At 33.8% G+C, this 284152-nt stretch overlaps 33 protein-coding genes, 2 long non-coding RNA genes, 1 other non-coding gene and 1 pseudogene across 65 annotated transcripts in view; 20 read left to right on the top strand and 17 right to left on the bottom strand.

The window, feature by feature from the left end:
- The window catches only part of LOC108204738 (serine/threonine-protein kinase/endoribonuclease IRE1a), a 9371-nt gene extending 5205 nt beyond the window's left edge, over nt 1-4166 (top strand). Inside the window, exons 5-7 of the mRNA XM_017374320.2 lie at nt 1188-1434; nt 2951-3254; nt 3716-4166. Of these exons, the coding sequence (XP_017229809.1) occupies nt 1188-1434; nt 2951-3254; nt 3716-3859 (695 nt within the window). The 3' untranslated portion in view covers nt 3860-4166. The remainder of the gene's footprint in view (nt 1-1187; nt 1435-2950; nt 3255-3715) is intronic.
- Nucleotides 4167-6014: 1848 nt separating this feature from the next.
- Nucleotides 6015-13062, bottom strand: LOC108204749 (glutamate receptor 3.6). 5 transcript variants are annotated; one of them, XM_064083756.1, is made up of 7 exons: nt 12922-13062; nt 11900-12148; nt 10462-11810; nt 9962-10239; nt 8772-8803; nt 8279-8694; nt 6015-6672 (listed from the first exon to the last, which is right to left on the bottom strand). In XM_064083756.1, exons 1-7 carry the CDS (start codon nt 12992-12994, stop codon nt 6181-6183), a joined length of 2889 nt encoding a protein of 962 aa, XP_063939826.1. In that variant the 5' UTR covers nt 12995-13062; the 3' UTR covers nt 6015-6180. The 5 variants fall into 5 exon arrangements, with proteins under 5 accessions (XP_063939826.1, XP_063939831.1, XP_063939835.1 ...); XM_064083761.1 differs by lacking the exon at nt 12922-13062 and adding an exon at nt 12656-12881 and having other exon boundaries at nt 11900-12192; XM_064083765.1 differs by lacking the exon at nt 12922-13062 and adding an exon at nt 12656-12881.
- A 2549-nt stretch (nt 13063-15611) lies between these two features.
- Nucleotides 15612-17391, top strand: LOC108204824 (amino acid transporter AVT3C). The gene is made up of 2 exons (XM_064083830.1): nt 15612-17157; nt 17309-17391. The coding sequence occupies exon 1, from the start codon at nt 15821-15823 to the stop codon at nt 17075-17077; it is 1257 nt and encodes a 418-aa protein (XP_063939900.1). The 5' UTR covers nt 15612-15820; the 3' UTR covers nt 17078-17157; nt 17309-17391.
- Nucleotides 17392-18542: 1151 nt separating this feature from the next.
- LOC108206980 (pentatricopeptide repeat-containing protein At2g13600) lies at nt 18543-28186 on the bottom strand. Of its 4 annotated transcripts, XM_064083821.1 has the most exons (8): nt 24067-24211; nt 23766-23951; nt 23126-23663; nt 22995-23027; nt 22304-22817; nt 21996-22221; nt 21342-21914; nt 20535-20671 (listed from the first exon to the last, which is right to left on the bottom strand). In XM_064083821.1, exons 3-7 carry the CDS (start codon nt 23128-23130, stop codon nt 21442-21444), a joined length of 1251 nt encoding a protein of 416 aa, XP_063939891.1. In that variant the 5' UTR covers nt 23131-23663; nt 23766-23951; nt 24067-24211; the 3' UTR covers nt 20535-20671; nt 21342-21441. The 4 variants fall into 4 exon arrangements, with proteins under 4 accessions (XP_063939895.1, XP_063939888.1, XP_063939891.1 ...); XM_064083819.1 differs by lacking the exon at nt 20535-20671 and having other exon boundaries at nt 21327-21914; XM_064083825.1 differs by lacking the exons at nt 21342-21914; nt 21996-22221; nt 22304-22817 and adding an exon at nt 18543-19208 and having other exon boundaries at nt 20296-20671.
- Nucleotides 28187-29736: 1550 nt separating this feature from the next.
- LOC108222620 (cold-responsive protein kinase 1-like) lies at nt 29737-33461 on the top strand (annotated as a pseudogene).
- Nucleotides 33462-33586: 125 nt separating this feature from the next.
- Nucleotides 33587-38244, bottom strand: LOC108204717 (uncharacterized). The gene is made up of 6 exons (XM_017374284.2): nt 38065-38244; nt 37846-37968; nt 37628-37713; nt 35266-36975; nt 35005-35173; nt 33587-34549 (listed from the first exon to the last, which is right to left on the bottom strand). Exons 2-6 carry the CDS (start codon nt 37874-37876, stop codon nt 33915-33917), a joined length of 2631 nt encoding a protein of 876 aa, XP_017229773.1. The 5' UTR covers nt 37877-37968; nt 38065-38244; the 3' UTR covers nt 33587-33914.
- Nucleotides 38245-43116: 4872 nt separating this feature from the next.
- LOC108222609 (17.1 kDa class II heat shock protein-like) lies at nt 43117-43482 on the top strand. The gene has a single exon (XM_017396509.2). It carries the CDS (start codon nt 43117-43119, stop codon nt 43480-43482), a length of 366 nt encoding a protein of 121 aa, XP_017251998.2.
- A 1726-nt stretch (nt 43483-45208) lies between these two features.
- On the bottom strand, nt 45209-50371 carry LOC108205079 (uncharacterized). Its single transcript, XM_017374860.2, has 11 exons — nt 49899-50371; nt 49747-49822; nt 47345-47550; nt 47121-47207; nt 46949-47041; nt 46449-46603; nt 46241-46325; nt 46067-46153; nt 45875-45994; nt 45664-45765; nt 45209-45580 (listed from the first exon to the last, which is right to left on the bottom strand). The coding sequence occupies exons 1-11, from the start codon at nt 50205-50207 to the stop codon at nt 45413-45415; spliced, it is 1488 nt and encodes a 495-aa protein (XP_017230349.1). The 5' UTR covers nt 50208-50371; the 3' UTR covers nt 45209-45412.
- Nucleotides 50372-53643: 3272 nt separating this feature from the next.
- LOC108204759 (4-coumarate--CoA ligase-like 9) lies at nt 53644-58432 on the top strand. The gene is made up of 6 exons (XM_017374360.2): nt 53644-54790; nt 56021-56210; nt 56776-56921; nt 57008-57075; nt 57588-57690; nt 57937-58432. The coding sequence occupies exons 1-6, from the start codon at nt 53786-53788 to the stop codon at nt 58060-58062; spliced, it is 1638 nt and encodes a 545-aa protein (XP_017229849.1). The 5' UTR covers nt 53644-53785; the 3' UTR covers nt 58063-58432.
- Nucleotides 58433-59921: 1489 nt separating this feature from the next.
- On the top strand, nt 59922-63917 carry LOC108210463 (uncharacterized). Its single transcript, XM_017381754.2, has 8 exons — nt 59922-60213; nt 60395-60550; nt 60636-60751; nt 62164-62255; nt 62483-62504; nt 62607-62675; nt 63283-63381; nt 63496-63917. The coding sequence occupies exons 1-8, from the start codon at nt 60000-60002 to the stop codon at nt 63574-63576; spliced, it is 849 nt and encodes a 282-aa protein (XP_017237243.1). The 5' UTR covers nt 59922-59999; the 3' UTR covers nt 63577-63917.
- Nucleotides 63918-66384: 2467 nt separating this feature from the next.
- LOC108205378 (mavicyanin) lies at nt 66385-69188 on the top strand. The gene is made up of 2 exons (XM_017375319.2): nt 66385-66611; nt 67128-69188. The coding sequence occupies exons 1-2, from the start codon at nt 66443-66445 to the stop codon at nt 67478-67480; spliced, it is 522 nt and encodes a 173-aa protein (XP_017230808.1). The 5' UTR covers nt 66385-66442; the 3' UTR covers nt 67481-69188.
- On the bottom strand, nt 67705-71115 carry LOC108205377 (chloride channel protein CLC-b). 2 transcript variants are annotated; one of them, XM_017375318.2, is made up of 6 exons: nt 70690-71115; nt 70393-70593; nt 70054-70231; nt 69401-69933; nt 68079-69228; nt 67705-67948 (listed from the first exon to the last, which is right to left on the bottom strand). In XM_017375318.2, exons 1-6 carry the CDS (start codon nt 70878-70880, stop codon nt 67841-67843), a joined length of 2361 nt encoding a protein of 786 aa, XP_017230807.1. In that variant the 5' UTR covers nt 70881-71115; the 3' UTR covers nt 67705-67840. The 2 variants fall into 2 exon arrangements, with proteins under 2 accessions (XP_017230807.1, XP_063939807.1); XM_064083737.1 differs by having other exon boundaries at nt 70719-70877.
- Nucleotides 71116-75241: 4126 nt separating this feature from the next.
- Nucleotides 75242-77572, bottom strand: LOC108221248 (small ribosomal subunit protein bS21c). The gene is made up of 2 exons (XM_017395167.2): nt 77088-77572; nt 75242-75508 (listed from the first exon to the last, which is right to left on the bottom strand). Exons 1-2 carry the CDS (start codon nt 77495-77497, stop codon nt 75397-75399), a joined length of 522 nt encoding a protein of 173 aa, XP_017250656.1. The 5' UTR covers nt 77498-77572; the 3' UTR covers nt 75242-75396.
- Nucleotides 77573-78979: 1407 nt separating this feature from the next.
- On the top strand, nt 78980-82785 carry LOC108205161 (probable inactive shikimate kinase like 1, chloroplastic). Of its 2 annotated transcripts, none has more exons than XM_064083724.1 (11): nt 78980-79248; nt 79349-79380; nt 79467-79521; nt 79642-79714; nt 79817-79904; nt 80105-80187; nt 80274-80400; nt 80630-80708; nt 81089-81153; nt 81885-81963; nt 82407-82474. In XM_064083724.1, exons 1-10 carry the CDS (start codon nt 79050-79052, stop codon nt 81951-81953), a joined length of 870 nt encoding a protein of 289 aa, XP_063939794.1. In that variant the 5' UTR covers nt 78980-79049; the 3' UTR covers nt 81954-81963; nt 82407-82474. The 2 variants fall into 2 exon arrangements, with proteins under 2 accessions (XP_063939794.1, XP_017230468.1); XM_017374979.2 differs by having other exon boundaries at nt 78983-79248; nt 81885-81990; nt 82407-82785.
- A 3463-nt stretch (nt 82786-86248) lies between these two features.
- Nucleotides 86249-108901, bottom strand: LOC108204901 (phytyl ester synthase 2, chloroplastic-like). 8 transcript variants are annotated; one of them, XR_010286599.1, is made up of 16 exons: nt 108479-108901; nt 108357-108408; nt 108213-108268; nt 107317-107475; nt 107115-107219; nt 105940-106046; nt 101895-102016; nt 100378-100486; nt 99179-99309; nt 98330-98699; nt 96422-96535; nt 93936-94021; nt 93254-93363; nt 91956-92163; nt 88000-88058; nt 86249-86516 (listed from the first exon to the last, which is right to left on the bottom strand). XR_010286599.1 is itself a non-coding variant. In XM_017374573.2 (15 exons), the coding sequence occupies exons 1-14, from the start codon at nt 108822-108824 to the stop codon at nt 91973-91975; spliced, it is 2058 nt and encodes a 685-aa protein (XP_017230062.1). In that variant the 5' UTR covers nt 108825-108901; the 3' UTR covers nt 86249-86516; nt 91956-91972. The 8 variants fall into 8 exon arrangements, 2 of the variants coding, with proteins under 2 accessions (XP_017230062.1, XP_063939792.1); XR_001803867.2 differs by having other exon boundaries at nt 88010-88058; XR_001803866.2 differs by having other exon boundaries at nt 88000-88086; nt 108479-108900.
- Nucleotides 108902-111612: 2711 nt separating this feature from the next.
- On the top strand, nt 111613-114670 carry LOC108222599 (uncharacterized). Its single transcript, XM_017396498.1, has 3 exons — nt 111613-111616; nt 113319-113715; nt 113767-114670. The coding sequence occupies exons 1-3, from the start codon at nt 111613-111615 to the stop codon at nt 114668-114670; spliced, it is 1305 nt and encodes a 434-aa protein (XP_017251987.1).
- A 120-nt stretch (nt 114671-114790) lies between these two features.
- LOC108206718 (U2 small nuclear ribonucleoprotein B'') lies at nt 114791-118527 on the top strand. The gene is made up of 5 exons (XM_017377109.2): nt 114791-115034; nt 115284-115456; nt 116654-116747; nt 117610-117683; nt 118001-118527. The coding sequence occupies exons 1-5, from the start codon at nt 114962-114964 to the stop codon at nt 118277-118279; spliced, it is 693 nt and encodes a 230-aa protein (XP_017232598.1). The 5' UTR covers nt 114791-114961; the 3' UTR covers nt 118280-118527.
- Nucleotides 118528-121319: 2792 nt separating this feature from the next.
- LOC108204915 (WRKY transcription factor WRKY24) lies at nt 121320-125013 on the top strand. Its single transcript, XM_017374603.2, has 5 exons — nt 121320-121884; nt 122400-122594; nt 122695-123314; nt 123409-123570; nt 124215-125013. Exons 1-5 carry the CDS (start codon nt 121567-121569, stop codon nt 124666-124668), a joined length of 1749 nt encoding a protein of 582 aa, XP_017230092.1. The 5' UTR covers nt 121320-121566; the 3' UTR covers nt 124669-125013.
- Nucleotides 125014-133293: 8280 nt separating this feature from the next.
- LOC108223374 (protein ABC transporter 1, mitochondrial) lies at nt 133294-140577 on the top strand. Its single transcript, XM_017397616.2, has 8 exons — nt 133294-133997; nt 134396-134621; nt 134982-135134; nt 135317-135475; nt 136025-136184; nt 137623-137732; nt 138783-138899; nt 139625-140577. The coding sequence occupies exons 1-8, from the start codon at nt 133489-133491 to the stop codon at nt 140018-140020; spliced, it is 1830 nt and encodes a 609-aa protein (XP_017253105.1). The 5' UTR covers nt 133294-133488; the 3' UTR covers nt 140021-140577.
- Nucleotides 140578-145270: 4693 nt separating this feature from the next.
- LOC108194401 (uncharacterized) lies at nt 145271-146954 on the bottom strand. The gene is made up of 2 exons (XM_017361352.2): nt 145876-146954; nt 145271-145781 (listed from the first exon to the last, which is right to left on the bottom strand). Exons 1-2 carry the CDS (start codon nt 146648-146650, stop codon nt 145687-145689), a joined length of 870 nt encoding a protein of 289 aa, XP_017216841.1. The 5' UTR covers nt 146651-146954; the 3' UTR covers nt 145271-145686.
- A 4816-nt stretch (nt 146955-151770) lies between these two features.
- LOC108222587 (pentatricopeptide repeat-containing protein At3g57430, chloroplastic) lies at nt 151771-153786 on the top strand. The gene has a single exon (XM_017396488.2). The coding sequence runs from the start codon at nt 151771-151773 to the stop codon at nt 153784-153786; it is 2016 nt and encodes a 671-aa protein (XP_017251977.2).
- A 458-nt stretch (nt 153787-154244) lies between these two features.
- On the bottom strand, nt 154245-161058 carry LOC108222575 (meiosis-specific protein ASY3). 2 transcript variants are annotated; one of them, XM_064083693.1, is made up of 10 exons: nt 160899-161058; nt 158569-160035; nt 158329-158464; nt 157406-157540; nt 157237-157294; nt 156979-157128; nt 156847-156905; nt 155658-155792; nt 154838-154929; nt 154245-154577 (listed from the first exon to the last, which is right to left on the bottom strand). In XM_064083693.1, the coding sequence occupies exons 2-10, from the start codon at nt 160027-160029 to the stop codon at nt 154506-154508; spliced, it is 2298 nt and encodes a 765-aa protein (XP_063939763.1). In that variant the 5' UTR covers nt 160030-160035; nt 160899-161058; the 3' UTR covers nt 154245-154505. The 2 variants fall into 2 exon arrangements, with proteins under 2 accessions (XP_063939763.1, XP_063939767.1); XM_064083697.1 differs by having other exon boundaries at nt 158569-160048; nt 160899-161055.
- Nucleotides 161059-164252: 3194 nt separating this feature from the next.
- Nucleotides 164253-170960, top strand: LOC108204840 (protoporphyrinogen oxidase 1, chloroplastic). Its single transcript, XM_017374476.2, has 9 exons — nt 164253-164781; nt 165285-165470; nt 165557-165641; nt 165909-166056; nt 166174-166254; nt 166404-166575; nt 167242-167401; nt 169508-169611; nt 170320-170960. The coding sequence occupies exons 1-9, from the start codon at nt 164335-164337 to the stop codon at nt 170617-170619; spliced, it is 1683 nt and encodes a 560-aa protein (XP_017229965.1). The 5' UTR covers nt 164253-164334; the 3' UTR covers nt 170620-170960.
- A 1584-nt stretch (nt 170961-172544) lies between these two features.
- On the bottom strand, nt 172545-174359 carry LOC108204380 (chitinase 10). The gene is made up of 2 exons (XM_017373783.2): nt 173538-174359; nt 172545-173006 (listed from the first exon to the last, which is right to left on the bottom strand). Exons 1-2 carry the CDS (start codon nt 173993-173995, stop codon nt 172640-172642), a joined length of 825 nt encoding a protein of 274 aa, XP_017229272.1. The 5' UTR covers nt 173996-174359; the 3' UTR covers nt 172545-172639.
- An 865-nt stretch (nt 174360-175224) lies between these two features.
- Nucleotides 175225-178892, bottom strand: LOC108204372 (probable polygalacturonase). Of its 2 annotated transcripts, XM_017373770.2 has the most exons (7): nt 178511-178892; nt 178124-178187; nt 177033-177350; nt 176779-176899; nt 176530-176704; nt 176335-176405; nt 175225-176125 (listed from the first exon to the last, which is right to left on the bottom strand). In XM_017373770.2, the coding sequence occupies exons 2-7, from the start codon at nt 178139-178141 to the stop codon at nt 175434-175436; spliced, it is 1395 nt and encodes a 464-aa protein (XP_017229259.1). In that variant the 5' UTR covers nt 178142-178187; nt 178511-178892; the 3' UTR covers nt 175225-175433. The 2 variants fall into 2 exon arrangements, with proteins under 2 accessions (XP_017229259.1, XP_017229261.1); XM_017373772.2 differs by lacking the exon at nt 178511-178892 and having other exon boundaries at nt 178124-178420.
- Nucleotides 178893-180658: 1766 nt separating this feature from the next.
- On the bottom strand, nt 180659-191663 carry LOC108204367 (protein translocase subunit SECA1, chloroplastic). Of its 2 annotated transcripts, XM_064083674.1 has the most exons (20): nt 191153-191663; nt 189920-189992; nt 187868-188074; nt 186552-186654; nt 186263-186443; nt 185442-185660; nt 185115-185228; nt 184898-185011; nt 184526-184693; nt 184209-184384; nt 183810-183876; nt 183557-183703; nt 183268-183363; nt 182719-182787; nt 182460-182561; nt 182126-182377; nt 181844-181911; nt 181530-181647; nt 181182-181421; nt 180659-181072 (listed from the first exon to the last, which is right to left on the bottom strand). In XM_064083674.1, exons 1-20 carry the CDS (start codon nt 191555-191557, stop codon nt 180929-180931), a joined length of 3063 nt encoding a protein of 1020 aa, XP_063939744.1. In that variant the 5' UTR covers nt 191558-191663; the 3' UTR covers nt 180659-180928. The 2 variants fall into 2 exon arrangements, with proteins under 2 accessions (XP_063939744.1, XP_063939747.1); XM_064083677.1 differs by lacking the exon at nt 186552-186654 and having other exon boundaries at nt 186263-186442; nt 187884-188074.
- Nucleotides 191664-192882: 1219 nt separating this feature from the next.
- Nucleotides 192883-198384, bottom strand: LOC108222564 (protein transport protein SEC23 A). Its single transcript, XM_064083668.1, has 6 exons — nt 198242-198384; nt 197130-198148; nt 194749-196569; nt 193554-193670; nt 193394-193465; nt 192883-193278 (listed from the first exon to the last, which is right to left on the bottom strand). The coding sequence occupies exons 2-6, from the start codon at nt 197709-197711 to the stop codon at nt 193141-193143; spliced, it is 2730 nt and encodes a 909-aa protein (XP_063939738.1). The 5' UTR covers nt 197712-198148; nt 198242-198384; the 3' UTR covers nt 192883-193140.
- Nucleotides 198385-198996: 612 nt separating this feature from the next.
- LOC108204568 (ABC transporter B family member 21) lies at nt 198997-205592 on the bottom strand. 3 transcript variants are annotated; one of them, XM_017374073.2, is made up of 13 exons: nt 205471-205592; nt 204342-204703; nt 204156-204210; nt 203856-204031; nt 203501-203722; nt 203127-203365; nt 202430-202955; nt 202074-202347; nt 200942-201816; nt 200590-200856; nt 200218-200481; nt 199823-200116; nt 198997-199521 (listed from the first exon to the last, which is right to left on the bottom strand). In XM_017374073.2, the coding sequence occupies exons 2-13, from the start codon at nt 204657-204659 to the stop codon at nt 199168-199170; spliced, it is 3864 nt and encodes a 1287-aa protein (XP_017229562.1). In that variant the 5' UTR covers nt 204660-204703; nt 205471-205592; the 3' UTR covers nt 198997-199167. The 3 variants fall into 3 exon arrangements, with proteins under 3 accessions (XP_017229562.1, XP_017229564.1, XP_017229563.1); XM_017374075.2 differs by lacking the exon at nt 205471-205592 and adding an exon at nt 205347-205435; XM_017374074.2 differs by lacking the exon at nt 205471-205592 and adding an exon at nt 205015-205305.
- Nucleotides 205593-217614: 12022 nt separating this feature from the next.
- On the top strand, nt 217615-221328 carry LOC108205353 (two-pore potassium channel 5). The gene is made up of 2 exons (XM_017375291.2): nt 217615-218753; nt 220883-221328. Exons 1-2 carry the CDS (start codon nt 217729-217731, stop codon nt 221028-221030), a joined length of 1173 nt encoding a protein of 390 aa, XP_017230780.1. The 5' UTR covers nt 217615-217728; the 3' UTR covers nt 221031-221328.
- Nucleotides 221329-224366: 3038 nt separating this feature from the next.
- Nucleotides 224367-227578, top strand: LOC108207069 (uncharacterized). Of its 2 annotated transcripts, XM_017377536.2 has the most exons (5): nt 224367-224770; nt 224861-224902; nt 225014-225603; nt 226583-227098; nt 227198-227578. In XM_017377536.2, exons 1-5 carry the CDS (start codon nt 224527-224529, stop codon nt 227324-227326), a joined length of 1521 nt encoding a protein of 506 aa, XP_017233025.1. In that variant the 5' UTR covers nt 224367-224526; the 3' UTR covers nt 227327-227578. The 2 variants fall into 2 exon arrangements, with proteins under 2 accessions (XP_017233025.1, XP_017233028.1); XM_017377539.2 differs by lacking the exon at nt 224861-224902 and having other exon boundaries at nt 224384-224770.
- Nucleotides 227579-231219: 3641 nt separating this feature from the next.
- Nucleotides 231220-232884, top strand: LOC135150876 (uncharacterized). The gene is made up of 3 exons (XR_010289336.1): nt 231220-231341; nt 231453-231495; nt 232504-232884. It is a non-coding gene; the product is annotated as an uncharacterized LOC135150876 (long non-coding RNA).
- A 411-nt stretch (nt 232885-233295) lies between these two features.
- LOC135150875 (uncharacterized) lies at nt 233296-235225 on the bottom strand. Its single transcript, XR_010289335.1, has 2 exons — nt 234965-235225; nt 233296-233989 (listed from the first exon to the last, which is right to left on the bottom strand). It is a non-coding gene; the product is annotated as an uncharacterized LOC135150875 (long non-coding RNA).
- A 304-nt stretch (nt 235226-235529) lies between these two features.
- On the top strand, nt 235530-244246 carry LOC108205186 (glutathione synthetase, chloroplastic). Of its 7 annotated transcripts, none has more exons than XM_064083636.1 (13): nt 235531-235715; nt 236707-236797; nt 238179-238348; nt 239392-239467; nt 239801-239931; nt 240608-240727; nt 240822-240903; nt 241449-241528; nt 241621-241690; nt 242594-242715; nt 242797-242936; nt 243055-243247; nt 243794-244246. In XM_064083636.1, the coding sequence occupies exons 3-13, from the start codon at nt 238206-238208 to the stop codon at nt 243915-243917; spliced, it is 1281 nt and encodes a 426-aa protein (XP_063939706.1). In that variant the 5' UTR covers nt 235531-235715; nt 236707-236797; nt 238179-238205; the 3' UTR covers nt 243918-244246. The 7 variants fall into 7 exon arrangements, with proteins under 7 accessions (XP_063939720.1, XP_063939716.1, XP_063939712.1 ...); XM_064083634.1 differs by having other exon boundaries at nt 236646-236797; XM_064083631.1 differs by having other exon boundaries at nt 236642-236797.
- Nucleotides 244247-246619: 2373 nt separating this feature from the next.
- Nucleotides 246620-249313, top strand: LOC108194909 (uncharacterized). The gene is made up of 6 exons (XM_017361848.2): nt 246620-246825; nt 247145-247237; nt 248017-248047; nt 248606-248632; nt 248718-248850; nt 248960-249313. Exons 1-6 carry the CDS (start codon nt 246760-246762, stop codon nt 249012-249014), a joined length of 405 nt encoding a protein of 134 aa, XP_017217337.1. The 5' UTR covers nt 246620-246759; the 3' UTR covers nt 249015-249313.
- Nucleotides 249314-260101: 10788 nt separating this feature from the next.
- LOC108222541 (pleiotropic drug resistance protein 3) lies at nt 260102-268362 on the top strand. Of its 2 annotated transcripts, XM_064083608.1 has the most exons (25): nt 260102-260509; nt 260610-260733; nt 260884-260969; nt 261045-261129; nt 261415-261574; nt 261660-261736; nt 261911-261964; nt 262072-262162; nt 262364-262665; nt 262757-263038; nt 263140-263453; nt 263545-263705; nt 263778-263881; nt 264116-264269; nt 264363-264503; nt 264595-264665; nt 264812-265144; nt 265349-265639; nt 265711-265794; nt 265991-266124; nt 266414-266641; nt 267037-267208; nt 267302-267556; nt 267775-267900; nt 268066-268362. In XM_064083608.1, the coding sequence occupies exons 1-25, from the start codon at nt 260178-260180 to the stop codon at nt 268243-268245; spliced, it is 4341 nt and encodes a 1446-aa protein (XP_063939678.1). In that variant the 5' UTR covers nt 260102-260177; the 3' UTR covers nt 268246-268362. The 2 variants fall into 2 exon arrangements, with proteins under 2 accessions (XP_063939678.1, XP_017251946.1); XM_017396457.2 differs by lacking the exon at nt 268066-268362 and having other exon boundaries at nt 267775-268060.
- On the bottom strand, nt 268219-268291 carry TRNAF-GAA (transfer RNA phenylalanine (anticodon GAA)). Its single transcript has one exon. It is a non-coding gene; the product is annotated as a tRNA-Phe (tRNA).
- A 162-nt stretch (nt 268363-268524) lies between the features above and the next one.
- LOC108205496 (uncharacterized) lies at nt 268525-270763 on the bottom strand. The gene has a single exon (XM_017375476.2). The coding sequence runs from the start codon at nt 270761-270763 to the stop codon at nt 268658-268660; it is 2106 nt and encodes a 701-aa protein (XP_017230965.2). The 3' UTR covers nt 268525-268657.
- Between the last annotated feature and the right edge of the window lie 13389 nt (nt 270764-284152).

Raw genomic sequence — 284152 nt, 5'->3', positions numbered from 1 at the left:
AATCTTGTATTGACCTATTAAGGACCTTGCTTTATGTGCAATTAGACCAGCACATGTAGGTCTCCTTCCACTGTGTTAAGGAACAAGGGAAAAAATACTATATATTAATTATTGTTTTAAACATTAAGATTGAATTCTTATTTTCTTTCAGTTGATTTATATTATTTGGAATATTCTTGAATGGGGGTAATTTGTTGTTAGTTATCGTGTTCTGTGCGATCTCTTACTTGTGAACTAGAATACATATTTAATTAGAAAAGTAGGTTCACTTTAAATAGAGTTGGAAATATAGATTACAAACTTATGAATTGAGTATTTGGTCTACTCTTGTTTATGGCCTTTTGACTTACTATAAAAAGAAAACTATTGAAAAGATTTATTTCACTCAATTCACAAGTCAAACATGGTATCAGTGTTGCTAGTTAGCTTGTAAGTGTACAAAATAAGAAAAGAATTCTGTTAATTCATTGTATACTAAAAAGTGAAAACCTTTTGCCTGAATGGAACATTATAGTAATTAGTTTGCATAGTCTAATGTCCTATATAACATATCAAACAGGATCATCTTTATTAATGATCAAAGTCTGAACACCTGAAATGCAAAAAAAAATTGTTTCCTATCTCAACTTTTGATTCGATGAGCCATACTGAGTTAGAGTTCATATTTCATTATGTATTATAGTGAAGGTGCTGGATGTATGCTACTCAAAATGGAATTTTTGTTATCAGAACTAAAATATTATAGTTAAGAATTAGCTGATGTGGTCATGTCAAATATACCTTTGTAGATGAGCCACATTTGCTTCTTATAAATGTGCTGATTTGTATTAATGACCTGAACCTGAGCACTTGAGTGCACCACAATATGTCCAACTTCAGCTTTTTAAGATTGAGCCGGATCAAGTCAAGTTTCTTCATGTTTTATATTTGTATAGGTTGGCTTTATTCTAGTTGAAGTAAAATTTGTCAATTTCAAGCTCTACATATAGACATAAAAGCTACATGGTTGAGTTTGGCTCAATAATAAACTTGGTCTAGGAAAAATTTCATTTAAAATCGAAGGCGATCAAAGGGGATCGTTTATATTCCTAACTGTGGATTCTGGAAGTTCTTTAAGGTATCTATATTGGTATACTAGAAAGCCTTTGTGTTTGCTTTTAATTTTATCACTTTATGAATTCTGCCAGGGAATGGAAGCTCAGGATGGCAAGCACCTGAACAGCTTCTCCATGGGCGCCAAACGCGTTCTGTTGATATATTTAGTCTAGGATGTGTTCTCTTTTTCTGCATCACTGGTGGCAAGCATCCATTTGGTGATCCTCTTGAACGTGATATAAATATCACGAAGAACAAGGTGGACCTCTTTTTAGTGCAGCATATTCCAGAAGCAGTAGATCTCCTTTCATGTTTATTAGATCGACAACCGGGACTTAGGTAAGAAATTGTGGTTCTAAGTATCGACAGATAGTATGATTTTACTTTTGAGACATTGTTGATGAAATTAAAGTTGCTTTCTTACTCTGATATGAGGATTGCCCATTTTTCAGTTCCTATAAATTTTAAAGTCTTTCTGTATAATTATATGTTTAGAACCTGAAAAACATGAGGGAGAAGATATAAAAGGAAATAAAATCTAAATTCTTTTGGTTATTTCTACTAGTTACTAATCATTATGCTGTTTAATGTTTTTGTTAAGTTCAATTATTGAAGAAATGTAGATTATTTGAAGTAGTTTACGTGGGACGGTATAAACATTCTTATGTATGATTGCTTATATTTGCTTCTTCTAACTCTCTTTATCTTTCAGGTTCCAAATTTAAATTGGGTGGTTCTAGTTGGCTAGTAGTTAATTCTTGAAACACAAATCACACATATAAACATTTTACCTATTTGTTTGAGATCTTGTTTCGATTAAACTGTTGTGAACTACATACTTTGGGAAGCTAATGGAGTATATTTTAACAAATTTGCGTAGTTTTACTTGGAAAATTGTTCTGTACTATTATTTATACTAAAAGGAGCTTTACAGTTTTTAGGTCGGATGATGGGAACAGAAGTAAAGAACTTTTACATATGTTATCAATTAGTTTATAGAGAAAATGGAATATCAGATAAACCTGATATTTCTTATATGAGGTTAAACTCTGAAACCGAGGACCTGGTGCATGTAGTTCGGACTTCACTTCTAATATGTGTATATCACTTCTTAATTATGTGTGTATGATGCTGTATAAACCTCCTTATACATATATTATATGGTATACATTTGTTGTTTTGTGTTTATGAACCGAACTCTTGGTATCTTAAAAAAGAATATAGACGAAGGTGGAGGATGCGTTTACATGAAACGACGGTCCAAATGCGCATAAAAGAGAATAAAGCGTGTAGTTTAACCTGATATAAGAACACTGTTTATATAAGGTTAATCTGATATTCCTTATTCTCTAGTTTTATATATATTTAGTGTAGAGATAAATAATATATTTATCTGAATGTTTTTTATGTAGGTTAGTAGTTTATAAAATATAGATTACTTATAATAAGCCTGAGTGTTAACCAGTCTTGCTAAATTATGTTATTTCATCAGGTATTTAACTCTCTATATAATGATATAAGCCCCATATCGGACTTGATTACTAGAATGTTGTTGAACATTGAATTGGGTCTCTTTCATGGGTTGTAATCCATAGTTTTACCGTTTTAGTGGTTGGAAAACTCTTGGGTAGTGGGTTTTTGCGGTTGATTCACCCGAATTTATCATCATTACCGTTTTTTAATAGTATAATCATCCTTTCTACAATATGTCCTGCATCATTGGACATGAACGATCCTCCTATCTAAATTGCTACCACTACTCTACTCACTGCCTCCTCTCGTTCCTGCATGCTCTTTCTATGTGAATTCTGGATTTTTGAACATTATTGTATCTTACTTGGTAATATTATTGCAGGCCAACTGCACTAGAAGTCTTGCACCATCCTTTGTTTTGGAATCCCGAGATGAAACTGTCATTTCTTCGTGATACCAGTGACAGGGTAGAACTTGAAGATAGGGAAACTGCCTCTGATATTTTGATAGAGTTAGAAAGTGTAGCAGCAATGGCTTTAGGTGCAAAATGGGATGAAAAGATGGAACCTGCATTTCTCGCAAATATTGGACGCTATAGGCGTTACAAGTTTGACAGTGTTAGGGATCTTCTAAGGGTGATGCGGAACAAGTCAAATCATTATAGAGAACTTCCAAAGGAGATTCAGGTTTTATTTTCTGGCCTGACTACTTTTTTTTCCTCGGGTGACTATTTGTTATTGTTTCCTTCCCGAATGGATACATGCTCACACCTGCCGTAACAGCCCTTTTGTTTGAAAATACAGTACTTTGCATTAATGAATTGGTATCTTGTGACTAGAATAGTTGAACACAGGATTCCTAACCAGGGAAAGATATTGCACGCATCCAGAGACATGTATATGCAATGCTATATTTTCTGCATGAATAGAGCAACAGTTATAATTGAAATTGGTATATATGCATTTTCATAATACTTCACAACAGAAGATTTAATTAAAATACTGAGAGATAAATTGTTACATGTTTATGTTCCTGGTTCTGGTAATATTGTTGTTGCTTTGTTTGGTCATATTACCTGCGTAGAATTATGCTTCGCTGCTTCAGTTTAACAAAATAACCGGTATGAGCTGTATTTGGGTTATTCTAGGAACTTTTGGGACCAGTACCTGAAGGGTTTTATAATTATTTCGGAGACCGATTCCCCAAACTCCTGATCGAAGTGTACAGAGTGATGTACAAGTGGTGCAAAGACGATGAGTGGTTCAGCAAGTACTCCAGCAGTGCAGTATGAATCTTCTTTTAAGCCTCTATGATGGTTCAGATGAACAGAAGTGACAGCTAGTGCCCAAGTGATGGATGCTATATGCTGGCCCTTCTAATGTTTTAGGACTCAAAGAGGTGACAGCTGGCCACCAAGGGCCTTGGTGATGGATATTATATATTTCTCCTCACTTTCAATCTCGACTGTAGGTGGTATGTGTAAATGTAGCTGTAATTACTAAATGGGTGCAACACAACTTTTATTTATGTAATATAGTTCTAATTACTACTAACTTTGCAATACATATTTACTTTCTTTTAACAATTTTTTTTGACAACTTTCTTTTAACAAATTTGTTTGAGTACTTGATGTAGATCCTTGTTTCAATGTGAATGACTCGCTTGCATTCCATTTTGGCAGATAGCTATTTAAAGTTGAAAGTTAGGAGAGCATTTCTTTACTCATATTTCCCTTTAGAAGTCACTTATTGAACCCCATTTCTTATATTTGTAGATGGTCTGCATGGCTTTGGACAAACTAGCTTCACCAGCCATCTAGAATTTGGAAATAAAAATTGTATTTAAACTTTATGGACAAGCATCGTGGAAAAAGAATCCTAAAAAGACGTGCACGAAAGATTACGAGTCGGAGTGAGCGTTGAAAATGGCTATCATACCTTACAAAATCTAGAAATAATGTCTCGAATAACAGAGAGTTGGGAAAAATAATCTCAAATATCAATTATTGACTTTCAATTTGAGAAGAAAACGCTAAATTGTGTAGTGTTTGTTGTTTTAATTCTGTCAAAATGGTACATCATGTAGCTTTTGGTGCTTTTAATCCTAACACAACGCTACAAAACTAGCGTGTTCTGTTAATCCTAATAAAATGCGTGTTCAGTTCTTTTAACCCTAACCGAATGTAGGATGATATAGCGTTTTTGATATTTAGCGTTTTTGATAAATATCAAAAACGATGCACGATAAATGATAGTACGATATAACGTTAATAAACGATATCCGGGTCCAATTTTTCGGATAATGATATTCAAGACATTAATGATAAATATAGTAATAACGGGCCCCAACACCTGGTAGTATTCAGGAGAAATGGCCCTCGGTGTCACGATTTTGACACTAAATGACCCAATTGTCACGATCCAAAAAGAAGGCCCTCTCTGTCACTCTACAACGCCACTTCAACTCACGTTTAATAATAATACAGAAAACGTCACACGCAGCGACGTTCTCTACTTTAGAAAAGCTAGAAACGTAGCTCTAAGTTACGTTTATAAAAGAACTTGTATTGTCTTGATCTAAAAACATGTGTATTATCATTAAGTTACATTTTTGGCTTCCCCAAAACGCTCGAGCCTAAACCCTAATTAATGCGAGGCTGAAGGGCCGAAGGCCCTGAAGCCGAGAAACCGGCGGAATAAATAAATTTACAATCGTTAACATTTAAGATTTAGGTTTGGGTTACAGAATGATTAATTCGTACTGTAAATTAATTGGCCGAACGTTAGGATTTAGGATTGAGGGTGTGGGGCCGGTAGGCCCTACTCCCTCGAGCCTAAACCCTAATTAATGCGAGGCTGAAGGGCCGAAGGCCCTGAAGCCGAGAAACCGGCGGAATAAATAAATTTACAATCTTTAACATTTAGGGTTTAGGTTTGGTTTTGAGTTTTAGAATGATTAATTTATATTTTAAATTAAATTGGCCAACGGTTAGGGTTTAGGATTGAGGGTTTAGGTCCGTAAAATATTTTAGGCTTGAATAAAAAACGTTACATAAAGTAATGTTTTTCATTTATTACATACGTTAAACGTAAGTTAAACCTACGTTTATTAAGGCCCATTAAAAAAGCCCAATGAAGAAACCCTGGAACGTGGGACGAACTCCCGTTTTGTAACTCCTGATCCTCAAAACGTGAAGCGAAGTGGCGTTTACTCTAAACGCCTGCTGAAGACGCGTTTTGGGGTGACATTCGGGGCCATTTTAATGGATTATTAGGGCCTTCCTCTGAATCATTGTGACTGACAGGGCCAACACCCAGTATTCAAGGGGAGAGGAGTAGATGTTTTGTTAGTTATTATATATTTATATCTCATGAATATTAATTATCATTTCCTTGTATAATTGTATAATTGATGCTTGATGCTTACTGTAGGCCGTAGCCTGTAGGTTACATATATACCTATATGATATTATGATATCTCTCGTTATCTCTCCCTGTCTAACACTGCCAGTAACAATCCAGCATGTCTAAGTACTGAATATCAGTTTGCAGCACCGAATGAACTATGATACAGCATGTCTGTAACTTACTCGCATGAAACTTCGTATCAGTTTCAGGTGGTTTCACTGGCACCTTGAGTATTCATACTATTGTTTGTAGACATGAATTTACGACTTCTATTTGATCCGTTCACTGATGTGTCTTCATCTACGCCTACATTAGAAGCCACTTCCATATGTCTTCGCTTGGATTTAGATTTTAAATCCACTTCCTTCTCATCAACAAAAGAGAGGAACGTCTGAAGACGTGCTGAACGTGAGCTGCCACCAGCTGAGCCAGGCTCCTCAGGCAGATGTCGGGTGAACTTATGCATAATAATTGCAAAATATATAATCAGAGCTAGCACACATGCCAATCCACATATTGCAAAAAGACCAGAGAAGCTTTTCAGTTCAAGCTTGTCCACTTCGAATTTTGTGGTTTGTGAAGTGCAAGCACTGCTCATCAGCCATTTGTCATGGATTCTCTGGAGGTCTCCACTCTCGGACAATTTTAGAATTGCAGTTGATAGGTCAACTGCTACAGGGGAGTCCCGTGGAAAAGCCTTTAGAAAGAAACAAAAAAAGATTAGCTAATGATAAAAGAGAGACCTAGATATGTTTACCAACAGGTTTTACGGTACTAATTTCACACGACTAAGCAAAGAGGAAAATAACAGTTTAGGAGACCAAGAATTTTCAATATTTAAAATCTATTTTACATGGGACAAGATGTACTTGGACTGTTGTTCTAATTTGGTCACTTGTGGAATTCTGATGGTTAACAAGGGAGCAATATTAGCCGTCTTAAAGGATGACAGATTACTAATTTCCGGCAGTAAAGTCGGTGTATCAAGTCAAGAAACACAAGAACAAGTGAAGAACTGAATGTGAAGTTAAATTGTCAGTTGAGAAAAAAAATACTAATATATGAACATTGCTGCTTGATAAGAGAACAAGAAACCATAACAGTGAGCAAGAAACCAAAGTTTTATTCACCAGACAAAGGTATAACTGAGAAACTAAGACAATAAAAGCTTTAAACAACATAAGTCAGTGAATTCAGTTAGCAAAGAAAATAGGAGTCAGTTGTTGGTATCTAATGTAGCCAATAAATGTGATTGTTCTAAGGCTCAAACACCTCTATCCACCGGCTCAAACACCTCTATCCACCTGAAAAATTGATTATTTGTACCACAATCAACCTAATGTGTACTATCATGTATTTCTAGCACTCGATCAACCTAATGTGTACTATCATGTATCTCTAGCACTCTACCACCTTTTCTATCTCAATCAATTGGAATTCTCACACCTGCAATTGTATTTGAACATCTTAGAATTCAGATTAAATCAGAAGTAAAAGGTGCCGGAGTACAAATAAGAGTTTTTTTTTTAAATAAAAAATAAAAAATAACATTAGGGTGCTAAAATACAATATAAAATATTAAGGTGGCAGGGATATTTCAGCCTTGTTATAGGGTGTTCATTATGCAGGAGTGATGGTGGAAGATCCAAATTTGATGATTTTTGGTGCTTGGCATTCAAGGCTATGATGATATTCTCACAAAGAATGCCATCATCAATGTACAGAGTAAAAAGAGACCTTTAGAGATACTAAATACTACTTCCTCCCATTGTCCTAATAAACATAACTGACATTCCAAGGAAATACCAAAAACACAAAATATGGTGCTGAACTGTGTCAATTCATTCGAACTTAGAAAGACCAAAGTTTGTGATTGGGCTACATCTTAAAAAATTACAATTATGAGGATTTGGTGAAGACCAATGAATTTCATACGAATTCAACTTTAAAATATCATTAATAGATTATGTAAACATCAAAAAATTAAAACAAAATTCCAATGGCACCATGGTGCTTTGTTCTTTTCTAAGGGGAGATGGCATTTTCTTGAAAAGCATCTGGAAGGGTCTAAAGTGAGCACCTAGAAGGCCTAGTTATCACTACAATTATACATTAACTAATTTGTTAACGACAACTAAAATTTTCTTCATTACATAAGAGCCCAAGAAAAGGTGAACTGTCAGTGTCATCCACACATATATATGTAATAGGTTTCTTATATTGTAACGACAGCTGAACCATAAAAAGCATGTATATCATGTATGAGAGAGAAAACCGAGTGTTGTTGCCAAAAATTTACTTACAAATCCCCATCCAGTTCTGGTGAACTCTTGACCAACTATACTGAATTCACAATGGGATGCAAGAAAGAGTTCTACATATGCACGTTCATCAACAATTGCAGCAACACCACCATTCTCCGGACCACGCTTTAGTGCTTCAACATACTGATCAGGAGTTGTCAAAGGTTTAAGTCTCGACTCATTGATGCCTAGTTGATTGATTAAATAATTTCGAGAAAATGAACCCTGTTGGAAACCAATAGGGTCATCATTCATTACTAAAGTTTGTATTCCTTTAATTGGTGATGAAAGCTTTTCTACTGTAAGAATTGAGGTGAGGCTTGCAGTATAGCTGGAGTTGATTATTAGAACCACAAACAACCATATGACAAGTATAAGGCGTCCGAGGGTGCTGACCGTATTCTCTCCTGCATAAACTAGTTAATTAGGTATTGGTCTTTATATTTATTAAATAAGGCAGAAACATTTGAGCTTATTATGCAAAAATACTTACTGTGAGAAAAGAACATGGTTGAAAAGCTAAACCTGCAAAGTGAAAGCATATTTATAAGCAAACCAGGAACGTGACATGAATTCCAATCCAATGCTCTGCCGAGGTATCTCTAAAACAGAAATGTTCTACATATCTGTTTTTGGAAATTATAAAGACTTATTTGTTTGAGATATAAGTTAACATATTAACATCTGTATTACATCAAATAAATAAGTATTGGCTAATAATCACAGAGAAATTCTTATTATTTTGATTAATTGAGTATATGTACCAGGAAAATAGATAATTAGATTTGGAAAATTCTTAGCTTGCACCGTTGCACTGCGATAGTTTACATATTACAAGAGTTTCCTTCATTATTGTTTAGATGTTGGCTATTGTTAGATATAGTTTAAAATTATTTGAATTGTTTTCGAAATATAGTTGATTCTTTTTTCTTTTTTTTTTGACAGATGAAATATAGTTGATTCAAATATATAACAAAACAGTAATGTTTTAATTATAATAAATCCTATTTTAAAGGAGTTGTTATATGTTTGTTTAGCTGGGATTTTAGTGGGACAGGAGTAGCTATTTTTTAGTTGATTTGTTCATGTAGAGTCTATATAAAGACTTATCACTTGTAATTCATTTCAATGCCATAATAATATAAGACTTTCGTTTGCCTTCCATTTCATTTGTCACTTGTTTGTTATAAAACATCAACAACTATATAAACAATTGATATATTGTAATAGAATTAAGGCTTATGCTTTCAGGGTTGGTTGAATTGACTGGGAAGTTGATTATGACAATTATATTGTATTCATATCCTATCATGGTATTAAGATTCTAGTTTAGTGGGAGTAAGAAGAAAAATCTTGCGGGAATTCGTGAGTCCAAGAGAAAAAAATCATGCGAGAGTTCGGAGGTGTGAAATTCAAATAAAAAGGAATTGATTTGAACGGCAATTATGTTTGGACAAAATCTTGACTTGAGCAATTAATTCTATTTTGACAAAATCTTGAGTGATTCTATTTTGACAAAATTTTAATTTGAGGAGCTGATTTCGTTATGACAAACAAATTGACTTGAGCAGAAGATATGCTACTCGAAGAAACAAGCATCATGTAATGATTTGCACATTGTAAAATATATGTCCTGTTCTCAATTTCTTTTTATTTTATAAAGGGTATTTAATGTAAACATACCATAATATAGTCACGCATTGTTGCCTTGGAGGGCCGCGAAAATCATCATTTATCCTATGCTCCAAAATCCAAACAACTGCTCCGACAACCAGGAAAGATACTCCGGTGACAAACCACATCTGCCGAGTAAATGGCCTCAGAAAAGCCCAAGCACTAGTATTTGATTTCTTAACTGGTGCTACAACAACTAGGCCAGATTCGATATACGGCTGTGTGAAATCAACCATCCTTGTCCGTGTAGTGGTAATAGCAATGTCACCTACTGCAGCATCATAAACCTGCATGGGAATTATTTAAGGAACTGGGAAAAACTCACACTGCCATAATAAGTTACTGTTAAAACTTGCAGCGCCTACGAGTTCAGAAGTATAGAAAACAACAAAAAAGTCAAAATCCTCGGCTGAGATGTACGGAGATAATAAATTTTCTTTTTATTCTATTTAAATTGAACTCACAAAAAAATGTTAATTTTGATACTGACATTATAATTTGATTCTCACATTAGAGGTGATCAAGCTTACGAGCTCGGTGCCATTTGGATTTTTGTGACCGTCACCGAATGCTATCAACTGATGAGGAACAGCATATGGCAACAAGTTCATGGCAGCATTAAAAACATCAATACAGTAACCTTTGAACATATTAGTTCCCCGTTCTTCTGCAACAAATTCATGAAAGCTAGCTCGATTTGTGACTGCGATTCGTAGTTGCTTTCCATTCTGTGGAAATACCCATCCCCGGGGTTTGCGTGTTGTTTGTCCAGGCCAGACTACACTATATAATTGTTGAGAAGATGATGATCGGTTTGGTGGTTTCGTGTAAAGTGCTTCAGGACGTTCAACTGATAAACCTGAGTAGTTTGTCCAATATCCAATTCTCCTTATTCCCGTTCCAATCACATTAATGACTTCATAGGCAGGATTAATAATATCTTTATCTTGTGTAAATTTAATTGGTCCTGTGATACCTGTCATATTAACTTGCAAAATGCTCTCAAGTAATGAATCCCCTTCATTAAAGATAGTCATAGCATCAAGACGCAGACTCCCTCCACCTAGTTCATTTAGCCTTGAATCATTAGAAAATGATATCTTCCCACCTTGATTAAAAAATTCATCAAGACCGTGAGCAAGCAGCCAAACAGTGTCATAGGCATATAGACCATAAGTACTCAACCCGACAGCGCTCTTGTTCTCCTTTTTAGTTAAATTGCTCCATTCAGATACAAAGTTTCTTTTATGTTCTGAATTTGGCGTGTACATTCGCATCGTGATTACACCTTGTACGCTACTTGATGCCTCTTGGGAGAGGGGACCACTAGTATCCAAGATGGTAGATAACCAATTTGTAGCAAACCACACAGATCCACTGCCTGTCATACCAAGAGACTGCGCCACTGCGAACACATCAAGGCCCTGACCAGTGTAAGTATGAACAACATAAATCCGAGCCTCCATTAAAGCTACCTTGACCAAGACCTCTTTGATGTCAGCTCGGGTTGATCCAGTCTCTAAAGCTACTCTGTATGAAATCTCACAGCGTCTTGTAGCAAGTTCATCTCCCAGTGCAGCTATTCCATTCCTTCCATGATCATCATCGATATAAATTGCAATGACCTTCCTCCAATCATATGAATTAATAACATCTGATATTGCAGCCATCTGGTACAGATCACTCTGTGTTGTTCTAATAAAAAAAGGGTACTGAAGTGAAGAAAGGGTCGGATCTGTCGCTGAGAAAGACAATAGAGGAATCTTAAACTCATTAGCCACATGAGAAATCACATGCGCTAAGACGGAAGATTGAGGTCCAATAATGGCCACAGTATCACCCTCCATAAATTGTAAAGCTGTGACATCCAATAAGAAACCATAATCAATCTGAACAATATCTATATTTACAAAGTTGATTATGTACTCTTATGTAGAAAACAATTACCATCAGTAATGCCCAGAAATCCACTAGAATTGGAATCATGCATTGTGAGTTTCAGCTTGGTGCCTCGAAGAATATTTGGACTAGAATTAACATCTTCAATTGCAGCTTGTACAGCAACTTTTGCAACTTTGCCAATAATTGAATTAAATGTAAAGATAGAGCCAATGTTCACGGTTTCGGGCCTTTTTCTAACATCAGCTCCAAGAGAATGACATCCATTGCAGAATAAACATAACACCAGCACCCAAACTACACTCATAGCAGATTTTTGAGCATATATCCCAGATTCTGCCCTACTCATCGAAGATACTAAACAACTCAGAAATGCATTATTCCTTCCTTTCAAACTAGAAAATTGATTTAATCTTGCCAATAACCTTTATCTAATTATTAACAATTAAACCCAACGAAATTTGAAAAATCACATTAGAAAGAAAACAAATTTAACAGAAAATATGCAGAATTTGTGAAACCCTTGAACTTGGATTTAGCTATGTACTAAATACTATGAAATTAAAGCATCCTCAAAACCAAAGCAACCCCATCTATGATTAACACATAAGGGATAAAAGAAGCCCATTACTGGTGAAAACAATGAAGAAAAGAATTTAATGGGTTAAAAGATTTCCCAAAATTAGGATATCCTTAAGGGGAAAGAGTATCATTTAATTCAAGAAAAGCTAATTAGCAAAATAAAGATACAAAAAAGCATAAAACAGATATTGTGAAGCAAGTGTGAATAGACAGAAAGCTTACAAAGAGTAGAGAGCTGGTGGAAGTTATGGAGCTGGGTTTACTTAAGTTGCATCAGAATCAAAATGGGTGAAAAGAGAGAGATAATAATAAGTGTTGGAGGCAATTAAAGAAGAAAAAGATAAAACCTTGCGTACAGAAACTCAACTCAGTTTAAAAGTGCAAAGCTAATCTCATATTTTTATCTATACAGGATTTGGTCGTCCATGTGTTTGTGTTATGTTATCTAACACATGAGACACGTGCAGTTATAATGGTAGTAGGTTTACCTGTATGTAATTCTAAAAAGGTATGAGGAGCAGAGAAATTCCTGTGATTCATGATTCCGACCGTTGAAAGCATTGCATCCCCACGACCAGTATATATCCACACCGACTTGCTCTTTAAGTGGCTAGGATGTTAATCATCCGTCACCCCGACCATCTCCGATAAATTATGAGGGGATGACTCAAATTTTAAATTTCTCAATCGAAATTGAATAAATGAAATTATTGATGAGAATTGAAGACATGTAATATAATTTCACGCCAACCACTCATTTTCTTTATCTAAATATTTAACGAATCTTGTGATGGTCACTGTATTTGTCGAATCAAGAAGATTTCATATAATTGTTAATTATAGCATACTGTTTTTATGATGGGGCTGTGCCATCCAAATACAATTATTAGTCCCGAAGTAACATATAAGGGGTTGGATACTTTCACTATTAAATTATTGATTTTGTTTATTTGTGGATCAAACTAATCAGTTAAATGTTCGTTTAATCGAAATTCAATTCTGAAAAATTCAAGGAATCTAGTATATTATATGAACCCGCGGATACTACAAATTCTAACACGAGATTAGCTGCAATAACAATAAACTACTAATCAAAAAACGTCTTCACTTTTCTATAAATCTATCTCAACTATACTTGTTTAGTGTTTGTGAAAGTAAAGTGCATAAGAGTATGTACGTTGTTAGTTTACAAAGAATCTACAATGCTATTTATAGATTTCAAACTAATAATGGGGGTTAAACAACTGGTTCCTCAAGTCTTTGCACGTATCAGTAAGCACTTCTTCCTCAGAATCTCCAACATGCACTTGAACTAGCGCCTATACATATACATAACGATATGGGGCACCACTTCTCACTACTTGATCATTTTATAGTCAAATGGCACCTCCAATCTTTCCTTCAGTACAACTAGCGCCACTTCATGCATTAGACATATTTCCTATAACTTCAACTTGTGCCACAGAAACATAAGGAGGTGTAAGTGGCGTAATTCCTATATTTAACCATGATGGCATCAACTGGCACTTCTTTATAACATATGTACACTATAAAGATGTAAATTTCATACTTAGCTTCTTTTTACACTCCAAAACACATACTTCATACATATATTAATCATAAGGGTGCCATTCTTAAATAGATAAGAGTGAGTAACAATTGGCGCCACATGAATAAACATATATGTGTAAATGTGATATTTGAATTCTGGACGCCGCTTTCTGATTTGACTTTATTTGAAAGTTGTTGACTATTAGAAACAAACGAAAGGCTTGGCTTGACTCTTGAACCATTAAATTGTTGACTCGATCAATTCTTCTATTAATAAATGCGACGAACAATTTTGTACGTGTTGACGTTTGGTGCACTAGTCTGTTTCACAAATGACTAAAAATGAAATTGAACTTCGTAGCGTCTTTATTAGCCAACACTGATCAATCCATTTCGGATTAGACATGTTTCAGATTCTGATTACGAATAATTTGGTTGACGATACTGGAATCCACTAGCACTTCACATTGAATCGGTAGACAATTTCTGATCCCTGAAACAACTTGTACTTTATTTTTATTGAGGCCTGAACATATTAATGAACTTTTTTCAGTGAATCTGTGATTGCTAGTTAACTTGATTGTTTTATCATGTATGTACGTGTTAATCAATCTGTCAATTCCTGTATTAGACTTACTTATTATTTCACATCTTGTTATTGTTACTGTTTGTGTCCTAGAGACATTATTGTTATATTTTAGTTAAAGACATTTGGATTATTAATATGTATTATCGATTATTTATTTATTCATTATGTTTTCATTTATTGCGATATAACTGTTAGATTAATAGATATCCTTGGAATATAATATACATTTTATATCTCTAAGTATGTGACTTAGAAATGAGATTATTAGAATATTATCGTTATTCCTAAAGGTCTCCCAATCGAGTATTATTATTAAGGGACAATAATAATGCATAAAGACTAATATGTTTGCTGACAGATGATCACGTCTTAGTGATCATGGTATAGTGATTTTAAAGTTAAAAACATAAGCACATGTAAAGGTATATGATGTATGATTGAGCTACTATGAGATTTTACATGTTAAAAGTGTCATAAATAATTCTCACAGTAATAATAATGTAATGATCCTTAGACCTTAATGTACCTCTACTTTTCACTGCTGATCATATTTCAAGCTTCAACTTTCACTTTTCAGATTTTGATCATATCCGAACCGATCCGACCCGTTGCCATCCTTAGTCGTTTAACCTTATGTAAACAAGTACTCCCTCCATCCCGCCAGGAAGTTTACGTACACTGTTTGCACACATTTTGAGGCTCTCGTAAAGTATAGTTTTATAACGTATTTCAATTTTTTCTTTTTTTGAATAAAAGTTTAAAATTCAAACTTTTCTTTTTCAGGATTTTTAAATATATATATATATATATATAATGTAGGTATATTTTATAGAAACCTTAAAATACGTGCCAAAAATTAACGTAAAGAACCTGGTGGGACGGAGGGAGTATTTTAAAAGAGGTTAATCTTTTTTTTTATCAAAAAAAAGAGGTTAATCTTTTTTTTTTAAATAAAAAAGTTACTAGATAATCGAGTCATTAAATGATAAATGAGATGATGTGAAGGATATTCGTTACAAAATTAGGCAGCCCCCGCGTCCGCGTGTGTCTTGACTGGTAGGAGTAACTAGTAAAGTTAAACACCCCATCTCCTCCTTCCTCCTCTATCGTCCAAATATCCGCGCTGTTTCTTCTCCAACCCCCTGTTTCTTCATTTCTTCTTTTCCAGAGAGAGAGATAGGTCGTCTTGATTGATTACTCGTCCGACAATTCCCCAGATCGCTCGAAAATCTAGTAGGCCTAAAAGTATGGTGTTCGCGAAAGATGAAGCAAGCTCATCTTCATACACCACCGAGAATTCAACTCTCATACCCAAACCCCATCTCCTCTCATCCCAATCAAAGACCTTCGCCAATGTTTTCATGGCCATCGTCGGCGCCGGAGTTCTTGGTCTTCCCTACACTTTCAAACGAACCGGCTGGCTCACCGGTTCACTCATGCTCTTCTCCGTGGCTGCCCTCACTTTCCATTGTATGATGTCTCTCGTTCACACCCGCCGCCGGCTCGAAACCCTCTACGGCGGCTTCTCCAAGATCACTTCCTTCGGTGATCTCGGCTTCGCTGTCTCCGGTTCTTCCGGTCGGCTCGCTGTTGATGTCATGATTGTCTTGTCCCAAGCCGGTTTTTGTATTAGTTATCTTATCTTTGTTGCCAACACTCTAGCTTTTCTTTTTAATAGTGATTCTCAGCTCTTGGGTGTTTCCCCCAAATCTATTTACATATGGGCTTGTTTTCCTTTTCAATTGGCTTTGAATTCGATTCCTACTCTCACCCATCTCGCGCCTCTGAGTATTTTTGCAGGCGCTGTTGATCTTGCCGCTATGGGGGTTGTGATGGTTGAGGATGTCATGGTGTTTATGAATGCAATGCCGGTTACTCGAGCTTTCGCGGGGTTTTCTAATTTCTTTTATGGATTGGGGGTTTCGGTTTATGCATTTGAGGGAATTGGAATGGTTTTGCCTCTGGAATCGGAGATACGAGACAAGGACAAGTTTGGGATCACTTTGGCATTGGCAATGGCTTTTATTTCTTTGATGTTTGGTTCATTTGGAGTTTTGGGTTATTTCGCATTTGGGGAGGATACTAGAGATATAATTACCACCAACATGGGTTCGGGATTGTTGAGTACTTTTGTTCAGCTCGGGTTATGTGTGAATCTCTTTTTCTCCTTCCCGTTGATGATGAATCCGGTTTATGAGGTTGTGGAGAGGAGGGTTTGTGAAGGAAGGTATACATTGTGGCTGAGATGGTTGATGGTTTTGGTATTGACCTTCATTGCCCTTTTGGTACCTAATTTTGCCGATTTCTTGTCACTTGTTGGGAGTAGTGTTTGTGTGGTATTAGGATTTGTGCTGCCTGCTTTGTTCCATTGGATGGCTCATAAGGAAGATATGGGTTGGAAGGGGTGGCTCTGGGACGCCTTGGTGGTTGTCATTGGCTTTGTTATTGCATTGTTTGGGACTTGGTCTTCATTAGTCGAGATCTTTTCATCCAAGACTGGTTAGAATCATGTATTTCGAGTCCATTATTCGTCGCGGCTGCAAATATTTATATATATGCTGTGATGGGGGTTATACTCAGCCAGGTCTGCTTAAATTGTTATGTATGGTGATGACTGATGATTTACTTTACATGAGTCTTGAACTATGAAACCCCCCTTGCACTGCCTGGCTCACAACTTAAACTTTCTGATTGTATATTATTTTTTATTTGAGTGTTCTGTATGTTCTGTGTAGGTTGATTTGTACCAAGAGATGGCTCATAAGTCTTGTTCTTTATCTATATACAGTAAGCATTTTGAATGGTTGCAGAAACTAAATTATTCTCTCTGTTCTCTTTTACATTTATGACCAGACTGCCCTGAAACTAAAGGTTGAACCCAATGTACCCTTTTTCAGACAAATGAGTTCTAACACGGAACAGCTGAGTTGAGCAGTACTAACATCCGGCTCAGCGTAGAGCAGGCCAGTTCAGATTCGAGTTTGTGTTGGGCAAAACGGGTACCCCACCGGACCATATTAGTCCACATTGTTTAAAATTCATTGGGGTGCTTAGAGTATCTTTAGGTTTGAAGTATTGTAATTTGTAGCTGTGAAGCTTAGGTTGAACTTAAACTGCATGTGTTTATCTACCGCGTTTCTCTTTAAAAGCGAGGCCATGAAGATTTGAGTGCAATAAACTGTGTTAACCCGGTATGTATATGCATGGCAACACGAAAATGATACTACTACCTATTCTCTTTGCTAGTTTGAGAAAAAATAAATACTGATAATGGTACGTATTTGTGATGATTTTGATACCAAATATAGGAGTACATTTCATATGTTGAAAATGACTATAAATTTCGTACGTAACATGAGTATGCAAGTGTTCCAACAAAATGGATCACACTTGAAAAAAGAACTGTATGTAAAGACAGATAGGATTGAAAAGAAAAGAATTTGGGTAAGTTTTTCATTCTAGGATTATAGCTTTCAACCCTTAAAGTGTCTCATTTTGCAGACATTTTAATATTTCTCTCCCCTTTCACGGATATAAATTATTCGTGTTGACTAGTTTGTATGAGTATTCATGTACAAGTAATTATCTTTACTCTTTGAACAATTCTCTACTTCTTTAAGATGCGAACAATTTCATCTTTTCATTATGAATCAAATCTCTGTAAGCATAATTGAACCGAATATTGAGAAAGAAATAGTATCATAGTATGAGTACAAAACAATAAACTGAATCTTGCTAGAATATAAAATAGATCAAAGTCTTTAAAGAACAAAAATTTCATAAAGAAATGGATCTGATTATCGGATATTACTATTAACGAACTGTCATTAAATTCGAACGAACACAAATAGATCGATTTCATTATTTAACAAAATTTCAAGAATTGAGATACAGTATAGCAATAACTATATGTATTTTAACACTAATATTGGACATGCTAAAACACATAAGATTGTGTTTGGATCCACACATTTCATTTCAAATAGTGGAATATAAATCCTGGATTTCAAATCATAGAATTTCAAATTCAAATAACATGTTTGGTAAGCATAAGAATTTCAAATCTAGCATTTCAAATTCCAGCATTGTTTGGGAATAACTAGAATTTCATTTGAAACTTGAAATTACAAAATCATTAAATACAGCCTAACTACATGGTCTTTTAAACAATTTTACTACTAATCACTACTCAGTAATAAGCAACAATATCCAACTGCGCTTTTTCTCATTATCAGGCAAACTTTTAAGCATCTCAAACTCGTCAACTTTGCCATTCACGAATCTCTTGACAGCCCTCATAGCTTGATCATCCGTAATACCATAAACTTCAGATACAACCTCGTATATTTCTTTGCAAGTGGGTCTTGGAGGCTCTTTTGCTTTGCTCACATATTCCTTGAACGATTCTGCGAAACTAGTGACAGCATCAGCAAGGCGATCTCTTTTCTGCCTTTTATTTGATTCACCAGAACCCGTCTCAGCAGTGCTAAATTCATTTTCAAGTTCCATGGCAGCTGCTGACTCCTCAAACTGCTCTGCACCATCACCAATGGCTCTATCGGAAGCAAATAGAGTACATATGTCATCCCAATTTGGAATACGCTTGTTCTTGTATGCAGAAGCATCTGGAACTCCCTGGCCAAATAATTCACAATAGAAAACATATGACTAATGCACCTCTGCTGGAACCCATTTTATAGCCTATATACAATTATACAAGTTTAATAAATTTAACAGAAAACATAAGTAAACTAATTCAGATGCACCTAACTATCCTACACTATCTATTAGAGATCATAAACTCACAAATAACATTTTTTTTAATCATAGGTCCTACAAATATACTATCTAGTATCTACCTGCTCTGTAAATAAAAATTCACTAGTATCACCTTGTTTATATTCTAGACTAACATATTATTTCAATCAGTATTAAACTTATAGCAGGTCTTCCATTCTATTACAAGATTATGAACTAACAAATTTCTAACATATTTAACAACTTTCAAACATGCAGGTGGCGGTCTTTGTATCAAGGCTAAAGTGTATTTATCATTGTATCAAGGCTTCTGTTTCCTGGTTGATATTAGTAACAGTGGAAAGTATATAAAATTTTCAGGAACTGTGTACTTCACTTTATAGTATGTTGCTGGTATTTTTTAGTCTTGTTCGGTTTTTTAAACCAAGTATACTATCTCCCAATGAAAAATATCCAGTACAGTGCTATTATACAACCTTCAGAGAGAAAGTCTAAAGCTAATTACACATTGTTGTTAAGAGAGAAGTGAACTATCCTGCAAACTGCAATATGTTGTTTATATATTACAACCAAACAGCACTGCTGCATCACCATTCTGTTCCATTGAAGTAGTCCATTCTGCTGAGCTGTCTGTTACTTACCAACTAACTTTTAGAAGTTATCATGTAGCTGAGTAATAAGCCTGATTATATGAATATATTTCCTAACTCGGTTGAGAGTAATAAGCCTGATTATATGATTATACTTAATGGTTAATTCTGTTTTATTGAAAAGAAGTTAAAGACAGATGTTGTACTTGTATGAGGGACAAGAAAGTATTTAGCTCTCCTATCCCCACAACTGTAAAAATTGGAAACCAAGAAAAGGACTTCACTTCATAATTAGAAATAGAGGGGAAGAAAAGAAACAAGATTAAAAATGCTAACAAGTGACAGGAGTAAAAGTAGCACAATAAGACTATTACCTCACAATAAGACTTCCATTCTGCAAGATCTTCTACCGGTATCACCAACATCTTCTTTTCTTCGTCCCACTTGAATTTGGTAAAATTCTTAATGTCAGTAATCACACCATAATGCTTCTTCCAAATCTTAGTTCGGTGTTTCACATGATCCACAGTAACTAATATACCCTCAAGCCGCAGCTTATCAACCACAGCCTGATAAGCTTGAGTCTTAAAATTTCCATCGCCTTTATTTCCTTCGTTAATCTGATCATACAACGTTGAAGTTAATATGTTATCCATGTCCGGGGTCCATGCTAAATATCCCCTTTTCTGAACTGGTACAGTTGGTTGATCAGTTCGTGGAGCCATAGGTTGTTTTTCTTGTCTGCGGTACCTGCAAACACAATAAATGGTACTTGCTTATTCTGCTGAAAACTCAAACAACATGCTGTGCTGGTACTTCTTGCCAGGTTTAACAACTACAGATTATTATTAATAAATTGTAAAGATAAGGCTACATTATATACAGATCAGAGACTTAAAACATATTACTCCCTCCGTCCCATCAGATTCTTTACAGTTTCCTTTTTGGGATGTCCCATCCAATTCTTTACATTCCAAAACTTACCAAAAATAGTAAATGGGTCCCACCACTTCCCAATTTTTCCTTCCTTTTCACACTACTTTTACTTCCTTTTCACACTACTTTTACTCCACTAACTCTCTTTTATACATTAAAAATTAATGGGTCCCGCCACTTCACCCATTTTTCTTCCTCTTTTACACTACTTTATACCTATTTCTTAACCTCCGTGCCCAAACCAAACGTAAAGAATTGGTTGGGACGGAGGGAGTATTAGATAGGTGATGAAAGGGAGAGTTTAGTCAGAAAAGATAGGCAGCCAGGCAGGCATCAAAGTCACTCAAAATCACAAAGTGACATATCCTGTTTTCAGTGAGGCCTGTAATCCGCTTCGTATATGAAGAAAACAATATTAGCATCAATCAACTGGTTTACTTGAGAATCAAACATATTAAGAACTATCAAGGAAAGATGAAATTACCTTTAGCATTTTAAAATCAATTTTATACAGATCATGAAAAAAACATGAATAGTAAACATATTCTTCAAACATTTATCATCTCTAAATTCGTTCCATTCATTTATGTAGCTCTAGTCCGTCCAACATATTCTTCAAACATTTTCTTTGCAAGATTATCTCTAAATTCGTTCCATTCATTTGTTGATCTAGCAGTAGATATGTAATCATCTTCATCATCTTCCACATCAATTGCTTCCATCCTATCCAAGTCTCTTTCTACTTCTTGCATAAAAACTCTTTCCTCCATTTTTTCCTCCCTCAAAAAGTTATGAAGAATAAAACATGCATTAATGATTCTAACTTGAATTTTTTTTGGATAAAAGCTAGCATCTCTCAATATAGCCCAACGCTTCTTCAACAATCCAAAAGCCCTCTCAATGGTATTGCGAGCGGACGAGTGTCTCAAGTTGAAAAGTTCTTTGTGATTAGTGGGAGTGTTTCCTCTCCACAAATTCAAATGATATCGAGTTCCGTTGTAAGGAGACATGAATCCTTCACTATTAGTAAAGCCCAAATCCACGAGAAAATATTTTTCTGCATCATGTAATTTAAGCATTTTAATTATTAACTGTTTAGAAGTGACAGACCAAAACTAAAAGGTGAGCAAATTCTTACTTCTAGGAACTTTCAAGCCATTTGATCTACGGAGGGCATCGCGAAGAACACGAGGATCCGATGCCGATCCTTCCCAACCAGGCAAAACATATGTGAAGCACAAATCCGGATCACACGTGGCTAGAACATTAGTGCTAATATCCCCTTTTCTATCTCGATAGCGAGGCCGATCCTCAACAGGGACAGTCATTTTGATGTGTGTCCCATCAAGAGCTCCAACAGCACCCTAAATATATGTTTAGTTCTTATTCAATAATAGATTAAGATATTAACTACATAATTAGTAATTGAATTTGCTTTTACATTACCTCAAACCATTTCCATTGGTTATCATGGACATAACTAGTGGCATGGTCTACTTTTCTTATGTAATCCTTCCCCAGCTTGAGTACTGATCCAAGTACTATATGAAACTGTCGACTCACTGTCTCTCCAGAACGTGCAAACACAGCTTGTATAGTTCTATTTTTCAAATCATGTGCAAGAGTATGAAGAAACAATGCCACAATTTCTTTCACAGTGACATGTTTTGTAGTTACTAATCCACCTTTAGTTTCCAAAATATAACACAACTTCTCAAATCGTCGTATATCAAGGCGCAATTGTTCACGACATATCCTATCGATCTTTAGTGTATTCATCCAAGTAGCTCTAATTTGAGAACGGTCATGTGCATTCCACGTTAACTCTTTCGGCCTATAATTCTTACCATAACAAGCTGCCACTACTACTTGAATAAAACCTAAAACTAATATTATAAATTCCGTATCATCATCGTTCTCCCTCGGACGCTTTTGCGAAATGTTTGACACATGAACATTTCTGTGATTCGATTGAGAAAAAACGTATAATTATCAACTCAATCGTTATTAACCTAAGAATCCCTAAATATATAAATACAAAAGCAACAGTTCAAACAAGCAAAATACTCCTAGATGCAGGACATAAATTAGGGCATGAAAGAACATAAACAAGCAGTGAGCAATACTAGATACTTACACATGAGCCGACTGAGCTGAATTACCCCTTGAACTGTAAAATAAAACAAACAAAATCAAAAATTCGCCTTCTCAAACATATAAATCTCATCGATGTATAAGATGTGTGAAATCAATTGAGACAAAGCTTACCTCATCTCTGATATGAGCTGACAGAAGAGGGATAGAATGAAGAGAAAGTGGCGGAGGAGATGGAGACGCAAGACCGGAAGGTGAGCGAATGGATAGATCGAGTGAGCAAGGGCATAGAGTCGAGAGAGCGAGTGGAAAGAGTCGGAAGTCGGGTGTAATTTTGGGCTGTCTTATTTCAAATGACACCAGTAAAAAAGTTATTTCAAATTCTTTGATGTGGGCTTTTATTTTACTTAGATGGAATTTGGCCCAAATTCAAATACAAATCCTGTAGCTATCCAAACAGGGTATTCAATCCAAATCCAGCATTTCAAATGAAATGCCAGTATCCAAACAGGCTGTAATAGTATTTGATTCTAAGTGTTAATGCATTCAATTATAAAATATGCATAAGAGAACACTTGGCAAACATATATCCATCTTGCCTCCTCGCCAACATATTTCTTTAGTTCAGTTGAATTAGGTTGGTTACATATTAAAATCAAGCATTAAAATCCAGCATTCGAGCACAAGTTCCTCTTTCTTTTTCGCTAACTTTCTGCAGCACAAGAGCACAAGGTTCATCTAAGAAACCCATAGTTGGATGCTACAGAAGAATACGAATCACCAACAATAGAAATAGACAGGGGGGGTCAAATACCTCAAGGACCTTTGAGATGGTTGTCAGTTGGCCAATAAAGATTTCTACAGCAGCCATAAATTTAGTCAAAGCTTTCATCTTGCTGTTAGGTGTCAATTCTTTGATATGATGACCAGTTGGCTACGATTCGACATTTTAAATTTCCTCCTGGCTAGCAGGTAATCGAGAAAGTCCTGCTATTGGTCTCTACACAGGTAAACAAATTACTTTCAATTTCTTGTTCTCTTGACATATAAGCTATATTAACAATTAATGAATTTTTTAAATATCCTTAGAGACATGTAACAGTCTAATGACGCACCTGAACTCTATAAAGCCAAACCATCTATGAACTCTAAATCTAAACGTCTCAGTGCCAGTTGCCTTGCTAACTGGTCACCATCTTTCATCCTCTGCACTCTGCAGGACTTGAGCTACCACTGGCACAATGACACTTTCTCAGTCTGCCTACATTCACGAGAAAAACAATTATCTTATTAGATATAAAAATTTGCCAATATAGTAATAATGGGAGGTACAAAAATACCAACAGGAGTGCTGATGAAAGCATTAACAGAGTTCATGTGACATTCAGAATAAGGTGAAGTTAAAAAAGTTGGCAAATGGCATTGCCAATAGAGATTACACGATTATATAGGTTTTTCAATAGAATTTTTGGTTAACAAACTAAATCAGACAACACATAAATAAGGGAAATTAAGAAGTTAAGATATTAGACTGACAGATAAATCAACTAACTATTATTTGTTTCTTCTACAAGCATACCCACATTCCAATCTATCACTTCATGAGGCTCCTGTGAAAATAATGACTAACAGGACGATATAAGGATAAAAATGAAATAAAGATTACTAGTCGTTAGAAAAGAATGAAGAAGTATTTATTAGGATTCAGAGATAGCCTAGAGACAAAGGGTATCCCCTCCCGACTTAACAAGATCATGGGTGTACATGCTTCTTCCCCCTCCCAGTATACTATAAAACCTAATATAGTGAAAACAATATATAATATGTGCCAGGAGGAGATGGAGTGCTTCTTACGGATTTCTGCAATTTTACTTCCTTCTCAGAAGTCCTCTTCCTTTATCATTCCTATTCTTACATCCACATAGCTGTAAACAGTTATAATTTTCTAGACATGTGTATCTTTACCAAAGAGATCTAGTTAATTGCATAAGAAAACTTTTAAATTGCTTAATGCCCAATCAGCTGCATTTAAGAAGTAAATAAAGTGCAATATGCGTTACTCACTTTTGACTGGCATACCAAAATTACCACCGGCAATACCAAATTTCATATTTCATTTATGTAACTTATTAATTTTGTGAAGACTTTACCATCCGAATAAGATTTCACATCTATTTGTATTATATATGTAAGCCCCAAGCTAAAAGTTTAGCTGTTGAAAAAATCATTGACAACAGAGGCCTCACAAGGTGAGCTGAAAGAGACAGAATGTGCATATATGCAACAAATATGAACGTTAGTATTGCAAATGGTAATTCCAAAGGAAGAATGTGCATAAAGTGTAGCCGCATTTAAATGATATGTTGAATCATTTTTGTCTCGTATCTGCTACATAAGATAAGGAAAAGGTCTATGTGGCAATCGCTAACCAAGCTTGGGTACATAACGCCTTCTTAATGTCATTCCTTAAATTTTTGTGATGATCTAACTGTACAAGTATGCTATACATACATGAATCAAGGTGTATATAAAATTTTTGAAGATTTCCTTGGTCAATAGGTCTCAAAACTGGATATGATTCCTAGGAATAGGGGCAATTGGAACTGGATAATCAGAAATGCTATCAATTATATTTAGATAGGAATTGGAATGGAGAAGAATCAAAACAAATACTAAACACCTGCAAATGCACAGATTAAGACATAACAATAATTGACAGAAACTATATCATTTCTTTCATATTTGATAAAGAATAATATTGTCTCTTTCACTTGTGAGTGTATAAAACTGAAAGTACAAAATAATACAGAATAATAGTATGTATTTTGTTCTTACTCTCATAGTGCTACACAGTGGAGCAACTCTGCAATGCAGGAACAGTAAAATATAAATCTTCTGACAAGTCTGGTTGGTCTTCCTCGTCATCAGCTTCTGGATCACCAGTATCAGGGATGTATCCGGACATTCTCATCATTTTTGTAAGAAGACTCAGAAGTTGATAAATTTCCTTCTTTTTGGGATGCCTTTTATCTTTCACCATAAAAGTATGAAGCTGACTTTCAATCTCAATCCAACTGCAACCTGGTTGCTTAGTAACTCCTCGCTTCCTCATAAGTGTCCTGACCCTTATAACATCCTTCCACTTTCCAAGCTCAGCGTACATGTTTGAAAGAAGAACATACGGAGCAGAATTGTGGGGATCAAGTTCCAATAGCTTTTCAGCAGCAAACTTCCCTAATTCAATGTCTCGATATGCTTTACAAGCAGCAAGTAAAGACCCCCATACAACACTATCGGGTAGCATTGGCATTGATCCAATCAAATTATTTGCTTCAACAAGGCAACCAGCTCGACCAAGAATATCAACCATGCATGTATAATGGTCTTTTATCGGTTCCACGCCATATTTTTTGTTCATTGAATAAAAATATTGACGCCCTTCATCAACTAGACCCGCATGGCTACAGGCACACAGAACTCCAATCATCGTGACATGGTCTGCTTTTACCCCTAACAAGGTCATTTCCTTGAACATTTGAATAGCTTCCAATCCATGCCCATTTTGGGCATACCCTATTATTAACGCATTCCATGAAACTCGATCTCTTTCTTCCATATTATAGAATACCTGGATCCCGTCCTCCACAGATCCACATTTCATATACATATCTATAAGAGAATTCCCCACAAAAATATTGCTCTCTGGTCCAGACTGGAAACAAAAACCATGCTTCAAGACATGTGTGTGGGCTTGCCTCCCTACTTTCAAATCAGCTAAATTCGCACAGGCAGTAAGGAGATTGCCAAACGTATAGTGCGTTGGATAAACCGACTCCCTCTTCAACTGGCAAAATAGTTCCAACGCTTCTACATTGTCTCCATTCTGTGTATAACCCGCAATAAGAGCATTCCAAGATACAACATTTTTCTCAATCATTTTTGTAAACATTGATCTTGCTGTTTTCACACTTAATATTTTTGCATAACCACTAACCATGGAAGTCTCAGACACAACATTCTTTATTGGCATATTATCAAATATCTGTCGCGCCTCTCTAATCTTTTTACATTTTGCATACATATCAACCAATGCGTTACATATAATTATATCAGTCCTTAATTTGTCAAATTTAATGATTTGTGCATGAATCTGCTTACCTTCTCTAATTATAGATAAGCATGCACATGCACTAACAACACTAGCCAAAGTGACTTCATCTGGTTTCACCCCACAATTCATCATGCTCACAAAAATGTTAAGGGCTTCAAACGCCGGGCCATTTTGATCATAACAAGTAATTAAACTATTCCAAGATACTACATTGCGCTCAGGCATCCCATCAAAAACTTTCCTGGAGCAATCAACAAACCCGCATTTAGAATACATATCAATAAGCGCAGAGCCCATAAAAACATAAAAAGCACATGGAGATTTGAGTATACATGCGTGAATCTGGGAACCTACTTGAACATTCCTCAAATTTGCACAAGCACTCAACGCACTTCCATAAGTATACTCATTGAGCGCAAAACCCGCACTATGCATCTTAATGACACACTCGATTGATTCATGGAAACGTTGATGCTGAGCAAAACCCGACACCAAAGAATTCCAAGAACACTGATCAGGGTAAGGCATTGATGTAAAAAGCTTATAAGCTTCATCAACGCAACCCGAATGAAGCAAAGCACATAAAATGGAGTTCCAACTAAAGGTATTCTTCTGGGGCATTCTAACAAACAGCTTGTGTGCATCATCAAGACAAGAAAGCTTTCCATAAATATCAATGAGCCTGTTTTGGATAAAAATTTCAGAACGGAAGTGGGTTTTGATAATGCGGGCATGGACTCGCTGAGTGTGGCGTAAAGATTTGGATTCAAGAGCTTGTTGTAGAAGATTTGCCAATGGGGATGAGGTTATTAGATATAGGTCACCTACAAGCTGCCTAGACAAACCATTTTTAGACATTGCATAGCTTATTTCTACATGTATGTCACTCGGAGTAGCTACAAGCAGACAGACGTGAAATTAAAACTTTGTTGAGCTCGATATGATACGCTTAATTATGTCTTGATTCCTTAGTTTATACAGCTACTGTAGAACGATTTTTCCTAGTTAAAATTATTTTTCGAAATAAGATGGAGGAAGAGTATTTTAAAGATTTTATATTTGTGAAGATCGAGAAAGAATAAGTTTTACGCTCAAAAACATCGTCAAGTATAACACAAATAATGTGAGCAAATTTCTTTTTATTTTTAATTATAAACTAGTATCATTATTTTCCTTTATATATATTAGGCTGCAAATTAATAGTGAACTATCTGATTTTTACTTTCACTTTTACATATATATGCTAGTTTGCGCGAATTTTTTTTTCCTCTCAATCCTCGATAAGTTTGAAATCCTAAGTCCGCCTCATATCATATGATGTATGCAGTGCAAAGGTGTTCGTCCCCATAGAGTCGAAATGCATGGATGTTTATTGTTTGCCCCTGTCTTGCTCGATAACACCGGTTTTCTCTTCTATATCTTCTGCACTTCTTGTTCGTCCATATACGAATCTAGGATCGCCAGATTTGTACAAAATCATTGAGGATGCCCGTATTTGGAATAAAGATGTTCAAGATGCCTATAAAAGTCACGGAGCCACATTTCTCATTGTTGCTAGTGCTTCCCCACCAAATAAAAATTAGGCCACGGAGTATTACTGGAAGACTTGTTGGTCATTCTATCGAACTTTGGAAAACCGATGTCATTTTTATATTTTGAGTAGACTTGTCCGGTGGTTCAAAGTCCATGCCCCACCAATACGGTTTCGTTTCAATTTTCATCAGCTGCAGCGCCTTCGGCTTCAAATCCAAATTCATTAGTTTCTCGACGGAATTTAGTTGATTGGGGTGGAAATTTCAGTTTACAATAAACTGTTATATTCTTCGTATTTATTATTTTAAATTTCATATACAATCACCTCATCGCCTTAAAACCGGAGTATTTTTATTTCTACTCTCATTTTCAATACATTTATGATTTATCTATCAAAAGAGGAATTTACAAGTTAATGTAAAGTAATACAAAAATTAATTATTTATGTGCAAAAATGAAATAAGTGTCAGGTGATGGCCTAAAAATTGGTATTTATATTTGGGTACCAGCGATCGATTGTCAGGGACCTTGTTGTTACTCAACATATGATTCTTTAGGCGTTTGATGAATAACATGTTTTTAAACATGTCGACGATTTTTAACTGTTGGACTGAGACTTGTCCAACGACGGATTTATTTTTCCCGTCTAACGGTTTAAAAGCGTCGGAAGTATTAAAAATTTATTATAATCCTGAAAATCAATATATATGTAACGGATGAGGACCCTAAATATATTTAGCTTAACATAACAAACTCATTGCATTCATACGTAGAAGTTACGCTAGCAATGAATACTATACGAGTATTCGGTGAGTTGAAATTTGCATGGAATGATTTATATGTACACCAAGTCAAGCCAGCAAGTCTGGTCATTTTGAATCTCTGCAACACGTCTAACATGTGTATATAAACCATGGTTAATTGCTTGCTACTGTTATTGGAATACATTTACAGTCTCGAATGCTGTAAATCCTCAAACAGGTATGTATTTAGTTGCTACACTGTTAATACTAGTTTACTATTAAATGCAAACCGAGAACCCGAACTTGTGACTTATCATTTAACGTGACTTATAACTTATGTACAAACTTATAAATTATTTTCCAAAATCAAAGGTAGGAATGAAGCAGGGGTGGAAAACAATAGCGGTGGTGGTAGTGGCAGTGACATTGATGGTACAATCAGGCACGTCAGATCCACAAGCTACTCGAATAAGCCAATATGGGCGAGAGTGCAGCGGGATCAATCCTGCGAATCCATTCGAATTCTTCACCAATCTCAATGCTACTTTGGTCGACCTCAGACATAAGTTATCTGTAGATAAAACACACTTCGCCACCGCACAGCAGCCCAGTTCCAGCAGTCCTGTGTACAGTATGGTTCAATGCAGAAACTATTTATCACCTGCTGACTGCGTCTCGTGCTTTGACATCGCCGCACTTGACATTCGCAAACTCTGCGGTTTCAACACTGGCGCTCGTGTCATCTATAATGGTTGCTTCCTCAGGTACCCTAATTTATGAAAAAACCTCATGTGAAATTTAGCATAAATAAACTCACAACAATGTCATAATACTTTTACGGGAATAAATAACAAAGTCATCACTTGTTTGGTTCAAATATATCAAATTAGTCACTCGTTTCAAAATTAACTCGATTTAGTCACAAATTTAAAATTCTGTATCAAGTAAATCATCTGTAAGTGACTGAATTGATTCAAAAGTTTAACTTCTTAATGACTAAGTTGATGCAAATTTTTAAATCGAGTCAATTTTAAAATGAGTGACTAATTTGATATATATGAACCAAACGAGTGATGACCTGATATTTATCCCCTTTTACATCCAACTCTGTTCATCAATGGATTTCTCCTCAAGTGCAAATTTAATGTTCAATCAAGGTACGAGTTGCGCAACTTCTATACAGAGACAGACATGGGATTAACTTCGGAGGTATGTAGTGTTAACCGGAGTCGGAGTGTATCCGCAGAAGCTGCTTTTAAATTAGTCACGGTGCAGTTGTTAAAGGATCTTGCAGCTGCCACACCAAACATTAAGACCTACTTTTCAGTGGCAAAAAGACAAGTGTTTGATGGTGGTGCGTCGCAAAAAGCATCACTAACAGTGTACGCTTTGGCACAATGTGTTGACACCATAAGCCAGGGTGATTGCAGAAGTTGCTTGATGGGGCTATATAATCAAATACAAAATGCCTTCCTTTACCAGGAGGAAGTTCTGTAGCTAGCGGTTGCTTCATGAGATACTCTGTCATCTCATTTTTTGCTGATAATGATATAACAAATATTATGCCTTACGTACGAGAAGGTTAGAATTCCTACAGCCTAAATTATTTGTTATCTTCAATTGTTAATATATAAATGTAGTAGGCATATCTTCGGTAATGATATAAATTATAAACGTAGTGTGCATGGTAGAAAGCCCTTCTTGCATGCTTGAGGTATGATGTTCAGTTCCCATGTAGCTCCCTGGGGTATTTGATTCTCATTAGAGGGCGTTTGGAAGCGTCCATTTCATTTTAAAAGATGGATTTCTAAAGACAGGATTTGAGTTGTCATTTCAAATTTTCAGGTTTATGCTAATATTTGAATGTCCTGGATTTCAAATGAAATCCAAATCAATATACCCAAACAGATTATTTGTTCAAATTCAGAATTTCAAATGAAATCCAGGTTTCCAGATAGACCAAGAAAAGAATTTTGTTCGTCTAGCTCTCAGGAATTTCTTGTTCCTCTACCTAATGATAGGAGTACTGCTAACTGCCAAGTCATAAACTGTAGTTTGTACATTATTTTGCCCATATGCATAACTGTAAGTTGTCCAGAATGCACTCCGATTCCTGATTTATGCAAGACCAAAGACTGAAAGTTTAATTTACAGGTAGCTCAAGCACGAGGACAGCTATCATTGCAGGCGGAGGCGGGGTTATAAGCCTTCTCTTGCTCATACTTGCCTTCCTTCTCTGGTATCGATTACTAAAAAAACGTAAAGTAGCTAAAAGAGGTAACTAGGCCTTAAGTGTCATGGATTCTTGAATCCAAATGTGCAGATTTACTTTGTAACACACAGGTGGTCATTTTCTATTTACCATTTTTATTTTAATTTTGGTTTTAGGTGATATACTAGGGGTTACCAAGTTGCAAGGACCAACTATTTATAGTTACAAGGATTTGAAGTCAGCTACCAAGAACTTCAGTGAAGAATACAAAGTAGGAGAAGGTGGCTTTGGGGATATATACAAGGTGATTTCATTTTTACAATGATCTTCTGCTCACTGGTCTTCAGGGAGTTATATAATTAACACCGAAAGACTTGATTACTTAACAAACTGGAATACAGATGGTTGCCTTTTTGTGCTGAATCAATAATGTCGCGAACAGGGCACTGTGGAGAACGGAGACATAGTTGCAGTAAAGAAACTTGCTGTAACAACAAGTAAAGGACAGACAGATTTCGAGAGTGAAGTCCGGCTTATAAGTAATGTACATCACAGAAATATCATCCGTCTGCTAGGATGCAGTGGCAAAGGACCATTTCAACTTCTGGTCTATGAATATATGGAGAATGGAAGCCTTGATACATTCTTATTTGGTGAGTTGGCCTTAAACTTCCGACTTTAAAGCTTCATGCTTAATCTAATGTGCATTCATATTAGCAGGTCATAGACGTGGCACGCTCAACTGGAAACAACGCAGTGACATAATCCTTGGCATAGCGAGGGGTCTGGCCTATCTACATGAACAATTTCATGTATGCATCATACATCGAGATATGAAATCCAGCAATATTTTACTTGATGACGATTTTCAACCCAAGATCGCTGATTTTGGGTTGGCAAGACTTTTACCAACGGATCAGAGTCATCTTACCACTAGATTTGCAGGGACTGTGTAAGTCATTTTCACCTACTGATATAATTTCAATGATATAAGGCCATATAACTATAGAACTGAAGGAGTTTTATTAATACTGAAGGGGCTACACAGCACCAGAGTATGCACTTCATGGGCACTTGTCTGAGAAAGTGGATACCTACGGCTTTGGAATCGTGGTCCTTGAAGTTATAAGTGGCCAGAGGTGCACTGATATGAAGAATGAGGTTCTGACTGAGTCTCTTCTTGAATATGCAAGTCATTTGATCATGGAGACTTACTTTACTTATATGCTCGTATTCTGGAACCGAAATCTGAGACAATAAATTTGTATATCTGACATGATAACCAAAAACAGGCATGGAAGTGTTATGAGAATGGCACACACGCGAAATTGATTGATGAGACTTTAGATCCGAGTGAGTATAATGTCGACAATGCTATGAAGGTGATAGAGATTGCTTTGAAGTGCACACAGTCACCAGTTTCGTCGAGACCAACAATGTCTCAAGTTGTTGTTATGCTTGTGAATGATGCAGCCGCAGTCAAACAAGGGTCTACATGAAAACCTAAATTTACATCTGCTTATGTTCATGTTCTATGACAGAACTTTATATTCCAATACAATTATAATTCACAATTTTGGCAGATAATAACTTAAACAAACTTTGTGCTTCACAGAGCAGTTCTGCAATTTACACTTTTAACAAATAACAACACAGTTCAAAACTAAAGATCCGTTACATTTTACCATTGTCTCATTGTCATCTGCAGCAGAACATCACTTCTTGTAAGGCATCCTGCAAAGTGGTGCAATAGCACGATATCTGGAGACAGTAACTGAACGACGAGAAATAGGACAACTTGCTCAATCGAATCACAGCAGACATATAGTTGTAAATTACTATCAGTTCTCAAAGATAGGCCTTGGCCAGGATGTCCTTAAGATAATCGGGAACCCAGATAGCAGCGTCAAAAATAGGCCTTGGCCAGTTGATTAAATTGTTAAGTAACATATCAATTTAATTTAGTACGAATTAAAAGCTAGTATATACTATTATATTGATAAATTTAGTTTAGTGCAGTAACCAAATACTCCTAGTTCCAAGGAAAATTCTCTCTCAAGCTTGTATATATTCAAACAAATTCCGGTGAATATACAACAAATGACACAAATATTCTCTAAAAGTATAACTAAATACATTGCAGTTATTTACTTTCAAGCCACCCCAACTCACTACAACCTAATCATCAGCCAAATTATATCACACCGGCCAAATTCCTCTATCGTATATCACACCAGCCAATACAAATAAAATCTCCATGTCAAAATTATTAGGCACTACCCAGTTCTGGGCATGAACAAATTCATATACCTCACACTTATCTACATCCAATTTAAAATGCCACTGCTAAAACCTTGAAACTTTCTACACGGTCAGTCCCATATCTTTTACTATCTCGTCAATGAGATCTCCGACAACCCAACATTCGATTGCTTTCCCCACAAAATCAACATTATCATTTACCAATACTGACCATGGAGTCAATTGTAAATCTCGAGCTACCATACCTTCAAGAGAATAAAAGGATGTGTCTGCCGGAGGGTAGATGTGCACACACATGATATCCCATACACGACCCAGTAACTTCCTTCCACGTGGAGACTGCAGATTGGAACCAATCGCATTTTTCCTAAAGCTGGTCATTGTTATAGGTGGTTCAACAATAGTTGAAAGTGTTTCGTTCAACAAGTCAAGTAACAATCTGTGGTTCACCTCCTTGCCGAGCTGATGCATAGCCTCTTCATTATTTTTATTTCTTTTCAAGTAAGCATCTTCTACTTCTTCATATATACTGTCGCTAATAGGCTTTGCAAATGGGTCCCATCTTGATAAAGATTTTCCAGTAGAACCATCGTATAAACCAGAAGCAACAAGCAAATCTCTTACAAATGCTTCTGATTGGTCATCTAACTCTGCCATCACATCCTCAGATTGAGGTTCTTCAGTCATCATCTGCTCTGAATCAGAGGCATCAAGTTGATTGAGTTTTCTTCTAAGCTCTGCATGATTAATTACCAAGAAATTACAATCTTTTTATATAAAACAAAAGCTCTTATAACTTTGAAGCTATCTAGATTAGTATGCCCAGCTGTATGTCTTTTACATTGTATAAAAATCTGAAGACGTAACCAAAATTAAGTAAAGCGGTGTCAAAACATGACTAAAGATATTATAGCTCCATAGACTAAAGAACTGAGAAGATGGTAAGATCTTCAGGGTAATAAAAGAAAACCATACAATTGATTGCACATCTTCCAAATACAATATCTTTTTGTTGGTGACCTCAATGTTCCTACTTTAATAACTTATGATAAATTTACGATAATTGCTGGAGGGTACAAATAGAATGTGTTTCAAAGTAAGAACTGCATAGGAGTAATATAATTTTACTAGTCTAACGAATTCTTCAAGAGTCGTAACAGGAAGGAAATTGTACATTATCTTCAATACTTACCAATTAGATTAGAACTGATTTCTCTAAATGCGAGTGGCATCATATTTTCCTCTGATGGATGTAGATCCGATGGTGTTGGGCTGCAGTATTCTTCTGCTGGCCTCCATGATTCCTCAAAGCCACTGCTACAAATTGATGCAGGGCTTGGTGGAACCTCAGTAGAATTCTCCTTCATTTACAAGGGGAATCAGCATCAAAACCAACGTCATATACAGTATACTACATTTCTGGTGACAAAGAAAGGACATAAATAAAGCTTACGTGGCGGTCACAAAAATTCATCATGACTGTTGGTCCACTAGTAATATCATTCAGAAAAGAAGGAGCATTTGTGAACTTCTCTGGCGATTGAATCTTTCTGCTAAAAAGTCTCCCTCTCATGGAGAAACCATGTTTAAAGCTGGAAACTTTATCCTTGAGGTTGAACTTCTCTTTCTTCTGTTTTTTCACCTTTACTGTTGAACGCTCAATAACTTCATGCTTCCTCCTAATTTGGGCTCCAGTTAGTATATGGCGGTCTTCAAGTAAAAGCTTTCCAAATGATGTTCCTGATACAGGGGCCGACAATGATCTAATGAGATTCCTAGGGGATAGGTCCTTGTGGATCACTATGTCATCAACTGGCTCATGTCTGAATGATCTGCTTTGCTTATCTTGTTCAATTTTCACCCTGCCCCAGTAGGTCATCTGGTTTTCAGAATTTAATGTTTCCTGTGAGTTCTGGAGTCCGTCTCTGTCATAAGTTAGCATGGATAAGCTCGAGCTGTTGTGATCAACCATGGAAACATTTGGACGTGTCTCTCCCTTCAGAACATTCCTCAGCCTCTCTGTTAAAAAATTTCTGGCATTTCTGCTAATAAATTCAGGGGAACCAATTCTGTTGTACTGAACCTCACTTCTATATGATCTTGTAGATTCTGATCGGATTAAGTTCACTCCAAGATCCTTTGCAACACTTTCTCTAACCTGCTTTGCAATACGTTGAGCTATTTTTTTGGGCTCCGATGGCTTTTCACTGTTTGAAGTCTCAATTAAACCTCCACTATCTGTGGTTCTATTGTTAGCTTTTCCTTGCAACTCATGCTTAAGCCTTTCTTTTACCTCCTCGAGAAAATCTTCCATATTATCCCTCTCCTCTGTATTCCTTGAAGATCTGTCTGAGTACTCTTCACAGTCATAAATACTATCAACGCCTGGCCTCAAAATCACAATATTCATGGGAACAGAAGAATTATCTAATTTTGGGTTGGATGACCATTCACATGCACCACTTGGCCTTCTCTTATTTGAAGAAAGTGGATCCCATTTTTCAGAAGGACTTTTTTTAACAGAATGATTTTGGAAATCACCTGACTTAAGTTGCCTCACTTTTCCACAGTTCTCAAGTTCCACTAGATTCTTGCTTGCTTTAATCATCCCCTCCGAATTTGTAAACGGGACCACCTTTTCACTAGTGAGATTTACTGGAACCATGAGCTGGCTAGTTTTGCTTCCGGTTTCAACAACCTTGGCACACTCTTTAAACCTTGTTGACTGCCATGCCGAAAAATCTCTTTTAAATTTCTGCAATTCCTCCTCTTGAGGATGCTCACGACGTCTATTTTCATTCAACTTGATGTTGTCATTCCACTCATCATCATCTCTTGTGCTCATGTATTGACAGGAATCATATGCTGTGTGTAGAGAAGTTTCAGAGGGGAAGAGCTCCTCACCAGAAGATGACCCGCTTTTCTTCAGTTTCTGTTTTAGATAATTAATTTTAGGGTTGTCTTTCATCTTATCGACCTGCTGACCTACTGGATTGCCATCTAATGGCAGCATATCCACTCCCATCAAACGTGCCACAACACTTAGTGCACTGACTCTGCTCTTTGTCATTTTTGTTATATCTTCATTGATCAGCTTCTTCATCGGAGCTTCACTTGGAAAACAATTCTTCTCGGACCAGACCTGAGCTTCTTGATGTGCGTACTGTTGTCAAGGCAAACAAGTGTCAAAACAGCCACAAACATGCTAGCCATAGGAATATACAAGCATATTTCAAATAGCATTACTAAAAAGTAATGAAATTGGGTCATAAAAGATAATGTAAAAGGTATTGAGTAGAATAGGAATTAAGAAACCTTAGTAAACTGTGTATTAGCTTTCAACCAAGAGTATATATCAGTACAAAGAATTTAAAAATTTAGACTCACGTAATTGAGAAAAAGGTACAGAACTGTTCTTTCCTAACATTAATAGACCAAATGAAAGGTACATGAAAAAATTCCGGTCTAAATCCTTTCAACTGGCCTATCATTTTATGGCTGTTGGATAAATATCCAGCAGCCATGATTATAACAAAATATTAATACGTTAGCGCTGGATGTATGTTATAATCCTGACCGTTAAATATTAATCCAACGGCAAGATAATGATCGTCTGGTTAAAAAGGTCCCTTGCATACGACTGTCAACGACCAGGACCCAACTCTAATAGATAGCCCAATTAAAATTAAAAAGGAAGCAGAAATCTGAGCATACAGCTTGTGGAAGAGAATACGATCCAGGATTCGTAGCATTATTCACATATTAAAGCGGAATGAGATTTATGAACAGAAATTCAATTGACAAGATAAGATTACCATGAGATGGTCTCCTCCGGCCTGACCGTAGCCCTGGAAAATTTCTACTGGAAACTCCAAGCTGTTGCGAGGAGCTTCCATGCCAGCTGTACATTGGCAGGAAAAACAGAAAATCGATAAGCTGTTGAACAAACTAGATAAAAGATTGAAATCGAAACACAAGTACATTTGTATTGCAATGATGAAATACTAGTGTTGAATTGGAATTGGTTACTTGCCAGCAACTTGAGTAAAATATTTTCTCGCCATTAATCCTTGCTCAGATTGTGAAGCACATGAAATCGTGTGTCATCTTCAACGATGAGTTTGATTTGACGTACAAGGCGTATAGGTAGGTAGATCTGGTAGAAATGAGAATGAAGAAAGTGAGCGAGGAGGGAATGATTATACACGTTGTAAAGTAATGATGATGAAAGAATTTGATCGAGAGAAACAACTGCTATGTGGCTGGAATGACAGGGAAGCTGATTAAGTAATTCATGGAATCTAATAGACCATGGACCATGCTTTGTTTGCCCCTCTCTCTCTATCTCTCTATCTCTCTCTCTCTCAATACGCAAATCATTTTTCTTGCATCTTTTTGACTTCGCCGCTTCAAGGTAGCTGGCCTCTTCGTTAAATTAAATTTAACAAAACGATAAACCACCTTATATGAAATACATCTTTTTCTTGCAAACACATTTCTATAGACCAGCCATCACTGTATACTTGTACAAAGGAAAGCGAGCGGCGTTCGGCTGTGTTTATCTTCATTATAATTTTCTAATTTTTATTAATTTTGAAATTATAAATATAAAAATAAAAATTACTCTTTTTAGATTGAAATATATTAAAACTAATTTTTTGATGGATTCTAAAAATCATACTGAAAAATTAAAATTTTCCTTTTTCAATATCAAATTTATTAGAAGGAAATTTTCAAATTAAAAAAAATACGTGTCAAAAAATAACGTATAAAAATTATAACACTGAAGTTTCGAAAAAATAAAAAGTAACATATAAAAACTATAACACTGAAGTTTTGAAAAAATAAACACTCGTTCGAGGTGGCAAACTGGCAATGGCAAGTGTTGGGCCAAAGCTTAAGTATTAGTCCCAGCCCAGCAACATGCCCAAGTCCAAAGCGAAGACATCAGAAACCAGCTATAAAATATAGGAAAGAAAGCCATGCCAAGGTTGGATATCAGAGATAGAACTTTTCTTAAAAAATTAGAGAATAGTGAGAATCAATATACACATTCTCGCTTATATCTCAAGCGCAAGGACTGAAACAAGTCCACACTAAAAACTTAGGCTAAACTTCAAGCACTAAACTTCAGTGTACGTAGCAGCAATATAATAACATGCGTTTTTGGCATATGCAGTCAACAAAATCAGGTGAATATGGCCAACAGGGGTTGAGTATATGCTGAGAGACCAATAGGCCTGCAGAGCAACAAGGGAAGTTAGCACACATTCCGCAAATGTAATGAAAATTCAGGATGCAATCCTTGTTGGCACATGCATACAAGTGATACAACAATTAGAGCAAGGACAGAAGAATTCCCTATAGCTGTAACCTTGTAAAGAAAATCATTACATAGAGCATCCATTTCACCATGTCACCAAATTAGCTCTGGTCCCAGTCAAAATGTTCAGTGCAAGACATTATTCTATTGCGCTCAGCTTGAAAGACAAACTATTTGTTATTACTACTGCAATTCATAACTGCTAGAGTTTAAGGCCTTCTGAGTTCTGACCACAGATATAATACAAAAAACAGATGACCATTCTGTAGTCTTGATTCTTTAAGAAACGAACAAAAACTAATTCACACAAACATTACCAGGTCTGAGTTCAAAGAACAAGGCTCAGCAATGCGAACTTCAAATTTTCAGAAGTCAATTTGAGTGTTCCAAATGGTAGAAGACTTATGCTAGAAGGATTCAAGTGTAAATGAATATAGCAGGATGCAAACTGGCATTTTTGCTTACACCTCAGAGAAACTTCTGGCGCTGGGGCTGCTTGTTTCTTAGTGCTATAGTAGGATGCAAATTGCTCTAATTGGCTAAATTGAACTTACAAGACATTACCTGAAATTTGATGAACAGTAAAATATTATGCTTTAGTGGTATTTGCTATAATATTGGTTGGTTATAAAAATAGGAGCTATTAACCAAAAAACCCAACTAACTTGTCATTTTTTTGCCAATAAACCTTTAAACCTTTTTTTTCATCAACAACCCCATTAAACTTTACTCAATCTTTGAAAAAAATAAATTAACTAGAGTTAATTATAGCTGATGTGGACTAACCATGATCATCACAAATATTCTTACGTGACAATATGATTACAAATCTTATTAACCAACCTCCTATTCCTATGTGCAGTAAAGCTTCAGATACAACTGATTTTTAATTGCTCAGGACCCCCGGAGGCTGGTTGGGTAGCCAAAGGATTTGACAATGAATCTGCTTACTCTATTATGTTTGGCCTTGATAAATGTCGAGTTACAAACAAGGTCCATTTCGTTTTGAAGCGTAAAAACCCCAAGACCGGAAAGTTTGTTGAGCATCATGTTAAGTTCCCACTATCTCCAATCTTTCTTGCATACTCTTTTGCTAGCCAAGTACTATCCTCGGATCTTCTTTGGGTTATAAAATTAATTAAAATATTATAAATGATTAAAAAATAAATTATTACTGAATAGACATGACGAGGCAAACAGTGTAATGAATAGGCGTTATGTGGCACACACGTGTATAAAAAGATACAAATCATGGAGAGATACTTGACAAGTCAGATTAAAATATTTAACCATGGTTTGTTTTGTATTTTTTTTATATGATTTTAATAAAGTTTGTTGGAATTGTTAGTGAAGAGAAAAGTTTAAAGGTTTTTCGGCAAAAAAATAACAAGTTAGTTGGGTTTTTTGGTTAATAACTCTAAAAATAGGAAAATAGATTTTTTTGACACTCAATTTATTATGTTTTTAGAAATTTACCACCCGGCTATTTTTTTTTCCTTTTATTCACTAACATTAGGATTGGTTTTATCTTTAGCCACCAACTTAGGTTCGGATTTGATTATTAGTATTATATAATTTTTGTAGCATCATTTTATACATAGTGATAGTATGAAATATCTTGATAATGTGTCGTATGTTTATATATTTATATATAGCAACAATAATATAAAACGAGTCGGTGAAAAATTAAAATCAGGAAAAATCATAGTTAGAATTCTAAAAATTCAATAAATCATGAATATGAAATTAATGACTTCAAACAATTCACCTTCTCTTATAAGATAAAGTGTATTTGAGTGATATGATGCATCATCTTTCGCTATTAAAGTTTCAATCGACTAGCTCAGTCTAAGATCTCTCCTAAATTTATCTTCAAAAATTTTACTCCCTATGTCCCTCTCATTTCTTTATAGTTTTCTCACACGGTTCGACGCGAATTTTAGGGCGCATATAAAACATAGTTCTATAATTATTTTTAAAAATTTTCTTCTTTGTATAAAAATTTAAACATCAAATTTTTATAAATTAGTTGGGTGGTAAATCAGTGAGTAAAAATTTATAAAAAATCCGAACTAATTTATAAAAATTAGTGAGTAAAAAATCCGAACTAATTTATAAAAATTAGTGAGTAAAAATTTGATGTTTAAATACTAGTAATCAAATTCGAACTTAAGTTGGTGGTTAAAAATAAAACCAAACCTAACGTTAGTGAATAAAAGGAAAAAAAAAATAGTTGGGTGATAAGTTTCTAAAAACACGATAAGTTAGAGTGACAAAAAAATCTATTTTCCTATTTTTAGTTAAGAGCTTTCTAAGAATCTTTATCTTTTTTTTTTTTTTGAATGGTCTACATAATCGTAGATGAATTGTATCGAAATACAATAAACCGCAACTGGGATTTCTTTCTTTCAAGAAAGTTTATCATCTAACCGAAAGCCATGCAAGCATAACTCCGGACGTTTAGACAATAAAGCTTAAATGAATGAGAAAAGAATACCCATACAGCTCGCTTCCACAGTATCCTGAGAAAAAACAGTCAAACAAAATATAAATTAATATACAAGAAAATCTAATAAAAACAAAAACAAAAGAGTTTATATATAAAAAAAATAGAGAGGAAATATATATATATATATATATATATATATATATAATATAGAATTATTAATAAATATCTAACCAAAGGAAAATCCTTTGGTTAGACACATTAAAATTTAATAATTTAACTGAAGAATAAAAATTGAGTTTAACACGTAATTAAATATATTAAATGCAATGACCATCAAAATGGTAAAATAAGCCATAAAAATGGCACTCAAAGCCATTAAAGGCATAAAATGTCATCAATAATGACCCCCATAAATGGTACTAAATATTCATAAATAATATTTATTCAATCACAATTTAAAACGTAACTGATACAATTAAAACTAATAAAGATAAATAATGAACAGCCAATAAGAGAGATCCCGTAATTAAAGTCAGTCCAAATTAAAATTAAATTATTGCCTAAAAATCATACAATCATGATAAATTATGAATTCATAAAATTTAAAATTTAAACCTTAAGAAGATAAATAAAGACCATCATAAATGTTATTAAATATTCATAAAGAATATTTAACAAGATATATTCCTTTCCAAAATTAACCGAAAAAATTGAATACTTGCATTTTAAAAAATTTGCACATAAATATACATACAAATATAATATATAAAAGCAACGCCATAATTCAAAATAAATTGATATCGAAACACTCAACAATATTACATGCACCTAAAAACATGTTAAAAAACTAAAAAGATTAATCTAGAAGATCAAATCACATACTTAACAAACACATACAATCAAGAACACCTATCGAAAATCTATATCGAGAATCTATAACAGACCTAATTTCAAACCGATATTCCGGTCAACCATCACAAATCCGGCTAAGATAAAACATGTTAGAAAAACGGGAAAAAATGGATACATAACTCGACTTGATCTACAAAACTAATCAAACAAAATTCTAAAACAGATACGAATCCATGATTTCAATCAACTCAAAATTCTATACAACCTTAAAATTAGAAGAGGAAAAGCATAAAATGATTTCTATGATGTAGATATGTTATCGTAATTCATAAGATATACAAAACAAAAAGAACAAGCAAAAACACATAGCAAGCATTTATTTTGGATCATAACAATATAATCAAAAAAAGATGAAAGAATCATACCTTTTCAAAGAGACGGAGATATTTTGAAAAACTATAAAATTGAGAGAATAAACATACCGAATCCGAAAATAAAATTCATAAATTGTCACGAGCAAAATCATCTTTTGATCCATCAAAATCTTTTAAATATTACATCACCTTGTTTTCTTTGGTCGCTCAGTACCTTCTTTCTTGATTGGCGGCGGTTCGTTGTTCGGATCTACATAGTATGCCACATCCCTTTTTTGGGGTCTCAATTTGTTGGCAATGTGTAAAATGAAGAAGATCCCCATCACTAGGATTATACTTATTTATGAATTATTATGCACCAGTAAGTTGGGTATCGATCATCCACTCCTCAACACTTTCTACCACATTCTAGACGATCATCCACTCCTCAACACTTTCTACCACATTCTAGACGATCAGCACGAGAGCAACAACAAGAACAAGTCTGAACAGGCGAGGAGCTATGTTCGCGACGCGAAAGCCATGGCGATGACTCCAGCTGATGTTAAAGAGTATCCGAATGCCTATGTGTTTGTGGTGGATATGCCTGGATTGAAATCAGGAGATATTAAGGTCCAGGTGGAGGATGAGAATGTGCTGGTGGTTTGCGGTGAGCGGATCCTGATCTTCTAAGAATCTTTATCTTGAATTAGAATTTTCATTACAAATTGTATTTGGGTAGAAAATAATAAATGAAATCTAAAGTGGCAAAATAGGTTTATGTTTTCAGAATCAGTTTCGGAGTCTGCAAATTCAACTCTATATAAACACCACGTCGCTTCATAGTTTTGTTTCATACATTCCACAATCCACCGTCGTTAACCAATTGTGAGCATGGCCAAAAACTACTCTCTCAACTTTTTAATCTTCTTCATTGCCCTCGTAATCTTCAACCTCCCCTCCTTGCATGCAACTCCATCATCTCCTCTGCCGCCTCTCAACCAAGAAGAAACCGATGCCGTCATCAAAGCTCTGCTTTGCGAAAGCAATTACGAAGCTCAGCTCTGCGAAAGCAACTTCACAATCTGGGCTCACTTATTAAATATCTCAAAAACCCAACTCGTTCTCCCCGTAAACGCCACCATGTTTGCCCCTACTGACGCTGCCATCACGCACCTCGCTGAGTTGAACGCTCATCTCATTCCCTACCACATAACTCCGAACCACCATCTCTTATTTTCGCATCTCTTAAACTTGAAACCATTGTCGCTCCTTCCAACTCTCGTTCCTGACAAAACTATTCTCATCACAAGTACTGTACCTTGGAGTTATAAGGTAGACAAGGCGATCATCACGCAGCCTAACATCTATATTTCGTCCCGGCTTGTTGTCCACGGAATTGATCACGTACTGGATTTACACCCTCAGCGATCGAGCATGCCACCACTCTTGCGTGCAGGGAATCAAGCCAGGATTTCTCCCTCACCCGCATAGAGCATATTAGTTACTAGATGAATCAATGTTTTTGAATTTTGAGATTGATTGTAGTTTAGATAAAGATTGTCTTCTTTAAATTCTGGTCTAGATAAGAGTAGAAGCCCATAAGTTTTCTCATGTAATTTGATCATGAATTTAATTCAGACTGTGATATTTTTCTGTTTTATTTGCCAGGCCGATTTTATAATATGAATTTTACTGTATAACTTATTAATCAAGTCAGACAAAGCAAAGCTTTATAAAAGAAGAACCCTTACTTCATACATGTAAACATTAACCAAACATACGTTCGTATTTTGAGACAACGAATATTTTGAATTGAAATTATACTTGATATGTTTTGTGGTGAGCCACCAGTGACCTGTGGTATATGAGACCTTTTCTCCAAATAATATAGAGAGTGACCAACATAATATTTCGCCCTTGCTAATTCAGATTGATAAGAAACAATCAGTTGGACCACCAAATGGTAGTAGAAACTGTATTTATAATTGCCTTTGCCCCATGTTTTCAGTAATTAGAACAGCTCCCCCAGTCGGTCTTCGTATATACATTCCAGTAGCAAGAATTTGAATATTCAACATAATCAGTTACATTAACTTTCTACAAAGTATATACAAAAGCCACTAAAAATAACAGCCAAGCAAATGCCATTTAATCCTTCAATGACAATCCCAATCAGTAGGATCTCCCGCATTTAGACAAAAAAATCAAATCCATAATTGTACAACACAATACAACTTAATGAATACACTTAAAAGAGACTGACCAACTTAACTATGCTGGACTGGATTGTGTTCTAAGTACATGTCAGTTACCTTGCAAGTTCAACGAATTTCTTCTTGATAAACCATATATGTTATATTCCTTTCAAGCCTACAATTGTCAGGCGCCATACCAGAATATGACTAAAAAAACCATCTTAAGAAATATATTTTTGTTACCTTCTCTTATAAGTGCAAATAATTATCTTTTAATAAGGTCCCGGATAGGGACATTCAAAAACTAAGAAACTTGCGCGATATCTGCAAATCAAGTACTGGATCTAGCATCAAAATATACAAATGAATAGGCGATGCAGGTGTGCAGGAAAGATCAGCAATAGACATGACATATAACATGCCTTTCATTTCAATATAGGGGCATATGGAGCTGGGCATGGAGATACAGTGACGTCCGGTAACTGGGTAATCATATCAACTATCACCTCCAAGCATGTACCTAGGACTTTTTTTTCCAACCTGACAAGTTGTGTTGCAACTCGCTTCTTTGGATCCAAACTAGGATCTGTCAACTGAAATAAAAAAGAGTATCATTTAAAACTGACAATCTGTCAATAGATTCCGTCAGCCTATGAATTTGAACTTTGATATGTACCATAGATTCATCCTCATCTAATGTGGTAGGATAACCTGCCAATCTCGCCCTAAAATAACTTGCAAGTTGGTCCAATACTGCTCTTTCCATACAAGGGCTTACCTAAAAACCCAAAAATTGTTATAACTGTTAATTGTACAAGGTACGAGCTCATTAGATAAATCATACTTTGGTTTTACTCCCCTAAATAAGCATAAAGAAATGACCATACCGGACAAATTGGACCTTGTGAAGATATTACAGACTGCATCTCTGAGGGATCTGAGACATATCCAAGTCTTAAATAAGGTAGCAAATCAAGAACAGCCTCTCTTTCCTTCCCCACATTCACCTGTTGCAGAGGGGGTAATATTTAATAAAATGTGAGAGGACCCTAGAAGCAGCTTCCAGAAAAGATTCATACCTGGAACACTTGGACAGATAATTTTCCATTCTTTTGAGCAACTAATCTTTTGTCCTGATATTGAGGATCTTCTGTATTTAACGCTGCCTGGTAGAAGCAAAAATAGAGAAAATTTTAACAACGCCAATCAAAACAAAACGGCTAATTCATGCTAGTGAAAGTAGAACCAATTACCTCAATCATAATACGGTCATAAGGATTATCATCATCCACAAAACCATAGTTTATAAGCAATTTGGAATTAGGCTGTGGACCACACCTACAATAAGTACCAGCTAGTAAGAGTTTTCAATATTTTGTTTAATTGTGAGTATGCACAAGACGCCTCAAAGGGCTCCTCTGCCCACAAAAATTGTTAGCACAAATACATCAAAGATCATACCATACAAAAATTGGATCCCCTGCCTTGTAAGGACGATCTACAACCAGTTGAACAGCATCATCAACAGCAGTCAACATCGCCTTACATCTGCTTCCATACGATAATAACGGGGGTCCAAGTGGTACCAACGCAAATCTCCGGGCCAAACTCACTCTCTGAGTTCAAAGGTATCACACGGTTTACATGAACTCTTAGCAAGGTAATCAGCAAGTCAAATTATTGACAAAAATCATGGCTCCTTTACGCTTTTTCTTACTTGCAAAATATCCACATGAATCAATTCTTCTACCAATTACTTTAATAGTCAATGAAATAATTTTTAATAAATTGTTAGAAGAGGTACTGATCTTCATTTCTGTAATTTAATCCGCAAGATCCAAACTAATTAAAATCTTCTGAAACGACATTGATATTAAAATCTTACAGGAAAAGGACTCATGAATATACTGTTTCATGATTCTTAGTTAAGCTGTACCCACTGACCAGTTAGGAAGGCAAACCTGCAAATGTACAACACAAGACTGAACTGCAACAAAGGCTTGTTTGAATATATCAAAAGGAAAGGCTTCTGTGGGTATATCATACGGGTATTGCTGCAACAGGAAGAACACAACATTACCATCTGAAATAGGAAAAAACTTTATCTCTGAAAGAGGGACAAAAATAAGTAACCTGAAACAAAGACCCGGCCATAAACCAGACAGTGTCAAGCTCATTATATTCTCTTCTGATCCCTTCAGCTCGTTCCAAAACTTCAGCCTAGTATTATCAAACAGAAATTATCTTCGGTTGCTTAAGAAAACAAGTCTTTCTTATTGTTAAATATTAAAGTGTCAACATAGATCTAGAATTTTGAAAAGCATTAATATTTACCAAACATTCAAATGCATATATACCTTAGTGGGACTGCCAGTTAAATAATTAAGTTCAACATCGGACCATAATAGGGGTGATTCAACGGCAAGCTGCCCCCTCCCTCTCTGACGATCAAGCTCTCTGATGTAAGGGTACCAAAAAGACTTCTTTCCTTGCTTTTTTTCATACATCAAATATAATGCTAAGCAAGCAAGCTCCGACAATTTGTTTGTGGTTAAGAGTTCAGCTGCATTAAGCATTTAATCTTCACTCAATAGGCTAAAGTATCATAATAACAATTCACACATATCTATCTTTATATTAACTATGAATTTATATTGAGCAACATACTTTAAAATTTTGCTTTGTCTCTAACTTAGAAAATTTAAGTAATCATTCCATGCTCAACTTAAATTACATTAAAAAAATGTAAAATAAAACAAAACGTTGCATCACAAAGTTTGTGGAATAGCACATACTCTTATGTAGTGCATATAGTTATATAGAACAGTGAACCACCGGTCCTTATTTTCATGAATACAAGAAAAGATGTATTCAATCAACAATGATACCCTCCAAATAATATGAATCGTAACTTTCATTACATTAACCATTCCAACATCAGTCCCCCAATGAGATCTTCTAAATCTGTAAGTCACAGTATAATTCTATAATTGTTTGCTTTGACAGCCATTCTCAATATTTTCTTCGTAGAAATCATTTGTTCCCCTCTCCCAAATGATTAATTTCTCTTCATTCCTAAAAATTATTTGACATTATTATAAAGCATATTATGTAACATCCTAGACCTAAACAAATTATTCAAACATAGTTACTTTGGTTCAAATTTATACAACAGAAATTGAGGTGGAAAAGAAATGGCCATGAAGCCATTAGTACAATCAAAATTAAGTAAAATAATTAATGAAATTATGAAAGAAAATGAAAGTGGAAGTAGCTAAGAAAGTCACGTGGAAATTTAAATGATTAAATTAGTTTGGATTCTTGTATTAACATAAAAAAAGGAAATAGAATATATATTCAAAAATTAAAGGAAAAAATGATTTAAAAAAATGACCATGTTGGATTGAGTACATATATTTAACCCAAGAAACCAATAAACCCCGGATCCTGAACCATCAAACTTCTCAGGACCCGCCATATTTTGGATCCAAATATTTTACAAATGCGAGGGGCCCTTGCACGCCATCCTCTAAACATATACCCACAACCATTACCCAATTGGGCAAGACACGCCACCAACCCCATGTGATCACCGCATGAGGTCCACAGACAAGAGCATGTCTTCCATGCCAGCCATGCGAGGCACAGGCTAGCCCAAGAGGGAAAAGGACCGACATATAGGAGACCTATTAAACATGTGGCCTCAATCCAAGGCATACAATGACTAAAACTTATCATAATCAATAGTTAGAATTTCACGTACATACCCAAGGCTCCGATAATTACCCTATAAATAGGTCTATAATTAGATGTTTTGGGGTTACTCAGTTTTCACTTTTCCACTCGCAATTATACACACAGAGTTTAGAATAATTTATTCTCCAAGGAAGTTCTTATTCAGTGGGACTCGCGCACCCCCTCCCGTATCGTTTTATAGGGTCCACTTGCAGCTACACCAAACATCCACCCACATTCCAGCATTATTCGATACCAGCACTATTCGAGGAGAAGGTGAACACTAGCAGCCTGCTTGTCCGGGCTTGAAGCCTAAAGTTTAAGTCATTTTCGACTTTAAGTTAAAAAGTGTCTGTTTGTGTAATAAGTTAGACTTAAAATTAAAAATAAGCCGAAAACTGAATTAAAGACAGAAGTTAGTCAAGGTACTTTTTTAAATAACTTATTTATTATTATGATTATATCTTAAAAACTTAATATCATTATTCAAATGGATAATCTATTAAATTTTTAATAACTAATTGGCCCCAAATAATATAAAATTATCCAAGAAGAAAAATTAAGTCACATTAAGTTGTGCACTATCACGCCCTTATCACATTTAGTCGGAAAAAGGCATAAGTCATAATTTTAAGTTTAGATTATCTTAAGTTTCCCGAAACAGGCTCTAGGGTGGATTTTGAAGTTATCAATTACAAATACAGTATAGTAACAGGGTGTCACATATTATCTTGCAAATTGACTAATTAAGAGATCATATCTTGAAGACATAGAGATAAAGTGAGTGTTTAGAGACGATTGAAACTCAACAAATTATAGATCCAAAACCATTTAGGCATAATGTTAGTTCCAAATCAAGTTATGTATTTGCAACGACTGAACTAATACAACTGGAGAAAACATTTCCCTGCAACTTAAATGTGCTATCATCATTTTTGTACCAAAATCATCATATCATCACATAAAAATAGGAACAAAGTACAGAAATGAAGAAAGGAAATGTAAATATATTCCAGCACCTTACCAACAGTTTCGTTCCCCAAAACTCTCTCGAGTGTGACCACCAATCCACTGGGAACCGAAAACGCAACATCGCCTGCCTGAAAAAAACAAACAAAAAACTGAGACATCGATTGCGAGGCCAATACAATAGAATTACAGGAGTAGCATCCTGACCTGAAGATCCTGACTAGCAGCAACATAATGAATGGGCCTCGGGATGACTCGACAAGGCCTATCCTTAAGAACAACCTTACAAGGCGGCAATCCATTTTGGTGCATCCACGATTTCAAATCCGCAATCTCATCTTCTTTCTTGCTCACTATCTCCGCTGAATTTCCTGCAACAAGTGTATCGGAATTCAAAGCTAAACAAACGCTCCTCCCACCAAATTGACTCGAGTTTCTGCTAGTAAATACACAGCTTCTCAACGAAAGACGATGCGTTGAACAGGGAATCGAAGAGATTTGAAAACAGAGGTCCATTGTTATATTTCAATTTCAGGCCAGAATTAGATGTAGAATTTACAGATACAATTTTAGGGTTTTAAGTAGAGTGAAAATGGATTCTTGTTAGAAACAACGAGACATTCCAGATGTCGTATGGAACAAGTGTGGAAGTGGTGATAAAGTGGATAATTTCTCGTTCTGTATCCTATAGTTGATTTTGGCTCAAAACAACTCCAACCATCTCCTTTCATCTTTTTTTTTTAATTCTATATAATTTAATTATTAACTCTTAATAATTATTTATCAAAAAAACTCTTAATAATTATTTAAAGCATAAAGCTGCACATTTTCTCCATTAATTTTATAAGGGAAAATAGATTTTTTTGTCACCGAACTTATTATGTTTTTAGAAACTTGTCACTCAACTAAAATTTTTTTTCCTTTTAGTCACTGATGTTAGGTATGGATTTGTTTTTAGCCACTAATTTAGGTTCGGATATGATTATTAGCATTGTAATATTTTTTGTAGCATCATTACTACATAGTGATAGTATATAATTTTTTGATAATATGATGTATGTTTATATCTTTGTATGTAGAAATAATAACATAAAATGAGATGATATAATATTAAAATCAGGAAAATTCGTAATTAGAATTCTAGAAATTCATTAAATCATCAGTATGAAATCACTGACTTCAAATAATTTATGCTCTCCATGATAAAATAAAGTCTAATTGAGTGATACGATGCATCATCTTTCACTATTAAAGTTTCAATAGCCTAGTTCAGCCTAAGATCTCTCTTAAATTTATCCTCATAATTTTTAATAACTTTATCTTATTATAATTTTCAAGATAAAGATAAATAAATAGAGAGGAAAATTTAATCTTCGATAATTTATGAGATTTTCTTTTTGCGTATAAAAATTCAAACACTAAATTTTTATTCGGAAGAAAAAATAAAATAATTTATGAATACATTTTTAGAAACCGTAAAATGCGTGTTTAACTCTTATCACTGAAAATAAACGATCTTGGGTACATAAAGTACTATATATAAAGATAGACATATATCAAATCATCAAAATATTACAGGTTATCACAATATTTTAATAATACTACAAAGAATTAATATAATGGTAATAATCAAATCCGAACCTAATTTTAGTGGCAAAAAAAATTCTGAACCTAACATCAGTGACTAAAAGGAAAAAAACAATTAGTTGAGTGGCAAGTTTCTAAACACATAATAAGTTCGGTGACAAAAAAATCTATTTTCCCATTTTATTTTACATACTCATAGTTCCTTTTTTTATTGAACTGTACATGGATTTAAATGAAAACGATATATTTTTCTAAAGAGAGAATGAATCTCATCAGAAAAGATTTGTCAAAATTTTGTTGGAGATAATATTTTTATTAAATAATATTTATCATATAAGCGGTACGAAAGATGAGCAAGAAAGTTAAATAATAAAATTTTATTGTCTACAAAGACAGACTCATCTTAAGTATATTTTTTCAGTCATTTCATGAAATCTCTTCCAATAAACATAAGAACATACGAAAAATAAAAAATAAAAAGCGATATATAAAAAATTATATATTGTATAATTATCAAGAAAAAAGGAAATAACGTCTAACCAAAAACCTTTAATTAAACCGTAAAGGAAAAAAGATAATATATAAAAAATTTAATTTGACAAAAACATGGCGATCCAACAAAACGTCACTTAATTGTATCATAAATGTCAAAATATACATCATTAATCATCAATGAAGAACATAATTAACATTCAACTTTTTTAAAATAGATTTATGACATTTTCAAAAAATATATTATTTATACAAGAAAATGACAACATTAAAGTAATAAAAAGACTTTACAAAATGTTTTCTAGCCGACTCTTGCATTTGAGCGAAATGTTTTCTTCTATTCCGTTGAGAAGCAGAAATAGTCTTTGCAAAAGTTGAATATGGAGGATATAAACCATAAATTAGGTAGTATCCCATATCATATGTGTGAGTGTGACCAGCAATGGTATATTTAATTTTGGGTGCTCGATCTTCTACCTATTTAGAAAATAAGTTGGATTGATCTAACACATTTATATCATTTAGTGATCCTCATTATTCGAAATAATCGTGCCATTATCATAGATCGTGTGAAGCAATAGTTCTGAGGATAATAGCAGTCGGACATTTTTTCTACTTCAGTGCATACAATCTATGCTACCTAGCATTCTAGAAAACCATCGTCAGTCATTCAACTTTCTTAAATATTGCTTTCCAAATATTTGAACAGTTGGTACCACAAAATTTCTAACACTTTCAATGGTCATGTTGTTACCAATGTGAACACAATCATCAACAATATCTGCTAGAATTAAATACGCGATAATTATTGTAACGATTATTTTTTGAAATGATTATAGTCTAGAGACTCCAAAGATATTATACCTTTGCACAAAACATGTATCGGGGGATTCAATGGCTGCTTGAATTCAAGAGAATAAATTTCTTCTCATAAGAAAGATATAATCCGGATATATAAAATGTCGTCGAAATAATCTCGGAAGATGTCTTAATGTCCAACTATTTTGTTACGATTAATAGTTTGAAAACCTCGGTTGTGTATCTACTGATTTAATTCATAGATAAATACAACAACATTTAAGATTTATTTCTTCCCCCCCTCCTCTTATTCATAAATCAAATATTGTATTACATCCCAGGGATCCATCAAGAGATTTCTAAAACTACATCAATTGATTTCATTCAAAATTTTCAGATTTAAATTAATTATAAAAAATGCACCAAAATTTTGAGTTATTCATTTATGATTTTAAATTATGCTACAAAATTTAATATTATTCAATTAGGATTTTAAATTATGTTTAATGGTTTAATGGTATTCGGTTGTGATTATTTAAAATTTATGAAATTCTAATGATATTCAAATACTTGTGAATTTTTTTAAATTTCATAAATGTTGGAATTTATAAGATTGTTTATTGTATTTTATAAATTTTGAAATCTCATCATCGTTTATGGATATTAAAATATTGTGTTTAAATTCTAAAAATTCTACATAAAATTTGCGATAAGTTATGTTAAATTCACGTAAAAATCTTTAAATTTTATAAATTATATATAAATTATTAAAATGCTGATTGAATACACCGCTTTGATCTTTGATGGCACTATGGGGCCGTTTGGGTTAGCTTAAAAGAAGTGACTTCTTGCTTAAACTAAAGAAGTGGAGTAGAAATGAGAAGTAAATAAGTTAATAAAGTGTTTGGAAAAGAAGCAGAAGCTATGAGAGAGAAGCTAGCATTCTCAGCTTCTTAAAAGTGCTTCTACTTCTTTACACAAACGGGTAAAGAGAAGCAGAAGCCAGAAGCAGGAGCTGCTTCTGCAAAACAAACGGGGCCTATATCTTAACATTTTTCTACAATAACTAAAAATCGATCGTGTCCAAAACATGCGAGTTCATTTAAACATGTGCACTTAAAATTCCCGTGTTATGTAATCTTGTCCAGAATTGATAATTTGAAGACTGATACTTTGAGCTCCACGCAAACAGAGTGGTGCATACGTTGACATTTCCCATGGAAAACTCAGATGGAAACATGGTTGACCCTAGCAATGGCTACTCCGCCTCAACAAAAACATTCCACAGTCTCCGGCCGGTGGTCCCCCTGCCGGCGGAAAACACACCTCTCTCCGCCGCAGCTTACTCTCTGTCTCTCCAACGCACCACCACCGCCACCCACCCAACAGCCATCATAGACTCCGAAACCGGCCACCGAGTCTCCTACTCCGAGTTCACTCACCTCACTCAAAACCTAGCCTCGTACTTATCAACTCAGCTCAAGCTCACCAAAGGCCAAACCGCATTCATCTTATCTCCCAACTCTAAATCAATTCCAGTCCTCTATTTCTCTCTCCTCTCTCTCGGCGTCATCATCTCTCCCGCGAATCCAGTCAGCACAGCCGCCGAGATCTCCCGCCAAATTCAGTTATCACGCCCTGTCATCGCGTTCGCCACGTCGGACACGTCTCACAAGCTCCCCGCTCTAAAGCACCGGACGATCCTCCTCGACTCGCCCGAGTTCGACTCAATGATGCGGTCTCCTCGTAATTCGAGTTACAAACAAGCAGTCCACGTGGCACAGTCGGATACGGCCGCCGTGCTCTACTCCTCCGGGACGACGGGGCAGGTCAAAGGAGTGGCGTTGACTCATCGCAATTTGATCGCGATTACTTGTAGCTACCAGGTGGATGAGCCGAGGGAGAATCCTTCGGTGATCATGTTAACTGCTCCGTTTTTTCATGTGATTGGGTTTTTTTACTGTGTCAAGTCGGTGAGTTTGAGTGAGACGATGGTGGTTATGAAGAGATTTGACATGAGCAAGATGTGTAGAGCTGTGCAGGATTTTAAAATTACGCAGATTGTGGGCGCGCCGCCTGTGGTTGTGGCAATGGTTAAGGATAGTACGACAGATGGATTTGATCTTGGTTCCTTGGAGATGGTGGGATCGGGTGGGGCTCCGTTGGGGAAGGATATGATTGCTGCCTTTAAAGCCAAATTTCCGGATAAAGAATTGTTCCAGGTGGTGATACTTATCTTACTCTTACATCCATGATTAATTTTTCATTTGATCGATTTGGTTCTGTTTATTTGGATTAGTTGGTTAATATATAACTGTAATGTCAAGTGGAAGAAGATATGCCCCAAAATTCGCTGCCCTCAACGAAAATCATGAACATTTTGTATATGTGTCCTCCATTGTTTAGTTTTCTGCTGGTAATCTTGATCATCTGTTTAATAACCAAGGAAAATCTTTAATGGAGTAGAATTATAAAAAAAAGGAAGACAAAATGGTTTTTATTGCGACAAGGAATCATATAAGTAGCAATGTATCACGGCCAGAGCAGAAATGTATCCATTGTCTCCATAACTGAAAGGGGTTTCCCCACCCGGAAGTACTATCCTAGCACCATCTACAACCATCCAATTCTGATCAGACTTATCCTTTGACAGATGAGCTTGAGGTATATTTGTCTTCCAAACGTCATCCCTACTTGCTGGCCATCTAATTGGGATCTGGGACGCCAATTACACCCTATTAAATTAAGTAGACGATATACATCTATACATCTGTGTGGAATCTCTTAGTAGTTTCTTTGCTAGCTCACTAGTAGTTCGTCATATTGAATATAAAAATATTGACGATTATATTATATTTAGTAAGATGAGGATTCAAAAAAAACCTTGTAAACATTGGTCGGTGGAATAAGACAATTGTAGCGGGAGTAGTGAGGAGGACAATGTCGTTCATAATGCTACATCATGGTGAAATTAAGCTTCAACTTGAGCTTATAAATCACATGTCTATCCAAACAAGGTATCAATAGTAGCCGATATCACAAAGCTTGAAAAACAAAGAGAAAATGCACGATCAATTGACAAATAAGTAGAGAGGAGAAAGTGTAGGCAATTAGAAAAGGCAGACATACAGGGATAGTCTTACGAACAAATCTAGGAATGTGGTTGTTGGAGATAAATTAAAGTGGAGTCTTCATGGGTTGTGGTAAGGGAGGGAGGACATCGTTTACATAGTCCCTGGACTAGAATTTATTTATATTAACAAGTCAAATCAGTATTTGGTTCATGATAGAAATACTTTTCATCTAATATAAATGGGACAATCAGAAGACTGTGGAAGTAACTTTTACATTTTAATCTAGTTTACTGATTAAGCAAATGTCATAGTTAAACTGAAGATTTATTTTGTCAATTTTTATCGCTTCAGAAACTGATTCTTGCTTGGTTTATTAAGGGTTATGGAATGACTGAAACAGCTGGAGCCATCTTTCGATCTACAAGCCCTGAAGAAAGTTTGCACCGGGGTTCAGTTGGGAAGCTAACAGGACACTGCCAGGCAAGAATTGTTGATCCAGAGTCGGGCAATGCTCTGCCTCCTGGCAAGCTAGGGGAGCTATGGATTAGAGGACCCCTAGTAATGAAAGGTAGAGCAATTAAGTTATCTTGGCTTCCTTGATGCTTGATAAAAACATTTACTTGCTTGTGTCTCAACTCTCAATGTATCTTCATTCATCATTCTCTCGTCTACAATATATTAATTTGACTTATTGAAGCCATTTGTTGAGATGATGCCACATTTTTTTGATAAAGCTATAAGCTAGGAAGCATGTGTGCGGGTGTGGGTACGGGAATGCGCTGTACGGGGATTCGGCAAATTTTAATGTATTAAGAATATCTGAATATATATTATGCATGTATTTTCAATAGTTACATTTATGTTTTAACCAACTGATCAAATAAATAAGTTCATTATCCTTAATAATTGACATGATAATTATTTGATAACACAATTGTTGCTTTATAAAGTAGTTAAGTGATTAAGTAATCAATTAATTACATAATTAATTATTTTAACAAGAATCCCCAAGAACCCGCACGCACCCAAGAACCCCCAAGAATCGAGTGCTCAGTGCGGCGGGTGAGTGAAGAATCCCCGCTTTTCAGGTTACAAGTAATGTCTCAACTGACACTGTGGTTGATATTGTACAGGTTATATTGGTAATCCTCAGGCAACTTCTGAAACATTGGTAGGTGATGGGTGGCTAAGGACTGGTGATCTTTGTTATATCGACAATGAAGGTTTTCTTTTCGTTGTTGACAGACTAAAGGAATTAATCAAGTATAAGGGGTACCAGGTACTGTTATCCCCTCTATGTATTCATGGTTTTCCTCTTTTATTAGTTTAATTGCATTGCTTACGATTGATGATATGATATTGCAGGTCCCTCCTGCAGAACTAGAACAATTGCTTCAGTCTCACCCAGAGATAGTAGATGCTGCAGTTATTCCGTAAGTTTCAATCTCCTTAACTATAAGAACACTTGTAAAATGATGTCGTGTATCCACTGAAGCCATTTCTTGTCAACAATGTAAAAGTTCTAGTTATTTTGAATGTGCTTTATATCAAAAGAATTAGCTCATAGTTGCTTTGCAGTTTTAGCATTAAAGATCATCCTTCATTTACATTAAATCTCTCTACATACCCGGAACCTAATAGGGAATTTGTGGCATTGATCGATATTAAATATTGACTTGCTAGGAAAATAATTAGAATGGATAATGCAGAATAATATCTCGAAGTGGTGGGTTTGAGCCATGTAGTTTAAATTAATTAAAATGGAATAGAGGATAGAATGAAAAAAAAAATCATGAATTTTAAGACTATCAAAAAAAAAAAAGAAGAAGAAATTAAGCACTTTCCTCTCGGCTGATTCTCTCCAACTAATCACAACATTATTGTTAGTTATGCTTTCTTTTATGTTTATCTTAGCTACTGAAAGTTTGAAGGATGACTGTTGTAGATTCCCTGATGAAGAGGCTGGGGAAGTGCCTATGGCTTGTGTGGTAAAACGTTCTGAAAGTAGGATCAATGAGTCACAAGTGATGGATTTTGTTGCGAAGCAGGTTAGTAGTTTGTTTTCCAACATTACTAAAAGTAGGCGCTGGTTTTCATTTATATATTTGAACTGAATAGTACTTAATGCAATAGGTGTTTATACACAAGCTGTAACAGAAGTAGTACTTCAAAAGATTGTCCAAAACACCTGTCGTCACTCAATGTACTACGTCAAAGCAAATAGCTTGACCAATGACTATGAATTGATGATTTCCTTTCACTTATACATTATATGTTGGTTTATAAAATTGTAGGTTGCACCATACAAGAAAATTAGGCGGGTATCCTTCGTTAATTCAATCCCAAAAAGTGCAGCTGGGAAAATTCTGAGAAAGGATTTAAGAAAGGCTGCTACATTAGGATCTCTATCCAAGATGTGATATAACTTTTCCACGGTGTAGGGAGATCCACTTATATACTTAGTGAACTTTAACACAACAAACTCTGAATGGTATACTTCTTGATTAATTCATCATGTCATATACTTGCAAGACTCGAGTTACTGAATAACTTGCTCCATCTGTATTTGGAGTACCGGTCTGAAAATTCAGTAAATTTATAAGAATGAATTCAAGTATTCTATATCTGCTTTGTGCAAGTAAATCCATACAGGGTTGTAGTGTCTGTTAGGTCCAACATATAGGAATGGTGTAATATATAAGGGATCTTGAATTACATGTGTATTTATGCTGCACTGAACTGTGAAGCAAAAGCATGCAAGTGCTTTCCCAAGCTAAAATAACTTCATCATTTCTGTTCTTGTTTGGAGTAAAGAAGTCCATTTTCCATAACCCGACATTTGTCACTGTTAACTTGTGCTGAAGATGAACTGAGATCTAGGAAGAAGTTTTGAAATCGAAATTGTTGTTAAGATTGGATCTAGGATTTTATCAGATCTCAACAATATGAATAAACACAAAAAATTCAATTCCATTTCCTTACTAAGATGTTGAGCAACCATTGGCTAATCGATGGGTTTTTAAATTGTATTAAAAAAATTGTAGCGCAGAGGAAAAGTAGAACTATAATGTGAGGTGCTTGTTTAGATTGTTCTTCGTGTTGCTACTATTGGATCTGTATTTTAAAGTGGAATTGCTAATTGAGTGAAGTGACCGTAGAAGCTCTACAGTGGAGTGAGATCGCAGAAGACGGAAATATGGAGCATTCTTCTCGTTGCAAAAATGGGCATTCTTACTAAACAAGGTAATAATCAAGAGTAAATGAATCCTCACTCACAAAAAAGACTATCAAAGATTAAAAACAGGTGACTCAATTTAGAAATGACTCACTTAGAGCAAGTCCAATGCAAGATGTAAAATGGCTATAGTCATTGTTATAATTTAACACTAAAAAGTGTTTTTTATTGCTAAAATAGAACTTCAACTCCAATGCTAGATGCATTTTGCATCCAAATAATTTCAAATTTAAGTACTTTTAGTTCCTCTCTCCTAAACTTTATTTAAAATTCACCACTATACATACCAATTATAGTTAGTTGATGATGTGGCATGGATGCATAAATGCATCCTTGGTTTCAAATTTAGAACCAAGGATGCATATATGCATATTTGCATCCAAATATAGAACCCCATTGGAGTTGAGATTTTTAACATTTGATTTCAAATTATAGAAATAGCACCACTTATAACATTGTATTGGACTTGCTCTTACGAGAATAAGCAAGATTCATTCCATTTCAGTTAATTATCAAAGTTTTGTTCTTTGTTTTATTTTATAAAAGAAGCTCTAGAAAATTTTAACTCTTAGAGATGATATTTAACTTTCCTCACGTCCTTGTAGGTTTTAACTATCGAGTTTGTATTGTTTGCAAAAGTATTGATATCTACAAATTCAACAAATATAATTAATATCTTGAGTTTGACTATAATTTTAGATGAACTCTGCAAATGCAACATTTTCACATATTCTTTGTATATAGTTATTTTAAATGCTGATCATGATTTCAAACTAAAAATTTACTAATATTTAATAGAATCTTATTTTATACTATTCTTAGCTAGTGTGTTATTATTAAACTATATGAAAAATATATTAGATTTGTTATCTTTTATAAAAATTATAATCATTTTCATCATATTTGTAATATTTATTTTACGCACATATATTAATAATTATTATATTAAAATAATATATTTATTTATAATGATTTTAAAATAATAATAATTCTAGGCACAAAATAAAGTTACTGTTAGATTACAAAGTTATAATCTATCTGGTTTATTTACCGGGGAAAAGAATGGAGACAGGGGTTCTGTAAAACCCTAAGCAAGACAGAGTTCACATCAGAAGCTGAAAAATGGCGATGAGAAGGTCAATAAGTCGTGCTATTTCATCTTCCCGTCAATTCTCTCTCCTATTTCGAAGTTCATCTCTACACTCCCAACAACACAATGATCTTTCTCATCTCCTTTCCCCCCATTTTAATCTTCTCAATTCCACTCCTAATTCTATACCCATCACTTTTCCCTTCCAACACGCCAGAGGCTTCGCCAAGAAACGCAACACCCAGAGTACTAATCCCTCTCTCTCTCTCTCTCTCTCTCTCTCTCTCCACAGCGCATTGCAATAATCGCCAAATTAATTCAAGAAATGTTTATTGAGCTCTAATCGTATCTGTTTGTGTTCAAATCTGCCACTTAGCTAAATAGGAATTGAAATTTTCTGCGATTGAAACTCTGTTTTTTTATTCAGCTTATGATGATGATAGTGATGATGAAGATGGGGATGCTTTTGGAGCTGTGGATATTGGGGCTTCGGTGAAGCCTGCTGCTCTATCACAGATGGATGCAGCACTAGATGCATTATCTCGTGAACTTACCAAATTGCGAACAGGAAGGGCATCTGTAGGTGTGTGCTTTACTGCTGGGTTTAGACTAAGGTGGTTGTAGATAATATATTTACTAGTTGTTTTGTTTGTTCATTTCGCTCTCAGGAATGCTGGATCACATTATTGTGCTTGCCAACGGAATGAAGATTCCCCTAAATGGGATGGCTGCTGTTTCAGTTTTGGATTCCAAAACACTGTCTATAACTCCATATGATCCCGCTGTAATATCCTCTTGCCTTCACAGTTTTCTGATATGTTGCTTTATCTTCTTGTTTCTACTTCTTCCATCCCAAATTACATGAGCTAGTTGACTTTTTACACGCATGTTTAACTGCATTGACCACATATATCTATAAACTATATTTTTAATTTTTTTTTCCTATAGATAAAATTTCAGTACCAAATTTTTATTTACAAAAAGAAATAAAAAAAAAACTATGGAGTTATGTGGTCAATGCACCTAAGCATTCATGCCCAAAGTTGGCTGACTCATCAAATTTCGATGGAGGGGGTATAACTTCTCCCTCTATTTTTAAATAAATGGTGTTTGACCTTTTGACACATTTCTAAGGGCATTGACAGCATAGCTAGAATTCTTGTTTTTTGAATTTTCTTTGTTTTTTTACAAAAATATTAAACTTGTAGGAGAATTTAGGGGGGAAAAATGGAAACTTAATATGGAAAATATTGGTACTGGTAGTGGACATGGTGGAAGTGGGATAGGACGGGGACGGGAAGTTTGCGGAACTCTCACTTGATGAGCCCAAATGGAGAGCGAGTTGATACTTGATGATGTTAATATTTGAGAAGGATAGTGTCTTTAATGTTTAATATTTTGGATGTTGAATATTACCTCTATCTAATATAATTTTTTTTATATTAATATACTTAATGCCGTAAATGTGACTATAATTTTAAACTTGCTTTTTTTGTTCCCGGCCCTGTACCCGTCTCTGTTCAACGTAGCTATATTATTTTCAATCAGGAAAACATTAATTTTCTTATAAGGATTTTTGAACAATAAATAGTCGCAAGATATTTGCAGCCTCCTCATTCAACTTGAGTGTCTTCATCAGTCGTGTCTGGTTTACCATACAAAAAGTCATTTGTTACTTACATACTAAACTTATTTTGTGAATTTCTCCTATGCTATTATTATCAGTATTGTTACTTTCTATTAATAATGTATGGCGTGTAAAAGGTAAAGAATTAGAAACAATAACTTAACCTTAAACTGAAACTAAAAATAATATTGACTTTTGTCAAGTTAGATTTCAATTGTAGTTAATTGAAAGCCTGGAATTGATACCTATTTTCAACTTCTAATAAGAGAACTTAATTAGTCAATTTTAGTTATCACAAATTAAGTGAAAGTAACGTCAGTCGTAAACAGACAGGCCTTTAGAATGTAGTATGGAATAAAACATAGTTAACATTGATTATTGTAAATGTTCTTCCTTTTTCATAATATACAATCTGATCAACCCTAACAAATTTACTTCATTGGTTGCAAATCAGTTTATTGCATATGACACTGCATATCATTTCTATGCATGTACTGAATATACATATACGAGAACCTATAAGATCACAAGTTGGCTTTATCTGATCTATATTGTGCGTTCCTTTTCAGACAATAAAGGAATTGGAGAAAGCTATTGTCACTTCACCATTGGGTTTAAATCCAAAGGTAGATGGACAACGATTGATTGCAGCTATACCTCCGTAAGAACTCTATCTATGTATATGGGGTCAGTCGATTGCTATGCATAGTCATTAATATAGCTCTTCCTAGGCAGAGTTTTCATTTAGATTTTGCTTTTAGTTAAGAATATGGATCCACTGCTGTAGAAATTACTAATTTGCATTGTATTTGCGTGCTCAATCTGTAGTTAAAGATATTTCTATATTCAACCATTTTAGTTGTCTGATTTAAATATTTGCTTATACAGGCTGACTAAGGAGCATATGCAGGTGAAGTAAACACACACACACACACACACACTTACTTTAATGCTTAATGTTATTAATTTGATTGTGCAATTGCTTATCCGTCAACTTCTTACCGGTTACCAGGCTGTTTGTAAATTGGTAACAAAATCTTCTGAAGATGCCAAGCAAAGCATAAGAAGAGCAAGACAAAAGGTATATCTGTTAGATAATTGTTTTGTCTTCCCTTGTTATTTGAAGTTCCAATAAATTTTGTCGCATAACTTTTTTTGCAACTCAACGGAGTTACTGCTCCTTGTTGCTACTAGAATGTATGTCTATTACATTAGGATGTTATGCTTGGTGTAATTGAAGGTCTTACATGTGGTATATGATGGGTCTTCAGGGTCTTAAATTTCACAATTGGTTATCCTAATCCATGAGCAATATGGCCGTTTTTCCATGAGTGGTGGTGACAGGCTGACAGCAACAATCTTGTCACTGACCCACAAGCGTAATATTGTCTTTGTACAATACACAAATCTGCGACTTGGATTCGTATTCGTATTCACATAGATGAGAAGTGTATCTTGTTCATGCTCTATATTTTTCTCAAGACTTTGCTTAATACTAGAAATGATAGCCTTCTGTCACTAGTGAGCTTCATATAGAAGAGTTTAAGTAATATATGAGATATTGATATCTGAATATTTTTCTAAAGCAAGTATATTCTTGTGTAGCTTGTGCAATGAATGTGTGTATATATAATTTATGATTGTAAGCTGTCATTTTTTATTCAGTCTTTAAATGAACCATATTACAGGCTCTGGACACCATAAAAAAATCTGCGCCAAAGAAAAAGGGAAAAGAGAAAACGGGTTCATCTATTTCAGCAGATGATGCAAAAAAGCTGGAGAAAGAGGTTAGTTTATAGTACCTTCCGTGTCTGATTTAAAATTAGGTTCAACTTTCCAAAAATGAGAGGTACAAATTATCTATAAGTAGGGAAGTATCTAATTGGAATAAATTTTTTCAGGTTGAGGAAATGACTAAAAAGTATATTAAGTCAGCTGATGATATGTCCAAAGCAAAGGAAAAGGAGATCACTGAAAGCTGAGGAGCAGCATTCATTAAAAATCCTGAATTTGTGTGCAATATTGTTCACGTCTTCCCTTCTCCTGATCTTCTTCTTGGGGGGAGAGTGGTGAACTAATGAGGTTATTTTCAATGTTTGAGTTGCATGTTCATAATTACTTTTACCAGAAAATTTGTCTAGATTTAACAGAATGATAGGTATTAATTATTACATTTAAAATGCCTTCTTCATGGAACATTATTTTTTGGAGCTAGGGCATTTATTTAGAACCTTAAAATGATTTGAATAATGCCCTGAAAACACAATTTGTTTATTAATATGGTGGTATTAAATTTATAAATTATTAAATGTATTTGGTGCCATTTTGCAATAGTATCTGGGCAGGAGCAAAAATATATCTTGCTGCGAGCAGATGTGTGTAATAACTTATTCTTTTTTTCTTAAATTTACATATATTTTTTTCCAATGTAATTATATAATTATAAACTAACAAAAATAATTAAAAAATTTAACCATTTTAAAATTTGTAAATTCATACTGTATAACAAAAGTTTACAATTATAAGTGATTGCTTAATTTGAATATAGATGATATAAACTTCTTAAGAAAGTGTTCGAAAAAGTTTTGTTAGGAGAAAATCAAAACAAAAGTTAATTTTTTTAAGACAATTAAGCAAAGAAAACGATATAAATAGTTACATTACATTAGCTTTAGAATAATTATTAATAAGCTGTAAGGTTTTAACTTTTTTATTTTGGATAATGAGTTATTATTTTAACCCAATCAATATATCAATATACTTATATAAAGGAGAAGCGGGGGGCGTGTAGGTGGCGCCTCTCACATCGCTCCGTTATATTTTTCTAATTTTCTGAAATATTTGGATGAAAAATATCAAAAATTAGAATTACCTTTTTTAATTTCGGGTATATTAAAAGAAAGTTTCAGAATCTGATTTTGTTTCAGATTATTTATGGAATATAGTAGCTTGAAAGTTTTAGTCTGATTTTGTTTTCAGATTATTTATGGAATATAGTAGCTTGAAAGTTTTAATCTTATTTTATTTCAGATTATTTAATTATGGGAAAGAGTAGCACACAAGTCTCTCTGCATCTATAAATACCCCTATACCTTATAAGGTTTTGTATCATCTAAACACAACCTACTCTCTCAATACCACAACCCGACCTCTGTTTGGTGATAGTTCTTTTGCTTGATTTCTAACTCGGTGGTGCCGTTTTTATGCAACGATAAGTGAAGACTGTTTGTACAGTATTAAAAAATAAAAATTTGTTACGAGCAAAGGTAGTTATAGACCGCTATGTCGGAGTCGACAAATCTAAACATGGGAAAAGAATATAGTCTTGACATGATATTGATAGATGATATCAATAAATTCTGTTAGTGATATATGTTTGTTGATTATTATTTTATAATATTTGTTTTGTTCTTCGGACATGTTTGTTGTTAATTTTTATATGATTTACTTTGTATACAGAAAGAAAATTATTCATGCATTATCTGTTTGCTCCGTTCAAGCAATTTTTAAGTAAAGGCTGAGTAAGAGTAGTTATAGACCGCTATCTCTCACGGATTGAAGTTAGATATTTTTGTGCACAATTAATCCAAAAAAAAATTGGAGTAAGGTGACCATGTAAGAACATGATTACTTTAAAAAAGAAAACACAAATAAAATTAAGATTCGTCGTATTTTAAATTGTTAATTACGTGTGTAAATTTATTTTAATTTTTTCACCATGAATTATAGTCCAATTTTGCAATTTTATACATTAGTATTGTTATTACATCAAGATTTTTATAATATAAAATTTATTTTGTCATACAAATATTAATTTTGAAACATTAATATACTTTTTATAAACAACCACAAAATTATTTTATTCTACAATAATTAATATGAATCATTAATATAATTTTTATAGGCCGCCGCAACGCGCGGTTTCTCAACTAGTTATATATAACCATTATGAAATCATTTAATTAGTTTAACAACTTGGCGATTTTAGTGGCATCACATTGTATTTGAAACCAGGAGAGTTTAAAAATATTGCATAATCCATTATTTGATGAATTTTAACAATTATTTGTTAACTAGTTAGAAAAATATATCTTCCGTTTCAATTGAAACAATAAACAATAGCCAAGTCATAGAAATGAACTCAAAATTTAATAAACTAGATGATTTATTAATATTTCTTTTGGTCCATTATACAATTCGTTTGACTTTCGACACTTAATTTTAGTTATTTGACCATATATTAATATTTTATAAAAAAAATTCTTAAATAAAAATATTACATAAATATTTTTATTCATGAAAAGAAAATTTAAAAAATATCAATTTTAAATATGTGATCAAACCTCATGAATCCGAGTGAGTAAATTCGAAAAATATGGAGATTCATTTATATTTAGATAAGCTAAAAAAACTCTTGAGAACTTTAAATCGATGCAAACCAAATTCGAACACAAATTTCGAAAGTGATAGTTTTCGAGCTCCACTAAAATTAGAAAAAAAAAAAAAAAAAAAAAAAAAACTCTGATGTAGACAGTCGAAATGTTTACTCAACCTGGAAGCACAGTATATTCAGGCAATCTACAATCTAGAATCAGAAATGAGTTGCATGAACAGGTCACTGAAATTATGTGATTGATAGCTTAGTTTAAACTCCAAGCTTCCTCTACTTTTAAACTTACCAAGAAAATTTTGCTTTACGCCAAATTCAACACAAGAAATCTTTGCATTCTATATCTGAAAATTCACATAATTTGCGGAGAGTGGGCTATAAATAAACTGGTAGTACTGAGGTATCTCATTCACTGAACTTAGCTCAAGAGATTAACTTATATTAAAAACTCTCAGAAAATGGAAGGCATGAGTAAAGTGTTTTTAATATTTGTTCTTGCTGTATTGATGAATAAGGAGGCTGTATCGGCAACGGATCACACGGTTGGAGGAAGCTCTGGTTGGGACGAATCTACAGACTTTAGTTCATGGGCGTCTGGTGAGACCTTCAAGGTTGGCGACAAACTTGGTATGTTAGACTACTCGATTTACTATAAAAAGTAAAAACCATTTAAAATGCATGCCGAATGTTTTTGGGGTGTTGGCCCTGGTTGTCACAAATTTAAGAAAATAGTATCGGTGTCGGAGAAGATGGCCGTCAGTTATCATTTTGCAATCCAAAAGGCTAGATCGTCTGACGTTTATATCTCTTTTCTTTCTTATTACTACATGATTTAGCGTTTTAAAACCCTAAATGCTACTTCATTTAGTGTTTTACTCCCAAACTGCAAGATGGTTTTACGTTTTGTCGGATTTTTCACATCAAAAAGAAACACGATCTAGCGTCTTCTTCCAAAAACCTTAATGCTAGATTAAATAGCTTTAATAAGTGATATTTGAGATCCATTTTCCTAACTTTGTTATCTGGGACATTACTTGTGGGTTTTATGACATCGGTGACCTTTTCTCATGTTTTTGCAACAAATTATTAAGATTAATAAACAAACTTTGTTTAAATGATTCTAATAATATTTGTTTTCGACAGTTTTCAAGTATTCCACAATGCACAGTGTAGTAGAACTGGGGGATGAAAGTGCGTACAAGAGCTGTGGCATTGGAAGTGCAATTGATTCCATGAAGGGTGGGAAGAGTGTAGTGAAGTTAGATAAGCCGGGAACACGATACTTTGCCTGTGGCACAATGGGACATTGCGATCAAGGAATGAAGGTCAAGATTAAAACCGTCTCTGCATCTTCAGCTCCTTCGTCTTCTTCTACTCCCTCATCTTCTTCTTCTTCTTCAACACCAGCATCTCAGTCCAAGGCTGTCCACCCTTATTCTTCGTCCATTTTCATGGCTATTTTGGTTGTGTCCGCTATGGTTTTCACCATGTTTTAACTAGTGAAAAGGCTACATTATTTTGCCAGAGGCGAGACGCCGAGACCTGTCTGCATAGCTGTGAGTTCTATAAATTCTAGTATTGGATACTTGAGTTATCCCTTGTAATAATGTTGCATTTATCAAAATTTCTTTTAAGTAGTGATGTACTTGATTTCGTTGTAAAACAAAATATCTTCTAGGTAGTAGTATATGTTTGGGGAAACTTCAACCTGAGACATATCTGTAAACAATCCAACATCTTTATTGAAAGAAATAACGTGTGTGTGGTAATTTGCATCTTCTCAGACCCGATGAAACAGTTGTAAAAGAATAACATATATGAATGAATGTGATCTTCAGAAAGTTGCTCTGTTGATATCAATTTCCTTCTTTCATTGCCTTGGCTTTTTCAAGATGAGGAAAAACACTCAGAATGTTGTGAGCCCTCAGATCTTGCCTGGTCAATATCCCAACCACCGGTGACACCTGTTAAAAGAACAGCAGCACCAGAATAGATTTATGTATCTTTTAAGATCATCAAGTATCCAAGTAAGTAAAGGATCTACATTTTGTGTAATATTGTATATGCATGAAATTCTTAATCAATTGAACGTACCCCAGAGCCTTGAAACTTGGGCAGGACGAGCATATGTCGGAGGCCTACCTCCCTAAAGAGCACCAGAGCCTTGGCAACTGACATGGTCTCCACGACCGTGTAAGCTGTTGTATTTGTGAGAGGATGCAGATCAACATACATCTCCATGTCGTCCTTTGTCACAGCCACCTCCTCAATCTTGACTAGCCTTTCAGCCAGATCAACTGACGTAAATTTCTCTCTAACTTCCCATTCCTTTGTTCTCCTTCTCACTTGCAGGAACCATTTCTTGTTTAAAACTAAAAGGAGGTGAGCTCTTAAAATAAGGCCATGCAGTTCCCTTTCCCCAGTAGGCAGATGGCCAAGTGGCACCTCCCTGTCATCTACAACAGGGAATCCATTGTGGGTGGTGTTGCGCAGGACCTCTACAATGCGTCCCACTTTCTCAATCCCACGTAGGGTTACAACTGGTGGCTTGACATCAGCTAGTTCGCCAACTGTGATATTTCTCATCCACGGTTCAGGATGAGCATCCAAGAAAGGTAGTCCTTTTAAATCTAGTATAATCTCATAAATGCTGGGATTAAAGCAATCTCCAACGGTTTTGGCAATTAGGAGGACAAGCATCGTTATTGGTAGCAGGAGAAGGTTATTGGTCAGTTCAAGAAATATGACACAAAGGGAAACTGTCATTCTCATTGATCCAGCCATGAGGGAGGCTGCTCCTAGAACAGCATACAGTCCCTGGTCAATTTTTGTGTAATCTCCCAATATTGTACCAAGCATTCTGCCATATGCTGATCCCATAAGGATAATTGGGAGGAAAAGACCTGACGGGACAGCAATGCCAAAGGTAAAGAGTCCCAAGATGCAGTATAAAGCAAAAAAGATGATAAGTGAGAAATATTGGAATTCTGTAGCAGTGTTTGTGGAAAAAATGTTTCGTACAGCATCATCATTGGTCGTATGCAGTAGGGTGGCTAGGTCATTGTAGTGACCACTTGGGCAGTTGAACTGCTTGAAGTTCCCTACCCGTCCTGTGGTTGGGCAAGCTTCCTGAAGTGAGGGATCACAAGGTGTGCAACTGGCAAGGAAAGGCAGTCCATATAGGCATGCTGAAGTGAACAAAGATACTGTAAGACTGAGTAGGAGCTTGTGTAATTTTCCCTTCCTGCATACACAAATGAATGTCTTTTCAGATCTAAGACTCAAGTATATCGACAACATCTTAGGTTAGAACACTTAACTATTCTTAGTGTCATCATACAGAGCCAACCTTGTCCTCTGTTTATCACCAACTAATTACAGGTGCATATACTATAATACATGTTGAGAGTGCTTACTCATTGATGAGATTGTAGATCCTGAGAATTTTGTGGAGAAGGTGATTGTAAAGGCTTCCTAGAACTCCTCCGATAACTCCAATCACTGCCACTGGGATGATGTCCACGACATGATACCGCACACTGACATCACTAACATCAAACAGAATTAGTCCTCCCTGCCCAAAAAGGCCACAGTTTCCATTTTTACAATATTCCATGGAAAGCCTTAACACCACCACCACAACTGCTGTACTGAAGAAGGTCCTCCAAAGTAGAGCACTTCTCCACCATGTTGCCACCTCTTCAAGCGCAAAAAGGACCCCACCTACTGGCGAACGAAAAGCAGCACATACTCCAGAAGAGGAACCACATGTAATGAGATCTCGTCGATCACGATCGTTGTTGAAGTAACGGAGCCAGCGCCATTTGATACGATGATTGTCTGGTCCACCCTGGCCTAACAACGAAGCGATACAGCTCCCAATATGGACCAATGGCCCTTCTTTGCCTAAATCTAAGCCTGCAGAGACAGCTGCAATGCTTCCAACTATCTGCAAGGATGAAAGCTTCTAAAGTTATTTGCATAGCTATCTATTTGTCTGGCATATACACTTTTTTCTGATTACTTTTTATTTTTTTGATACGAAAGATTCTAGTTGATATTCACACACCTTCACCATAAGTGTTGTAGTGCCAAACATGTGTGGTGTGTCGACGCCATTAAGATACGCTTTGATCTCAGGAATACCAGGGCCAGCTGCTGTAGGCGCAAAAAATACGCAAAGAGCAGAGGCCAGTAGTGTCAATAGAAGATTGACTGTTGTGAAATAAACGAATCCCTCCACATAACTGCATTGACATATGAGCTAGCTGATCATCAATTTGATGTTACTACAATATAACATTCGTGCCACAAAATCGACCCAAAAATGATCTGATATTACTCTTTCTTTTGAATTTTTAAAACTTGTTAAAAAAATAACGGAAATTTAACGGGGAAAGATGCTCACTTTTGTTTGTCAATGTAGTTAGCCACAGCAAGAAGCTTGTAGCCTGCAATATTCTCAATGGCAAGATTGATGAGAGCCGCAATAACGCCGGTTAAAAGGCCAACCAGGAAAGCCAGTGTCCACTTGAGAAAAATATACTGCAGAACTTGCGCTTTGGATCTGCTTCTCCAGTCTTGCTTGAAGAGATCATTCTCATTTATTCTGCATCAATGTACATGTACAAAAGAGTGGAGAAGAGTGAGAAATTAGAAATATTAGATGGGAATTAAGAATGAGAGCAGAGAGTAGAGTAATCACTCATAATCCAGGCTTTCAATATGAGAAACCTTGGCTCCCACCGTGGCAAGTGGAGTGGAAGAAAGAGTGAGGTTTCCGTTTCTCTTAAGCAGCGGGGTGTGCAGTGAGTTGTTTTCGGAATCTCCCTGTTCTGTATCTGCTGCTTCTTCTTCCATGTAATTGTTTGATGCCCCAGTTTGCTCTTCATCCATAGTTCTGCAACTAGACGTGAGCAATAGATGTATTTATGATTGATGTTTTTATAATGAAGAATAGATGTGAATGTATTTATGTTATGCATGGTGTTTTTGTTTAACAAAGTACGTGTATGTGGGTAATCGAAGCAGTGTTTCACGAGGGTTTAATGACAACATCACTAACACTGTCTTGGCTTGCCTTGTGTAAAGGGAGATAGATCACCTTAAAGGTTTGGTTGAACACGTCTTAAAATCCTTTAATAACCCTTTACTATTTGACACCTTTTATGTTGGTGTATGTAATTCGAGTCGAGCAAGCCGAGTTTCAAATTGAGCCTAATTCGAGTCAATTAAGTTCAACGAGACGAGCCGAACTGGCTCGTTTAGCTAATTGAGTCTAAATATCTACCCAAACTCAACTATTTCACAAGTCGAGCCGAGCAGGCTCGTTTAGCTAAACGAGCCGGTTTTAACGAGTCGAGCGAGCCAGCTCGTATAATATTACACTTAATTAAATCTAAAAGTCTACCAGAGTTCAGCTCATTTAAATCACGAGTTGAGTCGAGCCGGCTCGTTTAATTAAACAAACCACAATCTTTGCTCGAATTCGGCTCGTTTAACGAGCCGAACGAGCTAGTTAAATGAGTTCGAGTGAGGCGAGGACTTGAATGACAGCTCTAGTTGGTGATAAGCTCAAACTGAGGTTGCAGATCGATAAGATTAAAAATTCAATACCAGTATGGACGGCAGGGTCCGTAAAGGGACCAATATTGCTTGTCCCGGAGTTATAATACTAGTAACAAAATCAAGTCCCTGCTCCAAGTAGGGTTAAATGGCTATTTGATCATCGAACTGAAGCCCAACTTGCAAGTAGATTATCAAACTGAAAAAACTTGCAAAAAGGTGATTAAACGCAAGTAAACTTACAATGGAATGACTAAACTCAGACTCAACTTTCACTGACGTTAAATCTAGTTGACTTTAAACGATTTTCGTTAACTATTGCCACATGGACTACACCTGGGCCAACAATATTTAAAACAAAACCTAAATCACACCTCACAAAACCCAAAACAAAAACAAAAAAAATTAAAAAAAAAAACAAAAAAGCAAAACATTTATGTTTTAACATCTGCATAGACTAGAATGGAAGTGGACGGAGAGGGGTGAGGAAGGATGTGAAAATGGATGGGAAGTTGAGAGATCGAGACAGAGTTTGTGATGGTGAAGAGGGAAAATGGAGATGGGTGTGTACGAGGGAGGGGTGGTGAAGGGGGTTGTGACCAGGAGAAAAGGAATGGGGTGATGCCGTGATGGCCCTCAGCCCAGAGGAGAATCCAGGGCTACTGCTTTCCTAGGCTTTCCTAGTGAACAGTAATGACAATTCAAGAACACCTTGCATTAGTGGAGTCAAGGAGCATACATGTACATTTCTCTCACAAATTTAATATTTATAATAATTTTTATATATTATAAATGAGTAATAGAAATAATATATATATATATATATATATTATCATTTATATATCAATTTTTTAATATTAATATATTATTTTTGATGATTTTACTTTTTTGATTTTTCTTAACTAATTACAAATTTATATTTTTCATGTTTATATTTTTTTTATTTATAGGAAAAAATGATATTATTTCTTGTATCATGATGATATATTGTATCATAAAATATTCATATTCATTTATATTTATTAAAAATATATTATTATAAAATATTAAAATTATTAAATTATTTATAATAATTAATTAATATTAAATATAAAATTTTAAACCATTATTATTTAATCAGTTGACTATTAAACTTATATATAAAATATACGAAGAGGATTCATGATTTTAATTTATTTTATTTAATTAGTCATATGTTTGGGTTTCATTACAGCGAACAAAATATTTAAAACTGCACCAGCCATGTCAGCATGTACAGTCATTTTTCCATCCAAATTTCAAGGTTTTTAACGGCGAGTAGCCTTTTTGAAAATTTTAATTAGATTGCTTGTTTGACTGCAAGGTTTTTCAGTATAATGACCTATTTGCAAGTTACATGTGAGTTAAGTTATCAAAATGCCATTTAACCCGCTCCAAGTATAAATTCTAGTTTTGAGTTTATACAGTTCTGATCATATTACCTGATAAATGCTAGTAGAATTTAATAGAGTGGTTTGATTTCGTGATAGACAGATAGGCTGCAGCACTCCACACTCGACCAAGTGGAAATATGGAAACAGATCTAATGGTGCAAAATAAAACGACCCTTCAGCTTACTCATAAGTCATCTTATCCAAATTCCAAACTCTACATTATCGACTCAGTACTAGTTCATTATCTAATGGATCTTTCCGTATTAATACTCTATCCGAGATTTATCAGTATTTGTCATCTAATGGAACTCTATTGGATCAAATGACAGACATTATTGAGAAAAAGATGGCTTTTCCCGGATGAAATGAAAATTAGATCATGGAACAGGAGAAAGATTTCTCATTACTACAAATCTAATACATCACATACATTTAGGCGAAATCAATCTTTACGTTAGAACAATGTATACAGTATGTACGGGTCTACATTTATGAAAATTTACGGAATGATATACAAAAAATGCAGAACCAAGCTTATATACACATGTGCATGAATACCTGGACTACTAATAAGAGGATGAAGCACACATGTCTCCTATGATTAAAATGCAGCAATTTGCAGCATTGTTTATAGAATTTCAGGTACCAGGGACTGCAGGCAGCACGAGAAAAAACGCATGGCCAGCTGCAATTTAAGTTTGTGTAGAGTGGATGAACCAAGTCCCACGTCGTAAAGTTAAAATAAATTGTATTCAATACAAGTAGTCAAACAATTTTATTGATTATAGTATTAGGGTTTTGGGGAAAACCCATAAACAAATCCATGTGGATATGGGCACACCACGGAATCTACAATATCATACATACTACCTCCATCCCAAATTAGATGACCCCGTTGACTTTGGGCACGTAACTTTAGGTGCATTGACCGTCTACTTCCGAAATTTATTTTTTTGTTTTTACTTTTGTAAATAAAAATTTCATATTTAAATATTTATTTGCAAAAATAAAATTTTAAAAATAACTCATGTAGCTATGCGGTCAATGGACCTTAAACTGTGTGCCCAAAGTCAACGGGGTGATCTAATTTGGGATGGAGGGAGTATGTTAGAGTGTGTGGATGTTGCAAGACCCTTCAAAAGATAAGAGAGCCTATTGTTAAAAAGTTGATCATGTTATTGCCGATGCCGTATGTATATAACTACGTGGTGTGGGATACTTTTACTTGAACTGCGGTTGAGGATTTTGGATAACTGAAATCATCCTGAGGTGCTGGGGGTGGTGTGCGGTTAAGATCCTGGATAGCTTGTGTCAAACGTGTTCCGCAAGAACAATTCCATCAGTAAAATAGCGATCCTGGATGAAAAATATTATATTAACATGGAGAATATGGGTGTTGCACGGTCTACAATTTGAATTAAAGACGGCGAATTGGGAGAAGTCTCAATCTATACGTGTTCTGATCTATATAAGAGAATATGTTAATCATTCGCTATTCAAGAGTTTTTTCAATTTTATAACGAGCCCTGGTGGAAGCCTAATCTTTCGCGGTGATCAAAATGATCTTGGCCCGCGTATTTTAGTCTTTGACATTCCAACAGTCATTAAGTTGGTTTAGCGAAACGGTATGTCAAATCCTATCCCACCAGGTCACCATCAAAGAGGACCAAATTTCTTTAAGATAGATGGGAATTTGTTTTATCAATTCATATCACGTAATCACGATACACACAGATGACTTACAATTCTCAATTACTCACTCGGAAGTGAATCGGAGACCAATCTCTCGCATTCTTTCTTCCTGCTAATCATTTTGATGTTTATTCTTCAACACAAAAGTGGTTCCAACAATTATTCTTAAAAATTAGGGCATTGAAAAGGAAATTAAAAATAAGTTCTACTATTCTTTCCCTATAAAATCAATAATCTTTTCCATTTCATATGTTAATAAATTATTTTATATCATATGTTATTAATTATTTTCTTACCTAAAATTAGATCTATCAGAAAATAAAATTTGAGTTACACGCTTATCGATCAGATTTCAGGTCTACTTTGCAGACATTTTTTCAGGGTTCTCAAATAGTTCCTCCAACGTCTACACTATTTACTTCATCAAAACAAAGTTAACAAGGTATCTGTAATGCTTTTCAAAATTCATTTCTATCTATAAAAGATATATAGTCCTCTTTTCTACATCAAAATGTGTGTTAAATAACAAAATTACCCATCCATTATACAGTGCTTGGTAGAGGCAAATTTAACGAAATACATTGATCATAAAGCAAGAAAGCAAAGTCATTCCCTCATTTACTAATTCAAAAAGGACACCGAGGCAATCCTTAATTAACATGACATCAGGTAACACTTACATTTGGCATAAGCCTGTTCAAGGGTACTAAACAATCTTATAGAGTAAATTATTGTGGATGTATTCAACCGGGAAGGCCCCCTTGAGGAAGTTCCCAGTTGTCCTCATCTTCTTCCTTCTTGCTGCTCTTAGCAGTATCCACCCTCTCTGGAGGCCCAGCTCGAAATGGGGTACGCCTTATCATATAAAAAAACACTTTCAGTGTACTATACTTCTTTCACCAGTGAGGTTTTCGACCAAAAGCATATACAAATTATTAAATGCTCACATAGTTAGAAGAGGCAAAGATAAAAAATATTTACCAGTGTTTTGAACTAACAAGCTAAATTACAAGTCCCTAGTGTGGGATACACGAATCCAACACATGATAATATGGGGATTCAGGTCCCTGTATATTTCATATATAGGATCATATATCTGATGTTAGGTATTGCAATTGAACCGTATGCATAACTAAATCATCTGCATAACTAAATCATCTACAACACGTGAATCTAAATAAAAGATAATTGCTTAAGTGAATACTTTTGTGTTAGACTTAGACATATAATTTAAACATCGATACTTTTTAATTGCTAAATAGCCTCTTTACTATGTTTTTTGTAGAAGCAGTTTGTTAACTGCTAAATAGTGTTCTATTTTCAAATTTTCTCATAGAATTTGTAATAATAGATATAATAAAATTGGGACTGGACAAGTATCAAAGTACTGGATGCGGAGATACAAGGGCCTGAGTCTCTGACACGAGGATGCATTAAATAATATCTAGCATCCGTGCTTCCTAGGTTCTGAGCCTAAGTTTTTAACCGGAACCAAAATGCACTGAACAGTGCAAGAGAAATAAGAAAGCCAAATCATTATATGAAAGTATTATAAGCTTATACAAATGAAGAAAAGGGCAATACAAAAGATGGTAAAATCACTAGATTCCCTACTTAAAAATCATGGAGGATGGAGAGAGGGGGGCGGGGGGTGTTGTCAAAATGAGATATTCTTTAGTGACTTGTTCGAACAGGATGACACTTTGTTTATTTCAGTTTGATGTATGCATAACATCCACTATTCTGGTCACTCCACACTGTCCCATGGAAGTTCTGTTTTTCTTTCAGTGAATGTTCATTACTTTCTCCCTATCTTAATCAGTTACAATACACAATATAAAAACTTTTAGGGGGTGTTTGGATGGTGGGTGAGAATGGGAATCAGAAACAGGAATGGGTGGACCCCGGGGGTATGGAAAGAATGATTTACCCACCAAGAGGGAATGGGGTTCCCATTCCACACAACAAAATTGTTAATCCAAACACCAATATATAGATATGAGGTTCCAAATCCCGTTAATCGAGCTCATTAACCATGAACAAACGCCCCTTGCACCATCTGCATTATCACTATTCCTTTTTATTATTCTCTTATAACTCTCCACTTCTAATATTTTCACATTTCATTCAATTTAACCAAACAAAGTCTAATATTAATATGACTTGAATACCCTGAATATGAATGAATATGAACCCCTTTTTTAAATTTCATTCCATGAAGCATATGAAATTATAAATTCAATTTTCTATCGAATATTAGGATTCCCAGAACAATATAAACTGAAGACATTACCAGAAGCAACTGAAACCCGAAAGGCATTCCTAATAGCCATAGACAAAACACATGAACATATGCACAAAAATGGAATAAAACAAAGTTTAACAAATGCATATATCAATGTGAGAAATGAAATGGTGCAGAGAAGGTAAAGACCTTCGTCGATTGCGCTTAGCAGCTTCTCGGGTCTTTCGCTTCTTCTCATCCTGTTTATTCTCATGATACTTCCTCCTCTTACACTCCTGAATGATCCCAGCCCTCATGACTTCCCTCCTGAACCTACCCAAAAGCTTCTCTTCAGGCTCATTATCATCCACAATGACCTGAACATTATAAGCTGATCTGAAGAAAAGGGTGTTTGAGTAAAGCAGAGAGGGGCAAACCACGGACATCAATTCGTTAGAGGGGCATGAGTTGGAGATCAGTGGGGTCAGGGGCTCTTTTTGTTTCAAAGCAGATGAGTCTGTGGAGAGAGAGAGGTGGGAAGGAGGGAGTTTAGGGGGAGATGGGGAGGGTTTTGAGGGCATGAAGAGAGATAAGAAATTGGAGAGAGATGAGGAAGCCATGGGTGGGTTAGTGTGGCCTGATGGATAAATGGATAGAAAATGGTTTTGTTATACTGCTTTCTTATCTTTGCCTCTCTGGGATATGTTATACCAAATTTTTTGATATTTTATACGTCTATTTTCAAAATAAATTATATTCATGTTTATATGTTCATTTATATTTTCAAAAAAAAAATTAATAATAACTTTTGAAATCTAACTTCATAATTTTTATTTTTAAAATTTGATTTGTTTAAAACTTAATCAAATTCGAGCACGATTGGATGACTCAAATAGTGAGTTTATCCTCTATTGTTCTAGGAGACTCGGATTCGACTCTGACTCATCCGAAAAGTATTTGAACAGATATTAATTTGTAAGGCATATAAGCCTACATTGTAAAAAAAAAAAAACTTAATCAAATTCACGTTTTCAAGATATTGATCAGAGATATTCCATCATTTTCAAAATATTAATTAGAAATATTAAAAAAAGATTTATAAATTTCAATTATTCTTTAATATGTGTGTTTTTTTTTGAAAATGAACATGTAAAAGGGGACGGGGGGAATAGTTATTATTTGATATAAATAACACCTTAAATAAAATTTGACATTAAATTATTTAGAGAAATTATGAATAGTACCATTTTGTTATTGGCTTTTCTAAATGGTACCATTTCGTGTTTTTGACTTACAGGTGGTACCACTCAATTTATGATCCGTTAACGATACTACCATTTCGTCCATCAAAACGTTAAATACATTAGTTGACCGTATTGTTTTGTATTTTCCTTTAAAAAGCACATGAAATACAACTGATAATTTTATTTTTTTTGTGTTCTTGAGTTCTTAAAGATTAAACAACTTTTTTCTATCAACAAAAAAAAAGATTAGACAACTTTTTGATCATGTTACCGGTGTCCGTTTTAAGAGTATGAGTAACCAAATTGAAACTTGAGACGAGCTCTATCTATTTTGACTTCTTTATTGTTACATTATATAAGATTTGTAGAACTAAATAATTCAATTTTTATATCCAAATTCAAAGATTATATTACAGTTTCATAATTTATAATTTAAAATCTAGATCAAATATATTCTCATTTTTTTTAATTTTTCACTCTTAATCTACGAATTTTTTTTGAATTTTAGTGTCAAACATAAAGATAAACATTCGTTGCTAAAAAAAAGAGATAGTTGTAATTCGGACTCCCTAACTTTCGTTCAAAAACAATATTGTACCCATATTTTTGGAAACTCAAATCACACCCCCTATTTTTACATTTCAAAAACGATACGCATATCCTCCGTTAAATTTCCTTTAAAATACCCCTGTCTCAATATACACCCTTTTGCTTTTTGAATAGTCAAATTGACTAATTTTTGAACAATTATTAGAACATATTTATTTATTATTTTAGAAAATAAAAAATTACATATAAAACTAGACTAAATTTATTTTTTGATAATATTTTTAATAAAAAATTTCCCATATTAATAAAAGTAGCGACACGGGGGAGGTTGGGATACAGCACAGTCGGATAAGTTGAGCAGCCGCAGTCTCTGAGGACGATGATGGGTATGATTCCGGCGACAGCAGCAGCTTGTTTAGATAGTCGTAGCTTCGCATTTCATGCATCCCTTAATATTCCTCAATTCCCCACTTTTAATATCATTCCAAACAACCCCTCCTCTTCCTCCTCTCCCCGTCGTCTTTCTTTAAGAAAATCCACTGCCATCACTCACTCACTCCACCACGACACTGCCTCCGGTATAAATACCTTTTTGCTTTTCTTTTTTTTCTCTTACTTAAATTGGATATGCTTATAAGTCATAACCCTTTTATACTTCTAACCTCTCCTCAATTCAAGGCTCAACTATGGATCCAAATTCGCCGGTCAAGGTTAGATTTTTGTCCAAGATGCCCTTTTTTATTGCTCAATTTTGTTCAAACAAGTCATCATTAGCGACTGTTCTGTTTTAATTCAGAACAAGGCTGAGGATATAGCACCTGAGCTTAGAGGAACTTCCATATATCTTGTTGGTAAGCAGCTCTATCTTCCCTTTTTTTGTTTTCGAGGATAGGCAGTTTCATCTTACTGGGTTGATAAACGTTATACTGTAATTCGTATAATTTGGTTACCATGATTGGCCCGACCATCAGGGATAAACAGCAAGATAAAGACAAGCTTAGGAGAGTTCATGGCTGAAACATTACGCTATTACTTTTTCGACAGGTATACTTTATATGAATTTCTATTTATCCGAATACCGTACATTGGTGTAATGTTTTCGAAATTGTGAGTTTGATCAAGTATATAGTTTGGTCCTTCATGCAGCGACAAGCTGATTGAGGAAGCTGTAGGTGGCAGTGCTGCTGCAAGATCATTTAGGGAGAGGGATGAGAAGGGATATCGTGAGTCAGAGGTGAATAACATTATATTTTACACTATGGAGTCGGAGACATATGTTAGATTTCTATTTTCTGCTTTATTACATACCGTTTTAATTGAAAAAGGGTACAGCTTTAAATCTAAACAAGTCAAGAAAAACCGGTTTTGCTTTGGTCCCTCTGGATCTTTTTATGTAGATGTGATTGCCTCAGTTTTGTTTGCTTTTAATTTTAGACGGAAGTACTGAAGCAGTTGTCATCCATGGGGCGCCTGGTTGTTTCTGCTGGAAACGGTGCATTTGACAGCCCAACAAATCTGTATGAATGTATAATGGTTTCTGCATGTTTCATGAACTAAACCTAGTCTCAAAATATTGCCCACCACTATTTAAACCCAATTTTAGGTCGCTTCTGAGGCATGGAATCCTAATATGGATAGACATCCCATTGGACATGATAGCCAAAGAAGCTGTTGAGGATGGGCTTCATCTTCCTGAAGTAGAGTTACTGCCTTCTGCATCGTATCCTGAGGTATCCTGTATATCTCTTCCTGAAAATCTAGCTGAGACAATAATTTAACTTTAAAATGAGAAAGATTAATTCAAATATTCCTTTTTCCAAATTAGGAGTTACAAACACACCCTAAAGTCTGAATTTTTCATTTTTAGTGAAGATAGATGTTCAGTGTGATATTCACCTAGTACATTTCCGCTGCCTCTTTTATGTTTTACTGATAATTGTCCCATGTTAATAACAACAGGTGCTCGATCAGCTTACTGCTCTGTACAAGCAGATGCAAGGTGGATATGCCACAGCAGATGCAACAATTTCATTACAGAGTATATCTCACCACAATGCTATGCTTATAAGTTTGAGGCTATAGTCTCTCATAGTATCTGAAGCGTGTCAGTTATTACACTATGAATTTTGAGCCTTTACTATACTGAAATGAACCATAAAGTATGTATTCTGCACAGATGACCCCCAACATTGGTTGTTTTTATTAATCCTGTGATGATCCTCTTAACCTTGAAGAACAATCGCATTTTATGGCTCCATGTTTGAACCAATGAGGGGTTAACTTCACCTCTGATTTTACACATCTCCTTTGATTTTAACATACTCTTTAATTTTACACATCTTTGGCACCTTTGGAATTTTTTTTTTTGCTAAATATTACTCATCTCCTTTGATTTTAACATACTCTTGTTCTCTGCAGAATTAACTCAGCAGCTAGGATATGATTCCTTGGATGCAGTGACTGTGGAAGACATGGGTTTGGAGGTGATATATATATAGAGAGAGAGAGGGGGAGAGAGAGAGTCTTACTCCATTAGAAACCAAATTAGCCTAAAAATTAGAAACTAGTACCAATTTTGATCATTGTTTTTAATTGCAGAAATCACCCATTAGTAATCATAAATCACTATTTTGTATATGAAATGTCTCTCAAATATAAATATATACATACATATATACAATGTATATTATCATCCTCACCCATATTGCAATTATGGACCTCATGCCACCATTACCTACAACATCCACGATTAGCCACCGTCACCTACCACCATGAATAGCCACTATTGCTTGTCAGTTGTCACCATAACTTACTTACCGTCACTAACGACTACTCACCACTACCATATATCTTTGATCACTTGCTGTCATCATGGACCTCATTCAACTAGAATTAATCATCAATAAATGACCATCAAGAATTTTTCAATTATGAAAAATGAAAATCAATGATTTTCCTGCATAAAATAGTGATTAATTGTGTATTGAATTATGTTTTAAACAATGATTGTAGGACTAGTTTCTAGTTTCTCTCTAACAATTGGTTTCTACTTATCACTAGTATACACACCCACACCCACACATACATATACTTTTTTGTGTGTGTATGGACTAGAGTATGGTGAAAATAGTTGTTTTATCTATTTTGTAATGTGTATATATTACATTTGACAAGCTAATTAACATGAGCATTTATATGCCTGTAATAATATTAGGTTCTCAAAGAATTGGAAAGATTGATGAGAGTAAAGAAGTTAATGGAAGAGGCTGCAAGACCATTTTAGCTTTCTTCCGGCAATCTTTGCCATCAAAAGTTATCAGGTTCATTCTTCTCAGTATCAGGGTTATCTATGAAGTTGAATTGTGGGTTTCGCAGCACTAGGACGTGTGAGCCTAATGCAACATTAGCTTACTTAATTTTGTTGTATCAAAGAATAATTCTTATTACCAAACAATTTACCCGCAAGCAATTGTGATTAAAGTGACAAATGTTTCAGTAAACACTTGAGGTAACCTCCAGAACAAATCAGAAAGAGAAGAAACTAGTGGCCTTGCCCTATTTACGTCTCATGGGTTGATTGGTTATTGTTAGTAATTAAGTGGACAAATATCTTTGTATTTCAACTTGTACTGAAGTTTTTTAGTACTGTATGTTATGTAATTATGATTAGCTACTATGGTTTGATCCTGTAAGTTTAATGTGATAGTAAGAGCTTATGTTGGTGATTTTCATCCAGGTATGACATGGTATTCAAATCGACCTATCCAGAGGACTTGATATTTTTCAGGGACCGTGAGAGGCAGAAGTCTGCTGTCAAGTTGGATCAGCCGTTGTTTGCAACATTTTCAAAAAGAAGCATTACCGTGTGCATTTCCTAACAAGTGTCTTATGAGGGTCGTTTGGTTAAGAGTGTTATGAAATCAGGCATGGGTTCGGGTATTCCAAACTCATTCATGATATATGGTTGAATAAAAATTAAAATTAAAATTCATACCTCAAATTTCAAAAGTATGGATTTTTGATATCCCAGGGATAAGGTGGCTATGAGGAGATGTGGGCAACTTGCTTTCTGATTTTTATTTAAATCATCAATATCAATATATATATATAAAGGAGGATGCGGGCGTCTCTACAATTACTCGATTCAGTCTTCTAATTTTTTTTAAATTTCGGATAGAAAATATAGTTATAATTCAAAAAATCATGTTTAAGGATTCTAAAGAAGATACAATTCTTTTCTTATTGAATTTTAAAGATGATACAATTTTTTTCTTTTTTATTTAATATTTTTTATTGAATTCTAAAGATGACATAATTTTTTTCTTATTTAGTAATCCTAAAAGAAATAAGATTATGTTTAAAAAATTAGGTTCAAAGATTCCAAAAATTAATACAGTTCTTTTCCTTTTGGATTCTAAAGATAATACAATTTTTTTCTTATTTAGAAATCCTAAGTTGGATTATATTTATTTAAACTAACAATCATATATAAAATACTATTTATATTTAAGATTTGTAGAGTAATACATACAATTTTTATTTTCAATTTAGTCTCATAATTTTTTTTTTAAATTTCCTATAGAAATAAAGGACTGCAAAGATAATAATCATTAAAAAACACTAATAGCAAAAAAATTAGAACCATAAAAGAGTAATAATTTTTAGATAATAAATAGGAATCATAAAATAAAAATAATTAACAAAAAAAATAGGATATATAAAATAGAAAATATATATTGATTTTATAATAATGTAAATGATTTTTTTATTAGTGTTGCGTTTGACGGGTACGGGAGGCGGCCCAAACCAATTTTTATTTAAATAATAATAAATTTTCTATTAGTATTATGTTTGACGGGAAAGTGGCTAATATAATTTTTTTATCTATGTTATAATATTTGTTTTTTAAAACGGTACCACAGTTCAAAATAATTTTTATCCAATTATAGTTATAATTTAAAAAATCAACTTGAAGGATTCCAAAAGTTAATATAATTCTTTTTTTTTTTTCGGATTCTAGAGGTAATACAATTTTTTTATTATCTAGGAATGCCAAAAGAAATATGATTATATTTATTTAAACTAATAATCATAGATAAAATACAATTTATATTTAAGATTTGTAAGGTAATACGTACAATTTTTATTTCCGATTTAGTCTTATAATTTTCTTAAATTTCGAATAGAAAATAAAAGATTGTAAAGATAATAATCATTAAAAAATTAATACCAAAAATATTAGAACCATAAAAGAATAATAATTTTAAACTAATAAATAGGAGTCAAAAAATAAAAATAATTAACATATAAAATAATACATATAAAATAGGAATCATATATTGATTTTATTATAATGTTGATTAGTATTGTGTTTGACGGGCACGGGAGGCGGCCCAAACTAATTTTTATCTAAATAATAATAAATTTTCTATTAGTATTATGTTTGACAGGAAAGTGGCTAAAATAATTTTTTATCTATGTTATAGTATATATTTTTGTTAAAACAGGACCACAGTTCAAAATACTTTTTGTCCAATTATAATCTTTAATTTTATCATAATTAGAATAATTTTTATTAGTATGTGTTTGGCAGTAAGGCGACTCAAACTAATATCTAAATTATAATGTTTTGTTATTGATATTGTGTTTGATAAGAGAGCGGTTCAAACTAATTTTGATCTAAATTATAGTATTTAATTTTATCATAAAAATAATAATTATGGATTAATATTGTCTTTGACGGGAAGGAGGTTCAAACTAATTTTATTATTAATATTGTGTTTGACAGGATGGCCACTTAAACAAATTTTTATACCAATTATAATATTTTTCATTTGTGATATGTTTAACGGAAAGATGACTCAAAATAATTTCTATGTTATTATAATACTTATTCATATCAATATTTATCACGCCGCCGCGAAGCGCGGCTTTTTTCACTAGTTAAATATAAATATTTAATACAAAATTATATCAACGTTGCAAAATTATATTATAATAGGAATTTTATTAATTGTTTAAATTAATTAGAATCGTTGACTTAATATTTTAAAAAATTGAACATATTTCATGATATCAGACTATTAGATATCATACCGCAAATCCATAGGACATTATTGACACCATTTTAGTGTATGAACTTTAACATGTCTTATAGTTTGACGTTATTGTTAAAATAATAATATATTTGAATTACTATTAGGAAGAATGAAAAAAACGAAAGGAGGGAAATATATTAAAACAAAGAAATGTGAATATTTTATTAATAAAAATAATTTAGAAATGTATAATAGCATTTTAGAAGTAAGGCATTTGTTGGATGTTCTAATATTTTAAAGTACCATTGGGTCATTATTTGAAAATTTTATTTTTTCCAAATGTCTTGAATTTTAGTTTAAGGGTATTATTTTGAAGATAATATTATACTCTCAGTAAGCTTGTCCTCAGGCAATTTTTAATGGATACACTTTCTTCTTCTTCTTCTTGTCTTAATGGATACACTTTCTTCTTCTTCTTCTTCTTGTCTTTTCATCTTTAAGCAATCATACAGAGATTATCATCACACGATGATGGACACTGATTTTTGGATCTACTGCGCCCCCGTTCCCTGTTTGGATGGTTTATAGTTGTGCTATAAAAATGTTATTTTTCTATATTAATTTACAGTTAAAAAACCGGATTTTATCTCTGTGTATATGTTGTAGATTATATACTCCCTAGAGTTTCACATATTTGTAGAAGGTTAACAGTTGCAAAATGTGATTTTTATATTTGTATATGTAATGTAGATTTGATACTCCCTCTTATCCATAATAAACAAATACATATGATATTTAAATACAGAAGAAGCGAATAAACTTCTGCAGGGGTGTGAGGACTTGATTCTGATTTATGGCCATCAAAATTCCAACAGATATAGTTGTCTCATCCTTCAAAGTAGGGTGACAATATCAAATACAACCCGAAACCTGACTCAATCCGCAACCTGATTTACTAAGACAAAATCTGAAAGTGACAAAAGTGTTTCCTGCACACGAGCGAGGTGAGATTGTTAAAGGTCACGAATTTAGAAACATCAGGGGAGGCGGGGGCGGGGGCGGTAATCTGACGCAGGAGGCCAAACAAATCATATTTGAGCGACCACATTCTACAACACAAGAGTAAATATTGTATTCTCCATATTTGTTACACGCGATGCCACATTTCACCACTCTAAAACCACAATCCTTGATGCATTTTTGCCCCGCAGCCTCCCGCTGCTCTGACGCTCCATCACACTGAAACACTAATCCGACTGTATACGTATACATAATTAGTAAAATGGCTACAGTTCTTGCTTTGCTACTGCCTCTCATATTTGCTGATAATCGTTAAATCACCAACTTGTAAAATGCTACTGATATATATAATGTAAATAAATATTCGAGTGATCAACTGTAACAAGTTGTTGCTTTCATTCACAAGGCATGAAAGAATAGTAGTTGTTTCTTCTTTCTAGCTCAACCAATTGCTCACACTCTTGGAAACTTTCCAAAACAACAGATTAACTTGCAATACGCAATCATCCATCTTGCCATATTTTGTACTAGTTTCAACAATATATACTTATGAATCAATTTTAACCTAATTTAGTTAATTTGCTATTTTAGTTGTCTTTAGAGCATCTCTATTCTCTAATCATGTAAAATCCTTAGCTAAATATCATTAATACATACTATAAACAAAAAATATAGAGATTATGTAAAAAAAAACTTAAGCTCCAATGATACATTCCCCTTGTCCATAAATATAGTCAACCTCCTGATGTTGGTTATATTTGTTGAACCTCTACAAACCTGTAAGAAACCTGTAAAAAAAAATTTAACATCATTTATTATCAAATTGAAATGATATATTCTATTTACAACAATCTAGAATATTAATAGCACACTAGTTTTAAAATATAGCCAATACCATCGAAGCACAATGTGTCACATGTTCAACAAATTCTACGAAGTATCTTAGACGTTCAATTTAACCAACCCCATTGGATATGCTCTTAAAGCATCTCCAACTATCTAAACCCCTTGCAAAAAATATAGGCGTCATGTCATATATAAAATATATAGATAATATGCAAAAAAAAAAGGTACTCCAATGGTCTACTTCTCTTGGGAAAAAAAAAAAGCCAACATGAAATGATTGGCTATATTTGACCAACCTCCAGAGACCTATAATAAGATTGCAAATCATCTATTATTATACTAAAATAATATATTTTATTTATAACAACTAAAATAACAATTACATACCATTTTTAAAATATAGCCACTCTCATCGGAGTACAATGTCTGGCAGGTTCGACAAATTTTACATAATGTCTTTCAAGTCCAATTTAGACAAACATTTTTAGCTAACACCGTTGGAGATGCGCTTCGACATAATAAGTGATAACTAGGTAAAATTCCCTAGTAAATTGAGCTCATGATTTTTTATAAACATAATAATCCTGAACTACATTATTTTAAAACAAAACATACAATCACATGAGATTGTATGGCATTCATGTTTTTGATTCATTTTTATTTTTCTTCACTTTTGTATCAGAGCATCTCTAATGGAATATTCAAACAAGCTCTTAATTTTAAATTTAAAAAGAGACAAAAAAATAAAAGCTCTAGTGGGCTCCTAGTAACTCTTTAAGAATTTAAGAGCCTCCTCTCGCTCTCCTCTCTTTTAAAGAGTATCTAGGTGCTATTAACTTGTTATCATTGAATATAATATTCATTTCTCTCCAATTCTATTCACTTTTCTCCAATTCTATCTCCAACTTTTCCATCATATAATAATTAAATATAAATAGAGAGCAAGTATAAAGAGAAGTGTTGGAGTTGTCACGATTTTTAATGTATTAACTTGCTGGAAAAGTCATATATGGTATTATTTTGTTGAAAAAATGATTTAGGAGCCCGTTGAAGATACTATTAGACAGCAGACATCCGCCAGCAAGATTGTGAAAGAAAAGACTTTAAGTGCCTACTTCTCTTGTTTTCCCCTTTTAAGATGCAGCTATTTTGACTGACATATATTCAATGTAAGGGTCTTGGTCCCTTGAAACAATCCAACAAAGGGTTGAAGATGCGGACGCCTGTAATTTAATAAAGCACAGGACTTTCAAGTTCGGGTATGTTTCAAGTCCCGAACAGGTAACCTGGTAAGTTCATAATCCCAAACAACCCCTGAACTATTTACTAATTATAATAGATTGAATGTGTGAGTGGTGGTTGGAAAATGGTCCTAATTTCATTCTAAAGATCAATGACTTGTATTGATAATTATCATATTCTTACTTTCTCTAACCTGTTTTCATCCTCTTTCTCTTGGATAACTCCTCATTGTTAACATGTTCCTTGCAAACAGTTGAGAGGATCAGGACCCTTCAAGTAAATATCATTTGTAATAACAAGGAGCAAAATTACTAAGTCAGTACATTTAAATACTTGAGTTATGCAAATACTGTAATAGATGCAATTTTAGATTTGTATTTTTGTTTTTGCAACATCACTTGATGGCATGATTGCTTGGTGAAGGCAGGAGAAAGATTGATAGGAAACCATGTATGAAGAAACAAGCTGATGAATATAAATATCAGTTCACAAATGTAGGCTGTTCAAACTGGTAAAGCTTTACTTTGAGAAACTTATATATATATATATATATATATATATATATATATGGGGCTGCTATACAGCCACCGTTGGATAGGGAACCACCAGATCTGGACCGTTGGATGACAAAGACTCCCCGCAATGTGTGTATATATATATATATATATATATATATATATATATATATATGGGGGCTGTTATACAGCCACCGTTGGATAGGGAACCACCAGATCTGGACCGTTGGATGACAAAGACTCCCCGCAATGAAACATTGCGGGTACTCAAGACCCCGCAATGTTTCATTGCGGGTACTCAAGTCCCTGCAATGAAACATTGCGGGTACTTCAGTCCTGCAATGTTTCATTGCGGGGAACTCTGAAACATTTTACTTCTCTAAACTATCCTTCCACTACTTTAGTTTTAGTTAACATTTTTTACTTTCATTTTAAATTTTAAATTATTTTTATATATTTTAAATATACTATTATCTTCATTAATTCAAGATATATATATATATATTAAAATTTAAATTTAAATATTATTATTCAAAATAATTATATCACTAGAATGTATAATAATATTAAATTATTTGTATATCACAAATATTTTAAAATATTTAATTGTTTATAATTTTAAATTACAAAATTATTTTTTCTTAATATTTTTTGAAAATTTTAATTATTTTATATGTTATATTTGTTTAATATTTTAATTTTAATTATTATACTAATACATTATATCACCCCGCAACGAAATTATTTGTAGACTTGCGACTATCCCATCTCCCATCCCCGCAATGAAACATTGCGGGTACTAATACTCCCCGCAATGTTTCATTGCGGATACCAATACACCCCGCAATGTTTCATAGCACAAGACTTTTCGTAATTAATGTTTTTACCTACCAGTAACAACAAAATTACTCTACCACCTTCTCTCATTTCATTTTTTGAATTTAATTTATTATTTGTTGTTTGATTTTTTTTATTATTAATGTAATACATTATGTTTTTGTTTGATATTATTTTATTATGATTTGAAATCATTCGAATTTTTAAAAACTTAAATAAAATATTAATTAAATTTTATATTTTTTGTTTTGAAATTATTTTATTATAATTCGAAATCATTTGATTTATTATTAAAATAAATTATATTATTAATTAAAGTATGTTTTTAATTTAGTTTTTAATTTTTTGGTATTGTTTTATTATTATTCGAAATCATATGAATTAATTTTAAAATTAAAGTATATTATTAATTATATTATATAATTAATTTAATTTCTTTTTACGAAATTGTTTTATTTATTCGAAATCATTTGAGCTAATATTAAAATTAAAAAATATTTTATTGTTTATATTATTAATTAAATTAAATTATTTTGTTATTAATATAAAATTGAATTTTTATAACCACAATTTTTAAATAAATATATAACAAAATAACATTCTTATTCATAATGTCAAATTTATAAGAAATAAAATTAAGTTAAATTACCAATTTCAATATACAATAAAATTTATTTATTATTTATCATTCACAATGTCATAGAACCGGAAGGTGCAGTGTTCGAATCGTGAGCTATGTGCCTTGGAGTATAACATACTCCCCGCAATGATTCATTGCGGGGTATCTTTTAAAAAGTAAACTACCCGCAATGACTCATGACGGGTGTCTTTTAAAAAGTAAACTACCCGCAATGACTTATGGCGGATGCCTTTTAAAACAAATACCCTATCCACCTCACTCAGCCACCTTTCAAATGAAGATATAACACCCCGCAATGATTCATTGCGGGGTACATAATCCTCACAATGTTTCATTGCGGGTATGAAATTTAGGTAAACTGTCCCCGCTATGCTTCATTGTGGAGAAGATAATATTACTTATTTTATTCAAAATATTTGAAAAAGTTCAATAAATTGTAAGAATTTATTCAACTTTAGCTAGAAAATATTAATATACGTGTTCTTATTAATATTTAAATAATTTAAGTGACATTTAATAATAATTTAGATATTTTTCTTTGATTTGTATTTGTTCGAGTATATTTGAAAAAACTACTTGTACATACGAGAATTGGAAAAAGTTAATAATTTGTCAAAAAATATTAATTTCTAGCAAAAAATACTAATTATATGTGTTCTTACTAATATTCAACCAATTTAAGTGATGTTTATTCATAATTTCGATATTTATCTTTGATTTGAATATGTTCGAGTACATTTGAAAACACTACCAGTACAAAAAGAGAATTGGAAAAAGTGAATAATTTGTAATAAAATAATTAAACTTTAGCTACAAAAAGTTAATTAACCTTAAAAGAGCATGTGAGCTACATAGTTCAAACATGTGTTCGATATATTTAGGAAACAAGCAGTAGTATTCAAATAAGTAAAATTATTAGTATAACAAAATGACATAAAATAGTTAATAAGATAAAAATATATAGAAATTAGATAGAAAATTATTCATATATTGTACTAAGAAAAATCAAAATTTTCTCTTATTTCTAACCTTAACAACATATATTTTTTTTTGACAAACCTTAACAATATTTTTAGTTTAATTTAAAAATATTAAATGATAACAATTTAATATAATAAACTCTACAAGGCATATGATATGTGAAGGAAGGGGTAAAAGGGTCCAGGGAATAAAAAGAGACTCCCTGCAATGAAACATTGCGGGGACTTGTATACCCGCAATGATTCATTGCGGGGTCTTTCATACCCGCAATATTTCATTGCGGGGAGCCTTTTTTTTAGCCGTAGGATCACAAAATGGAAGGACGTGATCTGGTGGCTGGAAACCGGACCCTATCCACCGGTGGCTGTGGACCGGTTTCCTATATATATATATATATATATATATATATATATATATATCGTTCAATAGAGAACCATATTACATAGAGTCCCGTAGAGAAGCACTTGGTTCTACTTTAAAATTTCATAAATGATTTTAAAATTATTATACTTATGCATAAAATTTGATTTTTAATGTAGAGTACTAATCATACATTATATGCACAAATAATTTAACACTTACTAAGTAAAAAAAATTGATTTTTAAATTTGATTTTACTGCAGAACTATTTTGGACAAATATGATTTTATAATCAGCTGGGATATTATGATTAATTCCCACCAATTTTTTTAGAGAAAAATGATGAAACTTTATTTTTTGACTAGGGTCATGTCATGTTCAAGAGAGAACCACTAGAGAGAGAACCCATAGAACCTTACCTTATTTCTAGTATTAGTTAGGGTTTCACATGCAAAAAATGTCAATGTCAATGTCTATGTATTATATTTTAAAATTATTTTTGAACACACACAACGATGAAAAAACATGAAAAAAACATGTATGTAGATATAGATCCTAAAAATCTATTTAAAATTTAGGGTTCTGCAGTAGAACCTTAGTGGTTCTATTTTAAGGACTGGTTCTCTCTTGAGCGCGATCCCACTAAATTAAATATTTAATGATTAATGTGATTGATACATGTATTTTGTGTCTATATAGATGTGTTCACTATTGGACCTTATATAAGGTGGTTCTCCATGGAGTGTGACCCATACATATATATATAACTTAAACACTTTCTTTTATGGGATGAAAGTTGGGGTTACCTTATAACAACAAATTATCAATGCTCAAATGTAGGAATTTCAGATTCCAAGCCATGCCTCGCCTGAAAGGCCAACCGCTGTACTATATTCCTATATGGATCATATTTTCGTTTTTCCTTCAGATATCCAAGGCATCTCTCGACCTCAGTCTGTACTTCTAGATACAGTTCATGTGATTTTTCTTTGCTCTTTAGTTCCTGCTTCCTACCTGCAACTCAAGATGAGAATTGGATTGGTACAATAAGAGCATCTCCAATAGTCTCTTAAATTAGCTCTTAAAACCAAAAATGAGGAGGATAAGAAAAAATGGAGCTCCAATAGGCTCTTAGTGGCTCCTAAAAATACGAGGAGCCCTTTCTCTCTCCTCTCTTTTAAGAGCCACTACATGGCTCTTAACTTGTTTTTTATAATTTAATATTCACTCTCACCCATGTGACTTTGAACTTTTGTCATAATGGGGTTTAAATAATAATAAAATATAATGTTAGGAGTGTGTATAGAGAGCATTATTGGAGTTCAAACTCTTAGTAATGTATTAACTTCCTAAGAGCTTAATATTTTATATTATATATAGGAGCTAACTAAGAGACTATTGGAGATGCTCTAACACACAACATGAAGTAAATGTAATAGAACAACGAAGGCGTGGAATTTTTTATTGTTTTAGACTTGTAGTTATATCATATACGCAATCGAGGTAAAGATATTTTGCAGTGCTTTGGAAAATGCAAGCCTAATTCAACTCTGAATATATACATACACCCTCTTCCCAAGACAAGAGGGACAATCTTTGGGCTAATATATTTCTTTTTATAATTAATTTTATTTGTCAGAAAATTCACCAATAAAATTTGTGAAAAACATATCCTGTTGGAGTAATAAACCTTGCATGTCACTGACACTTCATAATTTCCAACCATACGTTAGACAAGAGCTTAATTGGTTGTTAAATAATGATTAAAGTGCAAGAAAAAATAAAAGTTTAAAAGGGTTCCTAGCAAATAGCTGAAACAAAATTCAGTGATTTGATTTTGCAAGGAGAAAACAGAGTAACGATAAAAATATGTTTCAGCCACCACTTTAATGATCAAGAAACTATTTAGCCAGTTAAAGATGTGTAACAAGGGACAAGATCTTGACACATGCACAAGGTAGTGTCTAAATGGCTGCATTAGAAGGTTAAAAGTTTCATGAAATTTGGTGGAAAAATATGCAAGACTACAAAAGAAATGATGATGTTAACTAGAAAATTTTAAAAATGCTAGTTGGGAAAATCATATATGAGGTGCGGTTGGTACCTGCAGTTCCAATTGGCTTTCCAAAAAGATAATAAAAGCGACCTGGAAGTTTAGGAAGCAATACTGGCATGTGCTGTTCTTGATTTGTTACCTCGCCTGTGCTGTCACTCCTATGATCACAGTAAGAAAGAACTATTGATAAGATCCTGGATCATGAAGAATATAATCTTTATATCTGAATAATCAATTAATAAAGATGTGAAAGGAGCACATTATTGTATGTTGTGGAAAGGAGAAATATTGCTCAATATTTACAATTTCTGGAGAACACCCTTCATCTTGATGCACATTTCATGCAAATGCTTCCTGTTTTAGTTAGACCTAGTGGAAAATCCCGGTATGTTCCTGATTCCTGAACTGTTGAAATTATTGTTGAAAAACTAGCTCATATTCCTTTGAAGGAATTCTCTAATGGAGAACAATCTTTTATATTATGATTTCTAATGACAAATCTATTCTCTTAGTAATGAAAGACCCAACGTCTACAAAATATGAGAGTAATACTCTAAGTGACAGATAGTTGAGGTTAACAGTAACTGGAGATATACGACAGAGCTCAATTTTGGAAGTGTGGCGAGCAGATCTTTTAATTGAAGTATTAAGATGAACCAAGACTAGGCAAATAGCACCAGTTCTTTCAGAAATTGCGACCCTGAGAATAAAGAATGGAAGATTAGCTGACCTCAAGTTCACAGCTTCTTTACTTAGTTCCTCGTAAAAAGATTTAAGAAAGGGAATCTTTGCTTGGTCATTGTAGTCGAGAAGCAACTGATTGAAAAAGAAGGCATTACACATCACAGGAAGCAAGAGAGAAAGCAGATAAAACACAAGCAAGAAGCATTTAAATCATTTAACGCGCTAACAAAAAAATTAAGTTATCCGGAGAATTAAAGGAAAAAGAGTGAAAATAGTGCATATAAGACCATATTTGCATAAATTTACCAACATAATTTGGACAGGGCAGAATTAAAAATCAGAAAAATATAGAACTATCCTGCGATCATAAAAATGCAGAGGACACTGTCTACTTAAAAAATATGATCTGTGCTTCACAGTTTATTTTCCCACAACAGCCACTTCTTCATAACATACTGCAAACAAATATTATAACTGTTTATTCTGCAGTAGTGCTTGGTTCTCTAATTGAGAGGGAAGAAACTCATACAAGGAGTACTCAAAAATGTATGATTCTTTCAACTTGTTACATTCCATTTACGTCCAAAGTCAAAACTGACCCTCGGGGCATTATATCTTATATATAGTAAGTGTGAGTGGAATACGAACCATTGGATCTACTAGTAGATAGCCTGGATTGTTTGCAAATAAAGGTCTAGAGTTCATATTATGGCAAATAAACAAATAAAAATTGATATTTATTTAGCAAAAAAAAAAGGAGATATTTATGTACTGATACTTGCAAAGGTAAATGATATTCTAGGTTCGATATTCAGCAACTACATGAAGAATCTTACATAATATACAAATTATGTACTAATCTGTAAGGAATATGATTAAATATATACTAAAGCAATATTATTACATAACTAGAAACAGTTTTAAACAAGTATTTAACAAAAAAAATTTGGGGGCCAACACTTTGACAAAGCAAAATGTTTAGGGAGGGATCTCCGAAGTTTGCAATTTGGGATCCACATTTTGGTCAACCGGCTGACATATTTTGAGATTATTTGTAAAAGAAATCAATAATAAGAGAGATCAAGCCTTCTACATGACTACTACATATATTTTAGAATATATTCAATAATTAATTGAACACCTTAAAAAAAGAACCACAAAAAAACACTGTCATACTACATTTTTTTAGTTAAACACCAAATTAACTTAATATATGAAATATAACATCCAAGCTAATCCAAACTATTAATATGAAATATTATAGAAACCAAAACGAAATCCAGAAAAGAATCATATGTATACAATGTTACCCAGACTCGGGTACGGAGAGTCGGACACGACATATATCCGAGTGTCGGACTCGAAATTTTAAAATATTTAAGAAACAGGGAAACAAGCAAATATAGAGAGAGATATGAGTGATTGATTGCAGAGATAAGAGAGAAAGCTAGGGTGTGAGGGAGGGGGGGGGAAGAGGGGGGAGCGGGAGAGGGAGGGGGAGAGAGAGAGAGGGGGGGGGGGGGGGGAGGGGGGGAGAGAGAGAGGGAGCGAGAGGGAGGGAGAGGGAGAGGGAGAGAGAGAGAGGGAGGGAGAGGGGGAGGGAGAGGGGGAGGGGGAGAGAGAGAGAGAGAGAGCGGGGGTGGGGGGGTGGGGGGGCAGTTGGTCGGAAAATATTCCATTTTTTAATGTTCAAATTCAACATAATAGAAAAATACAACTCAGGCTTCTATTTCTAGACTTCATATCCACTAAGCAGAATGAAAGTACTGAACTGCCCTTCCCTGGTACAATACTAACACTAAAAGTCTACTAAAAAGAGTGCTAATGTAATGCAGTTGTTAGTGCAATCCTAACAATATGATAGGCTGATATTAAGGGATTTTGTAGGTTGATTTACAGGTTGATATGGTGGGACATGCTAGCTGATTTGTAACTCTGATTAGCTCTGCTGTACCTAAAAATATAGGAGCGTGTTTGTATAACATTTTATCGAAGAACTCAAAGCCTTTTCTTATATCTGTCAATAATAATAATATGTTGACCGTCACAAAAGTTTGTACAATATTATGAAATCTAGTTTTATCAGTTCTTAAACGAGTTTGATATATTCGATACATAGAATTAAATATGTGACTTTGTCTATTGCTTGAAGAATCACCCAAAAATTTACCAACACCTAAGATTAAGATTTAGTACTGACTATCCGGCTGTATCTCGTAATTAAAGATCCTAACATTGCAAGGACATATTACCAAGAAAGAATTTAGCAGCGGTTAATTCAACTCCTGATATCCCCTGCCGCCCCCAAGTCCCTTCCCTCTAATAAAAAAGCTTTCATCATGACAAAAACTTTGCAGTTTCATGATAAGACTTCCAAGTGATAAGAAAAGGTTAATATTAAAGCTACTTTATCTTTTAGATTATTATTAACTGCACAAAAAAATTTGGATAATGACTTGCTGTGTGTATACTGTATACATAAGCTAGAACTAAGTAATTAACAAAGTCACTTAGATAGGGTGTGTAGATTACTTGAAATATATCATCTTCTCCAACAGCGCCAAATGGTATTATCTTTGCTCCAAATCTAGCTGCCATCCTAATAAACTCAGACTGTTCCGGCCAGAATAGTTTGTATTCCTCTCCCTGAAAGAGAATGATGAAAAGATAGAGGTAAGGCAGGAAAAATAGACGATTCATATTGATTTAGCATGATAAAAATAGGCGAAGATTTTTTCATGGGAGATAGATTATTCCCATCTCATAACAGTAAAAAGACTGGTCATTAGTACTATAGCAGAATTTGTGCAGGTGAGCTCATTTGATTTGATGAAGCAACTGTTGATAACCATAAAGCAAAAGATCAGGATAACTAGACCAGAGGTAGAGTAGAGAATATAAAGTAAGTTGTGGATAACATTGACAATAAATTTAGATGAAGATTTCTTCGAGGATGATAGGGTGCATCATGTCCCTACTCAGATCAAGTGTCATACCCTATAACCAGAAGGCACAATACAAGGTCAGATCCTCTTTATAGTCATTCTCAGGATTGGCCCTGTGTTGCTATGTGTATCAGCACACTTGTACAATAAGAAATCGGACTGGACATCAACTAGTAGAGACGCTGGTTTAATGTTTACTAATTTAAGCCAGCCGGTTGAGTAAGTTAATTTATTTAGAAGTACTACTAAACTTTCTATATGACAATTATGTATTTATAAAAGATTAATTTTGTCATATGTGAGTAAATATCATGTAAATCACACTATACAATTTCAAAGAAATTATGTGGTGTTCATTTGTAGTGGAAAAGATAAAAACATAACAGCACTTTCTGTTATAGGGTTATTTAATAAATCATTATTAGGGTAATCTACTGAAGCATACAAAAATGAAATTAGTAATAGGCTGGTGACATGTAGGATCTAAAACTCATATCTTACCATCCAACATTAACAATGTCAATAATAAATTTTGGAATATAAGGAGATAATACAATACCTAAACAATTACTACTCTTCCGGTTTGCTTCAGCAGTTTCTCGCAGAAAGGAGCTGGCTTATGGATATAAGCTTCATTGATGACTAGAAAACTTACAACCATGTACAACCTAAGCCCCCAGCCTCCTGTTATATCAATCTCTCTAACAATCCCTAAAAACTGAGCCAGAGATATGGGAAAGAATTATCGACTTAATTGCAGCCTTCCATATGTTGTTGATGTCGATCAATCTTTCTATGGAACTAAAAAACTTACTAATTTTACAGATGTTTAATCGTGTAGCAACTGGTAAACTAGTTTTATCCAGTTTTGTCGAACATCTGATGCTGTCACAGAAGTGACAACATAGTTCTTGTTCACTTTAAACCAGAAGCTCTCATCTGGTTTTTAGCTAAGCTTAACGGTGTATACCTCAAGTTGAGGGACATATATGTTCCCCTCCTTGTTCCTTAACACAAAATAAATTCTCCAACACATTGTAGAAGAACAGAGACAGCCAGACAGGAGCAGAGCGTATGCCAGGGTCAAATCGAGTGTTCCTACATAAGAAATACCACCTTGGAACTAAAAGAAATGGGTACTATTTTCATATTCACAAAGACAACAGTTACTATTTTCGCAAAAAATAGAGTTAATGCAGGTTATTATTTTGGGTAAAAGTATGCGGGTAAGTTTAACTAGTAACCCCGGTAAATTTCAAAATAAGTCGAGGTCCACCAACAGTATGTTCAAAAAACAGAACTTATCACTAAAGCAGAACAAATGCTTCGAAATGTCTTTCTAATTGAAGATTGTATTATTTAACTGAAAAGAAATTCACAGAAACTAGTATATGAAATCATATTCTAGCATTCTTGATAAAGTGGTGGAATCATTTTTAAGTAAGTGGATACAATCCAACATTTAGCAAAAAGAAAAGAATACACCAAGTCTTACCTTTCGATGAAGAGCCTCACGCACACCTCCGGGGTACAGCAAGATATGTGAATTAACAGAGAAGAGTCTGTAAAAGTTAGTTGCTGATACAGGAACAGCACCCATAACTCTAACATAATCGAATGATGATACATCAGGCAAATTTCCTTCTTTTAACTTTGTAAACATCAGTGGATGTGCCATTCCTCGCAGAAGTATATCTCGCTCCACCATAAAGCGGGTTACTAGAGGCGCTAATTCAAGTCCCAACATCATGTGATTGCCTACATATAAGACTGGGCCTTCTTTAGGAATCCCTGCAAGGCCCCTCACAATCTTCCCACTTTCTATTGTCGACATAACCACAGGACTTGTTGCATTCTCTAACCAGCTGATTTTCATCAAAGTTGAAATGCATTAAACATTATCTTAAACATATCCAGAAGACAACAAATCTAAAAATACTAAGAAAACAAAGTAATTATGAAATTAAAAAAAAGGATCAAGTTAGCAATGTCACAAGCTTCCAAAAAAGATGGCAACAACTAGAGAAGGCGGCATAATAATGGCTACCATAAATCCTAGTGCAGAGGATGATAGTTGTAGCCTTTGAAAAGTAATTTCAAAATTTTTCCAATCAGCAATATATCTCATACAAATGACGGGTCTCCATAAGATATACTAGGACCAGACTCCTATCCTGGAAGTAAGGTTTGTACGAAGGCATTATTAACTAAACCTTCCTCTCAATATAGAATATCCAATACAAATGATGAGTCTTTATTGAATGCCTCTATAAAGATATATTAGTCTCACTTGATGCTCACTTGAAGGCATTATTAACTAAACCATACTTTTAACATCTATTACCTTGTTGACTCATATATTTTTCTGAATTCAGAAGGACTTGGCGGAATATAATCTGATGCATAGTTATGATATGCTCCTCGGCGATAGAAACTGGTACCCATTAAGATACTAACCAGATCATGAGTACGTTCCTGTACATAAAAACATTAAAAAAAACCTGCTTATTAACAGCTTGTGTAGAAAAAGGGCATCACTCATCAGACATTTCAAGATACAGAAAAGCACTGGTAGGGCATTAGAACAATGCATATATGCATCTGTGTGTGTGATACCGTATGTAATGAAGAACACCTCATGTACGTTAACTAACTTTACAATATGTGGTTCACAATTACCAAAATACTTATACCTCTTACACAAAATCGAGGCATATTTATTAGTTTTTGATTGCCAAATATTACTTCTCCTAATTTATTAGTCTACAAACTTTTTTATAAAATAACAAGGAGGCAGCGAGCAATTAAACTAATAACCTTGTTATAGGGGAGAGGGTGCGAGGAGCCTCTGACACTAGGTTATCCCTGAATCTTCCCCAAGAACCTTCTTAAGAACAAACAAAAGTTTCTCAGCTTTTGCCTATATTACCTTTCCGAATATAGAGCATCTTCTCCGCTAATTAAGATATTATGATATGAGATGGAACTTAACATTGTCTAATAAATAGCAAAGATAGTACTCTGAACATAAGGACTAATAAAAAGGTTGCTTCAAGAAGTGTGAGCTATGAAACAAGTGCTCAGCATCCAGACAAAGGAAATCATGCACTCTTATCATTACAATGATAAAAAGAGATGCTATTAAGAAAATTTGTATCACATATGTTATGGAATATATATTGCACATATAACAACAAACATGGAGCAAGCAAGAAATTCTGGCCTCTCATGCAACTACAAAACAGTAAAATTATTCTGAATATTAGAAAAAGCAGGCGACTCTATAGTACTGTGCAAAAAAAAAAAATGGCAAAACCGCAAAAAAAAAAAAGAAGAAGAAGAAAGAAAGGCAAAAACCGCAAAAAAAAACACCAAAACCGGAATGACGTAACAGAAAACCTTCTGGGAAATGATGAGTTCTTAGATGACGAACCATCCCAAAACCTTAAGGTGTCAAAAATACACACACTAAATGGATCTTATACTTTAACCAAGGGATTGATTGCTAACCAAGGGATTTATATAAAGAGATAGAGTTCATACCAAAAAGAAAGCATGGCCACTGTCATTAAATGTCCGAACCTTGCATTTTGGGAGAACTTTCTGTAGTCTTTCTCCTTCTTCAACACTTGGAAGCAACAGATCTCTACCACTGCAGTGAGTAACAATATGTAAACCGGTCAATCCAAAGACTATAGCAGCCATAAGAACTACTAAAAACTACGATCGATTGGTAATAAATGTAAGGTCTGAAGCTTGACATATATGCATGTGTGTGTGTGCGTGTGTGTTCAGGCCTTATGGGACTATTCTTTCATGCATAGCGGGGGAATGTCAAGAGTTTGAACATTTTAGTCCGGAATTAGAATATGTGGGGCACTTTGTTCATGATGCCATCGTAAGTATGACTACAAAGTGTACCAATAAATCATGATCTTTCAGGGCCTGTGCTGAGCATGTGGATCACTTAAGATGAATGCATTTGGACCAATTGACTTTCATTATTTGGAATCAGACACAAGATAGGCCTAGACTTTTGACATGGGCAAAGGATTGCACCCAGGTTGTCAAGTAAAAATTTGCCCAACGGCAAGGGTTCTAACATGTCAACCCTATTAATAATATAGGGGTCAAATTACATATCAGGCCTAAATATAATATAAAGATACAAATTTAAGATACTGACATAGCAAACCTCAACTTTCCTCACATGCAACTAAATAGCTGATGTTAATATCCACTTTTGTAATTCCCCCACAACCCAAGCAACATGTTAAGTCAAATTGTCTGTGGTTTAACTTTGAGACAAGGAGAATTTCAACATTAACTTATGTATCCAACAAAATTACACCGAAAACACAAAAAGTACTAGTAATGCAAGAATTCCTCTAACAATACACTACTTCCTCCATCCCCCTCAATTGTTTACATTGGGGGACGGGGGCTCGGCACGCATTTTAATGCTCTCATAAAATATAGTTTGATAAATTATTTTAAAACTTTTTTTCTTCTGAATAGAAGTTTGATGTTTAAATTCTTATACAAGAAAGAAAATTTTGAAATATAAGTTATGAAACTATGTCTTTTATGCGCCTTAAAATGCGTGTCAAGCAATGCAAAAAAACTGTAAAGAAATGAGAGGGACAGAGGGAGTATCAAATAAACCATGTTTCTCTTGCATCTCACCATCAAAGGAACTAGTAATATAATCTTCTTAGTTCTTGCAGAGGTTGTAATATAAAGCAATCAAAGATCTTAAAGCAGGATCTTCAAAAAGAATGGTTTCCACTATTAGATGGTGTTTACTTTTGTCAAATACATTATTATATTCACTTGATCTTCGAATATGTGCCCACACTCTATGGGTAAAGAAGATGGTCCTGAATTATGCTTTTTTTAGTAGGACATGTGACTTTCTTAACTCAAATATTGCAGGTACCTCGAAATTATAAAAAAGTCAGGGTGTCTGCATGTTGGGACTTTTACATATAGAATAATAAGTGATGGTAAGTAGCTATTATGTCAAGTTTTCGGCAATGGATTTCACAGGATGAGAGAACCTGGAAAGGACTAGTGTTTCAGATTTCACGGCATGAAGACGTGAATTAGCATATGCACTAGCTGATTTGACCATCTTCAGCTTCCACAGAAGTGATTCCGTTGATAGAACATCTGCCATCACCTAATACAAAACAAGACAGTATCAATCTGTACCCAAAAACAAAGAGTTGGAAATTAATCACATGTTTGAGAAACCCATCAGCAGATCAGATTATCCTTCTTATGACTTCTATATGCATATATCTATATATGAAAATCACCATAGGCGAAGGCCGCAAAGCAATGACTCTGCTGATTGAGTTACTTGTCAGTTATAAATATAAACTAGCCATGCAAAGTAGATTGGTTTAAATATAATACTGTTGTTGGGGAACATTAGAATCCGAAGGCTTTTGATGCATATTTGCATGACTTTATTAGGAAATTTTGTGACTTGCTGATTACTTTTTTCCCCAAGGAAATTATTGTGTATAGCTATATATGAATTGAGGTATGAACACTGCTCATGTTGGTTTCACATTAAAATCAAACATTTAAGTCTCAATTCAAATTGTTGACTCATGATATGTATGCGTTCACTTCACTCTCATCCTTCGCTAAATGATACTCCCTCCGTCCCATTTTAGTTGTCACCTTTGGGTTTGTGCCGGTCAAATTGACCAAAGTTTGACTGAAATTTATTAATATTTTATCAAGTGAAAAAAAAAATATGTTACCAGAAATAACTTTTAATCTATTTTAAGATGTAATTTTCAGTTTTTTAAATTAGTGAAAGAGTGACTTATAATCTTTGGTCAAAACTTAGTCAATTTGACCAACAAAAATAGAAATGTGACAACTAAAAAGGGACGGAGAGAGTAATATGATATGTCGGCTACGAAATCAATTAAGTTGTTTAACTTTGACTATTTATCTATACTCCCGTAAATATCATCTTCGTTTAGAGTCATATCATGAGCATGTTTGACTCGGATATCGTTAAGCTTGATATCTGGTACATAATTTTTTATTTTATATATTGTGTAATTGATATAAATTTTTTGTTTGTTGCTCATTTTGAATAAAATTACATACATATAATTTCGTGTATACTTTTTCTAACTTAGCTATCAATATCTTAGTTACAAAATAAATATACTTTGAAAATTTAATGTGATCTAGTCATTTTACAGCTCATTAGTTCTTTTAGAATACATTTAAATTGCCCATAAAATCATGGACTAGGCAAGAACTAGTTTATTTAGATACTAATTCTGTTAAAATATTTTTATAATATTCCATGGCTAAATTTTTTTGATTAAATTTCACATTTGTTAATATTATTATAGCTAAATAATCTTATTTGTATCCTGGATATAGATTTTCTCTTAGTATGTCTCGTAAATACTTATTTAATGATTTATTGTAAATTTATATACAAAATTGTTACATTCAAATTTATTAATTTCTAGTCATTTTGAAATAAATAATTACCCAAAATTATTTTAATAATTTTCTATTACCTAACTACTAATATTTTCGTTAAGCAATTATATTCAATTGCATATTTTATTAAAAAGCAATTATATCAAGTGTATTCAATATACTTATTAATTTTCTTGAATTTCATGAAAACTGTCCGGCGATAATGAATGTCCAAGAATTGAAACTTTTCATTTATTTCTTATTAGTATGTTGCTATAACATTCCTTTTTTAGTATTTCTAGATGGATTTTTACTTTGGAATATTAGTAATTTCAATGTCATATATGTTCCTTTTGTAATTTCAAATTATATTTTCTTCTAGCATGTAATGTGAATGGGGCATTGAAATTAATTTTTACTTTAGCAATTAGTATTTGTCATTTACATTTTGTAAAAAGAAATATTTATTTTATTTATAATCTAAAACGAGAATGACAATAATAAATTAAATATCCGAGGTTCCTCATTCATTAACAATATATTAGACTCTTTCCTTCAATTCTACACGAATATATAGTAACTGATAAATGAATGTAGGATTAAAAAAAGTTACATTATTTCGTTGCATTTGTATTTTAAATTTTATTAATTGTAAAACATAATACATCAATAACTCATATTGTTTTTTTTATGCAAATAAATCATATTGTTATGATTGGAATAAAATTAAAAATGAATATATTAAAGATAAAAGTAATTTTCTTAAGAAATTATATACTGTCAGACGTTCATTGATTTCTGGAATTATGATTTTTGATACAATTTTTATAATGACGTCTTTATAATATTTCTTTCTTACATTCACGAGATGGAATTTTATTTTTTAAATATTAGTAATTTTAGTGCCAAATATATTTTATTCATATTTTGAATTGAGATATTCTTCTAGAGATTTTTGGTCATTTGAAATGTGAATAGGGCATTTAATTTGTTTTTGTTTCTACAATCAGTATTTGTAATTTACATTTGGTAAAATTCAAACTTAAATTATTTATAATCTAGAACGGGAGTTACTTTTACAATTTCATTAACTAAGTATTAGATTTTTTTCCCTTTAATTTTACGGTCGATAAATAGTAATTATTATACAAAGGCCTTGTTTAGAAGTTAGAGGTTTGGGAAAAAATTAGAGGTTTGGGGTGGTGTTTTAGAGGTTTGACCACTAGAATCCACTAATATCAATGTTTGGTAGTTAGCGGATTGAGATAGAGGTTTGGACCCAAAAAGCTAATTTTGAAAAAGCTACTTTGAGGAGATTTTTGGGTTAGAGGTTTTGGTTTGTGTCAGAAAAAGCTAATCAATCAACTATTTACCAAACAGTTTTACGAGAAACAACTAATTCAATCCGCTAGTCAAATTATCTAATTCAATCCGCTAGTCAAAACATCTAATTCAATCCGCTAGCAGCTAACCGCTAACCGCTAATTCTCAAACAGGGCCAAAATATAGAATAGGAAATGTTTATACAGTTAATTTGATACACTTAAATTTTTACCATTTTCATTGTAATCAATAATTACAAAAATAATAAATGACACCTTTTTATAATTAGAATGAACTTAAGATTTATATATTAATGATCAAAGACTTTTTTTATCAAAGAAAGACAAAAATTAATAATATCGATTAAATAGTTATTTTTGGTTAAATTAGTTGGTCGCTAAATTATAAGTTAATATAATTGTACGAATATATATAGGTCCAATTTCATATATAATTAACAAATTTCATATATAATTAACAAATTTAGCTCATTTTTATTTTAAAAGACAAACTTTGATATTATATTTAAGCAAACACTTGTATGAAATTACTTTAATGAGTTATTATTTTTTCTAATATGAACTTAATTTATTACATTCAAGAAAGAAGATAACTTAAAATATATGATTAATGAAATTGAAGTACATCTATTAATCAATAATTTTATTTACTTCATGAATATAGTTTAATTAAATACATGAATTTTTTAAAATGCAGTTATTATTAATATCATTATATTTGCAAATTTTTTCATTGTTATTACTATGATTATAATATATTATGATACGAATTATAATTGTCGAAATTGATATTCTACTATTTGTTCAAGATAGCCGGCGTAAGGTTGTGTCAATTTGTAGTTGGTAAGGTAAGGTTCCATGACCATGTATGTTTATCAGTCAAATTAATTAATTGATTAGCTTAAATATATAATTGATTCATTAATTAGCTTAATTATGTTATAAAATTTTAAAGATTAGAATTATCACAATTGATGTTTTTTTTTGTTTAAGCCTAAAACGGATGTACCATAAATGTTATGTTATAGTTGGAGAGTGAGTGTTTGTAGTTAGCAAAGGTAAGGTTCCATGACCACTTGAGTTTATCAGTCTAACTAATTTATTAATATGATTAAATAGTGTGGATATCCTGTTAACTAAAGTAAAAGTATAGTTTCGTATAGATATGTTTAATCCAAGACCGGAGATGGGATGAAAGAAGAAAAGTCTTACAAATGTACAAAAGTACAAATTAGTGAGCTTAGAAACAAAAGACAAAATAGAGTTTGGTTATCAAATTGTATATAATAAATCTTACAGAAAGATATGATGACAATGCTATGGAAGCATCAGTTATATCTCCAATTGTTTGTTGAACAGGAAGTCTCTCCTCCAGGGTTCCCATCACCATCTTCGAAGGGATATCTATGCATATGATTGATTTAACACCAATTTATCTATAACAATTGTAACACAACTAGATATAATACCAAAGTGCTTATGCAGAGTAAGGATGAACGGATATAAACCCTAGCTATAGACGTCAGTTAGAATTCAGAAGATAGGTTTTATTTTTTATGCTGCTAAACAAACATAAGATCGCATAAAGGCTAACATCTTCACATATTCAAGAATGTTAGTACCAGAGGTGGATTAGGTTGTGGTCCCTCATGCCGCAGTGACGAAATTTAGGCTACTAATGCTCAGGATTCTAAATATAGATGATTATCTTCTCCATAGGTTGTGTAAGAACCACAACCATAGATAATATATAAAGATATAGAGATGTAGGTGTATATATAAGTTACAGAAGAAGTATATATACACAAACCTTCTTTACAGCTTTTGTCAAACTGCCTGACAGTCGACCACTAAGAGTCTAGGATAATATTTCTAGTCATAAAAGTAGCTAGAAGATTCATCTTTTCTGAAACTCTATATTCAAATATATTGTAGTTTTGTGCATCAATATTATTTAATAATAGCCTTTATTGTTATGTTCTGATTAGATTTTTTTTTTTAATGAAAATAAAAGAGTATAAAAACTAGTAACAGATCACAGATACCACAGAATTTTTTATAACAAAAATTCAATAATTCAAAACTAGTTAATCTTGTCCACAAAATTTATTGTCAAGTGTAGCCATTTTTCTTGTAATGGAGAAACTTCGTGACCAAGTAGAAACGCATAATGCAATATATTTCAGTTCATTTGGGACCCCCTAGAAATTTATTTTGTCCCCGCACTAATTTGTACCTAGAGTGTAACACCAATATGAAAAGCCCAATAAATATAGATTCTAGAATATGACTTAGGAGGAGCTATTTCATATATTAGAGCAAGAGACATAAGTGTCGTTATACATGACAAGCAAATCAGAAGTTTGGAATATGTAGCTCAAATTCTCAAAATGAAACATGGTCAACTATAATTGACAAAACATTACAATGGAGGTATAAAAGTTTCAGGGAATGTGAAGAATAAGCCCAAACCTGCCAGGAAGCTCAGCATATAAGGCACGCTAAAGCGGCTTATATCAGGCATGATTTCTAGCAGGGGTATAAGAGGTTGTAGCTGGGACTTGCTGAAAGATGTGGCTGCGGACAATAATACAAGAAAATAACATAAGTTCAGACATTTTTCAATGTATAAGATGCCGTGAACATGATTAGATGGGATAAATAAAGATCTCACCTGGATTAGCCAGAACTAATAAAAGATCAATGTCAGGACAACAGGAAGCAACAGCTAGTGCTAAGCAACCCCCAAATGATTCTGCAACAAGATATATGGGCCGCTTTGGTGAATGGCAATGCTCTGATCTAATCGTCTCTACAACCCCCTTCACCAGCTCTGAACCATAACCAGTTGATCAGGAATCAACAACATATTTACTCGCAAGATATCAGGGAAAATATAACTAGACATTAATACGAGTCAATAAGTTTTCAGACTTCAATTTCAAGAAGGAAAGTATCCTGAAAGTTGTATTGACCGAATCCCTTGATCAGAGCATCTAAAATCAGGAGTAATTATGAAAAATATCTGCATATAATAGAAAGAAATTTTATGAAGTTTAGTTTTTTTCAATAATGTTCAAATATAAAAGTAACTAATTGACCATCTAACTAGAGAGGGGCATTGCCCTAATACAAAAAAGAAGACAGTATAACTTAAGATGTCATGCCATAATTAGTTTAAACTAACACAAACACCTTTAGACAACCACAAGGTAAAAATATTTGATTAAAATGATTTGTAATGGACCAAATTTGTACTGGCATGTGTAATTGCTAATTAGTAGAGGCAAGATGTTCCAATTATAAGGTAAAAAGATATATAATCTCCAGAGAGCCTTTGAAGCAACAATATAATTTATCTGAGGGAGCGGGAGGGAGAGGGAGGGGGAGGGAGAGGGAGAGAGAGAGAGAGAGAGAGTGAGAGAGAGAGAGAGAGAGAGGGAGGGAGGGGGGAGGGAGGGGGGAGGGGGAGAGAGAGAGAGAGAGAGAGAGAGAGAGAGAGAGAGAGAGAGAGAGAGAGAGAGAGAGAGAGAGAGAGAGAGAGAGAGAGAGAGAGAGAGAGAGAGAGACCCGGAAATGGTGTTCGGTCGTCAATAGGAATATGCAAGCACCAAATGTCGAATATCCTTAAACAGAAATTAGGCAAAATGGTAAGACATAGGAAAGTAAATAAAGCCAAATAAGGAACGATGAATAAGATTGAGTTGTACTTACTTTCCAAGTGATTGGAAATGCAGGGTAAGCATGGATCCGAGACCATCAATTGCTGCAAAGTGGACTTTAATAAGTGCCCATTTACATATACTACAAGTGAAAGCTCAGGAAAAGTATTAAACCTGGAAGAGACAGAAGGAGAGGCGAGTCATCCAACTGAGAAGCGCACTCTAACGGGGAGAACCACCGCGGAGGTCCACCGTCTGATCGGAATAAATACTCCGACTGTTCAAAGTAATCTTTCAGGCTCAATCTCTTATCAGCCTCTGAATTCTCGCCTATTTTCAAGATTCTGCCACTCGAACTACTCGCCAATAACGCAACTGATCGTCGTCTTTTTGTTGAAGACTCTGAAAAATATGATGATTTACATAACTGACGGAGTTTTTCGCCGGCCGGTGAAATGTGGCGGTGGAAGGACGGAGTCAAACCAACGGCTAGAACTGCCGACGACCATGTGGAGTACATTACCTAAGATTAATTATACACCAAGTATCCACTGAGTTTTGTATTGGGACTTGGGAGTATTTCAGAGTGCCAGAGTTAAACACGCGGCTGTATTTAAAGAATTGCTTTTAAATTATGAAATCCGAGAATATTAACTCGGATTTTACAAAATGTATCAGAATTCTCGGGTATTTAATTTAGATTTTAAATTATATTATAAAATCTGTGATATGTTTTTTTTAAATTTCATAGAATGATTGATTAAGTATGATGGTTTAATGTACTTTAAGATATCTGAAATTTTATCAAAATCAATGAGATTTTGAAATATTTAGCTTAAATTTTAAAAACTTTCATTAATTCTTTGACATGTTATCAAAAATCCACATAAAATTGAAATCAGATAAAATCTATTAAAATTAGCATTCAATGTCGCGAGCAATACAACAATGCTAAACAAGCACGAATATAAATATAAAAAATAAAACGTAACAAAATAACGAGACAAGAGCTTAGTACTGTTCTGACTTGCAAAAAATATCGTTTCATATTTTATTTTTATATGTTGATTATTACTGATAAATAACTTTTTCATCATTTTAAATATATTAAAAATAAAAATTTATAAAATAATTAAAAAGGTCTTTTGCATTGCCCGGACAGTAAACTAGTAAGCGTAGTGAGGATAATTTTTTTATCTTTTTTGAAACTTAGAGAGGATAATTTGATCGCATGGTTTTTACTACTACTATTAAAAATTTATCATCCGTTGGATCATATACAACACAAATAAGCACCGTTAGATTTAAAAAATTATTCTATTCTATTCTACTCTATAAATACTATTAGTTAAGTCAATTGATATATTAGGGTGAGCATTCGGTCGGTTCGGTCCAAAACCGGACTGAACCGGACCGAATAGACCGAGAACCGAAATTTGAATTTTTTTCGGACCGAACCGGACCAAGTATTATAATGGACCGAACCGGACCGAACTAAAATAATTCGGTTCGGTCCGGACCCAAAGAACCGAAATTAATTTAAAAATAACAAATTATATTATAAATAAAACTAAAATTCATGATTTATTTTAAAATTTTCATATTAATTAATCACCCCCAATTCATTAAAGATAGATATAATTAAATTTACAAATTACATATTATAATTATAACATATAAGATATATATAATATAAATATATATTAAAAATATATATATTTTGGACTATTCGGTCCGGACCGAAATATGTTTTTACGAACCTGACCGGACCGAACTTTATTTTGATCTATCTGATCCGGACCGAATGGACCAAATTTTCAGAAAATTAGGACCGAACCGAACCGAATTTACAGGGTTCGGTTCGGTGGTTCGATTCCGGTTCGGTTTTGCTTATACTTGCATATTTATGATTCCGTTTTTTAATCCAAAATAAATTTTGTCTTATACATGTTTATGACTCCTTGTTTTAATATTAAACAAATATTACCTATCAATTTTAATTGTGAAAGCATATAAATCCCCATCACAAAATTAATTTTATGTTATATATTTTCTTAAAGAACACCCAAAACAAAAATAATAATTATACACAATATTAAAATTAATAAGGCAAATTTAATCCCACATAATAAATAGTTAACATCACAAAATTATTCTAATAAAAAAATTCAAAAATAAAGTAATATATAGTTACTTTCACAATTTATTTTAATCAGAAAAATTTCAAAACATATTCAAATTTGATAGGCACAAATTATTACTTGTTTGGGGGGAAAGGTCTAACTTGACTAAGCGAGGAAAAAATTGGAAGATATTGATCTGGAAAAAACTTCACGGAAAAAAAAAAGTGTACATAATTGTGATTATAGATAGGAGTTCATCCCCGGCAAGTATAGCAACGAATGCGGGAAAAAAAACATAAAACATAAACACCTTGCACATTCAAGAATCTAAAAGGAGATTTCCTTCTCAAATCATTATGATATAACTCTACCATCAAAGGACAGTGGTCTGAAGTATTTCTATCCAACACTTCCACGGTTCCACCACAACATTAGAATATTCTTTCATCCAGTCCAGATTTGCAACACACCTGTCAATCCTAGATAAAATTCTATCCTCACCTTCTTAATTATTACACCAAGTAAATTTGCTTCCAATTGTTTTCACAACTGTTAAGCTATTACCTTGCAAATCTAGATCTTCATGCTCAGTAAACTGGTATCCTTGAAATCTATCTTCTTCCAGTAAAATAGAATTAAAATCACCACTAATGAATAAAAGACCCTGAACATCTCTAACTACATTATCTATAGAACTCCACAATTTTTTTCCTAAGCTCAATAGTATTAAAACCATAGACGGCAGAAAAATAAACTTCCTTACCCACAATCCCTAAAAACTGAGCCAGAGATATGGGAAAGAATTATCAACTTAATTGCAGCCTTCCATATGTTGTTGATGTCAATCAATCTTTCTATGGAACTAAACAACTTACTAATTTTACAGATGTTTAATCGTGTAGCAACTGGTAAACTAGTTTTATCCAGTTTTGTCGAACATATGATGCTGTCACAGAAGTGACAACATAGTTCTTGTTCACTTTAAACCAGAAGCTCTCATCTGGTTTTTAGCTAAGCTTAACGGTGTATACCTGAAGTTGAGGGACATATATGTTCCCCTCCTTGTTCCTTAACACAAAATAAATTCTCCAACACATTGTAGAAGAACAGAGATAGGAGCAGAGCGTATGTCAGGGTCAAATCGAGTGTTCCTACATAAGAAATACCACCTTGGAACTAAAAGAAATGGGTACTATTTTCATATTCACAAAGACAACGGTTACTATTTTCGCAAAAAATAGAGTTAATGCAGGTTATTATTTTGGGTAAAAGTATGCTGGTAAGTTTAACTAGTAACCCCGGTAAATTTCATAAGAAGTCGAGGTCCACCATCAGTATGTTCAAAAAACAGAACTTATCACTAAATCAGAACAGATGCTTCGAAATGTCTTTCTAATTGAAGATTGTATTATTTAACTAAAAAGAAATTCACAGAAACTAGTATATGAAATCATATTCTCGCATTCTTGATATAGTAGTGGAATCATTTTTAAGTAAGTGGATATAATCCAACATTTAGCAAAAAGAAAAGAATACACCAAGTCTTACCTTTCGGTGAAGAGCCTCACGCACACCTCCGGGGTACAGCAAGATATGTGAATTAACAGAGAAGAGTCTGTAAAAGTTAGTTGCTGATACAGGAACAGCACCCATAACTCTAACATAATCGAATGATGATAAAACATTACAATGGAGGTGTAAAAGTTTTAGGAAATGTGAAGAATAAGCCCAAACCTGCCAGGAAGCTCAGCATATAAGGCACGCTGAAGCGGCTTATATCAGGCATGATTTCTATCATGTAAACAATATATGAGATTTAACTGAAATAATAACTTGTCTCAAATAAATAAGATATTGAAACAAATATGAATACAAAAGCTTTAAAGTATGTGGTTAATGCTTTTGAATAACAAACTAATTGTTTGTGTAGTTCAAGTGGTTTGAATGATGTATTTGCATCGATAGATTTGGGAACACTTTTGAGGGGATCTACATTTTCCACAATGTTATACCCCTCTATACACATAAATAACCCTGTTAAAATTATTTTTTACTATATCACATCATTTAAAAAAAAATCTCACATTACTTATTCTCTACTTATAATGTCCCACTTGTACTTATGCTCCAAGAGCATCTTTGGTGGGAGTGGGACTCCTAAATCATTTTTTTTAAAATAATATAATATACTCCCTCTCTCCCCCTCAATTCTACACATTAGGAGACGGGGGCATGTCACGCATTTTGATACTCTTATAAAATATAGTTTTATAATTTTTTTTAAAAAAATTTCTTAAGTCCGGATAAAAGTTCGATGTTTAAATTTTAATTCATAAAAAAGAAAATTTTAGAAAAAAGTTATGGAACTACTCCCTCTGATCCATTATATAGAGGCGTTTGACTTTTTACACGTATCCTTAGGAGGTTTGACTACATGTTTAAAATTATTATTTTTAAAATTTTTTTTTTGATTAAAAATATTTATGTTATATTTTTATTCAGAAAAAAATCACAAAATATAAGTATTTGCTATATGATTAAACTATCTAAAGTTACGTGTAAAAAGTCAAATACCCTATATAATGAACCAGATGGAATATGTTTTATAGGCGCATTAAAATGCGTGTGAAGCAGCAAAAAAGAAATGTTAAGAAATGAAAGGGACAGAAGGAGAATATCTCTTAACAAGTTAACACATTGAATATTGTGACAACTTTAACACTGCTGTTTAAACTTGTTATTTATTTATGTTTTATTATCTTTTTCAGAAAAAAGTTGGAGTTAGAACGAAAGAGAAGTGAATAGAGTGGAAGATAAATGAATTTAATACTTCATAATAATGTTTCTAAATGTTTAAAGAGCCATTAAAAATTCATTGCCACGGGATATAGGTCTATGGCAGGCAAAGGATGTTTTGGCCACGGGATATAGGTGGGTTGTCGGTGATGGTAAGAAGATTATAGCAACTAAGGATCCTTGGCTGTCCAGAAAGAGGGACTTTAAAGTTGAGAACCATTGGCGCTATGAAGGCAGGAGTGAAACAGTTTCCTCGCTGTTTTATCCAGGTACCAATATATGGGATGTAGACAAAGTTTATGAGTTGTTCAATGTCGATGATGCAAATACTATTCTGGCAACCTTTGTGCTGCAACATTTAGTTGAAGATAGAATAGTTTGGGCCATGTCTAATGATGAAATATATAATGTAAAGACTGGCTACCATTTCTGGCATAATCGTAACATTGGTGATTCTATTTGTACTCGCTCTGGTGGCTGGAACAAGTTATGGTGAATGAACGTGCCTCCTAAGTTGAAAGTCTTTCTCTGGAAGTTCTGCAGGAATAATCTACCAGTAAGGAACCATCTCAGGCACAGAGGTATTCCTGTCACTATTCTTTGCCCTTTATGCAATGTGGATGTGGAACACTTGCTCCATGTATTCTTTGACTGTACTTTTGCGAAGGAATGTTGGCATGCTGCAGGGGTTTCTTTAGATATGTCTCAAGTGTTTTTCGCTCTAGACTGGCTTTTAAATAAGATAGAAACATCGAGCTATGTTGAGAGTATTAAGCTCGCAACTATTCTATGGGGAATCTGGTTCTGGCGAAATAAGAAAGTTTGGGAAGACAGAATAGTTCCGGCAAATACAGCCATGGAGCTGGCCTTTAATACTATTCATAAATGGAGGAAAGCCAGAAAGCAAGAGGAACCTGCTAGTACTAATAGAAGCAATGCAGATAGCTTGAGTAATCGAAAATGGAGACCCCCTCCACAAGGTATGTTAAAAGTGAATGTTGACGCCTCCGTGTTTCCTCGGTCAGAGACATTCTCGGTTGGTAATGTTGTGAGGGATCACAATGGTATGTTCATTGCAGCAAAAGTTATGTCTCTTCCGCGGCCTGCTACAATCCTTGAGGCTGAAAGTATTGGAGTAAGAGAAGCTCTTTCTTGGATTATGCAGCGAGGTGATGAACAGGGCATCATAGAATCAGACTCTCTTCTCACAATCCGGGCTTTGCAGGGGAAGAAAAAATATTTACTAGAGGTGGGTCATGTGGTGGATTCTTGTAAGTCGATCATCCAATCGATCCCTGGTTTTGTGTTATCTTATGTCCGCAAGCAAGCTAACAAGGTAGCTCATGACTTAGTTAGATATCCTTGTTCAGTTAATTGCTCCCATGTATTTACGTCTCCTCCTTCTCAATTATTAGAGACTATCATGAATAATTGTTCTAATGAATAAAACAGTCCGTGAGTTCAAAAAAAAAAAAAAAAATCATTGCCGCACAAAATTTTTAAATCTTTTTTAAACGGTCCTTTACGATTAGTAAAGTCCAAAAAGCAGCCCAGTATCAAAGTTTGGGTTGGCCGCAGAACTAGTTAACTGGACTTACATGACCCAACCCAATCGATTGAAATTGTAAATTAGGGTTCCGAGGTGAAGAACTCGTTTGCTGCGACTCACTTTCATCTTCTTCTCCCCCAAAACACATAAACTTGCTCATACTGATTTGCTCCATTAGCATTAGCAAGTATGCTCACCGGAGACATACCTCCTAATCAAACTATCTACATCAAAAATCTCAACGAAAAGGTCAAAAAAGAAGGTACTTATCCCTCTCTCACTCTCAGTCTCTCTCTCTCACTCTCTCCCTCCCTCTCTCCCTCCCTCTTCCCTTTCTCTCTCACTAGGTCTCGAATTAGCCCTAGGTTATGAATTTTTAACTTGAATCTCTAATTTGTCTTTCATAGATAATGTTATTGATTATTTATATCTATATTCGTGTGTGGAACTTGGTAATAGATTATAATGATAACGTTGAGCAAAATTCACAGTTATTTTACTGGTTTCACAGAGCTGAAGAGATCTCTGTATGCCTTGTTCTCGCAGTATGGAAGGATCTTGGACATTGTTGCTTTGAAGACACCGAAGCTGAGAGGACAGGCGTGGCTTGTTTTTAGTGAAGTTACTGCTGCTAGTAATGCTGTTCGACAGATGCAGAATTTTCCTTTTTACGAAAAGCCTATGGTGAGTTTTTGATGACCTGTGACTATTATTTATTTGTCTGTTTCATGTGAAGTGTTTAGAGAAAATGGACTTGGTGATGACATGATTATCGTGTTCCTTGTGCCTGTACGAAGTTGTATGTGATAATGTACCATGTGTCAAGTAGCAACATTGGATATAAAATGCGTGATACTATCATATTTGCGCCATAAGGCATCATAATTATTTGCTCTTGAAGTGATGCATATGTGAGTCCTTGTCTTGCACTCAAAGTCCTTGTCACCACCATTTTTGCTCTCTCTAGAATTTGACTAGTGGCTGCAGAAATTTAGAATGGTTTAGAAATAAGAAAGCTTAACATCGGTATTAAAGTGTTTAACATTTGGCATTACTTGCAACAACAGTTAAGACCTTGTTCTGTTGGTTGGATCGTGATAAAGTTGCTTTAAGGATTAAAGGATGATATAGATGTGCATGAAAATGTGATAGGATGTGAACTAATTGTAATGAGGTTTGTGATTTGTACAAGTAGGAGAAAGGATTGGGACTTTATTTAAATTTAAATTGAGCGAGTGTTAGTTTAAATTAACGAGATGGAATTGATGAAGGAATGGACAAAGAAACAAAATAATAGTAATTTCATTCTAGTCTCAATATGTTTCATCACATCCAACCAATCTTAACTAAGTCTTTTATGTGTTGTTTGGTTGAGATGAATGATAGTTGAATGATACAATGGCTAAGTGCTCAAAAATATTATCTCCTTTCTCCATTATGTCCCTGACAAACTAAACTAGAGATCAAATCCCTAATTTGAGAAGCAATGCTCCATTCTTTATCATACCCAGTCATTCATATTTTACCCGAATCTCATCATAGAATATATGCGATTGCTCTTCTTTTTTTTCCTTCAAAATTTTCACACTACCTCCATTATTTCCCATTAATTACATTCATTTCATTCTCCCCAGTTAAATATAACATCAGGCGTTTTCTTCCTTTTCTACTGGTTAGTGTCAGCTCACTATAATTATAGGTACTTTGTCTTTCAAGAGATTGAGGTTTTACCTCTTCTTACCTCATGATGTTACATGACCTGTCAGTGAATGCTATTTATCTTTGTATACTTTATGAGAAGTTTTAATGTCTCACTCACACATGAAGAAAGTTTTTATATTAAATCATACTGTTCTAATGTGACTCTGTTTAATCATATAGCGTATACAATATGCCAAAAGCAAGTCGGATTGTGTTGCTAAAGCTGATGGTAGTTTTGTACCTAAAGATGTGAAAAAGAAACAAGAGGAAAAAGGTCAGTTGAATTGTTTGATATTTAATGATGATGCATCTCTTCATTCTCTTCCCTTGACATGTTGAAATTGCCATTTTTTTTCTTTCTCTATTTTGATCTGATTTTGTGTACCGGATTTATGTGTGTCATCATGATTATATGTTCATTGCTAGTTATATATGTAATTCTGCTACAAGAATAATAATGTTACCAAAGGACAAATTTGTTTACATGTTTGTTCTTTAAACTGGGGTGTGGGGTATAACTGTGACAGGAAAATTAACTAAAGACTGTATAAATATTCTTAGTCCACCTATAGCAGCAATTGATTTCTTTTGATGTGGCAAAATACTAAGAGGAATGAGTTAATTGGGGTTGTATTTGTTGATATATTGTATGGCTTGAGGGGGCTGATAATGATCTTGAAACATGGTCCTCGTACCCAAAGTTATTGCCCGTTCAATGTCTTTAGCCCTTATGTTCACATTCAAAATAACAGTGATGAAAAAATTAGGCCAAGCTGCATCAGTCATGTTGCTAAAAGCTTTTAGCAAATTTAAGATGAAGTTTATTCTTGAAATTATGTGCGAGCTTATAAAATGTCGATCGAGTTTTGCATTGTCCTATAAGTTTAGGTGATTATATTGTTCGCAGCAATATTTCATACACTTCTGGTTGTACCTTGTGAACTTTTTAAATCTTTTGCTTGTTGCTATGCTAAAATAATATTGCAACAGTTAAACAGTGTTCAATAATGACAATCTACTTTCTGAATTCAAGAACTAATACAAGTTGTTTTAACTTCCAAGAGTACTTGTTACACATGCCTAATCACATTGGTAATATTGATATCTGATACCTGTTTGTACATTTATATATCCAGCTGAAAGGAAGAAACAAGAGTCACAACCTGCTGGCACTAATGGAGTGAGAGCTGAGACCAATGGAGGCCCTATGGTATGTGTTATCTAACTATTAATTAATATCTCCATTTCCTCCCCAGTTAACTTCTTAATTTGTTGGCCCCTTTTTCGTATTAGGTTTGTGTGATTACTAGAATCTATCTTCCTGTTACAAGAAACTGCTGTTGCCTAATAGAACTTGTAACATAAAGTATCATATTGTAATTGAATATGATTATCAATTATAGTCATCTGCGCCTAATTATAAAATTAGTGTACTTGCACATGTTTATGATGACAATGAGTTAAAATAAGGATATTTTACTTCAACTAAGATGACTTAAATTTAATTGTTATATGTGCTATCTGCAGGGCTCCCGCCAAGGTAAGCCTAGTGCACAAGAAGCAGCTGCTCCTCCGAACAATATACTGTTCATACAGAATCTGCCACATGAGACAACAGATATCATGCTGGAAGTTCTCTTCAAACAGTACCCTGGTTTTAGGGAAGTCCGGATGATTGATGCCAAGCCAGGCATTGCCTTTGTAGAGTTTGAAGATGATAACCAGTCGTTAGTGGCAATGGAGGCCCTTCAAGGCTTCAAAATCACCCCGCAGAATCCAATGGGAATTAGTTATGCCAAGAAGTAAACTATCCTGCTGTGTAAACCTTTCATTTTTTGGGCTGGTTAGCAAGCACCAAATGTGAGAACTTTGGCGAGTTCTATTACTGTAATCCTGTAGGTCTTTTGTAGCTGTAACCGCGGTTGTCTCCTTTTCATGTCTGGATAATACATGCATGGAATCGCAACTCAACAATGAGCAAATTTATCGAAATTCTATCAATGTGGATTTTGTAAGAGTATATTTCAATACTTTATTGGTCATCTTGGATATCATTTGTGGAAATTATCATTAAATTATTCGGTGATGTGGACCGCACAACAGTTTACACCCATGGTAATTGGAGATTGAGACGGGTGATGACTGTGATGCCAGATAATTATGAGAGCACATATCCACTACAGATCTTTCTCTGAATCAATGATGTTTAGTTGATAGGTAATGAGTGTTAACGGAGTCTGAGATATTAAATTTATGTGTTTGTGTTTGAATTAACAATTTTGTGACCTAGAATAGAACCCTGATATAACTTGAAGAGTAAATTAAACTTTACACTCAGTTTTGGTTACCTATTATATACTCCTCATTCTCATACTCTTCATTCTCATTTCCTAATTTCATTTCAACTGATGATGCATAGACTCTGAAAATGTTGCATGGATAAAAATATTTGTTGTCTAATATCCTTCATTTTTATTTTCACTCACGATCCGAGCTCTACCAAAATGTTTGCATCCACAAAAGATTGCATTGACAAAAGGGTTTGAACAGCAAGAGTTGAGTCTTGCACCAAATCAAAAAGTGTCCTAGGTTTTAAAACAAGAAAGTCTGAATGCATGATCATCGTCAGCTGCAAGGCTGTGAGTATACGATTAGAATATTATTAATTCCAGTGGAATGACATATTGGATGACTACTGACTAGGCTCTATTTTATCCAACAACAAGAAAAGTCAATGGCTCCAGGCTGGTCTCATATGTTAACGCGTCTTTCACTATTCTCTTATTTTTGGCATCTTTCTCTTCTTCTAGAATTCTTCTGTATCATCCCCCTCGTCACACGTTAACTAAACTTTCTTTATTTTTTCTGCCTTGTTGTTATGCTTTTGTGCCGTATGTATGAAGGCAATATTCATTAAATTTTGAAAAAATATCTGAATAATACATAAATTTACATAAATTGCCTGCAAATATAGTGTAGATACATGTATTTGTATCAAGTGTGGTGTAATCTATTGTGGTTGACACATTTAATATTGTAGTTGTTTAATCAATATTATTGATTAATTATCATAATAATAAAGTGTATCAAATTAAATTGAGACTACTTAACCCCTAACCATAGAGACCACGACCTGTGGGACTACCCCACGTGGCCCAGTGTGTATAAAATCAGTACTAAAACGACTCTAGTTGTTCATTTTATATTCAAAAAAACAGGAAAATGTTTGCACAAGAAACGTTAGATTATTAATAGTATCTGACTGGAGGTATTATATCCAAATTAGCTAGAATTGATTTTATTACCCTGTCTTTGCTTGGTGTCGAGACCCCATCTTATTCTTATTTTTATCATGCAAAAACAGCTAAATAAAGCACCCAAATCTGATAGTCCAAACAGCAAAAGAGAGTGTTTTGGTCGCAGTACTTAATCCTAAACTCTGTTCTTAAAAAGTCGCTGATTAATCCCTGTTCCGTAATTCGCCGAACTGATTAAATCTCCGATTAATTTAATTAATTTCTGATTAATCTTTAATTAATCTTTGTTCCGTGACTTCACCGTTTAAGTCTGATTCCCGCTTCTTACAACAATGATCCTTAATCTTTGATCTAGGCGACTATTATTTATATTAATTTATTAGATAGTATTCATTTATTGAGGTCAACCGTGTTAATCAAATTGAGCACAAATTTATCGTAAAAGATGGAGTATTTTCTATGTTAATATAAATCACGTCTTTAGCAAAAAGTAAGCAGAGCACTTGTATTTGATCTGATGTTGTATTTATCTACTGCTGGTTTTGTTCTTGATTATACCAAGGTGGCTAAAATTTAAATTTGAATTGGATAGCTCCATGCTTTGCAAAACCAAAAAAAAAATAATCTAAAAGACTCTAATGTGTAATTAAACAAGTCCCAGTCCTTAGTCTTGCTCCAACTCAAACTAAATTCAACATTTACCTACTTTTACCACTATAATTTTATCCAACTTCTTTTTCTTCTTAGTCATAAATAAATTATATGTTCAAAATGAAACTAGATGAATGAAAGGGAAGAAGTATAAAATAAAATTTGTACTCTACATTGAGATTAATCGGAAAATATATTTATGATTTTTATTTTTTTCGATTATTTCATTCTAACCATTTGAACTAAAAGTTTAATCTCGTATATTTCGGAAAGAATACCCATTCCATTTTTGCATAATATATGTCTACAATCTTAATCATAAAAATTTGAAACTCACTCGTATTAATCATTATTATCTCGATCTTTTCTTTTTGATTTGTAGTATTTATTTAAGATTTGTCATCTATTTTCTTCGCATTCCATTCAAGACAAGAAGGTAACTTTAGTGTTATTAAGGGACCGTTTGGATAGCTTAACTTCAAGTAAAGAAATGAATTAGGAGTAAGAAGTAGATTAAAATTTATACGTGATCAACCTGTTCGGAAAAAAAGCAGAAATCTTCAAACAAAAGATAATATTATCAGTTTCTTTACAAATGCTTCATCTTTTCATACAAACGGGTCAAGAAAGAAGCCAATTTTTTATCAGGAAAAACTGAAGCAGTCGTTCTCATATTGCCACTATATATCTTAACTTAAATCACTGCCAAGTACCCAGTGATTATGAACAGCTCTTAATAATCTACCTTCAACATTGAATCAACAATAAACTCAAATTAGTGGTGTCAAACCAAAAAGTAAAACGTACGATTAGATATGAAACATCAAATGTACAATTTGTACCACCACCACCCCTCAAGCAGCCGCCATCACCATCTGAGTCAAACCCACGAGGTTTGACCACGAATATAATAACCAAAACTACAAAAACATTTATTAGTGGGTAGCATATATTTTTCCACAGTCAAATATCTCCTCCCCTTCCTAGAAAATTAACTTTCTCTCTCCAAAAAAACATTTCTAGAGAGAGAAACTCTATCTCTATCTATTCATCTACTCTCTCTCAAGTCTCGAACTCAATACGTGTTCCCTAAGTCTTTCATTTCCACAATCTATCTAAACTAAACTAAACTACACATAATAACAAACCTATACATACAAACACTTGTGTCTATCTATATTTTTGATGACTTCTTCCGGGAGCTTAGACACTTGTGCAAACTCATACCCAACAACATCAACTAAACAATTCTCTTTCATGTCATCATCTTTCTCTGATCTTTTGAACTCCGGCGCCGGAGATGTCAACAACGCTGTCAGTTATGGTCTTGGAGATCGTGTAGCTCAGAGAACTGGCTCTGGTGTGCCCAAATTTAAGTCACTTCCGCCACCATCTCTGCCGATATCTCCTCCTTTTGTTTCACCTTCCTCTTATTTCTCTATTCCTCCTGGGCTATCCCCGGCTGAACTCTTGGACTCTCCTGTTCTCTTGTCTTCTAACAACGTAATCTCTCTCTCTCTCTCTCTCCCCATCTCTATCTCTCTGAGTTTTATCATTTCTTGGGATTAAAGACTTAAACTTTATACTTAACAGGCTTCATATATGAAATTGAATGCAAACCCTCTTTTTATATTTGCTGTTTTAATACTTGAGTTGAATCTTTAGTGCTTTTTCAGTTTTCATCTCTGTTTTTTTGTTGATTAGTTTTTATCATGTTTTGTTGTTAAAGATTTGATCTTTCTTCAACTTCAAGTGTGAAATTTCATGCAAACCCTCTTTGTATTTTTGCTCTTCAAATACTGGGACTCAATGGTTCACAAGTTTTTTTCTTTTCATTTTTTGTTATCAAAGATTCATTTTTCATTTTCATATTTTGAATTCAAACATGAAATTGGTGCTTACCCTTCTTGTATTTCGGTGCTCGGATTCTGGATTTTAATGCATATCTGATGTTTGTTTGATGGATATTTATTATTAAGGGTCTGAATTTATGTGTTTTTGTTTGATATTTTGTGCAGATTCTGCCATCTCCTACTACAGGGAGTTTTCCTTATCAGGCTTTTAATTGGAAGAAAGACAATAGTAACAACCAGCAAGATGATGTTAAACAAGAGCAAAATCACTACTCAGATTTTTCTTTCCAGACGCAAACAAGACCTCCTGCAACATCATCTACAACGATATATCCATCTCAAACCACTACAATCACCACTGTATGTAGATAACTATAATATATATGATTCGAACTTTAAATATTTTGATTTGAGATGATGTTTGATTGAGCTTTTCTAATTGTGTGATGTTTAAATTCAGGAAAGACAGCCATGGGGTTATCAAGGATCTGCCAAGAATGATGCTAATTCTATGGTAAAATCTGAATACCAGCAACCGATGCAGAGTTTTTCTCCTGAGATTGCAACTATTCAAACCAATCCTCCGAGTGGATACCAGCAAGATTATAGTAATCAGTATAATCAGCCAACACAATCAGTGAGGGAGCAGAAAAGATCAGAAGATGGGTATAATTGGAGAAAGTATGGGCAGAAACAAGTGAAAGGGAGCGAAAATCCGCGGAGCTACTACAAGTGTACATTCCCCAATTGTCCAATGAAGAAGAAAGTTGAGAGGTCGTTAGAAGGCCAAATAACTGAGATTGTTTACAAGGGTAATCATACTCATCCTAAACCTCAGTCAACTAGGAGATCATCATCAGTGGCATCAGCTTCATCTCAAGCAATCCAAGCTTTTAATCCTCAGACAAATGAGGTACCTGATCATTCTTATGGTTCACATGGAACTGGGCAAATGGATTCAGCTGCAACTCCGGAGAATTCATCGATATCAGTTGGGGATGATGATTTTGAGCAGACTTCTCAGAAGAGTAAATCAGGGGGTGATGACTTCCATGAAGATGAACCTGATTCCAAAAGATGGTTAGTTTTCTTGTGAATTCCTTTGAATTGGATGTTTACTTGCGAGTTTAGTCCAAAAGACATGATTAATTATTTTATTTTGTTTATTTTGTAGGAGAGGAGATGGTGAGAATGAAATCTTATCAGCACCTGGAAATAGGACAGTTAGAGAGCCTAGAGTTGTAGTTCAAACAACAAGTGATATTGATATTCTTGATGATGGTTATAGATGGAGAAAGTATGGTCAAAAAGTGGTGAAGGGAAATCCTAATCCAAGGTAAAAGCTTAGATTTTAATCACTTTTGGGTACCATATTCTTATAATTCACCTAATATGGCAAAAAGTTATAGTGCTTTAATTAAAGTGTTTTCGTTGCCATGAATAGCTTTATTGCAAAAGTATCTAATTTGTTATTAGGAATGAAACCATAGTCAGAAAGTATATTATCTTTTCATATTGTGACTATTGTTGTGTCCTCTAGAATGTACTTGTCTTGTTGAAGTTTCCTTTGATAGAAACTGTTCTAAAAGAGGCACTCTTATGAGGCTAAGTTAACTTATTTGCTTAATATCGAGTCTGGATTTCTATATATTAAAAATAAAGAAATACAAGGGCCTTGCCCTACGCTCCAAGACAGAGTCAAGAGGGAGCCAATCTTACAATGCTAGAACTAAATATGAGGGCAGAAAACAGAGTCAACTCTTCACGTTATTTTTGTGAGATATATTTGTTTTCTGATCATGATTTCGTAGATATTGATTAGTGTGTGCTTATATTCTGGAATTTGTATGTGCTTGAATGTTTGCTAAGCTGCTGTTGTGTAGTTGGTGCATATATTACATAGTGTCTGCAATCAACATTTATTCAAGATGATAATATCTGCAACAAGATTTCTGATATTGTGAGTTGCATTATGTGCAGGAGTTACTACAAGTGCACAAATCCAGGATGCCCAGTGAGGAAACATGTTGAGCGAGCAGCTCATGATCTGAGGGCCGTCATAACAACTTATGAAGGGAAACACAATCACGACGTTCCAGCAGCTCGTGGCAGTGGGAACCACTCTCTGAATAGGCCTCTGCCTACCAATGCCGCAAATAATGCTCCCATGGCCATCAGGCCTTCTGCAATGTCACATAATATACCAAACAACTCAGCTCTCAATCCAATCAGCAGTTTAAGGCAACCATCAGCCAATGGCCAAGCACCCTTCACACTAGAGATGTTGCAGAGTCCCGGAAGCTTCGGATTCTCAGGATTCGGAAACTCCATGGTCCCCTCCTACATGAATCAGACACAACAGCAAGAAAATGATTTCTCAAGAACCAAGGAAGAACCTCGAGATGACACGTTCCTGGACTCATTGCTTTGCTAAATGCTTTGCGGAACTCATGGTCTGAGAAATCAAACATGACATTGGGAAAAAAGAACCAAGAATCTGAGATCAACTTCATTTGTTTATTGGTGGTATACTGTGTGCTTGTTTTTGGATATATCTGTGTATATCTTTTTGCAGGAATGTGTTTGTATATTTGCAGATTAATATTATGTTGTAGAATTTGCTGGTATTTTGCCCCTGTTGGCCTATCGTTTGTGAGTTATATTGCTAGACTAGATAAATATATCAACCTGATGTTACAATATTCATAGGGCAGATATTCAATTTATTTGTTTTTTCTTGTAATGACCTTAAGCCAAGAAATATACTGATTTTTCTATAGCTTGTTCAAAGGAATTTGCAAGATTGTTCTTCTGGTTCCTGGGAGAATTTGCTGCAGCACTAAAGCTGAAAAGTGTGCAGTAGAATTTTTGATAGTTAGTAAAAATTGGAATATTTTGTGAGTTTTCGTCTCAAAATAATAATTATACTAGTTTTTTACAATATGTATAATGTACATGAAAGTGAAATGTCATTACAAATAAAATATATATTAAAATTATTATCATTTTGTTAACATGGGAGAATCATAAAAATAGTCGATTTATATTTCTAAACACCTGTATCTGTTTCCGTTTCTAAAACAATAACTATTATAAGAGCAATAAATATTCAAAAAATTATAAATATGTTTTTATAAAAATATTTGAGAGATTTTGTCAAAAATACTCAAATTAAAAAATTACTTTCAAAAATATGATAAATTATAAATATGTTTTTATAAAAATATTTAAGAGATTTTCTTAAATATACTCAAATTATAGAAGTTACTTTCAAAACTATGATGCAATCTCATTTACGTGGAATTAAACTTAGTCACAAATCATATTTTTAAAAAATAAATTTAATTACAAATCTGACTTTTAAAAATAAAATCATGAATATAAATTTTTTACAAATTTCAACAACAAAATTTGTGTTATAAATAATATATTTATGTGGATGTCCTTTGGCTTTTCAGTTACTAGACTTTTGGCTTTTTACTAGCTAGATCTTTGAGTTGCTTGTAACTGACACTTGTAATCCTATATAAAGGCCATTTGTATAGCCATATGATAATACAATGAAATCTACTCCTTTATCTCTTATCTAGCTCTCTCAATTATCTTTCTACATATATTATTTCATAACACGTTATCAGCACGATTCGCTTTGCACGTATGTTGTATCTCTTTTCACTTTGTTCGTATGATTGGTGTACCTTCTATTCAAGAGGATCATGGTTTGTAAAATTTCGACGTGTTGATCGATGAAGATTGTTTTTGCTATGAGGAGTGAATTGTTTTTCCGATATTAAAGGTCTTTCAAAGAATTCTTGAAGTAAGGAATCATGAACTCAAATGATTTGATCACTTAAGATTTTAAGGTAAGTCTCCCTTCACCATTCTTTACATTTTTATGATACTATACTATATATTTGAGAGATTTTGGATATTTTGGAATAGCCACTTAATTTTCTAAAACTTAAACTAGTTAATATTTTTGATGTGATACATGTAAGTTGCGAATTCATGATGTGCATAAACTGAATCATTTTATATGTTTACATGTTTTAGAGTTTGCTTTTGGAATAGATCGATTTTGGATATGTTGATGTTTATAGTTTTTGGAGTTAGTATAGACCGATATGCATATGCTTTAGTCTCTTATGGATTTAAACACATTATTTGGATATGTTTGGATTTGAATAAATTGTTTTGAATACTTACTTTTGGATTTGCGTAAATTAATTTGGACTCTTTTGGATCTGAATAATTCTTTTGGATTTCAATAAACTATTTTGGAGCTTTTTGGAATTGGATGAAATATTTTGGATCTCTTTAAATCTGAAAATTTGTGAGAAACTTGTTTTAAATGAAAATCATGTTTTTTAGTCATATATCATATTTCTAGTGATCATATTTTATATATAATTTTGATGATTACCTTTTGTGGATAACTATCGATTTATATATTATGTCACTCTCAAATATGTGTACAATTCATTTTATATGTGATGATTCTCACTGGCGTTCTCTTTTGCGTACACTACATTATTTTATTTTGATAAATAGGATATGAGACAAATTTATATTGTGTATATGTGATCATTTTATTCAAAATGAATACAAAAAAAAACATAAATTCTTAGTGACTCTCTAATCCAAATATTTTACATCATTAATAGATAGTAAGTTGCTTTAATCTTTAAAAGGTCATGAGTGTAGTAAGCTTAATTAATGACTTAGCTAATATTCTATGAAAAAGACAAAAGTTTCATATCATTCACACCTATATAAATTATGTCTGACCTTATCTCTAGTCTTTGTCTATGTATCTCAGATTAATATATGTTTCATGACCATATTTAATCTTTCGATTTTAAGGACACCCCAAATTTTGAGATAGTCAAAACTTTATATATTATGCTTTGAAAGAGATAGCTTATGCGCACATTATGTCACTTGTATTAAGTTGTCTTGCTCACTTATTAAAGTGTGTTACATCTTATATATGCATGCTTCAAATACGTGATATTTCGAAATCTTTATATGATATCTTGGTAAATGATAAAATCAATGTGTGCCTTTGTGATATAAACTTAGGATTTGTATAAATGATTTTTTTTCCCACTTGAGCGAGATAATGTTGGTATTATCTACAACACCTATTTAACGTTGTTTTTAATAGATTGAGTATATGATTGCAACCAGAAGTCGCACGTAATAACAACCAGATGTTGTCTATATAATAAAATTAGTTTATTTTTTATCACACATTTTTGATATGTTTAATTTCTGAAGATGAAGGATGTCAACAGAGTATATATAATATGTTTAAACACTTGATTACATTACAGAAGAATGATATATTAGTATAATATTCAATTTATGAGTTTATCCCAAATGATATAATACCCCTGAAGGATGGTTCTATATAAAGAATAGTATAATATTTGGATAAATAGATTTTAATTGAATAAATATTATATTGTGTCCCGCAGATACAATATTATGAAATTGATGTAATATTTGGGTTGTTAAATTCATGAGTTGATATCGTGATTAATTGTGGTTTACTAAATTTGAATTATTGATGAAAAGATTATGAATTGTAACAAATGATATCGTACAATAATATGACAGTATTAGAAAATCAGAGTATATCAACCATGATCGTAGCAATGGTCATGACATTACAAATACTTTAAGTCTATTCTTATTATGTGTATAAGAAATATTTCTCTCGATTGATATAAAGATGACTAATATCAATGCTTCACATCTAAAATGAGTCATCCAAAGGGGATGATCATATAGGATGCCTCATTATAGTTTTTCTAAATATAAGAATTGGAAAGAGAAAGTATAAAGCTCCGGAAGAGCATATATCAGGCTCCTGAAGAGCATGCACAAGGCTCTCGAAGGGCATATATATTTTATCTACTCTCTGAAGTACATTTTACTCTGGAAGAGCATGTATAGTATTGATGCAATTATACTCTCCCAAGAAGATTGAAGAATGAAATTTATATAATTTATCGCATTGAGATATCAAGGGCCTTTATATATTGAATTTCATTCAGTGCACTAAAAAAAAAAAAAATTGGAGAAAGATTCTCCACTACTTTATAATAAGCATGATTGAAATTGATTTTGAAAGTAAACCAGAAGTTTACTTATAAGTTTATAGTTTGGCCTGACTAGCTAAGCCATCTGAATTTGATAAAGATGCGATAGTAATTTTATATGCACTTTTGTTGAAGAACCTGTAGATTCTTTTTATCAGTGATACATATAGTATTTGCCTATAAAGCAAAATTGATCACCAGCAAAGATATAGTTGTGATTTATCATCTTTGAGAATGAATTTATGAAGACATGGCATGAGATAAAAATATCATATTGTGAACAGTGAGATATTTTGTGAAATATATGGTTGTAGACAAAGTTATTATCAACTCGCAGCCTGAAGCATGCGAGATTCATTATTTAGAATATATGCTTATAATGCTGGTGCATCTCATAATGAGTATTATCTCGTCCATAATAATTGTTGAGTATTTTGTATCAAATATTTATCGATTCGCATCATATAAACAATTGTTCTTAATCTCTCCCCATCATAAATAAATTATTTGGTCATCACAGATTTTCCACCACGTTAGTAAGATCGATTCATATATTACATACGAGTGCATTTGGAATCATCAATATGTATTTGTTATGACTTGATTTAATGAGTTTGTTTTCCCAAAATCAGGGGGAGAAAATAAATAGCCATTGAAAGTAGAAATATAAGAATGAACTAGCGTAGAAACCCGTGCAAGGCACGGGTCTCTGATTTAAAATCACATTCTAAATTTGTTATTTAATTTATTTAACAAATTTAAATTTTGATACTTTTTTATTTTTGAAATATATATTTATTAATTCATCTATTTTTTTTAATATATTTTTGTACTTGAAAAATGTAAATGATGCTAGATGTGAAATTATTGACAAAATTTATATATCGGTTAGACAAAAAAAGCTTGATGGTGTTCGACATGAGAAAATTAAACTTATATTCAATATCATATGTTACATCCACTTATGCTCTTTTTATTCAAGTGGTCGGACTATTTATTAATTTTAGATTGAAAATGAACATAAAGTTTTTATAATCGAATAATAATCAAATTCTCTTTCAAGTTGAGTGGACATTTTAAAATCATATAAGTGACATATTTCATCATGCACGTTAAGATATATTCATACACTCTTTTAAAGACGTTCTTGCGATCTTTGAAGAAGGATATTTCTAGTATCGATAATAGGCTTTTTACCAATGCTTCTACGCTGATCACGTTCTCTTTAATATCCACATCCTATTTATGAAAAAAAAATTGTGCTCTTAGGGACAATTTTTATATTCTGTGTTATGAAGGTAATCGTACATGTCTTGTCCCTAACTTTTGACCAATATCGAAATGACATCTTCGATTTTCCTATGTTTGAAGATTTTAGACTTTTTAGTTGAAAAAAAAGAAGAAGAAGAATGAAATTAGAACCGTAAACAAACACAAATGTTTGTCAGGAACTCGACTCGACTCGGTTCATTGTCGAGTTCAAACAACAAAAACTGTTCGTTAAGGAATTTGAGTAGAGTTTTATTATTGTGTAAATTCAAACTCAACCTTTAAACTCGTACTCGAGTTGGTTACAGATAAAAATAAATAATTTTTATTATATCTTTTTATATTTTTCTTGTACACTTTTTCCTTGCGATATTGGGTAATATTATATTGGAATTCATTTAATAAGTTTTTTTAAATTAATAATGTTAAATCAAAATTCTAGACGAACCAAAACTAAAAAAATAAAATAAAATATTGAAATTGTTTGAGGTGTTCACAAGTGATTCAAACTTGACTCATTTCGCATAAAACTTAAACTCAAACAACATAAGTCTAATAACAAAAATAACAAACTTAACTTCACAATTGAATTTACATCTATTATTTATATGTAATGTCATAATAAAAATTAAACTAATTTATATTATTTGAAAATTCTTACAACAAATAAAATTATGATATGATAAATAATGTGCATTTACGTAACAAAACATATTATATATATATATATATATAATAAAATCAAATTATATTATTCAATAATAATAATAATTAATATAAATACAATATATATTATGAGAGTGCTGTCTGATTTTAACAATCCCATAACAATAATATTTAATCTATTTTTAACAATAATCATAAAATATTATCATATTTATTATTTTTTTGTTAAATAAAGATATAACAATAATTTTCTATAGGTTACGTTTACCCATAGTCCTCTTTTAATATATGAAAGTAGGATAACCGTAATATTATTTAAAAGTTATAATAAAATCAAAAGCATCTTAAAAGATTTACTGATTTATTAAGTTATGATCTTGCATTAAATTCTCGAGGATGGAGGTTTGAATGCTCACTACAATAAAATTAATCAATTTTTGCATTTATGATAAAATGGTGGCATTTTTTTTATTTTTTGTTGAATAAGGATATGTTAGTCATTTCACAGCCATTTTATTGGCTCTTTTTGCCCCTTGTTCTCTTTTAATATATAGAAGTAGATTATCATTGCCTCATCTTGATCCTCAAAATAAAGAATATGAACCAGAAGTTCATCAGATAATTCATTTTGATGACCAAAAATAGTGACTATGACACAAACACCGGCTACATATGCTCCTATGATATTAATGTCGCAGAAGGACAACCTCAAGATATTACTATATCTAAAGAACGCCTGAAGTGTGATAGACAAGTTGGTTCCATATATATCTTATACAAAAGGTGAAAAGGAGCAATAATTGATGATGACTAGATTGAGAAATCAATAATTTTTGAAGGATCTCCGGAAGAGATTATAGACATGACATTGAAAAATCTCTGGTAGAGATTATATACATGAAACTTTGAGAAAATAAAAGTAATGAAAAATATTGAGATCTAAATATATTATGTCTTGTCCAGAATGAAGTGGAACCATAAATAGAATCGACGTCGATGATATTTATAGAACTTGAGGTTATTGAAAATGAGGATCATGAAGCAGAATTTGTTAGAAAATATTGATATAATTGGCCAAAGAATAAAGGATATAATCGAGGCAATTATAAAGAAAAATTATTTGGACCAGTAGTCCTCTCACACTTGAAGTTGTGAAAATAGTGCGCCCTACGAATCATTATCTCTTGAAAATAGAGAAATATTTGAAACTGCAGTTAACACACCTGAAGGTGTAAAGTCAGTGGGATATGAATGATTATTTGTGTGAAAACAAAATGAAGTTTCAGAAATTATGAATGTAAAGCTCAAATAATTGTATGATAACCTTGTGTTGGTTATGAAGAGTAATAGTATTTGTGGTGGAAATGATTATTTGATTGCGAATTAGTCCCGCAATATGTGAAGGTTCAGTTTAAATTTTATACGACCCACTTGACAATAATCATCCTAGAAGGATCTTGACTGCCAGAAGCAGTATAACAAACTCTCGAGAATTATACCCTTTCAAATGGAAAAGGGATTTGGACCAGCAGTCCAACACAAAATACATGTTATCATTGTATACCAAATTATAGGTGATAACTCGTAAAGTCTCTGGCCAGAGCAGATGGAAACTAGAATGTGTTTCTAGTTGACATTGAAATGAGTTGCACCTCATAATTAAAATAGATCTATGTTACTTTTGGTGATAAAATATTTCGTGGTGTATATATTGAAAGAAGAATATCTCTCAATGAGTGATATTTCGTTATATGTGAATCCCAGAAGGATTATAAATATTGTACGCTGAACTTTGTGGACAGTTGAAAAAAAGAAATTCTCGGTCCTGGAGAACCGTACAAAAATATTTTATTTAACATGTTTTGATATAATTATAGATTTATTAAAAGCAGATTTTCCGCTTTTGATTAGTACTCGTTGCTAAGTAATTGCTCGCTCTAAAGGCGTGTGAATCCTGAAAGTTTATTCAATCTCCACAAATTTGATTTTTAAGTTTATTTTGCAGGAGCAAAGTCCTCAACAGTTGATCAATATTGAATAAACTATATTAGAGTTTTTCCTTTGGTATAAAATGAGTTGTTGCAGGAACTTCTTATCACACTATTTTGATTTGGGCAATCTAAGATGACCAAAGCTGGAAAAATAGTGTAGCATGACAAGATTATGATATTTTACAAGGATGGGAACTCCATCAACTATATATTTGAAAGCTCCACTGACTGCTTATGATGATAGCTACACAACTCAATGAAGGCAAAAGTTCTGGAACAAAGGAGCTCATCAACTCAGAGATATTATTTGATATAATCATGAGGGGGAGCAAATGCACGCTGCACTCTTTTTCCCTTATCCATGGTTTTTCCCACTGGGTTTTCCTGGAAAGGTTTTTAACGAGGCAGCATCACGTGCACATCATGAAATAAATGTTTTTGTTCCTTCTCTTGGTTTTTCTCCCAAAAGATTTTTCCAGGAAGGCTATAACAAGACATTATTTCATTTGACGGACATCCAAGGGGGAGTGTTATAAATAATATATTTATGTGGATGTCCTTTGGCTTTTCAGTTACTAGACTTTTGGCTTTTCACTAGCTAGATCTTTGAGTTGCTTGTAACTGACACTTGTAATCCTATATAAAGGCCATTTGTATAGCCATATGATAATACAATGAAATCTACTCCTTTATCTCTTATCTAGCTCTCTCAATTATCTTTCTACATATATTACTCCCTCCGTTTCAAAATACATGTCCATCTTAGAAAAAAAGTTTTGTTTCAAAATACTTGTCCACTTCAATTTTTAATGTAAATTTATAGTTCCAAAATCAACTTTACTCCACATATTTCAAATTTATATTTCCAAGATCAACCCTATACCACATATTAGGTTCAATTAATGACTTATTACACCTCTTTTTTCTCAAAATCTACTTTTCTTAAACTATGTGATTTTTTGAAAGTGGACATGTAATTTGAAACGGAGGGAGTATTTCATAACAATTTGAACATTTTATTTTATTATTCTCCTGTTGAAAAAGAGGGAAAGCTTAACGGAGAGACAACACGCACGTAGATAGTCGCAGTGGAGGCGCGGCACTGATTCTGGCCGCACCTTTCTTTTCGGACTCAATAACCCCGCTATAAATTATTTCTCCTTTTTAAATCTCGAACAATTTATTTAATCGCCAATATTTTTAGCTTTGTCAGCCGTTACAATGACTTTGAAAGAACTCAACAAACTTTTCAACGGCGTCTCTCTCGTCTGCAGAGAGATCGCCGCGCGGCAAGGCGGCGCCGATTTCCAAACCCTAATTAAAACCGCCGTGCTCTCCGCCACCGACATAACCGGTCTCACTAAAGGCAATCTTGTTCGGTTCTCTCCCTCTAAACCTCCTCCCTCTCATTCTAATTCGAAAGACAGCGTCGTCTATTTCTCCGACGTCGCCGCCGCGCCGCCGGTATTGCAGTCGGAGAGTGAGGTGTCAGCGACGCAATCAAGTTCTTCAAGTAGTGATGATGATGTTGCTGTTGGTTCTCAATTAGGCGGAGAGGTTGAGTTTTCGAGTGTGATTGGTGATGTGGCAGTAGGAGAAGCTAAGACGGTTGAGGTTTCGAATGCGGCTGGTGATGTGGCAGTAGGAGAAGCTAAGCCGGTGGCGGTAGTTAAGAAGAGGAAGCTGAGGGAGAGGAAAGTTCCGTCTACTTCGTTTTCCAGAGCCTTAGGGTGAGTTTCTCAATGCTCATTGATCTCGTATGTGAATTATTGAATTGTATGTGTTTGATGATATTAGTAGTTTGCCCTTGGAAAGATATAGCATATTGTATATTGCATCTGATTCAAGCCGTGAATTGTGATTGTTTTCTGCTTTGTTTTTTTTGACAATACTAAGTTGTGTGAGTTGTGATCGTTTTTGGATTTATTAACTTGTAAATAAAAGTAGAGATGAACTGATGCAAACAAAATTATTTTGGTCTTAGGAAGGAAGATATGATGTCTTAGTTATGATATTTTTTCCGACCTTGCTAATCACTGTTGTGGGATTGTGGTGATGCTATAGTTTTTGGCAAATGACTTTTTTAATGATCGGGACTTATATATATGTTTTCAACATTATGTTGAAGGTTTGCTGGTTTGGGTGCTGGACTAGCATGGGGAACAGTTCAGGAATCGACCAGAAGACTAGTTTATGGTACGCCTATCTCGAAAGATCAGAAATCTGCAGTTTCTCCATTCTTGTCAGATAAAAATGCAGAACGTTTGGCTCTTGCATTATGCAGAATGCGTGGAGCGGCACTCAAGCTGGGCCAGATGTTGAGCATCCAAGATGAATCTCTAGTACCTGCTCCGGTATGTTAGATATTACGAATTTAGTAGTTATGTCATTAATGTCAAACCCTTATATATGCACGTCTTTAACATTTACGGAAGTCCGATTACTGTACTTCTTAGGTAGGAAGCTTAAGGGTTCAATGAAGTTACTGTAGCTTTCTTTTGAATTGCGCAACAATTCTAATGTTGATGCAGTGTAGTCCAGCCAAGATATTCTTTGTATGCAGTATTAGGACTTGATTTCATATAAAGTTTTTGTTATTCAATCGGTCTAGTCTTGATACACTTGAAAAATAAGTATTTGTTAGAGTTTTGCCTGAACACTTGATTATTCTTTTATTATACTGTTCTAATAGTCACAACTTGTATACCCTACAGATCCTGGCTGCTCTGGATATCGTTCGCCAGGGCGCAGACGTGATGCCGAGGAGCCAGCTCAATCAGGTGTTGGAAGCTGAGTTGGGTCCTCAATGGTCGTCTAAGTTGACAAGCTTTGATTATGAACCATTGGCTGCTGCAAGTATAGGACAGGTAATGAAGATTAGATAGTAGATACTGCCGTTATCTTCTCATCTCCTCATCATTTCACGGTTTTCTAGTGTTTTATACTGGGTAAAGCACATCAAGTTTTATTCACGAGTCTTCACTTGTATAAATTTTGCTGCCAAGAATCAACTAATTTTACTTATATTCTTGACTGAAATATCTTTTAGGTGCATCGTGCAGTCACAAAGGATGGATTGGACGTTGCCATGAAAATCCAGTACCCCGGTGTTGCGGATAGCATTGATAGTGACATTGATAATGTGAAATTGATTTTAGATTACACGAATCTGCTTCCAGAAAAAATGTATCTTGACAGAGCTATTATAGTAAGTGATGTGTAATTGTGTACATTATTATAGGTTCTACAATTGAATTTTACGTCCTAATTTAGTTATTATATGAAATAAAAGTATTAATTTCCTTTTTCTTCTCTATGAGCTTCACAATGGTGACTGCAAGTTTATTTGTAGTGGTAATTACATTTTCAATAATTATAATAGACAGTGTTATTAACTTTAACTGTTAGGAGTAATTATAAAAGTATTTTTTTTTTTTTACTTTCCTGATCAAATCATGTTTCTTTTAGATTGCAAAATGATCTTAAATGGTACTGTCGTATTTTATAAAGTGATTTTACATTCACCGACTTCTAGTAAGTTTATGAGGGAGAATCAGGATAATTTCGTTAAAATTAATTTGGTTTACCACTGGTGTCCTATATTTTGCCCTATAATAAATGTCAAATAGGGGGTCTTTTAGAAGATTTTAAGTTTGTTGCTTGAAAGTTTTAATTCCCTTGTATAAAAATAATATCACTTGTGTCTATCTCATTACCGCCTAGTTCAAAGTATGAAACTGCTAAAAGAACTTTGCAGGTAGCAAAAGAAGAACTATCCCGTGAATGTGACTATATATTGGAGGCAAATAACCAGAAAAGATTTCGTAAGTTGTTATCCGACACAGAAGGCTTTTATGTTCCCATGGTGATAGATGATATACTGAGCAAAAGAGTTTTAACTACAGAACTGGTTTCAGGTAATTGCATTTAACTGCTCTCATCCATATTTTTGTTTTCATGGGGACTGTTTAGCATTAAAATAGTTGTGCCAGTGATAGTGCCCTAGTAGCCCTTAGGATTTTTTTTTTCCCTCTTCTTTATTCCTTACTTCTACAAGTTCTTATCAGAGTTGTTTACAATAATGCCATGATTATTAGTGTTTAATTGTATGGTCTCTGCATTTTAGCTTGACTGAAGTATATTGAGGTTTATGTAGTTCGTGTATGAAAGCTTTTCTAGCATTTTAATGGTGTTAGCTAAAACAGTGCATGATCCTTACTTCCTTTAGCAGAAAACCTTATAAAACTAGGCTCTTTGAAGCTTGGAAATGCTGTGTGAAGAGGAACTGCAAAGTAGATATGACAAAACCCTCTCTGCAATTGTTTGATAAGGTCATAAGGAAAAGCTTAAACACGTGAAAATTTTGAATAATGCAAGTTGTCTTAATTTTATGAGCTATCAATTCCAGTTCAGCATGTCTCTTTACTCTTTCTTTGCTTGATGCGGTTCTTTTACTGTTCGATTTAGCCTTGTAGTCAGCTTGGCCAATATTGCTTCCATTTGATGTATTAAAAAGGTTACTTGTTAATTAAACTTATTTTAGATACTTACTAGTTGAAGGAATTTTTTAGTGTTTTCTTTTTTACTTTGTTATCTCTTCAAATATTGCAATTAATGAATTATAATTTATAATAAGGTGACAACATACTAGAAGTTGCATTTTGTCAGAAACTAGGGTTTCTGACTTGATATTTTTATTAGTTTTAGGTTCTAATATTACAAGTAAGATAACAGAGATAAAAGGATAGAGAAATGATAGAAATAAAGCAGTTTTAGCAGAGATTTAGAGTAAGATCAGCGAAGTAAAGAGGGATACAAAGATATCTAGCAGAAGATAGTTTTGGAGATAGAAATTAGTTAGAAAATTTGAAAATCTGGAGCAAGAGATACAGATTTGAGGAACTTGAGTCCCATCTTCATATCATCATCAAGCATAAACTGAAAACCAAAAAAAAAACAAAAAAACTTGCTATATATAGACTATCAGACCAACCAGCTCAGTAAATGGCACAGATACCCTTACTATTTCTGTTACCTAATACTACTATAGACTACTCCTAAGCTGGTTCCTAAGTCATAACACATATGATAAGGTGATATTAATTTTTGACAAGTCAAATTACAAATTGAAAGTAAGTACCCACTCCTTTCTCTTATTAAATATAATTTATAAGTCAAAAATTAAACTTGAGTAAAATAAAAAATCACATTTTTCTTACTTGTTGGAATTAATAAGCTACTTTAGCGCCGTAGAGCATCAGGCGATCTCATTTTCCTCTAGTTCAATTGTCACTAAGCTGCGAAATTCTGTACAGTATGTCATGTTAAAGAGGCCAAACTTGCTCTTTTTTACAGGAATTACGATTGATAAGGTGGCATTACTGGATCAAGAGACTCGTAATTATGTTGGAAGAAAGTTGCTATATTTAACTCTGCAAGAGCTGTTTGTCTTTCGTTTTATGCAGGCATGTTCTCTATTTTGTAAAAAATTAGTCCTTCCCCTCAACCCCTCGATTTATGGCTTGCTTCAGTGTTAATTTACCTATAATATCCTATATTTTCTATCTATCTGGAACTGCTATCGAACAATCAGAATATCTGCAATTTATATGAAATATTCCTGTCTGCACTCTGCAGGGTAGGGACTTTATGACTGCCAGATGTAGTTAGTTTCTCATCGTTTAAAATTCAACACTGCCATGTTAACAATGTGATTTTATGGTTTACTTCCTTATGTGGAATCTAGAATTCGGGATTTAAGTAAAATAGTATGTGTGAATAATTCAGTCTACATTTTGTTGTAGTATAACACTGTATACTATGCACTGCTCTGAGCCTTTAGCAAAGTACTTAATACAGCTTAATGAAACCCTTTATTGAAAACAAAAAAAACATCATGAAATTCCTTTGTTGGATATCTGATGAGGGAATTTTAACAATCTTCCCCTTTAACATCGGCCTTCACTATATAACCAAAAGGCTCATTTTTATGTGATGGGACTCCTGCTTAGCCCTCCTCCAAGGCCACTAATACTGCTGTTAGGTTTGGGTCTTCTTGCAGAAGTTAGATTACCCTCCTTCAATGAACCATTTGACTAGCAAGTGCATCTTTTCCCAGTCGATGAATCCTTGCTTAGAAAAGTGCCCCCAGTCCGGTCCAGCATTCATTTGCAAAATCGTGTTGTGAAATTGAGACTGATTGAGTGATCAATCTCATAATCTGATTCATTCACGTGTAGGCAGCGTTGTTAATGTTGTATGCTTATGTTCTTTCTGATAAGTACTGATTGTAGTACATCTATTTCTCCTATCTGTCTCATTTGATTTTTGAATTCATCACCAGCAACTAAATAGGTATCACAAGAAACCTGACATGCATTGTTCTGTTCATCTATTTCTACCATCTCATTTGTTTTATGAATTTTAATCGTTTTCTCAGCTTCTTGTCTTGCTAGATTTCTACTAGTGTCTAGTACTTCAGTTCTGATATCATCTTTTATGCTGATTTAATGCAGACAGATCCTAATTGGGGTAATTTCTTATATGACGAGAATTCGAGAATAATCAATCTCATCGATTTTGGCGCAGCTCGGGATTACCCAAAACGTTTTGTGGATGATTATTTGAGAATGGTAAATATACTTTTTTGCTTTATAAGCTCTTTAAATCTTTGAAGCCTTTACCCCTTGATTGTAATGCATGCTAGTATACCATAAGGCTCTCGTGGATTAAGAGTAAGCATAATATTCACAGTATTCTTCGATTGCAATTGCCTTAGATTTATTCTCGCCTCTCATATATTACTAAGAGGCATATTATTATTTGGAGTAGTTCTTTTGGCTTAAATATAAGGTTCATTTTGTCAAAAAAAAATAAAAAATATATAAGGTTCATTAAATGTGGAACATTAAGCCACAATTACACCGTACTGCAGATTTTAATTGTGATTTTGATTTGCCGAAAACATATATGAGAACATAATATCTTTCTAAGGTGTTTCTCCTTGGGCCGGCAGGTGAGAAGCAAAGACCATGTTTCGTAATTTCTTATGTTACCTTTTCTCTAAGATATGATTGGAGATGATTTTTGTCTCCTTGGTTAGTTCTACATATTTTATTAGTTTAAATAATTCATAATACGAATATGATTGAAACTAATATGCTCGTTCTATTTCCTCTTACTTCTACTCTATTTTTGTTATATATGACAGATTAGTTTCTATATGTAATTTTTGTGCGTAAGGTATAAAATTAAGAAGTGATTTTATTCCTTGGTGATAACCCGGTACCGCGATATGCCTTTAAATTCATTTTACCTAGCTGTATAATCTGAAAACTTAAATGCATTTTCTGGGCAGGTTGTAGCTTGTGCAAATAATGACAGAGAAGCTGCGATCGAGATGTCCCAAAGGCTCGGGTTTCTCACAGGAATGGAATCGGACATAATGTTAGAAGCACACGTTCAAGCTGGGTTTATTGTCGGATTGCCATTTTCAAAGCCTGGTGGATATGATTTCCGTACTACTAATATTACACAAAGCATTACAAACCTTGGGGCAACAATGCTGAGGCATAGGTTGACACCCCCTCCTGATGAAGCTTACAGCCTCCACCGAAAACTTTCTGGTGCTTTCCTTGCCTGTATCAAGCTTGGAGCTGTTGTACCATGCAGGGATGTGCTTCTTGAAGTGTATGAAGGTTACAAGTTTGGTGAAGATAACATTGAAATTTCTAATGGTAGCTCAGCTGAGTGATATATGTCATCTCATTTGGATCAATGTTCCAACTTCCACCCATATATATGGTTTTCCTTTTGGCGCCAAATTCTTCATTTAAATTGCTCGATAATTAGCTTCAGGTTGCAGGTCTTTCTGTTAGCTGCCTTCAAGCCAGCATCTAGTGAAAATCTAGATATGGTGGAGTGAGTTGAGTTTTTTTTAGCTGCAGAGGGCATTATCGGGGCGGTTTATAGTTAGTTAAGGCTAATAATATCCCGAAGGTCGGAAATTCGCTGCAGTGACCTACTGTCATGTCACATTTATTTCTTTATAATATTAGTTCAACCACATGAATTGACTGTCGAGGACAGGAGCAAGTGATATTTTTTTCCGGATCCAAGGAAATCTGAGGAGGTCCTGATTCAATAAATGTTACTTTATAGAGGATAAATATGTCGTCATTACTTCCATTCAATACTGAACTTGCTGGCTGTTAAAGATTCATTTATATAATTATAGTGAGTAGTGATTTTCTTCATTTGTATTGTAACCTACAGGACATCAATAATGAATAGTTGGATGTGTTATGTTCATAGCCTTGATCAATATGCTCAGAATTTCGTTTTGTATTCTAGGTTGTGTGTGATTTTGCATGTGGGATTTGTTATTACAGTAAGAAACAGCGACGTGCCACCAAAGCGTTGTAGACACCTCCACAGCCAAATCTTCACATGGCCACCGGGAGGGACCATTTTGGCATTTTCCAATACATGGCTGCTTCATCAGCTGTGGAGCAACTTCCTGTGTCCGTGGTGTAAATTGTAAAATTTGTGTTAATAGGCAAACACCAAGTACATATGTTGGTAAAATCGGGAATCGAATTAATTAATTGATTCACTAGTTCAGGATTTATTAGAGATTATTTTGATAAATTGGGAATTTTTAATCAAATCAAATTGGAATGTGATTGATAAATTGATAAAATATATTTCAGGATTAATTAGGAATTAATCAGAATTTTTTAAATAAATTGGGGATCTTTAAAATACTGGAACAAATTCATTTTAACTCGATTAAGTTAAAACCTTTGTAAAGTAAACATTTTATTTTTCGGTCACGGACATAACGGAGACGGGGTATTTATAGTTTTGATAACATAATAAATTCGATACTTTACTCTCTTTTTTCTTGGTTTACCGATCTTGAAATCAATCAATATATATATATAAAGGAGGATGCGGGCGTCTCTAGAATTGTTCGATTCAGTCTTCTGATTTTTCTTGAATTTCGGAGATAAAATATAATTATAATTCAAAAAATCAGGTATGTTATAATATTTTTTTTGTTAAAACCGGACCACGATTCAAAATAATTTTTATCCAATTATAGTCTTTAATTTTATCATAATTAGAATAATTTTTATTAGTATTGTGTTTGACAGTAAGGAGATTCAAACTAATATTCAAATTATAATGTTTTGTTATTAGTATTGTGTTTGACAAGAGAGCGGCTCAAACTAATTTTGATCTAAATTATAATATTTAATTTTATCGTAAAAATATTAATTATGGATTAATATTGTCTTTGACGGAAGGGCGGTTCAAACTAATTTTGTTATTAGTATTGTGTTTGACTGGATGACCACTTTAATAAATTTTTATAGTAATTATAATATTTTTTTTATTAGTGATATGTTTAACGGGAACACGACTGAAAATAACTTTTATGTTATTATAATATTAATTCATATCAAAATTTATAAAAAAGATTATTTATTAGTATTGTGTTTAAGGGGAGAGCGGCCCAAATTAATTTTTACCTAAATAATAATATTTTTTTATTAGTATTATGTTTGACGGGAAAGTAGCTAAAACAATTTTTTTGTCTAAATTTAAAAAAATTCATAACGCCGCCGCGAAGCGCGGCTTTTTTCGCTAGTATATATATATAAAGGAGAATGCGGGCGTCTCTAGAATTGTTCGATTCAGTCTTCTGATTTTTCTTAAATTTCGAATAGAAAATATAATTATAATTCAAAAAATCAGGTCCAAGAATTCTAAAAGTAATACAATTCTTTTCTTATTTAATTCTAAAGATGATACAGTTCTTTTCTTTCTTATTAAATTCTAAAGATGATACAATAGTTTTTCTTATTGAATTCTAAAGATGATACAATTTTTTTCTTATTTATTCAAACTATAATAATAGATAAAATACAATTTATATTTAAGATATGTAAAGTAATATATACAATTCTTATTTTCGATAAGATATATTGAAGATATGTTTAACGGGAACACGACTGAAAATAACTTTTATGGAATTATAATATTATTTCGTATCAAAATTTATAAAAAAGATTATTTATTAGTATTGTGTTTAAGGGGAGAGCGGCCCAAATTAATTTTTACCTAAATAATAATATTTTTTTATTAGTATTATGTTTGACGGGAAAGTAGCTAAAACAATTTTTTTGTCTAAATTTAAAAAAATTCATAACGCCGCCGCGAAGCGCGGCTTTTTTCGCTAGTATATATATATAAAGGAGAATGCGGGCGTCTCTAGAATTGTTCGATTCAGTCTTCTGATTTTTCTTAAATTTCGAATAGAAAATATAATTATAATTCAAAAAATTAGGTTTAATACAATTCTAATGATAATACAATTCTTTTCTTATTGGATTCTGAAAATAGTACTCCAGAATTTAGAAAAAGGATTCTAAAAGTAATTTTTTTTTCTTATTTAGGAATCATAAAGATAATATTATTCTTATTTTTATTTATACATTATTTTAGAAATTATTAAAGAAGTACAATTCTAATTTTCAAAAGTTATAAAATTTATAATTTTATTTTATTAAATTTAAATAGAATCCAAAGTTTCCCGTTAGCACGATCCCCTTTTTTACCAATCGACGGACTACGTGCAGAGTGGATGAGAATGCCTGTGAATGGCCATTAGATTAATAACGATATTACTGGGATAGCAAGATCACCTGGGTAGTTAAGAAATTTTTCTCTGAAATAATTTTTCTAAAATTTTTTCGTTTAATTTTTCCAATTTTTTGAGAGAAAATAGATAAGATAGCTAAAAAATAGTAATCTTAAAAGAGATATAATCTAAGTAGTTAAGAAATAGGAATTTTAGCAAAAATATAATAGCTAAAATCTATGATATTCTAAGTAGTTAAGAAATTGAAATCCTAAAGAAAAGAGAGATAATTCTAAACAATTAAGAAATAGGAATCTTAAAGAAAAATATAATAACTAAAATCTATAAAATTGGATATATTTATCCAATTATAATTATAATTTTATCATAATGTAAATGATTCTTGATTAGTATTTTGTTCGAGGGGAGGGCGGCCCAAATTATCTTTCATCTAAATAAAAATAAATTTTCTATTAGTATTATGTTTTACGGGAAAGCGGCTAAAATAATTTTTTATCTATGTTATAATATATTGGAGGGCCGCTTAAAAAAATTTATATTAATTTTTATATTTTATATTAATGATATGTTTAACGGTAACATGAATCAAGATAACTTTTATGCAATTATAATATTAATTTGTATCAAAATTTATAAAAAAGATTCTTGATTAGTATTGTGTTTGAGAGGAGGGCGGCCCAAATTTATTTTTATCTAAATAATAATAAATTTTCTATTAATATTATGTTTGACGGGAAAGCGGCTAAAACAATTTTTTTTATCTAAGTTATAATGTATTTTTCTTTTATTAAAACGGGACCACGACTTAAAATAATTTTATCCAGTTATAATCTTTAACTTTATCATAATTATAATAATTTTTTCGCGTATTGTGTTTGACGGTAGGCGACTCGAACTAATATGTATATTTTAACTTTTTGTTATGAGTACTGTGTTTGACAAGAGAGCGGCTCAAACTAATTTTTATCTATATTGTTATATTTAATTTTATCATAATTATAATAATTATTGATTAAATTATCTTTGATGAGAAACAATTTTTTTTATTAGTATTGTGTTTGACAGGAGTGCCGCTTAAACAAATTTTTATATTAATTATAATTTTTTTTATTAATGATATGTTTAAAGGAAACATGACTAAAAATAATTTTTATACAATTATAATATTAATTTGTATCAAAGTTTATAAAAAAATCATAACGCCGCCGCGAAGCGCGGCTTTATTCACTAGTAAGCTAATAAAAGGAAAAGCAAGCAAAAGCGAAAAAATAAGAAACACAAACCACTAAATAAGTACTCATTGAGTATATAACTAGTTGAGAAAGCCGCGCGTTGCGGCGGCCTATAAAAGTTATATTAATGTTTCAATATTAATATTTATAGAATAAAATAATTTTGTGGTTGTTTATAAAAAATATATTAATGTTTCAATGTTAATATTTGTAGGATAAAATAAATTTATATTATAAAAATCTTGATATAATACCGATACTAATATATAAAATTGCAAAATTGGACTATAATTCATGGTGAAAAAATGAAAATAAATTTATACACGTAATTCACGATTTAAAGCATGACGAATCTTAATTTTATTTGTTTTTTTTATGAAAAGTAATCATGTTCTAATATTGTTACCATCCTCCAGTTTTTTTGAATTGATTGTGCACAAAAACATCTAACTTAAATTTGTGAGATAGCGGTCTATAACTACCCTCTTAAAAGTTGCTTGAACGGAGCAAACAGATAATGCATGAATGATTTTTGTTGTATACAAAATAAATCATATAAAAATTAACAACAACAAACACGTCCGATGAATAAAACAAATATTATAAAAGAATAACCAACAAACATACATCACTAATAGTTAATTTATTAATATCAACCATCAATATCAGGTCTAAGACTATAGTATTTTCCCGTATTTGGATTTGTCAACTCCAATATAACAGTTTATAACTACCTTTGCATGCAACAACTTTTATTTTTTTAATACTGTATAAACAGCCTTCACTTATTGTTGCAGAAGAACGGCACCTCCGAGTTAGAAATCGAGCAAGAGAAAGGTGGTTTTAATTTTTGATATTTTTCATCGAAAAATTTCAGAATATTAGAAAAATAGAACGGAGTGATGTGAGAGGCGCCACCTACACGCCCATCGCTTCTCCTTAAAAATTCGAACTATCGCTATAAAGATGTAGGTTTGTGGTATTGAGAGAGGATGTTGTGTTTAGATAATCCAAAACCCTACGATTTATACGGGTATTTATAGGTGCAGAGAGACTTGTTTGCTACTCTTTCTCATAATTAAATAATCTGAACAAAATCAGATTAAAATTTTCAAGCTACTATTTTCTATAAATAATCTGTCTTTTCCATAATTAAATAATCTGAAACAAAAATCAGATTAAAACTTTCAAGCTACTATATTCCATAAATAATCTGAAACAAAATCAGATTCTGAAACTTGCTTCTAATATATCCGAAATTAAAAAGGTAGTTCTAATTTTTGATTATTTTCCATCCAAAAATTCCAGAAAATTAGAAAAATAGAAAAATAGAACGGAGCGATGTGAGAGACGCCACCTACACGCCACTCGCTTCTCCTTTATATAAGTATATTGATGATTGATTTTCCACATTTATCCTCACAATTAGTGGGAAAGCAGGCAGAATTTGGCCACAACCCTCAAGATTGATCAAAATAAATGGACGATAACTACAAGCAGTCCTACTTACTATTAGGATTAGCTTGTTAGGTGCCTCCATGAAGAACTAGAAGCAAGTGCCACAGCTTGCGCCCATACTTTCAGCCTTGCTTTCACATCCTTTGGAGCATCCCCTGTTAAATCACATTTGCCAAAACACATGTTACAAAATAAAAAAAGACAAAGACACTTTTTCGATATAAACAAGACTATTATTCTGAGACGGACCTGGACTGGAAATGTGCCAATTGGGAATCGGAGAACTCCCACCACTGCTGCTGGTGGTGTCAAGAGTGGATGCTGAGAGAGTCATCCGGCTCGGAGTTGTCGACAAGTCAAACATTTGCTGGTGCTCTAACTCGAAACCAAGATCTCTACATGCCTTAACTTCTTCCATGTCCATGCACAATGCTCTTTTCCCTCCTTTAGGCCTTGTGATTACCCTCAAGCCTCCCTCACTCTCTCCACTAAAACTATTCTGACTTAAACAAGTCATGTTCATCTTCATTTCTACTGTATTTTCATCATCTTCATCATTCATAAGACTTGTTTTTCTTTCTTCCCATTGCTTCCTCCTCAACACCCTCTTTCTCATTCTACTCAATTTGCCACAATTGTTGTCACTTAAGTACTGTTTGGACTGATCATCAGCCTGGCTCCTCTGTTCATGCAGTGGTGAGGCTGGCAGAGAGCACCAAGCTGCTGCTATTGGCTCCTTATCATCATCAGAATCCAAAAACAAACAACCCCTTGATGAGTTTTCTCTGCCATCAGGACCATAGCCTCTATCACAGAATTCCTGATCATCAATACACAATCCTGAGAACATGGTACCAACAGTCCCATGAGGATCATCATCGATATTTTCCAAGTTTTCATAATCCAGAGTTGAACTGCTGGTGCAGGTAGCTAGCCTAGAGAGACCATGACTCTGAAATTGAGATTCTTGATGATCTTCATATTGATCATCCACCAATACCTGATCATCTTCCCAGCTAGCCATTTTCTTGAAAACAAAAAATATCTAAATTTTTAACTAGAGGAAAAGACTCGTGGGGATTGAAAAGAAATGCAAATGAGTCAAGTAAAGGCAGAATTTATTATGATCAAGAGAGAAGGATTGTGAAGAGTCTTCCCAAGTGAGGCAATGTGATTGGTGGAGAAGAAGCCACCAAAATGCAAATTTGTTGTATATTTATTACATTTTTGGTTCTTTGATGAGTTTTGAATAAGTGTCTAACAGTAGGTTGTGGCTACTGAACCACCTAGAATTATGTATAAATATTGATGGACCATGGAGTATAAATAGAGGATGGATACGTCTTCAATTATTTGGTGATGATCAACATAGCGTGATGCCAAGAGCAGAGTTCCTATTGTGTGATATGGCATGTGACATCTACTCGCTAATATACTTGGAGACCCAATCAAGTGACTCTCCTTTTTATTCTTAGTTATCAGTATGAGTTTATTGTTGAGCAAAACTCAATTTGTCTTAATTTTTAAATTAATATTACGTATTTCAAATTTTATTTTTCTACCTAGATTTGGAAGAAAAATTCGGTTTTTCCTATAAAAATTGGAAACACTTGCTTGGCATTCGTAGATGCTAGATCTTAGACGAATACCAAGTATTTAATGAATTCATAGAAATCTGAAAGGCAGATATCAGTCTATATTATGTAATTATGATGAATTACGTCATCTATTACTCCCTCCGTCCCTTTTTAGTTGTCACCTTTGGTGTTGTGCCGGTTAAATTGACCAAAATTTAACTGAAATTTTATTTATTGAAAAAATAAATAAAATATATCATCAGAAATAACTTTTAATCTACTTTAAGATGTAATTTCCAGTTTTTTGAAATAATGAAAAAGTGATTTAATTATAATCTTTGATTAAAAGTTAATCAATTTGATCAACAAAAATAGAAATGTCACAACTAAAAGGGACAGAGGGGTACTTGTATTTAATTTTAGAATTCTGATTTTGAAGTATCCACCTTGGTTTTGATTTTCATTTTAAGCTGATAAAATCGGATCAATATATTGGTTTTAGCTAAATTCATTTTATTGATGATTTTTAGCTAATTTTATTATAATTTATGATGTGTGTTGTATATAATAATTTATCAAAATTATTAATTATTGTTTTCACTGGCCTATTCATTTCTATACACTTTTTTATGGATATCTTACACAATCTTATACATATAATTATCAAGAAAACAAAATTTTATTATATAAAAATCTATTTACATTCATTATTTTCTTCTACTACACTTGCTATATATATTGAATATTGATTTGTATTACCACTTTATCCATTTTTCCTACTTTTTCATGCTAAATTAAACCTTTTTTAACCATTGTGCCCAAATTATATACTATTAGGTGGGACCGAGAATGCAATATGTTAGTATAAGAAGATTAATTTCATCAAAAATATATGATGAGTAAAGTTTAATCTATTTGCTCACGTATTACTCACGACAACGCTTGAAATATTATAATTCGAAAAGATTAAAGATAAATATCTTGAAAAGTGTTTTCAGTTTTTCTTTATTTAATTTAGTTAGCACTCACCAATAATAATGGAACTTTTATGCATATCAATCACTCAAATAGTAACTCATGCTTGCTTCCATAAAATTTGTGCTGGTTACACTGTTTGGTTACATGACTTTATAGTTGTACACTTAAACTCAAATTTCAAAGAATTTGTAGTCATGGTAAAACGCTGTAGCCTGCACCTGAGAGGCGGTTAGCCGATCACAATTAAAATATAATATACTAAAAATTATATACTACACTAAAATTATAATTAAATATTAAATTTTTTTAATTCATGTAAAACTAGTCCAAATTAAATGTTGTAATATAGTAATATTTGAAATTTACTTATATTATCATCATATAAGTACAAATCAATATAGATTTAAAATTTATATTCAGTTTGAGTTGTGTTATATATATACTTTAATTTAACGTTATTTGTCTTTCTTAATTTGTTTGTTATTTATTTTATAAAATTAAAAATCTAATAATGATATATTAAAATATTAACTCATTATAATATTTATTTAACTTGAAAGTCTTATTATTGTTATTTGAATTCTACATTTATTTTTTTTATTTAAAATTTGTTAAACTTATTTTATTATATACATAATTTTATTTCTTATATAATAATTGATTTAAAACTTTGTTATATATTTATTAATCAAACACTACCAAACACAGGTTTTGATTTAGGTAGGAAATTCATATTCGATAATCTAGTACCAAGAATGATAAAGTTACAGTGTAACTACAAAATCCGTGAACCAAACGAGGCCCAAAATTAGTTTGCCGTATCATTTCGAGAAAAAAAATTGAAAACACAATTTATGATACATAACTCTATTGAATTCAAAACCATCCACTGAATCATCAAATGTTTATATTACAGTACTCCCTCCGTTTCAATTGCTAATAGTAATAGACCCGAAGTACGATGGCCGGTGGGGATGCAATAAAATGGTGAGAAGTTGGAATCGCTCCTGTGCAGCATATTCATTTCAGAAACGCGGAAACTCAGAAACAGTACTACAAATATGTCTTTATCTCTGTGTTTGTACATGCATGCAAATTTGTACTGCCACTAGCCGGTACGCGGTTCGGATTGGTTCAGTTGGAGGGTAATAACCGAACCAAACCGCAACTTGCGGCTTTCTAAAATCTCAAACCGCGACCAACCCGTTGATTAAAAAAAACCAACCAAATCCACCCACGTAATTGCGGTTGGTTGCGGTTCAACTGCTAAAATAGTTAGACAAAGAAGTTCTATCATACACTCTGATATAAGTTTTTATTTGGAGCATGAAATAAATTACAGTCACGGACACATTGACTAATTTATATTGGGCCTTGCTCAAAGAGTCCAAATTTCATTAATTTAGTAACTTTTATTTATTTATGTGAATATCTATATGTAAATATATAAACATATATAATAAAAATATTTAAATTTATATAATGTGCGGTTGGCGGTTGCGGTTGGTTTTTTGCGGTTTTAAAAAAAATAATCCGCAACCAAACCGTAAATTAATGGTTATTAAAAAATCCATCCGCGACCGCCCACATTGTGCGGTTATCCATAATACACGGATCGGTTGCGGATGGTTGTTGCGGTTGATCGGATTGAATGTACGGCCCTAACTGCCACTCTGCAAATTTGTAATGCAAATTGGTGTCGTAGTTGGACTCAATCACTCTCTATGAAATGACGGGTAATTAGGAATTAATTAGTATAGTAAGTGGATGTAATAATATTAATTATTATGTTAGTTTAAAATGTATTTATATAATAGTTAATTGAATTTAAAATATTAGATTAGTAGACCAATTTCAAACAATTAATAGAATAATTAATCACTTAAATCGATGTTTCATAAATAATGGCAATTTGTTAAGAAAGTATTTCTTTCGTTCCACTGATATTTATACAGTTTTTTTTATTATTTAATATGTATTTTAAAATTTTATATAATATAATTTTATTTATTTCTAAATTTTTTGTTTTTATGTAAAATTTAAAATATAGAAGTTTTATTTATAAAAAAGTTAAATTATTTATAAAATTATATTTTATAATTTTTAAAATATATGCCAAGTTTTCGTTCCGAATATACAGAGGAGGGAGGGAGCAGTCCACTAAATTGACTGTGCAGGTGAAACTAGAATTGACAAGACGAGTGAGATCTTGTCTTTGAACAATTGCTGCAGATATACTCCTATATATTATTGGCTAGCTATGCATTATAATTACATAGACATCCCATGCAATTCTAGTAGTAGTTGACAAATCAAAACTTACTACTAGTATATATATTTTACAGTGGTATTTTCCGATACTGTTTCCTCTCTAGTTTTTTATGTTATTTTTTGACATATTTTTTAATAAAATATAATTTTATAAAATATAATTTTATTATAATTCTTTAAATATTTTTTATGAATAAAATTTTGATGTTTAAATTTTTATTCATAAAACAAATAAATTAAAAATATATCATAGTAAACAATTAACGTACATAACCTGTTGGGACCGGAAAATCATTTCCTGAGTCACTGTGTTTTGATGAGGTGAAATTTGATTTGATGGTGACACATTTTTTTGATAATATGTGTTGGAGAGCTGGATTGCGCATTTATACTGTCTTTTTACTCCACCGACTTCATCCTAATCAGTTTCATGGTTATGACCCTTTTAATCTTGATTATTACTGCTGGAGATTTGAAAATGTACGTGTCTGTTTTCTCAGTTTATATTATATATTTATAATTGGGTAGCGGTCCACAGCAATCGGTTGCTCGAAAGCGCTTAACGAACCTACAGATCCTAAACCGTTGGACAGGATCATATTAAAATTTTAATATGTACAGTGTTTTTTAGTGCTGTACTGGGATTCCTATGTCCCTGGCATACGACTGCCAGAGACCTGGTCCTTTTATAATTTAGATTACTTTCAATAGGAAAAAGGTTATTTGAATTGTAAAGAAATCGAAAGGAAAAGAAACGAAAATATATGTCAGAAATTGGTTCTCTCTCCAATTTTACAACGGTAAAATCCGGAAAATAATGATCATAGAATCATACTAACGGCAGAATTCGAGTTCTATATAAAAGATTACACTCAAACAAATTCACCTACTTTGGGCTTGGGCTTACGGTGACTTGATCTCCAGATATCCATTCTGTATCCAGTAATCTTTGTCCCCCAACCCACGAAGCTTAAGCAGGCCCTATAAATTTGACAAAAGAAAAACATGCTTTGCCATTATATGCAAAGCCCAAACAAACTTGGTTTATAAACTGTATAAAAACACCAACAAAATCATAATTTAAATTCCCACACTTTCCCTCCAATATAAAATGCTCTTTAAAACAAAACAAAAATTTTCACCATTTTTAATCTTTTCAAATTTCTATTTTTCTACTACTTATCAATTCTCTAGTCAGACCAAACACATCTCACTTGCAAACTCAACACCATCCACTCTCTTTGAGACCAAAGTACTCCACTCTTTCTACCTTGTCTCTGGGTTATTTCATCAAACACTTTATGATCATAAGAGAGTCATGCCATTGTTTGGGCCCCACCTTGTAAATCTTTATGCTAAATTTGGAAACTTTAAGGATGCTTTTCTGGTATTTGACCAACTCCCAGCTCACCAGAAAAACAACATTGTTTCTTGGAACTCAATCCTAAGAAACTTTCTTAATTTGGGCATGTTTCATCAAGCTATTGAATTCTTTCACTTAATATTGAATCAAGATTTAGTGGTTCCTGATAATTACACATACCCTTTAGCTCTTAAGGCTTGTTCTGCATTGAATGATCTTCAAGAAGGAAGAAAGATTCAAACTTTAATACAAAATGACAAAGATTATCGCAATTTTACTCCTAGTATACATGTACAGAGTGCCATGATTGATATGTTTGCTAAATGTGGTAGCTTAGATGATGCAATATTGATATTTGAAGGCATGCCTTATAGAGATTTGGCGTTGTGGACTGTTATAATATGCGGGACTCTGCATAACAGAGAGTATATTCGAGCAATGTGTTTGTTTAAAAGAATGAGATATGAGGGGTTTAGGCCTGATTCAGTGAGTGTGGCAGCTGTTCTTCCTGCTTGTAGTAGATTGGAGTCTAGTAGAAATAAGGAACTTGGAATGGCACTGCATGGGTGTGCTATTAATTGTGGATTTGAAGGTGATTTGTTTGTTTCAAATGCACTCATAGATATGTATTGTAAATGTGGTGATACTGTCGAAGGTCAATCTGTGTTCTGCAACATGGTGCATAAGGATGCAGTTTCTTGGGGAACACTTATTGCTGGTTATTCACAGAACTGTGAATGCCGAAAGAGTGTGGATTTGTATATGGAGATGAGAATGTCAGGTTTAAGGACTAGTGCGGTCACTGTTGCAAGTGTTCTTCCTGGATTTGGCAGACTTGGATTGTTGAAGCAGGGAAAAGAGATGCACGCCTATATTTTGAAACAAGGGTTTGAAGATGATAATGTTGTTGGGAGTGCATTGATTGATATGTACTCTAACTGTGGCTCAAGCAGAGAAGCGGAACATGTTTTCGGGAGCACATCACATAGAGATATCATGTTATGGAACTCGATGATTGCTGCGCATTCTGGCAATGATCAGTTTGATTCAGCTTTTAGGGTGTTTCGTGGAATCTGGGGCTGTATGCTAAAACCAAATTCCATAACCTTGATGAGCATCCTTCCAGTATGTACTAAACTTGGAGCTCTTAAACAAGGGAAGGAAATTCATAGTCATGCAATTAGAAGCTCGTTGTTGAATGTTGTCTCTGTAGGAAATTCTCTCATTGATATGTACTGCAAATGTGGGTTCTTACAACTAGGAGTCAACCTCTTTAACTGCATGATGGACAAGAATGTTGTCACGTATAACACAATCATCTCTTCTTATGGAATTCATGGATACGCAGACAACGCATTCTCATTTTTCAACTCGATGAAGGCTGCAAGAGTAAAGCCTACTAAATTAACTTTTATTGCTCTCTTATCAGCGTGCCGTCATGCAGGTTTGGTTGATGCAGGTGAGTCCCTATTCAATTCCATGATTGACAATTATGGTATGCAGCCGGATATGGAACACTACTCGTGCATGGTGGACCTTCTAGGTAGAGCAGGTCATATTGAAGAGGCATGTAATTTTATCAGCAGGATGCCAATAGAACCTGAAAATGACATCTGGTTAAGTTTGTTAGACGCATGTAGACTTCATAACAAGTTTAAGCTAGCTGAAGAAGTCGGGAAGCATATCCTGCAAAATGAGTTGAGAGATTCTGGCTGTCACATTCTTATGTCGAACTTATATGCATCTGCTGAGAGATGGGACGATGCATCAAAGGTCAGGAGTATGCTAAAAGAAAATGGATTGACAAAGAAACCAGGGCACAGCTGGATTCAGGTTGATCGTGAAATTCACAAGTTCAAAGCTAGGGACACAAATCATACAAAATTTGAAATTATCAGCCCAATGTTGGAGAATTTGTTGCTGGAGATGAAAAAGGAAGAGTATGCATTAGAACCGAACATACTCTTCTAAAATAATGCGGTGATGGGTGGTGAAAATTTAGGCAACTGACAACTGATAATTCAGCGAGAATCTGGCTAGGCTTCCCTCTGAACTTACGAATGTTACATCCTCTGAGAGAAATTAGAAGACAGAGTGTGTACTGGCAAAACATGACAAGCCTTCTCAGCATCTACAGTGAAGGTTAAGTTTAGCAGTCAAGCTTCGACCAGGCCCTCATTTGTATGACAGCCCTTCTGAAGAAAGAATCGACACCTAAATTGGTTCCATTAAAAAATTTAGAAGATCAACAGAGTTGTACTGCATATAGCAGCCATATATGTAACATATTATATACTTTAACAGCTTCATGATATATATGTAGAACAGGATTATAGTGTTTGCTACTTACTAGATGCACTTTCTGTTATATCAATTGGGATATCGCCCCTGTTATCAGTGTAAGATAAATGGTCCCTGGAAACAAAATGTGATAAAAGGAATAATATAAACCTGCTAAATTGCTCAAACTTAGTGATGTGAGTACTACATGTAGAATATCCAGGAAGTTGTAACCAAATAATCACAAGTAAGAAGCTATCCATCCTTGATGACCACTTCCTCTGTTATCTTAACTCCAAGACATGATAAACACTCTTATTACATTATAAAGCTATTACATTAACTATACAATAGCTCTCAGAGTTAACTAATATATTCAGGACCCTTCACCATCTTCCTCGGTGGTCACATTAGTAGATGGCATCCTCTTTGAGACACTCTGCTATGACATATTTCAGTTGAAGCATCTTTTGCCTTGCCGACTGCAAAACATGGACCAGTTACAATTATGTCAAGCTGAGCTTACAAGATTTCAATGAAGGATAACTATCATGAATAATAAGATCACAGAATCAAGTAGTCCACGACTCCACGGACGTTTAAGACAGATGCAGTGTCATGTTACTCGTATGAAAAAACAATGAGTGCAATTTCTTGTAATTGACCATAACCCAAAAATAAAGAATCCACTAAAGAATACTGCTCTACTCTACTTGTTCAGACTGTAAGAGAAGGAAGTGACCTTTTGAATGGTTTTTACTTTCTGTTCAGCATCATTGAGTCGGGTGTAAATTGCTTCTTCTGCTTGCAACAGAAGTTTGCCGTGTGATGCATCTGATATTACAGAAATCACAAAATTCATGATGAAATCTATCTCTGAAAGAATCATAAGGTAATACTTTGTAGAATCATATTCACTTTGCTGTCTAATTATGAATGGCACTTTCATCATGTAAGACTGCCTATCACCATTGTCGAGTGCAAGATATATAACTTGGCAAATACCATGGATCTTGTAATGAAAGAGCCTGATATTTACAATTTACCTTAGTTCTTTCAGATCTAATGACATCAAGCATTATAAATTATCATTTAACAGACACTGATATGCCCTGCTGACTGCTGAGGAAAAGCTACAATGCTACATAGTCCATGATTAATATAAAACATACAGTTACCTATTCACAGATCACGAGTATCTGATTAGAAATGGAAAAAATGAACGACGTGAAATATATAAAAAGCATGGGCACAAACTGTGGTGTCCATTTTTAAATAGTGTTTAGTTTTTTATTACTTAATTTTGAGTGTAAGACGTTAAGTATAAAATTATATGATAAACTAGTTTAAGAAATAAAGGAAACTGATATTGTTAATTTTGTGGTTGCCTAGACTCGTTAGGAAAATACTCTAGAAAAAGAGAAGCAAAATATAAGTTGTACCTCTGCTTGATATCCAGGTAAAATGATAAAGCCAAAGCAAGTTACAAGATAATACTATTCAATCATAAAGAATACTGAAAATCTATTTCAAATATACAACAATTAAAGAGGTTGCCATACTTTGTTCCTCAATGATGTCTTTAAACTCTGTCTGCTGTAATTCCAGCCCTTCAAGAGTACTTTTGCAATCCTGAAGATGCACATTAACCTCATTTTTGAACCTTGCATATATGTCCTTGAGTTTTCCTTGTTGCTCTGCATATAATTTACCGTCAAAAAGAAGATATGAGGAAGCACACATATGAAAGACAGAAGCAACATAGTAATGAAACATAGAAATATAAACTAGGGATGCTAAGAGTGCTCTACGCCCCAAATGGCTATATAGTCTATGGTAACAATTCTACCCGAGGTTTATGACTGTTTAGAGATAATCCATATATAATGCATATCAACTCCGAGTCCGCAACTTATTTGTTTAGTTTCAGCACATGCTACTCCATGTACCAAAATCTACGATCAGGTAACAACACACTTGACAATGTTTATAAAATGCATATAATTGAAAACTTTCTAGGCCCCTCATAGACAAAGACATGGCAACCAAAGAGTAGCTTTATATGGATTCTTAGTAATAGTGAATAAAAAAACCACTTACATTCTTATTTGAAAAAGAACAAATTTTATAGATAACTTCAGTTCAATTCAGTTATTTACTCTAGATATAAACAATTGTATTAAGCACGAGAGTGGAGAAGTGAATAATATATTAGAATGTTTATAATTGTTCAGTTCGAGATGATATGGAGCATTGTTTGAGTGCCAAAGTAGCGGAGCACTCTTGTAGCAATGAGTGTGCAGAAGTGAAATCAAGGTGTAAATGTGTGAAAGACCAATACCCAAAATTCATTAACAAACTACAAGTACCAATTCTAATAGTTTGATCTTGTCAAATACTAATTGTTTAATAGTGATTGTCAATAAAACAATAATATTTTTGAGAATCGATAATATAACAATCAGATGTCAAAAATCCACAAAAAATGTAATTGGTAGCTCAATATTATCATTCATAAATTATAACTCGTTCTCACTCTCTACACCCTCCAACCCAAAAGCTAGTAAATGTGAGTACATGTTATATAGGCAAAGATGCCCATAGATTAGATCATTAGAACTTAGCCAACTTGAAAAAAATCACAAGCCTTAAAAGTATCCTTTCACTCTAAATACATATTACGGATGGTCACGCAAAGTCAAAATTAATCATGATTTTTAGAAAGATTATCATATTTTACAGATAAATCACCTGTAAATGTAGTCTCTAGACGTCTCCTTTTTGTTTTACCAATGCCAATCAGCTTCCCCCTGGAACAGTTCCCAGAATGAATTTAAAATTTAAAAGTATTACACTAGTAACATTTCAATTTAATCTACATACACATCTTTTTGAATCTGTGATTCAGCATTCTGCAACTGTAGCTGCATTTCCATGGCAACAGATGTCAAAATTTCAGCAGATCTTTTGCTAGCCGCCGAATTCATTTTGCTTTTCACTCTTTCCAAAACCATTGCAAACAAAGATACAGCTCTGGAGAAAAGCAGTCAAACACAAAAAAAATCACGAAAGATAGTGAGAATCTGTTAATATGATAGTTACCATGGAATTCTAATTGCTTTATCTGAGAAGGAAAGAAACCTAGCAAGACCATTATCTTCATTCAGTTCAGACGGAAGCCCATGGAATTTTCCAGACGCTGTAAAATTAGTGCACCACATAAATATGGAAGGGACATCAATTGGGCGAAAAAGATTCCTAAAACAACAGAAAATATGATGACCAATCAAAGGTCAGAATATACTAATACCCTGTGGAGGGGTTGTGGAGGGACTGTATGTGATAGCATCAGCAGCCTCACTAATACGGCACCTCTTAGTTTGACGGAATAAAATTTCTGGTTCCCGAGCTGTAACAATTTCTGGTGGTTCAGCTTCACTAGGACCTGCACATATCCATCAATATCGAACTGATTGGAATATTACTATTTAACCCATTTCACAGTATGCGCACAGCTGGAACATTCAGTAAAGCGAACAGAGTGCCTTTTGTCTGAATGATGGTACATAATATGGTTTATGTGGAGAAGTAAATATGCACTGTTTACTTATTTATACATATCTAAGAGTAAAAGCTCCATCCTAGTAAACATGATTCTCTTACATATATTGATGCTAATTATTATTCTTATGTGGTGCTAATTGTTGAAACTTGAATATAGACTGAGAAATCCTGCTGTGTTATCTAATGAACTGCTATTCAAAATCAAGGAGTGATAGAAAAGGACAAATTATTTACAAGGAACCTTGCTTCCTCAAACCCAAGTTTTCTCCGCCAGGGAAAGAAGCAAGCACTAGGTACGGCTTGTACCACCTCTCTTATTTGTAGGTAAAAGATAGAGTACAATTTATGACCAGTTTAAATTACAAGCTCCAATTATCAAACATTATATTCAAATGAAAGATGAATACGATGTGGATATGAAGAAGAAAAAGAGCTGAATGTGATTGCCAAACATCAGCTGACGCCTGACAGTAAAGAAAATCATAAGGTTCGCTCTATACCATTCACCTACTTATTCATAATCCTCATGCATTTGACCAACAAGCGGAACTAAGCCATATCCGAAGAATAACTAAGTTGTTTTATTTTTTGACCCAGTTTTAAAAAGACGCCATATTCAAAGTTGGCAAATACGCATTAGGCATGTATAAGGATGTGTGTATATATAACCTTCAGTAGATGAACTATCAGAGCTTTCAGAACCATCTTCTTCAGATGATGATGTAGATGGGCTGCTTACTGTATTGTTTACTTGCAGGTTGGGAAGTGACTTCTCAACAGGAGATTCTTCATGCACTACTTCATCCTATAGATTTAGTTAAGGAAAAGCAATACAAATAGAGACTATAAACAGACCAAGTCAAGATTTGTCATTGATTTCAATATGAAAGCTTAATTCCGTAAGGATACAAGTGTTTCTGTTTCTTTGTTCTTTTTGTCACTGTTCAGCGTTGAAGCAAAGAAACCCTTAAAGCTCCGGATGTGTTCCATGTTAAGTACCCCCTTGACTCCCTTCACGGGACTGTAAACATCCTCCTGTTTTTCATTGTTACTTTTTGGTGGGGAGCCACAAATATAGGTTTCTGTAGGAGGATTCGTTCCTAGCAAAGGAGTGTTGAAATCAAACTGCGGCTCTATGATGGTCTTTACAGTTGGATCAACCACATCTTCTTCATCCATATTCTTTGGAAATACAGTTTCACTGTTAATACCCAGAGTATCATCCCTATTCTTGATTGGGTATTGACAAGTATCTCTGTTTGCCTTCAAGAAACCAAAAAATCCACCCGCACCATTTTTAAATCCAGGCGAACCCTCGACATGAAATTTCGTCTTGCTACTATCAGTTACTTGACAAATCTCATCTGCATTGTCCAGTTTTGAAAATTGCAATTTGCGTGGCTCAACTCTTGAACTCTTTTTCTTTTCACTCTTGGAAACAGATGAACCACCAACCATAGCAGGACTAATTCTCCCGGAACGTCCTTCTTCGAAAGAGAATATGCTTTTTTCTGGCTTCCTATGTTTATAACTGGATGACGGTGTAATTTTGGCTTTGCGTTGCTGGACTTTAGTAGGTCTTTTCCGGGTTAAAGAGCGTGTCACTGGTCTTTTTATGGTGTGATTCAGACTATCAGAATCACTTTCAATTGTATCAGAATTCTGTCTGGGCTTCACATTAGAACATTTTTTCTTATTGCTGTTCAGTTCTGGTTCTAGATTATCAGTACAAGTCTTCAGAGTCGGAGAGCGTGAAAATGTCTTGGCTGGTGTGGACACGGTTCCCAGGACTTCCCAGATCTTCATCCGTAAAGTATCATTTGCCTTGTTTTCTGTATTTTCAGCTTTCTCTTGCGCCACTTCTTTACCCGGAACTTTAATCTCTTGTGCAGTTGTCAATGGAACTTCTTCAACCCTGTTAGAGCTACCGTCTCCCTGTCCCTTGATTGCACGAATACCAATGCTGACCTTCTTCTGCAATCCATCATCAGTCTGTGGTCCATTATTAGATCTCTGACTTTGATTGAACAGAGTGCTCGGAGCCTGGTGCGCATCACAAACTCCCTGTGAAGAAGGTAAATTTTGCTGGAAGGATCTAGTGCTTGCCCAGGGGGAAGTCTCCTGCACTGCAACGTCAGTTTGTTTTTCTTTAGTCGGATTTTTGACTTTTTCATAGTTGTGCATATCTTCTGTGGCATCCACTTTGCTAGAACCAAGATTTCGTGTGACTGGAAAAGCTGCAGCAGCATCATCTTGCTGTACTTTACTGAACTTTGCTTTCATAGATTGATCAACCACAATCCCAATAGAGATCTTCTTAGGTTGACTACTTGGATGGTAATTGCTCCCAAAACTCCGGCACTGACTCATCTTACCCTGATATTAACAACTACAAGATTTTCACATAACTTGCTCTTGCGAAAAAATAGCAGATACTGAAACGAATTTACAAATCAAAACTAATAAAAACATTAAAATAACAGTAAATTAGCACATACCGCGACACACTACAAATAAAAAGTAAAAAACAATTAACAACTTGAATAACAGTAAAACAGCACAAACCACAACAAATAACAGATCAAAACAATCACCAACCTAGTATAACAGTAGATCATTATCATTATGTCTATGGGATCAAAAAATTACCAACGTGAATTGATGCAGCAAAAGTATGATATAAAGCAACACATATAAAAACCAGAAACAGCAGATTCAGCTACTAAGATCTCGCAAATCTAGATACGTAACCAGCTGGACATCTCAATTATTAAACAATTAAAGCTTGATTGAGATCAATATAGACACGTATCACTATAAAATGATACTTCAACAAAGTTAAATCAGTAGATGCAACAACGAGAAGCATTTCAGAATCAATATTCCTAATTCCAGAAACCCTAATTCAACTCTCTCTCTCTCTCTCTCTCTCTCTCTCTCTCTCTGTGTGTGCAACGATACAAGCATACACGGATGAAAAGTAGCCCTCCCTCCCTCCCTCCCTCTCCCACTCTCTCTCCGCTTCTCTCTCTCTCTGTCTGTCTGTCTCTGCAACGATACAAGCATACACGCATGGAAAGTAGTGTTGAGGAGGCAGTAATATAACTTAAAATTAAACTCAGAAAAGAAAAACAGATCGGAACAAAACAATGAAAAAGGAAAGAGATATACAATTTGACATTAAATGTAGATAAACAATTTGATTAGAGATGGTGAGAATTCAGTTATTGATCACGCACCGGAGAGAAAAGGCAACGACGTCTGGAGCTCTGATCGGCGCTTTCGGAGCTGCTGAAAATGTTGAAATAATTCAAAAAGAGAGCCAATTCAACAAATAAATCTAGGCGGGAAGCCAGATGGGATGAGAGTGTATATTGTTGGGTGCTATGTATATAATAGAATTCACCAAAGTAAAAAATGAAAAATCCATTATCATTAAACTGTTATTTTGAGAAGCAAGTGTAAACTGAATGTTTGCAATTATACTTCTTTCGTATCATTTATTTTTATATGTAATAAAATATAGTTTCATGATTTATGTTTTTAAAAAAATTTAATTAAAATTTTATATGTAAATTTTATTCAAAAATAATAATTATAAAAACATGTTATAGAACTATATTCTAGACGAGTATTGAAGTGCGTGTCGTATCCCCTGCGTATACAGATCAGACTTGCAGGAGAATAAATATTAAATTTGACTTATTATTTTTCATGTGTTTACTTTTTTATCCCACCTAGAAAATTATGGTAATGATTCACGTGTAAAGATTATTATTATCATCATTATTATAATTAATAATTTAAAAAAATATTTATTTTTACAAATTGTGTTGTTGCACATTTTTTTCCTTTATAAGTGGTAATATTATAAATACAATTTATCGTTAAAATACCATTCATCGGTAAAATGTCAACTAGACATTGGTCAAGTCATATTTATGAATGTAAATTATTAATAGCACTTGAATATTGGTTTTTATAGATTATACAGTTACATATTTTTGTGGACAATTCATATATGTAAATATGTATTTATAAAATATAAATATTTATATATCTCTAAAGTGGAATCTAAAGCGGGAAAGCGAAGGAGAGATCATTTATTAAGGGATCATTTTTTGGTAAAGTAAAAAAATGAAGTAAATTTCAGATATAAGCTAATAGGGGTGTATTGGATTGGGATTTTAAAGCATTTTTTTACATTCATGAAATCCGAGGGTATTCGATTGAGATTGTTTGAAATCCATTAAAATCTTGAGGTATTCAATTGGGATTTTAAATTATGCTACAAAATCTGGTGGTATTCGATTGGGATTTTAAATTATGCTTTAAAATCCGATGGTATTCAATTGGGATTGTTTAAAATCCATTAAAATCTGATGGTATTCAAATGCTGATGGATTTTTTTGGATTTCATAAAATGATGGATTTTGTGGCATTCTTTAGTGTATTTTAAGTTTTTTGAAATCCCACCAAAATCAATGGGATTTTGAAGCATTCTCGTTAAATCCTATCAACTTTGCGACATTTGATCAAGAATCCGCACAAAATCAAAATCACATACAATCCATTAAAATCCATAAACTAAAAACAATCCATTAAAATCCCAATCGAATACACCCCCGTAAGACTTACAAGTGACTAAATCGTTTGATAAAAAAGTTGAAGTCTCACAACAAAAGTAAGTAATTATATTTTTTTTAAATACTTATTGAGTTTTTATACAAACGGTACAAATAATTCTTTTTGACTTATAAGTTCGGGAGATGCTGGACTTATAAATAACTGTCAAACACCATCTAAAATTGACAAAGGGCAGTTACATGCTAAAGGTCAAGAATCAAGACATATGATCAAGTGCACAGTAGGGCTTTCGGGTCTGGTCGACAAAATTCGATCAGAAATTTGATATAATTGAGTTCAGTTCGTAATATTAATGGGTCATGATATTCAAACCGAATCTGAATCACGCGAAGTTGCTCATAATAATTTATTAATAAATATTTTTTAAATGATAAAAAATAGTCTCTTAATCCAAATAAATTATTTTCATTAAATCAAACAAAATTAATTATTAATTTTAAAGAACATGTAATACAATATATGTATACATATATATATTTAAGATTTTTATATTATATATACATATATTTGAGTTTGGTAACTCGGATCATTCTACTCAAAAATAATTCGAATTTGTATTTTACGGGTCAAATTTATGTCAAATTGTTGGATGAATTCTGAAATTACCTCTTGCAGATTAGGATAGGGTCATGAGTCAATGTCAAAACTATATTAGAGTGAGGCCAACAATTACTTATAGATATACGAGAAAATACTAGGGAATTTACCAAATATACTAACTTTTGGTTATTTATTTGCAAATATACTACCTTCTCTAAAATCTTGCAAATATACTATCTTTTATAACATATAATCAATTAAATTGCAAAAATACTACCTTAACCATCCACCCTCATTTAGCCACTTTATTAATCCCGGCGGGCGCGTGCAAACCAAACCCATCACCACACACACCACTGCCTTCCTTCAGCCACACACCACTTCATCTCAAAAGTATGACTGTTTTTGTAATTGACGATCAATCAACTTTATTCGATTCACATTCGTACATCAGTAGCATCAGGTTTCGTATAGTTCCTAATCAGTTGCTTCTGATTCTCGATCTCGAAAAGATTCCGGTTGGGACTGAGTTACCAACACTCGAGCAAGGAGAGATTGTTGTTCACAGTTTCCGCATCTTCACAACACTACGGCATTCATCAGCATCTTCATCTATCCATATTCTTCATCGTAATAGTTGCTTTAAGTTGATTTAATGGCTGCTTTTAGTTGATTTTATGGTTGCTTCGTGATATTAGTACTGGCCCCGCAGGGGTACTCATTTTGCTGCATTTGCAACTATATGCAACTTATTATGCAATTTAATATAATTTTAACAATATTTTTTAAAAGTTGCATATGTAGTTGCAAGTATGGTTGCTCGTGGTTGTAGATTTGGTTGCATATGCAAAATCGTATTTTTGCAAAAAAAAATTGAATGATAGTATTTTTGCAATTTGTTTTAAAAAATGACAGTATTTTTGCAAAAAATCTTTTTGACTTGGGTATTTATAAAAAAAGCCCAAAATACTACTACATGGAATAGATAAAAATTATAGTTAAAATAATATACTCCATCTGTCCCATTTTTATTGTTTTTGATTTTTTACACATATTTTAAGGTGTTAAAAAAATCACATTTAAACATAATTATTTTTTATAAAATATATATTAAATAAAAGTTTAGAATCTAAAATTTTATTTGACACAAGAATTGAATTTTTTTATTGAGTATAGATATTGTTCTTTTACATCTCAATATACATATTAAAAAGTCAAGTATCAGGTAAAATGAGACTTATAGGGAGTATAAAATTTTGTATTTAAAGAGACAAAATACAGCGAAGCAAAATTTTCATTGTGTTATTTCAAATTTGAATATAATTAGGAGTTTTTTGTTTTTACAGTTTTATATAATCTAGCTAAAAATTTCCTATATGTTTCGATTTCCATGCTTAGAGCATAAAACAAGAAAAAACACAATACACGCGTAAAAACATAAAGCGGACAGTGTATCTATCTATCATCTTCTTTATCCCTTCCGCGAAAATGTCGACCTTCACCAAACTCCACCACTTCACCTGTAACTCTAACCTAACCCTCATCCCAACCACTAACCGCCCACTCTCCTCCGCCACGTCAGTATCCCCGTCATTTCCGGCCAAATTCGCCCCCGCCGGCGCCGGAAAACACCAAACTCGGCTCCGACGGTGGAGATCCAGATGCTCTGTCTCAACATTCAATCCGCCGGCGAAGGACCTGAACTCCGACGGCGGGAAGGCGGTGCTCGACTGCGTGATCGTCGGCGCCGGAATTAGTGGACTGTGTATTGCGCAGGCGTTGGCGACGCAACACAAGGATGAGTTTAGCAATGTGATCGTGACGGAGGCCAAGGAGAGAGTTGGCGGGAATATTACGACGGTGGAGAGGGATGGATTCTTGTGGGAGGAAGGGCCGAATAGCTTTCAGCCTTCTGATCCTATGCTTACTATGGTGGTATGGTTTTCGGATTTTTTTCCCGGTGTTTCCAGTTGTGCATTTTAATTTTTTGCTGGTTTTATATGCTTTATGTCCGTGTTTATCGTAATTCTGTAATTGAATTAGCATCAATTAGAGTAAAAGAATGAAATAGTAAATTTGCCGATGTACTAAATATTTTACCATCTGTTGGTGTGAATCATGTTCAAGCTCTGCTTGTTTATTGAAATTCGTGTTTAAGCTCAACTTGTACATCCAATACAGCGTTTAAGCTCAGAGCGTATGGAGGCAAGTTGAGCTCCTACCTGCTTTATTAGTGTCTCGGCCATTTACAGCCCTAAGTATGTATAAAAACAATGTGGTTGGTTCTTAAGTTTGTATTGTGAAAAGGGTATTACTTCAAATCTGCAATGATTGGAAAATGAATGTTTTTTTTATTTAGTTTAAAAAATAGGAGTTCTTTTTCTTGGCACGTCAATCGTTGATTGTAAAGAATGTGCCTCTGCTTATACTTATTGCAGGTGGACAGCGGGTTGAAAGATGATTTAGTCTTAGGAGACCCTGAAGCACCTCGTTTTGTGTATTGGAAAGGTAAATTGAGGCCTGTACCATCGAAGCTCACTGATTTACCCTTCTTTGACTTGATGAGTTTCGGTGGCAAACTTAGGGCTGGATTTGGTGCCCTTGGTCTTCGCCCTTCTCCACCAGTTTGTTCCCTCCCTGATCTCTGTTGTCATTCATTAATACTTATGCTGCAGTCTTCTCATTTCACTTCTTTTGACGAAAGTGACAGGGTCGAGAGGAATCAGTTGAAGAATTTGTGCGTCGTAATCTGGGTGATGAAGTATTCGAACGCCTCATAGAACCTTTTTGCTCAGGTAATCTTACTTTATTATTAGCAATGCTATGCCTCTTAATTAAATGCTTTTGACATGGTTATAGGGTAAGAAAAAATCTGTCATGTTCATTCTGTAGTTATACCTTAACCATCTGCAGTTTTGGAAGTAAGAAAGCTTAAAGACATAGATATGTATATGTAGTTCTGTAACAGCACAAGGGAGTGCGTATTTTGGTACTTTTCATATAAAGAAAAATACAGATTAAATTATTGACATAACAGACAAAAATGATTTATATGCATGCAGGTGTTTATGCTGGAGATCCTTCAAAATTGAGTATGAAAGCTGCATTTGGTAAAGTTTGGAAGCTAGAGCAAAATGGTGGTAGCATCATAGGTGGAGCCTTTAAAGCTATCCAGGAGAAGAAGAGTTCCTCAAAGCCTCCCCGAGATCCGTAATAATATAATATGCTGGTCTACTTATTTATGGTTTACTTCTATGTACAGTGATTATAATGAAATTTTCATTTTTCTTATTACGTTCAATGCTCTGAATCATGTTAACCTTACAGGCGCTTGCCAAAACCAAAGGGTCAAACGGTTGGATCATTTAGGAAAGGCTTGACTATGTTACCTAATGCAATTGCTAAAAGGTGCGTATTGAATTAGTGCCTCATGGGAAAACAATACAAGTTAGATGATTAACTTTTCATTCTTGACAACAATACTTCCCTCAAAATGCATGCACAATTCTTATTTCATAAAATGTTTACTGATCATGTATGCTTATATATTTTCTTAGGTTGGGTAATAAAGTGAAATTATCTTGGAAGCTCTCAAGCATAGAGAAGTTGGAAAATGAAAGTTACACTTTGACATATGAAACACCAGAAGGGCCAGTTACAGTTCAGAGTAAAACTGTCGTCATGACTGTCCCATCCCACATAGCCAGCACTTTACTGCGTCCTGTCTCGGTATGATTCATTAGTAATGCAGGAAAGATAAGAATATTGCATACAAATCAGTGTGCTAATGACCAATAGGAATCTTACTAATTCGTGCCTGTGCAAGTAGATAGCAGATTTAGATGCATATATATGTAGTTCTGTTCAAAATTAAATAAATTATGCTATTACTTTGCTTCTTATGATGACCTTTTACTATTCTCTCCCTGGAGTTCTCAACTCTGGTATATCCTGCTGATACAGAAAATATAACTGCGGGACATTTATTTCATTTCCAAGGCATAAAATTTTCTGTCTCTACAACTATGAACTGGTCCTTTGGAGATTTCCCTGAAAGCTTGAGCCTAAAATATAACATGCATTTAGCTAAGGAATTATATATTTCAAATTTCTGTTCCAGAAACATGTCAAGTCTTGTTGACAGGCTCAATAGACGTGTTTATGACTTAATGTGCCACATTCACATAGAAAGCACTTTTTTTAGGCTTGAAATTTCCATTTAAGTTGTGTCACCAAATCAAAATTTTTGTGATCTGGGTATGGTGATATCTGCTTTTTCCAAAAATCAGAACATGGATTTTGTGGAATATATACTGGTAAGCAGTTGTCAGTAATCTTGATAGACCTCTTTTTCTTATACTTAATGTGCCATGCTCCTGGTCATTTATATCACAGGTTGTTGCAGCAGAGGCACTATCAAAACTTTATTACCCCCCAGTTGCAGCAGTATCTGTTTCGTATCCAGAAGAGGCTGTTCGTACTGAATGTTTGATTGATGGTAAACTAAAGGGGTTTGGACAGTTGATACCGCGTACCCAGGGGGTGGAAACATTGGGTAAACTTTCATTATTTAGTTTAACGTGTGTGTCAGCATAGTGGTGAATACCTTTTATGGTTCTGTGATGAATTCAATCAAGTGAATGCTTTGTTTTCTTAGAGAACTACTCCCTCTGTCCCTTATAATTCTATACGTTTCTTTTCAACTGCTCGACACGCATTTCAATACTCTTATAGAATATAGTTCCGTAACTTATTTTTGAGATTTTTTTCTTATGAATAAAAATTTAACATCCAAACTTTATTTCAAAAAAAGAAAATTTTAAAAATAAATTGCACAACTATACTTTACAGGAGCATTAAAGTCCGTGCCGCGTCCCCGTCCCCCAATGTATACTATCCAGGGGGACAGGGGGACGGAGGGAGTATGAGGATATTACATAAAACACATGCCCGAATCGACTCATTTTTTCTGTTGCGGTCTTTTCACATGTTTTGTAAAACTCATCCTCTCATTTATGTGTTGTCAACTTTTTTCTGCTATTTTTTGCTTCAATTGCATAAAACAGTCTCCTTATTAACTTTTTGTTTGCATAAAATATTAAACTTTGATAAATAATGTCATGAATTTTATAGAACACAAATTATAGAACTGCTATGTCCTGTACATAACATGCACGTGTTCTATATACTGTTTTTCATAATTTATTTTTGCAAGTGCATGTTTTTCCTCATTATTGTGTTTTAATTGGCAGAACACATATATTTTGAATGAAAAATATGATATCTGAGTTCTCCATAGAACCCAACCCGTTTATTAATATGCCTTCTGGGAGAATATTTTTGTGAATAAGAGTGAATCTAATGGATTGTCCTAGTTCTGGATAAGTTAAGGACTGGTGATTCTAGCAGCGCAAGGTTCACATGTTGCATTATCTTCCATAAGAAATGTTTATCCAGGATTGATTAAGGGGATGTTTGGTTCATAGTTAATGAACCTGGCTACAGGAATCAGAACCTCAAAATCATGTGTTAGCAATTTTGTTGTACGGAGGGAACCTTACTCCCCTCTTAGGTTGCGTTCACTTGGATGGAACGGAATGAGGGGAGAATGAAATGAATTTGTACTATAAATTTGAGGTGATTAGAGAAAATGTCTAAAATTTTCATTCATTTAATCATTCCATTCCAAACTATTTGAACCAGGGGTGGCGAAATCCGACACGAATAAATACGAAGTAGGGTCGGGGATTTTATATTTCGGGTCGGGTAATCTTTCACCCGAAAAACTCGAGGTCGGGTTTGGATTGACCCAATGTACCCGAACCCGACACGAAATATTTATATATATATATATATATATATATAATATATAATATATTATGTTAATCATATATATTTATGTTACAAAATTACATACATTTATTATATATTTATTCACATATATTCTCATTAAATTATTATTTATATATATTTAAAATATTGTAATAAATATAATTTTTATAATCAAAATAATTAGTTTTTAATAAATTTTGGGTCAAAACGGTTCATTTTCGGGTTAATCGAGTACTGAACAGGTCCCGTTTGGGTTGAAATTTTCAACCCGTTTCAGGTTCGGGTCGACTCAAAAACTGGACCGGGTAAGACAACCCAACCCGAACCTGTTACCCACAATTGCCACCCCTAATTTGAACTAGAAATCTACCCACATGTTTTGGAAGGAATGCTCATTCCATTTCTTCTTCACGTTTGCAATACAAATTTTAAACTTTCTCGTATTTAGTCATTATTGCCTCATAATTTCTTTATTTCTCCATAAAACTTCTTTATAATTTTGTTACCATTCCATCCAAGTGAACACAACCTCTGTGGGTTTTTCATTCCTTCCACACCCCGTGGTATACCAAGTCATTCCTATTCCCATCCCCCCTCCCCCCAGAAAAAGAAAAATGATACCTTACCCCTCATTCCCATTCCCACCCACCAGCAAATGCCCCCTAAGAGTTTCATCTTACTTGAATAATTCACCCTGCTGTTTGTAGGCAGTTTACCAGTCACATTCTAAAAGTTTAGTTTTAGTTTCTCAAGGAAAAATAATTGTGCCTTTTTAACTTAAATTTGAGTGTTCTGTTTTTGAAACTTGTTGGTTTGTATGATCCTGCAGGAACTATATACAGCTCGTCGCTTTTTCCTAATCGAGCACCACCTGGAAGAATCCTGCTCCTCAACTATATTGGCGGGGCAACAAATACTGGAATCTTATCCAAGGTATGCCAGTTGAGTAGTATGAGAAGTCATTAATTACCACTTTCCCAGAGCAAATGTCTTGGGCACTGGCACTAAAGTACTCCCGCACTTGTGATCATGTCAAATTGCATATTTTTCCCATTGTGATGATTTGGCACTCAGTCTTCTAGTCGGTTCATCTAGTTGGATAGTTTGCATGCTTTGGTGACAAATTTTTCCTTTCATTTGTGATTGCTTATCATTTATATATATGCTAACATGAAGATAGGACTTAAAATTTGAATGAAGTGTTAGATCGCACAACTTTAAGTTAACATGACACATACTTTTGATATCTGTCTGCAATATATCTATGGATTGAGCTCTTTAGTTTGTCTGGTATCCAATAGATTTACCTTGTTTGCTTGAGCACTAGAGATATATGTACCTAACGAAACAAAAAAAATTAATACATAACTCGTGTAAATGAATGAATATCATCTCAATTTTACTTTATGACACACACTTCTGAAGCTCTATAAACCAGAAATCATGCTCATATGCTGAAAACAGCTGCATGTGAACCTGGCAATCAATTTAAGAGTCACTAGTAAGAACGGTTTTTCCTTTTCAATTGTTTTCTGTCTCTTAAACCTGTCTGATTTTGCATATATGTGTATGTGTTTGTGTGTGTGTCAGTTCTCTCTTATATTTTCCCGTTGCGATAATAATTACATTTTAACTGCACAGACTGAGAGCCAACTTGTGGAAGCAGTTGACCGTGACCTGCGAAAGATGCTGATAAATCCTACTGCAAAAGAACCTTTAGCATTGGGGGTGCGAGTATGGCCGCAAGCTATTCCACAGTTCCTAATCGGTCATTTGGATATTGTGGATTCTGCGAAAGCTGCTCTCAGTAATGGTGGGTTTAAGGGTATATTTCTCGGGGGAAATTTTGTCTCGGGTGTAGCTTTGGGTCGATGTGTGGAGGGTGCCTATGAAGTTGCATCTGATGTTAACAAATTTTTGCAACAATATCAGTACAAGTAAGTATAGTTTTTGGTATAAATTGCTGCAATTAGTAGTATGCTCGGAGAATAGAAATGACCTGAATATATCACGATACTCTAATTGTTGGCTCAAGAGGCCAGAGCTCGGAGTAAATTTTATTTGTGAGTAAGTTTGTAAGTTGTCTCTTGATTCGGAGCTGAAGTATTGCCATTCTAGCATGTATCCTCTGGCAGTGGTCTAGACGTAATTTCAGTTTTTTCTAGTGCAAAGTTGTGTAGATAATCAACTATGTAAAGTATTTGGATCAAAATCATTTCTAGGATGCACCAAGTCGGGTCTCATTATTAGTTATGCCCACAATAGAGGTGAATTTTCTTATATGATTTAGTGTGCACTAAAAGAGCGTGACTCTATTTACATAATTTTGATTTTTAGCACTTGCTCTGTTTTTATTACTAAAATTAAATTTACACTTCATTTAGTTTATGTTTTCATGGGATAAAGTACAAGAGAGATATATTTTATTATGGCTATACAATGAATTTATCGCATATGGTCTAAATTTAAATACTACAGCACCGAACAAGAGATGGCTCTGAAGTCAGAACTAGTAGACGGCCATAGTTAGTTACACCAATTGAATTATTTTTTCTGATAAGAGTTGCACCAATTGATTTAGGTGAGTAGTAGTGCATCATTCTTTATATAACCATTAAAAACTGTCAATGAATTGTAAATTTGTCAAGGCAAGGCAGAGAAACACAAAATAAATGGGTGCCACTGCCACTTGATTGTTTTTTTAAACCCAGCTTCAGCTTGGCTCTGTCAAAGTTGATTCCCATGACTTGAGCAAAAAAGAAAAAAGAAAATTATTCTTGTGCCGTCCTGCCAAAGCTGAAAAGCATGAAGCAAGTAATTGAAATAAACTCATTATTAGACTGTTCTGGAATTCACAAAATACAGAAATGACTTATTTTATTTATGAGCTTCCAGGTCAGACCGAAGCATATATTATAGCTGTTTGCCTAAATTTATTTTTCAGAAATAAGTATTTATTTATGAAGAAAAGTAAATAGAAGACCACTTTTTTTTGTAACGAGTCTTTTTTTTCTTCTTCTAAATAACGAACATAAAATATCTTCTTAACATTTATATCAAAAAATTTATAATAATATGTAATGTTTAAAAAAGAAAATTAAGACCTTAAATTTTCAGAAAAAACTCCCACAAACACGGCCATTACAACTTCAGCTGTAAGTATACAACATACCGCTCTAAAATCGGTAATTAATTATGATTAATTTTTTATTTCGTAACTAGTTGAAATGATTGAAATTTCGATTATTCAGTTAATTATTCGATTAATCTCTGATCAATTCAATCAATCTCTAATTAAAACATATTTTCAATTTTAACATGTTTCTTATTTTTGATGATTAAGTCCAATTTTCATTTTTTTACTGTACTGATTTGAATGGGATAATTTCAATGAAAAGGATATATAGATTATGTAGACTGCTGACAACAAAAGGAGAGATAGACCCCGCTCTATTTTCTCTGAATTTCAGGACAACTGAACATAGGTATAGAGCATGCTCCTTTTTTTTTTTTTTTTTTGAAAATTAGCATGCTCCGGTTTTTGTTTACTTTCTTTTGTATTCCATTTCGAAGTAGGGAAAATAATTTAGAATTTAGATTGTTTCCTAAAATAGTTTTGACTAATATAATTAGTTAAAATAATATAAAATGAATATGTGAGTTTATTGAATATGTGACTTGATCTATAGAGTGAGCTACAATGACCGGAATATATTTTAAACATGATTAGTTTATTAAAGTTTTAGTTTGTCTTGTATTTGTCTAATTTTTTTTGTAGTGCTGCTCTGATCATGCACATGCATGCACCTGTGTTAATAAAATAAACATTTCACATTTTGTGCAGAATTGACCTTTATAAAATAAAATTCAGCAGAATTAGCTTCTCTTTGCACACAAACAGCAATCTTAATACATTTTGTGTAGAAATTTAAAGTTAGAGGCAAGAAATGAAAAACAGTGATTAAAATGATTTCTGGGATGCACAATCCAAGTTACTTCCAGTGTCAACATTAAACAGCTTGGCATATCTCTGAAAAAAACCAATTCTGTCATTCACTCTTGAGTCACTCCCAATGCCACATTCTAGCCCTCCATTGATTATGTTTGTCACCAACCCGAATCCCGCGGTCCGGTTAGCTGCTATATCAGCAGCAGTCGGCTTGTAGCGTCCGATCATGACATCGTGGCACGATGGCTTAGGCTTCTGCTCGGTCATCCAGAACCAGAGGGCGGTTTTGAACGCGATTACTGAGTTGTTGGCAACGATTTCTGGAGTTCTGAGACCGTCGAATCCTAAGGCCTTTCCAGCAGGACCGTAGTTGTAGTTCCTGCATTTTATAGGCCAACCATATTCACATTATTTATTGGATTCACAAAATTAAATTGTAATTTCATCATATGATACTCTACTTTTACCAAACAACTTGTCTTTCTCTTTATGGTCATTTAAGATCAAACGGCGAGGAAAATAACATATTTTTGTCAAGTGACCAATTCTCCCAAAATCTCATGCTGTTGAGAGGAGGAATTATCATGATCATTTTATATTCTAAAATTTCCTCTCGCTCAAAAACCCATTTATGGGTCGAGACGAGAGTGGAAAAATCTTTGGAACATGAACTTGTATTCATTTCCTTAATGAATTGTGAGAATATTGGAGGTCAGACATGAGAGTGAACTCTCATACCATGTCAAGCGACCAAACCTTAAAATCAAAATTTCTATTTTGTTTTAAGTTTTTTCGTGAAGTAAGCTCACTAGATGTCTGCATGCGTGACTCATATGAACAAACTACAGGCAGAAGGTAATTTAACATGAAAATAACTAAAATAATTTGAGTTTCGAAAGAATTCAAGTACCATGAAAGCTGAATAGGTCCTCTGCCCTGGTAAGTTTTGTTAGGATAACAAGGCCATTGCTGATTACTCGAGTCACAATAATCACTACCAGGACTAACCTCCTCCTTGAAGCACAAGCCCCAGGCATACGGTCCATCTGGTGCAGTCGCCCACCCCCCGGTCGTCTCATGAGAGATTTGAGCCAGAAACGCAGCTATTTCCCGCTTTCTGGTAGCCAGGCTACCGCAGCTTCCAAACCTGGGAAACCGTTCAGTTGCCTCAATGAAAGCGGAATACGGGTAGAAGTCCTTAGCAGGGCATGCAGAATCATCCTTATGTAAGAAAATCGAGTTGTACAAGTCTTGGCTGATTAAAGAGGAGATTTTGATACCATTTCTAGCTTCTGATGAAGAGAACAATGTGCTAGAAAAGACTAGTATTGTGAGAAGCAATAGAGGAATTGAGAGAGGTGGTGCCATTTCTAAGTAGCTAGGGGATGGTTCATTGTTGTGAAGTGAACGGGTTTTTATAGCGATTCTAGGCTCAGTGGCTTGCGTATAATAAGTCACAAGTCAGCTTTCGATTTTTATTTTTAAGAGTTGTAAGAAATGGAGTCTGCTTTTGGTTTTCAACCACCCAATTCCCTTTGAACCAGTCAATCTTGTGAGAATCTTCTTAACTGATCATGTGATTATAATATCAATGGAGGCACTTGGGTGATTTTTTCAACGCCTAGAGGGGAGAATTTTTCTGTTTTGACATTTTCGAAAATAAATTCGATTTTTGCAATGTCAAATGCAGATTGTGTCTTGAACTTTCTAACCTTCTGGAGAAGAAGTTCATTGTTAGGTGCTTCTTTTAGTGACCGGTTTTCGGAAATTTAAATACTCAAGCACCTTCCGTCTAAACTTTTAAGAAAAAGAGTATCATCATAATTTGTCGATATGTAAATTTAAGAAGTATATTGATCTAACAATTATGTCATGAAAGAGGTTAATTTAGACCATCACATTAGAATGAACTATAGATTTTGGTTTCTGATCTGGCCTCTGGGAGCATCAACTGAGCTAATAAAACTTGTAAATTCAGACTACCAAGTTATAATGAACTATAGATTCTGGTTTCTGATCTGGCCTCTGGGAACATTAACACTAACTAACAGAAGGCCAAGAGCAACTATAATGATCTTAGAAACCAAATTGCGACGACCAGAGTATTAAGTGTTAACTCAGAGTTGCCTGAAAAGCCATAACTTGTTTCCAAGTTTATATACAGCAGTCAACTATCAGTAATCACAACCCTTTTTATTGTTTAGTATGACTGTAAGAGAAATAATTTGTAAGCAGGCATTCGTTTTTTTTGTGCGCAACCTTCAGCACCACGAAGAATATAACAGGGCCATCCTAGATATTGGCCGAGACCAATAAATAGGCTGCGCTGGTGCTGTTGCGCACACCCCAAGTATTTTTTTTCCTTGCGCATTGCGTGAACACTTGTGCACAAAAAATTATAATAAACGCGTTCCACATGGCCCTCACCCCATTTAATAAATTATGCCCGCACACCCCAAGTATATTTTTTTCCCTCGCGCTTTGCGCGAACAATTGTTAACAAAATATTATAATAAGGGCGCGCCACATGGCCCTCATATCATAAAATAAATTATCTCTCCCTCCCGAATCCAAAATAAAGCAAAGCAGACAAAATATTTTCAAATGCAATATATTTTTCACCACTTCACTATCAGTAATCGCACAGATTATTCACTGCACACAAAGTTACAAGAGCATACCTTTACCTCAACCTTTAATCAGTAGAAATTCTTCTATGATTCAGCAGAAGTTGATTCAGAAGCGATAAGAATCAACAAAGAGAAAACATTAAGGTTTCACCCTCGACACCTGTCTAATTATCCCTCTACCAAGATTTCCATCTGGGGATTCGGTTTGGGATAGAGACACTACGCAAGTTATTTGATAGAAGGTAGCAATTTGACTCGGGATATATCTTGCGCTTGAGAGGCCTACAAGTGTCTGGAGAAACAAAATCTGAAAATCCTCCAACATATGAACATCTCCATGGAGAGCCTGAGGTCACACGGAGATTAATATCAGATAGGCAGATATTTAGAAAATCGTCTCCTTTTATTCCTTCTAAATGGCCTGCCACAGTAACATTATCTCCTGTTACATTATGAATGGTCACCTCCAATATTTTGGGAAGAGCTTGCGGATCATAAGTCTCATCCGGGTGTTCCCCATACTGACCATTAAACTCTATAGCAACTTGGACATTTTTCAGGGTTACACCAGATATGTAAACAGCTCTAACATATCCACCTCGCCCAAGAGAGGTCTTCACTGCAATGCCTCTTTTTGAATTGAATATCTGTATATCTTTTGCAAAGATTTCTGATACACCTCCAGACATCTCGCTTCCAATTGCAATACCAGCACTTACATTTGTCTCTCCAATAAGGCGGTGGATAGTTATATTCGTACTAGGACGAGCAAAGTCTATGCCATATCGATCCCACCCACTTTTGATGGCAATTAGGTCGTCGCCAGTTCTTATGTAGCAATCCTCAATGCAAACATTATCAGACGAATCTGGCAATAACAAACCTATTGCTCAGAATTGTTTGTCCAGTGAAAGATAATGTCTCTATCAAATGTGAAAATTATAAATGTGGCAGTATAACAGTATATTATTAAAATGCTATAAAGCTTTGCGTTCTGTATTTATGGAAAGAGCAAAATATCAGGATCAGTACTAATCTAACCAAATAAATGATATAGTTTTAGTTAAGGAAACAAACCTGGATTAATCCCATCTGTGTTTGGTGAGTCGAGGGGAGCAATTATAGTGACATTCTGAACTACAACTTGACTGTTCATTCAGAAAAGGAAAACAAAAGAGTCTTAATAGCTGGAAAACTCATATTTTTTTACTTTTTTTTTGGCATTTTTAAAGGTAAAAAATTAATGGTTAACGAATGAGAAGAGATGAGAACCTGCAGTAAACAGGATGGATGTTCCAAAAGGGTGAATTAAGGAAGGTCAGATTTGAGATGACCACATCTTTTGAGTCAATCAATTCAACCATATGTGGTCTAGTATAATTTAGCATTCCACTGTGGAACCAGTTCCACCATATAATTCCCTGGCCATCAATAGTTCCATTATCACCTGCAAGCACACTCCGTTATCAACAGATAAAAGGAGACTTGAAGAAAAGCACAATATGGAAAATGACAATATACCTGTTATAACAACATCCGTCAGGTTAGATCCATGAATGAGGCTCCGATGCCTTCCTCCAGGTAACTCTCTCCCCCGACCATAAGATGGTAAAGGGTCAATGACTGGCCAATTATCCGAAATCTGGAACAAATTAAATATACTTTGGTTGGTATTCTGCTAAGATATCAGAAAATATGATTTTTGACCTAAGCACTGCATATATGCTAGGAGATAATTAGAGATGTACAGATGCATGTATAGATAGCTCACTTACCATAGATCCGAGGATCACTGCATCCTTATCTAACCATAAAGTTATATGACTGACAAGGATAAAGCTTCCTGTCAACCATTTACCTGCAGGGATAAAAAGCTTTGCACCACCTTTGTCTGCAAAAGAGGTAAGATAGTACATGGCATTTATAAATGCTTTTGTATTCAGGGTGACGCCATCCCCAACTGCCCCAAATTCAGTAATAGTCACGCTATGGGGCCTGTCAGCTCCTGAGCTAGTCTTTTGGCAGATTGAGTGGCCACTGACCACCAATTCATTTTGGCTGAATGATGCAAGTGCTAGAAGCAAAATCACAATCTGTCATAAAATTTGGGACACACTTTTTAGCTGGTAATATATCCAACAGCAGAAAATAAATGCTTGATAGTGCCAAAGTAGGCCAGTATCACTGTGTGATTAGGCTAATGTAATGTTGACAACAATGCCGAATCTATCTCACCAGTGAAGATTCAATTTTCATCAATGCTGTTATGACAAGACATAACAGTCATCAACTGAATTATCCAATGCAATGTGAAAATTTAGCAATTAACACCCATACGATTTACATCTTAGCACACTAGAGAGCTAATGATAGAGAAACAAATGATCAAAATAGACACTGCCAAAATGGTAACTTAAGCATAAATCTGCATTACGAATTACCGTTAATGACATAACTTAGACATATAATATCTTCAAAGCAGCAACTCTAGTAAGAATAAAGCACAGATATATCACCATTTCATGACAGCAACGAAGAATGCTACTAAAACTATCCACTTTCACAATAACAACTCTCAGATTACAGTTGTACACTTGTACTCAACCATCAGGAATAAGTATTAAAAAGAAAATTTTGAAATCAGATCCCAAGTAAACAGTGTCAATAATTCTTGCCAATCAATGGTTTTACAAGGAAAATAAAATAAAACCGAGCTAATAAAACATTGCAACTGGAGTGTACATATATACATATAACCATACATAGATCTTTCAACTATTGTCAATTCTTGAACACATTGTCAAATAAGAGATACAGAAAAGATGTAAAACAACAAATCAAGCAAAGAATTTCGACAAAAACTCACAGCAGAAGTTCTTGCCATTGTGTATAATCCACTCCCTCCTGCTTAAGTCTTAACCCAAGGCCACCTAACAAGAATTGATCACAAAATCACTGCATCAGTGAACCAAAAAAACAAAAATAAAAAAATCAACTACAGTATATCCTCTGCTTTTCTGATGCACAGTGATGAAACCAAGGCACCAAAAAGAATAAAAACCCTTGTAAAAAAGCGAAGAATTGAAGCTGTCTTGATCAAGAAATCTTAAAAAAGTGAATAAAATTATAATTGATGATACAGACAGACAAAGGGCCAGCACCCACATAACAAAATCAAGAAAAGATTAAATCTTTACATAATAAAATGATTGAAAATGACTTTAAAATATATAAATGTCACCCAAATGTTTACCAGTAGGACCCCTCTGTCTCTCACAAATCTTCTTCTTCTTCTTGTTCTTCAACTAAAATGTATATGTGTGTGTATATAGTTGAAGTAGAGAACTAGATATGCATTGAAGAGGGTGTCAGTTTGTTCTTCAAGTGCATGTACAGGAGATAAATGTGATTGTGTTTGTCTTTTTATAAACTGACAAGAAAGAAACCTCAGGAGCAACCCTATTTTTAGAAATCTTTTAACTGCATGAAAAAAATTGTGGGCTGGGATTAAAATAACGTGAAGAAAGAGAGAAATCAAGTTCTTGGTGGTGAGGCAAGAATGGGCAGGGGACAAATGTTACATTTGTTGTATGTATAGCTGGGTACTTATGTTCTGTCAAACGTTATTCCTCTGCAAACAATCATCATGCCTTGTTGCACCTTTCTGCTGTGTGTTTTCCTTAACTATTCTCTCCACATAGAGTTTGTTGTGTGCCCATGTGCAGATGTTAAGCGCGGAATTTGATATGTTTGAGAGTTTTTGATGGATGTGGTTGGTGTATTGTAGGGGTCCATCATTATTAAGATATGAGTGCCAATCAAAATCTCTTAAAATTATAAAATTCCACGCTTAGCATGTGCCCATGAGCACACACTAAAAAAACCGTTTTTTAGGATATTAAATTCGAGAAATTGTCGCAAAATAGTGGAATGAGTATCTAAGATTTTCCTTTTCCCAAATTCGTTAGCATATTTTATTCTTATAAAACAAAAAATATTATGCGGGCATCTAAGATTCCCCAAAATCATTACCATATTTTATTATTGATAGTAACATTCATGATCACGGAAATCGAGAATCTTAACTAATTGATTGACCGACTTATCAATTCAGGATTTATCGGAATTTTTTTCCGATAAATTAGATATTTTTGGTCAAATTAGTCTAATTTTTTTTAAATAAATCAGAGATTTATTGAACACTGGTACAATATAATTATTATACAATTTTATTCAGCAATTTGTTTTGAAATAAGGGTCGAGTGCGTGACAAAAAAACATGGTTTAACTTGAAAATCAGGTGCCGAGAGCAATATAATAAAATATGAAAAATATATAAAATTTTTGTAAAATAATTATCCAGTATTTTATAAATAGGTAATGCAACGTACCCAAAATTTGTTATCAAAATTTTTCCCGAATGATGTGGCGGATAGATGACCAGTTTTACTTAGGTGATTGATGTGTATACAGGAGTTACATTATTGTTAGTGTGAGAGAGACCAATCATACATTACCAATTGAATTTGGGGGTTGGAGGGCATTCGGAAACACTTTTTGATTATTTGGCGTTTTTTTTAAAAATAAATGAGGGCAACATAATTATTTCTCGAAATTGTTTTTAAACGCTCAGGATAAATATTGTAGAAACAACTTTAATAAAAGCAAAGAGACAACTCCAAAAACGCTTACATAAAAAGAGAAACGAATGGCTCCAAATGTGAGCGTCCGTATAATAATGTATCTTACTGGCAAATTTGTTTGTTTTTGTTTTAGATAGCTACGTGAGTGCATATCTTTACTTGGAAGTTTTATTTTCTTCTAGTTTTCGATTACAAGATAAAAGGACGGACCACGAGTGTTAATTAGGAATTATTTCTTCATTATTTCTGTAATTAGTATAATCACAAATTATTTATTTCGAGTATGGTTTATGGTTTTCGAACTTGTAAATCTAATTCCATTTCTATAATTGAGAATCATGTGAAAAAAGATAAAGAAAGAAAAATGCCGCTAGCAGTTGGCCTATATAGGTGATGGTTCTACGTGTTAAGTATCAATTTTCCCAAAAACCTTGATATGATATTTAGGAGCACTTACCATGATCATATATTGACGATTAAGACGATGTTGTCTGGAAAATATATCGGATAATAAACTGTGAACAGTAGCACTTACCAGCATTACGGTATATTGGCATTGAACACATCAATGTAAATCGAGTCAACCTCTATACTCAGAAGCCATTTCATTTCGACTTCAAAATCGGACTCTTTGTGCAAGGGAAAGAAAATTACCCCACTTTGCGCACATTGAACCACACTTTAAATTCCCTTCACTTTGGCTTCAAATTGAACTCTCTTGCAGAGGCGACAGAAAGGAAAGAGTCCTTCTTAGCGCATATGGAACCTTGCTATATTGCCAACAAAATTCAACAGATGTGAATGTGATTACCAACACATCAGTCTTTCATTGACCTATCGCCTCTTTACATTACAATCTCAAATTTCCGCCTATGATACAAACTACAACACCTTTACAAGATTTATATGGCATGTGCATAAACACTGCTATACCTTTAATAATTTGACTTCAGTATATTATTAACAAAATTTGACAGATTAAAAGTTGATGTACCGGTTCAGATAATCTGCAAACTATGCCTTTTGCCTTAAGCATTGTCGGTGACAGTTGATGATGACGTCTCAACAGCTCCAACGGGATTGAGTGTTTTGCTAGAGCCACCCTTTCCATTCGTGTCAAGCTTGCTTGAATTGTCAGCTTGCTCCTTCTCCTTGACCATCTTATATTTAAACTGTTTGACGAAAAACTTACTGTAGTTAAATAGAAGTAGTGGAGCAGAAAACCATGAGCATAGAATCAGTAAGTCTTACTCTTATTGCTCAATGGGAAATTCTACAAACCTGGTATATGGAATATATAACGTTTCTTCTAATTTGTGCCATCATCTCTATAAAAAGATTATAGCCTTCTAGTTTGTACTCAATAAGTGGATCACGCTGTGCATATCCACGTAAACCAACTGCTTGCTGAACAAATTTCAGTGCTTGCAACTGCTCCTTCCACAGTCGGTCTATGTTACTTAATATCAGAAATCTTTCTGCTTCCTTCATCAAACCTGCTTCTTCTTTTTCCACAATTTCCTAGGAAAAAGGGTGAATATAAAATTTGTTGAGATAGTTATACTAAAGATGATGATGCCTGCACTGGAGGGAAAAAATCTGTAAATCAGTAAGATGTCAAATCCATACCCTTTTTTGCAAATATGCTTCCCGACCACGAAGTCGAAGGTAATCCCGCAACTCCTCATAGTTCGAGCATTTACTCGCCAACAAATCTGGGGTCAAATCACTCAATAGATTGCAGTACCTTCAAGTAATGATGTAAGACTGTTAAGAATTGTTTTCATAGTAAAAACTAAAGAGGGTCAAATGCTCTATGGGCACCAGAGAAAATTTAGACATGAGATATAGATTGCTAGCCCCTGAATTAATTTATAAGAGTGCATACACCATGAAACCTAAAATATTAGAATTCCAATATAAGCGGAAGGGGACGTTCTTACTGTTGAACTTTTGCAACGAGTTTTTGAAGATCCCAATTTTCTTTTGGAGCATCAGAACCAATGTTTGCCTATTCAGGTATTCATAAAACAATTATAATAAACCCTGAAGATTAAAAAAAATCGGAATCATTCAACTCTAAAGGCACCACCCTCTTTCCTTTTCGCATGTATTGAAAGTTTTAACTATTGCATCTTTTAAATATCTTAAACAGAAATTTTAGGCATTCCAAAGCACCTAATTTCTTCTTGGGACCAACAATAACAATGTTATTTGTAAATTACCTCTAAGATGTCATCCATTGTTAACTCAGCATACTCAATAAGTAGAGGTTGGAGATCATCAGATTCTAATGCGCGTCTTCTCTCGGTATAAACGCGATCTCTTTGGCTATTTAAGACCTCGTCGTACTCAAATAACTGCTTACGAATATCAAAAAAGTAATTTTCGACTTTTCTCTGAGCTTCATCTAGAGCTTTAGTCAGCATCTTGGATTCAATTGGCAGGTCCTCGACTCTGAAGGCTCTCATCAATCCCTACATGTGATGGTATTAAAGACTGTCTATAGAATAATTTACATAATCAAGTATGCAGCATTTTCAGGTTAATAGACTATACCTGAATCCGGTCTCCGCCAAATATCCTGAAAATGTTATCCTCAAGACTAAGGAAAAAGCGAGAACTTCCAGGATCTCCTTGTCTACCACTTCGACCGCGCAACTATATAGTATGACATTTACAAATTCAGTAAAGGATAGACAACGGATTGTTCCATAAAAATTAAGCAGGGGAAGCAATAAGGGAGTGATGGAATGCGTGGAAATAATAGCTAAAAGGTTCCTCGTCTTCATCTGATGCTCGAACAAGAAACTTGTACCTGGTTGTCAATGCGACGCGATTCATGGCGTTCTGTCCCTACCACATGAAGTCCACCAGCAGAAACCACCTTTCAAGAAATCAGGAATAATAAGCATATTGTTCAAGTATTATCGTATATATATAAGAGAAGTTTTAGGTTACTTGACTGATTTCTAGAAAGCCTGATACGTCGCACTTGTCTAATTGAGAATAGCTTGTCCAAAATTATCCTACTGGATTTACATTGCTTAGAACATTATTGATCTGGCAGTCTAAAATGTGGTATATCCCTCTGTTTCTGCAATTTTGTGTGCATTTAGGTAATCAACTATTTCATTAGGAAATAAATGGAATCTACATGTTATCGAATTGTACCTTTTATACTTGTTATACAAAAAGCATACTGCTAAAGGTTTTTACGATTAGTGGTGCATGTAGGAGCACGAGATATCATTGCATCTTTTCCTCCGTAGCAGTTCACTTTTCCTTTCTCATGGCAATTCAATTTCGGTCACAATAAAAGTAAAAACAAAATCAACAATGAGAGTATATATGAAAAGGAAGCTACCTTCTTCTTTTCTTCGTCAGTGTAGACCTTGTACTCCTTACCAATTTCTAGAAAGGCATCACGCAGCTTTGCTATCACTTCATCCTGAACTGGACCCTGCCATTCAGGAGCGATACATAACTTGAGTTAAAGTGAGAGTAGCCTACAGCTCTATGTGCATGCACTGGTTTTGCAAACAACCAAAATCATGTACTATACAACTATCACAACATGTGAATATACCAATGCCATCTGACATTCGCGGATAATTATATGCAAAGGAATGATCTATATCCTTTTTATAGTTCACCTTCTCACAAGAATAAGATAGTCGTTCCTCTGCTTCAAGTTCAGTTAAAGATGATTGCCCCCATGTTTTGACAGCCAACTCTACAGCTTCCTCAGCCAAATTGAAGTTTTCTTTTGACAGTTCACAAGGGAATAGACTTTCATTTACCTGGCAGATTATGTTAATGGTAATATCAAATCATCAACTATACAACCTTTTGATGGCCTGAAAAACTAATCCAGAAGAATTCACAAAAATAATATCATGAACCAACCTTCCATGTTTTCTTCAGAATAGGCTTCTTTGCAGAAACATCAAGACCTTCATCTGGTTTAACAACTCTGCAAAACAAGAAAACATGTTCACATGGTGAAATTATTCAATCCTTCTATCATGAGAAGTTAACATTTCTGATCAATCTAAGTGCATCCTGTGCTACTCACGAAATTATGCTGGAATCACTGTCTAAAAGAGTAATCTTAATTCAGAATTAACTAAAAGCATGAACAGTGAACTTAACAATGGCTTGAATGTGTTTGCATTTATTTATCATGCGCTCCCTTAGATGAGAATTATTTCTTACATTCTAGTAGCAATGCTGCAATGCATGTGACAGACATGCACTAGGATAAACAGGCTAAGTGTAGGCAAACCTTTTTGACCCTGGAAATACCTTGGCATGAGCATTTCACGTAACTTTAACCTTGCCATAAATTCTGCATTTCCTCCGAGGATGATATCTGTTCCACGACCTGCCATATTTGTCGCAATTGTAACTGACCCAAGTCGACCACTCTGTGCTACAATCTCAGCTTCCCGCTCCACATTCTCTGGTTTTGCATTGAGAACCTATACATAGATGTATTCGACGAAAGGAGTTTCAGGATGCTGAAAGTTTGTATTTGCTTACATTACAAGCATCAATTATGCACCACTGGTTAAAATAAAAGACAATATTTAAATAGTTTAATTTGAAGAAAATAAATGTACCTCGTGGGAAATTCCTGCTTCATGCAGTTGCATTGACACTGTATCACTTTGTTCAACACTAGTTGTACCCACAAGCACAGGGCGACCTGTTTTGTGCATATTAGAGATCTCAGCCACAACAGCCCGCCATTTTCCGGAAGTTGCTTTGAACACCACATCTGAATCATCCTGAATTTACAAGCGGAAAGGTTGAGAAAAGATTTGGAAAAACAACAAAGAAATTTTCATTCAAAGATTTCCTTGCAGAAAAGATATAGAATAGAGCCTCTGATATATAATTCTTTTTAACATAACTTCAGTTTCATTTTTCTTATTGAAACAGAAATTTTAGGCATAAGGTGAAATCTGCGATCAAAGGTAATGTCAGTCTACCTTTCTAATCATAGCTCTGTTTGTAGGTACAATTGTAACTTTGAGCTTGTATATACTTTCAAATTCTGCACTCTCAGTAGCTGCTGTACCCGTCATGCCACAGAGTTTTGAAAACTGTAACAGAGAGGTGAATCATGAAAACCAAAGATTTAGGTAAAGTTAATTGGAAATTACTTGCTTGATGCAAGAACTAAAAACTTGAGAGAAGTGACCGAACCTGGAGAAAGAAGTTCTGGTAACTAATAGAAGCCAAAGTAACAGTTTCATTTTGAATAGGCAAGCCCTCTTTTGCTTCAACTGCCTGATGAAGTCCATCGCTCCACCGCCTCCCCTAACAACCAAGTAAGATTTGCAAGTATTGTTTAAAAATATCCAATTCTCACTTTTCCATATGCTAAATAATTTTTATTCAAGTCGATGTAAATTAATAATTTAGTAGGACTCGGGAGGCAACAGCATGGAGTGCAATTGCAGCATAGAATGTACCGTTCAGTAAATAATCATTTTGAATATTTTACAGGCTACACCTAGAGAAAATAATCACCTGCATAACTCGACCAGTAAATTCATCAACAATAAGAACCTCCTGAGCACGAATTATATAGTTCACATCTCTAAGGAAAAGCTCCTTTGCTTTTATTGCATTCAAAAGATATGAGGCCCACTGTTCTCTCGGATCATATAAATCCTTTACATCCAATATTTCTTCTGCATCTACATAACCTTGTTCAGTAATTAACACACTCTTCTGCTTCTCATCAACCTGCAAACAAACTAAGGAAATTTATACAAGAGTTTTCTACTGCTTAGAATGACTTCTAGTTTCTTTGTCAGCACATACTTTTACATCGCAGAAACTTGCGAACATTTAAGATATCAGCTTAGCAGTTTTGTAAGTGTGAAGGTCAAATTTAGATCGAAAATATGTTACATGACACGACTTAAAGACTGAAATGTCATGTATCAATTGTTTGTATTTTTTTTTATAAGGAAGATCTTATCTATAAGGAAACATCCAACACATAACATAAACAAGACAAACTGGAGCAGTAAAAAACTTTCCAGTATGCATTGGCAACTTTAGATACACCATCAGAGGAAAAACTTTTATATAAAGCTTTAACAGTACTGGTCAATAGGTTCCTGTCTACCTAAGAACTATAAAAATTTGCAACTAAAATCAGTAATCAGCATTAAAGTCTCAAGTTCCTTTCTTTTCTTTACACATAATCTTTTACCCATATAGTTCATCCGAAACATTAGCACTATGAAAAATATACAAGAGAAAAACAATAATTAATTTAAGATGACACCTGATGACGTAAAGCACTTGATTAAAGGTACAATAAAAGCTCATGCACTTACAGTGTAGTGTATCTCTCGCTCAAATGCAGCAGCTATCTTTGCAGCTTTATAGTAGCGGTCACTTGGTTTGTCAGCAGGTCCAGATATAATGAGAGGAGTTCTTGCTTCATCAATAAGGATGGAATCGACCTCATCAATTACACAGTAATTAAATTTCCTCATAACAAGCTCATCAACACTCTGTACAATAAAAAAGTCTTAATGATGAAAATGATATTGTATACTTTATACATAAAAACATCCAACAATTGCTATAAAATTATATTGCATTGTACATAATGTACTTTCCGTGGCAAGATTATCTCTCAAGTAATCAAAGCCAAGCTCACTATTGGTGACATACGTGATGTCACATAGGTAATTCTCCCTCCTCTGCTCACTTGTCATATTCTCTGCCAAAATAGACAATATATTGTTACTGCAGCTAAATGCAAAATTAAGCCCCGGTTATTTCATAGGCCAATTGAATCAAACACTATACAGTTCACATCTTGATAACTTGACAAAATTAAAAACAGAATAAAGATCAAGATAGAGGAAACATATTTTTGGATGAGAATGATAAACTAAATAGGTATTCTTCAGGACTCCAGGTGACTTGATGGACATACCTAAATTCAAAACTAATATCCATCAGGTTGAAAACAGAATGATATCCGACTATTATAATCAATCATACAGCTCAAAACAAGTGGTCACATAGTCTACCAATACTTATTACATACTCCCTTTGTCCCTCTCATTTCTTTACACTTTTTTTGCATTGCTCGACACGCATTTTAAGGTGCATTTAAAACATAGTTTCATATCTTTTTTTTGTATAAAAATTTAGATAGTAAATATTTATTCAGAAGGAAAAAAAATTCAAAATAATTTATCAGACCATATTTTATGAGAGCATTAGAATGCGTGCCGAGCCCCTGACCCCCAATGTAAACAATTGAGGGGCACGGAGGGAGTAGTATATTTAAAATAAGTACCTACATACACACAAACCTCTAACAAATATCTTAAATTATAACTGTAAGTAGATATGAGTTCAGTATGTCAGTGATTTTGACAGGGCGCTCGACTAAGGTTCAACTAGCATATGATTATTATCAGAAAATTCACTTAAATTCTGGAGTTAAAAACGTGCATGAATATATCAATTACATTTTATAAGATTTAATAATCACTCTCTCATTCTAGTCACTCACAATCTCATATATGAACCGTCTTTCACAATTAAATAAGCCCCTTCAACTATTTACACTCACTTTAAGGTGCATAAGTGAAGAATCTAAGCCAAATACCTTTTGCATTTTCTGCTTCACATAAATATATACCTAAAAATTATTTATTTATAGATATTCTACGTGCAAGTACTTCACATATGCCTTAAGGTCTTATACATTAGGACCGAAGTAGTATTTTATAAATTTATTACTTTAGAATATTACCGATTCTTGGAAAAGGAATTGGTCTACAACATGTCTGAACGTTGACTTACAACATGAAAGATATGATCCAATTATAAAGTGACTGGAAGTGGAGCAAAGCTTATATGGTAAAAACATAAAGATGCAAATTAATATAAATATTCAAAAGTACAAAATTACATACGTTGAATAAGGCCAACCTTCAGTCCAAGAAATCTAGGAACTTGACCAACCCATTCACAATCACGTCGTGCCAAATAATCATTAACAGTGACAACATAGACTCCTTTACCGCTTAAAGCATTCAAATAAGCTGGCAATACGGCAACAAGAGTCTTTCCTTCACCAGTCCGCATTTCAGCGATTTCTCCCTTGTGTAAAACCATGCCACCTACAAAATTATAAAAAATATAGGAAATAAAAGTAAAGGCTGGATGTTGTTCGAGAAAATCAGGTTCTTCTTTGGCAGCTCTTATCGTAAATAGAAACTCCCATTTGCAACAACATGAGGTGCTCATATACAAGCCTGTACAACTATTGTTAGCAGATTCCATTTCCAATGTAATTATAGTAGAAGTTTCCTTAATTAAATCTATACTATATATACTATAATTTGGTTAAACCCTTATCTTAGGTTTTCCCTTTAATTATAGAGAGAAGGCCCACAATATCACAATTTAGAGTTAAAATACCCCAAATACCACAGCCAAAAACATGGTCCTTTATACCACACCAAGACGTCAGATCGTCTGGCGTCAACCCAAATTTCACACATTGCGTTTCCACGTTTTGTTTTGTCTTTTTGCTTCTCTTTCTTAAAAATAATTTTGGCAACATAGGACAAAGTTGCGTTTTGGTTTTGCATCCAAAACACAACTTAAAAGTAACATTTTGAACCCAAAACACCACTTTAAGTAGCGTTTTGAACTTAAAAATAATAAAATAAAATAGGTAAGCGTTTTGCACTCAAAACAAAACTTAAAGTAGCTTTTGAACCCAAAACACCACTGCAGGTAGTGTTTTTAACTTAAAAAATATATAAATACTTTTTTTTTGCCCAAAACGCTACACAATGTGGCTTTTTGTATAAAACCAACTTAAAGCTCCGTTTTAAAGTGATATTTAGGGTCATTTTTATAGAATATGATATTTGGGGTATCATTTATTAAAATTATAACAGAGAGGGGCAACACCATCGATTACAACCGTTAAATTTTTGGAACTTAAATTGATGAGAATAGTTAGATATAATATTGGTAAAAGAATTCATACAGAGGTCGAAGGTTCGATTCCTATCAACAACATATCAAAATTATATTTATAATATCAGTTTTAAAGATATAAATATATGTAATATTCCAACAACCATATTATATTCTATTTTAAAAACATTGGAGAAAAATATAAAAGACATAATAATTACAAATTATTAACGGGCTTAATTATATATATTTGACGGGCTTAACTACTAAGACTTATATTGACGGACCAACTTAAAATAGATTAATTAAAATAGATTAATGGGTTTAATACAAACATATTAATCAAAATACATCATTAAGCCTATTCATACAGTTGAAACCTATGTCCCTAACACAAATACATATGTGGAGTAAAGTTAATAATAAACAAAAGATTAAATATTAAAAATACATATAAGAAGAGAACAAATATCAATAAATCACTGGTGTAATGCACGAAAGATAAGCTAGTTATAAAAAAACTCTAGTATGCCATTTTATCTAAGGGTCTGCTTGAGAGTGTTATTAAAAACTGTTGTGCTGTTAGAAAAGGTGTCGGTGAAAAAGGTGTCGGTGAAAATGTGTTGTTGTAGAATTCATGTAAATGTTTGGTAGTTTTCTTTTATATTTGCATATTTTGAGTTATAATTTAAAAAAAATAATGCTTTGATGAGGTTTAATAGTGAAATCTAGGACACCTTCCCGCAAAAGCTGAAAAGCTGCTTTTTCCAAAAACATGGGGGACTTGCTATTCCTAAAAATTGGTGTTCGGAAAAACCGCTTTTAGATTTACAAAACAGTTTTTCACCTGCTTTTCAGCAAAAAGTTGTTGATGTCTGCAATAGCAACACCAAACAGAGCCTAAGTAAAGGCACCCTGTTTATATTTTCGTTTTACAATATGTATCCCATCAATCACTATAAAATAGTACACAATCTACTTTCAGTTACCAACAAGTATTTTCCGGACAGAAAGGTAGAGATAACCGTGCTTACCTATTAGTTGCACATCAAAAGGACGAAGGCCTAGTACCCTTTTTGAAGCCTCTCTCACAATAGCAAATGCCTCCTGAAAGGAAACAGAAAAACATGTTTTACTAAATATATAATTGGGCAACTATAAATCACGCAAAGCAGAAGCCTGGCTTTCTTTGTGCAAAGAACATATGATTGATGAAGTGGGGGTTTGAGTGGTCTGGTTACAATTCGAATGCTGATTAGCCGATCACCCAAACTTTTTACATATCATGGCCAGTAATAATCATAGTAAAACTGCATTAATAAAATTGTGGTTTCTGTAGAGAAAGATGAAATGTAATCTGATGGACCGATATCAGGGTTGCCAAACAAAACCATACGACTTCATAAAATATAACAGAACTAAAAAAAAAATCCCAAGTTGCTTCCACTTGCTTTAGCTAGAACAAAAATTCACTACCATATATGACTTGATTGATAACCTAATGAACCTCATTAGATTCATAACTTTCTATAATAACAAAAAAGAAGCTTTAAATTAACCCTTAGCTTATAGAGTGGCTATTGATCTTACAAGCATCCAAGACAAATCCTCGTAAATTCGTGCTAATAACAACAGCTAAAAGAATACATCAACCTAAATAATCGACGACATTCATTTCGCGCCTATACCTTGTCATTTCGCAAACCCTCCATTCCAAAATGAAAACTCCGCTCAAAATTTCAAAAAAAACATAACCACACAACCAAACTCCAACACATTTAAGTTGAGTTCACTTGGATGGAATAGAATGGAAGGAGAATGAAATGAAATTTGTACTATATGTTTGAGGTGATTAGAGAAAATGTCTAAAATTTTCATCCCTTCAATCATTCGATTCCAAACTATTTGAACTAGAAATCTAATCCACATATTTTGAAAAGAATGCTCATTCCACTTCTTCATCATGTTTCCCTACTATCTTCATCATAAAAAATTCAGACTTACTCATATTTAGTCACTATCATCTCATAATTTCTTACAATATTTCTCTTTAAAACTTCCTTATAAGTTTCATTTAATTCTCCTGTCCTTCCATTCCATCCAAGCGAACGCAACCTTACATCAATCACAACCACCAGTCACATATCATATTTACTATATGGAGTTTATTATCTCATCAAGAGTAAAATTACATTGTTCCTATTATGTTGAGACCCGGAAAAATATTACTTAATCGAGGTTGAACCGTAAATAAAATCATCACTTACCGGCAAAAGGGTGTCCAAAGAATCACCCCTAGTGGCCCTCTCCTTGAGCAAACTAGTCCTTTCTCTCAACTGAGCATCACTAAGACCACTCACTTCATTTTCAAGCTTATTAACAGCTGCCACACTAGAACCATACTGCTGCCTAGTGGACTCACCCGTATCAGTCCCCTTGAAAATCCCACCAAGCAGACCACCCAACGAGGCCATCGCCGTGATGGGCCGCCGTGGCCCAGGCCCAGCAGCAAGAAGCTTGCCATGAGCAGCCCATTTTGTCCGGGCCCGAGAGGCTGTTTTGGTGTGGTGAGTTAGTGAGAGTAGTGAGGTGGATGAGGAGGAGAGAGATGAGAGGTGGGTCAACGCCGGTGGGTTTGACGGCGGCGCCACCACCGTGGATGATATCGGCATGTGGGTCTTGAAGAATGTGATAACTGGTAGTAGAAGAAGGTGACGTGTTGGAGGATAAGGTACTTTATTTAAGTCCGTTTTGTTTACTATTCCAACTCAATTTTATAATCATAGAACGAGAAAGTTGCCGGGAGTATACGTTTATATCGAGTTTGGGAGTTCAAAATTGGGAATCTTTTTTTTTTGAAAAAAAAGGAGATAATTCAATAAATAATGGCCATACGGCATTTACAGGAATGATCGAGTCGAACAAATATAGAAAAAATTAACATGCCTGTCTTCATATCCAAGATGAGACAAATAAGCGATGTTGAAATTGACGATGGTACATCTATAGATCCTTGCTCTGTGTTCACCATCTTTTCCAAAAACTCCGTTTGAGCTATCGACCACAAATGCAATTCCCGAAAAGCTTTATCTATGAATCCAAACCACTCTCACAAAAGGAGAGAAAAATCACACACTCTCACCAGGGAGAGAAATCAAACTATAATCAAAACAAACTAAAACAATTAGATCTGCACCACGACGCTTAGGAGATAATCGATCCACTCACAAATCCAAAAAAGCCTCTGGAAGCGAATAAGAACGAAAATCGAAAGTTTCGGTGATATAGATCTAAGAAAACTTTCCCCGAAGATGGAGATTTATTAAGAAACTCAATGAAAAAGCAAGAACAATCAAAAACTAGCAATCAAACGAAAAGATTTGGGGCTTTCCACCGGAAACCGATGGAAGTCCCGTCGGAGATGAAAAGAGGAGGCGCTAGAGAGAAGAGAGAAAAAGAAAACTAGGGTTTTTCCCCATCCAACACTTTTAAAGCATTATATGTATTAGAATATAAAAAAATTGGGAATCTTATTCGTTTTATATTATTTTTAAATATCCAAATTTCGAAATTATACTATATAATGTAATCAACATATATAATAATTATTTTTATAAATTAAATAACGTTATGCAACAAGAGGCGGATTGAAAAATGTTCTACAATAAATAACAAATAAATAATAATGAATGATTATTAAAGTTGAAAGATATAAATAATTAACTGATAACAATATTTAAAATTAATATAAATAATAAATAAATTTTCATAATCATAAATATTATTTATGATTAAATTAAAAAGTTATCACGGTGCAAGACTCCAACTAAACAATAATAATTATATTAAAAATTTCGATCAAATTGATCAACAAGAAAATGTTACGAATTGGGAGCAATATAATAATATCCTACTTGGCACTTTCATATTGCAATACATTAAATAATGCAGTAAACAATATGATCTGCCTTAACAATTGACATTTCAATCTCGGAACTAAATAGTAAAGATAACCCCCTTTAAACCTTAAGTACAGTAATTAGTATACATGTTTATCGAGAAACAAAAAGTTGAGAAGAAACTGAGGATGATATCCAAAACTGGAGCTAGGGGCCAGGGGTTTGAAAGGAAATATAAATGGGCGCTCAGAGGTTTAAACATCATTATACAAGCATGACATAATGCACAGTTCTCTGTAGGGATTCACTCACTATACGGTAAAGACTATTGCTACAAAATGTTCTGACGACTGCTCTTAACTTGGTTCTGGTGGTGAAACTTTCAAACTCCGCATCCATTCGCAGAAGCTAGGATCATCAAAGTGAATAAAACTGCTTTTCAGCTTTGTTCGTTGTTCTGCAGTTAAAGTTCGAAGTTGTGGAAATCTTGCTTCCTGCAAACAAACATGGTAATGACTTCAAGATTGTAAGGAGTTCTTTTAAAATTGACACATGGTTGCGCATTTACATTTAAACAAGTAATCTTTTGTTATAGTGAGCACAACTTACTTGCTCATATGGGGGATCCTTGTGTGCTGGTATTAGCCTTGAAACAAAATATCGAGCTTGAGAGCTCCCCTCCTGTTAAGATACAAACACATCAGAATATTTCCTTGCATTAGAAAACATAAAATTAAAGACTACCAAGCATATATCAAATGTTCGTTACTTTAAATGCCAAGATCCTAGGAGCTGGAAACCGCATTTCAGTAAGTTCCTCAGCCAATGTTCGACAAGCTGCCAAAGCTGCAGCACTTTTACCCGCTTCAGAAGCTAATTCAGCACCCTAATAACACCCAACAAATAGCGCATCAATATTCAATATAAGTAACAAAGTCAATAAAAAGGTTCAGATGTCAGTTTTATATATCAGATCTTATATTTCTTAGTACAACCTACAAGTTTCAATTGAACAAATTTGACACTTGTAATTTTTGCAATTTTCTGGGGCATATTATTATTATATACTTCTCTCTAGACATGCTCCTTTTCATTAGAGAGATTGGGTGTAGAAACGGGAAAAGAATAGAGAAGAAGTGAGGAGGAAGAGCATTAAGAAACACGAGTGAGGCAGTGAGCTTAAATTTTCTATGGTGAGCTTAATGAGGAAAATGGAGCATTCATTCTCACATTGGTATGTCTCGAGTACTAGGTCAGATTGCTACGTCCTACGAATGTACAAAATGATGCAATAAAATATAAGTATTCACAAATTTAATAGTACAGATTATGTTCCATTTCATTCAACCAGATATCATAAGTTTTTAAGATTTATTTTTATTTATTTATTTTTTTTGGGGGGGGGGGGGGTGGGGGGGGGGGGGGGGTTTGGGGGGGAGATCGATTTAAGGCCATGACCATATCGGTGAGGAGGACAAGCGTTTGCAATCTATCCCCGAGTCCTATACGCTTATAATACACTTGCAAGCAGAATAATATCCAAGAGAAAATAAGATCTTGTTCATATATATGAAAATTTAACTTGCCAAAAAAAACACAAAGAGAGATTATTTTTTGTTAAAGCCTTAGTTGGAAATTTGGAATATAACTCCACAAATTGAAAGTGACACTGTCGTATAGCAGATAATTTTTCAAAAAGAAATCACTTTAGATTTGAATTATTACAATTAACCCTGCAAAGAATCTACGACAACCATAGACCCTGGAAGCATAGAAGTTGCGAAAACGATAAGACTTAATGCAAAAATGATAGGCTTTCTCGGTGAAAAGGGAGGACATTTAATAAGCACATCATACTAGATCTTTTGTCATTTATCTATATTTCAGAAAGAAAAATCTTGATGTTAAAAGAAAGTGTGCACCTTGCTGGAAAACAAAAAACCAAGTTAAGTTTAGTGGCATACCAACCAAATGAAGACATCGGTGCCATGGTCAAGAACAACTGCTGAATCAGACTGCATAGCAAGGTCATAAGCCGGCAATTCCTCAAAAGTGCCACCTTCACGATGCATAAGACACCGTGGTGCCACCATGCGAATTGACAGATCCAAGGATGCATTCAGAAATAGATTCCGTAACACAGACCTCTCATCTTCATGCCCAATAATGTTTCCTAAAAGTGGCCCTCTTCTGAGATGAAATAGAAGTTCTGGCAACAAGGCCAGCTCCTTGGGGAACCGATAAAGCTTCGACTTTGGCATCACTGACCCAAACTTTAAAGCAATGTCTTTTATTCTTTCATCTATTGTTGCTCGCATATCATTTGCCGTTGAAGAGTTTTTGGCTCTTAAGAGAGTCCTCTTGGCAATGATAACAGATGCAACTTCATCCTGGATGCTCTCAAGATATGCAGAAACACTATCCACAGTTGGTAATCTCACAGTAATCACTCTTGATATATCAGCATGATATACATTTGAGTATTGAATCGAAAACTGGAAGTATACATAATCGCCTTTAATGTCACTTTTTGTTTCCATGGATAACGTAAAGCACTGCATTTCTTCAACACTAAGCATTTGTACAGATAGAGAGCTGTCATTTTTAAAACTTTCATGATTATCTGCATTCGCCTCTTCACCAGGGCCTATTACCTGAGTTATGAAAATATTATCAGAACAACGCACCTCCAACAAACCATGGGAACCAGCTGTTCTAGTGGAAGCCCTCTGCAAATTTACACCGAAGGCCTCCCCAAAGTCATCATGGAGTATCAGAACACCTCCAGAAGCTTTTGCAAGAGGCTGCAAAATGGGTACCCTTACAGGGCATGTTCCTGCACATAAAATATCGACCACTGTGTTTCGTCGATGAGCCTCACGGCCAAGATTTTCCATCCACTTTAATGCTGCTTTTTCCATATAAGGGTAGTTAGGATGACTAGGAGAGTGTGGCACTGATCCAGGGCCATGTGTATTTGGTCCTCCAGCACAAACAATTATTCGACTATCGCCTCCAGACCTCTTCATAACACCTCGTGGCAGCTCTGCTGATGGTCCTTGAATTACGGCTAGAGCAACCTCGACGGCGGTGCCCAGGCAACGGTCTCTGGAAGCTTCAGGAAGATTTAGCTTATAAGGACGCAAGGAAGAAAATATGGAATGAGCAACATGCCCAGAGGCATGAACAGGTGATAAATACAATCCAGTCCCATAAATCAGAGCTTTTAAAGATTCCTGACTTGGTGACACTCTGCCAGGCAGTACATCAGCGGATGCGGTCGACTCTTCTGAGAAATCATATACTGACACTGTACTGCCATACAGCACAATCCCAATTCTTGTTGTCGGAGGGAGAGAATCGACAAATGCATGCAAAGAGCTCTGCAAGTGCTGGAGATGAGCCTCATCCAAACACTCATCTATCACAAGGACAACAGGTGCAGACATTCTAGAATCAGAAACTGGAACAAAACCAGGCCTCTTATTTCCAGTCTGAATGTAATCCACAAATGGAGATGACAGCTCTGGCAGAGTGCGAAGCTCTTCCTTACTCGAAGCAATATATTCGCCTTCACTTCCATTCAAATTTCGACAAATCACACACTGCCACTGGCCCGAGCCAATTAGGATATTGCAATAAAAATTCGCATAAGCTCCACAATTTTGGCAGCGATGAGGATCCCGTTGAATTATTTGAGGACCAAGGGAGATTTCCCTTCCAGGAGACACCAGTGCTCCAAACCCCAGACTAGGTGTATTTAACAATTTCTTTTGTTTCAAAACCTATCAAACGTGCACTAGCTCATATAAATAACATAATCTTGGATTCTAAAGAATAATGTTATGTGCATGTAAGGAAACAAAACAAATACGAGAGGGGATCACAGAATAAACATGCAATAGTCAACAATGGAAGAAGAATCAACTTCCAATCATGGTTGTAAAAATTGGGAATCGAAACTAATCGGTTGACCTACCCATTCAAGATTTATCAGAGAGTTTTCAATAAATCGGAGATTTTAGTCAAATCAGAGTATAATAGGTAAATCAGTAAAATATTTTATAAGGACCAATCGGGGATTTTTAAAACATTGCTTCCAATATGGAAACAAAAATATTTTGTTTGACATATGCAAGTTACTCATGTTTTGCAAAAAATAGACTTGTATATTGTATTTCAGCAACGACATACATAACTGCAAGGAATGCAAAAATACATGACAGTTTCAGAAAAAATAACTGTGACGAACTATCATATATATAATATTCTCTGTGCTAAAGCCACTAAACTGTAGCAGCGAAATGTACAGATCTTGAGTAATCTAAAAAGAAGACAGAGGTACCTTGTTGGCTGAGAACAAAACATTTGTCGATTCATTAACAGGTGAGATATCCTCAGAAGCATCAGAGGCTTGATGCTGCAACTCAAATGCGCCATTTGAATATTGAGGAGGTGATGACGTAGGCAAAGATGAACCAGAAGAAAAGGCAGGTGGCTGAGGACTAGCAGGAGAAGTCCGAAATGGCACAGCAGCAGGTTGGAGTGGCGAAGAGAACCTAGGAGGACCAGGTGGCGTGCTTAAATGGGGACCAGGGCCACCAGCTCTAATCCCATTTACTGGTGAAACTGAACTTGGACTTGGGGTCCTAACCTGGTTTGGCTGTACAACTGGATTTGGACTTAGGGTCCTAACAGCCGGTGAAGATATCTGATTTGGCTGTATAACTGAATTTAGACTTGGGATCCCAACAGTTGGTTGAGGAATCTGATTTGGCTGTATAATTGGTGGCGGAAAAAATCCAGGTCTCAAAAGAGAGGAAAAAGGAGGAGCCAACTTTGTTTCGATGTGAGGATTAGGGGATTCCGGATTCGACGGTGCAATCACATCAGAATACCCACTTGAAGTCTTTAGTGGGCTGGCCATAACAATTCGAACTTAACTCAAGATCTACCTCTACCAAATCAAGAACAATAAACCACAATTCACACTGAAAATTTCAAACCTCGAACCTTATCCCGATAATTCTCCAACTCTGGATCAAAAACTCTCCCTGTACTACAAACCCCAAATGTGGATCAACAAGACTCCTACAATCTCAAGTCCATAACACGATAAGTCGAAAACTAAAATCCAACCCACCAAACTAAAACCCCTGAATTCCAAAACCCTGATAAAGAATCAAGAAAATTGCAACTTTCTCACCCCCAATTCAATCAAACCTCAAAAATAGCACTCTTCTTGATCAAGAAATCACCAAGATTCCACCTTTCTCAAAAAATACTTAAGACCCACAAAAACACAACCCTAATTTAATCGAACCCCCAAATCAAAACGATGAATCTTCCTCCAAATTGAAAAACCTAACAGTAAAAAATCACATATTTACACAATAAAACAAGAAAATAAAATAAAATAGCTGCAATTAAATAATAAAAACTTGAATATATGTATACCTGGATTGAATCGATGATCTGAATTGGGTGATTCGATCCACTCGGATTGCAAATATGGGTTGGGGTTTTGTTATTCAAGCTTATAGTTCTTGTGAAGCTTTTGTCAATGTTTAATGAGCGTTATAGAACAGGCGCGTGTGGTTAAGCGCGTGGGTGAATTTCTTACTTACAAATTGACTCTTTTGAGTGCCACGCTGGAAGAAAGGTTGGTTTTGATTGGTCGGAGATACGAGGCAATTGATATTCAACCCTTTAGGTTTTGATTATTTGGAAACCAAAATCTTCATCTTTTGGTAACTTTTAGCTGCGGTTTTTGCAGGTTTAATAAATACCGTATCAATAATTATGACTAAAATAATATAATCTTTAAAATTATTAGTTTAATTTATAAAAAACGTAAGTTATATTATCTAAAAATTTCAGTTTGGTTTTTGATTAGTTAATAGAATATTTTGCAAATTTATTGATTACAATCTGATTTGATTAAAAATATGTGAATTACAGGCAAATTTATTGATTAATATGTAATAGATTCTGAATTAAAAGGTCAACTAATAAGTTTCAATTTTAATTCCAATTTTCAATTTTTATGACAAAATTAGAAAAATAATAATGTGTTTTTACTTTTTAATCAACGATAAGGTCAAACATCTGTGACACATTTGATGATAAGGTCAAACATCTTCGACCTATGTCACACCGATGCACATCTTGCATTATCAATTGAAAGTATTTTTCTTTTTCTTTATCGTCAATTAAGGTCAATTTTTTAACTCCTTAAAAAGAAAGATCAATCTTTTAACATATCGTCGCACCATAGTTTCTTTCCCATTACATTTAACAATGGAAAATAGTTATGATTGCCATTACTACTACTATAACTTACAAATTACAGAATGCATGAAACAAAGGACTTGAACATGATCCTACTTTCCTGCACTCATGTGGAGTGCAACTAAGGAAGCATAAACTCCATCATTGATATTGATCAATGCCTCATGTTTTCCCTTCTCTGCAATCACTCCATTCTTCACCACTGCAATTACGTCTGCGTTTTTTATTGTTGACAGTCGATGAGCAACGACAACTGTAGTCCGGTTAACCATCACATGGTCTAATGCATCTTGAACAACTCTTTCGGATTCAGCATCTAGAGCACTTGTAGCTTCGTCTAACAGTAGTATCTTCGGACTTTTTACTATGGCACGCGCAATGGCCACACGCTGTTTCTGTCCGCCTGACAACTGTGTTCCTCTCTCCCCAACTATAGTGTCGTATCCCTGAAGTTTTGCATCATGTAGATGTTATGAACAGTTTCATGTTATCGTGTAATAAACAAGCAGCCGAAATTTAATTACTGCAAAAAAGGTCAGCTTGCCAACTGAATTTTAACAAAGAACCTAGCAAATAACAATATACAGAGCTAAAAACCAGAGATTTGACTGTAATACGCTACCACTTATAGACTTCAATGCATATATCAAGTGAACACACTGGCATCTTTACCACGTTTATCTACTGAACTTGAATATTTTAATAGGTTCAATGAGAAGATATTAGTTACTGATTCAATATACTAACCTGCGCCAAACCGCTGATGAACTTGTGAGCATTTGCCATTTCAGCTGCAGCTATAATCTCTGCCTCAGTTGCGCCACCTTCCTTTCCATATGCAATGTTTGCTCGAATTGTGTCATTAAATAAGGCTGGTTCTTGGCTTACAAGACCCATCTGCTGCCTGAGCCACTTCAATTGGAGTTTTTGTATCTCAACTCCATCAAGGGTGATATGACCTGAATCAGGATCATAAAACCTTTCCAATAATGCTATTACAGTTGATTTTCCGCTTCCACTTTCTCCAACCAGGGCAACTGTCTGCAATAAACAACAAACAATTTTTAGTCAGTAATTAGCTGGAGTTGACACTTCTTCCTGGGTACTTGAGATCTTCAATGAGAGTTGTTTGACATTTTTACCTTGCCACTTCGTAATGTCAAGTTGAGGTCTCGGAAGATCTGAACATCTGGTCTAGTTGGGTACTTGAAGCTCACATGACGTAACTCTATTTCTCCTCTCGCATTTTCTAAAGTTTCGCCAGACTCATTAGTTGGATCTATCTCTGACTTCCGATCTAGGATTGCAAAGATAGAAGCGGTAGCGCTCTTGGCTTTGCTTGAATTTGGTGTCAACGAACTTGATTGAGAAACTCCCACAGATGCCATGGTCAATGCAAAGAAAACCTGAAAGGTAAAAGAATATATTAAGATCAAAAATGTTCCAAAGAAAAAAAAGGGGAAACAAAAAACATAAATATAACCTATCTAAATTACTTTGGAATTCATACTTACACGAAAAACTTCATTAAATGTGGTCTTTCCACTATCAACTAGCTGTGCTCCAGCATAAAAACATGTAGCATAGACGCAGAATAGTAAGGTGAAAGACACCCCGAACCCGATCCCACTTATCAGTCCTTGCCTGATTCCCGTCCTCATAGGACCCTCGCATTTCTGTTTGTACAACTCCATCACTTTCTCTTCAGCACAAAAAGAAGCAACTGTTCTTATACTTCCAACTGCATCATTCGCAACTTGGCTAGCTTCTTCATACATCAACTGCAGAAATTAATAAATTTATCAAACCAGTGGAAATGTGCAAACTAGACATGCTCTAAAAGGATGTTACAGTTTTTAGTCATACCTTTGCATCTGCACTGAATCCTGTCATGAATTTCATTTGAACATATCCATTGAGTCCTATTAATGGCAGCATAGCAAGAACAATAAAAGCCAATTGCCAACATGCTGCAAAAGCAATGACCAGGCCAGCCACTGCCGATGCTCCATTTTGAACCACCTGTGCAAGTGTATCTCCAACTAAAGCACGCACACTGGCAGCGTCAGCAGAGAGCCTTGCACCAATAGCCCCACTCGAGTTTTCAGGCTTGTCAAACCAACCTACCTCCATAGTTACAACTTTTTCAAAGCACATGTGTCTAATCCGTCTTATCAGCTTACAACCAGCCACCGAAAAAAAGTAAGTCTGTGATGGATAAGCAATAAATGTAGCTAAACCAAGGACTACAAACATTAGCGCCCAGAATTTCGAATCCTTTCTCAGTTCATGAGGTGGTTCATAAAATATCTTGATCATGCTAGCTAGTACTATACCGAAAATCGGAAGTATGACACCATTCAGGATTGCAGCTATAGATCCAACAACTAGGATTGGTAACTCAGGTTTGTTGAGATACATAAGTCGACGCAATGGGACCTTTTGAGCCTGTTCTAATGCTTTCCCGCTAGGGCTTTCAGGTTCTGCCAATGTAACCTCAGTAAAGCTAGGTCCAGTGTGTAGATTGAATGAAACAGAAAGTGAACGTCGGCTGCTATTTCCTAGACCTGCTGAGTCCCGACTTATTGATCTCTGGCTTGACATTCTTTGACTCAATGATCTACCATCTGCACTAGTTTCTGACTTGTCTTTGCCCCCGGCACCTTCAGTATTTATCTCTTGCAATCTTATTAGCTGGGAGTATGCACCTTCAGGATCTTCAAGTAGTTCAGAATGTGAACCTGATGATCAACAAAACAAGATGGTAAATACTTTTGCTTGTCCAGTCACAAATTGACTAGGTGTAAAGTCTATTAAATTGCTGAGTGTAACAAATTTTGAATTACAATATGGGCCCTGAAGTTGCCGAACGTCAATTAATAAAGTACAAGATTACAAGATAACACGAGTACGGACATTCACAGGCAAACTTTTTTTTAATATTGAGCATTTGTACTGCAAAGCAGACATGACATATAATTACTTTTCCAAGGGATACCTTTTTCGACCATCTTTCCACGATGAATCACTGCAATCATATTAGCATTCCTGACTGTGCTCAAGCGATGTGCCACAATGACAGTGGTTCTATTAACCATTATCCTATCTAGTGCCTCCTGAACAATTCTCTCGGATTCTGCATCAAGTGCACTAGTTGCTTCGTCTAAAAGTAGAATTCGTGGGTTTTTCAAAATTGCTCTTGCAATAGCAACTCTTTGCTTTTGTCCACCAGAAAGCTGGGTTCCATGTTCACCGACCATGGTATCCAGTCCCTGTGCAAAACACCAAGGTTAAGTAACAGTTTAATCCTATAAACATGGGAGTCCCAAAAAGACAAGTCATACAGATTGGAACCTGAGGTAGTTTATCAATGAATCTAGCAGCATTTGCAAGCTCAGTTGCTGCTCTGATCTCCTCCATAGTTGCCCCATCCTTTCCATAAGCAATATTATCCTTAATGCTGGATGCAAAAAGGACAGGTTCTTGACTGACAAGCCCAATTCTCTCTCTAATCCATTTTAGCTGAAACTCCTTAAGGTTTGTTCCATCTATAAGGACTTCACCCGCTTGTGGATCATAAAACCTCTCGATTAGACTAATCACTGTTGACTTTCCGCTTCCACTTTGTCCAACCAAAGCTGCAGTTGTGCCACTTGGAATGGAAAGAGAGAATCCATTGAATATTTGCTCATCTGGGCGGGCTGGATAACTGAAGTACACATCTCTTAAATCAATATTCCCCTGAATATCTTCCAATTTCTTTCCTCGGGTATCATATGCATCTATTTCTGGCTTCCTGTTTATAGTTTCAAACATTTTGTAAGCAGCAGCTCGACCTGCTGCAAACGCACTCAGGCATGGAGAAGCCTGTCCTAGAGACCTGAAATATGCAATTTCCATATGAAATTAGATCGGTGGTACACATATAAAACGTTTAAATTCCCTACAAATGGAAGTTGGCTTGAGGGATATAATAATATATAACTGGCTGGGAACAATTAATCCAAAGTTCTGGATTGTAAATAAAAAATGAAGAATAAAGAAAACTCACATGGACCCTGTCAACACGGCAACAATAACATTGAGCACATCACCCCCAGTGTAACCTTTTTCCAGGATCATCTTTGCACCAAACCAAACAGCCAATGCATAACTGTAGAACAAAACAGAGAACAATGTTCCAAACCCGAATCCAGTAGCCACGCCTTCACCAACGCCTGATTTATAAGCATTAATAAGAGATTTGGCATAATCTGCCACGGCCTGTTTTTCCCCGGTGAAAGATGCAACCTAGACAAGGGTCAATATGCTACTAGCAGTCAGTGATTATATTAATTAGCAATGGTTATATGGGACACAAATACAATCAGAGAGCATTTCCAAGTAAACGGCAACCTACATGTTTTAAACACACTAGGGACATACCGTTCTGATTGAACCAATTGTTTGTTCAACAACAATTGCAGCTTTTGCATAAGCTTCTTGCCCACGTGAAGACATTTTGGAAATCAAAAGGGACATCATTCCACCTGCTATGACGAGAGGCGGTATAGAACTTAACATGACAAGTGTAAGAAGCCATCCTTTGAAGAAGGCTACTGCAAAGCCTGCAATAAATGTTGCCACCAGCTGTGTAAATTTCCCAACCTGTAAAAGATGACATCGAATATGTATCAGCCAACGACGTCCGCATCATAATTAGAAGAGGTTAGGCAGAATAGAGTATATTATTTATCCTCTTGGAGGGAAAAGTAATTATAAAGAGTTTCAGTAGCTATACCTTCTCGCCCATTGCATCTTGTATGAGGACAGTGTCACCAGACATCCTTCCCACAACTTCTCCGGTATTTGTTTCCACATCAAAGAAGCTGACATCTTGTCTTAATATAGTCTTAAGATATAAACTCCTTATCCGAGCAGCCTGTCTCTCCCCTGTAACCATCCAGCAAGCCACCTCTGCAAAATAACAAAGAGGCATTCCTAGTCTTGAGTGCAAATTTTTACATTTTCATTTCAATTCCATCACTACACACATTCACACAAATAGCTTACAAATCAATAAAAGAGACAAGAGCCTTACGCAAAAATGATGCTATCCCAGCCCCCGCCGCCAGATAGACAAATTTTAATGATACCTAAAGTAAAATCAAGTGATCAACAATAACATCAGAATCAATTCCAAATTGAATGCACATCATGCAAATAACTAAAACTACAGTTAGAATGACAGTACTAATTTAAGAACTATCTAAATGTGTCGCATTACCTGGGAAACTTTATCTACCACCTCATTATTGTTTTGATTTTGTCCAAAAGCATCAGTTAATTCACCAATAAGAACGCTCATAAGAGGCATACATAATCCATTAGCAACCGATCCTACGGTACCAACGATCATCAAGATAACATCCATAGAATCGGCAAATGAGAAGAGCTTGTTAAACGGGACAACCTTGATAACCTCGGGCGCCTTCTTTTGATCTTCATTACTGTTTCCCGCCTCATTTTCCAGATTCCGAACTCCTGATGTAGGGGCTATACATAACTCTGTGCTACCACCATTTAGGCCTTTCATCGCGGCCATGATACAAATTCTCTAATCACTAGCTGGATTTCAACTGCCTCAATCTATTCAAGACACAATAATATAAAACACAATTAGCAAGAAAGATCATAAGAAAGATATGATTATATGAATGTCAACTGAGAAAGGGTAGATCTTAAATGTAGCACAATTCCATATGAACAAATTAAACCCTATTTAAATCTAATATTTCCTAACATGTTAGTACTAATAGTCTTCCCTTCTACTCCAAACAAACATATACATACAATCACATACTCCTACAGACAATACAAAAGCATTAACTAGAGATGGCCAATTCAACAAACATCATGCTCAAAGAAAGAAACAGATATTATCATTAAAATAGCCATACCACAACATTAAAAAACACCCACAACTTTACACCTATGTGTCAGTTTTTAATGTTCCTTAACTTTTCCTCTTCTGGTTGAACTGTCTATACATGCCATCCCTTCAGTACTGTCAATACTCAACTTTTGCCAAATAAACACTCCCCACATCATTTTAATATCATAAAACCCTCAAAATCTAAAAATGTGAAAATGGCATCAAAATCTTGAATATCAAGAACTCAACTTTATGAAATTTCAAGAAAAGCCCATCAAATAAATAGTGATTAATTTCAAAACCCATAATTAAAATGAAGAAAAAGAGGGTGGCTTGAAAGACATGGGAAGCACCTACCACCAGCCATTAGGTCAATAAAAAAGAAAGCAAAGAGAGTAACTTTAAGCAAAGCAACAGCAAGTTCAACAACACTATTATAACAAACCAAATATTTTAGTAATATCAATATTAATATTAATACCTGAATTTGGCAAGTTCTTGCAACTTTATATGTATGAAAGAACACCCTGCGTTTGCTCGGAGAAATGGGATATTGGTACTTGGTAGGCGTGCATGAACCAGGGACAAGTGTGTTTATATATATATAGGCGGGGGACCCAGGTATATTGTCGTCACTTTGTAAGAAATACAAATGAACTTTTCTCAATTTTATCTATCTTAGATGACACAGTATCAGGTAACTTTGGTAACTGAACGGAGGTCTGCGGTATGGATTTTAATGAATTGTTTCTAATTTTGGATAATTGTTTCTAATTTTGGATATTAATAGATCGTATGTAATTTTGATTATGTATGGTTGATAAATATCATCGAGTTTGATATAGATGTTTTAGAATTTAAGTATAATTTTTTAATTTATAATAATTTTTTGTGTGATTTTAAAAAGCTTAAAATAAAGTGAACAATCTAATAAAATCCATCTTTTATAAAATTCAAAAAATATCCATCAGCATTCGAATATCATTAAATTTTAATGAATTTTAAACAAACTCAATTGAATATTATCAGATTTTTAAGCATAATTTAAAATCCTAATTGAATAGCATCAGATTTTGTAGCACAGCTTAAAATTCCAATAGAATACCCCCAGTTTTTAGTGGATTTTAAATAATCCCAAATGAATGCTCGAATTTCATGAATGAAAAAAAAAACTTTAAAATCTCAATCCATTAGCCCTCTTAATTTTTGAAAATTAAATTTACAAAATATAATTATTTTTTTTGAAATAAACAAAATATAATCAATTTTAAAGATAATTCATAATATTTAATTACTATATTAATAATTATTATATCAGCTAAATTGTAAATATAAAAAATCTAAATATACTAAATAAAAGTTAGTTTTCACTTGAAAACAACTTCTTCCTCTTGAAAAAAAACTTCATTCTTTCAATTTAGTCCGACAACCCCGAGTAAAGAAACTTATTAGGGGTCGTTTGATTCACCGAGCATAGAATATTGAGGAATCGGGTTAAGGCGATATGAGTTTAAGGTATCATATGTATTTGGTTGATTTCTGGAAATAATATATCCAATTTTTTTTAAAAATCTATTACTAATTTGTGTTAATTAAAAAAGTTAAAAAATATTATTATTATATATTTTTGCATCATTGATTATTATTATAATAAAAATTACTATTTAATTACTGAAATAGAGACAAAAAATAAAAACGAAATTGATTTACATACCCTCAATCTCATATCCACCTCCTCTTTAAATATCAAAACCGTACCTGCCTGGGGTGAGTTTGGAATAAACAAGATCATATCCGAGTGAATTCAACGAAATGAAGAAAATATTCAATATATTATTAAGAAATTAGTGCAGGACGTAGTACATACACAGCATATTCTACTGGAGTTACTTTCTTTCTTTTGACAGAGTACAAAAATTCAGAAACTAATCATAGGAAAAAATAGTAAAAGAGAGGAGAGAGGAAAGTCAAGTTTACTTGTAGATCAAGGCTTATGCTTGAACCCAAAAGAATGGGGAGTGTTTATACGTTGGTCAAAGCAAGACTCAAATTCGACACTGTCAGCTCATTACCAACTACATGCATATGTGTCACATATTCACATGTGACTTGTGTACAAAAATCTGCGGCAAATTTGGTTAAATTAAAATAAGTGATTTACAAGTGGTTCAATAATAATTTAGTATGATACATTAAAAAATATAATTAATTATTTTATATGATAAGTAGTTAAGAATGATTAAAATTATAATAAAATTAATTTAATTTGTCCATTTAAATATAACATAAATTTTAACCTTTTAACTAAAAAATTGCTCAAAGAATTGCTATGCTAGAATATATTTTTGGCTTTAAATCAAAACACGCATTTCTTGAACATTTATTAGATTTTTTCTTGAAAAATCAAGAATATCTAATCAAACTAAAATATAATCAATTAATTGATAAAATGTTTTTCAAGAATTAATCGATAATTTTCTAATAAACTAAAGATTTTTAAAACACTGCACATAACACATATACATCCGATGTGTATGGTCATATGTTAAAGTAAATTATTAAAATTAATCATCCTATTTTGTACGGGTGTATGTCAAAATGAATTGTTAAAATATCTAAGAAGATATTCCCTCCATTTTTTTTATTATTTTGCTTGTTTAATATGGCAGGATTGTTCGCAACATGAGACAAACTATTAATTTATAATATTCGTGAGTGATTTTACTGGATTCGTATATGTTAATACTTCAATAAAATAAAGTTTTTATATTAAATATTAATACAAATTTAAAATATTAATGATTAAAAAAATTATGTGTTATCAAATATGATAAACACGAAAAGTATGAAAAAACGAACGGGATGTTACTTTTTATTATACTTCGCCAGATCTAAATACGCTGAAGGCAAGTCAAACTTTTTATATATTAAAAAACTTCAGAGTGGAATGTTTATTATCGCCTAGTTTACGCCTACGGCTTATTTATAAGATTATTATTTATGCTCTAACCTAGATTTTGTATGGTAACAAGAGATCGTGGATTAGGTGTAATATGAAACTCATATACAGGTTTCAAGCTTTTAATATATTGTGTTTGGCTGAGGTAAAATGAATATGAAAAGAAAACAGTGTAACGAAGTTTGAACTGTATTATGGGTGTATATTTATAAATTTCATTTCTTGTTTCATTTCATGCCTTGTACTAGTGATTATACTCCCAATTTGAGAAGAATTGCTCCATTTTTTTCCACACTCATTTTCTTCTCATAACAATTTTATATTCATTCAATTTTTGCCCAAAAATTTATTCATATCTCTATTATTTTCATTTATTTTTAATTATTGCATTCCATTCGGACCATTTCATTCTTCCCAACAAAACACTAACACGGAAGGTAGATTGGAATATAGAGGCAAGTGGGGACTGCAGCATAAACAAAGGGAGTATAGAGAGAAGAGAACAATAGAAGGAGACTTTGGAAGCAGGTAGTGATGACGTAAACAGTGATGATTTTAAGCGAAATTATTGCCACCGCTGACATCGCGTTTTATCACATGACCATTTATAGTGTGCACCCATCCCATTTGCATGCACATCTACTGTCTTCACGATATCAAGGACCCGTGGACGGTATGTACAAAATTTCGGATTTTAAAATTTGGAGGATCTCTAATTATTCAATATTGTACATGTCTCAAAATTATTGATATGGAGCTAAACTGTGATTATATTTAATTGTGTATATCGGGGTTTGTTTACTGAAAATTAGCAGAACTTATTTCTGATTTTGCGGATCGGTATATTTAATATTCATTTTATATATTAAATATATGAATGTGTGTTAATCCAAATCTGTATTATAAATATAATAAAAAATTATTTTATATATAAGAAATCAACTAACATCTAAGATTTCTGGAAGGAATCCAAAAACGTGTTCTTTTGAACTTGATCATCAAACAGGCAATACCGTAAAGTTGCCGCTACGAACAAAATGTACTTTGAAGCGGATTGAGAGAGATGCCGTGTACATTAATACTGTAGTACTCCCTCCGTTCCATCAGGAAGTTTACGTACACTGTTTGCACGTATTTTGAGACTCTCATAAAATATAGTTTTATAACGTATTTTTGATTATTTTTTTCCAATAAATGTTTAAATTTCAAACTTTTTTTCAGGACTTTTTAAAAATATATATATAATATAAGAATACTTTATAAAAGTCCTAAAATACGTGCCAAAAAATAATGTAAAGAACCGGTGAGACGGGGAGTTTTTTTTTTCTTTTCTTTCCATTTTAGTCCACGTTCAGTTTTGTTTTCTTTGCAACCAAGAAAATTTGCACCACGATGCTTTTATAAACGTTCACACTATAAAAAAGGTGGTATCAATTTTATATAATGTGATGCTACGAAGCAAACAAGAAGTTGCTTCGGAACAAGCTTGTGATTAAGACACACAAACAATTGTCGGAAGCTATACTAAATGCAGCATGTACGGATTTGATTTTCGAATTAATCCCTTGTGTTATTTACATGTCTCATAGGTTAGTTTAGCTGATGAACGGATCCCATTAGAGATGTTCTGATACTACAACTTACGTATCTGAAATTCTATCCCAAATTACTTGGTCAAATGACACTAGAGACATATGTCTGATTTTAATTTAATTATTTAGATATAAATATATGTGAGTGAACCAATTCCAATAAATTTTTTGAAAAATATTGAAAATAAATTTGAGATAAATAATATTTATTAATATAAAAATAATGAGAAAACAAAATGCTAAAAGCATATATATCCTTTAATCATGAAAAGGTTGAATCTGAAATGATGGTAATTTACAGCGATGGATGCGGTCCACCATAGTGTAGAAAGTTGGCCAATTGCGAACCAATGCCATACGAACACATGCGGCGTATCTTTACAAATAAAACGTGTTGCGTGCAGAGGTGTCCGCGCAGCTGCCGTCTCTTTTGGCAAAAGGCTGGTGGATTTTTAGCTGTTTGTGTCTCCAAGTGTGGTGGGTCTTCAAACCTCGTATGTGTCCGTTTCTCACTTACAACTACTTAGGTTGAAAATTGTTAAATCACCAAGTATCTATTCTATTTGATTTAGATGATCACGTTCTGATTTAAACCGCAAAATTCGCATAAATCATTCTGATATTAATTCAATCCAAATCGAAATCGAAATGAGGTTTACGATTTCGGTTCGACTAATTTAAAAAACCGTGGTTTGTGGGTTGGTTTCGATTTCATATTAAACCAACCCGTTGTAAAACCGAACCGCATATTTATATATATACAATATAGATATTTCATATTATATATATACACAAAATATTAATTGTATATAAATATATTAATTTTCTAGTTTATATTTGCTGGGTTGTTTAGTTACTTACTTTATCAATACTAACTACAAGTCATATCAATTCAGTAATCCACGACTTCGGTTCAAGTTTATGCATTTTATTTAAAAAAAATTGTATTTTAATTTAACTATGTGAAATTGTGCAAATGGAGACAAAATTATTCTTTATTTTATAGTATTATTCATGAATTTTCATCTATGATTATAAGCCTTAATCATAAACCGATCAATCCGCTTAACCGAACCATCAAAAACCGTACCGCTTGGTCCGGGTTAATTGGTTTGCGGTTCACGGGTTGGTTTGAGATTTTAAAAAACCGCTAATTTATGGTTTGGTTCCGGTTCTACCTCCGAACCAAACCGGACCGCGATCACCCCTTTGACTTGTTCTATTATTTTGAGAAAAAGTATATAACCATATTCTTCCTCTGTCTCCGTCCTAATCAATTGTATCCTACCATTTTTTTTCACAACTCGACACGTATGTCAAAATTCTTATAGAATATAATTATATAATCAATTTTTAAAATTCTCATTTTTTATAAAAATATAATCATTTATATTTTTATACAGAATTTTTTTAAATAAACTACAGAATTATACTTTATTGAAATATTAAAATTCAAGTAATCAAGTGATAGATCAGTACTTGCCTCTGGACCTGTTATTAATTAAGGTGAATGTCCTGGTTATCTTAATTAGACTTGTAGATTATTTTAATTAATATATTTACGTGACTATTTTTTATTTAAACAAGATTATAAATTCTAATTATCCTAGAAAATAATTCAAAATAAACACATTTATAAGTTGTAATTATATATTAAACTGACATTCGCATGATATAAACTATTTTTTTTACAACTTTTTAAGAAGACCCGGGTCCAAATCTTGTAGTACAAATTATTTTCTATATAATGTGGCTTAACATCATTTATAAAGATAATAACATTGTACTGTACTTTATTATTTATAAATCGGTTTTTCTATGGCCGTGGGCACACACTAAGCATCAAAATTAATATTTTTGGATGTTTTCTATTGACTCAGCTTCTTTATTAATAATGATTTACAACAACCATACCAATCAAAACCTTCTAATTTTATAAATTTTAGTGCGTCCTCAGCGGCACAAACCCTCTGTAAATCATATACTCCCTCCGTTCCTAAATAATAGTCGCTTTGAATTTGTGCACATAATTTGAGGTGTAAAAAAAAATATACTTCTACATATTATTTTTTAAAATTTCCTTTTTTGAATAAAAGTTGGACATCTATATTTTTATTAAAAAAAGAAAATTTAAAAAATAACGTGTAGAAATGCGTTTTTATTGCACCTCAAAATACGTGCAAAAAATCAAAACGACTATTATTTAGAAAAAAAATGAAAGCAAACGATCCGTGCTTTCACCTGTTTGGAAATCCACTTTGTTTCATATGCGAGTAAACAAAGAAGTCAGATTTTGATAAGTTACTGTGCCTGTTTGGCAAAAATTAACTATAGAAACTAAATTCTTATCTTCTTAAAAAAAGCATTTCATAATTTTTTAGATATTAATATCAAATAGATTTTTTATATTTATTATTTAATAAAAATACAATTTTATATATTTTTCAACGGAAATAAGACTAAAAACAAAATTCGTCAAACAACGTTATTTAGCTTTGTTCAACTTATCAAATATCAATGTCGCATTCTTATTTCGGTTTGGCCAGTGTGTGCCCATGGGCACATACTGAGAGCATCTCCAACGGCGTTGGCTATAATCGTTGGCTAAATTAGACATGTAAGACATTATGTAAAATTTGCTGAACCTGTAAGACATTTTGTTTCAATGGTACTGGCTATATTGGTTGGCTATAATTTAAAAATAGTATGTTATTAATATTTTAAATTGTTAAAATAGAATATATCAGTTCAATATGGTAATAAATGATGTACAATCTTCCTACAGATTTTCTTACAGACCTGTAGAGGTTCGACAAATTTAGCCATCCATAGGAGGTTGGCTAAATTTATAGATAACAGCTGAGCATGGTTGGAGTTGAGTTTTTGGAGCTGTTGGCTATATTTTTTTATTTTAAGTATGCCAACTCACTTTTTAGCCAAGAGGTTTAGATGGTTGGAGATGCTCTAAGCGCGGAAATTTTTAGATTTGAGAGATTTTGATTGGTGTGGTTGGTGTATCATTATCATGAGATAGGAGCCAATCAAAATGATCCAAGCACAACATTTTCCGCGCTTAGCATGTGCCCATGGGCACACCATAGAAAAACCGTTCTTATTTTTTTTTTCAAGTCTCGCCACGTTGACACTTTATACAAGGAGTCGGGAGCAGTGCCACTCATGGCGTCATGGTCATGGTCATGGATCTACTAGTCTAAAATCTAAATCTGTAAGTTATATCCTATGTCGGGTTCAGGGAAAAAATATTTTTTTATTAGGGTATTGTTTATGTTATCAGTCAGAAATGGATCGAATTAACAAATTAGAACTTCTTCCCAAGGTGAAGCTTCCCTTGTACTCCTATTTCCCAATGGATTTTATATCGTTTCTTTTTTTGGACGTCCCATCAATTGTATGTATTTCAAAAATAATAAATTTTAATAATATAAAATATTATTACACTAACTACATTTTTTCACTATCTTCATTTTATAATAATATAAACACTATTACATCCACTACTTTCCTCCACTATCTCAAATCTATTATTAAATAAAAATGAGTTTCACTATTATACCCATTTTTCATCTAACTTTACTAATTTTTTACACAATTTTTTGGTTTCTATGTCCCAACTGTATGCATACAAATAGCTGGGGGACGGAAGGAGTAAGTTGGAAGTTGTTGAAATGGTCAAGTGAGGGTCATGGAGCCAGATCCTCGTTATCGAGAAATTTCCCCGACAATCTTAAAAACTTAGGGTTTTGGTACTACAACAACTTTCAAAATCCTTAACTTAAAATATATAATTTATAGATAGTATATATAAATTTATGATATAAACTTTTTCTACTATATATAATTATAATCAAGCATATAGATTTGTAATGAAATGTCATATTATTTATTATAATATTGAAATAACATATTTTATTAAAAATAATTAAAAAATAATATCATATTATTTTTAAAAGATATATAATCATTATAGCTAGTCCTATCGCACCACGACTCTTACAAATTTAACAAATTTTACCTAATCTCTTTCGAGCACTAATTTTAACTAACATTTTTGAGCCAATCCTTGGAGATGCCCGACTAAAATACCGTTTAACAAGACTCATTTTGACAAAAATTTAATACTTATATACTAGACTTAAAATTATTGTTTATATTCCCAATTCAAAATTTAAAACAAAGTATTAACATAACATTTATAATAAATTATTATGAACATGATCAGTTCCTTTATAAATTATTATACTCGCAATTATGAAAGATCCATTTAATAATAAAATACTGAATAAGAAATGAGAATAATACTATTTGAGATAACAATACTTATATGTACTTTGTTAAGTAAGATATAAATTTAAATATTATAATAACGCATGAGTTAATATATTATTTAGAACATCCCTAATGGTATAGAATTCTCGGTTTAAATAATTAATATATATTATAAATATAAAAATCATGTAAAAAAGATTTCAATCAGACTTTCTATATATACAATCTTAATCAACATGTCCTGTCAAAAAAAATAAATCTTAATCAACCTTCTAATATTAACAATAATGGTCGAAACTCTAAAGAGTTGTTGAGAAATTTTTATTTGTTATGATATCCAAAAGACATATTCTGTTTATTACAATACAAAATAATAAAAACATAATATCTTTGAAATATGGTCGATCAATATTGAAACACAATGCTGAACGGATCCATCAAATTTTAAGTTCTTTTCTTATTATTTTAGTTAATTACTTAAATTAATCTTATAGGAAATGCTCTTCAACATTTTATATAGAACTAAATTTTAGATTTCCCGTTATTTAAATCGTATTATTCTGTTATTGATTTATCAAGATGGATCACAGGCCCGTTGTCATTCATAGCTCAAACTCAATCCATTTGCCTAGCGCATTTTATAGCGGACCTTTGGCCCGTTATCAAGTAATCAACTTCTTTTTTCTTTTGGCTGAAACTGAACAAACGGGCCATTAGCATATTTTACATATTCCTTTTTTCATTTTGACCATATTTTCTATTAGTTACAATATAATCGTTTGCTTTTAGTTAATTACATTAATTTATTTGAGATATTAATATATTATTAATATTTATTTATTTTGCTAACATCGTTCTTCACGCCACCTCAGCAGGAAGTTTGTCCTGGCCTGTAACTTGGGCTTTAGGTACTGTTTGGGGTTGCTAACATCAGCTTTTTGCTGAAAATCAGGTGAAAAACTGTTTGATAAATTTAAAAGTAGCTTTTCTGAACAGGAGCTTTTAGCTCGAAAGCTGCTTTTAAAAAAAGCGGGTCCTTCCATATAAAGCTGCTTTTAAAAAAAGCGGGTCCTTCCATATTTGTTTTTTTTTATATTATAACTTAAAAATAAACAAATATCAAAACAATTAACAAACAGTGTTATGATTTCTCCAATACCACTTTTTTTACCATCACTTTTTCTAACCGCACAACAATTTTTAATAACACTCCGAACAGATATTTAAACTGGTCACAGACTTGTATTTCCGCCACACTTCAATTGCGTTCGAAGACTAAGATTGGATGAATTTTTTATATTTTTATGGCAGAAAATAGCTCTTTTAGTTTATGGAAACAATTTTTGAATATTGTATTAAAAATAGAGAATAATTTGTATGCTGAACTGAGTCCAAGTAATATTGTTCATCTTAAAGAGAAAATATACAATCGGGCTCAATATATGATAATCAACCGATATTCTTACAACTAATTTGCTAGATATTTATCCAAGAATTTAAATAATATTTACTTCTGCTAGATATTTATTGAAAAATTGTCCGAGACAAATGTTCTCAAAATGAGTATGGGTAAGCAATTGACTTGTCAAAACTTAGAGCATGGTGGCTTAATTTTAGGTCACACTTTTTACTTAAAATTTTATGGTTTATATTTGTGTATTTCAGAAAAAAAGTTTATATTTGTGTGACAAATAAAATATTATGCAAACTCGTTCAAACTTCTTTTAGTTTGATGGGAAAGATTAGTTTGAACTTGTAAAGTCAAAATGGGATGTATTTGTATATCAATTTGAACAACATATTAGAATAAAAGAGTTCACAAAAAATATATAGATCGATATCAATATTTTCCTCAAATATTTAATATTCAAAATATTACCAGTAGTTTAAGATGAACCAATATATTTAATTACTTTAATCTATTTTCTTATGTCGTGTTTAGTCGAGATGGAAAGAAAAATTAACACTATTTTTTCACAAATATTCAAAATTCGTAATACTAGATATTACGGGGTGTATTCGATTGTGATTTTAATGGATTGTTTTTAGTCCGTGAATTTTAATGGATTGTATGGGATTTTGATTTTGTGTGGATTCTTGATAAAATGTCGCAGAGTTGATAGGATTTAGGTACAATGCTTTAGAATCCCATTGATTTTGGTGGGATTTCAAAAAACTTAAAATATACCGAAGAATGCCACAAAATCCATCATTTTATGAAATGAAAAAAAATCCATCGACATTTGAATACCATCAGATTTTAATGGATTTTAAACAATCCCAATTGAATACCATCGGATTTTAAAGCATAATTTAAAATCCCAATCGAATACCACCAGATTTTGTAGCATAATTTAAAATCCCAATTGAATACCTCAAGATTTTAATGGATTTCAAACAATCCCAATCGAATACCCTCGGATTTCATGAATACAAAAAAAATGCTTTAAAATCTCAATCCAATACACCCCTCTTAGTTTAAGAAGGATTGTGTATCTAACAAATTTGATCTATTTTCTTATTTTGTATATGATTGGGATGAAAAAAAAATAAAATTTAAATTATAACTTAACTAAATGTTCCATAATTTCATTCCATATATCATTGATGCTCATTTTCTATTATATTTCATATCCAAATTTAATCTCGCAAATTTACGTCCACTCATTTTTTTAAGCTAACTTCTATCATTTAAAATCTTACATCATTCACTCACATGAAAATCCATCTATGAATCATGTATCTCATCCACGTGAAAACCCATCTATAATCATGTATCTCATTCACGTGAAAATCAATCATAATCATGATATGTATCTCGCACACAAATCATGATCATAAAAAAAGGAAAAAAGTTACACGACTACAATCATATTATTTTTTGACAAAATCCAAATTTTATAAACTATGAATATCTCCAATCATATAAAGCACCTAACTGAAACTTTTATTACTCCCTCCGTCCCTCCCATTTCTTATCAAATGGGTTGGGCACGGAGGTTAAGAAATATGTATAAAGTAGTAGAAAAGAGAAAGAAAAGTGGGTGAAGTGGTGGGACCTATTAATTTTTAATGCATTAAAAGAAGATAGTGGAGTAAAAGTAGTGTGAAAAGGAAAGAAAAGTGGAGAAGTGGTGGGATCCATTAACTATTTTTGATAAGTTTTGAAATATAAAGAATTGGATAGGACACCCCAAAAAGGAAAGTGTAAAGAAATGAGACTATCATATTCTATTTTGATAATCTAAAATATCAACAACATAAAATTTTTAAATTATAATCAAACAACATAGTTAATATCATTAAAATAAAATATCTTACAAATCGAGCAAATCCTGAGAAACTGAGAACCAACATTAAGCGGCTGTTTGATTGACAGAAGTTGTAGTTACTTCAGTTTTCAACTTTTCTTCACAAGTTGGTGTAATTAAATGGAAGGAATTTTAAGAAGTTGAGAATGTTAATTCTTCTCTCACACAACTTCATATATCCAAAATACCCAACATGATCATAATTTTCCGAAAAATTACTCTAATCCTTCATTTTGGCACCATAACAATGCTCTGTGCGCTAGGACAATTTTCAGAAGTTTCGTTTTCAAAATCCAACAAAAACGACTCACATAAATTAAAATACAAAGAACACTAATTTAGAATAGCTACCAATTACACAATATTTAAATAGCATTATTTTGTGAAATGGCCCACGAAATAATTCAGCTTCCGTAAGCATAAAGCGAGAGACGTATATACAATCATAATTCCATGTATATTAACCAATCACCTAGATTAATCTCAAACACAAACTCACTTCTCATCTATACATACTCACACATCTACTTTTGTATCTAACTCAACTCAAGTGGGTGCCCATCTCCTTTTTCCAACTCTCTTGTGTTTGAATGGAACAAAAAGATTCATTCCAAGAACCACCTCACCTTAAACAAACCCTTCTTGAATCTCGCCGAGATTTCTCTTTCGACACCACCAATTTCTCCAGCAACCACGAAATCGAAGACCCTTCTTCCAGTTTCTCCTCTAGTGGTGGTGATGTTGAAGATGGTGAGTCTGAGGCCTCTGCAATCTCCCAGTTCTTTGCTTCTCAGAGTGGCCGGAGCAAGCGGTTCCACCGCTGCAAGACGGCGCCGGCGATGACGGTGATGCGTGACCATGTCAAGAACATTGGGAAGCCTGTGCCAGACTCTTCTTCTCTAGTGAGACAAGCTGCTGTGTTGTTGATTATTTATTTGTCTCTAGGTGTTTTTATTTATTCGTTTAATCGAGATCATTTTTCGGGGATTGAGACGAATCCTGTTATTGATGCTTTGTATTTCTGTATTGTGACTATGTGTACTATTGGTTATGGGGATATTGCACCTTCGAGTTCTGCGGCTAAGATATTTGCTTGCTTGTTTGTGTTGGTGGGGTTTGGATTTATTGATATTTTGTTATCCGGGGTAGTGAATTATGTCCTCGATTTGCAAGAGAATATGATTTTGACCGGCATTGAGGAGAAATCGCAGGAGGGGTTTTCGGTGAGAAATTATATATATGATAAGGCTAAAGGGAGGATGAGGATTAGGATGAAGGTCGGTTTGGCTATTGGAGTTGTGTTCTTGTGTATCGGGGTTGGGAGTGTTGTGTTGTATTTTATGGAAGGGTTGAGTGTGATTGATTCATTTTATTTGTCCGTGATGTCAGTGACGACTGTTGGGTATGGTGATAGAGCTTTTAAGTCTCCTCAAGGGAGGTTGTTTGCTGCAATTTGGCTTTTGGTTTCGACTTTGGCTGTGGCGAGGGCGTTTCTGTATTTGGCGGAGGCTAGAATCGATAAGAGGCACCGGAGGATTGCGAAATGGGTTTTGCATAGGGAGATTACGGTTGAGGATTTGGTAGCTGCTGATCTCAATCACAATGGCTTCATCAGGTATGCTTACGATCTTAATTTATCTTTTCGCGAGCAATTTCTGGTAGCTCCTAAAGTAGTGTGGTCATCCATTCCATTTTTTTTTTAAGTAATGATCTTTGTTAGCGTACTTAAAAACAACTCAATACTGATGACTGACATTAAATTAGGTTTATTTTTTGTTACTTTGATTTTCACCTTAATATGTTAGGAAGAATCCACTTTAGATTTTGTGGATGAACTTGCTATCAAAGTTCAGCATATTAAATTCAGTTAGTTGAGAAGTAATAGCTGGATGCCTACGAGTAATGTTGTTTGATAAACTTAACTTACAAATTAGCTTCAGCGTCACACTTCCGTATAACGACACTGGTTATGGCGGAAAGGAGTTTCTAGATAACAGATGGAGCTTCACATGCGAATAGAGCTTTAAATGCAAATGTCATCAATTTTTTAACAATCGTTAGGCGGGTCAGGGCGGTTACGATACATCCTACCTATTAATCGGGTAATTGGAAATTAATCAAATGTTTATATATTAAAAGTAATATTTTAATGTAAACTATGGGTAATTCTGTTTGATAAACTTGGTGTACAAATTAGCGTCGGTGTGAGACTTCCGTTTATATAAGATATATGGAGCTTCACATGCAATTAGAGCTTTAAATGCTGATGTCTTAATCAGTTCTCTAATAATCGTTAGGTGGGTTTAAGATACCTTCTAGCTATAAATTGGGTAATTACAGATTAATTAAATGTTTTCTTTATTAAAAAATATTATTTAATATCAATTTAAGTCATAATTGAAGTCATGAACCAATTAGTGATAAATAAAAACATGAGTGTATAGGCAAAAGTTTGTGTGGAGTACAAACGAATTATTTCGTCTTGCAAATTGTTTAGCTTACAAAATATTGCACAACGTACTGCAGGGACATATGTTACTCCATTTAAGAGTAATCCACTGAACTACCGTCAGTGTATAGCAATAGCATAAACATATAAATCTTTATCAAACTTAAAGATAGTAAGAACTAAGAAACTTCAGTCACATGTCCAAAAACAATAAAAATAAAACACAAATCAACTTACTAGAGTTCAATAACATTTATAAACACAATTTGTGCAACACAATTACAAATTTACCAATATCCATAGTCAGTTTTTTCAAATTGCCATCTTTTTCCAATTTGTGTGATTTTTTCCTCGCAGGCTAAAATTTTCTACCCAGGTCATTTTACCTGATTTTTATACAAGAAAATGTGATGATCCTAATTTCACAAATTCCTGCCTATCATATAGGCATTCCTCTAGGCCAATATATAGAACACATATATTACTAGATGGTGAAGGACTAATTACTAAATTACTTGTGTCAGTTGTTCACATGTGTGATTTGGATTATTGAAGATTTATATACTTTGGCATCTATTATTTCTGTAGTTTGAGGTGTTTGATGCATCAGATTTTCTTCGTTGAGAGAAAAGATCCTCCTGTTTCTTTCTGCCCCTTCATGTGTCTATGCGCGCATATATATATTTATAGTACTTCAAAGTATAATTTTTAATTCATGAAAGCATCTATGATGACATGAGTGCAATATTAAATGTATTATTTTACAATTTGTGTTGTTCTGTAGTGAGTTGCTGATGTTATGTGTGAGCATTAGATTGGTTGGTTTAGCTGTCTATGTTTGAAGTTATCGGCATTTGCTCTGTCAGTCTGTCTCATAGCTATATGTGTGTATTCCCATTGCAAGACTGTCATAACCTGATTTATCAATAATTTGCAAAAACAAATCAAAAAAAAAAAAAAAAAGAGAAAGAAAGAAAATTTGTTAATATGGACAAATTCTTTCCCGAGTTTTCCATTTGCAAATAAGCAAAGGGATGGGCGAGACATATTGTTTTCTTCTTTTGTTTATATTTTAACATCATTAAGGTATGATTAATTGACTAGGACTAAAAATCCTATAATTGAGTGTGCAAATACCCATCAAATATTGTAATGTTTTTGCTTTGTAGATTGAAAAAGCGTTGCTAATAACACTGAATGTACGAATATGTAGCATGATTTCTTTTCCTGTTTCTCTTGCTGCCACTATTAATATAACTAATTAAGCCCAACTTTTTGTTTTTTTTTCTCGTCAGCAAATCAGAATATGTTGTGTACAAGCTTAAAGAGATGGGGAAGATCAGCGAGAAAGACATATTGCAGATATGTGATCAATTCAATAAGCTTGATCGCAATAATTCTGGAAAGCTTACACTGCCTGATCTGTTCGGGGGTAGATTATAGCATCAAAGGTTTAATTAGTATTGGCCGAAAGTGTCTTAGTGTATGTCTTAATGTATATACAAATACGGGGAAGGTACATTCTGCAGGGGAAAGTATATACATGGGGAATATGGGAAGTTGTAAATTCTTGAAGAATTGGAACAGTAGGAGGTAATAGTTAGATCTCAATTCTCAGCTTGAGAAGAATGTATGTATATCAAGCACTATGATAGAGAACAATGAGATGCTTGTGACTCCATGCAACATGCTTTGTAGTCCAAGCACAAAAGATATATGAAAAAGAAAAGCATTATTATCACTTGCATTGTTCATAATTCCATGTTTCATGTATACTGCCCATTTGGTTGCCGATTTTATTTTCCTTCGATATCAACATACCCTTTGTGGGGCACTCCTCTTGAAGTTAAGAGGCTATTTTGTCTGACTTATTTTTATAGAGAATTGTTTTACGACTATCGTCTTGATGAAATTATTTGATGAGAAAATATGAATTACCTACGATGATGAAAATAAAATTACATCTCACGTCCTGATGAAACTATTTGATGAGAAAATGATAAATGAAAACAAAATTGACGAGAAAATGAAAAATGAAAATTTTGTCAAAACAAAATTGTAGAGTAAATTCTCTCTTCTAGCTTTTGTAATGCATTATTTCTGTATTACTTTTCAGGGAAGAAGTAAAGAATATGTTATCTTTTCTGACCAAACTTGCCGACTAATTTACAAAGTTAGTACAAGTTACGACATGTGAATCTGAATTCTGAACCATAACTGAGCATCTCATAAGAAAATAGACACCAAATATTCCCACTTTTTTAATACTATTGCTTAAAGGCACATATTCTGGCTGAAACTTTGTTACCATCATACGCAAAGTGCAGATAGACAACAAAATGATATCCAGAGTCGGTTCGGATTCGGGTAGTTTTAAAATTATGATTTATGATAATTTAATGTTATAAGTATTCTATTTAAATTATCCGTTTTGATAATGATTTATGAGTTATTAAAATTATAAATGATAATAATAATAAAATGTTTGATAGATAATTAAAAATATTACAAAAATAAAATAAACTAATTAAAAAATATATCTACTAATTTCTGATTTTAAAATTTAAACCCTTTTTTTGACATATTATTACATGAACACCATACCTCATGCACAGACACTCTGAGTAACTTTTTACTATGCGATGTGTGGATTCGGTGTTGGGCCTGCATTATGAAGCTTTACCTTGGGCTGAGGAGCCCATAAATAACGTCAAGGCCTGAGGCCCATAAAATGCCACTAAATTCCTGAGACCCACATGTTATTTTTCGTACATTCTCACTTGTTAGACATTCTTAGAATTTTTTTTTTTTGACAAATGCAAGAAGATTTCATTAACTTGAATATAATACAGCCGGGACAAATCCCCAACTGCCGATACAACCAGGTGGTAAAACAAATAACATACTAAAAACAATTAGATGATTTGTTTCCTGATCGTTTAACACATAGAATTTAAAAATTCTTGAAACTAAAAACGAAATCAAAGACATCCCAAATTATCCAAACTGCACCAACATCTCTGAAAATAGTACCATCGCAATTGACCGTATCACGTAAAACCCATTGTTAGCCCAATGTTCAAAAACAACAATCGTATGAATTGAGATTGGAGAAACGGCACCACAGCTATCTACATGCCGGACACCAGCTATAGACATACCGAAGGCACCCCAGCTATCTACATGCCGGATACCAGCTATAGACATGCCGAAAGTGTAACCCCGTGAAGAATGAACAATCTTTGATTGTGAAAGGTGAGCTCTTGCAATAATCACCACCGTCTCAGAATCAATACAGTATTTGCAGATCACCAAAAATATCAATAAACTCGTTTTCAATAGATCCAACACCAAATGAACCCAATCACAACCAGACAAAAACATAACAAAACACTCCAAAAGGAGAGACAAGACACACACTCCAAGAGACACACAAACACCCAAAAGATTGGGTTTTATTGAAAGGAAATTAACGAGAATAAAGAAAAAATGAAGGGGTTGGGGCTTTCCACCGGAGAAAACCAGTGGAAGCCCCTTGATTTACTTGAAAATGCACAAACCCTAGATGAGAGGAGGAGAGGAGGGAGGCCACTGACATTCTTAGAAATTTTAGTTTCATGAGAAGTGAACTCAATGTTGTTTTTGGTCATCCCTTGCACGAAATGTTTATCCGTTTGGAAGTCCTCGCACGACATCAAATTCTCAATCACCTGTTTTTGTCTTTTATTTTACAGAAATTCAGTAAAAATATAATATCAAGAAATATAACTTTTGACAGCAATTTATTTCTGCGATATGTTACTTTGGATCGGTTCAATTATTTCAATGTAAAAAATATCATAAATCACAGGCACAGAGTAATGGCTTTTTGTTGTTGTTGTTGTCGTCATAATTTGAAACAAGCCAAATGATAATTATGCCCCTTTTTGCATTTTATAGATATATTCACCATTTCTGATTTCACATTGCTTTTCCAAAATTATTATCAAGAAGAATAAACTAAGAAAAGAACCAAAAAACTTGCTTTCAAAAAAGAAGAAGCAAATAACCAAAAAACTTGTTAGAATTTTGTCAAAATCTGACACATTGTTCTAATAATTTTATTATAATTTGGTATTCTTTCTGTCTACTCTCAATATATTTTATTATATTTTATCCGATCTCTACGCATTTCACTTCAATCGAAAAAATATGTAAGAAAAATAAAAAGAATCAGTGCATTTAGATTTTCAAATTTAAATTTAAGCAGTATCAAAAGTAACTTCTGTTTAACATATACTCCCTCCGTCCCATTGAGTAGTATACGTATGGGAGTGGCACGGAGGTTAAGAAAAAGTTTAATTTAGTGATAAAAATTAAGAAAAGTGGGTGAAATGATGGTACCCATTAATATTTGAGGTTAAGAAAAAGTTAAATTAGTGATAAAAATTAAGAAAAGTGGGTGAAGTGATGGTACCCGTGTAAAATGAGTGTACCGTGAGTAAAGTGGTGGGACCTATTGATATTTAATGTATAAAGTGGGTGTGGTAAAAGAAAGTAGTGTGTGTAGTTGAGTTTTTATAATATAAATTTTTACTATTTTTAATATGTATACAATTGATGAAACGTTCAAAAAGAAAATTATATACAATTCAGGGGAGAGAGGTAGCAAACAATGTGGGACCTGGAGTTACACTTTGTACTGTTCCGTTTGTAGTTTGTAACTTAATGTACTAAATTAAAGGATAGAGATAAAACATTAACTTATGGTGATGCTAGCAGCTACCATAATCACTGAAAAAAAGTGAGTCCTTTTGTTGAAAAAGCCAACACAAGATGCATCATTTCTTCTGGACAGCTAGCCAGCCTTTCCATTATAAATATACTTGTTGTCTTTCTACATTTCACAGACAATGAGATAACTCATTTTCTGCAATCCACAGCTCAAAATTTAACAGCCATGAAGTATTTTTCACCATTTATTTTGCTACTATTTGTCATAAATTTAAGAAAAGTTGCAGCAAATGTGTCAGCAGTGGGAGACCCTGGCATGAGGAGAGATGGGCTGAGAGTTGGGTTTGAGGCCTGGAATTTCTGCAATGAAGTTGGCAAAGAAGCCCCTTTAATGGGGAGCCCAAGAGCTGCTGATTGCTTTGATCTTGCAAGAACTCATGCATTTTCAAGAACTCAGGGTTTGAACAATGGTGGGCCCTGTTCTTTATTTGTGTACTTTTGTTTCACATTTTTATCTGATAAGGTTTTATGTCTGACACTAGGTTGTTTAATGTATGTAGTATTGAATGCTTTTATCAAATGGTTAATCTTTTCCTTTTTCAGTAAGTACAGTTATTTGTTGCATCATGTGATATTTGATATACAGCTCATTTATTTCTTGTTCCTGTTTTGATTTTGGTTTTGTGTTTTTTTTTGCTTTTTGATTGAGTAAGGTGAGGGGAATTCTTTAATTCACAAAGTGAGTGATGCTAATAACAGACTGGGAGTTGGGAGGCCATTTCCGGGTTTAAGTCGACAAGCATTGAACAATGCAGACTTGTATGCTGCTGAGAAGGAGGTTTATTTAGGTTCTTTATGTGAGGTTGATGATAAGCCAAAGCCATGGCAATTTTGGATGGTTATGTTGAAAAATGGAAATTACGATTCAAATTCTGGTTTATGTCCTGAGAACGGCAGAAAGGTGCCACCTTTTAAGCCGGGAAGATTTCCCTGTCCTGGAATTGACTGTATGAATCAGCCCTTGTTTCATCATGATATGACTAGTCTTTCGAGTGATGGTAGCATGATGAGAGGAGGTTTTTATGGCAGCTATGAATTGGGATCTGAGGGAGGTGGATTAAACAGTGGAAACTCTTATTATGAGGTGATTTGGGAGAAAAAGGTTGGTGAAGGGAGTTGGGAATTTAGGCATAAACTCAAAACTTCAAAGCTGTATCCATGGCTTATGCTGTACCTAAGAGCTGATGCCACAAAAGGATTCTCGGGGGGCTACCACTACGACACTAGAGGAATGCTCAAAACTGTAAGTGCATTACATCTATCGATTAAACTTTAGCAAGTAATGCAGGCAAGTAACCATACGATACTTGTGCAGTTTTGCCTGTTCTTAAGTTGTGAATTTATCCATCTATTTTTATATATACTTATATTTATTAGAGAATTCAATTCAAATTTGTGTTTGTCAGCAAGACAGCAACTAGTAAATCATAGTAGGTAGAATTTAGCAAATGCTTTTTGTTTGGACCACACCTAAATTTGTGAGATGAATGTCCATGTGCAAATACCTCAGATAGACCATCATGACAAATTTGTTAGGATTGAAAACTTTACTCTTAAAAATGAAAATACAATTCAGTATAGGTGACCAGCTCTATGATACTTTCCTGACAAGGTAATTTGGCCCTACATTACCAAATGGTTGTTGACTTCCTTGTGAAAGTTTGTTAATAATTGCTTGTTTTTCTAAATCATGTTAGTTGGGTCCAATAGTCCAGTCTGTTATTTGAGAGAACTGATTGAACATCACAATTAAGAGTCCTCCAAAACATTAGAACTGAAGTGGGGGATATCGTGAATTAATCAAGTGTTTCTGTTTATCTCTATTCCATGAATTTGAAATTGAAAGTGTCCCATTTTATGATGTGGCATGAACCATAAATCACTCTCAGCCAGATGCATGCCAGTTTGGAGTTGGTGGGCTGATGCATATCGTGTTTGTACAATAACTGACTAAATTGATTGAGAATATCAAGTTAATCTAGCAAGTTAAACCTTTTAACAATTACCCCTTAGTTTCTTCCATGGAGTTGCAAGTGAGTTTTACTTCTGTGCTATATATCAAAAGGCATTCACTGTAAGTGCTTTGAACTTATTAGTGAAAACTTCTCTGTAATGAGATTAAATATTGGAATACAAGAGTGACTTGGTTTTTTTGGGCACCACGATTTTTTGACAAAAAGTGCAAGTTCAAACATGTGAAATAATACTTCATTTGTTTCCAGCTTCCAGAGTCACCAAATTTCAAGGTGAAGTTGACCTTGGACGTGAAACAAGGAGGAGGGCCTAAGAGCCAATTCTACTTAATTGACATAGGCAGCTGCTGGAAGAATGATGGCACACCCTGCAATGGAGACGTTCTCACAGACATTACTCGATACAGTGAAATGATCATCAACCCTGCAACTGAAGCTTGGTGCAACCCCAAAAATCTCATCAACTGTCCCCCATATCACATTACACCAAACAACATCAAAATATACCGAAATGACACTGCCAACTTCCCCTATGGGGCTTATCACTATTACTGTGCTCCAGGTAATGCCAAATATTTAGAAGCTCCATACAGCACTTGTGATCCTTATAGCAACCCTCAGGCTCAAGAACTAGTGCAGTTACTTCCTCATCCTATATGGGCTGATTATGGATATCCAAATAAACAAGGAGACGGTTGGGTTGGCGATGCAAGGACTTGGGAGCTCGATGTTGGTGGCCTTTCAAGCAGACTGTACTTTTATCAGGTCAGCAAGTTACAAGTAAAAGAGTCCGTCATTTATATTTCTATTGTGCCATATATATTAAGGTTTGTCCGAAATTTACATACACGTTTGCCAATGCAGGATCCAGGAACAACTCCTGCTAGAAGAATATGGACATCTCTCGATGTCGGAACTGAAATTTTTGTTAGCAACAAAGATGAAGTGGCAGAATGGACTCTAAGTGACTTTGATGTTATTCTTACTTCTTGAAACCCAACTATATCAGCATCAAATTATACCAGTTTTTTTTTATATAAAGAATATAGTATTACTTTGGCAGCTGCCGCTTTATTCCTATCAACAAGGATAACATATGATAGGTTGTTTGCAAGGGTTAGTAGTTGAAGGTTCTGAAGAGAAGCCAAAGCAAAATTAGGCAGGCTTCACAGAGCAGGCTATCCTTAATTGTACTTCATCTTAATGAAATGCAATCAAGCTAGACAAAAGTCTTCTATGATTCTATGTTTTGACCTTATTTCTTTGTTAAAAGAGTAAATCATTTTGTATAGAATCCTACATTCACACAGAAAAAGGTATCAAAACAATGGAACCTTTGAGTTTACACAACTGATCATAAGATTCATTAGTAAAAGCTTAAAACCGAACTCATAAGAGCAACTCCAATGCAATGCTATACTTGGTTCTATTGTTATATTATAGCATCAAAACTAAAAAAACTCAACTCCAAAGGGGTGTTATATTTGGATGCATCCATGCATAGATGCATCCTTGGTTCTATATTTGAAACCAAGGATGGATCCATCCATGTTGCCACATCATCAATAACTAGAAATTGGAGTGCAAGTTTTATTTTAGCACCAAAAAACACTTTTTGGTGCAAGTTTGAAACTAGTTATAGAACTTAGCATTGGAGTGCAAGTTTTATTTTAGCAACAAAACACACTTTTCGGTGCTATATTATAGCAATAGCAATAGATATATAGCATCTAGCATTGGACTTGCTCTAATACAATAGTCACACATAAATAAAATATTATAGGGTCTCGAACAATTTTTAACGGGCGAGTACTATTATTCTTCAAGAGCAGGAAGATATGATATTTAAAAATCTCTAAAATAGTTATTCTGCATTTTTTTAAAAGTGTAAGATAATTGTTCTCATTATTCTCACAAACAAAATGTTCACAACTAAATAACTGTCAAATAATATTATATGCTTAATTAAATTAAAAGTAATATATAATCACAATTATAGATGACAATTTTTACCGAACCGATGGATACCCAATCCGTACCGACCTGATTCGGTTTTATCAAACCCGAATATTTTGGGTTTGGGTTTAATTTCTAAACCCTAACTATTTTCGGGTCGGGTTCGGGTTTATGACATATCATTTTGACACCGACCCGAAAACCAGAAACTCATTTCAACCCGAACCCGAACCGAAACCGGTATATACATATATGAATCAGTGTTACAGAAATCGGGAATCAGACATAATCAGTTGAGCTACCGATTCAGGGATTAAATAAAAATCAGGGATTAATCGGAGTGAAAATCGGATTTATTTTAATATTAAAATATTATTTAATATTTAGTTATTATTATATTAGATATTTAGTAACTAATATATTTACTATTCATAAACTCTATTATGATTCATATTTAAAGTAATAGTAATGTAGTATTTTAATTTTAATAATTTATCATATATACTTCGATTAAGAAATATATATATAAGGATTAATCGGATTTCAAAAATCGAATCAGTGGCCGACCTTGTAGGGGATTAATCGGGGATTAATCGGTTAAATCGGGGATTTTTAGAATACCGAATGAATACATATAAATTATTAATTAATCTATACTATATTATAATAAGCATGAGTATAATTAAACAGAGGTGTCGAAGGAAAATCGGAAATGGGGATAGTACAAGGGTATGGGAAGTTCCATGGCTGCCGTGTGAAGAGAATGGCTACTTAACGTCAAATATGCCAGAACAGCTTAAGAATATCACAGTCAGAAGCTTGATGATGCAGCAGGAAAATAAGTGGGATGATGATATTTTAAATGACATTTGCAATGATAGAGACGCAGAGTTGATTAAGAGAATTCCCCTACCTGCATTTGATAAACAAGATTCCTGGTTCTGGTTATTCGATGATAAAGGGGTGTTTACGGTTAAGAGTTGCTATCGTAAATTGCAGGGTGAGCAGAATACATCTCAGGGTGCTTTCTGGAAGAAATTATGGGCGATCAAGTTGCCAGGAAAGGTAGTAAATTTCATGTGGCGAGCGTGTAATTCATGCCTCCCAACAACAGTGGCATTGGTAACTAAAAGAGTGCAGATAGATATTAAGTGCCCATGGTGTCGAACAGAAAATGAAGATGCGATACATGTGCTTTTTACTTGCTCTTTTGCGAGGTCGGTATGGGATGCAAGTAGGCTTCATCATATTCTTGAGATATTACCAGGTGATACGGTATATGATGTGATACATCGAGTGTATGCAGTGGCTACTAATGAGCAAATTGTCCTAATAACCTTATTATGCTGGAACATTTGGAACCGTAGGAACAAATGGGTGTGGGACAAGATTAATATGTCGGCCTTTGGCGTGCATGCAGCAGCTATGAGCTTGTTAGATGACTGGAGGAAGGTATATCCGAGGGGAGCTCCAAGTGTTTCAGGGAGAAATATAAGCTTGAAAAGATGGAGTCGACCTGCCCAGGGATGGGTAAAAATTAACACTGATGCGGCCAGATTCGAGCATCTAAAGTGTACCGGGATGACCAGGGGAATTTCTTGCGAGCTAGAAGTAGTAGGATTGGGAGTTTGCTGCAGCCACGGGAAGCAGAGGCATTAAGCCTCAAGGAAGCACTATCTTGGGTTAAAAATCTGGGCTTTACAAAATGTATGTTTGAGACAGATGCAAAACAGTTGGTGGAGGCTTGCAAAGGAGCTCAAGGAAACTCGTATTTTCACACCATTGTCACGGATTGTGTCGATTACTGTAAGCACTTTGAGAATGTGCTAGTTGATTTCACTAATAGATCTGCGAATGGCGTGGCTCACCTGTTAGCTCGAGCGACGTATTCTATGTCAGATGTGCAGGAATGGATAAGTATCTTATTTCTGAAAACCTTGTGTATGATTCTATTTAAGCAATGCAAGTGTTGTTTTCTTAAAAAAAAAAAAAGAAATATATATATAAGGATTAATCGGATTTCAAAAATCGAATCGGTGGCCGACCTTGTAGGGGATTAATCGGTTAAATCGGGGATTTTTAGAACACCGAATGAATACATATAAATTATTAATATTAATTAATCTATACTATACTATAATAAGCCAGCATGGGTATAATTTGTAATCCAAGGTTTTAGTTATATTTTTTGGTTTGGTACTCTCCTTTTTGTACTACAAGTCTACAAACGTGGAGTCTATTAGTATTATATTGTTAAACAGTTTCAAATACTAAAAACAATCATAATAATACATTATCATATAATATTTCATTAAAAAATTATAATGATTTTATAAATAAAATTATTAAAAAAATTATAATGATGTTATAAATAAAATTATAAATATACAATTTTGAACATCTTCTTTTAACAAGAACCTTCATATAACTCTTTTTAACTTTAACGTGTTCTATCTCAATATAAACACGAACCATTATATAACTCTTTCCAACTCTAATATTAAAAGTTATTGTTGTCAAAAAACTATGTTGAAATTTGATTGATTTACTAAATATTTCAAAGGTATTACACGATCGGATATGTTTGGAAAAGATTTGAATTTTCTGATTTTTTTATTTTTAAATCTACGTTACTAAATTCGGATTAAATGTACTAAAATCCCGTGCGTGTCTATATATATATATATATATATATATATATATATATATATATATATATATATATATATATATATATATATATATATATATATATATATATAGGGTGACACTCTAGGGAGGGCTTCTTATATGGAGTTATATAGTATACCACAATCTGAACCATTGATTTTCCCAAAACAAATTAACGAACAAGATTAAAGGTTATTATCGTAAATTTAACACAAATTAAAAACATAACCTGGTCATTACAGCTGAGAAGAATACACACACGGATACACGCAACTTAGAGAGCTCTCGAAATTGAAGATCAAAACCTCATTCTTCAAGAACAAATCGAGCTTGCTGCAAGAACAAATCGAAGCTTTGAAGGACAAAATGAAGCTATTAGAAGGTAATCGATGTAACTTTTGTTATGAAAAATTAGGGTTCCAACATAGAGTTTTTAGATTCATATTTAATCAAAGGTGTTTCTTAGATAAATATCTTATTTTCATTGTTTCAGGTTGATTTATAGGAGGAATCAAAGATTATGCTAAGACGAAAAGGTATGAGAGTAAATTTGATTGCATATATTTTTGTATAATTTTTTGTTCTACAATAGAATAAATCTGATTTTGTGAATATATTTGTATATTAGTCTTTTGTGTTCAATAATAGAATAAATCTAATTTTGTGTATATTCATTAATTTTACTGTGACTTTGATTCTAATCATGATTTATTATATTGTAGAATATATGCAATTTTAGAAGATATCATAAATTTATTATTCTATTTAGATATAATATTATTTGATTCTATTATGGAAGCTTGATTTTCATCTTCCTTATTCTCTAGTAGAATAAATTCATTTTTTATAAAATGAAGCGTTTTTGCTTCTGCAGTAGAATATAGTATTGGTTTATCAAATTTGTTATTCAGTAGAATAAATTTATTGTTTATATAATGAAGTATTTTTACTTATGTAGTAGAATATATTATTAATTTATCAAGTTCACCAAATTTATACTACATTAGAATAAATCATTACTTATACCAGTGAGTAGATTACATGTGTAATATGATTGCTTTATGCTTAAGTTCTACAATAGAATATTTTTTCTACAAACTAGAGAGCAAATTATTTGTTATTATAAATGTTGTTTAATATATTCTACTACTGAATACATGTTTTTTAATTTCTATATATAGTAGATATTTGATATCCATTTTATTGATAAAAATTTTGAATCCAATTAAATCCAATTGATCACGTGTTTCTTTGAGCTTCCTTCAATCCAACTAAATAGTGTATAAAAATGTCTTATTTGCACAATTGGTGGATTATTATGTGGAATTGTATGTGTTTTTTTTCCCAGGTGTGTGTTGAAGGCCCTGATGTTCAGGTTTTACTGAAATTTTAGGAATGATTTCACTTGATGGGTAGTTTTAGATAGGTTTCGAAGTCTGAGTGGCGCTCTCAAATTCTTGCTTGTGTCTGTCAAAGAATTATGTGACTTGGGTTTGTTGTTGTTCTAATGCATGTTAATATGTGATTTTTTCATGTTTTGCAAGGGATGTTGGCCGCATTCTCGTTCTCCTAAGTCTTTATGCTATTTACTATTGCGGCTTCTCCTTGAGTTTTTCGAGATTGTCGACATTTGCATGCTATTGGCAGAGGTGTAAAAGGGATGAAGTTAGATTCGTGGAGATGATTTTAATGGTTTATGCGCTTTTGGGGAGATTCCCTTGCAGATGGAATATTGTAGCTTTTAGTAAAATTAATTTCATAATTCTTTATGCTTGTAATTTTGTTTTAACTTGTTATTTTATTTCCTAGTTTTTTGTTGGTGGTTTCTTGGAGAGTGTTCCTTGAAACTTAAGTTAGAGTTGAGAGCTTTTTTCTCATGTTTGTATATTTTTTTTAATCTATAAAATTCATACGAGGTGTCATTGATTTTACTTGTGCATAAAAAATATGGATCATGAAGTGGAAGTTAGATTCTTATTTCAGCATGATGCAGGTGGACTTTTTTGGTTACATACTCTTTAATCCTAACATATTATAAAGGAAAAATATCATGTTTTACTTTTATCAAAGACTACATTTATAACATATAAATATTAACTTTTCAAGCCTATATACAACCAATTAGTGTTTATAAACAATATTTAACTTAAGGTTCTATTGTAATGCAACGCGTTATACCAGTTACATTTTTTAACAGCTTTGTAATCAACAGAAAAAAATTAGCACGAGTTTTCTAAAAGAAACAAAAATAAATAGTCATGAATGACATGATCTTTAATGCCAAAACTAAGATGTGTATTAATATAAACAATTCAATTAGCATCTGACTAGATGTATCAAACAAAGACTAATAACTTAAATTAGTATGATATTATCTTACTCTTCTATGTAGATGCTAATACAATCAAAGTATGATTTTACATCCGAAAGTACATCACACAAACTACATTCTCCGCAGAGTATCTGCAATCTTGTTGCCTTCTTTGTAACATGTTCCATCAGAGCTTCACCGCTAACATATAGTTCTTGGGTTTACCCTCTATAACTTTCAACAAAAACCATACAACCACATCCAGTCCCTCTTTTAGATCATCATCACCAGCTCCATTTCATTCTAATTTGAGTTTATCATCACTGCCTTGGTTGTTGTCTCTTCGCTCTTTGCTAAACATATAAGCAATACCACTTCTTATTGCTTAGCACACCCCAAACCTAAAATGGTTATAACTTGTTAATTTTGTAGAAGGGTTTTTTCTATGATAATTTGAGATAGAATTTTTTACTAATTTGAGAACTATAGGCCTACTCCATCCGTTGCAAGCACCACAAATTGGTCAGAAGATGTTAGATGATGATACATGATATGTGGAATGAAAACTACACCATGTTTTTTTAGGACGAAGTTCCCAAAAGCTCGAGACATGTCCACGACTGAAGAGTCTTCATGAGGCAACCATACTCGTTGAATGTGTGATTCATCTTTCAAAGCAAGCACACGGCCATTGAATGATATGATTCTCTCTGCTTCCACTACAACACAAATGACAAAATTATAACAACATAAGATAGGCCCATATTATTTGATCAGAGCTTTTAAGAATTCAATTCAATTGTTAGAAACAAGGCATAATATGATGAGAATGGAAACCTATGAAAATAATCACATGTTTCATAGTGGTAACATCAGTGTTACACTGCAATATAAATCGCCTATGTAAACTGTTATTAACAGTGGAATCAATTTGTATATCACTGCTTTTATTGCAATGTTGTATCAATTTCCTAGACAGGAGAAACTAAATTTGAGTATTGCAATAATAAATAGAATAAAATTGCATCTGAAATAATTAAAATTTTACTTTCTACAATATATGAATTCTACAGTAGCATAAAGAAATCTTATGTTCAATTATATAACTAACTATATTATAATTCTACTGCAGAATAATATAACTACCAGAACTCATATCGACTATAATTCAACTATAGAACCAAAATATGCAATATAAAATTAAGTAAATAATTATGAATCTCTTACAATAATCGTAACACTCTATCTAGATGTGATTAGGACCATGAAGTGGACTATATTCATTTTAAGTTTGGCACATTCTGCTATACATCAACAATTTTATTCCATGGTTGAATACAAATTTAGAACATTGCAGATAACATGACTAATTTGGTTCTTCAGTAGAAGCATAAATTGAGCACAATAAAAAAAAAAATTAGAAAATCACTGAACCAATTCTACAATAGAATCCAAATTAATGACTGAACATAAAAACATACAGATCTCATGTATAATATGATTCTACATTAGAACATAAATAACTTATGTATTTAACTTCAACAACACAATCATAAATCACATTCGAAACAACAAAACACCAATTATGATTGTAAAATCATAACTTCTCACAAATTATAATGATATGCAATTTTAAAAAGTGAAAATCAATAAGATTAAACAACAAAACTTGATAAACTTGGAACATCACTAACTGATTTGATGATGAGATCCTTTGAAAGAAGAATCCGTATTTTGTTTTTTTGCACCGGATATAGAGCTTGGAGATAAACAACACAAGAGAGAGACACATCGATGACGAACGAGACGGAGATACTAAGAGAAAGTGAAGAAAAAAGCAACGCACAGATAGAGAGAGAAAGTGTGGGAGCAAGCGTGTATGGCAAAAACAATAAGCATATGATTTTTCTTTTTATTCAAATATTGTCAGCCCTTGGATAAGATCTAAACGAACGTCTGAGATTTAGTCAAGAGTTTACTATGGAACTCCATATAAGATGGATCTCCCTAGAATTTTAGCATATATATATATATATATATATATATATATATATATTAGGATATGTCCATTTTCAAGTAATCGGGTGAAAATATAGTCATCTGAATAATATAATTTAATTAAAATTCAATCCGTTAATACTAAAATATTAATAAAATGATATTAAAATTTAAATTATAAATAATAAATTACGAACTATATACTGCCGACGCCCGTGTTTCCCACGGGTTAAAAGCTATATTAATAATATACTACTGTGTACATACACTGGTGCGTACTTAGGCTTACAACTTTTTATTTTTTAATAGTAATCCCACTAGTCCACTACCGCCTAATTCCCTGAAACACTAATTCCCACGATCGCCTCCCGCTTCTCACTTTCCAGACGGCAGTGCGGCGGACGGAGCCTCGGACTTACTGACTCACCATCTTCGAACACCCACAAGGTAAACCCTATATTCCCTGCTGGAAATTGTGTTCAAATTAGCAGACTAAAGTGAACAAATGGATTAGTGGACCATATGGATTTGTAATGTTTAAATTATAATTTGCTTTCATTTTTTCAGAATTTGTAATATTTTTATTTTCAAAATTATGTACTTCGGATTTCGGGTTAACCCGAACCCGAATAAACCCGACGGGTTCGGGTTTACATATTTCGGGTTTTTTCGGGTTCGGGTTTACAATATACATTCGGGTTCGGGTTTGGTTTTTACAAACCGGTTTCGACCGACCCGTTTGCCATCCCTGCCAACACCATACTCAATCACAATTCATTATTTCACACTGAGGTTGAGGTTGTTATGAGCTCAAAATTTAAATTAATTGTTGAATAAGACATGTTTTAAAATTACATAATTTGATCAAATAATGATACACAGTAATACTATAATGTTATATTTAAAATATGAAATTCTAATAATAAAATTGAGATTAAATTGAGGTTAAGAATTATAACTGATTAAAATAAAAGTCATAGAACAGAAATTGATATTCTTAATAATTTTCTATAAGTATTTCTTTGACTTTTTACGGAGGCACGACTGGGCTACACGTTCCGTCTTTTAGGTAGCAAGTAGTCTTGGTAATCTATTTTTATGTTAAGTTAATTAGTTCCTGTCAATAGCATTTATCCGGTGGCAGTAGCAACTCTTGTTGTTGCGGAAAAATTAATGTTGATAACTAGAGTTGGGATTTTGAATTTGTTCTGTCGTTATTTGTTTATTTACTGCGCATCTTTAATCTTGCATGTTTTAGCGAAGTTTTATCCGAAATCAATTATTCATTCATAAAATTTGGCTGAAAGACATTGATTATTACTTATTTGCTCCTTTTTATTGAGTTTGAAAAATTATAATATACTCTGGCCCAGGTAGAAATAAAATCCTTTAAAAGCCTTTATAAGACTGTGCCGAAAATTATGACTGATCCTCACAGTATTCACCAAGATTTGCTGCAAAAGTTGGTATATGATGCACTTGTTTGGAGTTCTCTTCACGGGCTTGTTGTTGGAGATAAAAATAACCAGGTTAGTGTGATGTAAAAGATCAAACTTTACTGCTTTTATGTATAAATGTATATAAATGTTCTGAATATTTGGTATTGTGATGTTTTTATTTAGTTAATAATATGTTTGATCTAAGAACCAAAATGCTGATTATTATATCAAAGAGATTTATTAATTGTTATTTCATGCTTATATCACTTCTTTCTAGTCAAATTGGGTATTCAAAGAGGATTTAGCCATTGGGATTTAAAATTTTGCTCCAGCTTCCGGCCACTTTCTGAACAGCTACTTTCCGTAGCTGGTAGGTGAATCTTTTAAAAAGAATACGAAAATGACATTTAAACCGATGGTGAATTACGGCTGCATTGTACTACTTCCACAACCCATAATGCGTGACTTAGCTTCAAACATCAATTTATGATCCTATTAATGCGTGGCTTAGCCTCAGATATGGTTGCCCTTGGCTTTTTGGCATTTAAAATGATACATCTGCCTGCTTAATGAGGAGCTTTATGGTATAACTTTGATAAAGGGGACTGATTTTCATAGTAGCTCTTGAGTCCTAAACTCACCATATACTTGGTATTGACTTCTAGAACCTTTGTAGATTCCCACAAATAGTTTGCTTTTGACTTCAGAAATTAACTAGCAAACTCTGTCTTCTGGTCTTCATTTACCTTGACTAAAGCAAAAGCTTTCTCCATCTCCTTAAGCCATGCTTTGGCTTCTATAAGATCCACAGACCACAGTACCATTGAATTCCAGAGGGTGTACTGCTTGAAAAGATTTAAAAATTAACCCCATCTGAGTTGGTCTTTGCTGTTGTGCTATTGCAGCTGTCTGTTGTTAAAGTATTTGTAAGATCTGTGCCACTGTAGGGTCAACACGAACTTGATCTTCTTGGTTTTCTGTCCACTGTTGTTGTTGGGGGAGTAGTCGGTTTGACATCTTTCTGAATATCAAAGATTTATCAGGCAATAACCACACACCAATATAGCATCATAACTTCATTTTAACGATCCTATTCCACATATATTAACAGCTGCTCTCTAACTAATCACTACCTTTGTTACATCTTTATTGCAAATACTCTCTTTTGTTCTTACAGGGTCCCTGTCACACTGTATGGATTTGCCAACTAGGCAATTAATGGGGAACATAGGTATAATGCATAGGTATTAAAGCAATTACAAGTCTGAATTATTTATATAAACAGTTAAGAAAAGGAAACCATAATAAACTATAATATAGGCATAGCCAATCCATACATCATACTCCAGAGTATAAGGTTCAAAATGTACAGATTTTATGATAAGGTTTTATGACCTCCGATGTGTATATGTAAGGGTTTAAATTGTCGTCAAGTGATTTCTTATCAATTTCCAATGCTTTGAACTTATAGAGGTCGGGAGTAGTGCCAGGTGTGGGTATGGTTCATGCCCCAGTTGCTTTATTGCCAACATCATTTCCTGAAAGTCACTGGAAACAGGCTTGTGAGTTAGCACCCATCTTCAATGAACTTGTCGACCGTGTTAGTTTGGATGGGAAATTCTTGCAAGAATCACTTTCCAGGTTTTTCCTCTTTACACTTGTATCGTATATATACTGCAAAAAGTAATTAAATATCCTCACTCCTTTAGCAGCCGAGTTAATTAATACATGAAATTTTATAAACTCGTCTAAGAAGACCTCTATTCAATATTGTCACATGCCAAACAACTGCAGGATTGTGAGCGATCTTTTCGTAAGCCTGAGTAGACATATACTAATTAAATTTTTTTAAGAAAGGGAGTTTGTTTTATTGATATATGATCATTAGATTGGGGGTTGGGAATCTCAGCTCAATCCTTTGTTGTAATTTTCATCCGCTTCCTTGTATAAGTAGTCTGTTGTGTCAATGTCATTGCCTTCTATAGCTAGTTACAGTGCAACTTTTGGTCACATCTGAAATAATCGGGCTTAATCGGGCAGAAATTATACGAAATTTGAATTCTGAATTCTGATAACACTATTTTGTTGTTTGTAGAAAAAGAACTTGAGAACATGTATTATATCCACATTGTGCAGACTGTGCGCACTCCTGCACCCCCGCACTTGGGATATGCGGTTCTTCACCTGTGTGAAGAATCCTGCTACATAACACTGTATATATTTCTTACAAGTTATGTAGGGAGTAACTAGTGATGATTGCAGTTGCAAATAGTTACCTATTTATATACTAGTCTAGTAAATTCCACATTTTGCAATGTGATCTTAAAACTTCATTCTCTATTCTTAGCAACTATTTTATATCATTCTAGCATACAAGCGATACCAGTGATTGTTGTACCTTACAAGTCACATTAGTTTGTTGACCAACAGTATCTAGACCCTTAGGTAATATTGATTTATAGACATTAGGCATTTTGCCTGGTGGAAAAGCTACATCTACTACTGGACCAATGTTTTATTTGATATATGTTTAATTTATGATCTTTTGCTCATTTTTTTAGTTTTCATTTTACTATTTGTTACACTAAGAGCATCAAATGTCAGTCAATATACACTCCCGAGTTTACATTTTTAGAGATGATGTCGGAAGCTGGAACTGATTTAAACCTTCTTTACCATTGCAGAACAAAACAAGTGGATGATTTCACTTCCAGGCTCTTGGATATTCATTCCAAGATGCTAGAAATGAATAAAAAAGAGGTGTGTTTTAAGTATTTTCATAACACAGTATGTTCATTGTAACCCTCTTCTGATTACGTCCTTACAACTATTACTCTTGAGATTCTAATTGCAACCCTGGGAACTGAGAATATATGTTGTAGTTCTGCAAGCTTCTTGTCTGCATTATCATCAATTTAAACTGTTCAACACAGATTGGGGTAAAAGGTTTTGTCTTGTAGATAAATGAAATTCATACTACATATATAGTTTCGTAGGATATCGATTTTTCTTTTTCAGTTGGTGACTTGATGCATTAAATTTTTATTTGGCTTCCTGTTAAATTCTATTTTTTTTTTGTAACCACTTGATTAGGATATACGCTTGGGGTTACATCGGTCTGACTATATGCTTGATGAGCAAACAAAATTATTACTCCAGATAGAGCTTAACACAATTGCATCATCGTTTGCTGGGCTAAGTTGTGTTGTTAGTGAGCTTCACAGGTTGGTATTATTAATATTGTGAAAGCTATGCTTAGTTATGCTCATTTGACATGAAAGTTATTTTATATATAAAATACTTTTCCTTGCACACACACACATAGGTCATATTATAATCAAACATAAAGGTAGAACTGGAACATTGCATATTCATAAAGGAGTTCTGTGTAATCACCTATTATAATACTGTCTGTCTTTTATTTAAGTGATTTGCTTGGAGCCAATTTTTACTTGTGCAAAAATATTATACATACTTTTTTAAGTGAAGATGAACCCTTGAATATACGCACTTCCATGATTCCATCTATTGTTTATTGGTCGTTTCTCTTGGCTCTTCTGGTGTCTTGTGTTAGTTTTGGTTGTAAGCTAACATGCAGGCCTTTTTATTAGTATTTGCTCCCATGGACTGGTTTAAGAATTGATTATCAGGAAGGATGCCGAAAAGCAGAATTTTATATTTCTTTAACCAATAGATTGTCTTTGTTACTTTACATGACAACATCTTTCAGTTCAGTTTCATTCCCTCTCTCCTTTCCTTTATAATTAATGTTCTTGCTTATTTACCTTTGTGTAGATAGAATCTAGGCCATTTCACTAGAACAAAGTTACTTTTTATATTTTTTGAAATATTAATCAGTTACTCTCAAATCATACATGATCAGTTTGTGCTTTTTTGTAGGAGTTTAATTAATACATACAAACAACTCGGATTAGATTCTAAAAGGGTTCCTATTAACACTGCTGTCACTCAGTTTGCTGAAGCATTGGCTAAAGCTTGGACAGAATATAACAACCCAAGGTTTGGGAGTGAAACAAATATGTTTTTACTTGAAGGTTGCTGGATCTGTATTCCCTGTTATTAAAGTATTTCTACATTATGATATGTGATTTAGGGCTGCTGTTCTGTTTGTGGTTCAACATAAAGAAAGGAACATGTATGACCAACATTGGTTTTCCTTGCTTCTGAATGAAAAATATCCTTTTGTCATACTTGTAAAAGGTACATTTTTGCACATGGTCATTTGGATACTTTAGAAAATAAGTTACGGGATTCTGCTTAAATTTGGATTAGATTGTGACCTATGTATGTAACCTAGTCCTTAGATTTTTTTTTTTTTTTTTATAACTTATACCCTATACAAAGACAGTGAAACAGCGAATGTATCATGTGAAAAGCAATTAAACATTGTGGTAGTGAATGTAGTGGAGTACTAGCCACTTGAAAAGCTCAAAGCTGTCTTTCAGTTCCTTCTTGCACATTAAGTCTCTCAGTTTTCTTTCAATCGTCTTACATATCTTATTTTGGTTCACACACAATCATACTTCTCCGTCAAGATTCAAAATCATAACAAAGTATCAGAGAGAAAACCGAGAGTTTGAAACCTTGTGATTCTTCTTCACAAGATATCATAAAGGATCTTACAAATATATTGTCTTTACTACTAAATAAAAAAAAACAATGCAAGTATCTTTATCAAGATATGTGGCTACGATGGTTTCCTCAGCTTAATATTCATACACATAAGATCACAACTGTTCGTAAGACATTAGGTGAAATCGATGCGCAAGGGAAGCTTCAACCAGATGGAACCTTTATCATGTACGTAAAATCTAACCAAATGTGATTCATTGTCTATCATTTTACATTATCATTTTGTTAAAACCTAATTTTCAAGTGTTTATAATTTACAGAGATGGTGAAGTCATTGCAGTAATTTATTTTCGAGCTGGGTATGCACCTACAGATTATCCAACAGAATCAGTGAGTACATCTGACCCCCAGTAAGCTTCTTGCTATGATGTAGGTATAAAAAAAATTCTCAGCAGACAGAAATTTGGTACCCTGTTTCTTTCAATATGCGGTAACTATAAGTTATTGTTGGACCCAATGTGATCTGCGCTGTGCTTCCTAAGTTTGAGAGGAGGGGGAGGGGGGGGGGGGGGGGGGGGGGGGGGGGCATAAAGTTAAAGAATTTCCTCTCCATGTTCGTTACTTCTTTTAAGTTCTTATCTTCTCTTCTTTCCTTTTTTGGGAGCACATGGAAGGACATTGGCTCATAGTTCTTACGTCTTCTCACTTTTCATTCATCTTGTTTTATACTCTGTACAAATTTGGAAGCTTTTACATGTGTGCTACACTACTACTGTCCTCTCTTGGATTGTTTACCTTGCGGAACTAGAGATGTAGGAATTGTTAAACTCCTTTCTAAATATGTTACATTGACCCTCACTACTACTGTACTCTCTTGGATTGTTTACCTTGCGGCATTAGAGATGTAGGAATTGTTAAACTCCTTTCTAAATATGTTACATAGACCCTGTGCACGAGCTGGGTGTACTGGTTTGTTAATGAGAAATGGGGTCGTGATGTCAATATGTCAAACACCTTCATCTCATGTTTTATAATTAATATAAAAGTTGAAGCTGTCCTCTGTGTCCAGATAATTTATACACGACTTTGCTTGTATCTAATAATTAGACACCTGTGATTGTTCTTCAGTCAATACTTTATTTTTGGCTGCTGAGGGGACATTATCATAGATGAAAAACATAGTTTCCAGCCAATTCCTTTATCAGCATCCTCAAGTTCTTTAGGACACAGTTGGTTGTGCACTTGTGCTATTGTTCTGTCATACAAGCTTATGCATTCTTTTTCATCTTCTAGGAGTGGAGAGCTAGATTACTGTTGGAGCAGTCCTCTGCGGTGAAATGTCCTTCAATATCTTATCATTTGGTTGGCACCAAGAAAATACAACAGGAGCTTGCAAAACCTGATGTCCTCGAACGGTAACTCTCAATGCTTTAACTGTACATTTTTGCACGATATATCTTTTAGTCCATGAACGTTATTCCTTAGCCCTCGAACAGGTTTCTTGATAACAAAGATGACGTTGCCAAGCTACGGAAATGCTTTGCAGGATTATGGAGTTTGGAAGAATTAAACATAGTCAAGGATGCAATCGAAAGACCTGAATTATATGTTATGAAACCACAAAGAGAAGGGGGAGGTTTGTTCTCTTAACACACACACATGCATATTCTTTATACAACCTGATTGGCCATAAAGTCAAGTAGTCAACTATGAAAAATCTTATTATAATATCTCAAGCTCTTATACCACTTCAGGGAACAATATATACGGAGATGATGTGAGGGAGGCCCTGCTAAGATTGCAGAAGGAAGAGACTAATGAAGATGCTGCTTATATCCTCATGCAAAGAATATTTCCAGTTGTTGCTCCCACAATTCTGATGCGTGATGGCACTTTTTATAAAGACAGTGCAGTGTCTGAGCTTGGAATTTATGGGGCCTACTTAAGGTATGTATCGATTGCGTTGGAAATTGTGTGATTTTTTTTTTTCCTGCAGAAACAGTTGCTTAAATAAGGAACATCATGAAAGAGATTTAAGTGATAAACATTAATGTCTGATTTAAGTTGGCACATTTGGTAGATGGAGCTAAATACGTGTACATATATTTACTGTTATATATTATTCCATCCGTCCTGCAAAGACCAGCTATTTATAGGGCCCAAAAGTCGTCTGTTCTGGTTCAATAATCAAATCTCTTTCGATTCCCTTAATAAGTTGAGTACACTTGATTATCATAGCTCACTTATTCCTGATGCAGATTTTTAAGGTTTAGTTCCTACATATTAACTTATTTTTTTTGTATTTTTTGCAATGAAAAACTGAGTTTGATGTTTTTTTCAAGTTAACAAGGGAAATTTTATCTGCCGCATACAATTAGTTTCTTCTAAATACAGTACTTGTAAAACTCTTCTAAGCTAGTCTTTGCAATACGAATATAATATACACATATTGCAAATAGAATTACATCGTTTGAAAATCTTTAAACTCTGCAGGAACAAGGAGAACATAATCGTGAACAACCATGCTGGTTACCTGATGCGAACAAAGGTCTCTTCATCGAACGAGGGAGGCGTCGCAGCAGGATTTGCAGTTTTAGACAGTATATATTTGACTTAAAAGAAGCATGTTTATATGTTATTGCAACTGTTTGATTTTCTGGAACTGGAAGTTCTAGATGTCCATTGCTCCATATCCGCACAGATAACGCTTGGAGTGATCTAGATAAACTGGGAAAATGAAATCTGTATTCTTTAATGGAAGTTGTGTTCACTTCCCTTGTGTATTGGCATGGAAGTTCCCTTTGGGACAACTTCTTTAAACAATCTTCATGTAAAATGTACTTGCATTCTTGAAGAACTGTGCACACTCCAATTCGGCTTTACATCTGTAAGACTGTAACAAACTGATCTAGTATGCAATAAAATGTCTCATTTTCTCTTTCCAAATGTCGTTGCAGATATATGACTAATTTTATTTAGATCTTTTATTGCACGCATGGTCTCATTATTATTATCATTGTCATTAGTGCGAGGGGAAGCAATCATATGTTGTCAATTAAGATTTGAAAAATTTTGAAAATAATTTTAGGGATATCTGACATTTTTCATAAAATTCACACCGTTATGTTGTTATGTATATATGGTATTTTTGTAATGATAATTATACGGTATTATTTGATTTCTTACTTTGTTAAATATAATATTGACCATCTATACTATACTATTAAAGCCGAAAAAGTTTGATCGGTCGGTACGCGGGCTTTTATATGGACTTTTATAATTAACGAGCTACAAGCGGTACGCGGGCTTTTATACGGACTTTTATAATTAACGGGCTTTAAACAAAATTAGTGGGTTTCAAACAAAATATAAACAAATTAAAACATAAAACAAATCTACGATCAAAACATTAAACAAATATAAAACCTATTTGACTATATCAAAACTAAAGTCAAACCTTAAAAAACACTATATAATTAAAGCCGAAACATTAAAAATTTATTGGTCGGTACGAGGATTTCATACGGAATTTTATAATTAGCGGGTTTCAAACAAAATTAGTGGGTTTCAAACAAAATATAAACAAATCAAAATATAAAACAAATATAAGATCAAAACATAAAACAAATATAAGACCTATTTGACTATACCAAAAACTAAAATCAAACCTTAAAACATATATATACATCTATACTATACTATTAAAGCCGAAATATTGAAAGTTTGGTCAGTCGGTACCTGGGCAAAAATACGTGCCTATCTATATATACCAATTGTTCTTTTAACTAAAATATTTTATTTTTTTTATATTTTCTAACTAAAAAAACTCCATTATTTAAAATAACGTTGAAAAATGTAGTAATTACCTTTTTAACTAAAACACATTATCATCTTTATATATTCTAACAAAAAAAAGAATCTTCTACAATTAACACGGGCTACATATATCATAATTTTATTCTCACGATAATATTAGTTTATTATACTATTAAAGCCGAAACATTAAAAGTTTGGTCGATCAGTACTTGGGTCAAATTATGGGCCTACTTATATAATCGATTATCTTTTAACTAAATCTATTATCATTTTTATATGTTCTAACTAAAAAAATTCAATTCTCTAAAAATAATATTGGACAACATAGCAACTATTCTTTTTAACTAAAACACATTATCTTTTTCGGAATCCTAACTAAAAAATCGATTTTCCAAAAATAACACTTGCAACATTCATATAAAAAAGATATTATATATCTATATTTTATACTATTAAAGCCGAAATATTGAAAGTTTAGTCGGTCGTACTTGGGCCAAAATACGGGTCTATCTATATACCAATTATTCTTTTTAATTATAATGTTATCTTTTTTATATTTTCTAACTAAAAAAACTCCATCATTTAAAATAACATCGAGAAACATAGTAATTAACTTTTTAACTAAAACACATTATCTTTTTTATATTTTCTAACTAAAAAACGGATCTTATACAATTAACAGGAGCTACATATATAAAAAATATAATATTATTATATATAATTTAATAAATCACCTGTGATATTTTTCAACCAAAATACATTAACATTATTTTTAAATATACTAATGGACTCACTTTAAAAGTAATATCATAAATCTATAATATACTATTATACTGTTAAATCCGAAACATGAAAAGTTCACTTAGTCGGTTGGTCAGTTGAGTTCGGTGAGCCGGTTGTATTCGACCAACAAACCTCCTTAATTTATAACATATTATAATATATTTTTTATTATCAATTAAACCAAAACATTTAGGTTAGTATGATGGGTTGGTATTTGGTTTTACGCGTCTTTTTAACTTACTATATTACGTACCATATTATTAATTATTAATAACAAAATATTAAAAGATTGACTGATTGATTTATATCTGATTTTATAGATCTTCTTAAAATATAACATGAAAAAAAACGTATTTTAACATTCTCAGTAAAATATATATGTTCGACCTAATTTTTAATTATTTGACGAAATTAATTATTAAGAATTTATCATCTGTTAAATAAAAAATTTATTTAATCATATTATTCTATCATAATTATATTCTCACAATAATATAGTTTAAGTTAAAATATATACGATAAAATAGCAAATATTATAACCGCCCGTGCTTTGCACGGGTTATAAGCTAGTTTTTATATAAAAGTGTTAGACTTTTACTTTTTTAATATAATAAAGTTTATATTTTTCTAATAAAATAAATTCAACAGAAATATAGAAAATGAGAATGAGGGGCTGATAAAGCTCCAACGAGCTTTTTTATATGTAAGAGACCTACGTGGATACAGAGGGAGCTGCCGTCAGTTGAATTCTTGTGTCGCGTTAAATTTTAATTGTGTTCTGCTCAACCATTTCATCAATCTCGTCATTTAGTCTGTGCAAAGATCAAATTTTACCGGCGAAATTGTTGAAAATTTTGAATATGCGTGCTGATGAAGCCATTCACCTTCTTGGGTTTCCTCCCAATTCCCGTCCCTCTCCTTCCCAGGTGCTCTCTCTCTCTCTCTCTCTCTCCCCCTCCCTCTCCCTCGTTTTCCCATAAATTTTGGTTTTTGCTATGGAAATGCTGATGATCATCTTTAAATTACGTGACTTTATAAAAAATGGGAATCGGAGTCAATTCAATATAAAATTAATGGTATCCCTCACTACATGTGTACTTATAAAATAAAGATACAAATTTGATCAAGTTCCAATAGAACAAGCTCATTTAGCGAATCGTTAATTTAGAATTAGTCTTTTAGTCTTTTATATGTTCCGATAATCCAATTCTAAAGTGTTGTGTAATCCTTGCGACTCGATTATAGGTTAAAGAGGCCTATAAAAAGTTGGTCTGGGAAACTCATCCTGATCGTTTTCCACTTCCTCAAAAGCCTCAGGCGGAATGCAGGTTCAAGTTGGTAAGGCGTTGGAATGTAGTAGTCTATTTACATGCTCTGGTTTTCGTCTATTATTGAAGTTCAATCGCAGCAAAGTTTAGTGAAGTATCTTGACCAGGTCCTACATTATTTGATTAATAGTACCTCTCCAGGTTTTTATTATGATTAATGGCCTGTTTTTGTAAATATCAAACTTGAGAGCTATGCTTGTGATCTGCGGTTGAGATCTACGGCTTGCTGAACAGTGATAAGTACATGAAATGGATTTTACTTTCATTTGAATGACTTGACACACACAGACATGTGCATATATATTGAAATGTTTAACGTGTTTGTAACAAAATAAAATATAACTTGTACATGTCTCATGAAATTCATCACTTGAAAAATGAATTTCTTGCTCCCAAACAGAATCCTAGGGTCACCTTTTAAGGAACACATTACAAAATCATTTGAATTAAATAACTTTGAATTAAAGGGTATTTTAGAATATATGGACGAATTGGCATCTGAAGTAAATGCTTGGATAATTGTAATTTTGTTAAAAAAAAATTGCTTTCCCTTGGACTTGCAAAAAAAGAGGGCATAACGTTGCACCTTTCTTGAAAAGATTTTTAAATATAACATAAAATATAAATACAACCTCTGGTTGAGTGCACTAATCGAAGCAAAACGAGTTAACTGTAAACTAGTAGTTAATATCTAAATCTCATGTATCTGTTAGCTGTAGCATTCTTTTGCACTCCTGTTTTGTTGTTTTTAATTGGATCAAGGCTGAGATATGTACTTGCTTCATGCAGGTTTCGGAAGCCTACACATACTTGTTATCTGGTAAGTCTTTTCTCTGTTATCTGGATGATAATATTGAAATTTGATCTAACTCCCTTGGTTTGCGCAACTGCCGCTGCTTGAAATATGTACTGGAATATTCTTTACAAAATAACATAGCATAAGCAGACAACATAGTTCTGTCATTTTTTTCTGCAGTTCTAGATGTGTGTATGTCATGTCTTCATTCTATGTTATCTGTTGCTAGTTTCAACATCCACCTAAATGATTGCTGTTCCTGCTAAATCCATTGCATCATTTGATCAATGTATTAGTTTTCAGATAAAGCCTGTATCTACGACATTAATTTATATTGTCATGTGTTGGAATAGCAATTCCTTAAGTTTGGTTGTAAAAGATACCTGTTCCAGCCGTGTTTTGGTTGTAGCTTCTAATTGCTATTACAAGGATATGCCACTGAACTGATGAGTCTGTTAGCCATTACGGCATTGCTATATTTTTGTGGATAAATCTATTAACAAATTATCCTCATGGATATAAAAATAAAATAAAAATTCAATTTATCAATCTGATTCAATGTTTTCATTATTGGTATGACAGGTGTCAGGCAAGAAGGGTCAGCTACAGGTTATTAAGTTTTCTGTCATGTTTTCTCTTGCACCAAAAGGTGCGAGACGTGTTTTTTCTGTGCTAAAAAGTATGATCTGAATAGGAACATATTCTAGAGTTGTACGATATGGAGGTCAAAGATCGCATGGAGGAAAAAGGAATAGCGCTCTAATCGGGGTCCCTTTCCTTTTTATCATTCTGGGAACATTTGCACTTGGTGGGTCATTTGCGTCAAGGTAAATCCTAGTGTTAAAGTTGAAGATAAATTTCCGAAATCAAGTTGTAGTCTAGATGATTAGTGTTCCTCGGTGCTTCAGGTTTATGTATTTCTTTTACTTTAATCAGGGCTTACAAAAGGCAGAAGGAGGCATATCCGTCCCATAATCCGTTCCTTCCCTGATACAGAAATTGGATACTCGGTCAAGCCTATAACTGTGGGAATGGTAGTTGTGGTGGTAGATGCAATAATTCAACTATATCAGTTATATATGAAATTTTCCAGAACAGAAGTGATTTGGTGCATCGGTTTTTACTATAAATTGTTACCTTATGAGCAACTGGTCAAAAGATGTTAAATTTTAGTTTTAGGTATGTTCTTTTAATCAATACTTAAATTTTGTACCAGGAAAAAAAATTCTTGGCCCGAGATGGGAGATATAATACAAGTTCAAGTATTGTAGAAAGATGTGATTTGATTGCTGTTTCACCTCTTTTATTTGGTAGCACATCCTTTTCCCCCTCCCCTTCTCGCTCCCTCCCTCCCAGGATCTGGCTTCATTTTCATGAGAAATATTGTGTCACCACCAGACACTTTCTAATGAATAATACTCTGCTGTATCACTACTGATTATGTGCATATTACTAGAGTTGTTAGATTCCAGTTCTTGTTAGCAGCTTTAAAAAAGCTTTGCTTTTATCAATTCTGAAAGTTGAGTCTGGGGACATCTCCAATATTAAAACAGAATTTTGAATGCAATTGGTATATATTTTATGTATCATCCTTCTAGAGGCACTGATTATAATCACAAATAACGATTTCGTCGGTATAATACTCTAGCCGGACAATACCTTCAACTGAAAAATACCTGGTTGGTCTTCATCTTTTTTTCACTATTTACATAAAATTATCATTAAATTAATAACAGCACTCATTAATAGTTGCTTCTCTTCATATAATCATAATAACCTTCTTTTACTATTCACATATAATTATCATTAAATTAATAACATCACTCATTAATAGTTGCTTACTACTCATGCTCTTCATATAATCATAATATTTTAGGAAATTAGCATACATACGCCATTTTAAAGTAATAATTGCAAAACTACGGTCTCCAAGATTTTATTGCAAGCTTACGTTTTTTCAAAGAAAGAGTTAAAAATTTGCAAATATACGTTAACAGCCGCAACAATTCAATTTCTCTCTCTAACATCTGAGTCTCTCTCTCCCTCTGCTCCTCTCCTTTCATTCCCGCATCTCTCTTGCTCTTTATCTCTTTTTCTCTCACTCTTCCCCGCCGCACACCATCAGATCCGCCGTCGTCTCCAATGGCTCCGACAACACCGAGTCTCCATTTCCACTCAATCCCTAACCCTTAACCCCCCTTTCTCCTTCCCGTCCCACATCCCCCATCAAATCTGTTGCCGTCTCTTGCAGCTCCGACGACGACGGATTCCCTCGACCACGACAGCGCGATCGCCGGAGAGAAATAATGTCCAGAAGGAGAGATAAATATTTGAGTTGCTTTTAAGTTGATTTTTTATAATTTGAGTTGCTTTTGTTGATTTTTTGGTTGCAATACTTGTTAATTTTGTTTTGGTTGTTTTTGTGGTTGTTTTTATGTTATTGGCCCCGCAGGGGCATTCGTTTTAGTCATTTGCAACTAGTTGCAACTTATCATGCAATTAAACGTAATTTTCAAAAGATTTTTTTAAAGTTGCAGGTTGCATATAAGGTTACTAACAGTTGCATACTTGCATATATGGTTGCAGATGCAACACCGTATTTTTGTAATTTTTTTTGGAAGATAGTATTTTCGCAATTTGTTTAAAAAAATGACAATACTTTTACAAAAATTATTTTTGATATGGGTATATATGAAAAAAACCCTAATATTTTTCCTCAGTTCTATCTTAACAAACTTTTAGAAACAATTTCATAATTATAAGACTATACATTTAACTATCCTCCGAATAAAGTTCTAAGCTTTTCGATGAAATCTATAAACCCCATATTTTCTTCTAAAAATCATAATCTTATAATAGTAATTAATTATTTTCCTTACTTATCCTATATCTACTTCTTTATTAATTACATTTTTTATATATTTTTTAAGTTTTCTTATACATTAACGCTCCCTATAATAAGTCAAAATTAAAGAAGCTAGGTGGATATTGATTTTGGGCAAGAAAATATATAAATTGAATTTGTGTGATCTTAGGTATATAAGAAGGTATGCATAACCGATCCAAAAAAGAAAAATGAAATGTAATGATAGAAAAAAATCCAGAAAAATTATATTTGTTGGTTCATATAATAATGCCTTTACAAGAATTTTAACATCTTTACATATATTACATAAGAATATTATATACATTATTACTTAAATGAATGTATATTTCAGATTAATGTGTTTTCATTCATCGAAATTCTACTATAACTTATTGTGAAGTTTAATTGCCATATTTCAATTCACAATTTTTTTGTACAAATTAATTAACTAAAAATGTTAATATATTTTGTCAAAATTAATTAAAGGTGCTGATATATGCACACCCTACACCCTGTTTTATACCAAATTATCCTTGTCTTTTATCATTTTAACCAAATATTTTATTAATTCAAAGGGATAACTTAGTACAAACTAGATGAAAGGGTGTGCATAAATAAATTTAGGGTGTGCATAAATCAGCACCCTTAATTAAATGTGTCATTATTGTAAGAGAGCTGTTAATGAATGTAATAAATACAACTAACATATAATTAATGTAAGTATATATTAGGTATAATTCAAGTGTAATAAATGTAATAATTAACAGTATTCTTATAATTATGAAGTAAGTAAGTGTATATTTGACCTTTAATTAATATTGACGGTTAATAATCTAAATGTAATAAATATAATAATATATTGTAATAATAAATTAAATAGGAATATATTCAATATTTGACGGCCATTTTTTGGGCTCTTTTTACCCTTGATATATATATAAGTAGAAGTAGATTATAAATTATTTGAAAAGTTTATATCATTTTCCATTTTAATGTTTGAAAATTAATGATAATAAGTCTTAAAAATTAAACCATTCAAGCTGCCAAACACAAACCAGAAACACAATTACTTTAGACAACAATCAATAATGGGACTATTTGACTAGTTTAAAAAATTTACTTATTATTTAAAGGGTAAAGTAGATTATAAATAATAAATAAACTTGACTTATAATTTATTAAAAGTGTTTAGATAATTTTACTTGTAAGTTAATTGAGTGTTTAGTAATTTAAATTTATAAATTCTAAAAAAAATCAAATTATTAAAATACAAGATATTTTATTAATAAATAAAAATTTATTACACATTAAAATTTAAAAATTTCATAATAAAATGCAAATCACTAAAACAACCCAAAAACAAATTAGCATCTCTGACTTCCGGCTTCCGACTTCAAAAGTTAAAAAAAACCCACTTTTGCTTCTTTTACCAAACGACATGCAAGAAGTAAAATAATATTTCGACAGTGGAAAGCCCAGATCCTTCCGTTTAATTGCTTATTTTTTTATTATTCTTTGTTTTTCATTAGTTTTTTTAATAAGCCTCCTTTTTTGGGCAAGTTTTTTTTAGTTTTATATCATCGAAACTTTCGATTTTAATTTTTATTCGCTTTCAGAAGGCTTTTTGGATTTGTGAGTGGATCGATTATCTCCTGGTGTAGGTTTGTGGTGTAGATCTAATCATTTTAATTTGCAGTTGGATTTTCTCTCATGTGTTATAATTAGAGTTTGATTTCTCTCCCTTGTGAGAGTGTGATTTTTCTTAGTTTGGATTTATCAATAAAAGCCTTCCGGAAATTGCATTTGTGGTTGATAACTCAAACGGATATTTTGGAAAAAGATGATGAACACAATGCAAAGATCTATAAATATACCATCGTCATTTTCGACATCTCTTATGTGTCTTTTCTCGGGTATAAAGACATGCATCTTAATTTATTTTATGTTTATTTGACTTGATCATTCTTGTAGATGTCGTATGGTTGTTATTTATTGAATTATCTCCTTCTCTTAAAAAAAATTAAAAATAATTTAAAACGCTGAAAGAAGTTAGAAGTCCAGTTACCAAACATGCACGATAAATAGTATTAATTTTTAACATTTAATAAAGTAGTTTGTAAGATGAACAACAATCGAATAACAACAAATAATAATAACTACTTTAGTATCTATTCATTTCAAAAACTCTATAAATATAAGCTTCTGTTACCCTTTCATTTCAATCGAAAAGCCCATCTCATAATAAATACTATATAATTATATATATAACGCAATACAATTACCGGCAATGGCAAAAAATATTATTACGAAGATTATCATTTCGATGATATTATTCGAGTTAATAATGATCGCAAGTGCTCATAATAATGGTGATCGTGTAAAATGGTCACGGTCATGCTACGATTCTTGCAAGCTGCGTTGTACAATAGGTGGAGTACTAGATCGTCTTTGTCTTTTTGAATGTCTGCTTCTCTGTGGGGCCCCTTCAAATGTATCAGACGATGTTCGTGTCTGCACCTCTTCTTGTGCCAAATTTATCGATTCCGGTAACTAAATTTTTTAATAAAAATATACGTCATGACTTTACTAATAGAATTAATTGGTGTCTATAGAACTAATTTTATTTGTTTTTTTGCAGATATAAATAAGTTGGAGGAATGTGTTATTGATGATTGCGGCAAAAAATGCATAACTCAGTTCTGAATTTATCGGAGCTGATTTTTTTTTGATTTCGTATGGTTTTTCTCTTTTCATATGATCCAACATAACAAGTCAGTGGAAATCACTTTCTCTAGAAATATAAGGAAGAATTGTATTGACTTTGTTTGCTCAATCAGTTGGGTTCAAATAGTAAAGTTTTTTCTTTAATTTCTGTATATTGGACGGTATATTGTTGTTTTTGTAATTAGATTTGTAAATATCCATTATAATATTATCCTTAGTAAAATATAAAATAAAAATTTATATTTTCTTGAAATTCGTACAAGGGTCAAACTCAAATATACCGATGATATAATATAATAATAGTGAACAAATTAAAGAGCCAAGGAGAGGCTTACTTAACTAGAAATTGAAATCTTGAATCATTTATTCTAGTGGTTAGTTGAAACTTGAAAGACGAATGGTTCAATTTGTGTCTATGCATGGTTGGTTTGTGTAAAAATTATTATTTTTGATTGATTTTTTTGTGAATTAAAATTTTTATTATACATTTTTATTCAAAAAAAATCTATTAAATAATAATTTTAACTATTCGATCAAAACACTTAAAAATACGTGCTCAAAATCAAAACGTCAAATATTAAAAAACAGGGAAAGTAGTTCACTAAAAAAAACATAATGTTTGCGTCTTAAACATACAATTATCACAACAAGACTCTTCTGGTCTTAAACTGTTTGATAATTTCTTCGGTCGAGACCATCTCAAATATCTCTTTCTCAGTGTAGGTGAATAAACAATTATTTAGCCAATGATCTCCTATCAGGTTCCGTAATGACTGTTTGACAATCTTGATTGTCGAAAAGGCGCTCTCAACACTAGCAATAGCAACCGGCAAAGTCAAAGTCAACTTCACCAGATTAAACACCAATGAATGAACTAAAATTTTCTTTGTTTCAATCATGTCTGAGCAAGTCCACAAATGCCATTCACCTCAATAAAATCTGTATGATTTTTTACATCAAAAATATAATTGAGAAGTTGATTTTCTAATATTATGAGATCAAGCGGAGAAAAATCAGCAAGATAAAACTCGACAAATCGAATGAGCTTGTTCTTATCAATGGCGGAGAAAAATCAGCAGTATACATGTATTGCACGTATAAATTTTAAATCCTAAAATCCAAAAAATTTAATATTAAAATCTAAATTTTAAATCCTAAAATATATTTCTATTTGTATAACAAAATTTCTATAAAAAAAAATTAAACTATTACAAGTTATGTATAAAAAATGATACAAATATAGAACTATCAAGCATAAATTAATTTTTTTTTACAAACAGTAACTATTTTTTTTGATATAAAATATTATTTATACTAAATGAAACATCATATAAACCATTAATTTATTGATGATAATGTCAAAAGTTATGTTTCAAGCATTTACAATCATGTGTTGAGAAGATGATTAGAATTAAATTACTTATTGCAATTTTAGGAAACTTTATCATAATAAAAATATATTTAAGGAGTTGGTTAGAATTGATTGGTTAAATTGGACATACAGGAGATTGTGTAAAATTTATCGAACTTAAAATACATTGTACTTGACTATATTATTCGGTTAAATTTTAAAAATAATATATTATTAATAGAGTAGGTTGTATAAATAGAATATATCACTTTTAATAAATGTTCAATAGATGTTGGCTATATTCAAAGACAAGAAGAATATACGATTTTTTAACTAAATATTTTACATAATAGTTGAAGATGCTTTTAGGTATTAAAATTAAACCATTCAAGCTACAGTACCAACATAAACAAAAAACGCAACCACCTTAGACAACAACCAATAATAAGTAGTACTTAATGTGAACACAATCTTTTTTTAAATGTGAACACAATCTTTATGGATATACCAAATCTCGCAGGTATTCTTGAAATCAATCAAGGAAGCTCATTCAAGATCAATGACAGTATGAAGGTGAACTGCATATATGTAATAATTGGGACACTGACCCATTTACATTATCATAAAATTAATATATGATTCCTATTTTTTATATATTATTTTATTTGTTAATTATTTTTATTTTTTAATGCCTATTTATTAGTTAAAAATTATTATTCTTTTATGGTTCTAATTTTTGTTGCTATCAGTTTTTTTAATGATTATTATCTTTACAATCCTTTATTTTCTATTCGAAATTTAAGAAAATTATAAGACTAAATCGATAATAAAAATTGTATGTATTACCTTACAAATCTTAAATATAAGTTGTATTTTATCTATAATTTTGTTAGTTTGAATAAATATAATCCTATTTCTATTAGGATTACTAAATAGGAAAAGAATTGTCTCATCTTTAGAATTCAATAAGAAAAACTAAATAAAAAAAGAATGACTCTAAGTTTCTCATCATTCTTGGAGTGGATGGTTAAAGTGGAGGAAGTTGCACAAGGCAGAGTTTGGACAGACAATTATGCTGTTTTGAGAGATTTTGGTTTATGCTACTGGTGGTCTCTTTTTTTGCTGTTGCAGTAGCAAAGGAAAAAGTGTAAAAGTTGCAAAAGTATTGTTGGTTAAATTTAATAATACTCCATTCATTCTATCAAGTTTCCTGTTTGAATGTTGGCTCTCTGTTATCTTTCAAAATTTTAGTGCCATTTTATGATATAAATACTAATCACTCAATATTTTTATCCACTTTTTTATTTTATTAATTAAATATTAATTGTTTCCACAATTTTATCTAAAGGGTGAACGGAGGAATTTTAATAAATATTTTAAATCACTAAATAAAATAATATTACTTTTTCAAGGAAATTATGAATCTAATACATTTTTATTAAAATTTTATTAAGCAATTGAAATTATAGGAGATGAACATAATATTAAACAAATTAGAAAATAAATATTTCAAGAATATAAGAAGTATAAGGACTTAAGGAGCACAAAAATTAAAGAAAAAAAGAATAAATCATAGAAACAAATAGTATAGAATATAAAAATGAGAAAGAAAACTAAAAATTCTGAACAAAAAGGTATACAAAAGACTCAAAGAGGCCAGACAAAAATAATTCCTAAGAAGGAAACATATATTATTTTGAACAAAAAAAAGATATAATAAATATAAATGTTTTTATAGAATTAAAAAGTTATTGTACATAAAAAGATGAACACACAAAAATATAAATATAAAAAAGAGAAATAAAATATAAACATAAATGAATTTATTATGTGATACCCGTTTAAATATTAATTATCTACAGGTTATTATGAAAAGTAATTTCTAATCGTAATATCTCTCAGTGATATATTTTTTTATCATCATCGAAAACCGGTTGAAATTTATAAAAATTAAATGAAACATAAACAATTTCCGTGTGCGAAGCACGGGCAAAAAGCTAGTAATATCTTAAGGAAAATGCTAAGTACCCCAAATTTTGTTCCCAAAATTTTTTCCCAAATCTATGTGGCAAGTTGTGATTGGTTATACTCATACTAATAAATAATGGGACCCCCTGTATGCACATAAACCACCCAACCAAATTCCGCCATGTATTTGCCACGTCATTTGGGAAAATAATTTGGGGACAAATTTTGGGGTCCCTAGCATTGCTCATATCTTAATAAGTACTAGTAATAAGCATTAATATCTATCTCATGTATATGTAAGTTTTAAAATATCCACAAGTATAAGCATTAATAAGCATTAATATCTATCTCATGTATCCGTAAGTTTTAAGATATCCACAAGTATAAGATTCTGCCATCTCTCATTTCAATCGATAATCCCATCTCCGAATATATATACTACTAATAAAAGTCAATACAATTACTAGCAATGGCAAAAAACATGATTATGAAAACTATTACGTCGATGATATTATTTGAGTTAATAATGATCGCAAGTGCTCATAATAATGGTGATCATGTAAATATGTCACCGGCATGCCTCACGGCTTGCCAGAAGTTTTGTACAAAAGATGGACACCTTGATCCTGTTTGTTTATCTAAATGTATTTCCGTGTGTTGGGCCACTCCAATTGTATCAGATCATGTCCGCGTCTGCACCTCTTCTTGTGTTCAATCTTCTTGTGCCAAATTTATCGATTCGGGTAATTTAAATTTTTAATTTGTTTTTTTCTTTTTTTATATTATTATATGTCATGATTTTACTAATACAAATATTTATATCTATATATTGATGTAAGAACTTGTGGAGATGCAAATTTCTAAAATTTTAAAGCTGATAGCTTATTATGATTTTTTATTTGTTTCCTGCAGATATAAACAAGGTGGAGGAATGTGTTATCAATGACTGCGCCAAGAAATGCATAACTCAGTTCTAAATCTATCGCTGATTTTGTAATTTCGTGTTTTCTCCAGAAATGTAAAAAAAAAAAAATTGTATTGACTATGTTTGCTCAATCAGTTGGGTTCAAATAATAAAGTGAAAATTATTATTTTATCTTTTTGATTATTGGATATCAGATAGATGTTTTTCTAGATCCGTAAATGTTCATCTTATGAAATATTATCAATAGTTAGATACAAAATTATAACTCTTTATTTTTTTATTTAAAAAGAAAAACTCTCTATTTTTTTGAAAATGGTACCGGGTAAAATTCAAATATACCAATGATATAATTATATTCGCAATCCAAAATCTAATAATAGTCAACTTAATAATGAACCATGTAGAGGCTTACTTGACTAGCAATTGAAATCTTTAATCATTTATTCTCTTATAATTCATCCAAATTTAGATTTGATACTATTTTATTCAAATATAAATCGATTTCTAAAATTTGGAATTCAGATCTAAACCGAAAATGAGCCGAATATAAATTTATTAATATTATATCAATTTTATTTTAGTTATTTATATAAATATTATTTGGTTTAAATAAACATAATATTATAAAAATATAATACTTATAATTATATATAAATATGTGTATATAATTTATTATATATATAAAGATATTAATAATGCATTATCATGGTGAATAAATCAAATCATGTTTTACGAAGATTTAAATTTAAATAATAAAAAATGATGGCGATTTACTTATAAATGTAGTGAGTTAAAAATATAATTTGTATATATGTTCGAATCGAATATTAATCATGGATCATATCCAGATATTCAGGGAAGATTGTGAGAAATATTATATGAGCGGGTATATATGAGTGTGATATCCGGAATCATATTTTATTCGAGTTTATTTTTTATGACAAATTTCGGTCATTTTCCACACAAATATAAGAATATATCATATTTTCGGCATGTAAACTTTTATATAAAGATAATGTGCGAATAATTTTTATCGTAATATAAATTATTAAATTTTAGCTAATAATTTTGCAGGATCTGATACTCCTGGTTCGCTCCCAAAACCCTGGTTCGGGTCTCTCCACCAAAATTAAAACCAACTGAAGCTTTCTCTCTATCCTTGGATACAAAAATACACAATGCAATATACTAAAATAAGAATCCTGTTTCACCATCGGAAAGAAGTGCTTCTTTAGGAATGCTAACTTTTCTCTCAGGACTTCCTCTCCCAAACATTTTGATCACTTTTGCTTCTCTTCCAAATATTTTAATCACTTTTAAATCTTAACTTGCTTCTCACTTTTGTTTAACTTCTTTTATTTAAGAAAGAAACACTTATTTTAAACTCACCCAAACGACCTCTATCTATATATCTCACCTTACTTTTTCTCTATACAAATTATGCTACTGCTAATTTTTTCCTTGGTCTGCTTTTCTCGATATTTAAAATTTAGGAGGACCACGAAAACGCCAGTGTCGAGTAACCAACACGGTTATTTTCATCGTGGAAAAGGATGGAAACTGACATGATCACTCGTTTCAGAACAGGGGTTGTTAAACTGACAGAACTTATTTTTTTTACTTTAAAAAAATTGTGTGTTTGTTGCTTTCCTAACAGCGGGGGAATCGAGGGACAGAGATTATTGTCTGCTGTCGATTGGAGTTTAGTGGCTTATATAACAACTCAATTCGGCTGCCATTGTTACAAGACAATCCAATCTTCAGTATAGGTTGCAGAGACGATACTTGTAATTTGTCGTGTTATCTAATGCATTTAAATCAACAAACGGCATACTGATATCGTATATAAATTGCTTTAAGTGATGCTTGAAAAACTCAGAACTAAGGACAGTTGTAAGAATATTTAAGTGATGCATGTAGTGAATGAAAAGATTAGATTCTGACGTCGAGTCCATCATGGTTACCTCTGATACCATGTTAAATGACCAGATCTCCTAATACCTCGAGTTTGGCTCTGATACCATTTTAAGCGACCAGCTCTCCCGATACCTCAAGGTTAGCTTGATACCATGTTAAATGACTAGCTCTTCTAAAATCTCAAGGTTACCATGTTAAGTGACCCGCTCCCCTAAAACTTCAACGTGTTGGGAGGAGGGTTTAGCAGGATCATATTGTATTCTAACACTATTGTTTAGTCATTATATCCGCTCTTGAATCTCAAGTCGTAGCAATAGACAGGTATTGTCACTTCTACACATTACTTCTTGCTCCATTTCATTAGATCATCACATATATTTCCTCAAAAACAATCATCTATATAATGTCCGAAGTCATCAGGACTTTGTCGTACCTTGGGATGGAAACTGGAGCAATGCATGACTCGAGCTTTATCAGAGAAGGAGATGATGAATGTGAATTGCAATTAGCAGCAACAGAGAGACTACCTGCATACAGACAAACTTCAATATCACTCTTTGATGAAGAAAACCTTGTAAATACCTCGACAGTGAATCAGGAAACTAGCAAGATGACAAATCTTGATGTCCCAAAGCTTGGAGTTCCAGAAAGACGCGCACTTATAGACAAACTACTAGAGAAAATCGAGGAAGACAATCATAAATTGTTACTTAAACAGAGAAGAAGACTTGAAAGGTCTTGATCAATTTTTCTGGTACACACAATTTTAATTACTTAAGCAGACATAATTGTTTATTGTTGACACTTCAGTTAAATACGTTCATTTTCTCTTCAGAGTGGGGCTTGAATTTCCTCAAGTGGAAGTCAGGTATCAAAATTTATGCATAGAAGCGGAATGTGAGGTTGTTCATGGGAAACCACTGCCAACTTTGTGGAGCAGCCTAAAAAGGGTTATCGCGGTAAGTCCAATACAGGTATTATTATCAGCAGCATAGCTATTAAACCCGACATAATTTCATTTATAGTAAAAATGTAAACTGGTCCATAGAACATTAACCTCCACCGGTCATTTGCTTATAGTGTGAACAAATGATGTCAATGACAAACAGGCTGCTACAGATGTTATATGGCGGAATTCTCATGTGTACAAGATCAAAATCCTTAAAGAAGTAGATGGGATCATTAGGCCTTCAAGGTTGGTAAATATCAATAGTTAATGGTCATATAGCTGAACTACGCCAGACTTACACACAAAAACTTCTCTTGACAGGATGACACTGCTGCTCGGCCATCCTGGATGTGGGAAATCCACATTGTTGTTAGCACTGGCTGGGAAACTAGACCCGAATCTAAAGGTTCGCACTTATGCTACATATTCCTCAAAAACAAATGGTAAAAGTGAAATCATATTTTTTAAGATGAAATTCATACAGTAATAAACTACAATTGCATAAATGTTGCATAACAATAATATCAATTCAGAAGACACTCACCAAAACAGAGAAAAAAGTAGTGAAAATCAGTACTACAGTAAACTGATGACATGGCCTGAGTCTTTTACATATTAAAACACTGGAAACTTTTTAATCACTTATAAAAAGGCAGCTGACTCGAATTTATTCTTTTAAATTTTCAATTAGGTCACTGGAACCGTCACATACAACGGTTACAACCTCAATGAATTTCTTCCTCAGAATACATCAGCTTATATAAGCCAACATGACCGACACACTTCTGAGATGACAGTAAGAGAAACCCTTGATTTTTCAGCACGCTGTCAAGGGATTGGTAGCAGAGCAGGTAAGATTGTTAATGAAACTACAAGCTTGACAGATTGTTTTAAGGATATTTGATACTGAAGTTGATTCATCTAATTTTTTTATAGATATTTATGAAAAAGTCTGCAGAAGAGAGAAACAAGCTGGGATTATTTCTGAACCTGAAATTGACAGCTATATGAAAGTAAGTTATGTAGTACAGGAATCTGTTGGCCATTAATTAAATATATTTTTTTGTTTTACTGCTAAAGCTGCATTGAAGAATTTAGCAAAAAAAGACATGCACCATAATCATTTTATTTAGATTCAGCAAGTTTTCTATGCTAATTATTCTCATTAATAAATTTGAACTGAACAGGCATTAGCTACTGAAGGGCTAAAAGAAACTCTACAGACTGACTATATTTTAAAGGTACTGGACTTAAACAAATAAACAAAAAACCAACTTAGATACGCTATGCAAGTAAAACCAAAAACATACATCCTCAAATCATATATTTCCAATTTTCCACCATTCAGATACTCGGACTGGATGCCTGTGCTGATACAGTGGTGGGAGATGCAATGAGAAGAGGAATATCAGGTGGTCAAAAGAAAAGATTGACAACGGGTAATATTGCACAATACTCATGTTTGGCTTAGAAATCATAAAATTAGGTGGATGTTTGGCTCAACAGAAGCTGGGCGTATTTGAGTCAGAAGCCCGCTTCTGCTTATAATGAATAAATTATGACTAGTTTCATCTTTTGCATTACTGACATAACATGTTCATTCCATCATAACATATTTTCCATATGTTTCTATGTACTAGGGGAAATGCTGATCGGTCCTGCCAAAGTTCTTCTTATGGATGAAATATCAAATGGTTTAGATAGTTCAACCACTTTTCAGATAGTTACTTGCCTTCAGCAGCTGACTCACATTACAGGATACACCACATTGGTATCCCTACTTCAGCCAGATCCAGAGACTTTTGGTCTCTTTGACGACATTATCCTGATGGCTGAAGGTATGACTTTATACCATGGGCCAAAAGAATATGTATTGGAATTCTTTGAGAGCTGTGGCTTCAGGTGTCCACAAAGAAAAGGGATTGCAGACTTCCTACAAGAAGTATGTGACGTGTCCCTAACCAGCTTGACTAATAAGATCTGACAATTGAGCATCCATAAATTGATTCATCTTTAGCATTACTATTTTTCAGGTCGTCTCAACAAAGGATCAAGGACAATATTGGGACAATATGGATGAACCTTACAATTATATCTCTGCTCAAGACTTTAAAAGAAAATTCAGAGATTTCTATGTAGGGAAGAATCTGTATAATGAATTTTCTCATCCAACTGATAAAATTGAAATCCAGAAAAGCCCTTTGTCCTTCAACACTGGCTCTGTCAAAAACCTGGAGCTGTTTAAAGCTTGCATGGCAAGAGAATGGCTTCTTATGAAGCGTAATTCATTTGTTCATGTATTTAAATCTGTACAGGTATTAATCTATTATATCTAAGTTTTAAAAGCAGTATTGCATAATAATCATCTAGAAATTCACAAGTCCTTTTAACTGGTCTGGCTTTTATGTTGATGCAGCTAGTTGTCACTGCAATTATAACAATGACTGTTTTCATTCGTACACGGACAACCCTTGATGACATCCATGCAAATTTTTACATGTCATCGCTATTTTATGCCCTCGTGAGGCTAGTGACCAATGGTGTCTCAGAGGTGTCCATGACTTATTCGCGCCTTCCTGTCTTCTACAAACAACGCGATTTCTACTTCTACCCTGCATGGACTTATGCTATTCCAGCTTTAATTCTGAAGATTCCATTCTCATTCCTAGATGCTTTTCTTTGGACAGTCCTCACCTACTTTGCCATAGGTTACACTCCTGAACCTGAAAGGTGCAGTTTCAGATATTAATTTTCTTTGGATTTTAAGAATGTTTTAATTCTTCTCCAACTGCTGTTTTTTTCATACATGATGCAATTACAGGTTTCTTTGCCAACTTCTCCTCCTTTTTGTTCTACATCAAGTATCGATATCTTCATTTCGTTTGCTAGCTACCATGTTGCGGAATCCAGCTTTTGCTGTGTCCTGCAGCCTTTTCTCCATGCTAGTGATGTTTCTATTCTGCGGCTTTATAATTCCACAATGTAAGACCAGTGATTAGTTACTAATTACATGTTCTATAGAGTACGAAATCAGACTTTTTGTCCTGAGTGCAGCCTCTTTGCCTGCATGGCTAAAATGGGGATTCTGGCTTTCTCCTATAACATATGCTGAAATCAGTATTTCAACAAATGAATTTCTTGCTCCACGATGGAAAAAGGTGTGACCCTACGCAATTTACTGCCAGATATATTTATTTATCTCGCGCTTCTCTGCAATAATATTATTTTCCCTTTTGGCACTGAAAAAATACTGAAAAGTTAAATACTGATGCACCCTACCCTCACTGAGTTTTGAACCGTAGACAGCTTGTTACCAAAGAGAATAGGAGGGGATCCACTAGATTAAACTGTATGGGATTAATGGCCAACGCTCAATTTCATTTCTTTTTCAGGTCTTCTCTGCAAATGTTACGATAGGGCAAGCAGTTCTCACACAGCATGGCCTCAACTATGGTGCAAAGTTCTACTGGATATCCATAGGAGCACTAGTAGGATTTTGGATAGTTTTGAACATTGGATTCACCTTCGCATTAACTTGGCTAAGATGTAAATCCTTTACATAACAAACACGAGAAGAATCATATACATAAACAAAAAAGCATCTAATTCTATACGCTAACCTGCATCATATTCTTTTAGCTCCAGGAAGATCTCGCACTGTTATATCTCAAGAAAGCATATCCAAACAGAAAAAAGGCTGCAACATGAGAACATTGTCTCAGAAAAACATGTGGACTCATGTGAGTTGTTCGCAAGCTCCTGAGGAAGTAAAACAACGAGGTAAGAACTCATTCTATCAGGTAACATCAAACATCACAGCAATCATTTAGTTATGAAATGCAACTTTAACAAAGATCATATTTTTAAGCAGGGATGGTGTTGCCTTTTGAGCCTGTGACAATAACATTCCAGAATGTGCAGTATTATGTCAATATGCCAACGGTAAACTTCAATGCTATGAAGCTATTTTATCACCATAAGAGTCCGATTTTTCTCTTCTTTAAGTTGGGGAAAACCTACAGAATGGGACTATTTTTGTTGAATGAGAATCATACTGATGAATAATCTGGTTTTTTATACACGAGCAGCAAATGAAAGAGCATGGTTCTGAACAGAAAAGGTTACAACTTCTTCAAGATATTACAGGATCATTCAGACCTGGAGTTCTGACGGCTCTGATGGGTGTTACTGGAGCAGGGAAAACAACACTCTTAGACGTTCTCTCAGGACGTAAAACTAGTGGTGACATTGAAGGAGAAATTAAAATTGGAGGCTACCCAAAGGTTCAGGATACATATGCTCAAATATCTGGTTACTGTGAGCAAACTGATATGCATTCTCCAATGGTCACTGTAAAAGAATCATTGGCCTTTTCAGCTCGGTTACGTTTGTCTTCTCAGCTTAGTGAAAGTAATAAAAATGTAGGTCAGATTCATTAATATCTGATAGAGAAAACTTACTTTTATAATCTGATTTGCAAAAAAAAAAAAAAAGATAATAATAATCTTGGCAGAGGCCCTAAAACATTTTTTTGCACTTACATTATACTGAATTTCATTCAGTATAAACTCTTTCAGAAAGTTTTGTGGGGAGAAGAACACTGAACTGAATTTTCTGTGTTGCAGGAGTTTTTAGAAGAAGTTCTTCACATGATTGAACTTGACGATATAAAGGATGCATTAGTTGGCTTTCCTGGTGTAAATGGTATCTCATATGAGCAGCGAAAACGGTTAACTATTGCAGTAGAGCTTGTTTCAAATCCATCAATAATATTCATGGATGAACCAACTTCTGGTCTAGATGCTAGAGCAGCTGCAATTGTTATGCGAGTAGTTAGAAATATTGCTAATGCTGGAAGGACAATTGTGTGCACTATACATCAGCCAAGCATCAACATATTTGAGGCATTTGATGAGGTAACTCTAAAACAATGAGTGTACATGTTAAAATAGTACTAGGGAAATTTAGTTTTTTTTTTCCTCTGCAGCTACTTCTAATGAAGAGAGGTGGAGAAATAATATATTCTGGAACATTGGGTCTTCATTCGAGTGATCTCATTGAGTATTTTGAGGTAAGAAACAGAGCCAGCGGACTTTTTATTTTCTTTTGTAATTTTGTTCTAAAATCAATCAACAGTGCGCCTGGTTAATTTACAAAATTTTCATATGTAGAACTAAGAAAATAACTATTTCTCGACGATAAATCATAAGTGAAATGTTTAAGATACCGGCTCTTCCCATATCCCTCTCCTTTTATCTTGCTTTCAGGGGATTCCTGGAGTAGCAAAATTACAAGAGAATTATAATCCAGCAACCTGGATGCTAGAGATTACAAGTGCATCTACAGAGGTTCAGCTTGGTCTTGATTTTGGTCATATTTACAAAAGGTCTCATCTATATGGGTAAGAATGTACCATTCATGCTGCAATTTTTCAAAAATTAATCTGAATCCTCAACGAGCAGTGTCATCAAAAAAGTAAACCAGAGTTCCGCGTGTTGCCCTGATTACATATCCTAAGATTACAAAATAGGTTTCAAACTAAGCATTCCTATCTTCAAGTCCACTTATCTTGAGAAATGCGGATGTTATTTGTCGTTTCCAGAACAAAAAGAAAGATTCACAAGTCTATAATGTTCCTAAAGCACGCTAAAGTTTTTAATAGCCCCTTCTGTTAACTTTTTATAATGCAGGAAAACTGTGGAACTAGTTAAAGAACTGAGCTCTCCAGTCAAAGGCTTAGGACAAATAAAGAATTCTACTTGCCTTTCACAAAATGAATGGGAACAATTCAAAGCATGTCTTTGGAAACAGCATTTGTCATACTGGAGGAGTCCAAAATACAATTTGGTGCGGCTAACATTCATTACCATGGTGTCTTTGCTGCTAGGAGGACTTCTTTGGCAGAAAGGAACCGATATGTAAGTTTTTGTTTCAAATAAATAATCCGAGGAATGGTAAAGCATGTGGACAGGTGGTGACTTCTAATCAGAATCTCAGATTCAGAAAGCAGGTTTGTAAATGTAGAGGTGGAGTTGAGGGAACACAGGGAAAAAAATTAAAATAAGAAACAGGCACTAAATCCGCCAGTTTCATACTTTGGAGCCAATAATAGAGCATAATATCTAGTCCTCTGCTTGTATCAGACTTATAGTAAGAACTCGCTTGTAAACTTCAAACAACTAACCATCCCAAATCCCAACCATGAGAATTGCCTATATCTAGAGAAGCCTATTTGCACGTATTTCATCAGTCCAAACATCATGCAAGTAAATGTTTCTAAATAAAATACTTACTGGAGTTTTTTGTCTTGCAGCAACGACGAACAGGACTTGCTGAACATACTAGGAACCATATACATATTTGTACTGTTCTTGGGAATAGCCAACTGCTCATCAGTTCAGTCATTCATAGCCACGGAAAGAGCTGTTGTGTGGAGAGAAAGATTTGCTGGAATGTACTCCTCTTTGGCTCATTCACTTGCACAGGTCCATAGTCATCGATAAGCATATGGTCCTGCTATTGAAATATCAAAGGGTCCTATAATTTTTTTTTAAATTAATGTTTTTTCCATGCTGCAGATGGTGATTGAAATTCCATATCTATTTCTACAAGCATTTATATTTGTGATAATCACATATCCAGCAATAGGCTTCTACTGGTCTGTCAGTAAAGTATTATGGTATTTTCACACGACATTTTGCACCGTACTCTATTTCACGTACCTTGGAATGCTTCTCTTCGCCATCACTCCATCTCTGCAAGTGGCTTCTATAATGGCAACCTTCAGCTACACCATACTGAGTCTCTTCTCCGGATTCTTGATACCTGGACCGGTAAGCCTATAACTAATTAGAAGTTAATCCTCGTTTCATAGAGGAAATAATTAATTTGGAACTAAGATTAATTATTAATAGATTATTATTAGGAAATTTGGGAGATTATTGAGCCTGACAAAAAAAGGCGGTAACACCCTCTAAACAAAATTTACGCAATGCAAATTCACACACGCAATATCAGTTTTTAATAAATTGTTTTTTTTAATTCTTACCAGCAAATGCCGAAATGGTGGGAGTGGTGTTATTGGTTATGCCCTTCAGCCTGGTCCTTGAGAGGCATTCTGACATCGCAATACGGAGATATAAACAAGGAGATCCTGGTATTCGGAGAAAAGAAGGCAGTGAGTACCTTCTTGGCGAGTTACTTTGGTTATCATCACAAAGATTTGAGTCTGGTAGCATCAGTTCTATGTATTTTCCCACTTGTCTTTGCATCTGGCTATGCATATTTCATGGCTAGACTTAACTTTCAGAAACGGTAAATGCAGACTTTTTTGTGCATGCAGAAGACATTATTATTAATGAGATGGGAGAAAATCCGAAATAAAAACGGATTTTTTGGGTTCAGTTGTTTCCACAAGCAATCAGAAAACCATTTAAGTAAAAATTCCATGTTCAGTTGTTTCTCTGAAGCAGATATCAGCTGGAAAAAACTTGTATGCGGTGAAGGTGGATCGAACACCTGACCTCCAGATCTTCAGTCTGGCGCTCTCCCAACTGAGCTATCCCCGCTTGATGTTTACATTTTGTTTTACTGAATACCTAACATAAATCCACATGATTACAATCTGTGTCAATATTTCACTGTACAATGGTTCAGATTTTCAAGTTTTGCTGGCTTGTAAACTGTAATCTGGTTAATGTAGTAGAAAATAAAACAAACATATTCCATCCAAAGCTGCTTTTACACAATCTGACTCAGATCAGGATCTGCAGCAGATTTTGAATCTAATAGTGATACCAAATAAACTCAAGTACACAGCAGATAGTTTTATTCATTCATACAGTCACAACATACAACAAAAACCACAATGAAGACATATTACATTACTTTATTCTCTGAGGTTCAGAGAAACCCTCATTTTTAGACCCTGCACACTAGAAATCACACTTGATCCACAAAGGCTCATCAAATCTACCCTTCAACTCATCTCCAGCCACATCACCACCCAAACTCAAACGCCCAACATCCACGTCATTCCTCCCATGCCATGCTGGTGTCCCGTTCTCGTATCCATTCCATGTCAGCCTCCTCAATCCACTTCCATCAAGCTTCACTATAAAAAGATCGCCATAAGGCTGAAACTGATTAGGCAATGAAATCGGCTCTGCTGTAACGCCAGCCATATTCGCGGCAAATAACATCCACTCTCCATCCGCACTAAAACACACATGGTTAATCCTCTCAGTATCTCCATCAGATCCTGCAATGTGGATTCTCCTCAAATCTGAACCATCTGGACTAACAACATAAATGCTAAATTTACTCTCGTCTTTCGGATTGTGCCTATTAGATGAAAATGCAATTAGTTTTCCATCTGGTGACCAGCTTGGCATAGTGTCAATCCACGGCCCTTCTGTCAATTGACGAATCTCACCCTCAAATTCGCCCTTGACAGCATCCATTACATATAAATTCTTATAACCAGAACGACCCGACCTAAAAACTATGAATTTTCCGTCTGGTGAGCACGACGAAAAGGCATTATTTCCTGTCACTTCTTTAGTAAGAATTTTAACATCTACTTCAACTTCTTCACACTTATCTGTCAAATCCTCTGGATCAAACGTGATCCGTGCAATTTCAACTGTTGCTTTCACTGTCGCGAAAATAGGTCCAATCGAAGTGTAAATCACATTCTTCTCAGTTGGACTCCAATCATTGTTAAACGCAATTCGGTTCTTCAACAAAGTCCATCGCCTAGAGCCATCCGATTTTACAACTTTTAAGCCCGAATCAGGGCCTAAACCTTGATTATACGCGACAAAATCACCATCAGGCGAAAAAGTAGGAAAAAATCCATTAATTCGCAGCATCCTCAAGGTGTTAATTGGAGACGATATTCGTTCCAAGTACGGAATCACTGATTCTCCGCTGCAAGATTCACCTCGAAATCTGTGATAACCGAGAGAAGTAGAGTCCGAGGACACAAACGGACTGTAATGATGCATATCAGCGTTTAACAACATAGTGACAGGAATAAAAGTCTTCAATTCAACATCGAAAACTTCAATATGACGATACTTATTATCAGGCCTCCGCGTTGCAACAATAATTTGATTTTTATTGTGCATTGCAGCAGGTGTAAAACAATGTACACCTGGTGGAGTAATTCGCTGAGGAGCGCATAATTCGGCAGTTTCGTCGAAATTATTCGACAAAACTAGCCGAAAAATACTCCACCAACCGTCATCAGCTTGACGGTGAAAGTAAAGAGTGGAGTCACCTGACCAGGTGGGCCAGCCGCCATGGTGGCACACCACAAAGCGCTCCTCAGGATTAGATCTTCGAAAAACGATAATATTCGTTTCGAGATCGTGAAATTCGCCTGACCAGGGCCGAGACCCGTAGGATGCAACAGCGAAACACTCTCCTGACTCTGAAATCGCAGGACTGTAATCAACTTCATTTTTCGGTGTTAATCGAGTAGGCTTTCCTTTTTCGCCGTTTATTCGGGAAGTATACAGCGCAGACCAGCTCTTAAAAAGCTGGTCTGGCTCCTCGTGAGCTGAAATATAGTATAACTGATCGTCTTTGATGATCGGCCGGTCGTTAAATTTGCTTTCGGGCACCGAGTGAAGAAGACTTGGCCTGGTGAGTCCTGGTTCGGTTAAATAAACCTGAGCTGATCCGTTTCTTTCGGAGATGTAAACAATTGATTGATTATTTTTTTTGTCATCGAGAAATTGCGCATTGAAATTGATCGATATTCCATCAGTGAGACGTTGCTCTTGGGGCAATGTAGCGGGAGACTTGTGGAGAAAACCCGATAGGTTTACGGAGAAAATGTCGAATCCGTATTCGGTTCTGCCTACGGTGGAAAAGATGATTGTGCCATTAGGGTTAACCATTGTTGAAGTGGAGTGACCAAGGAAAGTGAAGTGTTGATTTGTGAAGTATGGGAAGTGTTTGATAAATTTAATGAAAGTGTGGGGAGATTTATAGGAAGTGAGAAATGCAGAGGATAGACGTTGGGAGTTCATGGTATGTGTTTGTATGCGTCGGTAGTGACGCATGTGCTAATATCCAAGCTTATCTATCTATACTATAGTCTATACATGTGAGCTGATGCGCAAGTGGGGGCCTTGCCAAAAGATTTTGTTACTTCGATGATCAGATATTTTGATTTCGATATATGCTTTCGTAATACTGCTTCTATCCTAAACTAGCTTCTTAACCCGTGCAAAACACGGGCTGTTTTAAATTATTTTATTATATATGTTCATCATTTTTAAATTAAAATTATTTGTATTATAAAAGTAATTTGGATTGTACATTTATTTATATTTTAAGTCATATTATATGATGTCTGTATGTAAACATATCCTCACTATTATGATATTTATTAATATATGAATACAAAAAATATACACTGTTTAAAATTTTATTATATAATTAAATTATCACCCATTTAAAATTATTGAAAATTTAATTTAAAAAAATGATATTTTTGCTGAATTGGAGTCTTTGTCGTATAGTTATATATTATATTTATAATTATTCTAATATATATATTTATAATTTTTTAAATCATAATAATTAAATACTCTAAAAATCGGTCGGTTGACTGATTAATCGATAATTAGACGGATTTTTAATTTGATTTAATAAAATTAGGTTAAATCGATGATTATTTGGTCAAAACTGAGTTAATTAGACTAAAATCAGGTAGAATGTTAAAATTTACAAAATTTGTGGGGGAAATTTAAAATTTTAAAAATGATTATATATATTATATATATATAATATTAAATTAATTCCAAATAATGTTCATGTTAATATATATGGTGAGTAGGGACAGATTAATCTCTTTGGATTAAATTATCATTATTTTTGTATTAGAAATATAATAAAATTTGGCAAAATTCAGTCAAAATCGATGGCTAATTGGACCAAAATTGGATTAATAGGTTGAAATCAGGCTGAATATTAAAATTTGGGGTTAATTTAAAATTTTAAAAATCATTATATATATTTATTATTTTTACATATATAAAATAAATTTAATTCTAAGATTAAGTCATCTAACTTAACTGTATCCACTCTGTCTTTTCCGGTTTTTGTTGACATAAATTGGCTTGCTTCTGAGAGTTTGGTGGTGAAGAGAAAATGGGAACATGCATGGGAAAATCTGCAAAATGTGCTCATGCTTCTTCTAATCAGTTCATGGGTATGTCTCTTCTTTGATTTTTGATATTTCTTACATGAACAATATGATATGGTATGCTCTTTTATTACAATTATTTACAATATTATTTCTTTTTCTCATGATTTTGAGTGGAATTGCGAAAGGTGTTGATTTTAATCTTGTTTGTTTGTGTGTATTTGTTTGTTTGTTTATACCATGTGTTTTGTTTGGTTTTTGGCGATTTTTCGTGTTACATGTGATACGCTTCGTTGTTCGCTTCGCATACGACGATGCAACTTGATCGATAACATAGCGGTGGTGGCCGATGGTGGCGGTGACGGCGGTTTCAGGACGGGATCCGGTTTCAGAAAGGAAAGTGCGCTAATTGTGCCTTAATTGAGGGTGGTAATTGTGCTAGTTAATTATGCCTTTTTATTGAGGGCGTAAATTGTGCCTCAATTATTGAGGGCGTAAATTGTGCCTCAATTAATGAGGGCGTAAATTGTGCCTATTTATTGAGGGCGTTAATTGGGCCTTATTTGAGGGCGTTAATTGTATCTTAATTAAGGACATTAATATTTTATTATTATGCTTTAATTAAGAGCTTAATTGTCTCAATCATGAGTTATCATGATTGTGGGAATATTTTGATATAATCTGTTAAATATATCGACTTATATTCTTTTTGTTTCTCTTGTTTTATTTTCAGGATTCTTGGAATAAGGCCGGTTTTCTTTTCGGACATTAAAGTTTTATTGTCTAAATTTCCCCGGTCATCTTGCATGTCCGACGGTTAGATAATAAGCTTTCTTGAATGAAAGAATTATCACGGTGAATTGCCGATTCTCGTTGAGATTTATTCTCATTTTCAAAAAAAAAAAAAAACTTAACTGCATCTAGGTTTACTAAAAATCCCCCAGCTTATGTTCAATCTATTCAAATGTGCGTCAGTTTAAGTTCAATCTATTCAGGATTCTCTCCATGACTCTCTCTTTTATTTGTACATCTCTCCCAAATTATGTATATTTTTTTGTATGTTTAGATAAAAATTTAGTATAACGTGTTTTGATCTCTTTTGCTCTCTTATTCAAATTATTTGATCCATCCGATTTACGTTTTTAACTGAATCAAATATTGGGATCTCGAACTCACCGACATCTGCAAGGACATCTTTGAAAACGACTCATTTTGGATGAATATACTCCACAAAATTAAGGTGTACTTTTTCTAATTCACACTCTTAATTGTTTATGTGATCCGTTGATAATGTAAATATGTTCATCAAATCTTAATATTATTATTCGTAAAATATATCTTTTGCATTTTGATATTTGCTTGCGTAAGAATAAGCAATTTGCAATCAGTCTTGACCAAACATAGATTTTTGATTTAGTGTTAATATGTTGTTGTTACGAGATATTAGATTCTGGGGAGATGGTGGTGGTCTGCGGTGGTGATTGTATTATCTTTGACTAAATTTTTGGCATAATTTATGATTTCAGTTTTATAACATTGTATTTAATTTTCGGGTTTAATTGTCTGCATTAAATTTCTAATTTTTTCGGTTACAATAGAGACAAATTTTATCATGCAATATTATTTTCTTTTATAATGATCAACTCATGTGTTTATATTTTAAATTTTGATATTAACCATTTTAGTAATTGCTATAGTAAATTTAATGATTGATGTTTTACTTAGATTCCAAGTACATTGTAAAAAAATTTGAATTTCTTTAATTGAAATTTCCTTTATCATGTTAAAGTTGATTCATTTGTACAAATGGAAATTATTTGAATTTTTTTGAAAATGTCTTGATTCTCATTTAATCGGTTAGTATGTTAATTGTGCCTCTATTGATGGCTAATTTTGTGCCATTTATGGGTGGCCATGATTGATGACATATTGGGGCCGTTTGGGTTAGCTTAAAAGAAGTGACTTCTTTGCTTATTGTTAGGTCCAGATATGATTGTAGAAGGGGGGGGTTGAATACAATCAGTACCAAATCGTCGCGGAAGTGAATCTGATTGAATATGATTTGTTAATCAGATTATAATTAATTAATATAACAATGTTTGAAGTCGTTATATAATTAATATGGTTCAGTTTTAATGTCCACTAAAGTTCGTAGAATAAATTCGACAGGGTATATTCTAGATTTAGTGATTAAAACAACCGGGTTATCAAAGCACAGAAAACTGTGGATATAACGAACAAGCAAGTTACTAACAACTTGAAAGCTTTACAAATGCTTTGAATACAAAGTGAATGAACACTTTCAAATGAAGAAACCAAGCCATATTTATAGGCAAGGCTTTGTACATGCAAGACAATCACTAGACAAGACAATTACAAGCTAGCAAAGACAATTACAAGAAGGGTAAGACAATCTAGGCTTGGGCAAGACAATAAGGGGCAAGGGAAGACAATCTCAGATTGTCTACCAAGCTTCAACCAAGTCAGTAAGACAATCAAAAGGGAAGGGAAGACAATTCCTTTGTCAGAAAGACAAACACTACAAACGGCAAGACAATGGAGGATTGTCTTGCACACCTTAAGCATTCGGCAAGACAAGACAAACAGATTGTCTTGCTGGAAGTGTGTCTCTCGGCAAGACAAGACAAACAGATTGTCTTGCAGACTTACACATGCCTTCGGCAAGACAATCTTCAAGGATTGTCTTGCACACCATTGAAATGAATCGGCAAGACAATTAGAGATTGTCTTGCTGATTCAATCAAGGCTAATGCAGACAATGAAGAATTGTCTTGGAAGCATGATGAATCCACTCGGCAAGACAATCCAGAATTGTCTTGCTGAGGTGATTTTTGTGATTAAATAAAGAAATAAAATGGTATATTAAAATAGAAAATTATTCACTTAATTAATTTAATCATATAAATTCATAAATTAAATTAATTCGAGAGTGAATTAATTTAATAAATAAATTACATAATTAATATAATTATTTGAGAAGTGAAATAATAGTCTATTAAAATATTTAATCACACAATCTTCAGTAGAACAACTTCCGGTCTTCTTTAAACTTGAATAATTTCTTCTTGATTTGTCGAACGAGCGAACTACCACTTCTGCTTGACTTCAAATATTTAATTTGGATAACTGATACATAGATGTACTGTCTGGTTCATCTGTATCTAGTTAAATCAAATATTCTTCGTCAAATAAACAATAAGAATTTGGTTAGTTCGTCGAGTCTTCGTCTTGTACGTACATCTTCATTAAATGGAATCTTCTGATGAAATAAAGTATAGAAACTTTATGTCTTCTGAATTCCTGGACGTGCCACAAAAGATTATTTGTGCACTGAGGCTTGAACATATTAATGAACTTCTTTCAGTGGCGTGCAGCAGCATCCTGGAACTTATCTGACATATGATTTCCATAAATCATTTGACGTTCTTCGTACTGATTCCGATGACTTGCTATTTACTGAGCTTTCTTATCTGAGTTGAGTTGTACCTCTTTAAATACAAATAGGCTGAACATATGCCTTTCAATCTCCCCCTATTTGTTTGTTAACATAACATGCAAATTTCCTAGAGGATAACTCAACTAACAGATAAGACAAAGATTTAAACAATAGAATGTAAATAGCAAAAGTTTATGGCTTGCATTAAACATTAAACCATGATCACAAATAGATTACAAAAGGATGTTCCTTGAACATATCTAACAAATATCCTAATCAATCTATTCACTCAGAATGAGTGACTTCTCCTTCTTCAGCATCAGAATAGTGAATAATTGGAGTAGAAGGCTCATTCTGAGTAGGCTCTTCAGCTGCAGTGGATTCTCCACGCTTCTTTCTTTCACGAGCCAGAGCTAGCTGGTGAAGAACTTCCAGATCCACAGGGTCTTCACGGAAGTCAGATGGCTGAGATTTTGTTACACCCTTCATCCTCCGAAAGTATTGAGAAATGTTTCTTCGAGTGCAGTAGGATGAGATTACATCATCAGCATCAGACTTGGCTTTAGATGCGAAGCCCTTGGTCCTTAGTAAGGTGGATGCTAGAGCCAGACGTTTGGCAGGGTACTTTGGCAAAGCCTCTTCATTTAAATAGACAGTGCAGAGGATTTCCAAGTGAACAAACTTGACACAGTAAGGGTTCTTAACAACCTGAGGACTGTTGAAAACAGCACAATCCAACAGTTTGTCACGAAGAAGTTCATTCAAGTTTGAGCAACGCTTGACTTTGTTGCGAAGTACCCAGAGCTCAGATACGGAGAATGATTTGAGAAATTCGACAGATAGTCTGAATGAACCATTTCTCCGTGTGTAGACAATCAGCTCCCATTCTTCTAGCAGTCCCCTAACAGCAGTAGTTACATATTCCAGTTCTAAGGCAAAGGCATGCATAAACACATCCTCATCAGGGTTCACCTCTCGAAGGTCATATATCAGAGATAAGAACTTCTTATCATCGAAAGTTTCCCTTTGAGGTCCATTGAATATTCTCCTAGCAATGTCCCAGCCTTTTCCTTCTTTTCTTTTAATTTCAAGATTCTTCTGCTTGATCGCAGCATCATAGATTTTTTGCTTTTCAATCTTGATTTGTTCCTCTGTGATCAACTTGTCTTCCAGAAGTTTCTGATAATCACGAAGCTTACGCTTCCTGGCTTCATTTTCTGCTTTGAACTTCCTGACATTCTCCTCGTGTTCAGGATCAACAGGTTCTTCCTGAAACAAATAGCTTTCATCAAATTTACCTTCTTCTTCAGCCTGACGATAGGTAGCATCGAATACGTCATCATCATCCATGTCTTTGGGATAATCATCATAATTGTCAGTGTTGAAGACATTTTCAGATTGATGTAGTGGTTCTTTGCCTTTAGACCTTTTATAGCTTTTATCAGCTTCAGAAGTTTCTTTGCCACTTGCTCTTTCTCCACCCTTATCACTCCTGTCAGCATCATCCTTATTACTCCTATCACCAGCATTGCTGTGATCATCTTTGTCCTTATCTTCCTTATCCTTCTCCCCCTTAGTTGAGGGATCCTCTGGAGTGGACTGAGCTGTTGACGGATTAAGCTTTAAGTGATGAATAACTTGAGCCAGAGTTTGCTCCAAGTTTCCAAGCTTTGTCAGACAGAGCTCCTGAGATTGATCAAACTTGTCCATCCTAGAATGAATACCCTTGACATGAGCATCTAATTCCTGTTTGAGAGAAGAATATGAAGGATCAACAACTTTTTCCTGTAGAGTCACCAACTCTTCACTTCTGAATCTGGCATTCTCAGCATTCAACCTTGAAATCTCAGCTTTCATAGCAGCCAATTGTTCCTGTAACAGATCAGTGTTGGTGTGTGCACTCACCTCACGAACACTCAAAGATTTATCACTATCCTCTCGTGCATGTGTGTCGCTCGGTGTTTGCCTGATTTCACTCGTGTTTGTCACACCGTCACCAGTACCTGTATAGACAACCATAGTACCATAAGATGGAACTGTAGGTTGTGAAGGAACAAATTGTCCTTCAGATGCCTGTGAAGGCGGATGTACTTGCAGGTTGCCAAGTATAGCCTGATCCAAAAAGAAAGATTGATCAGAAAGTTTTTCATATGACATTTTTTGAATATCTGTGCTCTCTCTAAGTGAAGAATCAAAAGACAAAGGTTCAACTAGCGTGAGTGCTAGTTGCGTGCTTGACTCTTTACAGGATACCGCGGTCGGACGGCCAATTTCAATAAATGCATTCTGTGGAGAGAATGAATCTAGAGACTGTATATTTACCATGTCAGTGTCCAAATCCTTTTGGGAGGAAATGGATGCGGCTGCAGTTGTCTCCGGTTCTGCCACCCTTTGCTTCTTATGAGACAGAGCTGCGGGTTCTCTCAGAATTGCACTACCACTCCGTTTCCGGGCTACCTTTCGAACAACTGGTGTTTGAGTAGTGTCGGTTGATGTGTTTGACGAAGAATCAGTTGTTGAAACGAAAACGTCAGCTTGGTTATGAACCTGGGTGTTGACAGGTTCAATGCTGGGAGTCTGGAAATCAAATCCAATATCACAATCAAAATCTGCAATATCAATATTAAAGGTATCAGTGAGATTAGAAAGTACCTGAGCTACCTGTAAATCTGTCCTGAAGTCCTGTAGCTCTGGATTGATAGCAGAATCAGCAGGCAGAGGCTGAGAGGTGGATTGTGGTGGAGGAATGGTATGTGGATGTGTAGGTGAAGGTATTGGTTCAGATTGAGAGGGAAGAATGGAGGCTTGTTGGTCTGGGAAGAAGTTGTATTGTGGAGGAGATTGGTGTTGAGAATTGTATGATGATTGGTGAGGTGATTGTTGTGGAGAATTATAAGGAGGGTTGTAGGGAGAGTAATGTGAGGATTGGCTGGATGATTGATAATCTTGTAGAAGTTGAAGTGGTTGGAAGTTGTGAGGAGGAGATTGTTCCTGAGGTTGGTTATCTTGAAGTTCAGGTTGATCCGGTTGATATTGTTGTTGTTGTAGTGGCTGAGGAACTTGGACAGGTTGAAGGGGAACATTAAACTGTTCCAACATGTAAGGAGTCACAACAAGAGGCACATTCTCATGCTTCTTTTGATTAGCAAGTCTTGATTGAATCTTGGTGCAAGTTCTTAGAATGGGCACCACTGCAGAATCAACGTACATTGCTCTATCAGCATCATTCATCTTGTCACTTAAGAATAGCATTAAGAACCTTGGAAAGTGACACTCCACTTTGTCATTTTCATGAATGGATCTCTGAGAGACAGAACCCATTTTTCTGATAATCTCCTTTAGTAATATCTTCCCGAAGTTAATTCGACGATTGTAAGCCACGGAGAATCCAAAGATTTGTAGCATGGAAGATATATTGTGAAAATTCTGCCTCGTAGTTGGAGCAAATACCTTTGCCAAAGTATCGAAGAAGACATCCCATTCAGCCTTCAATTTGCTTTTAGACATTCTAGGGAGAAAAATCTGTCCCTGGTAGTGGATGTCTTGGAAGAATTGAGTTAACTCAGCACTGGTTGGTTCCACTTGAAAGTTATTCCTTGGAAACCCTAGAATTCTGTTCACATCATCAACAGTTATAACAATCCTTCGTCTATTTGGTAGATCACCAATCAACTTATAATTCTCGAGAGTTGTAGAGTTGACGGCATTAGAGTAGAAGTCGAAGAGTGGTTGCACTTGAATAGGAACATCAGCGGTTAGTGCAGTACTGACAAGACTTTGTTGAGTCAGAAAGCGAATCCATTTCTTGAAACGATCAGAACAATCCTCGTAGTTTAGGTTAGCACAATAATTGGTCTCAGCAATCTCAAATTCTCCGGCCATTTTTAGTAATTAAAAATTGAATTAAGCGAGAAATTTTCAAATAAAAGATTAATTTTCAATTATCTCGCAAAGTTCAATTAATAATTAAACTTGATTAATTAATTATTAATTCGAAATATTAGAATAATCTCGAATTAAAAGTTAATTAATTAAAATGGAGCTTAGTCAAATAATCCAACTCAGCCAAACACTCCCTTAAGTTCAAACACCACAAACTCACAAATCAGCCAAACAGTCCCTAATTGAGAAAATCCCCAAATTAACCAAGAACCCTAACTCCAAATCCTTTCAAATCAGTTCGAAGGTCACACGAATAACACAGATTAATCGAACTCTAGTCAATCCACAGTACAAACTCAGTCGAAGAGCTTTAAAAATCGACTAAACTTCGGCGAAAATCTGACTAAAATCCGGCAGAGTTTCGTTTAAACAAGGACGAAATCGAGTAACCAGCAAGCGTGAAAGCTTGTAAAAACCAAACCCAGCAAGTTTTTGATGATAAAACTTGAAAAACAATGAACGGAAATCGTGTATAGGAGAGGGCAGATGGAGAAGATGAAGTAGGATCAGCAAGACAATCGAATTGTCTTGCACGATTGTCTTGTAGATATATATATACACGTACGCAGTAAGACAACGGGAGAGTAGTCTCGATAAGACAATTCAAAATTGTCTTGCCGAGACCAAGTATAACAGACAAAAGGCTGTGTCAGTAAGACAATCTGATTGTCTTACTGATACGACAACTGACTTAAGACAGACTCGGTAAGACAATGGGATTGTCTTGCCGAGTTGTTTGAAAATCGGTGAAAAACCGGTTCAGCAAGACAATCTAATTGTCTTGCCGAGCCTAATTGTAGACAAAACCATTGTCTTGCCGAAAATCAAATAAAAATAATAGGATTTTTGATTATATTAAAAGATAAAACATTTTGCAATTAAACTAAAAAAACTATAATAAAAACAATAGTATATAATACACGAATATTTTGTAAATTTCAACTTTAGTTAAATATAACTATTTACGACTTTAACTTTAATTCAATAAAATGAATTAACTTAAAATCAAATATTTATACTTAATTAATTTTGAAAAATACAAAATAATTACAAATAATTATCTAAATGCCTAGAGAATATTACAGGGGAGTGTATGAGCATTTAGAAAATCATTTACTAATTTACAGGCATGCATAATTAATTAGAATAATATCAGATAATATACAGAAAATCATATAAAATCTAATAAAATAGATATAATTATACAGAAAATTCACAAAAATATACAAAAACATATAATGCATATGAAAAATATATACAAGAGAACTATGTCATATTTAACATCCCTAACTCACAAACCAGCTTAGAGAAAGTGGATTCATCCAGTGGTTTCGTGAAGATGTCAGCAATTTGCTCAGTCGTGGGTACAAAATGTAACACCACTGTACCATTTATGACATGTTCTCGAATGAAATGATACCTGATATCAATGTGCTTGGTTCTTGAATGTTGAACCGGATTGTTGGAAATGGCTATGGCACTTGTATTATCACAAAATATAGGAATTTTGTTTACTACAACACCATAATCATTCAGTTGGTTCTTGATCCACAAGATCTGAGCACAGCAGCTACCAGCAGCTATATACTCAGCTTCAGCAGTAGAGGTAGACACAGAGTGCTGCTTCTTGCTATACCAGGAAACCAACCGACGTCCTAGAAATTGACAGCTTCCAGACGTACTCTTCCTATCAATCCTGCATCCTGCATAATCAGAATCTGTATAGCCGGTTAAGTCAAAACCAGTATTCTTAGGGTACCAAATACCTAAACCAGGTGTACCCTTAAGATATCTAAAGGTTCTTTTGACGGCTATAAGATGTGATTCTTTAGGATCAGCTTGGAACCTAGCACACAAACATGTTGCAAACATGATATCTGGTCTACTTGCAGTAAGATAAAGTAGAGAGCCAATCATACCACGATAGCTTGTGATATCAACTTTCTTACCAGATTTATCCTGGTCAAGCTTTGTGGCAGTGGCCATGGGTGTCTTTGCCGGTGAAGAGTCTTCTAGATTGAACTTCCGAAGAAGATCTCTGACATACTTGGATTGGCAAATGAATATTCCATCTTCCTTTTGGCTTACTTGAAGACCAAGAAAGTAGGACAGCTCACCCATCATACTCATCTCATAGTTACTCTGCATCAACTTAGCAAATCTCTTGCACAAGTTATCGTTAGTAGAACCAAATATAATATCATCAACATATATTTGTACAAATATCATATCTTTATCATGCAATTTGTAAAAGAGAGTTTTGTCTATGACACCTCTAGTAAAGTTGTTTTCTATTAAAAACTCAGAGAGAGTGTCATACCATGTCCTTGGTGACTGCTTGAGTCCATAGACAGCTTTGAATAGGAAGTATACAAAATCAGCAAACTCTGGATTTTCAAAGCCAGGGGGCTGTTCCAGATATACTTCTTCTTCTAGCTTTCCATTCAGAAATGCACTTTTCACATCCATTTGATATACCTTGAAGTTGGAGTGTGCAGCAAATGCAAGAAATATTCTGATGGCTTCAAGACGAGCAACTGGAGCATAGGTTTCATCGTAATCAATTCCTTCTTCCTGAGAATAACCTTTTGCAACCAGTCTGGCTTTGTTTCTTACAACAATGCCATCACCATCTAACTTGTTACGGAAGACCCATCTAGCTCCAATGGTAGATTTTCCTTTTGGTCTTGGAACCAGGGCCCAGACTTCTTGTCTCTCAAATTGATTGAGTTCTTCTTGCATGGCAAGAACCCAATCAGGATCAGCAAGTGCTTCTTCTATTTTCTTTGGTTCTAGTTGAGATAGAAACCCAGAGAATAGACATTCATTTGTCGTAGCACTTCTAGTCCTTACACCAACATCAGGATCACCAATAATCAAATCAAAGGGATGATCTCTGCTCCAAATCCTTTCCCTTGGAAGTTGTGTCCTTGATGATTCAGCAGTATTATCATTAAGCTGAAATGTGTGACTAGTTGATCCATCAGCTCCCCCTGAGTTGTTGCCAGGTTGACTTGATGATCCACCACTGGCATCAGTGGAATCTCCAGCATTATTGCTATTTCCTCCACCATTGCCTGGATCATCATCATTGTTGTCATCTCCTGTTGCAACCTCAGGTGGAACATCATCATCTGAATCAGAATCTGGATAGTTGTCAAACTTCAGAGATTCAGATGAATCAGCAGATTGTATACTTGGAAGTTTAGTGTCATCAAATGTAACATTGACACTAACTTTCACTGACAGAGTATCAATTATAAAAACTCTATAAGCATTATTTGTATAACCAACAAAAATTGCTTCAGAAGCCTTTGGTTCAAACTTGTTCAAGTTCTCTTCACCATCCTTGAGAACAAAACACTTGGCTCCAAAGACATGAAGATGTTTAACATATGGTTTCTTGTCTTTATACAAATGAAATGGAGTTTTCATATGATCCTTGTTGATCAAAGTCCTATTCTGGGTATAACAAGCAGTGGCCACAGCTTCAGCCCAAAAGTACAGTGGAAGCTTTGATTCAGCAATCATAGTCCTTGCAGCTTCAATCAGTGTACGATTCTTTCTTTCGACGACTCCATTCTGCTGAGGAGTCCTTGGTGCTGAATACTGCCTTCTAATTCCCTTTTCAGAGTAAAAGTTGATTAGAGTTTGATTCTTAAACTCAGTTCCATTGTCTGATCTTACAGCTTTTACAGGAACACCTTTTTCCAACTCAACCAACTTGATATGATCAATTACTGTCAGGGGAGTTTCATCCTTGGAAGAGAGGAAGTAAACCCAAGTAAATTTCGAGAAGTCATCCACAATGACTAAGGCATATCTTCCTCCATCAATAGATGCAACATTCACGGGGCCAAACAAATCCATATGCAACAAATGAAGTGGATCTGTAATGGTATTGATGGTTTTGCCTTTGTGAGATGCTCTCTTCGCTTTTCCTTTCTGACAAGCTTCACAAAGATCATCAGTTGAGAATTCCAGGGAAGGCAACCCTCTCACTAGATCTCTCTTGACTAGAGAGTTCATGGTTTTGAAGTTGAGGTGTGAGAGCTTCTTATGCCATAACCAACTATCTTCAGCAGACGCTTTGGCGTAGAAACAGTGAACTTCGTTTCCTGGTCCTGAAGACAAATCAGCTACGAATATATTGCCTTTCCTTATGCCACATAGTGAAGGACGCTTATCCTTGATATGTTTGATGATACATATCTCCTTTTCAAAATGAACATAATAACCTTTGTCACAGAATTGACTGACACTCAGGAGATTATGTCGAAGTCCTTCAACTATTGCAATATCTTCTATGATGATCCTCCCAATTTTGTACTTGCCATATCCCACAGTACGACCTTTGCTATTATCAGCAAAACTGACTGTAGGGCCAGCTCCTTCTCTTATGTCCTCCAGCAGGGATTTGTTGCCAGTCATGTGCATTGACGCTCCACTGTCAAGCACCCAGGTAACACGAACAACTCCACTGGCACCCTGCAAAAGACAACTTGATTAGACAGTCTTTGGGACCCACACTTGATTGGGTCCGGCAGTCTTAAAGAACTGATTTCTATCAGGTAATACAACAGAGCCTCTTGGACTGATACTTGGTTCAGATTTGACTGAACTTACTTCCTTAACAACAGCCTTATAAACCTTGGTTTTAGGCTTTGGAACATAAGTCTCCTTTCTCTTGTGAGAAGGACTAGCAGTCTTTGATCTAGCATGCTTGTTGTTTGTGTGTTGTCTAGGTGATGTGTTTTCATTTTTAGCATGCAAATTTTTAAAATAAGCAGACATCAAATTGAAAGCACAAGTCATACAATTATCAACACTACAAGATTTATGACATGCATCAAAAGCAGGAGCAACAGA

This window comes from Daucus carota, chromosome 1 (genome assembly GCF_001625215.2).
Source record: "Daucus carota subsp. sativus chromosome 1, DH1 v3.0, whole genome shotgun sequence".
NCBI classification, from domain to species: Eukaryota; Viridiplantae; Streptophyta; class Magnoliopsida; order Apiales; family Apiaceae; genus Daucus; species Daucus carota.
The sequence above is the reverse complement of the archived record's forward strand: the minus strand, read 5'-3'. Positions and strand labels throughout refer to the sequence as shown.

Bases quoted from the DNA above. Each gene is read 5' to 3' on its own strand.
- LOC108204749 (XM_064083756.1), bottom strand. From the start codon at position 12,994: ATGCTTTCAACGGTCGGAATCATGAATCACAGGAATTTCTCTGCTCCT. The intron at 11,811-11,899 runs GTAATTGTTTTC...TGGATGTCACAG, and splicing joins ATTTCTGGGCATTACTGATG to CTTTACAATTTATGGAGGGT. The intron at 6,673-8,278 runs GTAAGTAAATTT...TTCTTTCTAAAG, and splicing joins CCAGAACTGGATGGGGATTT to GCTTTTCCACGGGACTCCCC.
- LOC108204824 (XM_064083830.1), top strand. From the start codon at position 15,821: ATGGTGTTCGCGAAAGATGAAGCAAGCTCATCTTCATACACCACCGAG.
- LOC108206980 (XM_064083818.1), bottom strand. From the start codon at position 27,920: ATGTCTAAAAATGGTTTGTCTAGGCAGCTTGTAGGTGACCTATATCTA.
- LOC108204717 (XM_017374284.2), bottom strand. From the start codon at position 37,876: ATGGCGAGAAAATATTTTACTCAAGTTGCTG. The intron at 36,976-37,627 runs GTAATCTTATCT...CCTTGACAACAG, and splicing joins CCGGAGGAGACCATCTCATG to TACGCACATCAAGAAGCTCA. The intron at 35,174-35,265 runs GTAAGCTTTATT...TTGTAAATGAAG, and splicing joins TGAATTTTTGTGACCGCCAC to GAGAATTCTACTGAGGTTCC.
- LOC108222609 (XM_017396509.2), top strand. From the start codon at position 43,117: ATGAAGAAGATCCCCATCACTAGGATTATACTTATTTATGAATTATTA.
- LOC108205079 (XM_017374860.2), bottom strand. From the start codon at position 50,207: ATGGACCTCTGTTTTCAAATCTCTTCGATTCCCTGTTCAACGCATCGT. The intron at 47,208-47,344 runs GTATATATGCAT...TGATAATACTAG, and splicing joins TAACTGGCAGTCCCACTAAG to GCTGAAGTTTTGGAACGAGC. The intron at 46,604-46,948 runs GTTTGCCTTCCT...CTTTGAACTCAG, and splicing joins CTTGTGTTGTACATTTGCAG to AGAGTGAGTTTGGCCCGGAG.
- LOC108204759 (XM_017374360.2), top strand. From the start codon at position 53,786: ATGGAAAACTCAGATGGAAACATGGTTGACCCTAGCAATGGCTACTCC. The intron at 56,922-57,007 runs GTACTGTTATCC...ATGATATTGCAG, and splicing joins TCAAGTATAAGGGGTACCAG to GTCCCTCCTGCAGAACTAGA. The intron at 57,691-57,936 runs GTTAGTAGTTTG...ATAAAATTGTAG, and splicing joins TGGATTTTGTTGCGAAGCAG to GTTGCACCATACAAGAAAAT.
- LOC108210463 (XM_017381754.2), top strand. From the start codon at position 60,000: ATGGCGATGAGAAGGTCAATAAGTCGTGCTATTTCATCTTCCCGTCAA. The intron at 60,551-60,635 runs GTGTGTGCTTTA...TTTCGCTCTCAG, and splicing joins AACAGGAAGGGCATCTGTAG to GAATGCTGGATCACATTATT. The intron at 63,382-63,495 runs GTTAGTTTATAG...AAATTTTTTCAG, and splicing joins CAAAAAAGCTGGAGAAAGAG to GTTGAGGAAATGACTAAAAA.
- LOC108205378 (XM_017375319.2), top strand. From the start codon at position 66,443: ATGGAAGGCATGAGTAAAGTGTTTTTAATATTTGTTCTTGCTGTATTG. The intron at 66,612-67,127 runs GTATGTTAGACT...TGTTTTCGACAG, and splicing joins CAAGGTTGGCGACAAACTTG to TTTTCAAGTATTCCACAATG.
- LOC108205377 (XM_017375318.2), bottom strand. From the start codon at position 70,880: ATGGATGAAGAGCAAACTGGGGCATCAAACAATTACATGGAAGAAGAA. The intron at 70,232-70,392 runs GTGAGCATCTTT...ATGTCAATGCAG, and splicing joins AACTACATTGACAAACAAAA to TTATGTGGAGGGATTCGTTT. The intron at 69,229-69,400 runs GTAAGCACTCTC...TTGTGTATGCAG, and splicing joins ATCTACAATCTCATCAATGA to GAAGGGAAAATTACACAAGC.
- LOC108221248 (XM_017395167.2), bottom strand. From the start codon at position 77,497: ATGGCTTCCTCATCTCTCTCCAATTTCTTATCTCTCTTCATGCCCTCA. The intron at 75,509-77,087 runs GTCTTTACCTTC...TTATATGATAAG, and splicing joins GCTAAGCGCAATCGACGAAG to GCGTACCCCATTTCGAGCTG.
- LOC108205161 (XM_017374979.2), top strand. From the start codon at position 79,050: ATGATGGGTATGATTCCGGCGACAGCAGCAGCTTGTTTAGATAGTCGT. The intron at 79,522-79,641 runs GTAAGCAGCTCT...CCCGACCATCAG, and splicing joins AACTTCCATATATCTTGTTG to GGATAAACAGCAAGATAAAG. The intron at 79,715-79,816 runs GTATACTTTATA...TCCTTCATGCAG, and splicing joins CGCTATTACTTTTTCGACAG to CGACAAGCTGATTGAGGAAG.
- LOC108204901 (XM_017374573.2), bottom strand. From the start codon at position 108,824: ATGTACTCCACATGGTCGTCGGCAGTTCTAGCCGTTGGTTTGACTCCG. The intron at 107,476-108,212 runs GTCTCTCTCTCT...GTTATGGTTCAG, and splicing joins CGACCGAACACCATTTCCGG to AGCTGGTGAAGGGGGTTGTA. The intron at 96,536-98,329 runs GTAAGACTTGGT...ATTCTCTTTCAG, and splicing joins GTGAGGCTCTTCATCGAAAG to GGAGAGGAATACAAACTATT.
- LOC108222599 (XM_017396498.1), top strand. The intron at 113,716-113,766 runs GTGAATGAACGT...GAAGTTCTGCAG, and splicing joins GGTGGCTGGAACAAGTTATG to GAATAATCTACCAGTAAGGA.
- LOC108206718 (XM_017377109.2), top strand. From the start codon at position 114,962: ATGCTCACCGGAGACATACCTCCTAATCAAACTATCTACATCAAAAAT. The intron at 115,035-115,283 runs GTACTTATCCCT...CTGGTTTCACAG, and splicing joins CGAAAAGGTCAAAAAAGAAG to AGCTGAAGAGATCTCTGTAT. The intron at 116,748-117,609 runs GTCAGTTGAATT...TTATATATCCAG, and splicing joins AAAGAAACAAGAGGAAAAAG to CTGAAAGGAAGAAACAAGAG.
- LOC108204915 (XM_017374603.2), top strand. From the start codon at position 121,567: ATGACTTCTTCCGGGAGCTTAGACACTTGTGCAAACTCATACCCAACA. The intron at 123,315-123,408 runs GTTAGTTTTCTT...TTTATTTTGTAG, and splicing joins GAACCTGATTCCAAAAGATG to GAGAGGAGATGGTGAGAATG. The intron at 123,571-124,214 runs GTAAAAGCTTAG...CATTATGTGCAG, and splicing joins AAGGGAAATCCTAATCCAAG to GAGTTACTACAAGTGCACAA.
- LOC108223374 (XM_017397616.2), top strand. From the start codon at position 133,489: ATGACTTTGAAAGAACTCAACAAACTTTTCAACGGCGTCTCTCTCGTC. The intron at 135,135-135,316 runs GTAATGAAGATT...AATATCTTTTAG, and splicing joins CTGCTGCAAGTATAGGACAG to GTGCATCGTGCAGTCACAAA. The intron at 135,476-136,024 runs GTAAGTGATGTG...AGAACTTTGCAG, and splicing joins ATCTTGACAGAGCTATTATA to GTAGCAAAAGAAGAACTATC.
- LOC108194401 (XM_017361352.2), bottom strand. From the start codon at position 146,650: ATGGCTAGCTGGGAAGATGATCAGGTATTGGTGGATGATCAATATGAA. The intron at 145,782-145,875 runs GTCCGTCTCAGA...GTGATTTAACAG, and splicing joins TTGGCACATTTCCAGTCCAG to GGGATGCTCCAAAGGATGTG.
- LOC108222587 (XM_017396488.2), top strand. From the start codon at position 151,771: ATGCCATTGTTTGGGCCCCACCTTGTAAATCTTTATGCTAAATTTGGA.
- LOC108222575 (XM_064083693.1), bottom strand. From the start codon at position 160,029: ATGAGTCAGTGCCGGAGTTTTGGGAGCAATTACCATCCAAGTAGTCAA. The intron at 157,541-158,328 runs GTTATATATACA...GGATATGTGCAG, and splicing joins TGATAGTTCATCTACTGAAG to GTCCTAGTGAAGCTGAACCA. The intron at 154,578-154,837 runs GTCACTTCCTTC...CATGTTTTGCAG, and splicing joins AAGTAAAAACCATTCAAAAG to TCGGCAAGGCAAAAGATGCT.
- LOC108204840 (XM_017374476.2), top strand. From the start codon at position 164,335: ATGTCGACCTTCACCAAACTCCACCACTTCACCTGTAACTCTAACCTA. The intron at 164,782-165,284 runs GTATGGTTTTCG...TACTTATTGCAG, and splicing joins ATCCTATGCTTACTATGGTG to GTGGACAGCGGGTTGAAAGA. The intron at 166,255-166,403 runs GTGCGTATTGAA...ATATTTTCTTAG, and splicing joins CCTAATGCAATTGCTAAAAG to GTTGGGTAATAAAGTGAAAT.
- LOC108204380 (XM_017373783.2), bottom strand. From the start codon at position 173,995: ATGGCACCACCTCTCTCAATTCCTCTATTGCTTCTCACAATACTAGTC. The intron at 173,007-173,537 runs GTACTTGAATTC...TATAAAATGCAG, and splicing joins GGACCTATTCAGCTTTCATG to GAACTACAACTACGGTCCTG.
- LOC108204372 (XM_017373770.2), bottom strand. The intron at 176,900-177,032 runs GTAAGTGAGCTA...AATTTGTTCCAG, and splicing joins CAGTGATCCTCGGATCTATG to ATTTCGGATAATTGGCCAGT. The intron at 176,406-176,529 runs GTTCTCATCTCT...CTGAATGAACAG, and splicing joins ATCCATCCTGTTTACTGCAG to TCAAGTTGTAGTTCAGAATG.
- LOC108204367 (XM_064083674.1), bottom strand. From the start codon at position 191,557: ATGCCGATATCATCCACGGTGGTGGCGCCGCCGTCAAACCCACCGGCG. The intron at 185,661-186,262 runs GTAAGTGCATGA...GTTTGTTTGCAG, and splicing joins AGCGAGAGATACACTACACT to GTTGATGAGAAGCAGAAGAG. The intron at 183,364-183,556 runs GTGAACTATAAA...CCTGAATGGCAG, and splicing joins TATCTTATTCTTGTGAGAAG to GGTCCAGTTCAGGATGAAGT.
- LOC108222564 (XM_064083668.1), bottom strand. From the start codon at position 197,711: ATGGCCAGCCCACTAAAGACTTCAAGTGGGTATTCTGATGTGATTGCA. The intron at 193,671-194,748 runs GTATGCCACTAA...GGGTGTTATTAG, and splicing joins CCGATGTCTTCATTTGGTTG to GGTGCTGAATTAGCTTCTGA. The intron at 193,279-193,393 runs GTAAGTTGTGCT...GTTTGTTTGCAG, and splicing joins AGGATCCCCCATATGAGCAA to GAAGCAAGATTTCCACAACT.
- LOC108204568 (XM_017374073.2), bottom strand. From the start codon at position 204,659: ATGGCCGCGATGAAAGGCCTAAATGGTGGTAGCACAGAGTTATGTATA. The intron at 204,211-204,341 runs GTAATGCGACAC...ATTTTACTTTAG, and splicing joins TGGTAGATAAAGTTTCCCAG to GTATCATTAAAATTTGTCTA. The intron at 204,032-204,155 runs GTAAGGCTCTTG...GTTATTTTGCAG, and splicing joins TGGGATAGCATCATTTTTGC to AGGTGGCTTGCTGGATGGTT.
- LOC108205353 (XM_017375291.2), top strand. From the start codon at position 217,729: ATGGAACAAAAAGATTCATTCCAAGAACCACCTCACCTTAAACAAACC. The intron at 218,754-220,882 runs GTATGCTTACGA...TTTTCTCGTCAG, and splicing joins AATCACAATGGCTTCATCAG to CAAATCAGAATATGTTGTGT.
- LOC108207069 (XM_017377536.2), top strand. From the start codon at position 224,527: ATGAAGTATTTTTCACCATTTATTTTGCTACTATTTGTCATAAATTTA. The intron at 224,903-225,013 runs GTAAGTACAGTT...TGATTGAGTAAG, and splicing joins GTTAATCTTTTCCTTTTTCA to GTGAGGGGAATTCTTTAATT. The intron at 225,604-226,582 runs GTAAGTGCATTA...ATTTGTTTCCAG, and splicing joins CTAGAGGAATGCTCAAAACT to CTTCCAGAGTCACCAAATTT.
- LOC108205186 (XM_064083634.1), top strand. From the start codon at position 236,690: ATGACTGATCCTCACAGTATTCACCAAGATTTGCTGCAAAAGTTGGTA. The intron at 241,529-241,620 runs GTACGTAAAATC...TATAATTTACAG, and splicing joins CCAGATGGAACCTTTATCAT to AGATGGTGAAGTCATTGCAG. The intron at 242,937-243,054 runs GTTTGTTCTCTT...ATACCACTTCAG, and splicing joins ACCACAAAGAGAAGGGGGAG to GGAACAATATATACGGAGAT.
- LOC108194909 (XM_017361848.2), top strand. From the start codon at position 246,760: ATGCGTGCTGATGAAGCCATTCACCTTCTTGGGTTTCCTCCCAATTCC. The intron at 247,238-248,016 runs GTAAGGCGTTGG...TGCTTCATGCAG, and splicing joins CGGAATGCAGGTTCAAGTTG to GTTTCGGAAGCCTACACATA. The intron at 248,851-248,959 runs GTAAATCCTAGT...TACTTTAATCAG, and splicing joins GGTGGGTCATTTGCGTCAAG to GGCTTACAAAAGGCAGAAGG.
- LOC108222541 (XM_064083608.1), top strand. From the start codon at position 260,178: ATGTCCGAAGTCATCAGGACTTTGTCGTACCTTGGGATGGAAACTGGA. The intron at 261,575-261,659 runs GTAAGATTGTTA...ATTTTTTTATAG, and splicing joins AGGGATTGGTAGCAGAGCAG to ATATTTATGAAAAAGTCTGC. The intron at 263,039-263,139 runs GTATTAATCTAT...ATGTTGATGCAG, and splicing joins ATGTATTTAAATCTGTACAG to CTAGTTGTCACTGCAATTAT.
- LOC108205496 (XM_017375476.2), bottom strand. From the start codon at position 270,763: ATGAACTCCCAACGTCTATCCTCTGCATTTCTCACTTCCTATAAATCT.